At 43.8% G+C, this 288,358-nt stretch overlaps 5 protein-coding genes and 1 pseudogene across 12 annotated transcripts; all 6 read right to left on the bottom strand.

Annotated features, from left to right (window-relative positions):
• Window positions 1–20,233: 20,233 nt before the first annotated feature.
• LOC113931233 lies at window positions 20,234–26,929 on the bottom strand (annotated as a pseudogene).
• Window positions 26,930–52,406: 25,477 nt separating this feature from the next.
• ASB9 (ankyrin repeat and SOCS box containing 9) lies at window positions 52,407–78,955 on the bottom strand. 2 transcript variants are annotated; one of them, XM_027608342.1, is made up of 7 exons: window positions 78,614–78,955; window positions 70,721–70,800; window positions 62,863–62,970; window positions 60,349–60,499; window positions 57,707–57,841; window positions 56,257–56,448; window positions 52,407–52,608 (listed from the first exon to the last, which is right to left on the bottom strand). In XM_027608342.1, the coding sequence occupies exons 1-7, from the start codon at window positions 78,702–78,704 to the stop codon at window positions 52,484–52,486; spliced, it is 882 nt and encodes a 293-aa protein (XP_027464143.1). In that variant the 5' UTR covers window positions 78,705–78,955; the 3' UTR covers window positions 52,407–52,483. The 2 variants fall into 2 exon arrangements, with proteins under 2 accessions (XP_027464143.1, XP_027464145.1); XM_027608344.1 differs by lacking the exon at window positions 78,614–78,955 and adding an exon at window positions 77,235–77,329.
• Window positions 78,956–85,430: 6,475 nt separating this feature from the next.
• Window positions 85,431–119,224, bottom strand: ASB11 (ankyrin repeat and SOCS box containing 11). Of its 3 annotated transcripts, none has more exons than XM_027608719.2 (7): window positions 117,884–118,065; window positions 110,015–110,094; window positions 106,085–106,192; window positions 102,434–102,584; window positions 99,445–99,579; window positions 97,484–97,675; window positions 85,431–87,407 (listed from the first exon to the last, which is right to left on the bottom strand). In XM_027608719.2, exons 1-7 carry the CDS (start codon window positions 117,999–118,001, stop codon window positions 87,283–87,285), a joined length of 909 nt encoding a protein of 302 aa, XP_027464520.1. In that variant the 5' UTR covers window positions 118,002–118,065; the 3' UTR covers window positions 85,431–87,282. The 3 variants fall into 3 exon arrangements, with proteins under 3 accessions (XP_027464520.1, XP_027464521.1, XP_027464519.1); XM_027608720.2 differs by lacking the exon at window positions 117,884–118,065 and adding an exon at window positions 114,454–114,593; XM_027608718.2 differs by lacking the exon at window positions 117,884–118,065 and adding an exon at window positions 118,945–119,224 and having other exon boundaries at window positions 85,434–87,407.
• A 2,468-nt stretch (window positions 119,225–121,692) lies between these two features.
• PIGA (phosphatidylinositol glycan anchor biosynthesis class A) lies at window positions 121,693–134,296 on the bottom strand. Of its 3 annotated transcripts, none has more exons than XM_027608715.2 (6): window positions 134,185–134,296; window positions 131,445–132,219; window positions 127,064–127,196; window positions 126,118–126,250; window positions 125,754–125,960; window positions 121,693–124,025 (listed from the first exon to the last, which is right to left on the bottom strand). In XM_027608715.2, the coding sequence occupies exons 2-6, from the start codon at window positions 132,160–132,162 to the stop codon at window positions 123,759–123,761; spliced, it is 1,458 nt and encodes a 485-aa protein (XP_027464516.1). In that variant the 5' UTR covers window positions 132,163–132,219; window positions 134,185–134,296; the 3' UTR covers window positions 121,693–123,758. The 3 variants fall into 3 exon arrangements, with proteins under 3 accessions (XP_027464516.1, XP_027464517.1, XP_027464518.1); XM_027608716.2 differs by lacking the exon at window positions 134,185–134,296 and adding an exon at window positions 133,682–134,122; XM_027608717.1 differs by lacking the exon at window positions 121,693–124,025 and having other exon boundaries at window positions 124,037–125,960.
• A 6,041-nt stretch (window positions 134,297–140,337) lies between these two features.
• On the bottom strand, window positions 140,338–175,652 carry VEGFD (vascular endothelial growth factor D). Its single transcript, XM_027608964.1, has 7 exons — window positions 174,832–175,652; window positions 156,090–156,300; window positions 152,298–152,488; window positions 148,881–149,029; window positions 146,954–147,054; window positions 141,809–142,004; window positions 140,338–141,011 (listed from the first exon to the last, which is right to left on the bottom strand). The coding sequence occupies exons 1-7, from the start codon at window positions 174,919–174,921 to the stop codon at window positions 140,888–140,890; spliced, it is 1,062 nt and encodes a 353-aa protein (XP_027464765.1). The 5' UTR covers window positions 174,922–175,652; the 3' UTR covers window positions 140,338–140,887.
• Window positions 175,653–175,776: 124 nt separating this feature from the next.
• On the bottom strand, window positions 175,777–279,144 carry PIR (pirin). 3 transcript variants are annotated; one of them, XM_027608965.2, is made up of 10 exons: window positions 278,908–279,144; window positions 277,358–277,486; window positions 266,089–266,181; window positions 247,134–247,217; window positions 243,526–243,732; window positions 212,129–212,213; window positions 196,639–196,683; window positions 187,642–187,724; window positions 180,781–180,847; window positions 175,777–176,076 (listed from the first exon to the last, which is right to left on the bottom strand). In XM_027608965.2, exons 2-10 carry the CDS (start codon window positions 277,451–277,453, stop codon window positions 175,964–175,966), a joined length of 873 nt encoding a protein of 290 aa, XP_027464766.1. In that variant the 5' UTR covers window positions 277,454–277,486; window positions 278,908–279,144; the 3' UTR covers window positions 175,777–175,963. The 3 variants fall into 3 exon arrangements, with proteins under 3 accessions (XP_027464766.1, XP_027464767.1, XP_027464768.1); XM_027608966.2 differs by lacking the exon at window positions 278,908–279,144 and adding an exon at window positions 278,733–278,885; XM_027608967.1 differs by lacking the exon at window positions 278,908–279,144 and adding an exon at window positions 278,060–278,147.
• Window positions 279,145–288,358: the final 9,214 nt, after the last annotated feature.

Here is a 288,358-nt window from a genome sequence, read left to right as displayed (position 1 = left end):
TCTCCGGACGCTTGGGAAAGAGTTAGGGTCTTTCCTAGTTTCCAGGTGAGGTTTGGAGTTAAAATTGCGTTGTGTACATTTCGGTAGGTATTGATTGGAAGGTGGAGGTATACAGGCCTGTTCTAATGTATTTTCTAGAAATCATCCTCCATTTACTTTTCATAAAGTAGTATCTCTTTATTGTTAAAAATTTGGAAAATACTCAAGTCATAAAGAAATAAATCACATTATTTTTACATGTTAGTGTATTTCTGTCCAGTATTTCATGTATGTGTATGGAAGTGTGACGGAAGGAAGGGGGATAGAATGTTTTCTGCTTTTTGTTTTGTTTACAATATTGTAACCCTTGTATCTTCCTTTTTCACTTATTTCACTATAAACACTTCCTATGCCATCCTACATTCTTTCAAAATATTTGAAAGCTACCTAAGATTTTACTATATAGATATACCAGAATTTCTATAACCATCTGTCTTTAAATGTCTTTCATTTCTAATTCTCTGCCATAATAGTGTTACAATGAACATTGTTTTCCAAAAATTCATGCTTACATTCCAATCATGTCCTTAGAATATATTCCTGGGAAATGAATATCCAGCTTTTTGAGGCACATTTCCAATCTGTCTTCCAGAAAGGTTGACGAATTTGGACTCCCAACATCTATTTTATAAGTAGCTATTTAACTACATTCTTACCACTACCAAGTATTATGTGTTGGGGGAGGGGGGGAATCACATTTTTGGATAGGCAAAAAAAAAATCCTTATTGTATAAATCACATGTACAGCACTTGGCCACTAATGACGTACATGTTTTCCATTTGTATTTCTTATTTTCTGAGTTTTATTTCTAGGGCCCATGTTTTTCAATAGGGACTCCAATGTTTCATTGAGTTCTTTCTTTGGTCTTTTCCACCCTTACTCTTCAAAGGTAAAGTACATCCAAATTACATGTTGCCAGAAAACCTTCAGTATTTTATTCTATAATCTAGAGAGGGGAAAGAAGGCAATCAATTTTTCAACAGCAACTTTTCTCATTCTCTTCCAGAGCCAGAGGCATATTACCCTGAACACCGAGCCGTTGTCTTTATGAAAGCAAAATGTGCATTCCATCCGTGGACACGAGGGAGAAGCTAATTGGCTTGCACCAGAAAACGACTGTATTTAATCTTCTCAGATAAAAGGATATGAACTAAACTCAGGCGCTTCAGATTTGCTCAGCAGACTCCTTAAGAAGTTTCCAATCACGGAAGAAGTTTGTTCTTGCTTATCTTTATTTGAAAGAGATCCCGACAAGGACAGGAACTGATTTGGGAGATGAAATCCTAACGCCTCCAAACAGGAATGTTATTAACAATCTGTTATGACTAGTCAAGCATGGGAACCAACCAATCACGCGGATGCCGTAAACAATGTTTCCTCCAGCCACGTGGGTGTGCAGCCATCCTGCCGAAAAGCAGGCTCCTCTCATAGAATGAGACCTAGCCAGGGGACTTCAGCTACTTTCTCTTCCTTTAGAGCCTATGAGTCTTCTTTCAGTTGGTATTCTACCATCAGTTTAAAACCCGCAAGCATATTGAAAGAAAAATTACTGGGGGCACCTGAGTGGCTCAGTCAGTTAAGTGTCCCACTCTTGACTTCGTCCCAGGTCATGATCTCAGGGTCGTGAGATCGAGCCCTGCCTGGGGCTCCAGGATGGGTGTGGCACCTCAAGATTCTTTCTCTCTCTCTCTCCCCCCCCGCCCCTCCCCCCACACAAATTCACGCTTAAGTGTGCGGGTGCGCTCTCTCTAAAATAGATAAATCAATCAAACTGGAATTTTGGAGTGGAGGAATTAAAAGAGGTGGAAATAGATGAAATAATTTCGGGCAAGTATCCAAATTCAGTATCTATAATTGAATATTTATAAAAGCATAATTACTAGAAAAGGTTACACAGAGGCCATTATCGAAGAGACTGGAGAACCAACTGAAAATTCAAGGATTAGAGGTTCTGTGTAGAGGTGCATCGGGGACACTAAGAGGAAGCTAGGTGCTCATGCCCATAAATAATAATGGGTTCCTCTGTAATTTAGAAAAGTTAAGAAACCTTTCAGAATGTCAAAAAAAACTAATTCCTCAAACTGAAAACCAACTGAAACAAATGAACCCAGTTATATATCAAACTGACATTATAACCATAGAAAATAATTATTTCAAGTGTCTCTAAAACACAGCATTTTCTTTTCATCCTTCAGGGATACAGTATAAGAAAAAGAGAAACGCAAAAAAAAAAAATCTTGAATTTTATTCAGTAGTTTTATGGTTAGTGGTAATCTGTATTGCTATTTTGAAACCATTTTTGTATATTAAAGAATAAAATAAATGATAGAATCCAAGATTTGTCAGTGTAAGAGAAAAGAGCCCTAAGTATAAAACCAAAGAAGAATGCTGTAAAAATCAATATAAACTCAGGGCGCCTGGGTGGCTCAGTTGTTAAGCGTCTGCCTTCGGCTCAGGTCATGATACCAGGGTCCTGGGATCGAGCCCCGCATCGGGCTCCCTGCTCAGCGGGAAGTCTGCTTCTCCCTCTCCCACTCACCCTGCTTGTGTTCCCTCTCTCGCTGTGTCTCTCTTTCAAATAAATAAATAAAATTTTTTTAAAAAATCAATATAAACTCATTGCACGTGTGTGTGTTCTAAAGCTGTCTGCTGATAAAGACATGCCAGAAACTATGATTCCTAAATGCCATTAACTACTAAAAAGAAGCAGTGCTCTTTAGAGAAAGAGTGGTTTCTAGATATGGGATATGGAAAATGCTAGGTGAACACGGGATGGCCTGTTGAGCTAGAAAGCAAGCAAGGAAGTGCTCAAAGACTAACTGGATTTGGGGCTAAGAATCGAACAGTAGAATAAAGATATATACTTAAAGAATGCAAACAAATTTTCATAATATTCTAATCAAAATTAGCTGGCCCGTTTATAAACCTCTATTGCAATAAATGGAAATCACATGCCTTCTGAAAAATGTGGCTATCGCTGATTGAAACGCATTAACTATATTAAAATCCACGGGTCTGTACGAAGAAAACAGCAACAAAAGACTCATTTGCCATCACTGAGGGAGAATATTACACCTCCTCCTTACTTTGGAATTTGTATTGAAGAAAACATTTATTCTGGTTTGCAAGAGGAATTATGTTTCAGTGTAATCAAATAGACACGGCTGATGAGAAAGCTCTTTCTCAAAGTAGAATGACAGCTGATGAATGTAGAACGAATGACTGATTTAGAAAACCACCAATCAGTAGCCTCTTACGTAGTCCTTCGTTAGGGCAAGGATTAACCACAGATGTGAAAACCATTAGGTAAATTGTTAATGGGGAATTGGATCATCACATGGTGCCAAAGAATCACCCCAGAGATTACAAACAGCTTGCGGGGGCGGGGTGGGGGGAATGTAACTTTACAAGGGAGGGATCAGGCTGTCACCACTTTAACCCAGTGATCAATCAGCATTTTCAAATAATAATGGGACAATCAGACCTTATGAGCCCCCTGAGGTGATGTGGTAGGAAATACACACCATCACTTATGAAGTATTCTGCACAATAAATGTTTCATGTGCACTGAACCAAGCTGGAAGCTCGGACTTCCATTTAGAGCAAGTCCAGGGCACAGCGGGACAAGAGAAATGACCCCACGAGGTAAAACGTGAACAAGTCCAGGAAATGGAACTGTTATGGAACTATTGTTTGAAGCAGAGCTTCACGTTGGACCCTACGAACCATCAAAGGCTTTGGACAAACACCAACAATCTCCACACGATGGAGGCTGGAACTCATGAGCAGAGGGTTCTACAGTATGATGTGTGCACAGAAAGCATCATGGGTGAAATTACAAAAAAGGGACTCCCTTTCATGAGAGGCCTTGCAAGCAGAGGGAGTCCGGGAATCCTGGACTCAGGAAAGTGCTAAACAAGTACTGTATCATTGGGTGCCTCTGCTGATAGCACCTGACAGGCTCGTGGGCCGTTGAGACCATGTGAAGCAGCATCTGCTAAGGGGAGGGAGAGACACCAATCCCAGGCAGCAGGAAACCTGGAGAGACCCAGCAAATGCCTGTTGGTGGGCAATTCTTCCCGTCTCCTTAGGGGATCATCCCTTAGGGATAAACCCTAAGTCCCCTATGGGGGCCTCTTCAGGTCAATGGGGGAAAAAGAGAAAGAGAGAGAGAGAGAGAGAGAGACAAATGGGACCTGGCAGTTTCTGGTCCCATTTATAAGGAACTTGGAAGTCACCAATCTATCCAACAAGTGAAAAACTGAACAAACTGAAAAATCAACTCTTCTTAGATCCGTAAGAGAAGTAAGGTCACAGGGCAAATCCCCAAATCGGAGAGACAGGCAAATAAAGAGAATCAGCACTTACCGGAGCAGAAGCAAGATCCGCAGCCTGCACAGGAACCCGTGTCAGAGCAGGGAAAGCGGAAGTTTAACAGACCAGCAGCCAGAAGCTTCCGGCGCACGAATCCAAGAGTTACAAACTCCAGAGGGACCCACTCATCGAAGGGCCCTCACCCTTTTGTGAGTTTTAACTCCAGGAGCTAGACCAGGATCCCACAGTAAATTTCGGAGAAAAATCCCCTCGGGCTTCCAACAGGGAGAGGGGGAAGGGAACCATTTTGAAATACACAAGAGTGCTCTGTTTTTAACAAAGTCTACCCTCCGGAGGTCATTTAACAGGAGCCCAGAAGACCTGGGAGAAGGGAAATACCCGACTCCATCCAGCTCACTCTAGCCATCCTGTTCCCCCAGGGGAGGAAGGGGAAACTGAGAAAGACTTGTGAAATTCATCGTCCAGAGGCACAGGCTCCCTAGAGATTAAGACCTAATCCTAGGACTATAAAACACTTCCCCACCCCCACACTGTATCACCAAATTACTAAAGGCTTGTTTTTTTTTTTTTAAGATTTTATTTATTTATTTGAGACAGAGAGAGCACATGAGAGGGGGGAAGGTCAGGGGAAGCAGCAGACTCCCCGCCGAGCGGGGAGCCCGATGCGGGACTCGATCCTGGGACTCCATCCCGGGACTCCAGGATCATGACCTGAGCGAAGGCAGTTGCTTAACCAACTGAGCCACCCAGGCGCCCAAGGCTTGTTTCTATCAGCTTCTTTTACCTGGTACATTACGTCTGGCTATCGAGAAAACCTAAGAACGCATACTAAAAGACAAAAAACACAGTCTGAGGAGACAGAGCAAGCAACAGAAAAAGACATGGCAGGGATGTTGGAGTAACCAGACCGGGAATTCAAAACAACGATGATTAATATGCTAAGGGCTCTAATGGACAGACATCATGCACGAACAGATGGGCAATGTAAGCAGAGAGATGGAAATCCTAAGAACCAAAAAGAAATGCTACAACTCAAAAACACTGTGACAAATGAAGAATGCCTTTAATGCGCTTATTAGTAGACTGGACACAGCTGAGAGAGGCATACTGCGCTATTTAGGGGTGAGCTGTCAAAATGTCTTTCAGTTACTCGAAAATACTCTGCACAAATAGATGAAGCAAATATGGGAAAAAATAGATGATGGATGTCCATTATATTTCTATTTTTGTTTGTTTGAAAAATGTATGTATATTCCAATAAATGTTTAATGAGCTCAAGCATGCAGATTTAATTATATATTTTAAAGATACATCAATATATACTATATTTTAATTATATTTATATTTAATGATATATAAATATAAAAGAAAAGAGTTAACTGTATTATCATTTTCTACCAAGCACTAAATGATTCCAAGTAAGCTGAAGACTTTAATTAAAACAGCATCAGTAGAAGTCTGAGCAGGACCTGAAATTAATAAATGTGCTAATCGGAGAGCCCTACTGAGAACCTTCACTCATTTGGATTTAACTGCGGCATCCATTATTTCTAATAGAAGATTTAATATTTGTACAGCACTGTGTTTTTGTAGCTTTGTTTTAAAACATTATCGAAATACTGAAAAGTAAATATCCTAGGCCCCCATCAGCCTGCCCAAGAAGGAAAACAACAGCAGGCTTTCTTTCCAGAATTTTTCTGCGCAGATTCCTTGTTAGATTACTACACTGATAATTACCCCCCTTGCTTTTTCATTTTTAGTGTCTGTTTAATTTTTAGCTTTTGACTTGAACATTTGTAGCTTCAGATTTTACCTTTCAGTTTTGACTTTTTTTAGGGAAGACTTCAAACACTCAAGTAGCAAAAGAAGAGTATATTGAAACCCCATGTACCCAATCAACCCAAACAGTTGTCTTAAACTCAGGGTCAGTCTTGTCTCATCTGTGTTCTCCTTCCTGCCCAGAGGTGAATACACTGTTACCTTCGTAATCTATAGATGGTTATGAAGCAAATCCCAAACACCAGATTACTTCCCCCAGAATGTTTCATTAGGCTACTCTGAAATATAAAGGCTCTCCTTTAAATATAACTTCGACATCATTACCAAACTTAAAAAAATAATTATTTAGTATTATCAGAATTTCCAGTCAGTGTTCAAACGTCCCCCAGTGACTTATAAATGCACTTTTAAAGTTGATCCATCATAAGGATTCGAAGTCCACGCATTGCATTTAGTTGAAATCTTAGTCCCATTAGTCCTTATATGCGGTTTGGTTTGGTTTTGTTCTTAAAGATTTTATTTATTTTATTTTGAGAGCGAGAGAGAGCACGTGAGCAGGGGGAGGAGGCAAAGGGAGAGGGAGACAGAGAAGCCCAAGCCTGCTCTGCAAGGAGCACGGAGCCCGACGCAGGGCTCGATCTCACCACGCTGAGATCATGAGATCATGACCTGAGCCAAAGCAAGAGATAGACATGGAATCGACTGCAGAGTTTGCCATTGTACAGGTGTCCCATAACAGATTTTACCTAGTCACCTGTGATGGATGGTGAGGCTTTTTTTCAGCCGCTTACTGTTATAAATCATGCTGCAGTAAATAATCTCAAATATATAGCTTTGCGTGTGTGTGTGTGTGTGTGTGTGTGTGTGTGTGTGTGTGTGTATGGAAAAAAAATTCCTATACAAGGAATTGTTGGTTCACATGGCATGGGACTTTGCAATTTTGATGGAAACTAACAAATTGTCCTCCAAAGAGACTGCCCCAAAGGTATACCAGTTTTCCCACACCCACACCAACATTGGTGTGATCTAAAATTGTGTGCCGGGGCGCCTGGGTGGCTCAGTCGTTAGGCGTCTGCCTTCGGCTTGGGTCATGATCCCAGAGTCCTGGGATCGAGCCCCATATCGGGCTCCCTGCTCCGCAGGCAAGCCTGCTTCTCCCTCTCCCACTCCCCCTGCTTGTGTTCCCTCTCTCGCTGTGTCTCTCTCTGTCAAATAAATGGATAAAATCTTTTAAAAAAATTTAAAAAATAAAATAAAATTGTGTGCCATTATAAGAGGTGAAAAATGGTAAATATTGTTTTATTTTCATTTTCTTAACTAGGAGCAAAACCTTATCCTTTTGTTTATTTATAAGACATTTGTTCGTCATTTTCTATGAGCTAACTCTGTGACCTTTGACCAGTTTTTCTATTGAATTGTTGGTCTTTTCATATTGATTTACATGACCAGTTTATAGAACAGGGAAATGAGTTCTTCTGATGTGTGTTGCAAATATCTTTTTCTTGTTTGCCTTTTATTTGTGGTATTTCTTGATATACAGGATTTTTTCCCAAAAAATCCACGTGCTTTATTTTATCCACTCCATGATAATAAAATTTCTCCTATGTTTTCTCTATACACAGGGTATCAGAATTTCCAAAGGCTTCTGCATGTGTTATCTCGTTTGTAACAAAGAAAGAGTGGCAAGAGTTGGCTAAGTGACTCAGCTCACATCTCTCATCTTCATTGTGTGCCCTTGCCTGGTAAACGTTGATAAATGCCCAAGCCTGTGTTTTCCCCCCAAATTCATCTTGGGTGTGCTCTACAAGAAATGAATACTTTGGTCAAATCATTTTTAGAAATACTGGGTAACTTCCCAGATGGCCTCTATTCTCCCTTATTACGTTTAGGGATATAACTGAGAGCAATTGAAGGAATTGGTGAATAGTGGTATTTTTCCTGAATATTAATAGAATTTCCAACAGTGGCTAATTGAGGAAGGCATTCAATAGAATTGGTTACCTCAAAAGTCCTTCTAAAACGAAAGCAAAAACAATGTTTAATGGGAGAAGCTAGAAGTCGGGTTTGTTTGCCCCTTAATGTATAATACTGGATAATGGAGGAGATAATTTAAGTCCCTTTCACGGACAAATGGTGCTGAGAAAAAATAAATAGTCAGAGGTCAAATGAGTTGTCCAAGGTCACTCATGGAGTAAGTGGTGGAGCCAGGATTCATATCCAAATTTCTCAGTTTGGACTGCAGCCAGTATTCCGTTTTCTCAGAAGAATAATCCAGAAACCAGAGAGGATATTAATGTGAGGCAAAGTATACACTGAAAGTAAATTTGGGGTGTCATTGAGCCTCATTTATCTTGAAAGACAGTAGTTTCTGCCTCTAATACAAACTACTTTGCTTATATAACCCATGAAACATTTATTTATTAGAACTTACTGGTTTTCCCATGGACTCTCCTCCTTCCCACAGTCGTCCAGGCATCACGCCGTGCCCTCTCAGCAACAGCTGCTTGGTATTTGTTGAATGAACTCTCACTGCTCCTCAAAACCTCGAAGAAAATTCAGTGGTTGATTGTCACTTATGAATCTTGATTTTATATGTACATGCACACGTATTTTAAGATACCCACATCAGTAAAAGAACCTCTTTTCTATTGTGAATCATTTGACTAAAGAGAAGTTGCCATCATTAAAATGAAACCCAGAGCCTAAGCTGAGCCGAAGAAATAAAACACAGATTTTCCTTTTTAATAACCAAAACTAGTATACGTATATATACACAACGTATAAATAAAATATAGAATCCCACAACCCCAAGAGTATATATATCTCAGCCCACTAAAATCTTATGTGCAAACTATAATTGTAACAACTTTTACCGAACATTCTCCATATGCCAGGCACTGGATTAACACCTTATTTGGATCATCTCATTTCATCCTCATAACAACCTTTTAAGTTAGATATCAGCACTAACTATCAAGCTGTGCGAAGACATGAGGGAACTTTCAATGCACATTACTAAGTGAGAGAAACCAATCTGAAAAGGCTGCATACTGTATGCTTCCAACTATCTGACATTCTGGAAAAGGCAAAACTATGGAGACCATAAAAAGATCAGTGGTTGCCAGGGGTTAGAAGGGAGAGAGGGATGAATAGGTAGGGCACAGAGGATTTTTACAGCATTGAAAATACTCTGTATGATACTGTAACGATGGATATATTTCATTATGCATTTGTCCAAATCCATAGAATGTACAACAGCAAGGGTGAACCCTAATGTAAACTATGGACTCTGGGCAATAATGATGTGTCAGTGTAGGTTCGTCAACTGTAACAAATGTCCCACTCTGGTAGGGGATGTTGCTAATGGGGGAGGCTGTGCATGTGTGGGCCAGGGGGTATATGGGAAATTTCTGTACCCACTGCTCAATTTTCCTGTGAACCTAAAATTGTTCTAAAATTAAAGTCTAATAGGTGACGGGGATTAAAGAGTACACTTGTCATGATGAGCACTGAGAAATGTATCCAATTGCTGAATCACTGTATTGTATGCCTGAAACTCATATAACACTGTATATTAACAATACTAGAATTAAGATAAAAAACTTAAAAAATTCTATAGCACATGCACAAAAAAATTAAAATTAAAACCAAAGTCAATTTAAAATTGCAATATAGGGGCACCTGGGTGGCTCTGTCCGTTAAGCGTCCAGCTCTTGATTCCGGCTCAGGTCCTGATCTTGGGGTCAGGAGATCAAGCCCCACATCGGGCTCCGCGCTCAGCACAGAGTCAAGTATGAGATTCTTTCCCCCTCCCTCTCCCTCCCCTTCTGCCTCTCCCCTGACTCGTACTCGCTCACTCTCTCTCTCTCTCTCAAATAAATAAATTTTTTTAAAAATGTAATATAAATTATAAGTTACATGATAAAATTAAGATAATCTAAAATAAAAATATATGTACATTTCAATCTTCTCTGATGCATCATAGTTTCGGTTCTTCCTGCTCTCTACATGTAACCTTCTTGCAGCATTCAACACACTGTATTTTAATCGTCCCGGTGGACCCCGAAATTGGGTAGTTTCATCAGGCAAGGAAACTTGGGCAGAAGGCCTCAGCAAAATCAGACATTATTAATATTTAACATGTATTAAACTTTATTGCTCTGAGTAGGCTGCTATAAATTGGCCTTGTAAGAGTTATACTTTCTGCCAGTGGACTATGCTTAAATTATAACATCAGAGCTAACATTTCAGAAAGGCTTCTTCACCCTTTGTGAATTGGAAAACCAAAAAGCTCTCCCCGACTTCACCCTCTCCCAACATACTGGCCCCTCTGATTCTCAGAAAAGGTACATCTGGGTGGATTTGCAGTCTGGGCTCCTGTCCTCCTGCAGGTCTGTGCATGCAGCCAAACAGCATGGAATCCACGCCTTCCCATGGTCTTTCTTCCCTCATTTCTCAGGAGTGGAAACCAAGAAGAGCCAGAGCTGTTGGCAAGGCCTGTGCCTCCTCCCAGCCCTCTTTCTCTGGTTCCCAGTTCCTTCCCAGCGTGCTCAAGCTTGCCTGCTATGTTTCCTCCTGCCCCCCTAACTGAGGCCCTGCCTCTCCTACTCCTCAGGGTCAGTTTGGATCTTCATGGTCAATAGGAATGGCAAAAGTGTTCATGAATGGTATGTGTAATGACATCGGCCATGGTTTATCCGGACACATCTTACAATCATAAAATGTTAAATCAGCTGGGTCAAGAAAAGAAAGATTTATTTGGGAGACACAATTGAGGCTCTTCAGATGTACTCGGTGCAGAAGGAAATAAATGGACAGAAACTTGGAATTCTAACTGCAAGTGTCTTGGATCTTCAGGGCAATTTAATAAGATAAACCCAGTGAGGCCTTGGGCTTTTTAAAAAGGAAAAATTGTAGAGATTATAGAGGTATACCACAATTATATGGACATTGTTCACATCATAATTACTTTCTCAGTTACTTTTCAGGTTCATGGTGAAATCTGGAAGAACCTATTTTCATCCACTATCCATAGTAAGTGATTATGGTTTCTTTTTAATGTCAAATGAAAGTAGATTAAAATGAAAAAGAGGTCTTCACTTCATTTGTATATATGGCATGTTGAAACAACGTTCACCTATAAGTAACCTAATAAACATGGAAGTCTTACTTCTAAGCGTATTATAACTAGAGATATCTCCACCACTCATGTTCCCAAATATAAAATGATCTAGAATATAAACATATCTGTTTTCATTTTTGTTACACCTTCTTGTGGCAGGTTATCTCATTTTGCTAAGATTTAAAGTCTTATGTGTACTTGAATAATTTATCCACAGGACTCTGCCAGGTAATAGGGGATCTTTCCTTCCCATCTTTGTATCCGGCTCTCCCTTTGGCAGAACCTTCAGTTAGTATCATAGGGAGGAAAAGGAGATTGATTCAGAGTATAAAACTCTAGATGAGTGCTTCTCAACCGGGGGTGATTTTGTCCCCCAGGGGACGTTTACAATATCTAAGGGGGGGGGTGCTATTGACTCTCGTGGACAGAGGTCATGGGTGCGGCTAAACATTCTACAAGACACAGGACAGCAAGGCAACCAGTTCTTCTCCAAAGCTTCTAGAAGCAGTGCAACCCTGCCATCGTCTTGATTTTAATCCAGTGACACCCATTTTAGACTTCTGACCTCCAGAACTAGGAGATAATAAGTTTGTGTTGTTTTAAGCCACTACCCTTGTGGTGATCCGGTACAGAAGCATTTTGAAAAGAATTCATACAGGAACAGGCAATTTACAAAACAGGAAACCTAAATGCCTAATAAATATAATTTAAAAACCCTCAAATTCAGAATTTAAGATGAGACGCTATTTCAAACGCATAAATCCAAAGGGCTGACAACGATGTGAGGTGAAAGTAAGTTTCATCCCTGCTGGCAGAAGTGAAAATGGACATAAGAATTTTGGAGAACAATCCGACAGCATTTATTATCATTAAAAACGTGCATGGCCTGGAACTCCACAGTTCCACTTTGAGGGATCAACCCCAAAGAAAAGTCCGGCACAGAAACATCAGGAGGGTTCTAGAATAAGGTGCACTGTAGCACCTTTTAATCACAAAACAACTGGGAAACACCCTAATTATTGGGCAATAGAGGAATTTATAAATATAGTATGCTATGTGCATAGATTGAACACGTTGCCTAGAATGAATACATGAACTATATGTTTCAACACAGATCTCCAAAACATACCACTGAGTAAATAGAGCAATTTGCAGTGTGATGTACATAGTACAATAGCCTCTGTGTCATTTTAAACATACACAGCACTATGATATGTTGTTCACAGATGTCTATCTGTGTGGTCAAACACGGAAACACGGACAGGGAGGGTGCACGCCCCTCTGTGCTGGAAGTTGACTCTGGAGAGGATGGGGGACGGGACCAGAAAGAGAACAAAGGGGATTTCGACTCCATCTGCGATGTTCTGCTCATCAGACACGTAAAAACACGAACATAAAAATAGCACACAAAACACCAACTTTTGTTCACAGATTTTTTTCCTACACTTTATTTCTCTTTTTGCCTTAAATTCTTCTAAAAATACAAGCACAAAAACCAAAACAATGGGGCGCCTGGGTGGCTCAGTCCGTTAAGCGTCTGCCTTCGGCTCGGGTCATGGTGCCGGGGTCCTGGGATCGAGCCCCGCGTCGGGCGCCCTGCTCCGCGGGAAGTCTGCTTCTCCCTCTCCCCCTCCCCCTGCTTGTGTTCCCTCTCTCTCGCTGTGTCTCTGTCAAATAAATGAATAAAATCTTTATAAAAAAAACAATGGACATTAAAAGGAGAAGGATCATCTTGAAATTGGTTTAGAATAAACCCTGGGTTAAAACTTGTGTTCAAAACTCATTAACTCACTTTGTCTTTCTGAACTCAGGAAGTATCTTGATGCATTAATTCAGACTTAATATCTTCAAGAATTAAATAGGTATGGGATTAATGGGGTAACGGAACAGGCGCTGGCTTAACGAATGGAATAACACAGGCATGGAATAACACCTGAGGATTTCTAAAATCCATATCATGTTTTCAATCAAGAAAAGTGCCTGACATGTATTGCCTGATTTTCCAAAGAACCCCATCAGTTAGGTAAGGCAGATCTTCTGAAGAGTCCTGTTTTCCAGGTGAAAAAATGGGAGGCCTAAAGAGGACAGTGACTTGTTCAAGGTTGGTAAGTGGTAAGAGCCAGAGCTTGGACGCATGTCTTCTGATTCTAAGCACCATGCTTTTTGTACTATGTCAACTACCTCCTGGGATGAGAAATGGCTTATCTAATAGCTGTTCCTATTTAAGAAAAAGGAAGGAAGGAAGGAAAGAAAGAAGAGAAGAGGAAGAGGAAGAAGAAGAGGAAGAGAAAAGAAAAGAGAACAAGAAGAAAAAGAAAAAGAAAAAGAAAGGAAAAAACCGGGATGTTTTAGATGTTCTAGTTGGGCCTAAATGCCATAAAAGTCTGTGCTGTGAACTGGCTGCTTAAACAAGCAAGCAAGGATGCAAATGATTCTTTTTCTGGGTTAATATCTAGTACTCCCATCAAAAGAGGGACTGGTCCTAATATTTAAATTTTATTGGGTAAAGTCCTGGGCAATATTGAGATGGATAATGATAAAGGAGACACAAGCAAGAGTTACGAAGATAATAAAGTATAGAAATCATGTTAGATTTGGAACCGTTAAAGGAACCCATTAAGAGAAACCTTAGGGAAACTGATACCTGCCTTTAAATTTTTGAAAGATTTCCAAGTGAAAGAGGAATGAAAAAAATTAGCATTAGAGCCAAAGTGACGAGGAGATAAGAGTGACGCCAGTTCCCAGCTAAGAATACAGAACTTCTAAAATATAGAGCTGTCAAAATATTAAAAAAAAGAAAGGGGGGGGGGACTGGGTTGCCTCAGAGGAGTTCAAGCCGAAACTGAATGAATGGTTTCCAGCACTGCTTAAAAGGAAATGCTTATTTTGGAAGAGGCACTGAACTGGATGAAAGAAATAGAATCGTTCTCTGCCGATCACTCTTCCTAACACTGGTCTAATGGGGAAGCAAGAATCCACTCGAATGGTCCTGGAGGCCCCTCCAGCAAGGGGCACTGAAGTGACAGAGACTCCCTCTAGATCTCACAAACATCATGCCTGTGTGGATGCGTCTCAAACGGAGAGTGGAAAAGATACACGGAAGATATTGGAGAGGGGTGTGCCCTCCGGTTTGATCATGCAGACCTGTTCTTTTGGGGTCCCCAGAGGCTGAGGTCAGGTATGTGACGAAGAATGTCACACCAGAAGACAGAGGAGCAGATGGGTATCATCTTTCAGGGGCCCACCGGTGCTTGGCAGGTACCTACATAAGCAAGTTGACAAGTGCCATGAATTGAGGTCAGGTGGCCAACTGGAAAACTGTGCGAAGGATCTGGCAAGTAAATGATCTAGCTGCAGTACTGTGAATCAGTATATTACTCAATATGAGATCTAGAACCGGGAAATGCAAGAGAGGAAAAAAATCAAAGCAACCTGGATACCTGAGGCCGTCTGTTATAGCCGATGGAGGCTTGTGTGGGCAGAAGGGTATGCCGCGCTAAGTCTCGTGGACCACAGAGAGCCGGTCCAATCCCCCGTTTCAGTCCTCCACCCTCTCTAGGAATAGCATACACAACTGCAAGGTGACCTCCCTTGAAGCCTATTTTGTTCTTCCCACCCTTGTCCTCAGGTGTCATCATCTCATCATGCCCTCCCCGAGCTCTCCCTGCTCCGACTGACATTCACATAATCCTTTCTGAGGACTCACTGTGCCAGAATCTGGGCTCCAGCAAGATTATGGTCATGTGTATGCACATGAAAGGGGGAGAGGCATTGCCCTAAGGATTTATAACTGTGGCCCAATCAGGACTACACTCGTGAATTAGCTTCACTGTACGGCAACCAACCAATAAGCAATTATTGTTTTGAACCCACACTTTTCCAGAGTTATCCGAAACTCTATTTGTATACCCGAACAGGGTGGACCACAGCGGTAAAGGTAAATGATGTGGTGTTGCTAGACACTGAGTAGAGAGAAAGCTCATGAACCATGGGCCCTGGTTTTAAGAAGAAACTCCCCCCTCCTTTTTGCAAATGTCAAAGTGAAAGAAAGGGACAATGAGATCAGAGAACAGATGTAGGCAAGTTTGCTGAAGGGGCTGCTTTTCTGAGCACGGCCTATGTTGCCACAAAAGTCTTTGGGGCTACGGAAAGTGATGGGACGGTGAGCGCTCCCACTCCTAATGTAGATGGCCTGCCACGCATCCAAGGAGACCGACTTGGCTGTGGTATTAAATCATAATTCCTGGGATTATTGCCATTTTCCAGAGAGGACTTCCTTACCGTCCCACGAAGGTTTAACAGTGAGCCAAAAACACATTACAGTATGGTGGATATTGTGGGGAATTCTCCAGAATCCATTCCCCTCTCCACCCACCCCCAGCCCCGAGCCAACCATGGAAATTCCATCCCTCTTGCCAGTCATTCGTTCAGATCTGGGCATACCTAACCCAGTTTGGACCAAAGAGAGATGCTAGGAGAGGCTTGCTGAGCACACCTGAGAAAGAAGCTTCCTCGGTTTTAGGAGAGACCTAGGAGGAGCCTCCGCTCACTTGACAGAAGCAAACGAGAGTGGATGGGATGCAGATTTGCCACCCATCAGCGTCCAGTAACCACAGGAACAGGCCTTAGCACGAGGCCAGCCCCACAGGCTCAAGAGGAAATTCTTTCTCTTTTTTTGCAAATTGCAAAGCCTCAGAGGGGAGAAAGCAAAAGAACTCCAGTCCCTAATGGCACTATTGAATCCCTGAAGCTCACTCTACTTCTGGACATCCTGTTGCACATGCTATTACGTTCATTCCCTAAGTCGATTTGATGTGAGCTTTATCTCTGCCTATAGCCAGAACCGTCCTTACTGATACAAATCATTGGCGCGCATCCTCTCTTTATGGCAGGCACGACACAACAGTGTAATTAGCATGGATTTGCTACTCTTCATTTCTGAAGTGATGCTATTTAAAAGCACATGCTCTTATCCCAGGTGAAAGAACACAATTTTTACCGACTATAATGAGATTCAACAATTACAGCCAAGTAATTTTGAAAACAGATGTCATGATACTCCCATCTTGTGCAAAGTTTATTTTAGTATTTTTATTGGCAATTCTTCACAAGGTGCTCAGGGCTGCGGTGGCTATAATTGATAAGACTGATTGCATCACGGAGGACATTAACATGTTAATTGCATCTCAACTTTCAGACCGTATTTATTGAGTAGATTCTGTGTGAAGGCTTCCATTGTTTTCCCTGGAAAAGTTCAAAACAAGACTTGGTTTTATATTTTATTATCTCTGCCTTTAACCATTTACAGTACCCCATGTCTTAACATGTCTGGAGTTTGCGTCTCAGGGAAGAAAGGGACGAAGAGGTTTCTTGGCAAGCTGGTAACTGATCAGATTTGCTAGGGTAGGCAATGGAAATCTGGGGCCATTATTCCTTTAAAACAAAAAGCCAGTGAATCATGTTTTTGAAGTTAATATGTAAGCCACTGGTCAAGTATTAATGTTCCTACTTTTCCATACGTTACTTCTCTTCCCTTGCATGGCCATTCCTTGTTTCCTTTGCTAATTCAGATCTTAGCTAGCCCCTGGGTTTGTTTGTTTGTTTGTTTGTTTGTGTTTTTTTCCTTTAAATTCAAGTTAGTTAACATCTAGTGTAGTATTGTTTTCAGCAGTAGAATTTAGTGATTCATCACTTACATATAACACCCAGTGCTCATTACATCAAGTACTGTTCTTAATGCCCATCATCCATTTAGCCCGTCCCCCTACCTACCTCCCCTCCAGCAACCCTCGGTTTGTTTCTTATGGTGGGTGCCTCGGTTGGTTAAGCATCTGCCTTCAGCTCAGGTCATGATTTCAGGGTTCTGGGATCGAGCCCCACATCGAGCCCCACATCAAGCTCCCTGCTCAGGGAGGAGTCTGCTTCTCCCTCTCCCTCTGCCCCTCCCCCCTGCTCATTCTTTCTCTCTCAAATAAATAAAATCCTTTTTTTTAAAGAGTCTCTTATGGTTTGCCTGTTTTTATATTATTTTATTTTTCCTTCCTTTCCCCTACGTTCATCTGTTTTGATTCTTAAATTCCACATATGAGTGAAATCATATATTTGTCTTCCTCTGACTGATTGCTCTTAGAGTAACATCCCCTGGTTTTTAAGACTTAGTTCAAGTACAAATCCTTCTTTAAATCTTTGTAACTGATTCATGCCATAGACTGGAAGATAAGCTGGTGCTATACTGACAAAGCTGAGACTTAAGTTTAGCAGATCATTTTAGCACTCAACATCTAAGAGCAATTGGACAATCAATATTGTGTAACCCTAATTCTAGTTCTAGACCTAGAACAAGATCCACCCTGACTTCTGAGCCTTCGTATTCTCATCTGTAAAATGGGGAAACTGAAAGTACAGCCATAGCTCGTTTGATTGTGCCTCACTTTATAGTACTTTGCAGATACTGCATTTTTTTTTTTTTTTTTACAAATTGAAGGTTTCTGGCACCCCTGTGTCAGGCCTATCGGCACCATTTCTCCAACAGCATTTGCTCACTTCATGTCCCTGTGTCATATTTTGGTAATTCTTGAAATATTTCAAACTTTTTCATTATTATTCTACTTGTCATGAGGATCTGTGATCAGTGATCTTTGATGTTACTACCGTAATTGTTCAGGGGCACCCCGAATTGCACCCATATAAGATGGCAAACTTAATCAATACGTGCTGTGTGTGTTCTGACTGCAGATGGGGTGGAAACAGTAAGAGAACTAGAATCAGAAGTAGAGCCTGAAGATGGGACTAAATCACTGCAATCTCGTGATCAACTTTAATGAATGAGGAGTTGCTTCTGATGAAGGAGCAAAGAAACCGGTTTCCTGAGATGAAATCTCTTCCCGGTGAAGATGTGGTAAAGGCCATTGAAATGACAACAGAGGATTTAGACTAGGACATAAAGTTAGTTGATAAAGCAGCAGCAGGGTTTGAGAGGATTGATTCCAATCTTGAAAGAAGTTCTACTGTGGGTAGTAAAATGCTATCAAACAGGTCACATACTACAGAGAAATCTTTCATGAAAGAAACAGTCAATCAATGCAGCAGATTTCATTGTCATCTTATTTGAAGAAATTGCCACAGCCCCCCCCCCCCCCCGCAGCCTTCAGCAACCACCACCCTGAACAGTCAGCAGCCCTTAACGTTGGGTAGAGGCAAGACCCGCTACGAGCAAAGATTATCACTGGCTGAAAGCTCAGATGAGGGTCAGCGGTTTTTAGCAACAAAAGTTTTTTTAAAGATTTTATTTATTTATTTAAGAGAGAGCACAAGTGGGGGAGAGGGGCAGAGGAAGAGGGAGAGGGAGAAGCAGACTCTCCACTGAGCAAGGAGCCCGACAAGGGGCTTGATCCCCCGACCCTGAGATCATGACCTGAGCCAAAGGCAGACGGTTAACCGACTGAGCCACTCAGGCGCCCCACAACAAAGCATTTTTTTAATTAAGGTATGTACCATGGGAGTTTTTTTTAGATATAATGCTATTTCACATTTAGTAGACTACACTATAGTGTAAACATAACTTTTCTATGCACTGAGAAACCAAAAAATTCACTTGACTCACTTTATTGTGATAATCACTTCATTGCAGTAGTCTAGAACCGAACCTGCAATGTCTCCAAGGTGTGCCGGATGGACCACAGTTTATCTATTCACTTACTGGAGGACATCTTGATTGCTTCCAAGTTTTGGCAATTACCAGGAAAGCTATTATAAACATCCATGTGCAAGGTTTTTGTGTAGATATAAGTTTTCAACTCTTTTGGGTAAATACCAAGGAGTGCAATTCCTGAATCATACGGTGAGAGTATGTTTAGTTTTGTAGAAAACCAAGAAATTGTCTTCCAAAGCGACTATACCATTCTGCATTCCACCCACAATGAATGGGAGCTCGTAATGCTCCCCATCCTCACCAGCAGTTGGTGCTGTCAGTGTTCCAGATTTTGGCCATTCTAATAGGTGTGTAATGGTGTCTCGTTGCTATTGTAATTTGCATTCTCCTTATGACACAGGATGTGGAGCAGGTTTTGGTTGAAATGAATTTCAGCATGGAGAGAGCTTAGGGGTAGTGGGGAGAGAGAGGTCTTAATAAAGGAGCACAGACCAGAACTGGCTTGCTCTGGAGGGGATGACAAGTCACTAAAGGGGCGAGGGCGGAGATGGGGATGGGAGTGACATGATCAGATTCGTTTCTCAGAATCATCATTACGGCTGCATGCAGAGCATGGACTGACCAGTCAGAAGATAGAAATCCAGGTAACAGAGGATAGAAGACATAGAAGGGGGATTAGAATTGAATGAATGAATTCCAGAGCTCCTTGGGAGAGGAAAAGAAAGGACTTAGATTGATGCCCTCTCTGCCAACAAGCCCTCCCTGATGGCCCTTGCCTGCAGAAATCAGGCCTCCTTCTGCTCTGCTTCCCAGAAGCTCATGTGTGTTTCTGCTGTCATTCCTTCTGCATCCAGCTTTAGCCACAGGTGGGGAGTCTGGGCCTCTTCCAGCTATAGGAGGATGACTCCATGTTAGCACCTTACAGAGTTATTGGCACCTGGGTGTTTCACTCTTTTTGAAAGAATGGATTGCTTGTATTCTCCATTTTTACCTTTAGCTGTTTTTGATAATTTGGTGACATGTACATTTATCTCATTAATTTCTCTGGGCTAGTCTTCCCATCAGTATACTTCAGGGCTAGACAAACTCTCCAAAGACATGCTATGAGTGAGTCAACCCTTCCCTATTTCAAATTACTTGATGCTTGGTGACTTAAGCTATTTCTCTAGGGAGCCTCATTCTGCATTTCATATTCCAGTAATTCTTTAAACGAAAGTCATTTCTAAAACCATCTTCTCAATTTCCTTTATCACTTGTTTGTAGTCACCAGTTTTATTTGGCCCTTCCTACGTGTTCTTAAACACGATCACATGACCTCAGTCAGCAGCCCTTTATCCTGGTAATCCACAGCATTTCTCAATTCCTGTTCTAATATCTAAAGGTAAATAGAAAAAACAAACTTGACTTTAATGAATATTTCATTCAACGAATATTTATTTTTTCATGCTCTGTCACATGCACAAGATACATGGAATCATGAGACCTTTGCAAACTCTTTAAAAAGTAATCTTGAGGGTCTCTCACTCTCTCTCACACACACTCACACACACACACACATTTTTAAAATTCATTCTTCCTCATCAGAGGCCAGCGAAAAATTTTCCAAAATGCCAACAAGCCCCTCTGATACTTTACCCCTGTGCTCACTCACAGTTTCGGCCATGATGGAAACCACAGGATAACATATCAAGAAGCCTTTTATTCAAAAACAGATAGTATCTCACCCAGCAGTTTTCAACCTGGGGTGATTTGGCATCATTTGCAATGCCTGGAGACATTTTTATTTGTCACTCCTGGCGGGAGCTTGCGGGGGGGAGGGGGGTGCTACTGACATCTAGTGGGTAGAGGCCAGAGATGGTGCTGAGCATCCAAGGAGGCACAGAACAAAGAATTATCTAGCCCAAAATGTCAACAGGGTGAAACCTGAGAAACTCTTAAAACCTCTGTCAACATTTTTATTTTATTTTATTTATTTATTTGACAGAGAGAGGCACAGCGAGAGAGGGAACACGAGCAGGGGGAGTGGGAGAGGGAGAAGCAGGCTTCCCGCCGAGCAGGGAGCCCGATGCGGGGCTCGATCCCAGGACCCTGGGATCATGACCCGAGCCCAAGGCAGACGCTTAACGACTGAGCCACCCAGGCGCCCTCTGTCAACATTTAATACAATTTATGCTTGCACAATTCCACTTCCTAAAAATGAGCTCTCCTAACAAGTACATAACATTTTAGCCTGCAGACAACTTTGGTGCCACCAAAGTTCCCTTCATAAGTCATTCATTCTGGAAATAAAAACATGGATACATCAGGTCATAAAGATAAACCAGGCCCCAAAACTTAACCAGTAAAATCAGCAATCCACAAGCCCATTTTGGGAATGTTTCTAAAAACTTTTTGTTTTTAAAAACAAATCAGCCAGTTTTAAAAAGCAAGCCAAATTTCTTCTTGTCATTTTATTTCCTGTCCTCAGACCTTCAAGTTTCTGAGACTCCGTGTCATCTGATCTCACTTTTGTCTTAATTTTGTGCTCCTATGAAAGGCTACGTGATATCAGCCCTCTTGAGTTTCTAAATGAGAGAATCTAATGTTCTGACGTCTGACATAGCCTCAAAGCGTACCTCCAGATGAGATCCAAATCTGAATAATCAGAAAGAGGCTACGCTGGAAACGGTTGTGCTTTTTAGTTCTCATGCAGAAAAGTTCTATTTATTCTTATCAACCTCATTTCCACAATGAGTCACCAATGGAAGAAAATGGCAGCCCCTCATTACCCACGGCCACAACCTTCTAAGCCCAGCCTAATGGCCCTCCTTTGCTTGGCCCAGTGCCACCAAGGACTGTTGGCTCACCCCAAAATCAATCCTCTTGGCCGGTCTCTAATTTTCATTTAGTAAATTTAGAATATTATGAAGAACCCTTCTAACCCCTCTCTGGGATAATGTCCAGAAGCCACTTTGCCTAAACAAAGTCATTTATTTTAATAGAACAAATGAGAGAGCCAATTTGTATTGCATGGCACCCTGACAAAGACGGGAAAAATGCTAGGACTCATTTGTCCCAAATTGTATTTCTAATTATAATAACAACTCTGCAACCAAAGCAATCTTTCACGAAAGTAAATTAGATCGGGCCACTCCCAGGTTAAACCTTTTCCATAGCTTTCCGTTACTGTTAGGAGAAATCCCCAAATCTGTCATGCAGCTTGTAGAGGATGAGTACTTTCTAGGCCCTGCCTTTCCCGTCAGTCTCAACACATTCCCTCTCCATCGAGGTCTGTGCTCCCTTTTTCTGGATCTCTTAAAGTACTCTTCCTTCTTCCTGGATAGCTCATGCTTCCCATGGCTGCCCCCTTCCTTTGCCCAGCTGATCCCTTCCCATTGTTCAAACCACGGCTTTAATTCATTTCCTCAAAGAAGTCTTTTCTGCTTGTATTACGTCTGCTGAAAATTCCACTGGCCAAAGCAAATCATGTGCCAAGTCCAAAGTCAAAAGGGGAGGATGTATACTATGATAAAGGCCAAGGCAAAGAGTAAGGATGTGGGGAAGAGGAAGGAACTGGGGCCATTTCCGCAACCACCACTTTCCTCATCCAGGTGCATACAGGTGATGAGTAGGCGCCACCTAATGATGATTAGCATGTACCGGCACTCATCTAGAAACAGCTCCTTTATACAGCTGAATAGTTGTCTGTTTCAGGTTCTTTGTCTATACTTGTCCTCTCCCGGAAGCCCGATTACACCCTACGACACCTTACTGAGATCTGGTAAATTTCCTCTTTTCTCCAAATACCTCAACAATGCACTCTTTCTTTGAAATTCCACTGAAGTTCAAATCTACTGAAGTAATTAAACACAGGAGATGAGGGGCAGGTCCTAAACATGGAGGCCGCCATGCGCCTGAGAAAAACACCCCTATTGGAGCCAATCCCGATATTCTCAACCGACGATAAGCAAAGCTGACAAAAAAAAAAAAAAAAAAAAAACGAATGATGCTCAGACAAGGCCAATCCACAACCACAGAAATGATGAAACATTCCTCTCTTATGATCAACATGCTTTTTACCAATGACCACTCAAGCCTTGTTTAATCCTCCTGCCTCCTAAATAAACATCATTTAAAAATACCCAGTCACCAAACTGTCACAGCTCCTTGGTAACAGGCAAGCCAGAAGAGGCCCTGATTTCTTAAATCCTCCTTAGAGGATTTTGCACAAGCGTAAGCCCTCTAAGGAGGCCTTTCCAGATACATCTTACTGAGATGTCCACGGTTCTTCCAAGGGATGGTATTTCTTGTGGCAACAAGCTCCATCCACCTAACATTGTTTGAGTATAGCTGTTTGTACAGTGGGCTTCAACACCTTCAGTTAACTCCTTCCCATTCAAAGGGTTAAGTGCTCTGACACAGGTCTGGTTTGAAACACGCTGAATTTTGAGCACTGCTCAACAGCACAAAGGAGACTTAAATAGTATCACCAGGTGAGTGTAGGACCTGGCTAGGCAGTGTGCTGACACAGACAGGTGCAGGAAGCAGTCACCAATAAAACACAATGTCCCTTTTCTAGAAGTTCTATTCTATAGTCAGTAACGTATTCTCCCATTAGTGCCTAGACTCCAACAAGACAAAGTAAGGTTCCATAGGTAAAATGGAGTTTTTCTCCCCACATTAGCTTCTTATAACACTCAAACCTGTGCATAGTAAGCAAAATCAGTTCTTACAGGGACCCAGAGACTCATTCTTTAGAGTTAGTGTAGCCCAAATTCCTGGCTCATTTACCTTCACATTTTTTCCAATAAGTATTTCATACTTTCTTATATGATATTGATTTCATTTGCAGTCACTGAAGAGTGGAAATGAGCAGTAAATTCTCACTTCTACCAATTTTCCAGACGCCATCAAAATTGCTCACTATCATATTACTAGAAGACACATGCACCATTGTTGCAGAAATATCATTAATCATAGTATTATCAGTAATTGGTATATTTTCTCAAAATAAATTATTATTTGGGGAAAAAAACCAGATGTGTATTCAGTATCAGCCTGAATGCTTTACCAGATAAGAACTGTTAAATCCTATTGAAATTTTTCCCCAGGTAGTCAACCAAAATAGCTCGAGAAGCAACAACCTATGTTTTCAGCATATGCTAAGTTCTCCAACTCTACAAATAAAGATGACTGTGGGGTTTTTGTTTGATATTTTGTCTTTTTGGGGAGAGAGCGCGCAAGTGGGGAGGGGCAGAGGGAGAAGGAGAATCTTAAGCAGGCTCCAAGCTCAGGATGGAGCCCCACACAGGGCTTGATCTCACGATGCCAAGATCACGACCTGAGCCGAAATCAAGAGTCAGATGCTTAACCGACCGAGCCACCCAGGCACCCTGAAGATGACTGTGTTTTACTTAAATGAGGAGTTGGGTAGGTGAGTAACTTTCAAATACTGATTAAGCTTTTATGAATGTTAGCATAAGAGGTCTGAGTTCCAGTTTTGTCACTTGGCTTTTCCTTCTTCCTTCCTTAATTAAAAAGGAAATGATGCAAATGTGGTAGACTTCAGGGTTATGTGCAAATTCACCTCTCTCTGGGCACAGGTTCTGTTTGTATTCCCCTACTCTCTTGGACTCAGGGTGGCCATGAGACTCGCTTTGACCAGTGAAATTCATAAAGGGATGTGTGTTAATTCCTTCCAGGAGAAAGGCTTTAAATTGCCCCTGTGAGACCCCATATCATCTCCTTCCTCTTACCACGGTGACCAGTAAAGCTGCAGGCGTAGGCTTCATCAGCCTGGGTCCTAGGATGACAAGGCATGGAGCAGAGCCCACCAGCCAGCTCATGAAGAACACGTGCAATAAGAGAGACAAGTATTTGTTAAGTCACAGATATTTTTTTTCGGGTGGTCTGTCATCCCAGCATAACCTAAACCATAACAGAGGTAGACATTTTTATTGTTAAAAAAATTAGGTGCTTTTTCAAACAATATAAAGGTATATCGAGCTTCACTCTCCAACACATTAGTCACTAATCATACATGGCTATTTAGATTTTAAACATTAGTAAAAGGAAAGATTCATTTCCTCCATCACACTAGCCACATTTCAAGGGCTCCACAGCCACACGTCACTAGGGGCTCCTGAGCAGGACAGTGCAGACACGGAACATTCTCCTCATACAGAAAGTTCTGCTGGACAGTGCGGAGGAGCTGAACAGCAAAGTACCCAAATCACTGCCCAAACCCCTTCACCAGCCCCTCCCTAAATGCTACCACTCCTTAGAGATTATTAAATAGCATTCTAGTCCTTCTTCTGGCTTAGTACACTGCCAAATGTAAAATGCTGAATTTACTTAGGATTTTGCATACGAGCTCGAAGGCGAGGTTGGCCAAATGCTGTGGAGGCGGGGGGTAGTTTTCTGATTTTTCTGTCAGTGCGATAGTAGCATCAAAAAGTGAGCTTGGAATCCTTTCAGATTGTTAATGCTCTGCAATAGTTTACAAAGCATGAAAGCTATGTGAGCTTCTGTGAGGTTTTGGAGCAATTACTCAAAAAAATGGCACCTGAGTATAAAATTAACTATGTCTTCTTTTTCTTGACACCACACTTGTTAAAGGATAGACTATTTGGGAGATCCTTTAAAAGAATCAGGTTTGTGTTATATTGATTGACTATAATTGTTAGAAAAATACCATTAATATCTGCTTTGCCTTTATATTTATTTCTACTTTTTAAAAGGTTTTTCTGTTGTTCTTTTATTGGGTTTTAGATTTCACTGCTAATTTCATTTTCTCTGCTTCTCTAGGAAATGTATTTATAACTGTCTATTTTTCTTCAAGCACTCTTCTTGGCTGTACTCCATGTGGTTTTTTTTTTCAATCATTAAATATATACATTTTATTCAAAAACAGAATACAAAATCTTAATTTCTATGATTTCAAAGTCAGGTTGATTGTAGTACAGATTGCTGTGGGCTTTGTCCCCTCCTATTTTCTTCTTTGGGCTCATTTTTATATTTTGTACTCATGGTTACAATATCCAGTAAAAAAAAAAAAAAAAAAAAAAGGCTCTCCAGATCTTCCGCATCTGACCATCCTGCAGTGGTGAACTGTTAGTCTGGTCTAGGCACCCTCTCTATCTTAATGTCCTCATGACTCCAGAGTCTCTCACCAATGGCACTTGCCCAAGGCCATAATCTCAGAGTGAGGTAAGTTGCATCCACAAATTCTCCCCATAGACAAGCTTCTCCACCAATGATGAGTTTTTTCTGTTCTCGAGAACCATCAAAACCAAGAGGGTCCACATTATAGGAATTCTCCAGTCTTGTCCATAACTAATCAAATCTAAATACCAAGGAGCAGAAAGGACCACAGGGAAGCCAGCTGTTGTGATTTCACCCTGTTCCTCACCATACACTTGATCTTTCCATACTTGAGCTGAAGTGCCTGGCCAAAGCTTCCCACGATCATCAAAAACTCTTGCCGGATTATGGACCCCCGTTTATGGTTGAAACAAGACCCCAAAGCTTCTGAATGTAGAAAGATCCTAGTCTTCTAAAATCTTCACCAAAGCCTTTCTGCTTCATGAAATAATTGGATTTCTGGATCGGACTCCCCACATTTAAATATCGCTTCATCTCCTCCCAAGTGAATGAAGTGATTTAGAAACACTGTATTAATTTCTTTGAAGAATTTAGACAGGAAGCTGTAAGTTGAATTCAGAATAGGGTTTATGGCTCCAAAGGTCCTAGACTGCTTAGGTCCATTGTAACATGGAGTCACGAGGTCTTTCTGAACTTCTCCTCAAGACTGCGTATGTCCAGGGCTATCAAATTCTGGTATGACTCAAATCCCTTGTCGTGCGGCATATGAGATCATCATATGGACATCATTTGGGGTGTAAACATGAGACAAAGAATAGCTTCCTTTGTTGCCTAACTGGGGAGAAGCAAAGCTCTGATAAGGGAAAGACTGGTCATCAACCATGTGCCAGTGCAAAACATTAAACTTATTAAAAGCCATGGTATCCTCATAATACTCCCCACACTCATGGCCTTGAGTAAAGCCACTGGTCCTTTCACAAGTATAAGATTCATCTGCAAAGATATCGGGGAAAACATCACACTCCGAGTCAAGGACACCTGAGACTAGAAGTTGCTGTAACTCGACTGCAGTGTTAAGTTTAGCAGGGCCACAGTGCCACTTGTAGAGACCAAAAATATAGTCATGATACCACTGAAACACTTCTTTCTAAGTTCAGTTAGTTAACATACAGTGCTGTATTAGTTTCAGGTGTACAATATAGTGATTCAGCGCTTCCATACATCACCCGGTGCCCATCACAACAAACGCATTCCTTAAATCCCTTCTTGCAGGAGGGAGCATGCAGGGTGGTGGTGAGCGAGGGGCTGTGGCTGATGTGGAAGTTCTGGGGTGAGAGGTGCAGCAGGCTCGGAGACATCTGCCCTGGGAGTGGCACAGGCCACGGGGCCTGGCCCCGGGGCAGAGACAGGGGTCAGAGCCAGAACCACGGCCAGCGTCAGCAACCCGGGCAGCCCCAGCCTGCCATGTTTTATTTTTTGTAGGACTGTCATTGACCTTGATTAACCTCATAATTTGCTTTCATGTCCTTTTCATTGCAGAAGTAATTTGGGGGTATTTGGGCTTTTATTTTGTCATTAGTTTCTAATTTTATTGCACGGTGATCAGAAAACATGGCCTGTGATTTCTGCTCTGGAGAATTGGTTGTCATACATGTTTGGAAAGAAGGTTATTGTCAATCTGTTGGTTATGAAAATATATCAAGCTAAACTTCACAAATGCACAATGAAAAGCTCTACATACCGATGCTTTTGAGTTGTAGATATTGGTTTCTGGGAAGTTGTGTTAAATTCTACCAATATGTTTGGCAAGTTTTCTATTCTTCTGTATTTCTATTTGTTTTTCCTGTACCTATTTCAAAATTCTGCTGTTCAGAGCCATTATATCATCTTCAAGACATGAATCTGTTGTCAGCATCATCTCTTTTTCTCTTACTACTTTTGACTTTCACTCTTAAGAGTATTAATATTTCTGCCCTTGTTTTTTCCCCTTTAGCATTTGATGATATATCTTTTCTAACCTTTACTTTTTCATTTTTCGATGTTATTTCACCTTAAAGCTATTTCTGGTAAAGAGCATATTGCTAGATTTTTTTTTTAATTGTTCAAACAATCTGTTTTTCTTTTTCCTTTTTTAAAAAAGGTGTATTTAACCTATCTACATTTATTGCAACTGTTAATATTCTTGGATTGATTCCTGCCATCTTACTTCATTTGTTCTCTTTACCATGACTTTGCCCTTATTTCTTCTTTTTACTTGCTCGCCTACCATTGTGCTGATACGCTGTTTTTTGTTCCACTTAATTCTAGCAATCTTGAAATGGTCATCATTTTTCTATTTTGCTACTTGATACTTTTAAATTTTTAACAAAAACATACTTAAAATTATACTATTTAAGTCACATTCAAAGGCAATCAGCATCTAGATCCTCCTCCTGAACACCACGGAAATCTCACTTCCTTCTTTCCCTTTCATTTCCCTTCTGACAGCTAGGATTTCAGATCCTGGGTTGTATCATTAGTGTTACTATTATCGTTTGACTTTTTCCTCCATAATCATGTACAATGATCAATAGCTTTTTCTGGTACTTTGCTGACCACTGCGATTCTGGTGCTACATCTCTCTCATGGCTTCTGTTTTCATTCTGGTGGCACTGTAAGTAACAACTTTTTTTTAAGCTTTATTTATTTGAGAGGGAGGGAGAGAGAGAGAGAGAGCAGGAAGGGAGAGGGGCAGAGGGAGAGGGAGAATCTCAAGCAGACTCCCCACTGAGCGCGGAGCCCAATGCAGGGCTCGATGTCTCCACCCTGAGATCACAGCCTGACCCAAAACCAAGAGTCAGACCCTTAACCCAATGCACCACCCAGGCGCCCCTGTAAGTAACATCTTCAAGTAGCACTTTCAAAGTGCCTCCATGAGTCTCTGCCATCTCTAAAAAGGCTTAATTTTTCTTGACACTTAAATGGTAGTTTGCCAGGTTATGGGATTCAAAATCCAAAATCATTTCCCTCCAGGTTTTCAAAATCTGTGGCAAGAGGGAAGGGAAGAAGAAAACTATTTATCTAGGGTGGGCCACTCTGCCCACACTTTCAATATACCCGGTACTTTGCCATCGTAATAACTCAAAAGCAGAGACAGTTTTTTGCCCAACGCACGTTAAGTGGAAACTGAAGCTCAGAAGGGTGTTCTCCTGCCGGAGCTACACAGCAAGTGAGGGGCAGGGATAATTTCAGTCCAATGTTCTTGGACCTCACAGCCCTGCTCACAGTCTAGACCGCTGCCTTCCCACAGAAATACAATGCAAGCCACATGCCTAATTTCACATTTCCATGTGGTCGCATTTAAAAAAGTAAACAGGTGGCATTCATCTTAACATTTTATTTAGTTCAATTTAGCCAAAACACTGTCATTTTGGCACGTGATCAGTGTTGAAAAGTTATCGAGGAGATACTTGGCTTTCTTCCTACTAAGACTTTGAAACCCGGTGCATCCTTAACCCTTACGGCACAGCTCCGTTTGAAACGACCACCGTTCACGTGCTCCATGACCACATGGGGCTAAGTACCCACTGTACTGGGCAGCCCAGCTCTATGCCACGCTGCTTTTGAAAGCAAACCCTTTCCAACACTGATAGAAAGCATCCTAGGTGGGTGATTTTTTTCTCTCCCAGTTTGACATGAGGAAGTCTGGCTTGCCCTGGAAATAATTGTACAGCTCTTTTATGCCGATTGCAGATATACAACTAAATCCTCCTCGGTGCTCATCTTCATTGTGTAGCATGGCCTCTCCTCCTGGTCTACACAGCCACAAGTCAGAGGCGCCTTCTTAAAGCCAACCGCTAATCCATTCAAAAGGCAGATTAAACACTTGCCCCCATTTGATGCCCGCTGCGTGTATATTTCTATACATGCCTGACTTCCTTTTTCAGACAAATACCCGGCCCCAGTTCAGACAGGATTTTTATCACTCTTGGGACGGCCCTGGGGCTCGAGCAAACATCCGATAGCTTTCCTTTAGTCAGCCCCCAAGAGTGTTAGAAGGAAATCAACACGCACGCACACACACACACACACACACACACACAGCAATTTCTTTTAAGTCTCTGAAGCATCCACCATTTCACATTCCCTTCTGCCAGAAATGCCACCAAAATTAATCTCCCAGGCCCCTCACACCATCTCCCCAGAGCCTCCTAACTCCAGCAGTATCAACAACTTAGAAACTGGAGTGTTAAATAATAAAGGATACCCTCCCTCAGGGGTACCTAGAACTGGCAGACAGGCTAGGACATCAGCATTTGGGGTCTAAATGGCAGCTTGACTCACAGGACAGTCAGCAGAGAAGAGCTGTTGAAGGTCCAGCCGGAAACCCTTGGGATCAACATAGCACAGCTCTGTCTTACTTAAGAGTTGTATGATCTTGGGCAAGTCACCTAATCTGTCAGTCCTTTCTTTCTGACATCTCCATGTGACGACCATGATGCTTACTCCATGGGGCTGTTGGTAAGATTAATGGATATGATGTGTCTAAAGGTTTGTTGTGTCTCCCCCAATAAAAGTTAGCCAAAAAATTTTTTAAGAGTTTACATTTTATTTTTTCAGCTTTACTGAGGTGTAACTAACAAGGGAAATCAGATATATTTAAAGGGTAAAATGTGATGATTTGAAATACATATACTTTGTGAAATGATTACCACAATCAAGTTAGTTAATGCGTTCGTCACCTCACATAGTTACATTTGTGTGTGTGTGTGTGTGTGTGTGTGTGTGTGTGTGTGTGTGTGCGCACTGAGAACACCTAAGGTCTACTCTCTTAACAACTTTCAAATACACAACATGGTATTACTAACTAGAGTCACCATGCTATATATTAGATCTCCAGACTCCCATCTTACAACTCTAGGCTTACAAGCTTCTGGCCAACATCTCCCCATCTCCCCCACCCCCAGGCCCTGGTAGCTACCATACTACTCTTGGCTTTTTTTTTCTTGGTAGATTCCACATATATTTGTCTTTCTCTGTCTGGCTAATTTCGCTTAGCATAATATAATTTTTCTAATATGTTGATACTAAAACAATTACCTTCATGCTTAGGTTCGAATACTGACTTGGCAGCTTTGAGAACTTGGACCTGTTTCTTACTTTCCTAAGACTCAGTTTCCTTGACTCTAGCCTCATAGCGTCAAGGTCTCGGTCTCGCGAGGTCACTGTCGGAACCGGACAAAGCAACATATGTCAAGTTCTCTGCACAACGGAGCCACACATTAAGTGCTTCATAAACGGGAGCTCTTTTTATAATGGACCGATGTGGCATTAGAGTGACAATATTTCTATCCTGATGTTTTAAGAAGTGAAGATTAATTCTAAATGACATTCCTGGAGGAATGTTCATCTGGCGCACCAGCATACCTCGAACTCTTGACGATACAATATGAAGGACCAACTGGTGACCTTTGGACATAAGGCATTTCAGAAGCTGATGAGGACACTGGCAGAGGACACAAGAAGGTTCAGACAGCCCGATCGGAAAGGCGTGTGTGGTACAACCCGCGCCTGTGGTCAAGCAGCCTGCTGGAGTGGACGTGCGCCTGGCACGCCCTGTTCGTGCTCTGCATCCCCGCGTTCTGTCGTTTGTCTCTGCCATTTCCGGTCTCGGAGAGGCATCTGCTCACGTCACTCAAGGTGCATTCCACCCCGGCCCCTCTGCCCCCGTGCCAGCTCTCTGCCTGACCCTGCTTGGCCATGAGCACCCTACGAGCCCTGGGTGGATTTCCTTCCAGCCCCCTCAGGGACAGAATGGTATTTATTTCAGCAAATCAAATTTATTACCTGGGCATCAGGAAAGCAAGAGGAGAAGGCTGCGGGACCAGAGAGATCTTATCTCTTCGGGTTAAATTAAATCTGTGCCACAAATGAGCAAACACTCGCATGTGGTGACTGATTTCGATCTATCCACACAGTGTCCCCTGTGTTCTGTTGCCCCCAGAATCTCCAAAAAAGTCAGTGCCATTAGCCATGAAAATGCATCTAGCAGAGGAGCAGCTTGTCAGAGGACAGCGACAGCAGGATGTACATAAAACGCCTGATAAAAAGCAGGCTCCTCGAAACAGAGGGCTTCCCCTGGGGAAACTAGGGCTGGCAAGCTCAGGAGCATACTCCATATGCTTTGTCTGCCATCATCAGCCACAGCCACCTGTGACAAAATGTCCCCACCTTCTCGTGCGCCTCAGGGCTAGGGTCTCCCCAGCTGTTTACTTCCTTTCTCGTGTCTCCCCACTTGTAATCTCATTTTTGCTCTCCCTTCTCCTGCTCCTTGTTCATTTAATTATTCATTTGACAAACATCCCCTTAGCACTGTGAGAGACCATGTTCTCCCCATTTCTCAAAATGTCTTCCTGGTCTACCTGCATCCAAATCAGGTAGGCTACCAATTAAAATGCATATTCCTGGGCCTCTTCCCAGCTCTGCCAAATGGAACCCTCTTGTGTGCAAAGCTCAGGGACTTGAATTTGTGACAAGCCCTCCAGGTAGTACTGTGATACATGGGTGAGGGTGTAAACCATTCACATGGAATGCCCTTCTGTTCTACCTTTCTCCCATAGCAGAATCGCTCCAGCATCAAGCAAGTCTGTGCCAGTTCTGCATACCATCGACTAGATGAGGGAACACTAGAGCTGTCTTAACAGATACATAACATTTCAACGCAGCGTAACCAGTCACGCAGCTTTTCTCAAAGTGGTGATTCAGGGCTCAGACTCCTTCCATCTTGTGGCTGCATTATCTTCAAGGTGTAGCTCCCAAAATGTCCTCCACAAGGTGCCCTCCACTCCAGCCTACCAGAAGAGGAGTATGGAGGACTGCAATGGAGGTTTTCATGAGTTGGGGCTGGAGGTGGCCATTTTCCACTTCTGTCTACGTTCTGCCAGTCACACTCGGTCACATAGGCACAACTAACCTCAAGGAGTGTGGGCAAGTGGTCTAACCATGTGCACAGAGAGCAGAAGATTTTGAAGAAAACTTAATTAGTGTCTACTTCATGTAGCTCATTAAAAAATGTTTTTCAGGGGCGCCTGGGTGGCTCAGTCGTTGGGCGCCTGCCTTCGGCTCAGGTCATGATCTCAGGGTCCTGGGATCGAGCCCCGCATCGGGCTCCCTGCTCAGCGGGAAGCCTGCTTCTCCCTCTCCCACTCCCCCTGCTTGTGTTCCCTCTCTCGCTGTGTCTCTCTCTGTCAAATAAATAAATAAAATCTTTAAAAAAATTTTTTTTCAGTATGGAGGTTTCACAAACATTAAAAATAGAAATACCAAATGAGGGCGCCTGGGTGGCTCAGTCATTAAGCGTCTGCCTTTGGCTCAGGTCATGATCCCAGGGTCCTGGGATCGAGCCCCACATCGGGCTCCCTGCTCAGCGGGAAGCCTGCTTCTCCCTCTCCCGCTCCCCCTGCTTGTGTCCCTGCTCTCGCTGTCTGTGTCTCTGTCAAATAAATAAATAAAATCTTTAAAAAAAAAAAAATACCAAATGACCCAATAATTCCATTACTGGGTATCTACCCAGAGAAAACAAAAACACTAATTCGAAAAGATGCATGCACCCCTATGTTTATTGCAGCATTATTTACGATAGCCAAGATATGGAAGCAACCTAGTGTCCATCGATAGACAAATGGGTAAGGAAGATATGGTATGTATATTTTTATATATATGGTATATATATGATATGGTGTGTATATATATATATACACATATATAAACATATAAATATATACAATGTAATAATATGTAGCTGTAAAAAAGGATGGACCTTGCCATTTGCAATAACATGGATGGACCTAGAAGGTATTATGCTAAGTGAAGTAAGTCAGACTGAGAAAGACAAATACCACATAATTTCACTCATACATGGACTCAAAAAAACAAATGCATAAACAAACCAAAAGCAGAATCAGACCTATAAACCCAGAGAATGAGCTGATGGTTGCCAGAGGGGAGGAGGGAGGATACTGAGCAAAATGAGTGAAGGGCAGTGGGAGGTACAGTTTCTAGTTATGGAATGAATAAGTCTTGGGGATGAAAGGTACAGCGTAGGGAATGTAGTCAATGGTATTGTAATAGCGACGCATGGTGACAGATGGGAGCTACTCTTAGAGTGAACACAGCGTAAGGTATAGAGAAGTTGAACCACTACGTTGTACGCCTAAAACTAATGTAACATTGTGTGTCAGCTATACTCAAAGAGAAGAATTTATTTAATGTTTTTTTCAGCACCAGTTGAGAGTAGCCTTGAACCTGCAAACCGGAAGGAGCTATCCTTGAGACATGAGAACTTCATTAACATGGGCTGCCCCTGCCGATGCTGGCATGATCCTTGCCAGAGAACAGAAAATGAGTCAATCTAGTCCATCCATTCTCCAGCCACTCCAGCCCTCTGCAGGCTTCTGGGAGCGTGTTGGGCCCTAAACGTAAGCTGCAGCCTTATTGGGAAGCTCAGGACCAGAAATCTCAGGTGTCCTCCAGCTGGCTTGAAAATTTTACCAGCAGGAAATCTGACCATAGTTGATCCATATACTAAGAGTATTATTTAAAAAAAAAAAAGCATATTCTTGTCAGATAGGGGCATTCCAGGGAGGCCTGATCACCAAAAGTATACAATCAAGAGTCTGTTACAGTGATAGGGATCCTGAAGCAAATGCAAAGCCCATACCCTAGAAAGCAATGATAAAATGAGCAGACATAGTAACACAGAAAAGTCAGAACTCATTATCTGAGCCCCTTCACTTGAGGAACATCAGAGAAGTGAGATCTTGGGACTCAGTGATTTAAAACAAAAGAGAGAGACCTACCCCAGGTGACTCTTCATCATGAGCAGGACAGTTGGTAACAGTGAGAAAGGCACCAGGGTGCTGCTGCTTGATGACACTGCAAACTGGAATGTTCTGGAAGGAATCTGTTGATATTGTCACTGGACTCAAAAAGATGCTACAGCTCCATTTTGGCAGGAAACTGAGGGAAATGGTCTTTATTTAAACCCTAGCAGAGCCAAGAGATTGCTCAGTGCTGGTGCTGACAAACTCTGAGCAAAAACATCAGACAATAGTAATTGCGAACGAATGAGTGCGAAGAATGGGACGGGAAAGGAGGAAAAGCCAACATCAAGGTGCCCTATTGAAGTCTCCACTGTGGGAAAAGGGGGCTCCATTCTGCGCGAGAAGCTGAAAAAAAAAATGACCACCCTGAAGGTGGGACATTGGAGCATTTATACATTAGCTTCCTTCCCTTTTGGTGAGGGTACGTGCCTCATTTCTGGGCTGGGCTTGTGCAAGGGTCTACTGAGCTTCCAAGGTGTCAGAAGAGACCCTGAAGCAGAATGCAGAAAGGTGTGTGCTTGAGGCGGGGCCTTGTAAGTGCAAGCCGAGTCTAGATTTGCAAGGAATTGTCCACCTCGGCTGCCTCTGAAATCGGAGGGCAGGCCCGGTGGACGTGACGCAGGTATCAGATGCATCTTCCTAAAGAGATCCGTCACGACCTTCCCTTCCCCTGAACTTCATCGCTGCTTTCTTCTTGAAAGAGCGGCCATCTCTATCTGCTTCCTCGCCTACCATTTGCTTTCAGCCCACCACGATCAAATTTCAAACTCAAAGAAACTGAGTTACTGCTTGATTACTGTATTGGTGATGGCCCAATCAGAGTCACTTCTTAGTACTTGTTTGGGGGTGTTGGCATAAAGGTGGCATTTACAACTATGGGGCTGGACAAGGGTACCTGGGACTTCACACATCAAAGGAAGTGCTGCTTAAGAGAACAGAGACAGCAGACGCCCTACGTGGTGATTGAAGGGATTCTCTGAACACCCCTCTGAGCTCCAACATCTATTCTTCCGACCTACAAAAGCATGACTTCAGAAGCTATTTCTTGGTGCCTCGAGGACTTTTCTGTTTCCCAGAATCTCCAAATACATTGCTAGGAAACATCTTGGGCTTTCATCAGCAAACATCGGAGTGGGAACAGTGAGCAGCGAGCAGACCCCAAGATGGTTGAATACGTGGGTCATGGCTTCTGTAGCGGGAAAGGGATCACAGGAGGTGCTGAAGGACAGCCACTCATTACCAGTTTGCCCTACTTCTCAGTTGGCCTGGCCTGAGTCCCCTCACCATGTCCCACAGCCAAGGGAAAACATGCCTCCTTACTTCTCTCCCACCATTTCCAGTGTCCCACCATGGCCCTTCCTCTCTGTGGGGTTGGTCAGAGCACCTCTGACTCTGACTTTGCGTCAGGGTTGGAATATTGTTTGAAAACCCATTTGTCACCCAGCTGCTCCACCATATGAGTTATGACTGCACTCAAGTTCTTTCTTTGGACAGGAGTTAAAAAGAATATTCATTAAGAGCAGGATGACATGTATCAGCATGCACGATACATTAGGATCAATATAGGATAGACCAATATTCCTTGATAACGTATCGATATTTAAGTATAAGAGTCACTGAACAAGGGAGACCCAAGTGTGGATGCTTTTCTGGGTGGTGCCGGAGCCTTGCCGGAGCCCTCCCTTGTCTTGGCTGCCCCGTTTTGTCCACAGGAAACGTGAAAGCAGGACAGAAATGAGTGATGTCTGTGCCACAATCTGAAGTCCAGAGCAGAGCTGTTTTTGGAAGATGTGTCAAGGCAGACTACATGGTACACCCTCTCTCGTCTTCTCTACCTGGCCACTCTGCTCCTGCTTCAAGCCCCTCCTCTCTGTCACCCTGACACTACCATCCTCTACACCGGGGTTTTATACCCTTGCTGCCACTCACATTCTGGACCAGGGTTCTTTGTTGGGGGGGGGGGGGGCGGGGAGGTCTGTCCTCAACATCGTAGGATGTCGAGCAGCATCCCTGGCCTCTACCCACTAGATGCCAGTAGCGTCCAGTTCTGACCAAAAAGACCTCCACACATTGTCAAATGTCCCCTGGGAAGGGGCTAAATACCCCCTTGCTCAGGAGTCAATAAGCCCCCAGAGGACCCCAGAAGATTCCACGGCATGGTGCTGGGTGGAGAAAGGGCTGCTGGGGGAAATGGGGGATGTCAGACGTGGTGAGAGCCCAGACCCACAACCGAAACAGAACCAAGGGGCGCATATTTCCCAGCAGACGGGGCCTGGCGGAGCAGACCTTTTTTTCTTTATTTAAATAGAGCCCTCGGCCAAAAGCATTTCTGACTCGCCAAGCCCCCTATCAACAAATTTCTGGTTACCTGAGAGGGAAAAATCAGCAGAGGTGTTGGCCCCCTGCTGTGTTCACACATCTCCTTAAGCTTTCATTTTGCCCTCAGCAATAATGAGCGGATGCCAGGCCATCCGTGACCTGCTAATGGGGTGCATTTTCATATTTATCTCCTTGCGTGTTGTCTGTGGCCTCTTTGGGAACGTTCCCTGATTGCTCTCCAATCATTTCCCGCCCCTTTCGAGAACATTAGGTATTAATTCAAGCTTGTCAAATCTTATATGATATATTCCATTCAGGAGCTAATACCTCATCAACCTTACCTGGCACTGGAAAATTCAATTTCTCAAGATACCAGCTGTTATCCTGGAGACCTTGCATATCTATTTGGAACAGCTAATAGGAAACGTTCTTGCTGAGCACTTTCTTTTCTTTTCATTTCTTTGCAGCTGGTAAAGTTCTATGAATTGGATGTGAAGTATACCTCCATGAATCTAAAACAAATGAACAAAATGAATAAATGTATGGCCTAGTAACTTAAGTGCTTTTTTGTTATCCCCCTAAATTAACAACAAATAAAATAACAACACAATGCATATATGCAAGTTATAGGATTCTTCAAAAGACATTTTTGTGGGAAGGCTGTTGTTGCTTTGTTTCAAAAAAAAAATAAACCTGGACTGTGGGGTGGTGTTTGGTAATGGGGAAGGCACATCCTGTTCGATATCCAATCAATATCATTTTTTTTTTGTTTTCATGGTTACCAGTGTTGAAAAGCCAATCCATAGAGATACATTCTTGCAAACAATATTAAACCTCCATAGCTCATTTTACAAGGGGAAGATAATCTTCTTTCAAAGACAGCAGAATTCTCCAGAGCTTTTTTTTATAGGAATGCTAAGCTGTCATTATTATTATTATTACTATTTATTTGCTTTTGTGGTGGCGCTGTGGGGCTTTTTTTTATTGAGGTATAATTGCCATATAACATTATATTAGTTTCAGGTGGACAGCATGATTCAATATTTGTATATATTGCAAAATAATCACCACAATAAGTCTAGCCACCATCCTCACCATACATAGCTTCAATTTTTTTTCTTATGATGAGCACTTTTATGATTTACTCTCCTTTAAAAAGGGGAGGGGGGAAGGCGCCTGGGTGGCTCAGTCAGTTAGGCAACAGACTCTTGATTTCCACTCAGGTCATGATCTCAGGGTCATAGGACCAATCCCTGCATCAGGCTCTGCGCTGAGCACAGAGTCTGCTTGTCTCTCTCTTCCTCCCCCTGCTTGCACTCTCTCTCTAAAAAAATAAATATATATATGTAAAATCTTTAAAAACGAATAAGATTTACCCTCCTAGGAGGCGCCTGGGTGGCTCAGTCAGTTAAGCCTCTGACTCTCGATTTCGGCTCAGGTCATGATCTCAGGGCCATGGGATTGAGCCCAGCATTGGGCTCCCCCTTTAGCGGGGAGTCCGCTTGAGATTCTCTCCCTCTCCCTCTACCCCTCCACCCCCCACCCCCCACTCTCTCAAATAAATAAATCTTAAAAAAAGATTTACTCTCTTAGCAACTTGCAAATCTATTCTCTTAGAATGTTCTGAGTATAACTCCAGTTGTGAAAATATTCAACTTCATCATTTGATCTGGAGACAGGAAGATCATGGTCATATGTAATCTAACAGCAGGTTAATAATTACAGCAATTTCAAAGATGTGAGGAGCATAAAAGATATTTCAGAATATTTGCTACAACTATAATGGGATATAAAAATATCAGTGAGATCTGTGTAGAGCCGAGTTAACAGGTACTGCTAATACTACTCTGGTTGCCTGAATTCTTAATTGAAAGAAATGTTCCATTTCCATTACATGGTATAAAATACGGATTTAAAAAAAAATAAATGTACGGGCCTCTTGAATACTATCCAATGACTCCCACATTAAGAATTCCTGTTCTAATGGACTGACATAGTCTGTTGCAACAGGAAGGGGAAAGCAAGGCAGAGTCCAAAAACATTGCAAAGACCACGTGATTCAGAGTTCCACTCAGCATCCGTACCTTACCTCCTTGAGATCATCTACTAAGTTTCCCCATCATTCATTCAGCCTTGACCTCTGAGACCCCCTTGCTTTTCCCTGAATACAATCCTGCCTCAGGGCCTTTGCACTTGCTGATCTCCCTGCCTAAGTGGGGAGAGGAGCTGCCTTTGGGTTTGTACATAGCTAGTTCTGTCACTACCTTGAGATTTTGGCTTAAATGTCACCTTCTCAGGTAAACTCCCTGACTTCATACTTAGAATTGCAATCTGTGCTGGGAGAGTTCATTGTAGCATGCATAGAATTGGCCTAAGCTAGTCTGTTTAAGGGAGAAGTGCCTCTGTACAGCACTGACTCCTGGCCAAAGGCATGAAACCTGGGTTGGAGGAGTTTGGAGCAGTTCGTACCAGCTTGTCAGCATTATTTACTGATAACAGTGAGACTGATGATCTGCATCTGGTCAGAGCGAGACCCTCAGAGTTCTCTGCTGGTAAGTCTGGTTACATAGCAGAAATATGCATACATAACCAGCAAAAGAGAAAAACCTCCAAGCCAAGACTCCATTTGGAGTTTCCTGGTTTCCAGGGGTCCTGTGTACACATCTATGGCTCCTGATCGCAAAGCAAGAATGTATTCCTGCCACAGCCCTTTCGGGCAGAGGGCAATAGAGCCCCAGCCCTGACTTCTCCAGACCGCTTGCTACCAGACGGTCTTCGGCTGTGATGCATAACCTCACTTTAATGTTCTTTCTCTATCGCACCCTCTTCCTGGAATAAACTCCAGATTTGTCAGCATTGTCATTTAAGGTCCTGGGCGTCTTCGTTAGCAACCAAACCCCGTTTACGTGCCACCATTAGTGCGCAATCCCAACCCAACTCTCCCTCTTCTTCCTTGACTCTGCGGTACGAAGCGCCATCTGATATATTGTATATTTTACTTATTGATTTTGTTTATCCCATTACCATATTTATTTGTTATTACTTTGCTTATAATTTTTTAACTGTCCTCCCACTAGGGCACTCCATGAGGGCAGGGTTTCTGGTCTAATTTTCTCTTTATTGCTGTATCTCTGGACCATAGCAGACTTTCTGCATTTATTATTTGATGAATAAATAAGTGCAGAAAGAGGCAGAATAGAAGTATCACTTAGAGTTCAAGGCTGTTTTGGCCCAGCTCTGAGGCTGGAAATCAATACACAGAAGCTTAGAAAGATGGACAATGATAAAGAGTATGTTCACCTGCTGATTATACTCAAGTCAGTTATCATGAGGCACAGAGATGCTGACAAGTTGGTTGCAATAGGAATTGACGCACCTAATCTACCTTGACTCAAAGAGCGAAACCTGATGTCCATGAAGGGCCACAAGTGGCTAAAACTTGTCTTTCTGACAACTCTTCCAGCCCCTGAAGGCAACCAGAGTCACCCAGAAGGGGCATCGCTTTCAGTTTCCCTAGTACTTTCAGAAGCCTCTGTTTTTCGGAGACTTTGCTCTAGGGGCAGGAAGATGAAATGGCCAGCAGCTGGCAAACACCACAGCAAGACCAGCCGCCGAGTTTGGGGAGCCAGCGGTTTGCTGGGGAGCCATTTCGATGGGCCACTTATACGGAGGTTTGGCTTCTTATCACTGGCAACGTTAATCTGTAAATCCCTCGGTCTTTCTGGGCTCCCATATGGACTGCTGATCTAGAAAACACAGCTTCACTTTGAGGGCTGCTTGGCTGAGTGCTAACCAAGTCCTTCTTTGCTCTAGAGCATCAGGAGAGTTTCTTTTAAACACAGGGTCTGCCCTTCCTGTCCACTCCCCACCCCAAGTGCGATTCTAAATCATCAGGTCTGAGGTGGGAAATCAGTATTTTTAGAACTTCTGTGTGTGATTTTACAGTTGGGGAATATCTTCTCTAATTTGCATTATAAAGAATTAGTGAATTCAAAAGTGATTAGTGATTTTAATGAGCAAATTATATTCACTTCTTTTGAATTATAGGAGAAAACTCCTTTTTAATGTTCATTTTTCTCTCAAGGATTCCATTTTTAATTTTTATTTTGTCCCGGTTTTATGGAGATATAATTGACCTATAACACTGTATTGGTTTCAGGTGTACAACCCAATGATTTGAGTTGTGTGTATATTGCAAGATGTACACCACAAGTGTAGTTCACATGTGTCATCTCACAGAGTTAAATTTTTTTTCTTGGGATGAGGATTTTTACATTCTACCCTTAGCAACCTTCAACTATGCAACACTGTACTACTAACTACAGTCACCATGCCATACGTTACATTTTTAAGTGTCAAAGTGGTGACATCTTTTCAGAGAAGACTGTTCAGTTTGCTCTGGGCTCGGTGAGTTTGCTGACATCTTATTTCTGTCTTTCATTTATCTTATTGTTTGAACTTCCAGAGGGAGAGTAGAGAAGAGGAATGTCAAGTGCACCGCCCCCACAGACTTGCTTTCGAGTTGGTCTGGAAGAAGCTGGTGCCTGGTTGTTATTCCTAAGTTGCTGGGGAGGCGGGAAAGGGGGTAGGCGACGGATGATTTGTCCAGGAGTGAAATGGTCAATTATGGGAAAAGCTGGGGAGAAAAGAAAGATCTTTCCTCCAGTGGGCCCCACGCATGCTCCAATACAAAGTTCTTTCCACAACTCTGCACTGTCACGATGAAAACATGTAGTTGGAGGCCACATACAATTTATCTGTTGTAGCCAAATGGATCTGCATCATTGGACAGCTTCTCCTCAGTTTGTGTTTAAGCCATGAAGGTGAGGCATAGTTAAAAGGGACAATATCAAACCATATGCCCTTAACTCTCGTCTCCAGCAGATCTTCTGAAGAAGTCAGTCAACAGGAACCAGCTTCGCCGTGCGTGGTCTAACCACGCCTACAAAGCACTGGTGGCTGGAGCCAGGTGGTACCGGCTCCTAAGGCTGATTGCGCACATCTGTTCCCAACTCTGCATTCAATGGAACCAGGTGGGTGGCCTGAAATTGGCCACGGTGGGCGTATTACTACCACAGAAATTGGTAAACACTACAAATCAGCTACCCATATTTCTTTTTCTGAAGACCTGAATGTTAAAGATTTACCAGGGTACCACTACTCAAAAGCTATTGCCCCTGCCAAGGTAGACAGAACTAAAATGTCATTATGTTGCCTCCACTAGTCAGGCAAGGTGTTTGCTACAGCGGGTCCTCTACACTGAGAGCAGCCAAATATCAAATCTTGTCCTGTCATTCCGCGTGGGGGGAGGGAGGGAAACAAGCATCCTCCCTAATCTCTGAGTCAATCTTTACATGACTAACACTAATTCAGAGAAACTCATTATTCCATGACTCTCCACTTAAAGAGGGACCTTTGTCCCCTGTGACAAGCCTAAGAAGATGAAGGTGTCCAGAAAGAAGTCATTTGTTTTGATCACTTCTTCCAGCTGAGGACGGCTGGAAGTCTCACATCAAACTCAAGTTTTTCTCCCTTCCAAAGTAGCGGGCCGTCTCGAGTTCTGACCTAGAGTGGAAATCCCACAAGCCACAAAAATTCACAGCCCAAGGAAAACTCTCTGCCAGCCTCATTTGACAACCAATTTGGCATCGCCACCACGGGTGGGGATCCATATAACAGCTGCCTTCAGTCCACAGTTTATTGAACTAAAGACACAGAATGGCTTATTCAGTAATCAGAGCGGAAGGAGTCATCATGGACGAGACACGGCAAAGAGGGTACACTTGGAGCCTTGGAACCAAGACACCAGTACTCCCACTTGGTCAAAATCCTTCCAGATCTCTGCTACCGTGTTTTTTCTGTAGCCGAAACACCGAAAACACATATGTTTCTTCCTCTCTTCTACCGCTAAATTTCCAAAGAGCAGAGTGCATTTTCAGTAAACCCAACGGACCTATGAAGTGATTGGATCAGAAAAACATTAATGAGCCAAAGGGCACAATAGGGCTAGTTTCCATCAGTCACCGTCAGGAGCTGGGGCTATGCAGGAATTTTTGTTTAAGGTTTTTTTTTTTCCCCCCATCTCCTACAGTTTGACGGGTCCAGAGCATAACTGATACAACCACATTGGAAATACGTTTCTACGAACACCAGAGTTACTGTCAGTTCTGGAAAATGCAGGGAGGAAAACAGGCAAGGTGATGCTCTTGTTAATAAAAATCTTCCAAGGAAACCATTTGCACCTCCAACGCTCCACTCATAGCTGTGTCTGAGAGAATCCCTAGGCTGTCTCTGGGCAGCAAATAACCCAAACAGTGGCTCTTGTTACTTCAGTGTCGGTCCTTCCTCTTAAGACTAGAAAAGTACATCTGTTACAGGAAGTGCCGCTGTTGACTCGGCTTCGTCTGGATTCCTGCTGTCAGTGGTCTTCCCAAGAGTCAAGACTGATTTGCATTTGTGCTGCTCCCTCTGTATCCTTTCTCTTCATGACAAAGGACATAAAGCACTACTGGCCTGTGGAAAACATCTTATCTGAAATCCTACAAGAGACAAGACAATGGACCCACTTAGGACCAAGAGCGTGGCACTTAGACTCTTTCAGTAACCACTTGGTCCTAAGGAATAGAAGCTACTCAAGCTAGTTTACATAAAAGAATAAAAATCTCATGGAAGAGGAAGTTGTATAGATTCCAGGGTCCGAAAAGAACAGATGATAAAAAATAGTTTCAAGGGGCGCCTGGGTGGCTCAGTCGTTAAGCATGTGCCTTCAGCTCGGGTCATGATCCCGGGGTCCTGGGATCGAGCCCCGCATCGGGCTCCCTGCTCGGTAGGGGAGCCTGCTTCTCCCTCTCCCTCTGCCCCTCCCCTCTGCTTGTGCTCGCTCTCACTCACCCTCTCAAATAAATAAATAAAATCTTTTTTATTTATTTGACAGAGAGAGACACAGCGAGAGAGGGAACACAAGCAGGGGGAGTGGGAGAGGGAGAAGCAGGCTTCCCATTGAGCGGGGAGCCCGATGCGGGGCTCGATCCCAGGACCCTGGGATCACGACCCGAGCCGAAGGCAGACGCCCAGTGACTGAGCCACCCAGGCGCCCCATCCACTAGCATCTTTAATTAGGACCCTAACAGGCCAGCCAGGAGTGCCAGACACCACGGTTCATTTTTGAATGAATGGCACTCTGCATTGGCATATGACAAAATTCACCTCTATAAATTTCAAACATCACAATTATGCACACTGGCTCCGGCTTACACGGAAAAAATCTCTCTCTGCACAGAGCTAAAGCAGCCCACTGTTCTGTCATGTCAGCCATCCAATGGGTTGATTCACCGTGGGAAAAAAAAAATCAATTGGGTCAAAATGGTTGAGATGGTGACCTTGAGCAGACTCAGACTGAAAGGAATAGAAGGATTTGACATTTCTGCGCCACGAGAAGTTATCGCGATATTAATGGTGCTCACTTCGCAATGTAAGGTTAACGTTCTTCATTGCTATTTCTAGTTGAGGGGTCAGCACACCTTTTCTGTAAAGAACCAGACAGTAAGAAATAAAATCGAAAGAAGAAAGAAAGAAAGAAAAGAAAAGAAGATAGACAGATAAAAGGGCGCCGGGGTGGCTCAGTGGGTTAAGGGTCTGTCTTGGTTTCGGCTCAGGTCATGATCTCAGGGTCGTGAAACTGAGCCCGGCGTCGGGCTCTGCACTCAGTGTAGAGTCTGCTGGAAGATTCCCTCCCTTTCCTTGTATCCCTCCCCTTGCTCGCATTCTCTCTGTCTAAAATAGATAAAAAAAAAAAAAAAAAGAACCAGATGGTAAATAATTTAGGCTTTTTGCAGGCCTTGTGGTCTCTGCAACAACCATTCAACTCTGACTTCATGCCACAGCCAACATAGGTAATATGTAAATGAATGGGTGTAGCTATGTTTCAGTAAGATTTTACTTATTAAAACAGGAAGCAAGATGGATTGGGCCTGCTAATTGTTGTTTGCCAACCCCTGCTCTAGATCATTTCTCTTCCTCCTCCCTCAAACCTCTGTCTCCTTTTCAGCATATGCCAGCAGAGGACACGAGCCACCAGCCCTCCTTGTTATGGTCATCAACAAATGTCTGCTCTCTAGACCTGGCTCTCTGTGCTCCTCATGCGCTTTTATGTTTGTCATTGTTCTTGGCAGTTCTCCACTCCTGGAGAACATCATGCACTCTACAGCCTCATTCCTCTGTCCCTTGCAGCCTCCACTTCCAATGATCTTTCCCTTAATCCACCCACTTTCTCCTCGCCAACAACCAAACGACCTGCAAAATCTTGATTTCGAGCCTCTCACTAACAATCAAGCCCTCTTGCTCTAACCCGCTGACTCTAGATACCGATAGTCCTGTGACTCACTGAGGTCCCTGGGACATCCAGGCCACCGGCCCTACCATGTTTTCACTGTCCACCCTCAGTGTCCCCGTCCCTCCCTGCCCAGTGTAGGCAGCACTCATCCCCTTGTTTACTCCCCTTCGGTCCCTTGTCTCGTCCCTCTTTCCCACTTTTGTGCCCATGCCACAGCTGCACCTGAGCTCTGAGTGTGGCTGGAGGAAAAACACAATCCTGACCACAGATGCCAAGTGGGCACCCCACAGCCTAACAACCCTACCACCCTTCCCCAGCACAGTCAACTCTTCCGCCATGGAAGACAACGGCTTTACATCTTGCCCATCCTCTCAGCAAAAGGTGCTCCTGTCCTCTTCCCAGGCAACAGCATTGAGAGAGAATTGCTACGGGGGCTATCTAGGGAGGCTGGGTCCCGGGCACTAGGGCTCCCCCAGCCTCAGCCTCAGCCTCAGCCTCAGCCTGAGACAGAGCCCCCTGTCTCCAAGGAACCACACGAGCATGGACAACAGACATCATCAGGGCCCACCCGGACCCAAGACTGGGAGGCCCTCCTCGCATGTTCTGGGCAATGTAAGACCCTGGAGATCTCTGCTTAACTCTTCCGTGGGGTTCATCTTTGACTAAGGTTGAACTTCCAGCCAGGCTGATGGTGGTTTGGGACCAATTAAATCCACTTTAGAGAACTAAAAGAAACGGGATGTTCCTTATGTTGTATGTTGAGGAGTAAAACACACACCTAGTACATCGGATTCCGTACACTGCAACTCATAGGAATACATTTCCACCGGTGGCTTTCCGCAGCACATTCTTATTTAAGTAAAATGCACAAAATGTGAATTGGATGAAAAGCAGGGTGATACCATCCCCAGTTTCCGTGGTCATAGCCCGACGTTTACAACATAAATACTTAGGCTTCCAACAGCAGTATCTTCTAAGCCTGTGAGGCTTAAATCACCAAAAACATCACATTAAAATTCCCACATGGGCCTGTGGAGCCACCTGACTTCACTGTACTCAAAAAAAAAAAAAAAAAAAAAAGCCCAAGCTTTCAAAAGAGTATAGAAAGTTGAAAAATCTCATATCGCCCAAAGTGAGCAAAGAGGAGGCCTTGGGTGGGGAGGAAAGTGAGCGGAAATCAATTTTACTTGCTCCTGCCTCACAATGGATTTTGCAAAGTAAAGGGTAGAAAATCAATCTTGTCAAATCAGTGAGAATTTATATACTTGAAGGAGTCTAAAGGTCTTGGAGGGTGTATTAGGCAGAGGACATTCTCCATCACATGGTGGAGAATATAGCATGAAAGTGGGACCCTTTTCTGTACTGAAAGGACAGTGCCAAGGATTTTTGCCACATCCCTCATCAAACTGAGCCCACGGTGGAAGCCAAATGTGAACAGGACTCCGTTAAGTCCTGGCCCAAACATTCCGAAGGGAGGGGACTGGAGTAAGACACAGGAAGTCCTAAGAGCGCCTATTCTTGACTCACCAGAAGAAGCTTCCAGATTACATTAACAGAAGGCCCCCCCCCCTTATCCTGCCTCTGATTTGAATGCCCCTAGCATTTTGGGGGTCACTGAGTCATCTGATAAGACATACGAGTAAGGCCACGCTTTAGTGAGTCGGGACTGGTCACTATCAGTGACATCACCAGGGAATCAGACAGGAAACCAGAGCATGGAAGGTGGGCCTTGGGCAGAAAGCAGACCAGGGGGCCAGTGTCTGTCTTGGCTTCCACTCTCCTGGGTGTGGAGGAGACATCACAGAGAAATGCTTAGGGGAAGTCAGGAGAGGTAAGGGACCCATGTCTTCTGCTCAAGGGGAGTTGGCCAGGGGCTAGGCCAGGGGGTGCACCGGTAGCAAACTCAGCCACGTTTCATAAGCATGTTACGTGGTTTCCCTTTTGATTTTTATAAACTTTAGGGAAGACTCCTGTAAAACGTCTGCCTGGTTAAAACTGTCCTTCCTCATCTTAAGTCCATTTGGGCTGCTGTAACAAAAATACTGTAGACTGGGGGGTTTACGCCACAGAAATTTATTTCTCACAGTTCTGGAAGCTGGGAAGTCTAAGATTAAGGTGCTGGTAGATTGGTGTCCGGTGGGGACCGGCTTCCTGGTTTGGAGATGGGCCATCTACTCCCCATATGTTCACATGGCAGAAGGGGCCAGAGAACTCTCTGGGGTCTCTTTTATAAGAGCACTTAACCCCATCATGAGGATGCCACCCTCATGACCTAATCACTTCCTAACGGCCCCACCTTCTAATACCATCACCTCAGGGGTTAGGATTTCAACATATGTTTGGAGGGACACAAACATTCAGTCCATAACATACCTGGGCTTACAGAAGAGTCATGAAGACCAGTCATGAAGACCAGTGTAAGAGAGAACAGCATGCCCCCACCTCACCCCTCAGGCAGGTACACCAGTGACTTTGTACTTAGTAAGCAGGTTCCAAAGGGAATGGAGTTGAGGCTGAGAAATCCCACTTCTTGGTCCCATCTGGACCTTCATTTGTCATTGCCAAACTTGTTGATCTAGGCTTGATGTGATTAAAGGAATAGGTGGTCCCCGACAGAGCTGTGACTTTGGGGAAGTTACTTGACCTCTCTGTGGCCCTTTCCTTAGCTGTAAAATGGACATAACACACCTGTATCAAAGAATTATTATAAGTATTATAGGAGTTGATGTTTGTGAAACTCTTAGAGCCATGCCTGACACACAGAAAGTGCTACATACGTGTTTGGTTAACAAAAATAATCATGATCATGTTATTATTGGACTTCAGACAAATCAACACAAAATTGACGGCAATTAGCTATTAGCAGGTGTGGTAGGCAGAATTCTAAGATGTCTCCCTAGATTCTGGGTTCCCGGTATCCACACTCCTTCTGCCAGTTATTCAGTTCGACACTAATCCAAGTGGTCATTTGAAGGGATTTTGCAGATGTGACTAAGGTCCCAAATCAGGCGATGATCTGGGTAGTCCTAACTTAATCAGGCGAACCCTCTAGAAGCAGAGTTTCTTCCAGCTGGCCGCAGCAGAGGAGCTGGGGAGATGCAAGCCACTTGGCCTGGAAGAGAGCCATCCTTGCCGTGAAATTCCTAGGGAGGGGGCCCTAGAGCAAGGAACTGTGGGTGGTCTGTAGATGCTGAGGGCAGTTCTCAGCTGAGCACCAGCAGGAAAACAAGGGCCTGAGTCCTACAGCTGCAAGGAACGGAATTCTGTCAACAACCAGCGATCTTGGAGGAAGAACGCCCCAAGCCCCAGAGGAGAACCGTAGCCTGGGTCAATACCTTGATGTCAGCCCTGTGAGACCGTGAGCAGAGAATCCGGTCACACTGTGCCTGGACTTCTGACCTTCAGGAACTATGACATCATAAATTTGTATGGCTTTAGGCCACTACGTTTGTGAGAATTTATTTTGCGGCAACAGAGCACTAATACAGTGAGAAAAGAAAAAAAACCAAGTAGGTGCAGGTAACAAATGACCAGTTAGATGATTTTGTTCAAACGCCAGGCAGCCTCCTCTCCACCCTGCCACATTACAGGCGAAGATTTTTGACACTGACCAAGTTATTACAAAGTACTCTCCGTTCAGAAAAAAGAAATGGCATTTGCCACTCAGGGCTTGGTCTCACGGGAAAACATGCACTGTACTCACCAGCGTCCCCGGCGGGGCAAGGCTGAGCTGCCCGCCCCCAGAGCAGCAAGTCTGGGGCCTCCCAGGCTGGCTTCGTTCGCTTGGGGAGAGGGCTGGGTGACGTCCAACCTCCTACAGGTGTGTGCGGACCTTTGCCCTACGGATTTGGCTCCGCCTCCACTTCCAAGACCGGCCTGGAATTGGCCGGGGATTTTAGGACCCAGGGACCAGAGCCCTGGGGTCTGTGGAAGAGGACCGAAAGCAGAGAGCTTAAGGCTTAAGAGCTCTGACCTCTTCCTTAAACTCTGGTATGGCCACCTACTGTGCGCCTTTTTGTAAATTCCTTAACCCCTCCGCACCCCCATCTGGAAAATGGGGTAACAGAGTTGCGAGCGTTTGAGGTAAGGCTTACAAATCACTGATACGTAGGGCCTCGCCGTTAGCGAGCCCACTAAAATGGGAGGTGGTGTTTAATTGCTTTTGATGCTGCCTGGGTCTTACACCCAAGCCCTAATACTAAGCGTTCATCATATTATAAATACCCAACCCCGTTCTCCACAACAGACAGCTGAGCACATCTTGGTCCCTTGTTTCTGAGCCCCAAGTGTCTGCCTAATGACTAACTGCTCCAACCTGGTCCGCGGAGTACCGGGCCACGTCAATCAGCCCCAGTACAAACCCAGAGTCAATCAATTGTCCTTCCTTGCCTTCCTCTTCTTGCTCCCTTGTTTCGTTAGAACAGGAATTGTGCTAGAGATGGGTACCAACCGGTCAGCATTTTCTACTGGACTAAAACCAAGGGAATGCAGTCACCGACAATAGGAGACTGGGCTACAATAAGCAGGAGTTAAGTTAGCACTCTAAAAACAGACATAGTAATTACCATTTTTAAAAGATGGTTTTGTGAGGCTAAAAATCTACATCCCTCATGCATGAAGGGGGGGGGGGCTATTAAATGTCACCGAACCAGTTTGATGATAAAATTTATGAGGTTGTGCCAGATTGTGATAAAAGTGTTCAAAGGTATATGCCACTTATAAATATAACCACATCTAGACTCATAAAAATAGACTCCCTATTTAAATCGAATCTTCTTTCTGAGCATTGCTAAGTGAGGTAATTTGAAATTTTCCCAAACTGCAATGAGGGAGGTAGTGGTGATATTTTTCCCATTTGTGGAGATGACCATCTATTATAGGGATTTGCAAATTGGTTAATTGTCTGGAAGATTTAAGAAGAAAAATGCTGTTCTAGTAATTCTGTACCGTCCTGCCCTCAGAGGATTTGGTTGAGGGAAGATTAACATAAGCAAGAGTCTGCCCGATATATTTTAAATGAGAAACCAGGCTATTTTTTGAACTACTGTTCTCAAAAAGAGAACTATAGCAAAATACCTATCATTCCTTACTCCTTAGCAAATGATTCCCCCGACTACAGTGTTAAGATCCAGAAAGTCAATATGGTATCTTTGCCTGTCTCCTTCACGGTGGCTACCCTGGTGTCTAGAAGAGGGCCTAGCTGAGACACAGGCACGGATTATTTCCTGAATAAGTGAATTAGCGAAATTAAATGAATTAGCATGTGGCAGGATGCTGGTGTTCTTTTTCTGTCTAAATTCTGAGCAGTTACAAATGTCAACGCGATCAGATGGAGAAGGAAAACAAAGGAGCAGGGAAGTGGGGTTCTGTAGAGTCATATTTGCATTTGGGGGTACACTGGAAGGGAAGAAGGAAACCCAGCGTCAATGGAATTTATCACTACAAAGTTTTTGTTCCTGAATGGAAATTTCCAGAGCCCATGTTGTAAACCACCTTACAACGGGTCATTTATAAGGAGCAAGCCTTTTTGCTTAAGTGACGATGTGGCAGCAGCGCCATCTGCTGGGTAACTAGTTGGGCATTTTAGAACCATATTCTAGAAGTGGTTTTTTTTTTTTCCAAAAAGCAAATTAAATTTAGAGTCACAGAAATTATCTCAGAAATATCTTTAGAGATAATCTAGGCCATGCGTCATCTTACAGGTAAGGACCGGCCCTAAGTCGGTACAACACTGTCTGTCTTTCTGTTGATACAATGGAGCCCCAAATTCATCTCTCTGAGAGAAGACGGACTACAGCCATTATTACTAAATTATATTACAGGTCTCATGTAAATCAGAAACTGAAAGGCCATTAAAATCCACTTGTTAAGCATCCGAAGAGTGCTGTCCAGTAGAAATGTCTGCAACAATGCAGCAATAGAACTTTCTGCAATGATCCATATCTGTGTGTGCTGTCTAATACAGGAACCCCTAGCCGCGTGTGGTTAGTAAACGTCTGAAATGTGGTCAATTGGATTTTTAATTTTATCCCATTTTAATTAATTTACGTTTTTTAAAAATAGCCAGCCACAGATGGCTAGTGTAAGTGGTTCTCAACCTGGGCACTATTTGCATTTCGGACTGCATCATTCTTTGTGGTGGGGGCTTGCCCCGTGCACTGCAGGGTGCTTTAGCAACAGCCCTGGACTCTCCCCACTAGATGCCGGGGGTACCCCCCGACCCCCGCAAACTTGTGATGACCAAAAAAGTCTCCAGACATTGCCCCAGAAATGCCCCCTAGGGCACAAAATCACCCCTGGTTGAGAATTACCGCGCTAGTCGCTACTGTAATGGACGGCACAGTTCTAGAACATGCCTAACATGTATATGACATTTTGAGAAAAAGAAATGGCCCCTACATCGTACAATAGCAGTAGTGTTTTTGTCATAAGAACGGGGAAGCTTAAAAAAAAAAAAAGTCAGATGTAGACAAAGAAATCTCTTCCTTCTTTATCCTCCTTCCCATGTAACAGATGGAGCCCCGAGAGTCAGGTGTGAAAATTCAGCCTCACGCCAGAGTCCCCAGGTTAGCCTCAGAAAACCCATCCTGGAACCTGGCTTCCCTCAAGTCACTGTGAGGAACTGGACGAACAGACCTCCCGGAGTCTCAGCGGCTCCCCTGGAGAACGGGAGGGGATGGTACCTACCTGGCAGGGCCGCTGGGAAAGCAGAATTCGTGCTTACCCTGGTCCTGACTTAGCGGTTCAAACAAGCGTTGGGACTTTCGCCGCCCTCTTCTAGGGAAGGGCGGAAAGGCCTCATGCCTCCCAACCGATAATACAGAAGTTCCCAGTGTGTTTCCATCGAAAATAAAAATCTAAGTGACAAGACCGGCTAAGCTCTATGAACCTGACTTTATTTCAAAATGCCAGTGGCCACAACTCGGGGTGCGTTGTTTGTGACGCCAGTCCCTTGACACATTTACATGTGAAGGAGAAACTGTTTCAGCTCCTCAGGGAGGACAAGCCCATTGATCTTGTGATGCTGCCGGGTCCTGAAGCACTTCCGGATCCTAAGGCGGCAGAGCTGCAGCAAAGAAGGGGGCCCTGGAGAAAGATTGCAAGACAAGCCACACGTTGGTGTCGTTGATCTAAGGCTACTTCTCCTTTCCTTCCTGACAGCAGACAAGCTGCAACGTTGTATCGGGAAATAACGTGGTTCTGCCTAAGACCATTTTCGGGCTTTTGTAGTAGGAGGCATTTTTAGGCCACGTTCTCTCTTTTTCTGGTAGCTAGCTGAAATGAGCTTATTCGGTTTTGATTTAGAACAGCCTGAAAAAAAAATCAAAGCTTAGTCTCACTAATGGAGGCTTAAGGCGGCTAATTTTGGAATTAGGAAGCCACACAAAATTCCCAATAATGAAAACGAAATTCTCGTTTAACAGTTTTCTTGTATTTTACCTTTAAAAATAAGGTATTTCCAAAAAAATAAGGCATTTCTAGATACAGACATTTTTATAATTTAGCAATTTTAAGATATTCGAATATACTGAGCTATCAGTGAAGCCTACGGGTATGTTATCTTCTTCAGGCCTATTTGTTTTCTATTCTGCATTCAGAGCTAACCCAATGCTTCAAGTCAGAGGTGAAAAGTAAACTAGCACAAACTTTGCATCAGGAACCAGCCAAGAGCTTACATTTTAGGACAGTGGTTCTCAACAGGGGGTTGGGTGGAAGGGAAAAGGAAGGGAGACTTGGCAAAGCCTAGAGACACTTTTGTTAGTCACCACTTGGGGGAGAGGTGTTACTAGCATCTAGCGGGTAGAGGCTGGGGATGCCGCGAAACATCCTAGGGTGCACAGCAGTCCCCAAGTGGCCCAAAACGTCACCAATGCTAAGGCTGAGAAACCCCACTATGAAGTAGAAGGATAGGAAACGATTTCCCCCCACCCCCACGCCCTGCACCAAACTGTAATGGGAATTCTCTTTTTGTTATTAAACACACACACAAAAACAAAGCTATATACCCTCTAGAATCCCATAGAGCAGTGGCCCTCAATCCAGGCTGCATTTCAGAAGCACCTATCAGGGGGAGCTTTAAACCACAGGACGTTGGGCCCCACCCCAGGGCGGCTGCTTCTGTACATGTTGGGTGGAGCCTGTGCATCCAGATTTTTTAAAGGCACGTGCCCCAGGTCATCTTATCATGGAGCCAGGGTTGAGAACACAAGCAAAAGGGTACAGTGGCCTCGGCTTTGCGACAGCATCCCTACAAGCTGCAGGGTAAAGCTGATGGAGAAAAGGACCGGTGGAAAGAGACACCTCCACAACCAAAGGAAGAAATGCAGTCCTGTCAATGCGGACGGTCCGAGCACATTCACAAGGCCCCTGTCGGGACTTAGGGTACCTTCCGGACTCTGTTCAGGGGACTCAAGGCATCTGCTAATGAACTGCTTCCCGGTGGACTAAAGGCGTATGTTAACAAACTGCAAAAAGTACTCGGTGGGGAAACTGAACTTAATTCCATCTCACTAAGGAAGGTCGAAGGACGTGGCTAATCATATGTGCTAGACACGTGGGCAGGGACAACTGTGGGACGTACGGATAAAGAAGTATCGGAAGATGCAGAACAGCAGGACATCCAAGGAAGGTCAGCGCAACTACCGGTACTAATTGAATACCTGCTGTTTACCCTAAGTAGGGTGATGCACAACAAGTGGAGCCTTAAGTCCCAGATATAGAGCTGAAAACCCACTAGAGCTCTGCAGCCACTTCCTGGCGCCTGCAAGCATTCAAGGAGTTCACTCCACTCAATAATAAAACCAGCTCATTCTTTTTCTATGAATTGGCATATTGCTTTGGTCTCGATTTCTTTTTTGTTTTTCCCCAGCAACACTCATGATGCTTTAAAGCCAAAGTGCGCTCAAGGGTGGCTCCTGCCATGCTGGGCTGAGAGTCATTTTTAGTTTTCATTGTGTGCCGTGAGTAAACACGGCTTTAGATGCTTTTCGAGGCCAGTGGGGTGGTAATACTCCTGAACTCCATTCCTGGGACATCCAGAGACCGAATTTGCTGTGTTGAATCTGCAGGTCTGGCTCTCTGCACTTGGCCTGGCCCCACGTCCTGTGGGCTCCTAGACTGCTGAGAGGTGACCTCACCAAAACCCCAAAAATGACTCATGGAGGCAAAAGCAGCAGTAATTCTCTCGAGGAACAAATGACGTTTTATAAACCAGTGCGATCATTGACCACACTGTCACCAAAAGGGGAATTAAAGGAATGAAAGGCAATGCAGGTGCCTACGAATGCAGGTGCCTGGGGAAATCAAGTGGAAGGGAAGAGTCAGTGGGGGGCAATTTGAAAATCCAATGGGATTTTTTGCCGAGGCAGGGGATGAGGGACTGTAGATACAGACAGATATAGAAACACACGCATGTGTGCGTGCGTGTGTACATGACTTTGTAACTTTAGGGGGCCATGAGGCACTTTTGGTTTTGTGGATCTCTTTCCCAAGTAAAAAAAAAAAAAAAAAATGGTATTTTACCACTCTGTCGGTATAAAGACACACATAATCCAGGTTGAGTTTTATCCCTTTCTTCCTTTGGATTTTAAAAGAAATGAACACATTTCTATGGGCCCCTAAAAACATCATGGGTCCCAAGCATTGTGTCATCTGTACCTGTTGGAGAAATGGGCCCTAGATATAGATAGATAGAATTTTTTAAAAACAAATCATCAAAATGCAAGTAGAGTGGCCTGGTGCTGCTCAGTCACACTGCTTAACGTAAAGGGGTTTCTATGGAACTGTGCCTTATGCTGACACTGCTCAGGGAGGACAGGCCTCGTTTGGAGGCCCTAAGGCAGGGCTTTGGCTGCAAGTATGCTGGGCAGTCGGAGTAGGAGGAAGAAGAGTCTGTGGCCACTTTACAACTCTGCACAGGGCTAAGCCTAATTCTCAGCATGCAGGCAGAGTATAATCTGATAACGTGCCATCAGAACCCCTCAGGTAGGGAAGCCTGCTTCAAAGTCCCACAACCCTGAAAACTTAACAAAACCCACACTTGAGCAAAAAAGCAGGTCCTGAGCCGGCTGCTCTCCGTTACAAGGGACAATTATGAATGCCGTCGGAGGGGTCTCTGCTCCCAGCCCACCCCCAACCTCACCACCCTACCCCCTTGCACAGCCCTCAATGACAATGTTTAGTTGTTTGGGTCGGAAGCGTTGGTTCTTATTTGTGGGGGAAGTGCGGACTTAGGTGTTGATTGACTTGCAACAGTAAAATGTCTTCAGATTGGTGTCGATCATTAAAGGAAGACCTTATAGCACTTAATGAGTAGCATTCTTGCCCCCAGAAAGCAAGTGCAGCAGCTTGGCCCATGTATAGTGCAGTAAGGCATCCTGGGGGCAAGGTACCCCGAAGCGGGTTCTGTTGCGTCATTCTAAAGCATGTTTTAGATATAATATCAAAAGTCTGGAATAATGTTAATTCTTTCAAAGCTGGCCTACCCCGTACATGAACACGAGATCATCCAAAACAGCCTGTCTCAACATCCCAAGCGACAGATGGTTCTTTACCACGTAACCAGGACCATACCTTGTTGAACACTAGATTATGTCAGCTCCCCACATTCGGTGGCGGCAGAGAATAGTCTTTCATACAGTATCAGAAGTCAGAACTCAGTATGTACCTGCCTCCTGCGAGAGCCCACAGGAGTCACTATGGGTTAGGGCTTAGGTTCGGGCAAAGGAGAAGCACCTTCTCTCTGCAAGAAGAGCTGCGTCAGAGGGCTCTCTGGAGGCACCAACTCCGAGGGACGTTTGCCTTCGGCGTTCTTGGCCTGGGTGTCCGCTCCGAAGTCCATGAGCAGCAGTGCCAGGTCTCCACAGGATGCCCTGGCCACTGCATGAAGAGGGGAGTCCAGACCTCGGCCTTGGTTCACGCTGGCTCCTAAAGAGTCACAAGAATAACAGAGGGAGCCAGGGAGCGGAGTCCAAGTGTCCCCCTTCTCACAGCACTGTGCCTCAAAATCCCTTAACAAAAGCGCTTCGACAGTGGGCCTGGCAATCCCGGGAAAATGGGAGATGACACGATTCCATTGAATAAGACGGGGAAAGTGCCATCGGACGATGTGACTGAAGGTACAAGACGAGCTATATAGCATAGGAGGTTTAAAACCTTGCCTCTGAGCGCTGACCACAGGCGTGCTACCTCCAAGAAAAATCCTCTTCAGGAGTAAGGTGGATTTCTAGGACCATCCCAAGCCAATTCCATCCCTCTGCTCTCTACAAATCCCCACTCTGGCCGGCTGCGGGCTCCCACCGGGACACGTGGGGACATGTGGCTTTGCCTGAGCGGCTGTCCCCCCCCGTAAAATGGAAACCAATGCCCACTGGACAAGTAGTAACTGGATTGTTCCGGTACTGTTCTTGGTTTTGTGAGGGATGAGAAACCCTACTGTTTCCCGATGAAGAGCTTAAAATCTTCCTAGAGCATTGGGGGGAGGGGGGAATGAGGGAGGGAGGAAAGGACAGTGGGAAGGAGTGAGGGAGGGAGAGAGAGAGAGGAGAATGAATCTCCTAATTCATGGCAATGGCTGCCAAATGAGTAGAACCAACAAGAACCGCAGGAACGTGCAGGGGAAGGGAAGGGTTACTGGAGTTTTAAAAGAATAAGCAGAACTCAGGTCATTACAGGGGTGCTGAAGTGGAGTTCCAAGGCTGAAGAAGGGTCTGGACAACAGCAGGGAGGTGAAAAAGAATGATGCGACACAGGGCTTTCCGAGGAACACAGGAGATCGACAGTGAGCTAAAAACGGGGCAAGCTGAATCTCCAAATCAAGGCACACTGCAGAAGAAGGCCCCGGGAGGAGGCCAAGCCCGGCTCCAGCAGCTGTGCAAGTCCTGCCGGGCTAAGGATGGCTGGCAGAAGGGAGGAGGTGAGACGGAAGGGGGGGAGAACAGACAATCACCGAGGACCACCCTGGGAGGAGGTACGCTCATCAGCATCGTCGTCCTCATTATAAGTGAGAGAGCCAAAGTGTGAACAGTGTCAAATCTACCCTCCCCGGGAACACAGCCACCACAAACCCTGACGTCATCCGACGCCGTGGCCCCCACTCTTCCCCCTGCTACAATACAAACGGCTTTAAAAGACGTTCGGGTTACTTGTCATTTTCTTTCCTTGTTTTGTGTGCTTTTTGCTTTACCTGACTCGAGAAGCTTCTTGGCACAGGCCACCTGCTGGTTTTCACAAGCCAAATAGAGCGGCGTGCCCAGGTGGCCAATGTTATGGTCCACGTCGCCCCCGTGAGCCACAAGGGTCTCCACGCACGCCACGTGGCCTGCAGCCCAGGGCAGAAGAAAGACATTCTCTTAGCCAGGGAAACACCACCTTCCCTCTCTCCTGCGTGCTTCCACTCGCCACGGACCAAAAGCTATTTCCTTTACTTAGCTCAGGGAAGGACTTTACACACTGCCATCAGTTACTGGGTTGACCGGAGGAGGTTATCTCTCTGCAGCTCCGGGCGGAACTCGACTGGGGTTTACGAGCCACGGGAAGCAACCAGCAACCTGTTCCAAGTGGCTGTGGCTTTGCAATCAGACTGAATACAGAAATGGAAGGGAGAGTGGGCAGAGGGCTGGAGGAACAGTGACTGTAGGTAGGCCTGAAGAAGGAAGGGCATGGTATGGGCCATGGGCCCAGGGAGGCAGCCCAGAGGCTCACCCACGGCCGGCCCAGGGAGAAACAGGCCACCGTGGACACAGGCGAGGCTGAGAAGCAGCTGCCCAATCCAACCCGAGTGGGGCCCAGCCTGGCAAACTAGGTTGGTGAAAGCCGAATCGCTCTTGCTTGGTCTAGAATGTCATGCTTTAAACAGTACTCCTTTGCGTTTCTCTCTCTCTCTTTTTAAGATTTTATTTATTTATTTATTTGACAGAGAGACGCACAGCGAGAGAGGGAACACAAGCAGGGGGAGTGGGAGAGGGAGAAGCAGGCTTCCCGCCGAGCAAGGAGCCCGATGCGGGGCTCGATCCCAGGACCCTGGGACCACGACCTGAGCCGAAGGCAGGTGCTTAACCAAGCCACCCAGGCGCCCCTGTGTTTCTCTTTTTATAAAATCATTTGAGTTCCACACAACCAGGGAATATGATGAGTTGACAGATCTCTTAACGAAGAAAAGTCAGTGCTTTGGGAGATAATTATCATAGGGATAGATTCAGTGAAATAGGGCTGCTGTAAGTCCCATGGGGAGCCATTCTGTGACAGCCACTGGGGAAATAAACATTCTTCTGGCCACGTGTGGTCATGATGGTGACAATGATGGTAATGGACACTGGGGAGAAGCAGAACTTGCCATTGTATTTTTTGCACCAGAGTTAAGAATATCGGGAAAACTGTGGTTTTATGAAAAGAATTACCCCAGCTGAAGAAGTTCTGGAGATCTAATATACAGCACGGTAACTGTACGCAATAATACCATAGTGTATGCTTGCAATTTGCCTAAGAGAGTAGATCGTAAGTGTTCCCCCCACACACAAAAAATGGTAACTCTATGAGGTGACAGATGTGTTCATTAATTTGATTGTGGTAACCGTTTCATAATGTAGGTGTCTATCAAGTCATCACGTTAGTACACCTTAAACATATACAATTTCATTGTCAATTATACCTCAGTAAAGCGGGGCATGGTAGAGAGTTACCCTGAGCTATATATAGCATCTTATATTTCCAAAAATTGCAAGTTTGTTTCACTAAGAAAACCTAGGTGGGGGGGATGGCGCCTGGGTGGTTCAGTCAATTAAGTGTCTGCCTTTGGCTCAGGTCATGACCTCAGGGTCGTGGGATCGAGCCCCCCCCCCCCCCGCCCCCAGCCCTGTGTCAGGCTCCCTGCTCAGCAGGGAGTCTGCTTCTCCCTCTCCTTCTGCTCCTCCCCCTGCCTGTGCTCGCTCCCTCTCTGAAAAATAAATAAAAATTTTAAGTCTTTAAAAAAATATGATTTTAAGGGTAGTTGGCTAGCTCAGTCGGTGGAGCATGCGATTCTCGATCTGGGGGAAGGGGCTCCCTGCTCAGCCGGGAGTCTGCTTCTCCCTCTGCCCCTCCCCCTGCTTATGCTCTCTCTCTCTCTCTCTCTCTCTCAAATAAATAAGTAAAATACTTTTTAAAAAAAGAAAACCTAGGTGGCCCTGAGACAATATTCTTTAAGGCCCTAAAAAAAAAAAAAGGAATAGAATAGAATTTGTTTTATGAAATAATTTGAAAGGCACCTGGGTGGCTCAGTCCATTAAGCATCTGCCCTCAGCTGAGATCATGATCCCGGGGTTCTGGGATGGAGCCCCATGTCAGGCCTGCTTCTCCCTCTCCCTGTGCCCCTCCCCCTGCTTGTGTTCCCTCTCTCACTGTCTCTGTCAAACAAATAAGTAAAATCTTTTTTAAAAATTATTTTAAAAAATAAATAAAATAATTTTACTTTTCTGGGGTCATAGGTTCAACAATGTATTCCACACATCTTGATGGATAGTCTACCATGTGCCAGACCCTGTTCCAGAACCACAGCCGTGAACAACATTCCAGATGCTCTGAAAAGGTCGTTCCCTAACTTTTTGTGCATCAGAATCACCTGGATGCTTGCTAAACAAAACACAGATGGCTGGGCCCCACCCCAGAGTTGCTGAGTCAATGGGTCTGGCCTGGGGGCCAAGAATCTGCAATCGCCTGCCAGGCCAGGCTGATGTTTCTGGTCCCAGGGCCCCACACTGAGAAAAGATCCCCTAAAGACACCCTTCCTCTCACAACAGTAAGATGTCTGTTGAAGGAGGGGTGGAAAACGTAAATTCTCAACAGATTTACCTCTCTTAGCTGCTTCATGGATGGGGGACGCCAGATCACTCGCCGGGTAGGGGCTGGCCCCATGTTGCAGAAGCAAATTCACACAGTCCTGGCTGCCGCTGACACACGCATTAAACAACGGGGTGTGCCAGTCAGTAGTGACACCATTCACCTGGAAAGAAAAGCTCCAGGCTGAAGGCAGGCAGTAGGCTGTCCCGGGTTCAAATCTAGGCTCTACTACTTTTAAAAGCTATCTAACTTCTCTGAGCCTTCGATTCCACATCTACAAAATGAGGACAAAAATGCCAAATTCCACAAGGCTGTGAAAAACTCAATGAGGTAAAGCACTGAGAACATGTTACCGAATATTCTATCACTTCCGCGCCCCCAGGAACATGAACTTTGAAACTAGTCAGGATAATCCTATATAGCTTTCAAACTAATCTCCCTGCTTTAAACATTCCGTTCTAGACCCGTCCCACCCCAATCCGGTGTCCTTTCCAGCAGTGAGAGTAACCTTTTAGAGATGTTAATGTATTATTTTTTGAAAAATTTAGAACAGGACTTTCACAGAAATAGAGGGTGAATATGTGCCGAAGATTTTCTTCAACTCGTTCATTAATGAGAGAACCAGTGAGATGGTACAGCTGGCTCGAAGGAGAATTTATATCTTCAGTCAATTAAGTGCTGAAATAAATCTGCTAATAGATACAAGACTGGTTAATGTCCTTCAGGGACATCAAACTAGAGTCTTTGGGGCCATCTTTTCTAACGTTGGAAATCTGACCAAAACTTACAAGTTCACATCTGACTTCGCAGTGTTTGGGCTATAATCAAATAGGGAAGAGCAAAGCCAAATGCAACTTTTCTACATTATTAAGCAAAGATATTATGAATACGATGAAATCATTCTCACAAGCCATTTCCAAGGAAGGCGAGGACTAGTGAGGCACAGAAGATGCCCAGGGCGCCAAGTTTAAGGGGACACTCCCTCCCAGGGGCACGCGAGTGCTCGACAACCCTCAGAGGGAGAGGCTCCCTACAACTGGCACCCTAGGTGTCTCTCAGCCTCTGCATCCTCCTAGCCCCGTGTCCATGAGCGGAGTAAGTTTTCTTCACCCCAGCATAAACCCGATGGTGCGCTCACCTACGGCTCTCTACTACTGCTCTCAGGACAAAGCCCATTTTCTTGGCAGGGACAACGAGGCTGTTTGTGTTCTGGCCCCTCTCACCCACTCTGCTCTGCGGTCATAAGGAGTGATTTGAAGTTAAAAAAAAAAAAAAAATGGTTCACTTCCGCTTCCAAGTCTTTGCATTTGCTCTTCCCAGTGGGCGGGAAGCCCATAACTCACCCCAACCCACGACTCAGCAGACGGATTCCAACAGGTCCTTCGCGTTTTGGCTTAGACATCATTCCCCCAGGAGGCCTCTTCAGATTTCCTCTCTCGCCCCATCAGAAAAGGCCAGCAACGCTTCTGTGTGCTCCTAGCAACCACCTTAGTATTCACGCTTGTCATATGGTGGTAGTTTGCAAAAACGACCACAGATTCTCTGCAGAGTATGCGTATCGCTTTGCAACACAGCGTTGCAATTCCTGCCATCACAAGATGGAGACTTCTTTTCCAATCCTTGAATCTGGGCTCGCCCACGGGACTTGCTTTGCCCAATGTGACAAGAGCAAATGGGAGGCAAGCCGAGAGCTTGCCTTCTTTTGATGCTCTTGGCATCCCTGCTACGAGGGGAACCAGGCCAGGCTGCCTGGGAAAGGACGAGAGAGAGACCACACAGAGGTTTCCTGTCTCCCCAGCCACCCCAGCAGGGTCACCACGAAGCAGTCTGCCCCAGCCAACCTGTCAGCTAACCTGGAACGCCTAAGTTAGCCCAGCTGAGGTCAGCCAAACCAGGCCAGACCTGAAGAACTATCTGGCCAGCACAAGGAACTGTGAGATAAATAAATGGCTCTTGTCTTAGGTCATTAAGTTGCGGTGGCTAGTTACATGGCCAAATATAATGGGTAGAAACAGTGTTTGGTAACTGCCCGCTGGGGCGGAGATGCTGTGCCTGCCACAAAGCTCTTTCCTCTCTCCGGGGCACACAGCTTCATTGTTATTTTCCCCCTCTTCTCAGCTACGGACTCTAAAGCTCAGAACCTAAATAACTTACCCAAGGTTCCCATATTAGCAAATGGTAAACACGGTTTGGGACCATTATTCAGGTCTTATGGGGCCAAACGTTCTATGTTTTCTATAATATTTCATTACCTTCCAGCCATGGGAACAGAGGCAGAAATCCAACAGCTATTTATTAGTAGTGACTGTTAAAGAAAATGATGCAGACTCAAACCATTACTCCCTAGCTAAAAATTCGGTACTTCGTCTATCGCTAAGGCAAAGAAGCTTGATAGATGTAATACTTTTGAAAAACACCCCTCTTCCACCTTCAAATCAGGCTGGTCAAAAATGCCAGAAATTATTCAAAAGGGATGGAAATGGGCATTTGTCATGGTTTCTAAGACATTATTTGAGTCACACTTACCTGAGCTCCATGCTTTAATAAAATGTTTGCACAAGAGGGATGACCTCCGAGACAGGCCTCGTGGAGTGGGGACACACGATCTGCTGTGATGAGGTTCACGGGCCACCCCTGCAGGAGAGGAAGTGAGCAGAGTAAGGGGTGCAAAGCCACAGCTCCATAGGGTGGCGTTCCAGCCACACATCCAGCCCTATGACAATGCTCCCAGTCTGACAGTACGCTAAGGTGTTGCTAATGATGTCAAACAAACAAACAAAAAAGGAACTTTCGTGCAGCTGGTGAAAGGATAATACGCCACAGCCACTCAGGAGAACTGTTGGACAGCCCCTTACTAGAGTTGACGAGGATGCATGCCTGTGGCCCAGCAATTTGACTCTTGGGGATACACATTCCAGACCGACTTTCATCTTGTTCTCCCTCTCTCTTGTCCTCTCACTTGCTGGCTTTTTGTCTCGATGAGGTCCACGACAAGGATCGGAGAGCGGTCTCCAGCCAACGGCCACCCAGGAGCTGAGGCCCTCAGTCCAACGACCCGGGAGGAACCGAACCTTGCCAATGGCCACGTAAGTGAGTTAGCACTCAGGTCCACCTCCAGTCGAGCCTTCAGAGATGTCTCCATCTCTGACCCTCACCTTGACTGCAGACTCATACATGAGTCCCTGACCCAGGTAAATTGTGTCTAGGTTCCTGACCCACAGACACTGTGGGTAATAGACCTGCTAAAACAGGTCTATTACATGAAGCTGCTGAGTTTGGGGGTAATTTGTTACACAGCACGAGATGACTAACACAGGGCCAAAGCATGAGGTGAACCTCCACAGACAGACAGAGGCAGAAAGTCCTAAGGCTGAGGGGCAATTACGTTCTCACTCTAGGTACTTGAGGTCCGAAGAGCCAAGAGAGTTGTTAGAAGGCCCTGCGGTTCATCAACCTCTGGGAAAATATGCTCTCCAGGAGATAGATTATGAGCCCAAACCAAGCAAAATATGAAAAGAACTCCAGGAGAGGCTCCACGGATGCCCTGATAATGGAATACATTATCCTTAACAGGAGGAAACTGGGTAAAATAAAAGTTGTTTTTCTTGGGACACATTAGTTAAGAACATGGTTCGTTTAATTAATGACCTGGTGATACACTGTACCTTTTCTTCCCCTAATAGTTAAAATTTGCCTAAAATCATTCCAATGAATTGCCTCCCACGTCATCATTCCTAACACACATTCTTCCACTTGTGTGACATTTATGAGTCAGTCAGCCTCCTGATCATCCTGTCCTGTCGGCTTTTATTCTCTGATGGGTGACCTCATAGATTTCGGGAGGTCCAATCATTCTGGACATACGCCTAAGTCAACAGGATCCTGAATACAGAGCTTTCTTTGAGTGGGCCTGGGGAGGGGTTCTGGGAGACTCGAAATAACCTGTAAATTATTCTCGTAAATGAGAAATTCCAACATCCCTTACAGTAGTTTGCCCCCCGGCCCTGCTGTTCACAGGGAGGGAAGGGACATCTTCCCCTCCTTTGTAAACTTGCATCCCCTCTGACCCCAGTGAGCACTGAATAAATGCTTACTGACCACCAACTCAAGATTGCGTCGATCCCTTCACAAGTGCTGCCCATGGACTTTAGCGTGGCATCTGCTATTTTATTTTATTATTTAATTGGAGGCATCCCCTCACAGATTTGTTCCCAGATCCTTCTTTGCCCCCGCTCAATGCTCTATATTTGTCCAGTCTCTTCCACTCACACTGCTAGAATACACAAGAAATTCATAACTCCCCGGGGCAACAGATCATGAGATGAAAGAAGACTGCCCTTTAAAGGAATTACGTATTAGGTGTTCTGTTATTACCAATGTACTCCTCTGGTTACCAGTGCCATTTCTTTTCTTTCTTTCTTTCTTTTCTTTTTTTCTTTTTTCTTTTTCTTTTTTTTCTTTTTTTTTTTTTTTTTTTTTTTTTTGAGACCATTGCCATTTCTAAGCAATCATTTGGGGACTTCTACATAAACCCAGGTAAATGAAAATGCAAACAAGAAATGAGTCACAATACAAAAAGTTTTCACCACACATTACGTAAGCACATGACAAAGAGGGTCCTTTACCTTCAGGTTCACTTTGCAAGTGTAGGACTGCCCATACAGTCCCTCACTGAGCTACGGCACTACTTTAAATGAACGGTGGCAACTGGTCGGAAGTATCAACAAATCTGAATCCTAAAATATCATCAGGTGATTTTTAACCCATTACTTCACACAGTCTGGTTCCCAGTGGGTTCTCAGGTTTTTAAAACAGGGATTAAATGGCTTATCTTTAACCCTTTCTGTAATCAATTGTCCCTAATCTCAGCCTATCGTCAGATGCTCTTTTTGACGGGGCCTGGGGGCTGGGCACCCACAGTGACACAGCGCTCGGTACCTGGCAGCTTTCTGTTCCAGCCTCAAACCACATGCCCCCCCGCCGCCCCCCCCGCCCGCCCGCCTGAACCAACCTGAAGACTACAGGAAGGTTCGGCTTTTTCCTTTGTCCTGTACACACCTGACACATCATTCTCTACACTCGGGGCAGAATAAGGTCACGAGCAGCTGTCTCCCTCACGTTCATCAAACCCATCATTCCCTTCTGCTGTAGCAAGATCAAAGCCCCCTGATGTGAGGACTTCTTACATTCCCCTCTCCCCACCCCTAAAATCTCTCTGCATGTCTCCAGTCTTCTGTTCTTCCATTGCTCCTTTCTTTGAGAAAGAAGGAAACATACGAGCTCGCCCCAACAGCCCGCGACCTCACCCTCTGCCTCTGCCACCTCATGACGCCTTCGGCCACCTTCTCACATGCGTTCCCCAGCTCTCTCCTCCTCAGGCACACTTTCCTTTTGCGTTTTGAAGTCTTCCCATCTTCATTCCTGACCCTCTACCAAACTTCCAGCCAAGGCTCTTCTCCCCTTTGCTTCCCTCCCCTTTATTCAAAGATAGTCTGTCCCCATTGTCTCTACTTCTAGCCCTTCTCTCATCTACCAGCACAATCCCGCTGAAACTGCTTTTAAAGATCACCAGACACTTCCTCCTTATTGAATCCAATATCTATTGCCCTGTCCTCTGCCTCCTTCTGCCTCTGAATTTGCTATGTATTCATCCCACTCTCGTGAAACCTCTCCTCTGGCTTCGAAAACCAAGTTCTCCCTGAAAAAAGCTCGATCTTTGACCTCCTACTGTCCTTTTGTGTCTCTCTAACTCTGTCCCTTTCCTCCTCACGTCTCCTAAATGCAAGCATCTCAAGGACTTGCCCTCAGATCTTTCTTTTTCTCTCAATACTCTCTACACATTGTATATGGCTTTCAAAACTAAATCTCTGCCCCTGGTACATGTTTCTAATTCCCTGCTAAGACATAACCAACTAGAGACCCAACTAACAACATAAACTCAGCCTCTGCCAACAACCAAGCTCTCCCTGAAAAGGGTTCCTTGTCTCACCAGCCCGAATTCTCTGAATGGCCCCACTATCTTGTCTCATACCTAGGATGGAGACCTCAGGGCGGGGGCGGGGGGGGGGTGGTAAGCAGCGCGATTCCCAAATTCAAATGCTGACACCATCACCTAACAAGCAGTGTGACCTTTGGCCAGTTACTTATCTCCCTAAGCCTCAGTTTCCTCATTTGTAAAATGGGGACAATTGTACCTCCCCTATAAGGTTGTTACAAGGACTAAGAAATGATGTATGCTTAGCACGCTGTAACTCGCAGGCAGTCATGATCTGAGATTTCTTCTTATTCTTTACCACTTAGCCTTCCATTAGCTGCCACATCTGAAAGATCTGATGTTTCAGAACACCGGGATCGTTCCTCGTTTCCACTCGGTAGTGATTTAGCCCTTTGAGGATGGCAGGGGGCAGCATAAGGAGTTTTATTCAAGGAACTCAACAGCCAGTCTCCACCACTTGCTTGCAGCCAGACCTTATTGCTAAGGTTCTCGGTCTCGGCTGTGCGTTGGACTCACCTGGGGAGCTTTCAAATTCCTGATACCCAGGCTGCATCTGAGAGCATTTGCCATATAATCAAAGGAGGCTGAAGTCAGGTATCAGGATTTCTAAGAGCCCCACCTTATCCCAGACATCTCAAGGCGATTCTAATGTGCAGTCCAGATGGAGAACCACCAAATTAAGGTCCCATGGTACCATGACTGCTTTCTGCTGACCTAACAAACCGCTACTGTTTTTTAAAATAAATTCTTATCGAAGTGCAATAAAGAAAGTCCATACAGCCTAAGTGTAAATCTCAGTGAATTATCTTAAAGAAAATATACATGTTATCACTACACAAGTAAAAAGCTTGGTATCATCAGTCTTTTCACATTTACCCCTTCTGCTGGGAAGAGCTGGTAGTACCATCTCCTACGTGAAATCTGAATTACCCCAATTACTAATCAGCATAGTGGGATACATTTACTGAATATTCGGAAAACCCCTTTTACGAAGTGCCAGTCCAAGTCTCTTGCTCATTTTTCTGTCAGGTTGCCTATCCTTTTTTGTATTGATTTTAGATAAGGAATACAGGCCCTTCATTGGATGGATGGATGGATGTACATATACACATAGCAAATATTTTCTCATCTGTGGCTTGCCTCCTTGCTTTTTAAATATTGCCTTTTGATGAAGAAGTTCTTAATTTTAATGAAATCCAACTTATTGGTCTTTTTGTTTCTTTCTTCCTACTATCTCTTTCACATCCAATTGCCTTTCTCTCTCTCCTACACTATCATAACGGTCTCTTTTATTAAAAAAAAAAAAATCCTTGAACAGCGAAACCGGAAGGGGAGACAAACCATAAGAGACTCCTAATCTCAGGAAACAAACTGAGGGTTGCTGGAGTGAAGGGGGGTGGGAGGGATGGGGTGGCTGGGTGATAGACACTGGGGAGGGTATGTGCTATGGTGAGCGCTGTGAATTGTGTAAGACTGTTGAATCACAGACCTATACCCCTGAAACAAATAATACATTCGGCTCGGGTCACGATCCTGGAGTCCCGGGATAGAGTCCCGCGTCGGGCTCCCTGCTCAGCGGGGGGTCTGCTTCTCCCTCTGACCTTCTTCCCTCTCATGCTCTCTGTCTCTCATTATCTCTCTCAAATAAATAAAATAAAATCTTTAAAAAAAAAAGAAAGAAAAAAAATCCTTGAACATAGTGGTTCTACAGGAGCTTTTAAAAAAAACTACCAAAGCAGGGGAGCACCTAGGTGGCTCAGTCGGTTAAGCATCTGGCTCTTGATTTTGGCTCAGGTCATGGTCTCAGGGTCACGGAATCGAGCCCCGAGTCCGACTCAGCAGGGAATCTGCTTGAGATTCTCTCTTCCTTTCCTTCTCCCTCTGCCCCTCCCCCTTCCTCTCTCTCCCTCTCAAATAAATAAATAAAATCTGAAAAAAAAAAAAACTACCAATGCATGAAGACTGCCCCAGTTTAAATCAGAATATATGGAGTGAGGCCCAGGCATTGTTGTTTTTTTTAAAACATCCCAGATATTTTAATGTGAAGCCATGGTGAAGAATAGTTATGGATTCAGTTTCTCCCTTCTTGGGCCAAACGAGAATTCCTTTCCTCTTTCTTTTCTCTTTGTTTTATAGACATTTGAATGTTGGTCTTATTTCCCTTCCTAAAATATGTTTGGTTTAGCAACCATGTTTGTCATTATTCTTTGATTAGCCGAAGTCTTACTAGATCGTAATCAGAAAATAAATACCGTGTGTGATGACGGTAACTGGAATAGGTAATTTACATGACGCCACCTCAGTTAATCCTCGCAGACCCACATAAGGTAACCTAATAGACTGGATTTTTGGTCTTAATTCTTTACTCTCCTATAGCAGTGTAATACATTCACACCCTTGCCATCACCTCACAGCTGATAAAATGTACCTCCTTCATCCTTGACTTCAAACTTGGTCCTCTGACTTGCTTTGGCCAACGGGATGTTGGTAGATGTGACATGAACAGACCAGAAGTACTCTGCCCTGCTGGGCTTGCCCTGCTGTGCTCCAGCCTTTTGCCCTGAGGACAAAATTCCTCAGGTAGGCGGCTCAAAGACGGATGGGAGACACGCAGGAGAGCTGCCCCCAACCCACAGCTTGCAGCCAAGCCCAGCCTAGGCTGGCTGACCCAAGGACTTGTTGGCCAGAAATAAATGTTTATTGTATTATGCCCCTCCGTTCGGGGTGGTTTGTTGCCCAGCAAGATCTGACTGATACAGGTCGTTATTGGCATGCTCATTTTATGAAGGCAGAAACTGAGGTTCCAAGAAGATAAGTTGCTCAAAAAATGTGATAGAGCTTAGATAAAGATATGGTTCCATCTGATGTGCAGTAAACGTATAAATACTGATTATAAATGAATATCGGTCCAATTTAATAAGTGATAGATAAAAGCTACAGTGATCATTTTTCATCCTATCAAAATAAGGTAAATGTTTCATTTTATCTGAGAAGCAGCTTAACAGCTTTTAGCTAGAGTTATGTGTTACTATCTAGATTTCTGTTTATAATAGGCTGCTGCTACCATAAGCAGCTTAAGATAGTGGCTTAGGGTAGTCTGAAGTTCTTCTTTAGAAATTGTTATCTTACAGGAGGATTTCTTAGTCTAGATAGATCCATGAAATTGGAATTTTTTTTTAATTTAAAACATTTATTTTCACTGACAACTACCTAAAACGTCTGATGTCCTTCCATTAGGAATCCAGACGACAAACCACAGTGGTAATAGCAGTACATAGGACTGTCACTGACAGCAATCACAGACACTTTTATTGCCTCACAATTGTTGTAGACATCTAGAGTATCTCAAAATACCCACTCAACCTACTTAGAAAATATGGTAGTTACTGGAATCACCACTAAATCTCATTTAATGCAGTTTGTATCACCATGTCATATTTGTTCTTTGGCTAATTTGATAGGTCTTCTCAGTATTGTGTTTCATGCATTTAAAACATTAGGCCAAGAAGGGGTCCATGGACTTTGCCAGACTGCCAAAGGGTCCAGGGTCCAGAAAGGGCCAAGAGCTCCCACCTGAAAAGATCTAAAGTCTTTTCAGAAAACAGAACATTCTGAACAAAAACTGTTATTAGAATTTTGAATGGTGATTTCAACTGCTTTTTTAACAAGTATCTTTGCTTAAGTCCCCAATAATTTCAAACCAGCAAAACTCAAATTAATGTGTACTTGAAATTGACACCTGCGGAGTGGAGAAACTGGTATCAAACTGGGCAGAGCCACTATCAGCTAGAGGTTCCGTAAGACTGAAAAGGTCTTCGAAATGATTAAGATTACATATTTAAAAAGACATTTTCAAGCATTTCTTTTTCATCAGGGGTCTTCAACCTCCACGCTACTGACATTTGGGGCTGGATAGTTTTCTGAGGTAGAGGGCTGTCCTGCGCAACGTAGGATGTTTAGTGACATCCTCAGTCTCTATCCACTCGATGTCGGTAGCACTCCCCACTGACCCCCACTCCCAGCTGTGACAACCAAAAATGTCTCCAGACATTGTCAAATGTCCCCTAAGGGGCAAAATTGCCCCAGGTGAGAAAAACTGTTTCGCATGATAATTTTCAAGAACACAGTCTATCGGCTATAGTGAAGGCAACTTGAATGCGCTAATCTGCCTGTTATTCGCCCAATAGTACCTATTATGTGCATAGAATTGTACTAAACTCTAGTATTTACGCCAGCCTCCAGATAAAATGATTAAAGGGGTCGGGATTCACCTCATTTTGCCAAAGAGGAAATTTCTATCTTAATAAATCAGACTGATTTTTTTCTCAGCATGGTGAGCGATAGGATATTCTTAATGTCTTTTTTTTTTTTTTTTCAAAAGCCACGTACCTGGCTGATGAGGTTCCTCAGAGAGAGCAGACGTCCATGGATGGCAGCTTCGTGCACAGGAGTCCAATCAGACACAACATCTGCATGGAAAGAGAGGAACAGGTTACATCCTGCTAACGCGCTACAGACCTGAGGCGCATCCTCGCCTGTCAATAAGAGCCCAAGGGGTCTTCCCGGATGGAGACATTGGAGTCAATCAGCCAAGACTCCCATGAGCCCTTCAGCATTTCCCCCCGCTATTGATGCTCCCAGTACACATTTTATGTGAAATGTCAAGATAGCTAAAGAACGATCTCCAGCCAGTCTCCAAACTGAGGACAAAAGAGGTAGATTGGGATGACGGACCACTGGACTTCCATTTACACACTGGTTTCAAAGGCAAAGGGTCCATTTCGTTAAGTGAGAGCTTCACTAATTACCAGCATTAGCGTATTAAGCTGTGGCGGCCTGTCGTGCTTCCTGCATGAAATCCGAACTTTGGTATCTCGGCAAACAGTGCCATATACTAATAGTAGTAATCACATCATTACATACACCATTAGGTTTGAAATCAGATCTAAACAGAACCATATCTATTTATGGACTATCTTCTGTCCCAATACCAAGCACAAAGTAGAGTTCAGTCTGACCTTGTAATGGGGACATGATTTACCCCAAAAGGCAGCATGCCAGTGTGGTTGAGAGAGCTCTGAATTCAGACCCGCTTGGCTGCTTCTGAGCTGTGGGTCCCTGGACAGGCTCTGAGCCTCAGTTTCCTTCCCTGTCATGTGAAGACAGCAATAAACTTACCCACAGCTCAATACCTATTAGCTACTATCATTATCCTGCCCTACCATTAAGCAGAGTCTTGATTATACCCCATCATCACTGCTATTTCAAATAGCAAACATATTCTATGACCATATAGGAAAAATACACATTCTTCGGAAGGAAGCCTGTAAACCCTATCCCAACACATTAAATGTTTTCCTCTCTCTAATTGAATGTGGGGGTAACCCGAATGAGGCAGAGACCTGATTTTCCTCATCTCAAGCTGTGTCTGATTTCCAGAACAAACACAGGAAGTCAGAATGTGACAAGGCAGAATGGTCTGATAGCAGTCACGCCTCCTAAAGGAACCGGTGTGTCTCCTAAAACCTACAGAGACCTGGGGAACCAGGGCAGTTACTACCACCTTACCAACCGAAAAAGCCAGAAAGGAGGAGGTTAGGACATTTTGTACTTAACACGTGTTGGCTGAGGTCTGCCTTGCTATCCGGAGCTATCAAGGCCCTGGAAAATCTATCCCAGGGAGCAAACTACTATCCTTCCAGACAGATTCATGAAGCATTTATAGGTAAGAGGAAGCTGAACAAGCCTACCGACACGCAGTCCATCCAATGCTTTCCTTCTGGGGTCACTATGAGTACCTTACGTGAAATGGCTTTTCCTACCTCCAAAACCTTATGCTCAATAGAAACTTCATGGCCTCGCAGCATTCTCTGAGGTTCCTGATTCTCTCAGGAAAAAAATATTGCTGTTTCTAGGGCTTGGAGCCTACCCTCCAGACTGCAGATATGGAAAGATCTGTCTCCAAGTTAGAATTAAAAGGACGACTAATTCTGCACTCTCAGAGCTAATGCAAAATACAATCCGCACAAAATCTTGAGTGAGAAGGAAGAGCCAAAAATTAAGGTTTTGAAAATCCATTTTAAAAGAAATTTGCAAATGTACCTGAATGGATCACCATGTGCGTGATGATTAATCCATTTTTCCTTCCAAGTGTTCAGCTGCTAAGAAACATAGCTGGCACATTCCCCTTTCTTAAAGGGAGCTCAGATAATTAGACTTGACAGCCTTAACAGTCCGGGCAGGTAATTTGGGTCCTAAATTGTAACTCTGTTTAGATTTCATAAAAATGATGCAATTATATTATCCACTAGAGACAAAAACGGGCTATACTTTCTATTCATTCGTCTTGAAACCATTACTTCTTCCATTTACAGTAAATAAAGAATTGCGTACTCCTTTAAGAAGAATAAAAAAGGCGACCTGCAACGGTTTGGTGCCCCGACTTTAGAATGTGGTATTGACAAAGCAGACAACAGTCTGTGTCATCGAGAAGCACAGGGTGTTGCCCTGGTGCACGTGGTGGGAGGATGACCATCTACATCTGTCTGTCTGTCTAACAACTTGATTGACTTATAACCCACATCCCATCCAATTCACCCACCTCAAGTGTACAATTCGCTGGTTCTCACAGAGCTGTGCAACCGTTACGACTATGGTGTCAATTTTCGGACGCTTTCATCATCCCCAAAAGAAACGCCTTGCCCATTAGCAGTCCCTCCCCAGTTTCACTGTCCCCGACACCTGGCAGCCACTGATATACTGTCTGTCTTTACAGATCTGCCAAAGTGAACGTTTCATGTAAGTGGAATCACACGGTACGTGGTCCTTTGCGACTGGCTTCTTCCACCAAGCGTCAGGTCTCAAGGTCCATCCACATTATAGTACGTATCAGTACTTCACCACTTTCCATGGCCAAGTAACACCCACTGTATAGATAGACCGCATTTTATTTATTAGCTCATCAGCTGATGGACACCTGGGCTGTTTTTACTTCTTGGCTGTTACCAATGCCGCTGCTAGGAACACTCATGCGCAAATCTGTGCGTGGCCGTTTTCATTTCTCTTGGCTTCATTCATACCTAGGAGTGGAAGCGCTGTAGGACACGGGCACCCAGTGTTTAGCCTTTTGTGGATCTTCCAAACTCTTTTCCAAAAGGGTCGTACCAGTTCATCTTCCCGTCAGCAGTGTAGGAGACTTCCCTTTCTAATTTAAAGTCATTTCAGACTAGGGTTCAGTAAGCCTCTCATAACGCGTCTACCGCCCCTGCCTGGGAGAAAAACTTGGGTCCTGGCAAAGCCAAACTTCATCTCACATTTATACGAGGACGTCAGCCTCAGCAGGTCTCTGAACAACTGAGTGATTATGTAAAGACTTAAAATCGTGACAGTGGGTAGGGGGACATTTTTCTAGCATCGAGAGCGTAGAGATATGTATCTATACGCCTACATGCACACACATGGTTTAGTAAACACCGTAATTTGCAACAGGGACTGGTCCCCACACACTCTCTTTCACTCTGGAAAACACTGAGGAGACGATGGAGACGGACATCTTGTGTGGGTCCTGCCTGGGAAGATCAGGGACAGGTTTCCCCAGGGTTTTCCGGAACCCACACCCAGGCAGGCACTGAGCTATGGATGGCAGCTTTGCCTGCCTTCCTGCTAACGCCAGAGAGCATGCAGGCCAGGAAAGGGGACCTATTCCCGCCAGAAGGCACAAATGCTCCCAGGAGGAGACTGGATGAAGTGGGGACTCAAGGTCACCATCCCCTCTTCCACTGACCCCACCACCATCTTTGAAACTCAAGGGCCATTATCTGTACACGACACAGCCCGGAGTGTATGTTAAGGATTCTTCCCGAACCCTCGCTCGGCCACGGTCTACTGGTTTTACTGCCAGAAAATCGACACCCAAGTGGGGTCGCTGGCAACACCACAGACACAGCAGTGGGGCTCGAGGTGAAAATGGGGCATGCCACGCTCCTAATGAGCCCGCTCCACCAGTCCTCCAATTAGTGCCATTAAACCTACCTTTCGCTCTCTCTCTTTTTTTTAAGGATTTTATTTATTTGACAGAGAGAGAGAGAGACAGCGAGAGCAGGAACACAAGCAGGGGGAGTGGGAGAGGGAGAAGCAGGCTTCCCGCCGAGCAGGGAGCCCGATGCGGGGCTGGATCCCAGGACCCTGGGATCACGACCTGAGCCGAAGGCAGACGCCCAACGACTGAGCCACCCAGGCGCCCCAAAACCTACCTTCCTCTTAAATCGAGTCTCCGTCAAACCCTGCAGCGCATTAGGAAGGCTGTCATTTCATTTTTATTGCAATTCTGGAATGATTTTTTTTAAATTTTCCATTATTTCAGAAGAGATTTTAAAGGCGTTAATTGGTACATTCTGGGGAGAGCTACTAACGAAGCTCTGAGCTCTGAGGCAGTGGCATAAATCTGTCTCCCTCCTGGGAAACGTTCTGCGAGGTCAAGGGGCAGGAAGGGAGGTTGGGTGGCCGCAAGAGGGCGGGAGCGTCTGCCTTCGGCCTACGGGGCGCAGCAAGGGGAGGCTCAGGGGTGTGCACCGGCACGGCAGAGGAGCTGGGGGCTGGCGTCACAATTATGATGGACCCTGGCTGGATTTCAGGACAAACGAAAAGAGGAGGAAGAGAAACAGAAACAGGGAACAGAAAGGCCCACTGAGGCAGCTCTTGGGCTCGTCAGACCTGTCCACTGTCATTCTTTCTCCAGCCCCATCACCCAGCCTCTTCTTTCTTGGTCTCTGTCTGTCTCTCTCTCAGGCTGCCTTCTCCACAGGGACCTCACGGCAGCACCCATTCTGCCTGGTCAGGCAGGTTTCCCCAGAAAAGCCGAGGCACCCCGATAGCTCAAAATCCACCACGAGCGCATGGGCTTGCTTCCGCTCCGTGCCTGTTCGTGCCTGTCTCCTCCTTCAGTGTGAGCCCACTCCCTACAGGATAGGCTCGATTTTGTGAGGAAAGAAATTTCTCTACAAAAAGCTGCAGGAGTGGTGACCTACTCGGTGGGTTATGGGTGGCGTATCGTCTCTCCTTCAGCATATTCTCCTAAGTTGCTATGAGGAGGTATGCTTTGGTTTCCTCGAGCCGCCGTAACAAAGTTGGCTTAAAACGACAGAAATTCATTGTCACCTAGTTCTGAAGGCTAGAAGTCACACAGGAAGATGTTGTCAGGGCCATGCTCTCTCCAGAGGCTCTAAGGAAGAATCCTTCCTTCTTTGCCTCCTCTAGCTTCAGGTGGTGACCGTCCATCTTCTCTGGGTCTTTGGCTTGTTAGACGCGTCACCCCAATCTCGGCTTCTGCTGTCACAGGCCTTCTGTCTTTCTCCCCTCTCCTTCTTATGAGGAAGCCGGTCATTGAATTAGGACCCACCGTATTCCAGAGTGACCTCATCTTAACTAATTACATCTGCGATGACCCCATTTCCAAATAAGGTCACGTTCTGAGGGTTGGGGCTCCAACCTGTCTTGTGGGGAGACACAATTCAACCCACAACAAGGTATCTTCGGGGGGGGAAAAAAAAAAAAAAAGACATTCCTTTGTCCGTTTGTTTGGTTTTTGCTCCCGGCAGAGGACTGAAGCATTAAACCAGTCTCTACGAAGAGCTGGGCACCATCTGCATATCCTTTCCTCCCTGGCTTCAGAGGAGGAGGCCGAGAAAGACCTGCGAGCCAGGAAGGCGGCAGCCAAGCTCCCCCAGACGAACAGCACCTGGGCCCTAGGTAACCCCCGAGCTGGTCCTGTCCTGGGGGGCATGCTTCACCTGAGCTGAGTCTCACCTCAGCAGGGCCGCTGGGAAACAGCGTTCTGGGTACTTGACGTTCCACACCTCACCAAGGCCAGGACTGCAGAAGCGTAACCAAGAGCAATTCGGCTAGAACTGAGGTTGTGCCCAAGAGGCAGGGCTGGCACCAAGCAGGAGGAGCCGGGCTCCACTCAGGAAGGGAGCAGCAGAGAAGCCTAGGAGGGCTTCGTGGTGGCAGTGGCCGTGCTGGGGGGCAGAAGGTGAGGGGGACCTGGCCAGTCAGAGGCAGGGGACGAGGAAGGAGGAGAGCAGAGGTGTCCTGCCATCTGCCCTTGTGACTTCTGCTTCTTTGGAAACTTCTCTTCCTTTAGTTCCTGGGGAATGACGACATCCGAATCTCTTCCTGCTTCTGTAACTCATTGGTCCTGCGCGCTCACCTGCAGGCCTAGCCCCAGGCTCCATCCCTGGCTCTCAGCTCTGGGCCAGCGGACAAGCTCTCCTTTCCCAGGATTTCAGCACAGCCCGTGCAGAGCACTCTGAGGTCTCGGCACCCTGACCTATCGCTTTCCCAGTGTCCGGGCCACATGGTCACGCTGTGCGCTTGATGTTCAAAGCAGAAGCCCCGTCCTCCCTTCCTCACTTTGCTCCCATGCCAGCTCCTGTGCCCAGCTTCTCTCTTACCTCATCCCCTTGTCTGACATTAATTTAGCCTTCAAAACTTTACAGTTTCGGCTGCCTTCCCTCCTTTAGTCCCAATATTTAATCAAGCAATGTAGCCTGAACGCTCTCTCCTTTGAAATTGTCACCCGTTTCCCCCTTCTCTGTCATTTCCCAAGTTCGAGCCAAACGTAAGCTCCATGCTTAGATAGTGAGTGCATGGTTCTCCAAGCCAGGTCCCCAAACAGCACCATCAGCATCACCTGGGAGCTTATTAGGAATGCAGACTCCCAGGCTTCACCCAGGCCTACTAGGGCATCAGGAGCCCTGGGGGTGGGGCCCAGCCATCTGCACGCGAGCAAACCCTCTGGGTGACGCCCGTGCATGAGACACCTGGAGAACCAGCGGATTAGTGCAGGAATCTCCCGTGATCCTACCATCCATCCTGACTGTGGCCACCAAATTCATTTACTTACAGTCTTCCTTACTGCCAGAGCTCCACTCCAGAACCATCGATGGCTCTCAATTCCCTGCCTCATGAAGGCTTAACTCCACCGAGCCTTTTGCAGCTCCATGATTGAGTTCCATCTCTCCAAACTTGTCCTCAGCAGACTCCCTAAGACTCTCTGCATCGTACTTGAGACAGTGTATCCACTTTCTAAGCACCAGACCTTTGAGTATATGGGCACCTGCTCCCCTCCACCCACCGATCCTGCCCCAAATGGAGTTGGTTTAGGACCTTTAGAAACCCTAATCAGTGAAAAGTGGCTGCCACCCCTCTTTGGAGTGGAAATAAAAATAAACATCATACTTAGGTATAAAATAATCATGTGGAAGTCATCCAATTACTGATTCTTTCCCAAATGAACTTGGAAATATAATTTGCTGCTTTAAAAAAAAATCATCAAATTCATTTCTTAAAAGCAATTTTTGGTGCCACTCTGCTTTCTACTGCTCCAAGTTTGTGCTCAAAAAACCTAATTAGTCCAGTTTTGCCTTTGCGGATCCAAATCCTACTTACTGTGGAGTGCTCTGTTCCTTTTTCGAGTAAAATTGGATACACAGCAGTCTTATCCGCTCAGTCAGTGGGAGGGAAGGCATTTTGTTATTTTATTTCTTCTGGGTTTTTTTTCCCCCCTTTCAGCAGCTGTATGACAGAGTAATAAATCCTACCCAACTGCTCGGTCCCTGCATATTGCCCCTCTGATAGACAAGTGTTGTGGGAAGCCTTGCTAATAACATGAATCTGAAAGTCATCATTGCTCCTCTAATGCTTAGACCCATTTTTCAGAATCCTTTCAGTCACCAGGCACCTGCTGAATGCTCACAAAAAATGACACTTGCCCAGAGGCATGAGACTCTATAGTTAGCAAAGCCACCACCTGACAGGTGAGAATCATCCCTGTAAGATGCTTCTCCAAAGTTAAAAAAAAAAAAAAAGTCTCCTTTTAAAGTGAATCAATCAGTACTCAACGTTTGGACATCATTTATAAACCCAGCCCCGCCTACACGCCAAATACCTAAGACCTTTTCATGAATCTCTTGGCAGTAAAAATATCCTATTTATAAGTTTTATACCTCCAATGTAATATACATGATACATCTGGCCCACAAAGGATAATTCTTTGGAGCTGACGTTTCTACTGGTGAATAAACTGTGACAATCGACTTTGTATGGTCTCTGAGACTCTGCAGATAGAGGTGTACACCTTTCTGAACAACCGTGTAAAGGACAGATACCTTCCAGTGCTGCGGACACACCCCAGATAGAACCCCTGCAATCACCCGCCCTCTCCTCCCCTAAGCACGTTAGACAGCCTCCCCAGCACTCGGGTTCCGCAGCCCGTCGACTCACCCCCCATCCACGGGTTTGAAAGGAGCCTGGTGTCAGGAGGGTCCCCTGGCCTCAGGGACTTGCTGTTCCTGCCCCGTGGTTCGCCGTCCATGGTGCTCTCCTGGGCAGGGAAGCTCCGTGCTCCACTTCAGTTGCTCAGGAGAGTCCAAATTCCATGCTCCCCCTGCTCCTGGGAATTCCAGTGCTGGGGTTGGCTGAGCCTCACCGTCCTGGTCAGACGGTAGAGAACAGCAGAGAACAGAACAGGCAGGGTAATCTGAGCACTACCTGTGGTCAGCCAGACGCACGCGCCCAGACACACACACACACACACACACACACGCACGCACACACATGCTCCACCTAGCTGCCTGGAGGTTGGCCAAAGCTCACAACGGCCCCCCAGCCCCAAGTCTGCAAAGTTGCTGATGTCACGTCCTTTCCCAAACTGAGACCAATCAGTGAGGAAGCCTTGGTTTATCAGGAAGGAAAGCCAGTTTGTAACTTTTTGGAGAGCAAAGGGAACAAACAGGGTGGGGGTAAGGAAACCACTCCCTGCTGCAACGTTGTTTGCTCTGCTGGGATCTGCTTGTTCTTTGGGGGCTTCTCGTGGTTGAGAAAGCCCCAGAACCCAAGAGCTGAGAGAGCTGGTTTTGCTGCAGCCCTGCTGAATTGCTTGCACAGCAACATGCACAGCACGCCCAGGCCATCTGCACATGTGGTTTCAATTTTTCTGGGAGTTTCTTATGGGAAAATGTGTCTATATGTTACAAAAATGCCCCCTTGGACAGAACTTCTATTTTCTTCCCTCTGACCCCAAGGATTTCCCTAAATCCTAGTGTCCTGCTTTGCCCTTTCTCCCCACGCTGTGCTTTAACTTCTAAATAAATAATTAATGGTTGCTATTGGACAATGGGTTGCTGCAGTGACCGTGGGGTATGGGAGAAACCTGCTACTTTGTTAATTATAAAAAGTTTTACTCTGGGGAGGTTTCGCAGGCTTGCCTTTCCGAAAACAGCGGGTCCTTGTTCAGGTGGACCGTTTCTCTGCATCCCTGGGTGCTGCTTCAGGCTGACAGCCATCCGGAGGGCATCTTTCTTCCCAGGGAGGGAAGGCTCTGAGTTAGTCTCAGGCATAGTCTGTCTGTGAAATGAATGTGGAGGTTTTTTTGGTTTTTTGATTTTTTTTTTAATGCCAAAGAGGTAACTTCACTGTTTCAGACTTAGGGATCCCTGACTGAAACACATGGCAGCCATGTGAAGAGTGTCCTTCACATTTTAAAATGCATGTCTGTGCAGACATATGGACACACACTTATCCCTTTGCATTTTTCCCATAAAATGTAATTATATTACTCTCTCGTCGCATGCCTCTCACACTTGTTTCATCTTGGAGATCTCTCCCAGTGCATATATAGCTGGCCCTTTCTTTCTTCACTACTGTGTAGCTTTCCATATTGTGCCCCAAGTAGCTCACCATCCCCCTATGATGGAGGCAGACTGTGACCATTTCTTTCACTACCACAAAAATGCCACAGTCCATATTTTTCTCAGTGGCTGTGTGTACAACTGCAAATATTTCTGGAGGAGACATTCCTAAGAGGGGGAAGGCCGGGTCAGAGGTTTGCTCCTACACATGCGATGATCTGTCCAGAACTAAAGACACACACAGAAGTGACTACAAGCCAAACTGGAGAACACTGAACGAGGTCGGTGGCTTGTGGCACGGCCGAGGTCCACTGTACTAGAGGTTTACAGAAAGCTGCCGCTGGGGGAAAGTGGGCAAAGGCACAGGAGCCCTCTCCGTATTACCACTTACATCTGCCTGCAAATGCACAATTATCTCAATACAAATTTCATTTTGGAATAGTTCCTTTAAGATTGAGAGAAACTCTGCCAAACTGCCCTCCGGTTCTTTGCAGAATTAACTGAACGGGCCACAGGCATAATAGGCATTGCTCACTACAACATCAGGAAAGAGTCGAAGAACTATAAAACTTGCATTTGGCACAGACTGAGAAATGTAGTCCCAATGTAGACTGGATGACAAGGAGTTAAACAGAGAGGCACCATGGGGACCCTGAATATTATCCCCGTTCTTTGAGTAAAATCTTCCTGGTACAGCTTCTTTATTTACCTTTAATGAAACTCCAAGAAGATACCACTTTTCCATATCCAAATTTAAGTTTATTGTCCAAAGTGACAATAAAGGGGATTTCTAGGTTGTTGCCTTAGTACCTGGGAGGGAATTACTCAGCTTTTAACCTTCTCCCTACATTTATAATGTTGGTCACCTCTCGTGAATAGTGGAGGATGGGGACTGATTTTTTTTTTTTTTATTTAACTGTTTAACCACACTTCTGGTCAGGAATTCAAAAAACCATTACAAGAGAAGGTCATGCAGGGGCACCTGGGTGACTCAGTCATTAAGCGGCTGCCTTCGGCTCAGGTCATGATCCCAGGGTCCTGGGATCGAGCCCCGCATTGGGCTCCCTGCTCGGCTGGAAGCCTGCTTCTCCCTCTCCCTCTGCCTGCCTCTCTGCCTACTTGTGCTCTCTATCTCTCTGTCAAATAAATAAAATCTTAGAAAAAAAAAAGAGAAGGTCATGCATTTTTAAGGGTCTATATGAGGATAGAGTTGATTTACATGTGTATGAGCTACAGTCATTCTTTATCAAGTGTAGTCTTACCAGCCAGTGCCTCTGTGCCCCCCTCACCCAGATGTCCACAGCTGACATCACTCATGGACTCCCAGACTCTCCCCGCCGCCAGGCCTTGGGGAGCCTTGAAAGTCACCTCCAAGCAGTCAAAGTCGGCCCAGGAGCAGAAACCTCTTGTCATTCCTGCCAGCCATTTTTCTAGCACAAAACCTTTAAAACCCAAAAGGTGCACATCTCCTCTGATAATGTGGAATGGTCTGCCCTTCCCGCAAAAAGCCGAGCTGTTTGCGCTGTTCTGGCATAGCGGGCTCTGGTGCTGAGCGAGCTGATGCTGCTACTTGGGAGCACACTCACTCCCACTCCATTTAGCAGGACAGTCAGATTCAAACAAGGATGAGTTCTTGAAACCGGCGGAGTGCAGCATTCTTGAGGAAAACCATCAGGCAAATCAAAATTGAGAAATAGTCTGCATAACAATGGGGATGGATTCTTCAAAAAGGCCAATGGCACAGAAGACAAAAGGGGGGTGGGGAGGCTTTCTAGCTCGAAGGAGACAACAGTACATGATCCTTGATCAGATCCTGACTGGGGGTGTGTTGGGGGAGGGGGGACATCAATGGCACAATCGTCCAAGTTAAATATGGACTCGTATCACATAGTCACAAGTGCATCACTGTCCAGCTTCCTGCATGTGATTACTGCACAGAGGTGATACAAAAGAATCTCTGTGCTCCTAGGAGGTGCATGCTGAAGTGCTTAGGGCAGAGCCACCTGCAGCTTGCAGAGGGAGAAATGCCTGCCCCTCTGGACACACTGTGCATCAAAGAAGAAAAGCTAATGCAAGCTCCACAGTCAAAACACAGGAGTATATATAAAGCCCTCATTGCCCAATCTGTTCGCAAGCCACTGTCTTTCCTCATATGTCCCAGGACCTCCAGCTGATTGGAAACATTCCTCTCCTTGCACAATTGTGTTAAGCCCATAAGACAAACAACAGCCCGTCTTTATTAAAATTTTTTATATTTTTGGTCATCGTGGGCTTTTTTCTGTAACATCGAATTTTTTTAAACATTGCGCTAAAATATTTACTTCGATGATAGAGTTTCTGGGTGCCCCCCTTATATTTTTTGCAACACTCGGCCTCAGCTAATCCTGGCCTTGGGGAAGAATCATGACTTCCACAGTTTATTCATGAATGGCTCATTTAAAATTATTTGTACAGGGGCGCCTGGGTGGCTCAGTAGGTTAAGCGTCCGACTCTTGATTTCGGCTCTGGTCATGATCTCAGGGTCGTGGATCAAGCTCGCACTGGGCTCTGTGCCCAGTGGGGAGTCTGCTTGAGATTCCTTCTCTCAAAAATAAATCAATCTTTAAAAAAATGACTGGTATATGTATTCATTATACGTGGCTTATATACATATACATTCTACAGGTGTGTGCGTGCACATATACACACGTGTGCTTACACACAGATGAGCAAATGTGGCAAAATGCTAAAAATGGGTGAACTGAGGTAACGAGTATCCAAATGTTCATGGTATTATTCTTGTCATTTTTCTGTAAGCTGGGAAAGTTTCAAAACAACAGCGGTAGGGGAAAATGTACTGGATAAAAATTAAAAATCTGGTGTGCATGTTTTACAGGCTAAAGTGTGACCCATGTGCTCATCCTAGTGCCGACTCAGCTGAAGAAGGGAGATTACTGACCCCGAGCGGAAGCAGCTGCTGGTGGCCATCTGGGATGGGTGAGCTCGGGAGGTCCTCCAATGCTGAGAGTGCCCTTCCCTAGCAAGCTGTTCGTACACCCTTTCTCCCTCCCTGTGCCAGCCTCAGGCACGCCAAGTCGTCTCTACCACGAGCGCTGTGACTGAGAAAAGTATCTGTAAACCTCAGGTTTCTCTGATGAGGCGATATTAGAAACATCAGGGAGGAGAATCACTTTGGGAGAAACCGTCCCTTAACAAAGGAGACAGGAAAACCAGAGATGTTGAATGACATGCCTAACCTTTTAAATACTTTAAGGGATGTTGAAAGAGTTGAGGCTTAAGTCTCCAAATAAAACAGGCAAGCTTACTTTTTTTAAAATAACGGCTCAAGGCAGGTGAGGGATACAGTCAGATAAATGATGGATGGGTAGATAGATGAGAGACAGACACAGGGAATAGAGATTGATGTATTACGTGTCTCCTTAGAGAGACACGTGGTACACGGATAGGTAATATTGGACATTTGTGTGGTTATGAAAATATTTTTCCCTTAAAGTGATTTATTGTGTAATATTTCCAAGTATTTTTAACTATTATTTTATTATTTTTTTATTTTTTTAAAGATTTTATTTATTTATTTGACAGAGAGAAAGAGGGAGAGAGAGAGAGAGAGAGCACAGGCAGGGGGAGTGGCAGGCAGAGGGAAAAGCAGGCTCCCCGCAGAGCACGGAGCCCGATGCGGGGCTCGAACCCAGGGCCCTGGGATCATGACCCAAGCCGAAGGCAGACGCTTAACCAACTGAGCTACCCAGGTGCCCCAACTATTATTTTAAACAGTTTTCTTAATCGGTAGATACCTCTTCTGAACATCTTCTAAGAACTACTTCAAACATTTAAAAAGATTTATTAAAAAAATGAAGTTCCCACTAGTGGTATTTGTAACAGCAAGAAATTAGAAGTAATCGAAGTATTCCAGCAATATGGAAATAGCTAAGGGATAGGATGCAACCATTTAAGAGGATAGATTCGAAGGGTTTGAAACTTAGAAGATCATTACAGTATGGTTCGGGGGGAAAAACAGGAATCATAACTACTCTTATAACAGGATCATGACGTTAAACCAGGCAAAGAAAGCGAAACAAAACAACAAATGTGATATACTGAAAAAAGTCACTAAAACCTTCACAGTAAAAATAAACTAATACATTTTAGACACATGCCTGAGGAGTTAGTCACAATTCAGTCACCCTGCCAGGGTCTTGCCTAATCACCTTATCTAAAACAGTAGCTCTCGTCATCACACTTTACCTCAGCCTGCTTTATTTTTCTTATCACTTTCCTGACAGGACGATATGTATGTATGTGTTGCTTACTCCCTGTTGCCTCCAGTAACTTATCAGCTTGTCGAGGGCAAGGACCTTGTCTATCTTTTTCATAGGCTTAGTGTCTGGCACATAACAGATGCCAGGTAAAAATGTATTTAATGAATTAATTGGAAAAGTTATCCTAGAGCACTTCAAATATGGTTGAAATTGTACAAAATTACACCATTTGGGGAATAAAACATCCCACATCCTGTGAAAAATGAAATAATCTAGATTAGTATTAAGAACCCCACAAAGCAAGCAATCTAATATCGTATAAACCAGAAGATTCCATCTGGTGGTCTCATTCTAGCTTGATGGGCCATAGGACTCACGGGGAATTTATTTATTTTTTAAAAGATTTTATTTATTTACCTGACAGAGAGAGACACAGCGAAAGAGGGAACACAAGCAGGGGGAGTGGGAGAGGGAGAAGCAGGCTTCCCGCCGAGCAGGGAGCCCGATGCGGGGCTCCATCTCAGGACCCCGGGACCATGACCTGAGCCGAAGGCAGACGCTTAATGACTGAGCCACCCAGGCGCCCCTCACAGGGAATTTAAAGACTACCTCATGTCTAATCTCTATATTCATAAATCATAAAACATCGCAACAGCTCCAAGACACAGGGATCTGGACCTGTTCTGCATCCACATCCTTCTGGAATCAGAAGGATCGGTCTGGTAAGTGGTCTCTTGGGACTCAGTTCAGAATTAGAGTGCCCCCCCCTTCCACACACATGCACAAAACACACCTACCAGAGCTGGGAGGTCCATACAAATGATTCGTGAAATCCATGCTCTGCAGTTTCAGAAAGTAGATGGAACAGCAGGATCCTCAAGTTCCTCGGGGCCACGGACGGATGGAATATCCTAGGACATCCTGGGGCTTAACACAGAGCTCAGACATTGACCAAAAAATGCACTCAGGAGAACACTTTGAAGATAGAAAGCCTCTAATTCCCGAATGTTCTATGATACATATTTTAATTACCAAATATCTATGATACATATTTTAATTTATCAGTATTTTCTTTTCAAGTTTCTGCCTTTGATATTAGGCTTAGAAAAGACATTCCCTTTCATGTATATTCATGAACATTTTCTTCTAGTATTTTAGAGCATTTGAAATTTTTTTAACATTTTCAAAAAAACCAAGATTTGTTTTTGGAATGTGATATTAAATAGGAATTTAAATTAATTTAATCTTTTTCCCCCAGGTAGTTAACTAATTAACTTATTTGATATTCCAAAGTTGTGAAAATCAGAAAAAGGTCTCGAACAGTACTAACAGAAATATGCTAGCCACATGTATAATTTAAAATTGTATGGTAGTCACATTTAAAAAGTAAAAAGAAGTGGAATTAATTTTAGTGATGAATTTTATTTAACCTAATACATCCAAAATGTTATCATTTCAATGTGTAATCAACATCAAAATTATTAATATTTCACATTTTGTACTGAATCTTCAAAACACGGTATTTTTTTTAATACCACAGCACATCTCAATTCGGCCACATTTCAACTGCTCAACAGCCTAATGGGTCTTGTGGCTCCTGTACCGAATAGCCCAGCTTTAGAGCAATGTTTCTCAATCTCGGCACTACTGACATTTCGGACCTGATTATTCTTTGCTGTGGGGATCTGCTCTGTGCACAGTAGGATGATTAGCTGCATCTCTGACCTCCACCTACTAGATGTCAGTAGCACCCCTCCCTCAGTTGTGGCAACTAAAAATGTCTCCAAACTTGGCCAAATGTCCCTGGAGCAGGGGGGCAAAATTGTCCCTAGTTGAGAATCAAACGGCTAGAAAAACTGGGGGGGGGGGGGGGAATATATATTTGGACCAAACTTAGGATCATTTGAGAGAAAATTTTCTTTTTAGAAGCTAATATTACTCTAGTCACTGAACCACGACAGTAGTACTTACAACAATTAAAAGTTTATCCAATTTCCATGTTCTGAATTCACAAAAAAGGAGGAGATAAAGAAAGGCTAGCAGTGGGAAAAGCAGAAGGGGAGGGAGTGGAAAACAAGAAAAAGAGAGGGGGAGGGGAAGGCTGTGTTTTCTATTATAATCATCAGGCTTACTTGGGGCCCAGACTCACAGAAATAATATTGCCCCAGCGTTGAGCCCATCTCAGTAACTGGCATTAACATGTCAGACAAAAACCCTGAGGCTCTTGACTTTGAAAATAAGCTGATAGATGCTTGGGTTGCAACAAGCATCAAACAGTGCCTGTGGGTTCAGCTAGTTGGGAACGCCCAGTGTTGCTCGAGTCTAGAAGTGTTTACGTCAAGGAACGGCATTTAATATCAGAAGTGATGAGCGATTGACTCCAACTTCTGCGTGAGCTAATCTCTTCCAACATCTCTCTTATCAGCCAGGAACTCGGTAACTGGAAGTCTCTGCTAACTGTGATGTTTTTAATGTATTCAGCATATATATATGTATATATATATACATATATATATGTATGTGTGTATATATAAATAGCAAGGAAATCAAAATTATAGCAGAGGTTTATTCACAGAAGCAAAAAAAGAAAGGGGTAAGGAGGGAGGAACTAAATCAGGAACACATCTTGAATTATGTACACTCATCATAATTTTATTCACCCAGATTTATGTGTCTGCATGATATTCAGAACATTGACCCTTAGATAATTAAAGATCGTGAATCTTCAAACATAGATTGTTTTCACTCCCCTTCACAGAAATTTTAAGTTCCTTAACAACAAAAGCTAAAGACAAAAAGGCTCCTGGTTGCCCCTTGGTTAATAAGAGCATTAACCAGGAGTTTCCACTCCTCAAGTGTTCCAGTTCATCGGGGACCTACACTAACTGCCTTAGCTCATTCGAAGATAGTCAGAGTCTACTGGTTGGGCATCTACACTAGGTACCCTGGATACAGCAGGCAACAACCTGCTTATTTCCAAGTATCTTCCCACGGCCAGCTGGGGCTACCGGTATAGCAGGAATCTTTCCAGCAGCTCCGGCAGATGGAGTTCATGGACGGTTTGATGACATGCTCGACCCAAGCACTTCCGAACACACAGGCGGCAGAGCTGGGAAAGAGCAGGTGGGCCTGGGGAAAAAATTAAAATGTGTGAAGCTCGTGGCAGTGGGGGTGGGGAAGAAGGGGAGACCAGAGGACTAGAAGAGGCTGAAATGTTCTACAAGCTTACGAGAGGCTAAATCTCTACATGGATTACAGAGTGATGGAGCAGACATTAAATACACACAGGGACCCCAGTTTGCCCCCCCGGGTGGGGGGGGACACATTTAAGTTGACCCTCTAAATGTAATTGTACTAGTGATATTGGAGAGTGAAGCTAACCAGAGGCAAGCCAGGAATGAAGCGTGAGGCCTAAAGGGAATTCACTTCATGGCCACAGTAGCCAAACTATGGAAAGAGCCCAGATGTCCACCGACAGAGGAATGGATAAAGAAGATGTGGTGTATGTATACAACAGAATACTACTCAGTCATCCGAAAGAAGGAAATCTTGCCATTTGCAACGACATGGATGGAACTAGAGGGTAATATTATGCTAAGCGAAATAAGTCCATCAGAGAAAGACAAACACCATATGATTTCACTCATATGTGGAACTTAAGAAACAAAACAGATGAAAATAGGGGAAGGGAAGGAAAAATAAAATAAGACGAAAACAGAGAGGGAGGCAAGCCATGAGACTCTTAACTCTAGGGAACAAACTGAGGGTTGCTGGAGGGGAGGTGGGTGGGGGGAGAGGGCAAATGGGGGATGGGCACTAAGGAGGGCACGGGATGGAATGAGCACTAGGTGTTGTATGCAACTGATGAATCACTGAAGTCTACCTCTGAAACTAGTAATACACTATGTGTTAATTAAATTGCATTTAAATTAAAAATTTGAAAAATAAATAAAGGGAATGCACTCCATTCATGCACTGTACATGCCAATGAATGTGATAATACTGGCTGAGAAGAAAACCTGAATGGAACCACTGAGCAGGCAGGAGCCTGAGACAGAGCTGCCAAGCAAGGGCCAACTGCCGAGTGGGTGTTGGGGGTCTGTATGGTCACAGAGGCCTCCTAGACCTCCTGGCTCTAGCTGCTCACAAGGTGGTGCTGGCTGGGTCCCAAGTCCTATTAGGAGGGGCCCTCCATTTGCGCCAGGCTCCCAGCTCAATAGAGGATCTAGAGAAAGGACCCAAGTCGCTTAACCCCCATTATGCCCGGAACCTCAGTCTCAAGGAGGCTCATAGAGTCATCACACCCATGGCTATGAGTGGCTGAAGGAAAGTAAGGGGAGCCAAAATAGGGTTGAGTAGGACAAATGAGGTTTGGGCTGGAACACTAGTTATACCGAGGCATTTGTAATGTCCCATTATTCCCTAACCTGACTGTCTCGGTAAAGATCTCTTCAAGTAGACCTGTGTGGTTACTGGACGACACAAGGTTGCTCTTGTCAAGAAAATCCTAATGTAACAGGATCCTACACCCCATGAGAAATGGCACACTACCTATGCAAATAGCCAGGTCACATTTGATTTGATGTTTCCGAGGAGCGTCCATGTGATAGAAAGAGCAAATAATTGCCCTCGGTTAAAATCTTGGGAAGCAAGAATGGAAAGCATCTCTACCTGTCACCCAACTAAAGCTCTTCTGGAAAACAGTAATGCAGACGGACTGTCTAGTTGGCCTACAGAAGCTCAGATACCAGAGTGAACTCTGACAGAGCTGGTGTTCACCCTTCTGGAGGAAGCAGCTGTATTTACGACAACAGAAGACAGAAGAAGTCGCTTAGAAGAAATCTAAATCAGGGGGCGGAGCAAGATGGCAAAGGTGTAGGAGACCTGGATTTCATCTGGCCCCAGGAATTCAGCTGGATAGGGATCAAACCATTCTGAACACCTACGAACTCAACAGGAGATCGAAGAAAAGAATAGCAACAACTCTCTGAACAGAAAAGCGACCACTTTCTGGAAGGTAGGATGTGCGGAGAAGTGAATCCGAGGCGATATTCGGGAGGATAGACGGCGGGGGAGGGGGCCTCCGTCCACTGCTTCTGGCAAGTGATAGAGCCGCGGAGCATAAAATCGGAACTTTGAGAAGTCGGCTCCGCTGAGGGACATCACTCCAGTGGCTAAGCGGGGGGTGGGACCCTCGCGGGACAGTGTGGTCTCAGGACCCTCGGGGTCACAGAAAGACCGGGGGTGCCTGAGTGCAGCAGAGCTCCCAGGGATCGGAGCGGGGAAGCCGGCTGCAGAGACGGAGCCGAGGCGCGGGCTCTCAGCTCGGGGTGGCCATAAACTGTGATCCGCGGCCCAGTCGGGCCACTGCTCCTCCAGCAGGGACCCAACAAGCGGCAGAGCCGGGGAGAGTCCCCTTCCTCCCCCGGGAGGAGCGGCGCGGGAGCGCACCGCGGGGATCTGCTGGGTTTGGAGACTCCACACGGGGTCGGGTGCCAGAAATAGAAACGCTCGATCACAGGCCGGGGGAGCACGCAGTGCGGCCGGAGACCGGGGAGACGGGATTGACTGCTTTTCTCTGGGGGCGCACTGAGGAGCGGGGCCCCGAGTTCTCGGCTCCTCCGGCCGGAGATTGGGAGGCCACCATTTTCACTGTCGTCCTCCAAAGCTGAACGGAAAGCTTGCAGGGAACAAAAGCTCCCAAGAGCAAACCCGAGCAGCTTGCTTAGCCCGGACGGACAAGGGCGGGGCAATTCAGCCTCCGGCAAGGACATTTGGGAACCACGGCAACAGGCCCCTCCCCCAGAAGATCAGGACGAACAGCCAGCCAAGACCAAGTTTACCGATCAATGAGAACGGGAGAACTCCAGCGCTAAGGGAATACTGCACGTAGAATCCATGGCTTTTTTCCCATGATTCTTTAGTCTTTCAAAGTTAATTTTTTTAACTTTTTTTTGGAATTTTTCTTTTTCCCTTTTTCAACCAACATCTTATCAATCCTTTTTTAAAAAATACTTTTTATTTTTCATTTTTAGAGTCATATTCTATCCTTTCATAGTAGTTACCCTTATTTTTGGTATATATATATATATATATATACATAAGTTGTTCTCTCTTTAAAATTTTGAGATACAGTTTCTTCTAACAGATCAAAATATACCCTAAATCTCTAGGGTATGGCTTTCTTCTAGTCTCCTCCCTGATCACATTCTCTCCCCCTTTTTTTTTTTAAATCCTCTTCTTTCTTTTTTCAACCAACTTCTCATCTTATCAATTTCTTTTATAAAATCTTATAATTTTCATCTTTACAGTCATATTCCATCCCTTCCTCATATTAACCCTTATTTTTGTACATATATAAGTTTTTCTTTCTTTAAAATTTTGGGAGGCACTTTCTTCTAACAGACAAAAATACACCCAAAATCTAGTGTGTGGCACTGATCTATGCACCAGCCTGATCATATTTGATCATATTCTGTTTTTGTTTTGTTTTGTTTTTGTTTGTTTTTATCTTTTCCTTTTTTTTTTTTCTTTCTTTCCCTTTCTTTTCCCCCGGTTTCAGGTCTTTTCTGATTTCTTTAGTGTATATTTTCTGGGGACAATGTTACCCTGTTAGCATTTTCTTCTGTCATTCATCTATTCTCCTCTGGACAAAATGACAAGATGGAAAAAAATCACCTCAAAAAAAAGAACAAGAGGCAGTACCAACTGCCAGGGACCTAATCAATATGGACATTAGTAAGATGTCGGAACTAGAGTTCAGAATGATGATTTTAAAGATACTAGCTGGGCTTGAAAAAACCATGGAAGTTATTAGGAAACCCTTCTGGAGAAGTAAAAGAACTAAAATCTAAACAAGTCGAAATCAAAAAGGCTATTAATGAGGTGCAATCAAAAATGGAGGCTCTAACTGCTAGGATAAATGAGGCAGAAGAGAGAATTAGTGATATAGAAGACCAAATGATAGAAAATAAAGAAGCTGAGAAAAAGAGAGATAAACAACTACTGGATCACAAGGGCGGAATTTGAGAAGATAAGCAATATCATAAGATGAGACAACATTAGAATAACTGGGATCCCAGAAGAAGAAGAAAGAGAGAGAGGGGTAGAAGGTATATTGGAGCAAATTATAGCAGAGAACTTCCCTAATGTGGGGAAGGAAACAGGCATCAAAATCCAGGAGGCACAGAGAACCCCTCTCAAAATCAATAAAAATAGGTCAACACCCCAACATCTAATAGTAAAACTTACGAGTCTCAGAGACAAAGAGAAAATCCTGAAAGCAGCTCAGGAGAAGAGATCTGTAACCTACAATGGTGGAAACATTAGATTCACAACAGACCTATCCACAGAGACCTGGCAGGCCAGAAAGGACTGGCATGATATCTTCAGAGCACTAAATGAGAAAAATATGCAGCCAAGAATACTCTATCCAGCTAGGCTGTCATTGAAAATAGAAGGAGAGATAAAAAGCTTCCAGGACAAACAAAAACTAAAGGAATTTGCAAACACAAAACCAGCCCTCCAAGAAATATTGAAAGGGGTCCTCTAAGGAAAGAGAGAGCCTAAAAGTAGCATAGACCAGAAAGGAACACAGACAATATACAGTAACAGTCACCTTACAGGCAATACAGTGGCACTAAATTCATATCTTTCAATAGTTACCCTGAATGTAAATGGGCTAAATGCCCCAATCAAAAGTCACGGGCTATGAGATTGGATAAAAAAACAAGACCCATAGATATGCTGTCTGCAAGAGACTCATTTTAGACCCAAAGACACCCCCAGATTGAAAATGAGGGAGTGGAAAACAATTTACCATGCTAATGGACACCAAAAGAAAGCTGGGGTGGCAATCCTTATATCAGACAAATTAGATTTTAAACCAAAGATGGTAATAAGAGATGAGGAAAGACACTATATCCTACTTAAAGGGTCTGTCCAACAAGAAGATCTAACAACTGTAAATATCTATGGCCCTAACATGGGAGCAGCCAATTACATAAGGCACTTAATAACAAAAGCAAAGAAACACATCGACAACAATACAATAATAGGGGGGACTTAACACCCCCCCCACTGAAATGGACAGATCATCTAAGCAAAAGATCAACAAGGAAACAAAGACTTTAAATGACACACTGGACCAAATGGACTTCACAGACATATTCAGAACATTCCATCCCAAAGCAACAGAATACACATTCTTCTCTAGTGCCCATGGAACATTCTCCAGAATAGATCACATCCTAGGTCACAATTCAGGTCTCAACCGGTACCAAAAGATTGGGATCATTCCCTGCATATTTTCAGACCACAATGCTTTGAAACTAGAACTCAATCACAAGAGGAAAGTTGGAAAGAACTCAAATGCATGGAGGCTAAAGAGCGTCCTACTAAAGAATGAACAGGTCAACCAGGAAATTAAAGAAGAATTAAAAAAATTCATGGAAACCAATGAAAATGAAAACACAACAGTTCAAAATCTTTGGGATGCAGCAAACGCAGTCCTAAGAGGGAAGTATACAGCAGTACATTCCTTTCTCAAGAAACAAGAAAGGTCTCAAATACACAACCTAACCCTACACCTAAAGGAGCTGGAGAAAGAACAGCAAATAAAGCCTAAACCCAGCAGGAGAAGAGAAATAATAAAGATCAGAGCAGAAATCAATGAAATAGAAACCCAAAGAACAGTAGAACAGATCAACGAAACTAGGAGCTGGGTTCTTTGAAAGAATTAACAAGATTGATAAACCCCTGGCCAGACTTATCAAAAAGAAAAGAGAAATGACCCAAATAAATAAAATCATGAATGAAAGAGGAGCATTCACAACCAACACCGAAGAAATACAAACAATTATAAGAACATATTATGAGCAACTATATGCCAGCAAATTAGATCATCTGGAAGAAATGGATGCATTCCTAGAGATGTAACAACTACCCAAAACTGAACCAGGAGGAAATAGAAAACCTGAACAGACCTATAACCACTAAGGAAATTGAAGCAGTCATCAAAAATCTCCCAACAAACAAAAGCCCAGGGCCAGATGGCTTCCCAGGGGAATTCTACCAAACGTTTAAAGAAGAATTAATACCTATTCTTCTGAAACTGTTCCAAAAAATAGAAATTGAAGGAAAACTTCCAAACTCATTTTATGAGGCCACCATTACCTTGATCCCCAAACCAAAGACCCCATCAAAAAGGAGAATGACAGACCAATATCCCTGATGAACATGGATGCAAAAATTCTCACCAAAATACTAGCCAATAGGATCCAACAGTACATTAAAAGGAGTATTCACCACGACCAAGTGGGATTTATCCCTGGGCTGCAAGGTTGGTTCAACATCTGCAAATCAATCAATGTGACACAATACATTAATAAAAGAAAGAACAAGAACCATATGCTCCTCTCAATAGATGCAGAAAAAGCATTTGACAAAGTACAGCATCCTTTCTTGATCAGAACTCTTCAGAGGATAGGGATAGAGGATACATACCTCAATATCATAAAAGTCATCTATGAAAAACCCACAGCAAATATCATCCTCAATGGGGAAAAACTGAGAGCTTCCCCCTAAGGTCAGGAACACGGCAGGGATGTCCACTATCACCACTGCTGTTCAACATAGTATTAGAAGTCCTAGCCACAGCAATCAGACAACAAAAAGAAATAAAAGGCATCCAAATCGGCAAAGAAGTCAAACTCTCACTCTTTGCAGATGATGATACTTTATGTGGAAAACCCAAAAGACTCCACCCCAAAACTGCTAGAACTCATACAGGAATTCAGTAACATGGCAGGATATAAAATCAATGCACAGAAATCAGTGGCATTCCTATACGCCAACAAGACAGAAGAAAGAGAAATTAAGGAGTCGATCCCATTTACAGTGGCACCCAAAACCGTAAGATACCTAGGAATAAATCTAACCAAAGAGGCAAAGATTCTGTACTCAGAATACTATAAAATACTAATGAAAGAAATTGAGGAAGACACAAAGAAATGGAAAAACATTCCATGCTCATGGATTGGAAGAACAAATATTGTGAAGATGTCAATGCTACCTAGAGCAGTCTACACATTTAATACAATCCCTATCAAAATACCATCCACTTTTTTCAAAGAAATGGAACAAATAATCCTAAAATTTGTATGGAACCAGAAAAGACCCCGAATAGCCAGAGGAATGTTGAAAAAGAAAAGCAAAGCTGGCGGCATCACAATTCCAGGCTTCAAGCTCTATTACAAAGCTGTCATCATCAAGACAGTATGGTACTGGCACAAAAACAGACACATAGATCAATGGAAGAGAAGAGAGAGCCCAGAAATGGACCCTCAACTCTATGGTCAACTCATCTTCGACAAAGCAGGAAAGAATGTCCAATGGAAAAAAGACAGTCTCTTCAACAAATGGTGTTGGGAAAATTGGACAGCCACATGCAGAAGAATGAAACTGGACCATTTCCTTACACCACACACAAAAATAGACTCCAAATGGTTGAAAGACCTAAACGTGAGACAGGAGTCCATCAAAACCCTAAAGGAGAACACAGGTAGCAACCTCTTCGACCTCAGCCACAGCAACTTCTTCCTAGAAACCTCAACAAAGGCAAGGGAAGCAAGGGCAAACATGAACTATTGGGACCTCATCAAGATAAAAAGCTTTTGCACAGCAAAGGAAACAGTCAACAAAACCAAAAGACAACTGACAGAGTGGGAGAAGATATTTGCAAATGACCTATCTAAAGGGCTAGTATCCAAAATCCATAAAGAACTTAAACTCAACACCCAAAGAACAAATGATCCAATCAAGAAATGGGCAGAAGACATGAACAGACATTTTTCCAAAGAAGACATCCAAATGGCCAACAGACACATGAAAAAGTGCTCAACATCACTCAGCATCGGGGAAATCCAAATCCAAACCTCAGTGAGATATCACCTCACACCAGTCAGAATGGCTAAAATTAACAAGTCAGGAAACGACAGATGTTGGCGGGGATGCGGAGAAAGGGGAACCCTCCTACACTGTTGGTGGGAATGCAAGCTGGTGCAACCACTCTGGAAAACAGTATGGAGTTTCCTGAAACAGTTGAAAATAGAGCTACCATACGATCCAGCAATTGCACTACTGGGTATTTACCCCAAAGATACAAATGTAGGGATCCAAAGGGGTACGTGCACCCCGATGTTTATAGCAGCAATGTCCACCATACCCAAACTGTGGAAAGAGCCAAGATGTCCATCAACAGACGAATGGATAAAGAAGATGTGGGGGGTGTGTGTGTGTGTGTGTGTGTGTGTGTGTGTGTGTGTGTGTGTGTGTATATATATATATAAAATGGAATATTATGCAGCCATCAAAAGGAATGAAATCTTGCCGTTTGCAACAACATGGATGGAACTGGAGGGTGTTATGCTGAGTGAAGTAAGTCAATCAGAGGAAGACATGTATCATATGACCTCACTGATATGAGGAATTCTTAATCTCAGGAAACAAACTGAGGGTTGCTGGAGTGGTGGGGGGTGGGAGGGATGGGGTGGCTGGGTGATAGACATTGGGGAGGGTATGTGCTATGGTGAGCACGGTGAATTGTGCAAGACTGTTGAATCACAGATCTGTACCTCTGAAACAAATAATATATTATGTTAAAAAAAAAGAAGAAGATAGCAGGAGGGGAAGAATGAAGGGGGGAAATCGGAGGGGGAGATGAACCATGAGAGATGATGGACTCTGAAAAACAAACTGAGGGTTCTAGAGGGGAGGCGGGGTGGGAGGGTGGGTTAGCCTGGTGATGGGTATTAAGGAGGGCACGTACTGAATGGAGCACTGGGTGTTATATGCAAACAATGAATCATGGAACACTACATCAAAAACTAATAATGTAATGTATGGTGATTAATATAACATAATAATAAAAATAAATAAATAAATAGAAAAAAAGAAAATGCGCTTGTATGAAACAATATAAAAAATAAATAAATCTAAATCCTGGACCTGGAAACATTTTTGCTGCAGCAGCAGCACCTGGGAACCCGGTGGGTGTGCTGAGTCTAGACCCCACCACAGAACTCCTGGATCCAAATCTGCATTTTAATGAGACCCCCCAGGTGATTTGTACTCACGGCAGAACTCAGGAAGCACTGACCTAGAAAGTATGCCTACAATTATTGAACCAAGCTTTCCACTTGGAAGGTATAGAAGACTTGAGGGTGGTCTCATAAAATGGAACTGGTGAGTAAAGTAAAACCCTTCTCCCCCAGAAACTGTTTCAGAAGGTTCAGGATTGGGCCAGCATAACATTAAGAGTGCGTGTTCCGGGGTCAGACTGCTTGGCTGGAATCCTAGTTCTTCTGAGGAGTCATACATATGACCTTCTTCAAGCCAGTATCTTTATGCTGCTCTTTTCCCATTTGCAACTGGGCTAGCACCAGTTACTCTGAAGTTCTCCCTGCTTTTAAGTTTTCACAATTCAGGGAGATTCATCTACTTTTCAAATTTAGCTCAGTACCTGACACATGCATAATGCTGAATAATTACTATTATTCTTTAAGAGTCTCCCAAGCATACAAATGATCAGTATAGGCTCAGATGTTCTCTTTCTGTATGGACTTAGCATGGCTCGCTTCTGAATCTGGAATACAGAGCATTTTAGAGACTTGCCTTCTCTCCTCTGGCATCTGTAGCTCCATTAGCCCGTGGTGGAAATGGAAGCGAGGCAATGGGGGGCACAGATCCACCTACTCCCTGATCTGGAGAAACCGATCTGGCAAGCAACTTCGCCGTTTAGTCCCATGTCCGAAATACGCACTCTGGTTCCACCCTACAGCCTCTAGCCCAAGTATCGCTAATTCCCCCGAATGTGACAAAGCAGAGTTTGGGTCTACTCAGTTGCATGCTTACGCCAGGACAGATGCAGCAGTTCAAGCTCCTCATGGTGAAAACCAAGTTCTCCGATTATTTTCTCGTTACAGAAAATCCACAGGGACATACGAGCCATATAAATGCCCTTCTGTGATAAGTGAATAGATACAGCCCTATAAAATCTCGGCGGCGACGCAAGTGACACCTGTTGCCTGCCACACACCCAATTAAACGGAGAAAAGGCCAAAGATGAGACAGTCCAGAGATAAGACAGGAAGGAGAGAGAGCCGATGTGCTTATGGAGGAGAAAGGCCCACCCAGCCCTTCCTTACCTTCCCGGAGCAGGAGTGCCTGCTCCACGCTGCTGTTGGGGGCGGCCAGATCCAGCGCGCTTTTGCCCCTGGCGTTCCTGCGCTTTAGGGGAGCCCCGTAGTCGGCTAGCAGGTGGATGACTTCCACGCTGGACTGCCTCGCCGCCGCATGCAGGGGAGTGTCCAGACGTTGCCCGCGGTCCACACTGGCTCCTGAAGAAAAGCAGATGACCACAAGCCAAGGCGAAACGTTACCGTGGAAATACCAGGAGCTGCAAATACAGTAGCTGGAGATATCTGCAAAGGTATCTGCAATGTCATGACGTGCTTGACAGATCTTTGGAAATACACGACTTAAGCCCAGAACCTCAGCAATGGCTACTCAGACCGCCACAAACTATTATGATGAGAAAAGCGAAGAAAGATATTTTTAGTCATTTAAAATATGTTACTTGCGGGGCGCCTGGGTGGCTCAGTCGTTAAGCGTCTGCCTTCAGCTCAGGTCACGATCCCAGGATCCTGGGATCAAGCCCCACATCGGGCTCCCTGCTCAGCGGGAAGCCTGCTTCTCCCTCTCCCACCCCCTGCTTGTGTTCCCTCTCTCGCTGTGTCTCTCTCTGTCAAATAAATAAATAAAATCTTTAAAAAAATAAATAAAATAAAATAAAATATGTTACTTGCTTTCCCGTATGAACTGTGTGATGAACAAAATTAAATATTTGCAGCTCCTTTTACTCAGAATTATTATTTTGGTTTTTGGCAAAGGGGAAAGTGAAGTTTCTTTAGCATTTCTCTTATTCTGGGCTCAAAAAAAAAAAAAGGTTTCTGAACTACTACAGGGAGTAGTAAATGATGGGGGATGAAAAAGAAAAAAAATCTTAGAGATAAAAATTCTGATTTAAAGATTCATAGTATAGACTCTACCTTTATGTCAGTAGCTATGTTTGGGGAACCTTTAACCAAATAATAGTTCAAGACATTCTACTTTTCCCTGGACTCCCAGTTTCTGTTATGCCTTTTAGAACTAAGAAGGTTACTAAGGGGGCACTCGGGTGACTCAGTCGGTTAAGGATCCGACTCTTGATTTTGGCTCAGGTCATGATCTCAGGGTCATGGAATCGAGCCCGGCGTCGGGCTCCATGCTCAGAGGAGAGTCTGCTTGAGATTCTCTCTCTCTCCCTCTTCCTCTGCCCCTCCCCTCACCTCTCTCTCTCTCAAATAAATTTTAAAATCTTTTTTAAAAAATAATAAAAAATAAAAATAAAAAGGTTACTAAGGATCTTAGCAGGACTGATCTAAAGGAGTCTATGGCAAATGTCTGTTATTTTTGCTATTGGGCATCTACCTGATAACCACACCTAGATTTCCCTCTGGGGAACCATCCCCTGTGGTTCCCAGTTCATGTGTTTCCAGTGAAGCCCAACAACTTCAGTGCAGACTGAAATCTAGGCCTAAGCCAATCAGTGCATTGTACTCCTCTGGCCACTATATTGGCTCAGAGATAGGCATGTGACTCAAAAAGAGCCAATGAAATAAAATTTTTTTTCCCACTAGCACTTATGGGAAAGAGACTCTTGCTCTCTCTTGAAACCACCAAGGAGAACCATACCAGGTAAATGGAGCTGATATCAAAGGAAGTAGACATTCATTTCTCTGGAAAAGTTCTGTTTCAAGCATTCAAACATCAAATACTGTCAGAATTTTGTCCAGCCTGACAAGAACTTTGTCTTTAGTTTTTTTTTTTTAAGATTTTATTTATTTATTCATAAGAGACAGAGAGAGAGGCAGAGGGAGAAGCAGGCTACTCACTGAGCAGGGAGCCTCACACGGGACTGATCCCAGGACTTTGGGATCATGACCTGAGCCGAAGGCAGACGCTTAACCATCTGAGCCACCCAGGCGCCCAAGAACTTTGTCTTTAAAGCCATGGAAAACCAACAAAGTTAATAGGTTCCTCTCATAAAAAGATTTCTGGAAGTTACCTAATTCTAGAAGTTTCTTCACACAGTCTACCCTCTGGTAGGTGCAGGCCACATACAGGGGAGTCCCAAGTTGAGGCAGTTCTTGGTCAATGTTAACGTTATTTGCCAGCAGGATCTCCATGCACTCTCTATGACCTGGTGGGAAAAAAAGATAACCTTACTCAAGTAAGGGAAATATTGACTATTTATAGAACTACAGAATTGCTTATCTGGAATGGGCTTTAGAAATAACCTAGATTTTTTTTAAGCCGAAAAAAATTGGGGGGTTTGGGGGGAGAGAAATCTTAGAAAACTCCAAAATCAAAACCATTAAAAAGAAAAGCACGCCCATACTTCCCCACTTAAATTCCCCTTTGCAGCCCTTGAGGTACTTCCAACTAGACTAAGGGCGCCAAGGAGCACAGCTGAAATCACTCTTTACAGTGAAGCCACCAGTTTATAAATAGAGGTTGCAAGATGCAGAGGGGTGAACGACTCATCCTATTATTACCCTGAAAAGCCAGCGCTCAAATGCAAGGCCCAGCCCTGATCCCTCTCCACTACAAATCTCTCATTCTCTTCTTCATCCATGTATGGTCTCACCTCCTTATTTTGGTTAACCTGGAAGACACCTCTGAGAATAAAAAGCCTCGAATATAGAATATACTGAACTGCACTTTCAAATCCTCAAATATAGGATATATTGAACTGCACTTTCAAATTCAGTGGCTAACAAGAAGTATGTAGACAAGCATTGGTCTTGGAGAGGCTGCCCAATGAATAGACTTGATTAATTTGCAGCATACGAATGATTTGATCAGGACCAAATACTTCTGAGGAATTGATGGGAGTTTATAAAGAGTCTGTTCTCTTTGAAGATTTAAGAGTTTTCTTAAAAAAAAATCTTACCGTCACTTCACTAATCTTTTTTAATAAGATAACATAAAAGCAAGCTTCTTCTCAAACCTGGTTGATTTATCACAAATGCTCAATTAAGTAAAAATTTGCATTAAAATGTACAAATGAGGATCCTATGGATCCAAACTATTTGTTCACATAAGTAAATATTATACTGGGATTATAGCATCCATATGTCAAAGCATGGACTCAGACTGACCTACTCTGTTGGGAGAGGTTTAAAAAAATCCAGAAAAAATATCTAGTCAGTACCTAAAACTGCCCGGTAAATACAGGGTATCTAATAAACATTTTTAAATAATTCCTGTCCTTTTAATTTTTTTTCTTTTTCTTTGCAGAAGAAACTGAGCCTGGTCTGAGTTAAATTTAAGTACTCACAGGAAGTTTTACAAAGTTAATATATAAATGATTAGCACTAATATAACAGCATCTAAAATAATGAATTTGCTATTTATTCTTCCATTCTGTGGATGTTGGTCCCTAACATGCTTATAGATACAGAAAAAAATACATAGACACATGAATTGATGTGTTTATGATAAGCATGTATATATTTTGTAGGCACATAGATACCAAACACTCCAATATAAAACCATCCAAGTATTGCAGAATTACTTCAGTAATTCAAACCATTCCCAATATTTATCCATTTTTAAATGTTTGGATGGAAATGTAACAAACAGATGAACTTTTACTTCAAATCAACCTTAAAACAAGTTTTTAAAGACTTTTAGATCATTTCCAAAGTAGACCATTTCCCTTCAACTTAAAGGATGTACTTGGAGTTTGGAAAATGACCAGCATCAGTTATTAATAAATGTTTATTAAATATGTATAAGACATCAAAACCATAGATATATTGATATTTGGGTCTTTTGTTTCATTTAAAGTAATCCACAAATGGAAAAAAAAAGACAAAAAAAAAAAACAGACTCAAATACAGAGAACAAACTGCCAGTTGCCAGAGGGGAGGGGAGTGGGGGGCTGGGAGAAACAGGCAATACACTTGGGATGAGCACCGGGTGATGTATGGAAGTGTGGAATCACTGTTTTGTACATCTGAAACTAACATAGTACTGTGCATTAATTATACTTCAACTGTTAAAACACGGGGAAAAAAATAAAAGCACAGGAAACAAAATAATCTGCTGCAAAAAAAAAAAAAAATTACCAAGTGACAATGTTTATTAACCCGGTGCAAATCTTTCATTATTGCCTTTGGAAATAAAGACTTGCATCCCCAATTAGACCAGCAAAGATCACTGTTCTAAAGTGTTCTAACTTCCCCATTTTATTTCTTATCTCAATATAAGAGAATAATTCCACCACTGAGTAAACAGAAATGTTGCTCTATCGGTGTGACCTTTGACAAATGGCCTTGGCCTTTCAGTGCTATCTTCTTGTTCATGTCTAGCCGGTGCATAGAGTTTTTAAAGACCTTCACTTTACTCTCTTCCCTCATTTCAAAAGTAACTGAGAATACAGGAGGCTAGAATCAACTTCAAGGTTTCTAATGCCATGCTTTTTAAAGTTGCAACTTTTTGCAATAACTAATGACCATGAAGTCAGCAGCTCATCTCGAAAGAGTATATTGCTTGCCGTGGACAGTTACATTTAATCTTCCATTAGGGTTCCCATCATCAGCCTTGGCTTTCAGACGCTTTCATAATTTATTTTAGTGGCTGATGTTTTATGGGCTTCGGGAGAAGAGCTGTTCTTTTCTAGTAAAGACAGAGACATAAGCAAAAAGTACGACTCATGGAAGTCACCCCCACAGGCTTGACCGGGCCAGCTGCCCCCAAAACACCAGCAAAGAGCTTCGAGAAAGGGCTGCCGAGAGACTGACTCCCTAGGAAATTCGACACCTGAGACAGAAAGCTGTTCCCAGGGCCCAAGAAGGGCGGTTGCATGCCCCACCGGTACTTCCTGAAGATTCGGGCGCTCTGAAGTTGCAGCTCTGGGATTCTAAGCAACACACAGCCTACCGGTCGAAGGTCTGGGTGTTCCTTACACGGTGACCCCTGCACCGCTGACTCGTGCAGATTGGAGTGAGCCCACCAATGCAGCATGCGCAATGGGATGGCCCCGTTACCTCTCTTGACTGCCTCGTGGATGGGTGAAGCCAAGTGCACCTCCGGCTGGGCCTTGGCTCCAAACTCCAGCAGCACGTTGACACACGCAGCATTGCCGCTCCGGCACGCATTGAACAGGGGCGTGGCCCCGTGAACCGTCACTCCGTTGACCTAACGGTGAGCAAAGAGACCCAGAGGATTTGCCATTTTTCTCTCACCGTTTCCACGCGTGTACTCCTGTGCATCTGCCTGGAGGAATTTCCCAGGCCGGTGAATGAGCAAGGGAACGCTACATCATTACACTTAATTACGTTTTTTAGATACCAGTAGCCTGTCAAGTCTTACCTATAAGTAACATCGCAAGTGGGGCAAAATGGGAGAAAGCTTTTCAAATGTATTCATGGGTATTCCAGAGCCTCTTAGGAGCCTCCTAATCATTGAGGGGTTGTCCTACTTGGTGGTTAAGAACATGGCTTCTGGAATCATTAGCTTGGTTGGGTTCAAATCCCAGCGCCCTCTCTTCTATCTGTTCAGAGATCTTGGTCAGAATACTAACTTTCTGTGCCTCAGTTTCCTTAAGTGAGGATCATAAAAGAATCTACCTCATGAGGTTATTGGGTGGATCAAGTGAGTTGCTACATGTTAAACACTTAGAACATTGCCTGGTGCCCAGTAAGCATTTAAGCATTTGCAACAACAATTATTTTCACTTTCCATTAATAAGGATCTGACTCCCGCTCCCAATCATGAACAAACATGGCAGGAACCAAAAATGCTGGAGAAACCAGGTCCCCAAATCTGTGCTTGCAAAAAAAAAAAAAAAGTGTCCTCAGCAATCCCCCCCCCAGTTCTGTCTTTCTTGCCACAAATTTCCTTGCTGCTCTACTATAATCCATACACACCGCATGTGCTGGCAGTGACTCCCAAAGAGATTGTGATCAAGCCAAACACACAAAGAAAATAGCCATCAACAAGGTGTCTCCAACCACCCTTGCTGCCTTCCAAGGATGTGGGAGGCATCTTTGAGTATCAGCAATAGATTGGAATGAACATCAGGGAACCAAGGCATTCGGGTGGAGAGCCTCTGACAGGATTGAAATGGAGGACAATGAAGGCTTGATGTCAAACCATTTGCCTTAACAACTGAGGATATATGCTTGTGATAATCAGGATCCTAAATTTTCTTGTTTCAGAAACCAAAAAAAGGGGGCGCCTGGGTGGCTCAGTCGGTTAAGCGTCTGATTTCGGCTCAGGTCGTGATCTCAGGGTCTTGAGATCAAGCCCAGTGTATGGCTCCCTGCTCAGCCAGGAGTCTGCTTGTCCCTCTCCCTCTGCCCCTCCCCCCGTTCATTCTCTCTCTCTCTCTCTCTCTCAAATAAATAAAATCTTAAAAAAAAAAAGAAACAACAAAAGGTATTTCTCCACAGTGCCAGGATAGCCCCTGTTAAATTGGAAAGTTAAAGAGGAGATGCTAAGGCAGCAGAGACAGACAAGGACAGGGCAAAATGTGTGTGAATTCATATAGTCTAGCGATTTCTAACCTATTTACATTTTTCCTGAAAAAGATTTGGTGGGGCTGGTTTCATTTGATTTGTTTTTACTGAGAATCATCCTCATCCTCAGTCCCAAAGCCTTCAACTTTGATTTCCTAAGTTTCTCAGCAAACATTTATTCAGCACCTATTAGGTGCCAGTGTTTCAGCAGCAAAGGCACGGAAGAAAATTGCCTCTCCAGGGTTGGTTGAATTCTATCAGGGAAGACCCACACGGACAGAGATGATTTTGATACAGTAATGGGAGCTTTAGATCACTCTAGGAGCAAGACAAAAGAGAGTAGCGACTTGAGAAGTATTTCGGAAGTAAAATGAGCAGGCTGTGGGGATTAGTTAGCAGGGGAGAGGGAAGATCCAGGCTGAGCCCAGGTTTGGAAGGTGGGAAAGCGGGGCTGTGTCTCGCCGGGTCTTGGAGACTGGGCGGGCCAGAGGCGGGCCGGTCCCCGAGGGAAGAACATCCTAAGCACAGTTTGGGATGCACTGAATTTGAGGCACCCAGAGGGCTGCCAATTGTGAGGAATTTTCTACTGATGGACCAACGTTCTTTGATTCTTTCTCTCCTTCTGATTTAAATGTTAAATAATACAATATTTACCAACTCTTCCCTCAGAAGATTGCCACAACCAAGGGACCATGTCTTACTCTTTTCTTTGCCCTCCACAAAACCTCCCAGCATTGTACCAGCACACACTCCTCTACAGCCCGATGTTGTTTGCTCTTTTCCACCAACAGAAGGAAAGGGCCCTCTGGGGCACCTGGCTGGTGCAGTCGGTTAAGCATCCGACTCTTGGTTTGGGCTCACGTCATGGTCTCAGGGTCATGAGATCGAGCCCCGCATTGCACTCATCGCAGAGTCTGCTTGGGTTTCTTTCTCTCCCTCTCCCTCTGCCCCTCCCCCCACCTAAAATAAATAGATAAATCAATAAATAAATCTTTAAAAAAAAGGAAATGGCCCACACCCAACCTCACCCTCATCGTTACATGTGAATTGACTAAGTGGTAACCTAATAAAAATACACAACCACTATGGTATCAGGAACATTGATTGCTTTGCCCAAGAAAGACTTTCATATTCAGTTCTACATGTAGAAACCCAACTTCCACATAAAATGCTAAGAAAATCTCTCGTAAGCACTTAAAAACATTGCAGCTCATGAAACAAAGAACACAGGGACTGAATTTAAAAACCAAAATTAGCGGGGCGCCTGGGTGGCTCAGTTGGTTAAGCGTCTGCCCTTTGGCTCAGGTCATGATCTCAGGGTCTTAGGATCAAGCCCCACGTCGGGCTCCCTGCTCAGCGGGGAGCCTACTTCTCCCTCTGCCTGCTGCTCCCCCTGCTTGTGCTCTCTCTCTCTCTCTCTCTCTCTCTAATAAATAAATAAAATATTTTTTTAAATTAGCAACAAAATGATAGCTGGCAACTAAGTAAACGTCACTGAGATTTTCAAAAGTTTTAATTTTACAAGTCTATTGTGATATCTTTATTACACACAGCACCTCAGCCACTCCTTAGCCTTGAACTAAGAATATTGGGTGATGTGTGGCAGTGCTGAATCACCATATTGTACACCTGAAACTAATATAACGCTGTATGTTAACTGCACTGGAGTTAAAAAATAACATAAAAATAAATATACAAAAGAAAAAGAGAAATAAGGGTAGAATTTTAAAATAAGATAAAGTTAATTCTGTTGGATTTTTTCAACGTATTATTTACTAAAAGCTCATGGGATGATTTTGCTCAAGGATAACAGTTTAGGGCATTGCATTAAGAGTGTTTCTGTTGTTGTTCATTTAATTTGTGTTCTTTCCAATGTTTCCCAATCAATTTCCCCAGATCGGTTTTCAGATAACTTCAGTTCCAGTTGCTCTTTTGAAACTCAGCATCACAATTTTCAAAGATTCCTGTGAATTACCTCATTGGAATGTTCGCCCACGGGCACAGAGGCTGAAGAGGGGAGGGACCCGCAGTGTGTCAGTGGCTCAGGAATGTGCACGCAGACAGGGCCAGACCTGCCTACACCCCCAGGGGGTGCGCCATCTGGAAGGTAGCATCTCTGTAGACGCTAGCAGGTGCACCTGGGCAGAGTCGCGGGGGGGGGGGGGGAGCGGGACTCACGTGTGCGCCCTTTTCCAATAAGGCTTTAGCGCAGGCTACGTGGCCTCCAAGGCACGCCTCGTGGAGCGAAGAGACCCGGTTAATGGTCACGAGGTTCACGTTGACACCCTAGAATTTGGAGAGAAGGGGTTAAATGCTGCATTAGCGATAGCAAAGGCAGCCACTCCGGGACTTCAGAATATATAGTCAAGGCACACGGATCTCCTAGGATGCGTGTTCCACAGCAGCAGCACTGCTGGGGGCCGCAACTCCGCTGCGGCCCAACCCTCATCCCAGCCCAGTCCTAGCACGTCCCCCTCCTCTTCCTGCCACCCTCCACCTTCCTCGTCTCGGAGTCCATGTGACAGATGACAAGATCAGCGTAGCTGTTGGCCAACTCTGACCTCATGCCTTGATTTTCACAACCGCCCTTACCATTCCCCCCACCCCATCCCGCCCCATGGTGACCACTTTCTGTCTGGGAAATGAGTGAGGTCCCTGCCAGTCCTTCCCAGCCCAGTTCTGCTTCTGATTTCCTGCCTCCTCACTGGCCAGTTGAAAGCTTCCAAAACCTAGTGCGTGACCCTGAACCCCAAACCCCAAACCCCCACCGTCTCCTGCCAGACCTCCCTTGATGCCCAAGACTGCCGGTCCCTTCATCTTAGGGCCTCTCTATGCCTCCTTGGTCCTGTCCACTCTCGTGTCCTGAATATGATGTCATTACTCGAGAGCTGTGCTATAGATTTCAAATCGGGTATTTAATACAATTAGAAAAATCTTGTCCTTTGCCTATATAGGATTTCCTTTTTTTTTTTAAGTTTTATTTATTTATTTGAGAGGGAGAATGAGATAGAGAGCATGAGAGGGGGTAGGGTCAGAGGGAGAAGCAGACTCCCCGCTGAGCAGGGAGCCCGATGTGGGACTCGATCCTGGGACTCCAGGATCATGACCTGATCCGAAGGCAGTCGCTTAACCAACTGAGCCACTGTTTTTATTTTCTTAAAAGGATTTCCTTTTAAGAAAATAAGAAAAACAGGCTAGTCCACAAGGTGGCAGCAGTGCACTAGAAAAAAAACTTGCATCTGGCTTGCAAACTGTCAGAATCCCTGCATTTCTGCATGTGTAATGCTGGACCGGCCTGAAAGACCATCTAGAGTGAATGGCCTCCATTGTGCACGAGGAAATGGAGAGGCAGAAAGTTCAAATTATTAATAAGACTTAAGGCTCCCCAGCAGTCGATGACAGCCAGATGACTCTGAGAATCAGGAGCTCCTGATGCCTGGTTTAATGCTTTACTCCACCCCACTGTATGTGAAATAAAGTAAAAAATAAAATGGAATAAAACATTTTTCACGAAGGTGTGAGGGTGAAGAAGTGGGCATGCGCTGTGAAAAAGCTGAACTTCTCTCTGAAGAACACTCCTCACACATTTAAGCACACTGGTTTACAGAAACCAACATGCTTATGGAGTATAGTTAAAAATAAAAAGGGGCACCTGGGGGACTCAGTTGGTTAAGCGTCTGCCTTCGGCTCAGGTCATGGTCCCAGGGTCCTGGGATCGAGCCCCACATCAGGCTCCCTGCTCAGCAGGAAGCCTGCTTCTCCCTCTGACCCTCTCCCCTCTCATGCTCTCACTCTCTCTCTCTCAAATAAATAAATAAAATCTTAAAAAATAATAAAATAAAAATAATGAAGTACTAAAGGCAATGTGGGATCCTGGATCAGAGCCTGGGAGAGAAAAAGGACTCTGGAAAAACGGGTGTAACTCCAATAGCCTGTAGTTTAGTTAACACTATTGTACCAATATTAATGTTGACTGAAGTACATGCTTATGTATGATATTAGCACCAGGGGAAGCTGGGTGACATGTATGCGGGAACTGCCTGCACTCTTCACAACTCTTTTTTTTTTTTTAAGATTTTATTTATTTATTTATTTATTTATTTATTTATTTATTTATTTCAGAGAGAGAGAGAGAATGAGAGATAGAAAGCACGAGAGGGAAGAGGGTCAGAGGGAGAAGCAGACTCCCTGCCGAGCAGGGAGCCCGATGTGGGACTCGATCCCAGGACTCCAGGATCATTACCTGAGCCGAAGGCAGTCGCTTAACCAACTGAGCCACTCAGGCGCCCCTCACAACTCTTCTTTAAAATTATTCCAAAGTTAAAAGTTTATTTAAAAAAATACTAATAACGGGCGCCTGGGTGGCTCAGTTGGCTAAGCGTCTGACTCTTGATTTCAGCTCAGGTCTTGATCTTAGGGTTGTGAGTTCAAGCCCCACATTGGGCTCCATGCTGGGTGTGGAGCCTACTTAAAAAAAATACCAATAGAAGTGTTGAGGTGTGGGGCTGAGAGGGAGGAGGTGGATGCAAGACTTTTCACCTTTTAATATCACTTTATTTTCGAACTATGTGAATATATTTCATATTAAAAATAATCAGATCAAATTTTAAGTGCTTAAAAATAAATAAGCAAATGATAAAAATCAAGTACAAAATCCATTTGATCATTACTGGGCAGTACTGTTTTCCTTTTGCCTCTACTTTTTTTTTAAGATTTTATTTATTTATTTGACAGAGAGAGACACAGCGAGAGAGGGAACACAAGCAGGGGGGAGTGGGAGAGGGAGAAGCAGGCTCCCCGCCGAGCAGGGAGCCCGATGCGGGGCTCGATCCCAGGACCCTGGGACCATGACCTGAGCCGCAGGCAGACGCTTAACGACCGAGCCACCCAGGCGCCCCATTGCCTCTACTTTCTTAAGAAGTAACCCAACTCATGAAAGAGGAAGCCAAAAAAAAAGGTGTGCGTGCGTGCATATGTGTGTGTGTGCGTCACGCGCACACACACAGAACAGTGTGCCCAGCTGTTTAAATTCAAAATGATAAGGAAGCAAGGTTCGGTGGTAGCTAGAATGTGGAAAAAAGATGTAATAAATCACCTCCTCTATACACATGTAGATGCTAAAACAAAGTAAATGGAGCATGTACACTTTCGTTCACTCATTTGACAAATATTTAGTAAGCCGTTATTCATTGTTCAAGGTGCTAGGGATATAGTCATCAATAAAAATAAAGTAGCCTTAATAACTAAGACTTTAATAAATCTTCCCAAAGGAGTAAGATTTACCCATGTCAACCTATTGTAATGTTTGCTCTTGAGATACTGTATCATCCGGGTAGGGAGTCTCTAAAATGGCTCCCGGTGATCCCTGATTCCTGGTTTTGGCTCACCGTGTACTCTCGTCCCCTTGAGTGTGGGCTGGATTCCCTGACTCCCATCTAATGAATAGAATATGACAGAAGTGATGGGACATCACTTTGGCAATTAGGTTATACTAAGACTTGCTTCTTAGGCACTCTCTCGTGCTCTCTCTGGGGGAAGCTGGCTGCCATCTCATGGCACAGTCCTGTGGAGAGGCCCTTGTGCAAGGAGTTAAAGCCAGACCACAAGTACATGAGTGAGGTTGGAAGCAGATCCTCCCCTCTCAAGCTGTGAGGTAACTGTGGCCCTGGCTGGTACTTGGCTGCCTGCAAGAGACTCCGAGCCACAACCACCCAGCCAGGCTGCCCCTTGGCGCACAGAAAGCACGCAAATCTGTGCTTGTTGTTTTAAGCCACTGTGTTTTTGAGGTCATTTGTTATGTGGTAATAGCTGACGAATGCAATTTCAGGGCTGTTGTTAGGCACAAGGGGAGAGGATAGGGTGAGTTAATGCAAGAAAAATGTGAAGGCATCTGCTGCCCCCGTCACAGGGAAACTGCCTCTGGGGTGAAGGCAGGCCCAGAACGGGGAGACGGTGCTGGGCAAAAAAAAAAAATGAGTATATGTACACCTAGACTGGCCGTGCGGGCCCCCAAATGGGGTGAGCAAGACTTCTGCCCCAGCCAAAGCTCCAAAAGCACGATGCCGATTATAGCAGAAGCACAAAGGAGCACGTCTCTGGTTTACCTACCTGTGCAATTAAAGTTTTCAGGGCCAGTAAGCGCCCCTGGGCCGCAGCTTCATGAAGTGGGGATCGGTCAGCCCAGCAATCTGAAACACAAATCAAGCTCAGAGTCAAGGTCTGGAGTCTTCTTCCGGCTGTTCCGTCCCGCTGCCCACCCACCGTGGGAGGGGGTTTGGGGGAGACAAGGGCAGCTCGTAGCACACATCGGGCTTTCTCATCATCAGCCGCTTTCAGGGTGACAAGCCACTTGAGTGTACAACTCACGGGTCTGGTGGTGTGTGCAGAGGGAGCACAGACCATCTCTCTCACTCTTTGGGGGGCAGTTTTAACAAGCAATAGATTTAGTTCGAATACATATCGCCCCGGGCCTGAATCTGACAGCTCTAAACAAGGCAAAGTGAAGGGCAAAGCTGGTCACTGAGCCTCCCTGCTTTCATCCTGCCCCCGCCTCCCACCCTCACCTCTACCCTGAAAACTCCACAGCCTGGACCCCACGAAGGAGGCTGGAGGATCAGGGGAAATGGGTTGGTTCGTTCTCGATGCCCTAGGTAATTGTCTCGGCTTCATTTTGGTCACGAGGCATATCTATTACCACGATGCAGAATAGGTATGGTTTTTCAGATGACACAATCTCCCACAATTTCCTGTGGGCAGTTGAACGTGACAGCTAAGTGCAGAGCCCGTGGGGCCACAGTGCCCGGGGTCAGGTCCCCTCAACCCCTTCCTGCCGAGAGGGGCAAGCCACCAAAATTAATTTTGACCTCAATTTCATGATCTGTAAAATGGGGGGTCTAGTAATTTGGTATTTAGCAAGTGCTTTGGTCTCAAAGTAGGCCAGTAAAACACATCCATGATGTTAGGTATTCAAGGAACTTATGATTAATAAGTACGAGTATTTCTTTTTTTTCCCTGTAATCACTCGTTAGTAAACAAGACTAACCAGCTTCAAGGGGCATTTGAGAAGTAAGCCTCTTTAAACATGCCAAAGGGCGATCATTTGTTTGGGATGAATACCTGTTCCAGTTTGTAAAATTTCAAACATAATTGTGCTCTTCGTTCATCGAACAGCATGTAACACAATTTGGATTCACACAAAGGGTCCATCTTACCAACCTTTTCTAGGGGATCCTGATGGTGCCAAGAATTTGGGTTTTCCTATACCTGCAACCTTGGCAAATGCAACCCCGCCAAAGACGGGATTATGTGAGTGTGAAATAGCTTGAGGCCACAAGGACAGAGTGAACTTCTCCAACAGATGAGAACCAGGGCCATAAACATTTCAGTAGGCCCTCTTCTTATACTGCAATTCAATTTTTACCTTCTCTTACCCTTGGGGTTATGAAAAGACAGAAGGCTGGAATGAACTCTACAGAGTTGGATTGAAATTGGAGTAGTTGGTACGAAAAGGTGATTTTCAACACACGTGTATTTATGTTTCTATTCATATTTATATTACTTTAACAAGGTTTGGAGAAATAGCTGATTCCAGCCCAGTCTGGAATTGAGCCCGAGATGGGCCTCAAACACCTTGCCGGAAAGACAATGAATGATGGGACATGTGAAAAAGACATGGAAGCTGGCTTGCAGGGGCTTCCACTGGCCAAACATGGGATGACCTGAGCACTGAAATAAAAAATGGTGGTAGATTATACCCTATCAAATGAAATAGGAATCTCTAAGTCCTCACTGATATAAATTAACATATACATAGCAAGAAGGAAGCTATTCCTCATAGAACACCAACAAGAAGAAATTGTCGAATCTGGCTCGAGTTACCTCCTCACAAAATAATTACTAGTTATAAAGGAAACACGGGCCATTTTATGGTGGAACAAAATTGTAGACACCACCTTACCCAGGGGATCAAAGTTAGCATCAGAAGTGAGGGGACGGATTGGCACAGTGTGTCATGGGCGATGGGTGACAGCACGTGCTGTCGGAGGGAATGCAAAAACACACCATAAAACACATAATAACACACACCATAAAACACACCATAGCTTGTGTCATATTCCTGCTCGAGATGCATAACCCAAATCAAACCCCAAGTACACTGTGAACCAACTCACCGAGGGACATTCTGCAAAGTAAGTGGCCTGTAACCAGTTCAAGGAGGGACTGAGGAAGCATTGCAGACGGCAGAAGGCTGATCAGACACAACACCTAAGGGATCCCCCACATGGGATCCTTTCGCTCTCAAGGACATTATTAGGGCAGTTGGCTAAATAGGAATGCAGGTCTCTGGGCAAAGAGAAGTGGGAATTCTTTGTACCACTCTTGTAACTTGTCTGTCACTTTGAAATTAGTTCCCAAATTAAAAAGTGTGATACACACACATATATAAACTGGAACTAATTTATATATGTTTATCTATATACACATATAATCACTGGGTTTTCATATTCCTGATACGAATGTGTGGTGCTTTTATAAGAAAAACAGATAAAAACGTTAACAGGGAAAAAATCTTGTGCTCATATCTCCCCCTTGTTCCTGAGTCAGTGAAAAGCTAATGGAGTATTTTTAAATCTCTTCCGACACTTATAATTTGCATAAGCTGAGAATAATGAGATAATGAATGCATATAATCCTCAGTTAGTCAGCCCTGGTTTTCTTCTAATACATCTCGCCCCCATTCAACACGAACTGTGTGTCAGACGCGTTGCCTAATCGCCCTGGGCGATGGACACAGGCACTGGGGTTGGAAGGCCAGGCTTCAGCCACGGATGGCAACTCAGCTCCCTGACCAAGGTAAGAAGCAAATCCACAGGGCGCCTGGGTGGCTCAGATGGTTAAGCGTCTGCCTTCGGTTCAGGTCATGATCCCCGGGTCCTGGGATCGAGTCCCACATCAGGCTCCCTGCTCCTTGGGAGCCTGCTTCTCCCTCTGCCTCTCTCTCTCTGTCTCTCATGAATAAATAAATAAAATCTTTAAAAAAAAAAAAAAAAGCAGCAGCAGCAGCAGCAAACCCAGAGCCACAGCTCGGTTATGCTTTTGTTCCAAGAAGAGCCAGTCAACCCGAGTCACCTGAAGGTATATTATCTAAGTGTTTGATTCAAAAATAAAAACAAGGTTTACATGGTAACTTGCTATTATGAAATTAGAAAACTAACATGAAATGGCTTTATTTTTTTTTAAAGATTTTATTTATTTATTTGAGAGAGAGAGAATGAGAGCCAGAGAGCACGAGAGGGAAGAGGGTCAGAGGGAGAAGCAGACTCCCCGCCGAGCAGGGAGCCCGATGTGGGACTCGATCCCGGGACTCCAGGATCATGACCTGAGCCGAAGGCAGTCGCTCAACCAACTGAGCCACCCAGGCGCCCTGGCTTTATTATTTTTAAAACTTACCTCCAGGTGGGCTGTGGCGTCTCCTTTCCTTCTGAGAAGCAGGAACCTTAACCACATCTTCGTCCTATTTCTAGTAACTTCTGTTACTCACCAGTCCCATAAGACCCACTGCACACATAGAGTGGAGAGATCTCCAAACGTAATGTTGAGTGAAGGAAGCCAGACACCAAAGAGCATGTGCTGTCTGATCCCTTTTTCTAATGTACAAAAGGGGGCCCAACTCACCTGGGGTGTTAGGAGTCAGAAGGACCCCAAGGAGGGGCGGGGGCTGACTGGAAGAGGAAAGAGTGGGGGCCGTGCTGATAATATGCAGTTTCTGGCTCCTGGGAGCCGACACCTGATCACATTCACCTTGTGAAAATCCATGCAGATGTTCACTTAGAATTTGTGCCCTTGTCTGTATTTACAAAGTACATCAATAAAGAGATTTTCAAGTGACTAGTCTATGGGTCAGTCCACTTGAGCCACCTCTCCTGGTGTCCCCTGTCAGTGCAGCACCCTCTTACACCCCTGCCTCTGACGTCATGGGAAGCCTGTGGGGCCATCTTCCATTCCACCATGAAAGCAGGAATGGTGAGCCATCCCTGGCTTGTCCCTCACCACAGGACTGCTCTCCGCTTCTCTTTTCCCATAGGAGAGGCCCAGGGGGGCAGCTCGGCCCCGGGGGGCAGTTCAGCAAGTTGCCTGAGCGGACTTCCACCTTGACAGGGAAATACCAAGCTCCCTTCCTGTCAGGGGCCCCTTATCTCAACTGGTATTTCTCCTGGAGCCTCCACCCTTGGCCTTCCAGAGAGGGAGCACCCCTAAGATGCATGCCAACCCATTTGTCCCACATGAAGGGATCTCACTTGCAGCAAGTGGCAGAAATAGTACCGAATTCCAAGGTTTTGCGACTTAGAACACCCCCTGCTCTGGCATTAAGAACTACTAGTTTTAAATCCCGCCTAACTTCAAGGCCAATTATTGGCCCGGGATGCTTAGCTCTATCCACCATCTCCTCACACACAGCATGAAATGCATCCATTCATTATCACCTTCAATGTAGAACTCATTTTTGCTTCCCAGCTGGAAACAAAACCACTCTCAAGGGAAGTCACCTTTCCAGTCACATTGTTTGCCAGCACTTGCTTCCAAGGACCTTGAGTTTTCACACAAAACCCTTTCCGGCAACTCCGCCATGGTGGGTTCTCCTGTTTTCCTCTTCTTATTCCCAACACGCAGCCTCTCGCTCTTATCATTCTTGTTTTGCAAATTGGAGCTAATTGTGAGAAATTAGGGATAAAAGTCATCTGGCAACTAGGGAGTTTTTCCATTCCTTTCAGGAAATATCAACTAAGCTCTCCAAATAAATGAACGCCTAAGTAGGAATCAACCATTCTCTTCTAAGGCAGTCTATTTTTAGTCCCTTGGCGGACTGCCTGTGTCACAGGGCTGCAAGCACATTAGGAAGATAGTTTACTGGACAAATATGTTTACTTGTTCCTGATGAGGTGTATGGAAAATGTTCAAGTACTTTTTCATCCCCCCTTTGACTTTTTCTCAGAATATGATTTATATCTCTAGTTCTCAGATTCTTTGAATAACAATTTCATGACAACTTCTAAAACCACAGATTTCAATAACAAAATTGGTTCCGAAGGAATACAGTTGTCTGAGTTCCAAGTATTCAAGATAAAACTTATGACTATTTAAAAAAAAAATTTTTTTTTTTTGCAATTTTCCCCTTCCTAAGTCCAACAAGTATTTAAGATTACTGGTTTATTATTTTTATTTTTTTTAAGGTTTTATTTATTTATTTGAGAGAGAGAGAATGAGAGCGAGAGAGCACGAGAGGGAAGAGGGTCAGAGGGAGAAGCAGACTCCCTGCTGAGCAGGGAGCCCGATGTGGGACTCGATCCCGGGACTCCAGGATCATGACCTGAGCTGAAGGCAGTCGCTTAACCAACTGAGCCACCCAAGCGCCCTGGTTTATTATTTTTAAAGAACCACCTAACTGGTTATAATCTCTGGTGCACATGGACAATTTTTGTTCTCTTAATTCAAGTTCCAAAATCATATGAACCAATATCTTCTCCTGTAGCATCAAATAAAAAAATTCAAAAGGAATCTCAATTTTGAAACCAAATATTACACAAAAGCCTAGCAGAATTAATGGTATTTTAAGTCAAACAAAGGTAATTGGCAAAAACCCATATTATAATAATTTCCTGGGATACCTAAAATATTATAATAAAACTGAGTTAAAATGCATACTCTCTGGAACACGCAGTTCTTGTCAGGAGATGCACCATGGTCAACAAACATCTTTCCGTAGGGTGTTAGAAAGGAAGTGCCCTTGAGCCCATCACGAGCAGGAGAGCTGGGCTAAAGGTAACAGGGTGTGAGCAGAGCCCCTGCCGAGGACTGGTTGTCCAAATTTGGGAAAGCCAGCAGGCACTTGTGAGAGGTCACTCTGCAGAGGGTGGCTGGGCCAAGGCCTGAGAAGACAACCAGCAAAACTCAACAAGGGTAGAAAGTTAGGTAGAGGATTAGGCAAGAATGGACCAAAAGCAGGAAAAACCTGTTGCAAGGGGAAGGACGGGAAAAAGGAATCAGGATGTTGAGTCACACAGAGGCGTGGCCATCAAATCAAGGTGAGCCCCTTTTGAATTTAGAACAAGGTCAACTGATTCTAAGACTTGAACTAATTCTCAGACTCGAACTAATCTTTTAGATTTGGCTTAACATAAAATTAAAAAAAAAAAAGTACAATAGTTTCACATTCTCTTATCTGCAGTGTAAAATCGCCCACATTTTGAAAACCAAGCTTTCCCCCAAGTTTGATGCAAACTCCTTTGGCAGCTAAACATGGTGAGGACTCAGGTTAAGCAATTTATTCTTTTTCATTTGTATTTCCGCTTAGTGTAAAATATCAAATATAATACAGAAATAGAAATATCAAAATGTTTGATTATGGGAGCACTGTGAGATATACACTATACACACCGTGCCATCTTTCCAGTAGCCCCAAAACTCCCGAATCCTGAACCGCGTCTGGCCCAAGGGTCACGAAAACAGATGATCAACCTGTAGCTATACACTTTATTTTTATCAAGTTTGATGACCAAGCCCTGGACTAAATATAGCTTCAATTCTGGCCAAATTAGGCAAAGGCGGAAAAATCATATACCACGTCTGTCAGGAGAAAATGCCTGCAGAAATCTCTATGGGCTGAAGGTGGGATCCAGTGCTCAAGATGCAGCACCAAGGGCCAATGACAATGTTTTAAACGTAAATACATAGGTATCTATAATTGACCAATTACACAAAGAAGCCCGAAAAATCAAAAAACCAGCCGGCCATAGTTTACCTCAAGTCTGGTAACTTATTGACAAATGTAATAGTTTAAGCCACAAAGACATATTGAATGATGCATTCCAGAATATGAGAGTCCAGAATAAAAAACAATTCCAGAAGATTTTACATGATATTTAATGAGGGACATGTTGCTAGGTATAGCTTCCAAAAGAAAGCATGCCAGGACCTATGACAGGCTAAACTATGTCCTGGCTGAGTTTTTAACTACCCTCCCCTTGTTTTTGACAGCTCTGATGATAGTTTACAGGAACATAATATGCTATTGGAATCAAGAAATTTAACCTTGGACTGAGCCTTATTCTAAGTCAATTAGCTAACTTACTGATTGTCACATATTTTCCCAACCGACATTTGTCTGACCCGTGAGCAGCAAAGAGAATTTCCAGTCTGACCTGAAGAATGGCACAAAATTTTGTTCTTTATTTTTAATACATCTAGCTTTAAGTATATAGCATCTGACTCCTAACAGTGTCAAAAGAAAAAAAAAAAAAAAGAACCAGTTTCTGGCATGCTGCTGCCTACATTATTATAGAAAGCCTTATGTACCACATCTGGATATACTGTCTATTACATATACCTGTGGGTGCGTGTGTGTATTCAGAAACATACACAGTCATCCACACACACATATATGTATACATAGAAAGGAAATTAAACTGAGAAATTGGCATGTACTATTCTCCCCGCCTCATTAATGATAATCAAAAAATACGCTTCTGACTCTATAACACCATGCTACTTGCAAATTAAATGAATATTATCCTAGGAGCTTGACCAAATGAGGACATTTGAGGTAAAGAATGAATGAGCTCTATTTAAGAAATCTGTATTATGGTCCAGACCTAAATCCAAACCCTGTTTACATGGGTTTTGACTATTATCGAATCTTTTTAAGAGTGTACTTAATTCAGGATGACAAAGACAGAAACAATGCACATGAGCAACAGGACAAAACATTCTTAACATGCTCCTGCCAATATGGACTTTGTTGGACTTTACCTCATTTAAGCCGTGAGGAGGATCAATCTACAAGAACATCCACACTGTGTTACTGAAACTCTTAGAAAGCCCCTGCCCACATTTACATACTAAATCAGAAAACAGATTTTCAGATCACACTTAATTCGAAATGAAAGAGAAACTTTTTTTAAAGCAGTCTAAGCAACATACCTCCCTGAAATGTGTGACAAATGTAATCCCCGAAAGAAACCTCTTTCCACATTCCGGGCCTTCTGACACTTCCTGAAACTTCAAGATTCTCCTCATTTCCTCCAGTGAACGGAAGCATTCTGAGGCTTTGTCTTTGGAGGTCTTATTTTTGGGGAGGATGAGACTACTGTCGTCTGGTGTCTTCAAACTTAATCTAGTGTATTGGAATCACATTGCACAGGTCTATTTTGAAAGAGAATCCCGGGTGCAAATTGACATGGATACTAGATCAGGAATGACATCATCCTGGAACCCCTACGAACACTAAGAATACAGAGGGAAATGGTAAACTCTGTTTACAAATAAATACTCCTCCATCAAGTGACCATCCCAGCAGTGACAAGTGTATCCGATTCATTTACTTTTGTAGCAATTCACTCCAATTAAGGTGAATCATTTCTTCAGAGAACTGGAGACTAAACCCCACAGAGCATGAGACTTTAAAATGTTTTTCCCAAATGCTGGCATTTCATATTAGAAAAACCTTTGTTTGCAGGGCTTTGCACAGCGCCGTGTATAAATGGGTTTAGTGCAGGGTTTTTCCTGACAGTGACTGAGTAGCTAATGGATTCGAATTGCAAATGACAACACAAAAATATATATAGCATGCCACATTTGCTGCTTTAAATCAGATTTACTGGTCATTCTATTTCCTGAGGAAACTTAGTCTTGTTAGAATGGATTGCTAAAGTTTGCTTAAAAATATTAAAGAAAATAATCCCATATAAGTCATTCTTTAGGTTAGTAGAAATGAGGTTTCTGCAAATACTCTTAGAAAGCCACTACCCTATTTACTTCTTAAATAAGAACCACTAACAGAACTACAAACCTGCAAAAAATAAAGCTGAAAATCCTTCAAATTGGTGCAGTCAAAATCATTTGCTACTTTAAATAATTTTTAAAACCACCCACACAAAGCCAAAGTATAAATAAAATCTGCCCTCTAGAAATATTATTCATATGAGCTATCTAGGAGGGTTTTTTTTTTTTTTAGTTTTAGGAGCAAATCCATGTATTTTTACCTGAAATTCCACCATAGATCTCTTCTGCTATCCTAGCCGCTTGTTTTCTATTTCCTTTGACGATATAGAAGTGAGTTAGGAGAGCCAAACAAACTTTAATTAAAAGTTTGAAGAAAAAAAAAGTAGCAAACATTGTAATAAAAATGTTTTTAAAGCCATAGGAAACAGGACTGTCTTCCATTTTGGCTTACACTCTGTATAGGTTCCTGGTACTGCAAAAGCTCACTGAGTTATAATTGGTATCATATGACATCTATTTTCAACTTTCTAGCCCTTGGTGCTCCTGTTACTGAGAACTCGCTCGTACATTCTAAGCTAACTGTGATTTGGCGGCTGTGTGTGCGGTCTCTTATAGCAATGTGGAATGAACTCCAGAAACTTCCTTTTAGACCTGCATTCCTCAGTGCTATTTAACACACAGGATTCCTGGCCGGATCTTTTTTATTCCAAAGTCCCAAATTGTGCTACATTATGTGGGAAGGCAGTTATTGGAGAGAGAAAACAAACTTCTCAGATCCCACGGGGACGGAGCAAGTTATCTGAAGTGGGAAGAACTGACGCCAGACCACTTCATTTTCTCTTCCTCCTGAGGTTTTTGGGGAGATAATGCTCCAAACTAAAATATGACCAGCTGAACAAGACCATTTACTCTAAGGCAGTATTTAGCAAAGGGCTCCTCTTGGATGCCTCTCCAAGTGGATGTGTCCGACTGAAAGCATTAGACCACTTGCTCTCATGGTCTCATCTGTGACAAGGTCCGCCGGCAAAGCTCATCATGCGTTTCCCATTTCAAGTGTCAGTAAAGGTGGTGCCTCGGACTGGAATATGGGCGCTCTCCTTGACCGTCGAAGAGTTACAGCAAAATGGATGAAGAAGATGCCCTCCATTCCGGGTGAATTACCCAAAGATTCTATGTATCAATACCTTCCCTCATTGGACAGTTCTCTTGCAACCCTAACTCTTCAACGTGTGTCGGTGGGCCAATACAAGGGAAATCAACTTCTTGGTCATTTCCCTCACCTACAAAAATTAGATGAGGAAAACCCAGGTCTCCTCTTTCATTCTTGGCTATATTAGATTTTCAAAAATCTCTACAAACTATTGAAAAAGGCAAGCCAAGAAAAAGAAAATTGCAAGAGCAGACTAAAGAAATCTTACTAAATGCTTTATGCAAAAAAATATGGGAGTTTCTCATAGCACTCAGGCAAATTAGAATGACGACATCTGTGAGAACTGGGTTCCCTATAGTCTGGGGAAAGGCTGATGTGTGAGCAGACAGCCTTGCGTCACAGTATAGGCTGCATCCATTTCAGTGAATTACAGAACCAGGAAGATCCGGTGCAGTTCCCAAGCCCAAGAACTGAGATCAACATACAGGGTTTCTTGACCCAGCTTAGTCCCGACCTACAGCTTCCTACCCAAAGAGTGCCAACATAGGAGAATCCGCGAACACAGGCATCCATGAACACAAGAACACTGCCCTCTAAGAAGCCCGTCCTTTACTCAAGTCAGCCCAGTGACATATTACAGGACGTTATTCAATCTTGTTTGGGCCTTAATCTTCATTTAAAACATGGCTGTACTTTCTGTGTTATACACCAGACAAGTTGGCCATCAGGAGCTCGGCTTCTTTGTAAGGTTCAAACGGATGTCTATGCTATTTCTGAGAGACCCATCTTTAACTACACTTGAGCATTACATTCGAGATGGGCACAAAAGGCCACTGAAGTAAGCGGTTAATTCCCACCATCCTTCACAGATGAAATCCTCTGTGGCACCACAGTTTCTCAGCCTCAGTACTACGGACATTTGGGACCAGATAATTCTTTGTTGGGGGCAGGCGGTTATCCAAAAGCACTGTAGGCTATCCAGCAGCATCTCTGCCCTCTGTCCACTCGATGCCAACATCCGCACTCACATCCAGGGTTAACAACCAGAAATGTCTCCAGACACTGCCAGGTGTCCCCTACGGGGCAAAATCGCCACCCCTCCCCTCCTCCCCTATCCCCTACCACATCCACTTAAGAACCACTGAGCCATAGCCAAATATAAAGAACAAAGGAAAATCAACTCCCCAAAGTACTAGTGAATACAAATTAAATTTTGTACAGAACTTGAATTTTTAGAATTCCATATTTAAAAAAAGCCCAGCCACGGGATGATACAATCTAACATCTCGGGAACAATCTAACATCTCGGGAACGCGGAGGAGAAAGAGGCCTTTAAAAATCCTGTGCGAAAGTAAACACAGACCTGTGATACCCTGACTTTTGGCATAAGATAAATCAGAACATACCAATGTAGAAGACTGCTTTCCACTGCTTCCAACAAAAGGGGTGGGAGAAGCTGGGCTTCTGTAAATGAAATCAAAATTCAAATTCCTTTTAAAATAGCTTACAAGATAGAAAGTGTAATTATGTAGTTCACACACACAACAGCTTCTAGATGTATTCACTTGTCTCATGCGACAACTCCAGCGCAGGGAAACACAGGGCTGGTGTGGATCGGGACACAGGCACAATCCAACTTGCTACCCCGTGAGTAAAGAGAGACAATGTACTCTAGAGAGAAAAGATGACAGAGTAATTCATCATCTGAAGGACAGTTCCTATTTTACTAACAGACCAAGCAACACATCTAATGGCAGTGAAAGAGCAAGCAGACGAGGGAGCGGGTGGAGGGGGCACTGTTAAACGAGTAAAATCATATTCTCTTCATCAAAGAAGACAAACTCAGAAAATTGTCAAAATGTCATTTTGGTCTTTATTTTTGGACATGTAGCATGTTTTCATAAACCAGTTTCATATGTGCTAGTTTTTGTAATATCAAAAGAAATACAATATATTTTTCGTAAATTCCTCATCACTGCAAGTTCACTTTCAAATAAATGTTAAGTAGCGGGGTTGAACAATATGTTTCCACATGTTGACCAGTGCAACACTGACAGTTACAATTAAGGTATCCAGGAAGCCTGAAAATTAAGATTTACTAGAACAAGCAAATTTACTTCCCTTTGTTAAAAACAAAGGACATAATTTTGATTTGCAAATTACATATTTTACATGCAAGTTGAAATCCCATTTCCATCTGAAATGAATGGCCATCTCGAAAATACGCTGAGAAACAAAAATGTAAGAACAAACAGTAGTATGCCCTTAAAACTGCTGAAGCAAATAAATAAAAACACAGGTTACAGTTTCTTGCTTTAGCGTGCATATTGGCACTGTTTATTTCATATTTACATAAATCAGTTTCTGTGCGTTAAAAATCCCAATAAGATTTAATGGTTGGGGTCAGTCCATTTTTCTTTAACAAAAGATCCCTTAACTTCCAGGTTTTAAGAATCGCACTCGCGCATTTGTGTTTTGGCACAAAACACAAATCGTTATTTCTTACAGATCAGTGGCAACCGGTCAACAGGCATGTTAAGATACTTTTTAAAAAAGAAGTTTTGTGAGCGTTGTCGTTAAAAAACAAAAGGAAACTAATCCTGTACAGAACCCCAATACTGCCAGCAGCTTCCCAGTGTGCCACAAGCACCTCTTTCTTTGGATTTCACAGTCCTTTATCACAAAAACTTACTCTAAGGAGTTCAAGGAGTTAATAAGACACACCATGTGGATAATTTGGGGTTTAAAAACCCATGGCTCTGGGCAACAACGATTACAGTTAACAATAGACATCCACAAAGAGACTGTGTTCCCACAATTTTCAGACTCAATTAGCTATAAACAGCACATTCTGGGGTGAAGACTTCTGCACACTGACAAGACTTCTCAGACAGCAGCTAGGCCACAAGTGAAGGGAAGTGACTTCTATCAAAGGTAGCGGAGGGGAGCAGCCGAGTTGGCGATGCCACAGCTCGTACGTTCTGCTCGGAAAACACGAAGGCATTTACAGAGGACTCAGTGATGCCTGGGAAGGCGCGGAGGGTTTCTCTGCACGGTCATCAACAGTGGTATCGGTCCCTAGCATTCCAGAAGCAAGAAGCTTCTTCATACACACAAATTAAGACGAAGGCTCTACCTAGGAGAACGCATACGACAAGATCGAAGAAGTAACTGGAGTCTGCCGACCACTGTTCCTGGCATTGAAAGCCTGAGCATTTTTGGCATGTGAGATAGTTTACCATTCCATCAACTGTGACTACAATGAAGTGAGCCATCTGAGCGATAAACAAAAGAGCATCTGAATGCGCCCCTGGTCCTCAACAGCACGAAGTGTCTAGTTCACTGTTCTACACACAGTAGGAGATGCTAAAAACATGCCAATAACTGACGGACCATCTTGCTCAAGAAACCTGCTGATGATCTGTAACACTGAGCGTACCAAATAAACGTCTAAGAACATGACTTCAATGACTAAAATGTGTCCGAACAGGACTCAAAAATAGTTCATATCGTTGTTGTACTTCCCGAAAGAAAACCTGTAAACATCTGGTGAATGTCTAATTGATGGTAGAACATTTAAAATTGGCCCAAAAATGCCCAGAAAACATTTGGCCCTTCAGCACCCAAAGCTCCCAAAATATAATTTTAAAACATCTCTGTTAGAGGGATTTCAGTAGTCTGAAAAATTTCATACCTGAGTGGCTTCAATGTTCTCTCCTAAATCTTAAGTAAGTTAAGTGCAAGGAGTTTCTACACTCAGGAATTGCATAAGTTTTTATCTTTCCTCAAAATAAAACATTGAATGATATAGAGGTAGCATAACTTACTAAATTAACTTTAAAAAAAAAAAAAAAGCAAGGTTATTTTCAATCGTCTTACTAGGACTATTACAAATGTGTAAAACCTTACAATCCAGGCTTTCTTCTACCTGGGTTTAGACATCTCATTATTCTCGCCCCCTTTTTTACTGTAAGGATATTGACGAGTCCAGGCGCCCTTGGGCCCTGTGGCATCTATTGCGACATCGATGATAGAATCTGGAGTCATCCATCTCAGGAAAAGGAGGAACAGAAAGTTGAGTACAGCCAACAAAGCAAAAATGCAGCCTGTTACTGGGCCACAGTGAGAGATGAGTCTGTCCAGTCGTTTGTCCATTGGTAACACAGCTTCTCCTGCCACGAGGTCGTAAACCTGGCGGGAGAGAGGCCAAGAGTGAGCACTCTGACCCACAAGAAACAACGACCTGCACGGACCAGGGATGCTTTACAGATGCAAACGGGAGGCGCTTACATTTCATTGCTGTTGTTTTAGTAAGGACGTGATTAATGAAACTAAAGTAATTATTGCCATGTGATTCAACACGTATGGAGTGCTGATCCTGGACAAAACACTGGGCTAGACACTGCATCACACAGAGACGAGTATGCCAGGGCTCCTGCCCCCTAGGGGATCACCATCAATTTTAACCAACTACGAGAATTCCGAAGTCCTGAGAAGTTGGAACCGCTTTTCGTGTCACCTCTGTCGAGGCCATAGTTAATTCAGCAGTGACTTCCTGAAGCAGGACTGGCCTTCTAAGATTCCTTGATTCGGCTGAGCAGCTCTCACGGCTAGCTGGCAGACATCAACCACCATCAGAGAGCTCTAATCTAGTGTGCTTCTGAGTACAGAGAGGCTCTTCTTTCCACAGCCACGGGAGGCTGTGTTGCTGAGCATGGATGGTGAGACTATACAGAACCATTTCGTGGACTCCAAATAAAAGGAAGGGGAAAAAGATGGGGTAAATTTTAGCAGATGGCATAGGTCAAACGCTTTTGGCAAACAAAACAACGTTTACCACTGAGAACCGGTAGTAGGTGGCTTGCTGTTTGGAAGCGCTGCTAAGCACAAAATTCAGAAATATTTTAAAAACAAAGATCCGTAAACATACTTAGTTCGAACACATAAACGAGGCCAGCATTTATCTGTTTCGATTGCATTCGAGCATGACTTGTGGTCACTGTCACACAGTGGACCTGTGAGCCATCTCCTTTGGAACTCAGGAAGGCTGGGACGTGCAGGGCGAGCTCTACAGGCCAGCGGCCTCTGGAAAGGTACAGCTGTTTCCAGCTAGCTCTTCTACCCTCAAAACAGCTGGGATACATTTCAGTCCGAATTATGCTGAGACTGGTGAATTAGAACAGTTGACAAAGTATGTTTCCAGCGTGAACTCCAATTTAATTTCTTCATCAATTTTCTAAATAAGCACAGTTAAACTACGGAGGAGTTGAAAAGGATCAAAACAGCCTGTGCAGAACAGGTAGAATTAAGAGAGCAACTACAAATTCTCTATCGCCGCTTTTTATTTGTGGTATTTCCAGTATCTGTCATGTGCATTCTGAATCCTAACTTACTATGTTCTCAATCAGCCCAGAGATGCAAAAATCCTCTTCCCATAGATAAGCAAGGTACTTAGCCAAGGCGACGCAAGAGTTTTGGGAAGTAGCCTGAATTAAACGTTTGCAAGTGTTAAAGTTGCCGCCATCGGACTAAGCAAAACCATGTATTTTCTAATAGACCGACATGCCTTAGAATCAGAAACAGCCTCAAGAAAACGTCTAAGAGTAGATTTTAGTATCAGTTTGGCCTTTAATGGTTGTGACTTCTAGAAAGTTCGGTAACTTCCTCTATGCCCACTTTAATGAAAGGTCTAGATGGCATTACTGCTATTTTCAGATGTCAAATGCAATGAGTTGTCTAGAAACTCAGCCTAGCATACACCAAAAGTAGTACAACAGTGCATTTCTTTTCATCTGAAGAGACTTTATAAACTTAAGCAACAAAAAGGGTAAACCTATACAAGAAAAAGCAAACGTGTACGTGAAACGCCAAGAATTTAGACACAATCTTCAAATACCATTTGCTTAGCACATGACATACTTTTTCAGTTCTTTCCGCAACATTCCTCCAGGTGTAGAAAGTCTTTACTACGTTATGGATATTTTCGGGAGCCGGCAATGCTCCTGACTTCAGCTGGGAAATCGCTTTTTCCAAACCCTCGCACAAGGACTTGACGGAAGGCTCACACAGAATGATAAGATTTTCTGGAAGTACTTCAGGAATTCCACCAACCCTGGTACTTACAACCTTAAAAAGAGAAAAAGAATATACAATACACCATAATTCATATCTCAGGAAAATCAGCAAAACCAACTTAAATTAAAAGTCACTACAGAATGCATCTGCTTATTTTTCAGAATACAAGTACAGGAACCCCAACATGTAAGCCCTCAAAGCTTTTTACCTGTAAACCACAACTGGCTGCTTCCACAATCGCCATGCAGAATGCTTCGGTAAGGGAAGTATTCAGAAAAATATGTCCTTGAACTAAGACATTTCTAACATCCTTGTGTTCTAAGGCTCCCAAGAGACGCACTCTGATTTTTGAAATGAAAGAAGAAAAGAAGGGAGTGAAAATCATGCTAGAAAATAAGTATTATTTAGAAGCCAAGTGTGCTATTCACATTATACTTAGATTACTGCTGGTTCTGATGTTTTCCACCGCAAAAGATTAATATCCTCAAATTCTGATCTAAAAGAGTCTTTTAAAGTATATTTGGTTGAAACTCATGCAGCTAACACATTTCTAACTTTTGTCACGCATACAAATTTCATTTTCTCCAAAATTAGTTGGCATTTAGTGCTCGCTTCGGCAGCACATATACAAAATTAGTTGGCATTTAGTGAAGATGTTAATATACTTTGGTGAGTAAATATTAGAGTCATTTCTAAACAGAAAAAGGCCCCTTTTAAACTGACGCTTCACAGCAAACATCTTTCTAAGTTACTGAGAGAGAAGTATTTGAATCTGTGTGTGCAGGACAATTTACATGATTTGGGCCATGCTATATAAATCACAACTCAGCAAGGCTTGAAAATCCACAAACATTCCCAAAATGGTTGTTTTGTGTCTGTGTGTGTGTGTGAGTGTGTGCGCGGGGGACGTGCCTTCCAGGGGACTTCCAACCATTGCCCCTAAAAGTCAAATAATATTGGACTAACAGAAAAAATTAAGTTGTGATTTGTTAAAATTAAGGTTTCCCATTTTATACACTTTTTTAAAATAGGTCTTGTGTTACATTTTTACATCAAGTGCATGTAGAAGCAGCCCACTTAACAGACACATGTAACCCAAACTGCATTTAGGTAATATATTTTCTCACTCAAGACAATATAGAATCCATCAATACCTGTCATGGAGCTGGTACCTTTCTCGTACTTCTTCCAAAATGATTCTCTTAGGTCCCTCTCCTCCAATTATGAAATTTAAATCTGGATATTTCTGACAGAGTTCAGGTATTATACCACTAAGCAAATCAGTCCCTGAAAATATAAAATAAAGTTGAATGTTGGAAATTGTAACATTTAAACTTAAAAAAAAAAAAAACTCATCAGAACTGAGAAACCACTCACTTTGAAAAGTATTAGCTATGCCCTAAGTAGAGAAACTAACTCTCAAACCTTTCCTGGGAAGGTGGAGTGTCCAAACTACCAGCGGCATCCTAAGAGTTGCAATTCTTAAAGATACATACATTGACATCCATTGTTACCCAATACCCGGACTATTCTGTTTCATTCTAACATAATACTCTTTAAGTTATTCACTTGTGTTTACGCATCACCTACTTCTAAAAAAGGTATTTGACGTAGCTAACATTTAAGTTTTCTACAGAGCCTGACAGCTGACTGGAGATCTAGGTCTCGTCCCAGCCGTTTCATGAGCAAGTTCTTTGATTCTGGGAAAGTTTTCCGATACAGAAAACGAAGAGACCAGATGTACGTGAAGTCCAAGGTCTCTCTCAGCTACAAAATTTCTACATGTATTCCACTTCCCACCACAGGAAGGGGCTAAGCAACAAAGTATAACTGCAGCCTCCACTTTGTTGAGAAGGCAGTACACACAGAGGATCTTGTAAAGAACGAACTCAATAGTATTAGCCAAATTTAAGAGCAGTCCATCCAAACCTGCCGTACATAGCCCACTTCCCTTGAAGGAGAGTGCATGAAGGTGGCAGGACCTCAACTGCCAGATCATTACAGTCCAGAGAACAAAAGGGTGCATCTTGGTTCCTTTGTTTCTTTAATGAAATACTTTTCTTATAATACGTAAACACAACCTGGGGGCAGAAAGCAGTAACATAAACCACGCCCTACCAGTCTGGAAGTGGCCATCTAAAGGGACAGCAACGTTGACACTATTCGGTAACAACTATCAATTGGACACATTCAAAAGTAAAAGTAAATGTAAAATAACCCAGTTAAAGTTTATTAAGAAATGCATACATACACAAGCACATACATAAGAATTGCACTTTTTCTATCAATCTTCCCAAATACAGGCAGATGAATTATAAAGAAAGATGGTGGGAGAAATCATGTATGCGGGGTCATTTTTATTAAATAATTCAAAGTAAGGATTTAAGTAAACTCGGCCAGTATTTTCAAAATATGACTGCATTAGCAAACATAAATTCACATGCAGCTTTTCTGAATTGTGAAGGTTTCTCATTAAAATCTTAGCTATCTTTGTTTCGAGACAATTACGAAATCCATCAACTGGATTTCTACATAAACCAGAAGGTGGCTTAACGACTTTTAACATTTACCTTCCTTTAATTCTTTCATTTTCTTTCTTTCCTTTCCTTCTCCCTTCTAATACAAAGGTTAAGAACCCATTCTTCAAATGAAAAATGCAACACATATAGAGTAATAATCATAACTGCTGATAACAACTAACATTTACTGAGTGGTTACTACATCGGGCTATGTCCCTTAAGTGCATTATGTCATTTAATCCTGACAACTACCTCATAAGAAACAGAAGTGATTAATATTATCAATGATCTATAACATTATTCTAAGAATAAAAGATTTTCCCAAACAATAAGATACTCTCCTGCCTCTAAGAGGAGTCTAACACAATGGAACATAAAAAAGGGCTTTCAATTGCCATAGTCACACAAAATGGACAAAGAAAAATCATGATTCAAACTGCTTTTAAAGCACAGTGTAACAATATTTCAAAGAATCTAATCAATCTACATATACCTAGAGGCTGGGCCAGAGGTGAGGGGAACAGGAGACCTTAACTCAAGAGCTGAACTCATGTTTGTTATCTCTGATACTTACTGTGTAACCTGAGTGAGTTACTTACCCTCTCTGAGACTCAGTTTCTTTGTCTGTTACATGCAGATAACATCTACCCTACAGCTGTTGGGTCAAGTGAGGTACTGTACCATGCACAGGCTTTATCAACTGCAGAATATAAATGGAAGTTGTCATTACCACCACAGCAGGAAGTGGGGTGTGCCTGCACATGCACAGGAGCACTGGGAAACCTTGACTGAGAGCAAAACAGGCTCTAGAGGAGGAAGAAGGCAGCCAGAAAACCTGGGTGATAAGAACTGGGACTTATCCTCTCTCTCTCTCAATATGTGGCAGTGGGCCTTTGAGAACTGGTCCAAAGGAACACCTCCTAAGGAAATTAATTAATAAGTAACGGACCATAAATACAGCTACTCACTTTTGGACTACGGATGTGGCCGTTCCTTCTGAAAATGTTACTTTTTGCACGGTGCCTGGCATATGGAGAGGGTTCAATATTTGTCAAAGTAGTGAATTTGAGAACATGACAGGCCATACCTTCACTCTGTGGCTGGTGGTTAGCTCAGCTGGTTAAAATACCATCACTAGTGAAGTAAAGGTAACAGGTTTAATCTTTGTACAAATAGTTCATTTTGCTCTGATCCTCGACCATGCGTGCATCATGCGCTTGCTCGGCTAGCTATCTCATGAAGGTATACTGTGTGATTAAAGGACAAACTAGGCACATTTTCTAAGTTACAACAAACACATCACCAATATCCCAAGAGGGATTCAGAACAGAGAATGCTGGTCCATTCACATCTTCTTGATTCAAGAATGAAAGCACATCACGAGAGCATGCCTTCACCCAGAAAACGCAGTTCAGCGGTTTTCCCACCAACCTCTGCTTAAGTGGATTGCTGGATCAACCAAGGCTCTGTTCCAAATATAAAGCCTACTGACCAAGGCCCATGCGTGGATTTCAGGCCGCTCCCTAGCACACCGGGACGCTGCTGATCCCACTGCTGAGCTTCGTGCTTACCAACAATCAGCTGCATTTGTCCACGTGTTTGATGCCAGTTACACTTGTTATTGCATTGGGTAATTTAGTTAAACAGCACATAAACTGACAGAATAAGTTTCTATGAAACTAAGCTGAATGGTTCAAAAAATCCAACAAAGCAAAGTTATGGAAAAAAGCTCTAGTCAGATTAGGGGGTATCTTAAACCACTGTATAAAATAAAAAAACAAGTTAAAAATCCAGAAGTACATTATTTCATATACCATTACGTTCTCACCCCGCTTAAAAAAAAAAAACAACAACCCAAATTGGCAACTATAAATTACGCTTTTTGAAGGAGATTGTGCCAGCTCCAAGTGGTAAACCAGTAGTCTTAAACGCCTGCAAGCTGACGTCAGACTGTTGGCAACTCAGTGCACGTTAATAACACTTTGAGTCAAATTCAAGTATTTAAGGAAGGGTACGTGTTATTTTTTTAATAATTCCCTACTTGAAGTGATAATTTTGATTACTGGACAGGTTTTCAAATACCATCCAGAAGACCAGTTAGGTTCTGAATAACCAGACTGTGCCAAGCTTCTAGTACACGAGGCTCTACGAATGCGACTGCCGTGTCAAGTGCTGCAGAGGCACTAAAAAAAAAAAAAAAAAAAAAATCCTCCTTGGTAACGGCAGACACTTATCAAATACCAACTGGCCTAAGTACTTCAGAGGAACCATCACCGAACCCTTGTAAGATTCCCCTTGTTGCCCAAATCATACAAAGGAAAAACCTGAGACTCAGAGATGTTAAGTAGCTTGTCCTCAATCACACAACGGGATGCAGCCAGGATCAGACTCCAGGCCGTCTAATCTCCCTGCCTTCACCACTCCCCTGCCTACATGTTCTTAATTGTCTAAATCTGTGACCAAATGAAATAGGCAAGCCGCAAAACAGCCACATGTGGGACGAGCTCACTGATTTTGAGGCTATGCATAAAACACAGGAGAGCTGTAAATCAAAATATTCCTAAGGGTCATCCCTGAATAGTACAGTTACAGCTGATTTTAATTTTCACCCCTGTGCTCTTTCTGAGTTTTTAAAATACCTGCAATGAAAGACATGATTTTGCCATCAGAAAGAATGGACTACATGGTGGGCTCAGCCTTTTACTTCTTACCACACATACACGGCTGTTTTAACTTTAAAAAGACCTGACCTATTAAACAGCATCAGATTACGGTTTTTATTTTTAAGTAACTCTTAAAGCATCAAAGGTGGAGGGGGGAAGCATTCACCACCGTTCCAAAAATTTTTTTGGATGTATAAGACAATATTAGACCTTTCTTTGCTATATTTAATGCAGAGGTAGTTATAAAACCATAGAACAAAATGAAAAGCCAATCATTACATTCAAGTATTCAACAGCTTTCTACAAGAAAAAAAGAAGTCTGTGCAGTGCAATTGTAGCTATCATTTCATTACCTTTTCTGTAAACAAGTCTGCTGACAACAACAATAGTTATTATACTATCATGCCTTCTAAATGGTTCTGGAGTGAAGTCAGTAGGATCTACAGCATTAGGAATGACGGACACTATTTCAGGATTCAGTGCTGCTCTTAGCACAGTGTTTTCCTTACTAGTGTAAGAGACACAAATTATGTGGTTTGTGTCACAGAGAGACACAGTTAGAAGCTTGTTTGTGAGCACCGAGCTGACATCAGCAAATCCGAAAAGGGAATGGTCCGTGAAGACTGTCTGGAGCCCCATTGTCTTGGCGTGGAAGAGGGCATCATGGGCCATGGCAGAAAAAGAACTATGTGAATGGATTATCGTGACTTTCTCCCGAACAAATATGCACCTGAGCAACGGCAGACTATGAAAGAGGGTCGTGGCTGTAGACTGGTTGTACATGACTTTCAGAGGCAAGTAATAGACTTTGAGGCCATTAGTGAGGTAACGGATGCCTTTCCGATTTCCATAAGCATGGGTGACAATGATCACTTTGTGCCCTCTTTCAATCAGGCACTGAGAGAGCTGATAAATGTGGCTTTCCACGCCTCCCATGTTAGGGTAGAAAAAGTCCGACACCATGCATACGTTATGGGTGCGGGTCCTACATGTCGAGAGACTTCCAGGGCTAACACAGGAGCGCACAGCTGAGGGAGGCTGGCCATGCCCACCCCCTCCTCTATAGGCCATGCTGAGATGGTTTAGGCATCTGTCCTCAGAGCAACTCGGTTATGTGTCGTCTAGTACCTGAAAGACAGAGTAAAACAAGATCTCAGCTCAGAGACAAAATACATTACCTTTTCCAAATCCAGATATAAACACTGTTTTATGCTAATGTAAATTTAGCTTTCCCCCGAGAAATAAAACACAAGCATATAATGAAATTACTCACCTGACATTTACTTGCTTAGTATTTACTCTGTGCTCTACAACAAAACTAGATTCCACAATGCCCTTACATTTTAATTTTGCTTTAAAAATACTGCTACACATAATTTTTAAAGATTAGTTTGTTACATCACAGTACAGAAGAATGTGCTAACAAACCAGTTCATTCCAATAATTAAATATATGGTTCTTTCCAGAAAAAGTTTGCCAACCCTGCTCTAGAGCTTAGCCACTGATGCAACGAATCTCATACAATTTTGCTATTCACTTTGTGGCTTATACTAAAATATACCTGGAGCTAGAAGTGTCTTTTTGACAGTAGCTTTTTCAAGTATCTCCTACAGCACATGCTGCTGACATCCATCTACGTTTTCCTCTTCCTTATTCAAGGAGGGTGATAAACTGCTTTCATTTTCTTAACCTTTCTTTCAGTTACGTAGGCCTTTCTTCCAGAAGTGTCCCTCTCTTTGGTTTGAAGTCTAAAGATAAGGGCTCAATTCGAGATGGACTGGATCTGGGGCCATTTTCTACATCTAAAGTAGGAAATATTGATCTCAGGGGTCCTCTAGTTCCTCATCAGCACAAAATGCCTACTCAGTATTCAGTACTATCACAGATTCTTACTTTTAAAGCTAAAGTGTCCTGGAAAGCTAGTGAAAATCTTCCTCAGATTGACAAACGAGACCTCCACACTTCCGGAAACTGAACTATAAAATGAAAAGCCATCCTAAGGTCTGAGTTTCTGATTTCACCGGCAAACTCAGGAAATGCAAAGTAACAGCCTGTGTAAACCCTTAATTATCTCTTCTTGCTAACAAAGTCATCTATATTTTAAATATATTCTCAGAAATACTCAGCAAGTGTTTGTTGACCTGAATTTACTAATTAAGATTCAAGATTACCAAATATTGCGATTCTTCAGTTTTGTACTTTTAAGTGGTTTCAGTAACATTTTCTTACTGTGGTTTGTCACCTAAACCTGAATTTTCAGTTGTATTCAATTTAAAAATATGAGTGATTAAAAAAAAAGAGTAAAGAACCACATGAAATTATCTGAAGTTTTGTCATTAACCTGCAAACGTTCTGTGAGGAGTCAGCCTACTTCCATCGGGTTATCACACCTAACATCTTTATGGCGTAAAAGCTGAACAAACGGAACAATCACAGAATCTTAGATTTTAAAGCCGACGAGAGGCTTGGAGACCCAGGAATACCTCCCTTGCTTTACAAATGAGAAGCCGAACAAGTTGAGCGATTTGCCCAAGGTCCCCACCCAGCCACTAAAGTGGCAAATGCGAGATGGCCGTAAATTTACACCCACCCATGGCCAACGGGTCCCTGGGCAGTCAGCAGCAGAGGCGCTCAAGGAGCTTTACGGAGACCGGCGGGGGCGTGGGTCAAGAGGACGGTGCTTCCACACCCACACCCTGGGCAATTCCCCGGCTTCACTCACTGAGAGATCACCGGGGAGCGCCAGGGCCAAGGAAGGGACGACCCCGCTCAATAAGCGACCCCGCTGGAGTCAAGCAGGGTCTCGCCAGGCCCAAAAGGAGGAAGATGGCCAGACAGTGGGCAGGGGTCTGAGGCTGGGGGTCCCAGAGCCCTTCACCCTGTCCGCCTCGGTCTCGGCGGAACCGGCTCCAGCGCGGCCGCCCCAGCGCACCCTCAGCCCCACTCGACTCCGGAGGCTCTCGACCCCGACTTCCGAGCTTCTAAGCCTCGCCAGGTTCGCCCCTTCCATCGCCGGCCACACTCCCACGGGTGCAGCCCAGTCCCATCCGGAAGCGGCCGAGAGTGCCGGCGCAGGGTCAGACGCGCACTTACCGGCGAGTCCCATGGCCGCCAGTGTCCGGACCTCCCGCGGCTGCAGCCAGAGTCCCACCCCGCTACCCCGAAACACCAATCCGGGGCGTCCGCGCCCGAGCGCCGCGCCCCCGAGGCGGCCAATCGCAAAGATGCGCTGGCGTCACGTGCAGGAGCGCCGCTCAGTCCCCACCCTTCAGCGCGGGATGTAACGTCAGCGCGCGTAGGCACATGTTTTCGCAATGTTCGGGAAGACTAGTTTTCTCTGCATCGAAAGTAGTAATCCTCGGTTTAACCTTTTAGGTGAATTCTTAGTGTCTCGAATCTCTAGAAACCGTCCCTCGTCTCTTCTGACACAAGCAGCCCACCAGGAGCCTTCCTCAGGGTAAAGTCAGAAATCCCAGCGTGACTCGCAGCGAGCCTTTAGGGCTGCTGGGAGTTGTAGTCTGATGGCCTTTGGAAGCGAAGCTGAACTTAAGAAAACTCACTCCCAGGATGCACCGCACTTCTAAACCTGAATTCTGCGGAATGTCGGGTGGGTTTGCGTCTCGGTTATCCAGTTACGGCGTCTCTTTTTCTGGAAGCCCGTTTTCACTGGCTTCGAATTGGAGAGACTTTTGGGGCGGAAGGCTACCGGGGTCGTGGTGGCGTTGTGTTTGTGGTTATCTTGTGCCGCAGCAAAACGATGCTTGTTCTTAGCCACCCTGCTAGGGTTGCCTGGTGTAGCAAATAAAAATACACAGATAAAGAGTAAAATAAAATCAAATTTTATAAAAATTTGAATTTCATATAAATACTCTTTATACAAGTATATCCCAAACGTTGGAGACTTTACTAAAAAAATTACTCGTTGTTGATCTGAAATTCAAACTTAACTGGGTATCTTGTATTTTATCAGGCACCCCGTAGAAAAAAAATCTAAGGTCTGACCTGAAATATCAATTCCCACTCAGCCTGGTTCCCCTGGTTATGGTGGTGCTCGGCCAGGAGGCTAATGAATCCGTGGAAGTGGTCTGATGGCCCTCCACCCCTTCCATTTGGTGCTTGGAGGTCCCCCAGGTCTGCCAGGCATACACTTTCAAGAGCAGATGCCTTCCTGAGCTCTTATCACTGGCACCCCTTGTAAGCCTGTACAAAGCCTATCCCCTGAAGATTTCAGCTCCTTTCTGATACCCTCCCCAAGCCTCCAGAGGGAATTGGATCCTCTTTTGTATTTTGATAGTACTTTGGCCGTATGCTGGTATAGCAGTTATCAGGTGATAGTCAAGTTGTTTGCCTGGCTGCCAGCCCCCATCCCCCTCAACCTGATTCTCGAAGGCGGGTCTTCTTGGGATCTCACATGGACTTCTTTCTGAAAACTGGCAATTGAATTTTCTTGTTAAATGTCTGCCCTCCTGGCCAGATAGTAAGCTGAGGCAGGGTTTGTTCCTGGTAGTAGACATTGAATAAGTTTTAGTTGTATTAATGAATTTTTTTTATCTAATACCAGTACAGTCCCAGTACAAACATATTATATACCCAATAAAATGTATTAAAAATATTTTATGGAGTGTGCCATATAAAAATTACAGTTCAGGGGTGCCTGGGTGGCTCAGTCCATTAAGCGTCTGACTTTTGGTTTCGACTCACGTCTTGAACTCATGGGTCGTGCAATTGAGCCCAGCGTCCGGCTCAGCAGTGGGCATTGGGCGGGGGGAGTCTGCTTGAAGATTCTCTCCCTCTGCCCCCCTCCCTCTAAAACTAAATAAATAAATCTTTTTTAAAAATTACAGTTCAGTGATATAATTCAAAGAGCATTTTGATTGTAGGATTTGAAGTGTATCAGTGAGTTAACTTTAATGAGTTAAAGTTATTTAAGTCAAGTAGGAATAGATACGCTGCACTAATATTGAAGCATCAGAGAATAAAGATAATGAAGGCTCAAGGATACTTATTCAAGCTTAAATAAGTTGCAGTTGCTTGCCCAGATCGCACCAACACTACCAGATGCTACAGCATTGCTTTGGTCTCCTTTTCATTTTTGCAATAGGTTTTAAGACACAGGGTGTGGGCAGAGACCCTGGAAAGTATAATAAGCCCATTTCTTTTTTTTTTATTGATTTTTTATTTTTATTGTTATGTTAATCACCATACATTACATCATTAGTTTTGGATGTAGTGTTCCATGATTCATTGTTTGTGCATAACACCCAGTGCTCCACACAGAACGTGCCCTCTTTAATACCCATCACCAGGCTAACCCATCCCCCACCCCCCTCCCCTCTAGAACCCTCAGTTTGTTTTTCAGAGTCCATCGTCTCTCGTGGTTCGTCTCCCCCTCCGACTTACTCCCCTTCATTCAATAAGCCCATTTCTTGATCCCCTGGTTTGCCAGTGCCATAGTTCTGATCACAATACCCAGTTGAAATTCTGAGATCCTGATGCCAATACTCCTTCAAAAGAGTTGTGATCTTTCTTCAAAACAGAATATTTTCTACCTTTATCATCAAACATTTACTGAGTGCTGACTCTGTAGAAGACTTTGTGGGGAATACAAGGAATATTAAACATAGCCCCTATGTTTTAAAAGTTTTTTAAATCCTTCCTAGTTTTTATATACCTTTTGCCAATAGTAAAAAGCAATCCACTTTCCTTGAAATGTTCTTTTGTGTTTTAAATACTGCAGGATAGGCTGGCCTTTATAAATAATTAATAAAGGCACGCTGTTGCTGAGTCTCTGTGGCAGGGGAGAGGGCTGAGAAAACTACAGGCTGTTCCAGTGAACATAAGCCGGTCATAAGCAGGTATTTCTGGTGGCATTTCCAGCAAAAGTTGAAGCAAACTGGTAGAGGATCTTACTGAGGAAAATGGACTTGATGTGGAGCCAGACTTGCAGCCGAAATGATATTTTCAATTAATATCTTGAGATGATTCACTCCTCATTCTGCTTCAAAAAGAAAAAGAGATAGGAGAAAATCAAAATGTTACAGCTGTGATTTCAAAGAGAACAAACATTTCCGTGTGCCAAAAAGAGAACCAAAATGCAAAATGGTAATCCGACCAAAGCCACCACAGGTCCTAGACTCTGTTTGTGGAAGCAGGGGGACATGAACTGGGTTCAGCTCTTGAAGAATGACAAAGACTAAGGGCTCCGCATGTGGCTAGAGACAGGAACCCAGGCTTGTAGGAGGCATTTACACTGGCAGGGGAGGCGTTTACATTGGCGGCTTTCAATGAACCACCTTCCAGTATTCACACTCTTTTATCTTATCCCCTCCGACACTGACTCCAGGCTGGGCTGTGTGACTTGCTTGGCCAATGGGTCATCAGTAAATGAGAGGCAGCAGAAGCTTAACTAGTAAGTGCTTATGCACGGAGGAATGTCCTAATGGATACTCTCCTCTTGATCGCCAATGGCTATGCAGCAAAGAAGCTCAGGCAAGATACTGAATGATGAAAAGCCACCTGGAGAGAGGCCGTGGAGAATGAGAGTTCATCTTGGGCTTCCACAAAATTAATGCAGTACTTCTTTACTATTTATTGATTATCATTTATTAGGTACTTACTAAATGTAAGACACTGTTTTCACACTGAGGATTATGAGTAAATTAGACAAAGTCCAGCTCTTGTTGACCAAGTGACCAAATCCATTAAGGTCACAATTTTCACCAAACTACTACTTTCCTTGAAAGCCTTAAAATGGGGGCCTCCTGGCTGGCTCAGTCATTTGAGCGTGCGATCTTAATCTCGGAGTCACGAGTTCGAGCCCCACGTTGGGGACAGAGTTTACTTAAAAAAAGCCTTAAAATGATTCGTGTCATCTCCTTTATCAAGTATCTCAGTATTTTAATCTCATCCAACTCTGACCATTATGCTGTCTAATCTGTTTCCAACTCTAAAGGGCCTCCTGCCACACCGCTTTCTTTAGTCACAGATTTATGATCTGTGCTGCCCTATTAATGCATTCTCCAGCCTTGTGGCTTAGATAATCAGAGACATCATGCATCACTCACATTTACTGTGTTTGCTTTAAGCTCTTGAGACTTCCCACATATTTTTATTTTGCAACAAGTTGAGAGTTTTCAGCCCACATTCCAAAGCTATTAGTATGACAAGGACTCCTGTACGATGACCAGTAAATTCTAATAAGGCAGTAGGCCCGTTATCCCACCTCCACCCTGAGGACCAGCCTCATCCCAGGTCAGATGCAGCCTCGGAGATCCAAGTGCACATCCCTTGGTAGTTACGGAGAGTTAGAAGTGCAAAGGCAGACAGTAAATAGTTTTGTCCTAGCCCAGAATTCTCTATTATATCCCCATCTAAATGGCAGTTAGGAAGCTAGAGCCACTAACCAAAACATGGTTTGAGTTGGTTTTAGGGAAGACCCGGGAATCCAGCATAAACCAAGAAATTTGCTCACAGTCATGCTTCTCTCTTTCAGGATGATCCCTTTAATTTGTAAATTACATTATATTTTTCAAATTGTTTTCACTTTCAGTAATTCAAGTGAAGTTAGCAACTCTGAGAGCAAGGAGAGGGGATTATCACCCACATTTGGCAGGTGTGGAAACTGAAGATCCGTGGGGTTTCTCAGCCTCATAAGGAGATTAGGTGGCAGAGCCTGTCCTTGGATTTAGACTCTCTTTTTACCAAAGATAAGCAAAGTGACTCCTTTGTGCAGTGTCCCTCGGGCTGCCTGTCTGTCCCAGCTCTCAGGGGAATTTGACCAGCAACTACAGAGGAGGAGAGAGGGGTAGGAACTGAGTGAAGGAACACAGCTAGGAGTTGAATGCTAATGTGTTATGTGCGAGCCCTTTCAGAAGGCTAGGAATCAAACAGTGAAACTAGAAGGAAGAAGGCCCTTTGGCTTGAAGGTTATAAAGCAGGGGCAAGAGGAACAGTGACAGGAGAGGAATGACTGGGCCAAAGCCAGCAAATGACAGAAGTGATAATGGCAGCATGATGGGGACTGGTCCCAAGCTAGGTCCAGATCAGCCATGTCCCCAGGGCAGAGACTGAGAACTAAGGCCAGGAAGGGAGCAGGGGCCCGGAGCCACAGGCCGCAGAGGACTTGGGTGAACGAGAGGAGAATTCAGGAACTGCTAGGGGCCCGGGAGAGGAAGGGCAGGGATTTGGGCCAGGATCCAGCAATTCTACTATGCGGCATCAGGAGAAACAAAACTATTTTGCCGTGTTTGTTGATCATCATCTTCCCCCTTGTTATTGTACAGCTTGGGTCACACAAATTTGATCAGGACAGTTTCCGGTTGTAAGGAGGTCGCACTGTATGGAGAGAGAAGCACGAACACAGCTATTTACAAAAGTGATGAAGTGTTGTAATAGATTGTGTATCTATCGATCTTTCTATTTCTGCAAGATGCTGGGGAGGGCATCCATTTTTAAGTTATTTGCTAAACAACTTGATTCTGTGCATTAACTTTTTAATTTGCTAAAAACACTTAATACTCGTAAAGCTACCTTCATTCTGCTAATGCCATCTAACTCCCTCCGGTTTACCAGACTTTCGGTAAAGTCTATGCCGTCAAAAAAGTATTTGTGGGAATATTTTGGAGAAAAAGCAAGGGAAGAGGCCCATGCTCCCTTCCTGGGTGGCCATGGGGCAGAGAGAAGAATCCCTTGGCCATGAGAAGGGAGATGTGAACGACCAGAGAACCAGTGCACAAAGTTGGAGCCGGAGGCGCCCAGAAGACGCAAGTTCTCAAAGACATCAGGGGTTATCAGTGGGCTCTCCTCCATCATGAGATGTGGCTCAAGTGAAGTCAGATTGAATCTCAAAGCAAAGACAGCTGATTCTTGGGTCACACTTGCTTAACCGTATGTATGTATGTATGTATGTATTGTTAAAGATGTTATATATCTATGACAGAGAGTGCGAGCATGAGGGTGGAGGGCAGAGGGGGAAGCAGGCTTCCCGCTGAGCAGGGAGCCCGATGTGGGGCTCCATCCCAGGAGCCCAGGATCATGACCTGAGCTGAAGGCAGACGCTTAGCCTCACTTAGAATCTTAAACTTTCTGAGAGCTACTCCCGGGGCTTCCCCAAACTGACATCAAGTTTTGTTGTGCCCATGTCTCTCCCCATCCCTCCCCCTTCTCAATTCCTTTCTCTCTTCAAAACGTGTTTTTGTCCTTTGGCATAAAATTTAGAGTGATACCATATTAAAGAACACAAAATTCCATGGCCTGAATAATTGTGTTTATTTTCTTTAAATACACTTAAATATGAAACAACAGACAGTAGTTCAGTAAACTCGAAACTACAAGCTGGACAGTAATCAGAAAATCAGGGCTGATCCTACAAATCAAAATCTGCATAATAAAGAGTCAGAATGGTTCACAAGAGAGTTGCATTAGCAAAGGACTTGGAGACTATAAAATTGCCTCATGGGCTTGGAGTAATCAATTATATGGCCCCACTGATTCTAGGATGATCAGACCCATTTCATTCACCAAAAAAAAAAAAAAAGAAAGAAAGAAAGAAAAAGTGTTTACACAGGTCCCCTCCTCTCCATTCTCGGTATGCAGGGCCATCTCAGTTGGAAGACATCTGTCAGTGAACCAGGGAATCCTCAGCTGGTGTGCAATGGAAGGGTGATCTGGAGTCACTGTGGGACTGGGTAAAATGGATTTTTTTGTAGTACCTGGGGGGAAAAAAAGTGACAGCAGCTTGGCAAAGCAGCATGCTGTTTAAAATGTCAGGGATGGGGAACTTAGGAACAAATCTGAGTCAAGGATTTTCTTGACCGTGGAGCCCACAGGCAGCCTTCTTCTTTAGAAAGCGGCAATGCTTTGCACATGCTGGTTTTCCATTTGCACATGTTCTGGTGTGAGAGGGACATCTGTCCTCACAGCTGTTGCAAAAGAAAATAAACATGACAATTCAGAATCAAGGACTACATTCAAAGGAATAACTCTGTTCTGATTTGATTACATTTATCCAAGTGAATTTTCCAGATATGTATTGAAAATGTCAATATAAAATCCTGAATGGTTATTCCACATGGATGCAAAATGTATGAAAGCCCAAACGGTAACCTGTAAGGGTTCTACTAATCAATGAATTTCTTGCTATATAAATCCAGTGCCAGCCCCTTCTTCAAAGAAAAAACAAACATAGGGAGGTGGACATATATGGAGAGAGATCAAACCAAAGAGTCTGCTGCTCTGAAACTCACCCCCCAAATAATTGTTTAAATCTCATCAATTAACTTTTTGCTGAAGATCCATACCCAGCAATAGCAGGCAGGATTTCCTTTTTTTTTTTTTTTTAAGATTTATTTATTTATTTATTTGAGAGGAGGAGAGGGAGAGAGAAAGAGAGAGTCTCAAGCAGACCCCCCAGTGAGCGCAGAGCCTGACACGGGGCTCGATCCCAGGACCCCGAGATCAGGACCTGAGCTGAAACCAAGAGTCAGCCGCATAACCAACTAAGCCACCCAGGCGCCCCAGGATTGTCTTGCTTTCACACTTAATCATCACTCTATATACTCTCACTTCGTCCTCAGTTGCCAAACCTCTGTTTTACTATCCAGAAAAGGGGCTTGGGCACTGCGAACAATGCTTTAAGAAGGAATCTCACCAAATCGGAAGGGCATTCACATTCAGTGTCAGTGGGTCAAATGACGATAAAAGTGAAAATGCCTCTGACCTGCAGGTTTCTGCGTGAAATATCTTGTGCTTCTGGCAGCAGCTCTCCAGGGTCTCTCTGCACTCCATGCAACTGCAGTTTTCTGGGTGCTGGATGAGATCTCTGGGACACAGCGTCTTACAGACACACTCACAACGATCCTCGTCAAACTTCATGTGCGGCCCGCAGAGAGCCAGTTCCTGGAGATGAGAGTGGTCTAAACGGAAACAGAGAAGGGTTGCTCAAATGGCTGCAGCACAGATAAGTGGCATCGAAGCGGCTGTGTACTTTCCATTATTCTAAAAATAACTGGGGTTCTCCTAACCCCTTTCCTGTAGATTCTTGCTCCCTCATCTTTTCACGTGGTGAAGGACGTTCACCTCTGATTTCATAATACAAACACTGAATTCATGTGTTCTCTTAAGTTGGTGAGAAAGAGCCTATAAGCTGACTATTTTCGATAGCATTTTAAAAGAGATTTTTTGGTTGGTGACTTGGTACAAAATGCAAACTTTCACAACCAAGTATTAGGAAGAAAACATAGGCTAGCTAAGAATTATGAGTCTGGTCCTTCCCAGTTTTTTAGACGAAGATTAAAAGGAGGGAGGAACAGAGGTATTGGCATGATAGAAATACACCTCAGACCTTCCAGGCTGTGGACAGAAACCGTGATGTAGTTCCTCACCACGGATCACAATGCTGTTATAAAAGATACAACAGTGATGATAAACTCTGATTCCACAGACATCTGTTGGAAGAATACGTTCAGCTGAGAGGAGGGTCTGAGAGGTTTTTGACACACTGAGTTGACAGCTATTTCTTCTAGAAAGTGTACACAACAATTGGGTAACTACCACTCCATGTCCAATTCTGATCATCAAGTTGACATTCAGTGCAGGAAATGGAAGAGATAGAAACTTGGAAGAACTTGACTGTGACACCTGAGCATTCTTGAAGGTTCACAGATCTTGCCATCACAAGTTTTACCCCTTCAATCCATTTTCCACAATATTATCAAATGCAAATCTAATCACATCGCTCTACTGCTTTAAGTTCCTTAAAAGTTTCCCAATAAAAGACTATCTTCCCACCAGGACATATGAGACCCTCCATAAACTAGATCTTACTAACCTCCCAGGCTCCTCTCTCTCTCTCCCCTGTCCCCCACTTCATATGTATCCTATGTTCCATCCATACCAAATCATACTACTTTTTGTTCCCCCGATATGCCAGGGTCTCTCAGCTCCATGCTTTTGGCCTTGCCCTTCTCCCTGCCCATCAGGTACCTCCCCAGGTATCTTTCCCAACTTCTACAAGTTTAGCTAAGTGCCCTTACCCTGTGCGTATTTCCACCCTGTCCTTTCTTGCACTGTTTACATTTGTCTATTTCCTCTATGAATTAAAAATGCTAAAGGTTATAGGAATCAGAGCTCATCATTCTGACATAAAATAGGCACGTGATGAATGTTGAGTTCATCTGCTGTAATAAAAGGGTCCTGAAACAGGCTGATGTATGAAGACTCTGAAGAATCCCAGCCATCGTTCCAAGACATCGAGTTAAACCATACGTTCTTGTCAATATCTGACTGCTGATAGTATATCAAAATGGCAATCTCATGTTGTCTAACGTCATAGTTTTAACCGCTCTGTGGTTGATGATATTCAAGGAACCAGGTGGAAAAGGTGTTGGAAGGCTAGATCTGGGGAGATTCTTGGAATTGCGTGAAGAGGAGAAAGGTGAGCTTTGTAAGCCATATGCCAATGAGGCATATGCCACTTTGGGGCAAGTTGAGAATAGGTTGTTCCCATTGGATATTCTTTTCTGCCTTGTCAAAGATTAATTGACCATATAATTGTGGGTTCCTTTCTGGGTTTTCCATTCTGTTCCATTGATCTCTGTGTCTATTTGTGTGCCAGTACCATACTGTTTTGATGACTACAGCTTAATAATATAACTTCAAGTCTGGAATTGTCCACTGATTGATAAATGGATGAAGAAGAAGTGGTATATATGTATACAGTGGGATATTATTCAGCCATAAAAAAGAATGAAACCTCGCCATGTGCAACGACATGGATGGAGCTAGAGAGGATAAAGCTAAGTGAAATAAGTCAGAGAAAGACAAATACCTTATGATTTCACTCTTATGTGGAATGTAAGAAACAAAACAAGCAAAGAGGAAAAAAAGAGGGAGAGAGATAAACCAAGAAACAGACTCTTAACTCTAGAGAACAAACTAATGGTTACCAGAGGGGAGGTGGGTGGGGAGATGGGGGAACCAGGTGATGGGGATTAAGGAGGGCACTCTCTGTGATGAGCACCAGGTGATGTGGAATTCAAAAGAATTGCTGAATCACTGTATTGTGCACCTGAAACTACTATAACAGTGTATGTTAACCATATTGGAATTAAAATAAAAACTAAAAACAAAACAAAACAAAACAAAACAGACTGTTAAAGGACAGTTAAATAGCTCTTAAAAGACTAGCATGATTCACTGGGTGGCAGTAGAGATTCATTCAGACCACTTCCGGTAGAACCAGTGCCCTTCCGGTGCTTTAGGGAAACAGTCCCCTAGGTGTTTGTTGAGCTATAGCAAGGTAGTTGGCAGAGGCTGGTTTGAATCCCTATAGGGATTAATTAAAAGTAACAGAGACTGGGGCACCTGGCTGGCTCAGGTGGTAGAGCATGTGACTCTTGATCTCAGGGTCACGAGTTTGAGCCCCACTTTGGTGTAGAGATTACTTAAAAAAAAAAAAAAACAAGTAACAGAGACTGGGTGTAGGAGAACTGAGTGAAGCAGCAACTAGCTAAGGGTGATACCCTGAAGTATTATATATTGATTTCAATCCTAGGGAGGTTGATGATGGAATGCCATGAGTTCTGTTCCCAGCCTTGTTTCATTCATCATTTTTCTCAATAAGCTCATGGACTTTTTCCAAATAAATTCTTGAAGTTGTGGCTATCTGGAAGAATTTAAAATAGAAAATGAGGACTCCCCAATTTTTCTTTTTTCTCTTTTGGTATTGTTTGTTGTAACACTTTAAAGCTATGACCTGAATCCAGTGAGATGAAATTGAACTGGTCTTGGATTCACTAACCCACACGTGCTCGCTCATTCAGGGAAGAAAAGACATTGTAGATGGAGAAAAGGCAGTTGGCGTAACAGCCACATAATGTGAAAAGGGTGTTTAGTGAACAGTAAACTCAGTATATGTCATCAGTTTGACGAGGCCACTGGAAGAGTGACCGTGATCTAGCTACCCCATGCCTCTCACTTCCATCACTGCTACAACTTCCCCCAAAGTCCCCTGCTGCCTTTCCTGCCCTGGGCCAACACATCCTCTTCGACCTTGTCACTGGTGGAGTGTGTTAAAATTCAAATCGGTGCTGCCATGGGGTGCCTGGGTGGCTCAGTCCATTAAGTGTCCGCCTCTTGGTTTCAGCTCATGGCTCGGGAACTCATGGGTCATGAGCTAGAGCCCATGTTGGGCTCCGTGTTCAGCGGGAAGTCTGCTTGAAGATTCTCTCCCCCTGCCCCTCCCCCAACTCATGTGCGTGCTCTTCCTCTCTCTCTAAAATAAATAAATAAATCTTTAAAAAAAAATTCTAATCGGTGCTCTCACTCTCCGGCTTGAACCAGTTGAAAGGTTTCCCTTTGCCCTTAGCATCACATCCAATCTCTGGGACAAGGTGCCCAAGGTCCCCTGTGAACCTCTCCAGCTTCTCTCACATCTACCCAGCCCTCTCCCGTTATGTTCGCACCACGCTGAACTTTTTTTTAGCACACTGACATGCTACCTTCTCTCACTTCCAGTCCTGAGCCCTCATGTTTGCCCTGCTCAGAGTTCTTCTCTCCTTTCCTCAGCACACACGTGCACCAGCTGAGTCCCTCCCCGCCAGGATATCTCCTTTATTAACTGTATATTGATCGTATGTTGAAATGATTCTATTTTGATATGTTAGATTAAATAAAAATATATAAAAATTAAATTTACTTGTTCCTTTTGACCTTCTTAATGTGAGTACTACAAAATGTAAGTTACATACATGACTCTCACTGTTGTTCCATTGAACGGTCCTGTTCTGGAGAGAGAGACTGAGGTTCAGGATAGCTTACTAACCAACAAGAGTGTGCCCAGGGTAACTGGGCTGCCTCGGTGGGTGGCAGGCTTCTCCATGACTGAGGTATATTCTAGCAGAGGATAATCTGAACACTTGGCGGGAAGGATGTAGATGACATTCAAAACCTGCATGAGCTTTCATGAAAGCATTCAGAAGGAAGCTGAGAGACAGAAGTCTAGAAAATAGACTGTTATTTATGGTTTCTAGGACAGTATTGCATAGAGTTTAGTCCTTACAGAGTCTTGCTTGTAGATCATAGTTTAAAACAAGCAAGGTTCAAAGTGCACGACTCCTTGTGATTTTTTTCAGTGGAATCCTGTCAAGTTCTCCGGGAAATCAATTTTAACAATGCATTCATTTTCAGCCAAAGAGTCATCACCAAACAAGACAGCATTACGACTTCTGAGCCGTGACGACATTTGGTTCCCAACTCCTCTTAGCCCAATAGCTAGCCATGTTTTGCTTTTACTTTGCCCTAGTTTCAGAAAAAGTTTTCTCCTACTCCCCCTTTTTTTTTCCTCAAATAATTGGCCTGTTTTCACATGCCACCGTTGAAAGAAACCAACAAGTCTAAAATTACTTTATGTTCCTGTGAGACTTTTATACAAATCAATTAAGTAAAATGTGGTTGACTAGTGTTTAGCTCCGAAGTGGCTTTCATGAAAGGCTACCAGTGCCTTTCAAATCCAATGCTGTGGGATGCTCTAATCACTGGGCTTTTCTTCAAGATTAAAACGCAGAGTCATGCATCGGTAGACTTACTGTATAATGAGAACACAGAGGGCTCTGGAACCTGACTGCTTCTATCACTCTTAGCTGTGTAATCTGGAGAAAATGACGAGACATCTTGGTGTGTCCATTTTGTCATTGCAAAAAGAAAGGGGTAATAATAGTACATTACAGATTGTTGTGAGGATTAAATGAGTTAATACATCTAAAAGGCTTACAACATTGCCGGGTCATAGTAAGCACTCAATAGATGTTAGTTACAATTGTTATTTTTATTATTACTATTATTATTTCCTTACTGTTATCATTACCTTCCATTCCAACAAGTGGATTCTCCTCCTGTAAAACACATTTACATTTGTCGCCATCCCACAGCATGTCAATAGGACAGAGTTTCTTAGAATGGGAACAGCTAGGAAAAGAAAACAATAAGCCAAATTTAAAACCTTTCAAGGGCAATCATACCTTTGGGGCATTTTTTAAAAAAATGTTGATTTCTGAGTGGAGAAGAGTTAAGATTTTTAAGGAGCTTAATCCACATTTATGAACCGTGTGTGATTAGATAGTAATTCTGTAAGCACAAATATTCTATTAGGAAACTAAACTGTAATTTTGGACATTTATAATCTTTTGAAGAAGACTACTGTTAAAACGGTGCAAATTAGCTGTCGACAGAGCTTATTTACCAAAAGTAAACATTGTCCTGACATAGCTCTTAAGCACTACCTTCTTTAAAATGGAGATAAGGGGCGACTGGGTGGCACAGTCGGTTGAGCACCCGACTCTGGATTTCGGGTCAGGTCGTGATCTCAGGGTCATGAGATCGAGCCCCGTGTCAGGCTCCATGCTGGACGTGGAACCTGCCTAAAATTCTCTCTCCTTCTGCCCTTCGCCCTGGCCCACACACATGCTCTCTCTTCCTCTCTCAAATAAATAAATCAATCTTTAAAAATAAAATAAAATGGAGGAAAGAACACTGGCGAGGACAGCAGGAACAACCTGAGGATAAATGTTCTTTTTATAGGAGCTTTCTTTTTTGCTTGAGAGCAATAGAAGTGTCTTTTTGGCTCAGTAATAACTAACATAAGCACCAGCTCACTCCACTTGCCACCCACCCAATACTTTGACTGCTCTACTTCTGCAAGATCTAAGTATCTAACTTAGTTACTTTAGGTTTTCGTTCACTGGCATTTGCCCTTTGTTTCTCTTTACAGAATTCTTCCCCCCCCCTCAAATCAGTGATTCTTACCTTTGATTTCAGGATACCAGGGCGTCATAATTTGTCTCATAAAGAACCACAGATTACTCTCAGGAAATTTCAAAGTCAAACTAATTTTAAGCCATTTCAATTTAAAATAAGACTTTTCCATTTGGTACTCTTAAGAGGAAAGTCAGAAAAGTCACCAGATGCAGAGAGTTTTGCCACTCTCAGGGACTTTGGGAACCTCCCCCCTCCCCCAGTTTTGGGAGTTAAAAGGATAAACAGCCGGAAATGAGTTTCATGTAATGCTTGTTCTGGAATAGGGACATGAGCCAAAGTTGAGGCTGTAGTAGAGTTGTACAACTACACTGGACTATGCATATTAAGAACAAAGGTTTCAGGGCATCTGGGTGGCTCAGTCAGTTAAGCATGACTCCTGTTTTAGGCTCAGGTCACGATCTCAGGGTCGTGAGATCAAGCCCCGCGTGTGGCTCCATGCTCAGCTTGGAGTCTGCTTGAGTTTCTCGTTCCCTCTCCCTCTGCTCCTCCCCCCACCCATGCTCACTCTCTCTTTAAAATAAATAAATAAATCTTAAAAAAGAAGAAGAAGAAGAACAATGGTGTCTAGGGGCGCCTGGGTAGCCCAGTTGGTTAAACATCTGACTCGTGATTTCGGCTCAGGTCACGATCTCAGGTGGTGAGATCGAGCCCCACATCAGGCTCTGCACTGGGCATGGGCATGGAGCCCACTTAAGATTCTCTCTCTCCTTCTCCCTCTGCCCCTCCGAACCCTATCCCACCCCCTGATTTCATACGCGCACACGCACTCTCTCTCCAAAATAAATAAATAAATAAATAATAAATAAAATAATTTAAAAATAGAACAAAGGTGTCTATAAGTAGATGGGTAAGTTCGTAACCACTGAGCTTTTTGGTCCTACTGCAATATACATCTAACACCTAATTAATGAAGTATTCTCCACATACAACTTTAGCAAACACAAGAACAAACATAACTGAATACAATAAGTGCTTACTGATCTTCTTCTGGGATCTGGATGGATCTTCTGATAATGGAGTATGGGTGGCGGGGAGCCGTTGGCAAGCACTTACAACCTGTATGGTTGGCAACTTTAACAGGCACTAATTCAGGTACTGAAGTCAAAGGCACTGATATCTCAAAGAGCTAGAAGAGAGAAAGAACCATAACACATATATATTGTTAGATAATAATTTCTATAGTCTGCATTTTTGCCTTTGTCCTTTATGGTAGTGACTTTAGCAAAGCTGTCCATTAACAATAGAACTAATAAGGATAAGGGCTGGCATGACGGAAAGGATGCTGGGCTGGGAGTCAGGAGACCGGGGGCTTACGCAACGTTACCAAATATTTAAGCTTGACCAAATCTCTTAACTTTTCGGTGTCACTGGTACCCCTGTAAAAGGCACTGTTAGTCCCTGCTCCTATTTGAAATGTGAGTGTAAATTATACGGACTAAATGAAATTATAGCTATGAAGTTTCTTTGAGACCATGGTGAATAGATTATTGCGTCCTTTCTTTCCTTTTCAGTCCTTTGGACTTGGCTATGTGACTTGCTTTGGCCAGCAGGATGTTAGCAGACATGACACAACTATAAACTTGAACTGTGTGTGGCTTTGTGGGCTCATTATCTCCTGCGTATGCTGTAGCCATGAGAAGAGCATGATTTGGCAGGTGTGCTGGCCGAAGGGATGGGAGACACAAGGAACAGACCTGCGCTTAACCTGTAGCTTGGAGTCAAGCCCAACTGAGCCCACTCGAAACTAATTGACCCTTGAATACATGGGTAAGAATAAGTCATTACTGTTTGAAACCACGAAGTTTTAAGAGTGTGTATTACACAGTAATACCTGACTGATACAAGATCATCGTGCCCAACCAAATAATTATAGGTAACATGAATATCATTCTTTCTATGTTTCTATATGCCAGGTCCTGTTTTATATTAATTCATTTACCCCTTATAACAACATTACAGGGTGGGTTTTTTCTTTATCCACCTCCAATTCTACAGGTGGAGAAACAGATGTACAGAGAGGTTACATAACTTGTCTAAGGCCACATAACTATTTATTGGAAGAGAGGGGATTTGAATTCAGGCAGTCTGCTCTAGAGCCAGAGCTCATACTCTTAAGAATATGCCTTATTACTTTTTGGAACAAAATGTCCATGACCCGAAGAAGCAAGGTGGGATCTTGCCAAGTAGAATTCAGAGAAATGTCAATTACTTTGTTTTTAGACTGGTTCTATGGATAAATCTGAACTTGATTTTAGTGTTCTGTTCATTCAATCCCCATTCTACTACACAGAGTATTCATTTATTCACTTAGTTTCAAAGATGTATTTCATCAGCTAGCCCATAACTTTGGGGTGAGAGGTAGTTTTTTTCAAGCCACTAAAATGTTCAAGTGTGCATATTTGGAAAGGAAAACTGCTGTAGACTCACACTTAAGTACATTCTTTAATCATTTGTTGAGTGCAACAGTCAAAACAAAGTACTCAACTATCTGTTAAGTGGAAACAATCCATTAAAGTTGTGTTTATTCTGACCTTTTGATATGTAATGGACCCTTTATGAGTCTAAGTAAGAGAATGTTTTTAGAGTGTTTACCTTGCATAAACTTCGTATTCTTGCGAAATTTTTCAGCTATGCTTTAGGGAACAACATGGTCATGAACCAAAGCCTCTTACATTATGCGAGCTTTGCTTCTACTGACAGTTGATGCTTAACCATACTTATGTCATTTTTCCCCCGATTGTCAAATAGTAAGAGGTCAGAATTTTTACAAGTTCCAAGATTCTCTAAAAGAATTTAGAAAAAGAAACTCAACAGTTTGTGGGATATTTTAGGAGGTAGGGGGAACAAAATTAAGGATAAGTTAACCTATTATCAAACAAATCAGCATTCCATTCTTCCCATCCAATTAAGATAATTTTCCTCTGTAAACGGGTGGAGGTGCCCCGGCGGCTCAGTTGGTTTAGCGTCTGACTCTTGATTTCAGCTCAGGTCATGATCTCAGGGTCGTGAGATCGAGCCTGGCGTCGGGCTCCACACTGGGCTTGGGGCCTGCTTAAGATTCTCTCTCTCCCTGTCCCTCTGCCCCTCCCCTTCCTGGTGCCATCTCTAAAAAACATTTTTTTTTAAATATTTTATTTATTTACTTAATTGACAGAGAGAGAGAGACAGCGAGAGAGGGAACACAAGCAGGGGGAGTGGGAGAGGGAGAAGCAGGCTTCCCCCCGAGCAGGGAGCCCCATGCGGGGCTCCATCCCAGGACCCTGGATTCATGACCTGAGCCGAAGACAGTCGCTTAACCAACTGAGCCATCCAGGCGCCCCTAAAATATTTTTTATAAAAAAAGATAATTTCCTACCATGGATATATTCGTTGCATATGTAATTTTATTATACTACCTCTGTTCACAATCAGAGAACAGATTGCATAGGTCAATGTGACAACTGAATGAATACATCAACATGCACGAGGAATGTGCAACACAGAACCAAAAGGAATGTAGTTGGACTTACAGCCTTTTAATATGTTTTCATAAGTTTGTGATTACTGCTCTTCAATGCAACATTTCTTACATTTGACAACAATACGGTAGTGATAGAAAAGAGAACTTACCTACTGGGCAAAAGAGATTTTACAAGATGGAGAGGGAAGAATTATTTCTTTCATGGGGACTACAGACTAACTTTCAAAGATCTTTTGTGCTAGATACGCTCCATTTGCCCCCCCAGAGATGCCGCCCTCCCTCCTTCCTTCCCCACCGGGCTCTGGGTCTCAAGATGCTGACCTCCATGTCTGCATCTGTCGGTCCTCTTGCCTCCTCCACCCCGTGCCCCCAACTCCTTGCCGCCACGCCTCCAACTGGTCCAGCAGCTCTCGTCTCCCCGTTCTCTCTGGGTTCCTGAAACTGCTCGAGCCCCTAGCCTCTTTGGCCCAAGGGTGGCAACAGCTCACCGCTTTTGCTAGCACTGGGCACTTCACCAGCCCTCCCTCCTTCCCATAGCCCTGCCCACACCACCCGTCCACCTCTTCTCACTTGAACAACACAGAACCCAACGAATACACGAGACAGTGCAGATGTCTTCATTCCTTTTATGGTCTGTTCCAGTTAACTCCCGTATGATTTTCTGATTCTTGACATTACAGCATCAGAGAGACCAGGGGCTGATAAAGAGTTCAGGCCCTGGAGTCCCACAGACCGGGATTTGAGTCCCAGCTCTGCCACAGATTAGCTCCCTGAGCTCAGTGTCCTCATCTACAGAGGAGGATATTAGGATACCCTTTGAGCTTGTTTCGGGGATTAAATGAGATGGTGCCCACAAGGGCATTTAAACCGGTGAGTGTCAACACGCTTGTCCTCGGGCCTTCGGAGCGGGGCACAGTGGCGGACGCCCTCCTACCTGCTTAGAAACGTAGGAGGTGCTGGTGTTCATACAGACGAGGCTCTCTTCATTGCAGCAGCCGCCGCACCGGAACACGTTCACACAGGGCGGCTTGAAGAAGGTGTCAGTGCTCCTCCCCAGCTCGCTGGCCACCTCCACGCACGTCTCTCGGGGGCTGCACTGGGTCCGCTGCCATTCCTCATCTATCACTGCAGAGAGGAAGCTCATGGGGGCCGGCCCCGGAACTGGCCCAGCACGCGCCGGGGTTGTGCTGGACACGGTCATGTTCACATGTGTGGTGCCCGTTATCTTACGAGATGGATAACTTGTCAATCCCTTAGCCAAAGACTGTTTTCAGACAAATTAAACCCCAAATCTGTGCCCCTTCCCACGTACACAGTACCTTCTCTGGGAAAGAACACCATCTCCCTATAAAACGACATTGGGTACATCGGGACAAGCTGGATAATAAGGAGGTAAACGGAAGCATGTAAAGAAATAACGTGTAAGTGTCATTTGTTAAGCAGTTTAAGGACACAGCTGGATAGCTTTCTTCTACCTGAAGTCAGGTGTGGGTAGGTCTTCGCACCGTCAAGAAACACATTTCTGCTGGTTGCTTAAGTAACTACGGTAGGATTCAAAGCAAGCAAATTATATGAACGGAAATTTCAGTGGAACTAATCTTTCCTCAAGCGAGGGTTTTCTCATGTGCGAGTGCCCAATACCGATGTTTAAGTAAAATAATGAAATAGGTCAGTTTTATTTGATGGCAGGAGCAATATTCTGGCCATTCTGGCTAATTTGAGGGAAACAAGAAAAAGAGACAATGTTGGAAAGGTCCACATGGCAAGGAACTGAGAGCACACTCTGGCCAACAGCCTGTGAGGAACTGGGGCCCTCTGTTCAACGGCCTGTGAGGAACTGAGTTCTGCCAACAACCTCTGAGTAAACTGGGAAACACATCCTGCCCCGATTAAACCTTGAGAAGCCGCCTGCAGCCCAAGATGACACCTTGACTGCAGCCTCTGGAGAGATTCTGAAGGAGAGACACCCGGCTAGGCCATGTCTGTATTTCTAACCCACAGAAACTGTGAGATTAAAAAAAAAAAAAAATGTTGCTTCAAGCAGCTAAGTTTGAGGGTAATGTGTTATGCAGCAATAGAAAAACTCTTCTCCATTTTCACCCCTTCAAGCTTATACTGATCTCTTCCCACATTATTCTGAGTTCCCACAGATGTGAACATGTTTCCACTAGAAAGGACAAAGAGAACTTGTGCTCGAAGTAAACAGATACGGTATTATTGTTGGAGATCCGACCCAAGGGTCTAAATTATTCCCTTAAAACACCTTTCCATATCTTTATTCCTCCCCCCATCTTAATATTCCTCAGAAGTTGCTCCTTCGGTCACTGAAAACACAAAAGACAAGATGTTTGGCCACCTGAGAAACACTGCATACACCACACAATTTGCCCTAAATTTGTTTTTTCATCATAAAATCTTCTAACACAAGAGACCCTTTTAAATTTCCAATTATGAATATTTATATAAAGAGCCTAAAGGCTGTAACCATGAGAGAGAAATTACCCAATTAGGCATTAATATGAGTATTACTTAATTCACTGTTATTAATCACGAATCCTGGGAAAAACAAGTAGTCAACTTATGAAAACATTGTTTAAAATTCTACTTAAATGTTCCCTTCCATTTGCTTTTTTGTAAAACTAAGTTTTGCAAGTCGGAGTGGTAAGATTTTAATCAAAATTGTGTGGAATTATGACTAATGCCACTGCTTAAAAGCTTCATAACTCTGCTATCCTTTCCTACTGCCCAGCAGGACCGCTCTGCCTCAGGGAAGCACCCCAAAATCCATGAGGGAGAGTTGATAACAAATTACAATTGGTGTAGCACATCGATTTGATTATTTACCGCTTCTAACTTAGTAAATCACTTCAGATGATCCCCCATGTAATAAGAGACATTTTAGAGTTGGCAAAATTCCATATTTTTATGTTTTTTTAAAAAATATTTTTGGGTGCCTGGGTGGCTCAGTCAGTTAAGCGTCTGCCTTTGGCTCAAGGTCATGATCCCGGGGTCCTGGGATGGAGCCCCGCATCACAGTGGGGCTCCCTGCTCAGCGGGGAGCCTGCTTCTCCCTCTCCCTCTGCGCCTCCCCCCCACTCATGTACGTGCACGTGTGCTCTCTCTCTCTCAAATAAAATCTTTAAAAATATATTTTTATATTTATTAGAGAATGTCAATGTCACTGACTTTTTTTTTTTTTTTAATCGCCTAGTCTTGGTTGTATGGTAAATGCTTGTTTCTCTCCATTCTCACAGAGTTATCTCCAGGCTCACCTCACACTTTCAGACAGGGAATGTGGTTAAGACCTTGGATCTCCAGGTGAGGTCTGACCCCTTTATTTCCATGAAGTCCATGCCAATTCACGACATAGAAACAACTAGAGCTTCAAACCTCCGGCTACAGTGGGTTCTAGGCCAGAGTGCCAGCTGTCTCAACTCATTTAGACACACGGTCTTGCACACGAGCACAAAGAATCCCCTTCACACTCCTGCCCGCCGTGCTGCCGAGGGATTTATCCCAACTACGCTCAGCCTTCCCCACAGCTGACAACAGGGGCCTGTGCAACATGATCATCTTTTTACAAATGGAAAAAAGATAATTTTAGAAAAAAGAAAAAAACTAACTTTGGCTTAGTGGTCAATTTGCATTATGGGATAAATACAATCTGTTACTAGATAATCATATGTTAATCAAGTCTCAAATGCTAGATCAACAATGCCTCATTGGCTTCTTGTGTTGCGTTGCTATGTCATCCAAAAAGTTAGATGCCTAATCAGAGGCCACACAACTTTCCTTGGCAAGCTTCATTCAGGTATGGCACAGTACATATATGACAATGGTTTTCTTTTTTTTTTAAATATTTTATTTATTTATTTGACAGAGAGAGACTAGTGAGAGCAGGAACACAAGCAGGGGGAGTGGGAGAGGGAGAAGCAGGCTTCCCGTGGAGCAGGGAGCCTGATGCGGGACTCGATCCCAGGACCCCGGGATCATGACCCGAGCCGAAGGCAGACCCTTAACCACTGAGTCACCCAGGTGCCCGACAATGGTTTTCTTATAAAGAACCTCCATACCTTACTAGGGAACAATCATCCTCCTTATTTCAAATTAGGTTATTTCCTGTCTGGAGTTCGGATTCTTTCGTCTAGAGGATTTCCCACCTCCATCACCTAGTAATCTCCGTATGCAATATTACAACTCAGCTTCCAACTTCTACTTTTCATTTTTACTACAAAAAAAAAATCACAGAATTTTGAAGGAATAAAAAAGCCATGCCTAATCTATTGGTTTTTATTCATGTAGGTATGGCAGTAGAATGCTCCTTGCTGATGAACACCTAGGTTGTTTTATGTTTTTAGGTAAGCCCAGTGATTTTTTTTTTCTATTAAGAATGGTCTTTCTGGGTTTGTTTTGCACTCACATCTCTGAGTTCAATATATTTCTGAATTCTGAAGTGTTCTTTTGTGTCAGTTTTAGATCTCAAAATCATACTGAATATATTTCTCTATAGAGTAAACACAGGAAACCAGGATTCTTTGCTAACACCAAAGCTATGAAATTAAAGACACCCTTTTCTTCTCCTGGACACGTGCCTGCCCTACTGAAACCTTTGGAAGAAACTGGTACATGTGTTGGTAGCTGATAGAGAGCAAGAATTGGCTTACACGCATGCGTGCGTGTGCACACATAGGCACTTACATGCGCGCATGCGCGCACACACACCTACCTTTTAGGGTTTCAATGTCATAGAAAGTTGCCGCAAACCTGGTGGCCCGATGGGATGCTGAGCGAGAGTCTGTGCTGGTCACACTTTTGAGCTTCATTCGGCATCTCCACAGCTTCCAGTCCTCAAAGTGTGTGATTCGCAGCAGTTCCTCTAAACCAGAAGCTGCCCTAATCTGCTGTTCGGACCATTCTAATGTTGACTGAGATGCCCGCTTTAAAAACAAAAAAACCAAAAACACTGGTTTCAAAGCCAGTTACTGAAGTTTTAGTTTGTCTTGATAACCCTCACTGCTGACACTTAAAGATGTAAATAGAGCTGAAAAGAAATTAGAGAAATTATTCAAATGTACACCAGTGTCTAGGAAGAATACTAGTATTTTTGATTCACATTCTGCTCATTTATGATTGAATCAAAGGAATTATTCCCCTCGGGTTCTCAGGACATTTAAAAACAATATTGTAGTGGGTTAAATGGTGGACTTCAAAATGATATGTCCACGTACTAACCCCCAGGACCTGGGGATGTGACTTTATTTGGGCAAAGGATCTTTGCAGATGTAATGAAGTTAATGATCATGAGATGAGACCACCTTGGATTATCTAGGTGGACCCTAAATACACAGGCAAAATGTCCTTATAAGAGACAGAGAGGGGAAGACATGGGCACAGAGGAAGTGCTGTGAAGACGGAGGCAGAAGTTAAAGGAATGCAGCCACAAGCCAGAAATGGCCTGGAGCCCCCAGAAGCTGGATGAGGTAAGGAAGGATTCTCTCCAAGAGTCTTTGGAAGGAGCACAGCCCTCCCAACACCTTGATTTCACAATTCTGGATTCCAGAACTCCGAGAGGATACATTTCTATTGTTTTAAGCCACCCACTTTATAGTAATTTGGTACAAGAGCCACAGGAAAGGAATACAAATTTCAAAATCGTACTATTTTATGAGAGGAGCCAATGACAGGGGCGCCTGGGTGGCTCAGTCGTTAAGCGTCTGCCTTCGGCTCAGGTCATGATCCCGGGGTCCTGGGATCGAGCCCCGCATCGGGCTCCCTGCTCAGTGGGGAACCTGCTTCTCCCTCTCCCCCTGCCTGCTTGTGTTCCCTCTCTCGCGTGCGCTCTGTCAAATAAATAAATAAAATCTTAAAAAAAAAAAAAAAGGAGCCAATGACAATGGCTTTTGTTCCTGTGATCTGAGAAACTAACCCACAAAGTCCTGGGGACCCTGCCTGCAGTCACACAAAAAGGAAGGTTTTAAGACCCTGAGCCTTTTTTGAAAAACTTGTTTACTATTTCAAAGACATCTTTTTTTTCTGATAAAATACACTTCTAAAGTTTATGTTGAAAATTCGCTTTCCACACAGTTGCATGAACTGTATTGGCCGACAACAATGCATGGATTTGTGAGACTCTGCCAATACAATATTTTCTTTTTTAAAAAAATTTTTTCCGTCCTTTTTTTTTTAAGATTTTCTCCATTTATTTATTTGAGAGAGAGCACGCAAGAGCGGGGGGTAGGGGTGGAGAGCAAAGGGAGAGAGAGAACCAGACTCCCCGCTGAGCAGGGAGCTCGATGCGGGGCCCGATCCCAGGACCCCAGGATCATGACCCAAGCTGAAGGCAGACGCTCAACCTACTGAGCCACCCAGGCTCCCCACCAATACAATATTTTCTGTATGGTAGCTGAATTGTTTAAAATTAGGGGCTTGGTTATATAAACAATGATACATACATACAATGAAATACTACGTGGTCATTAAAACCAGTGATGGAGATGTATACTGGGACAGAATGAATCGAGCTCCTGCCTGGAACGTGCTGGAGAAATGATACAGTGGTCGGTCCATTGTTAGGGACCTGGATTTTCTCCCGCCGAGCCTGTGGTTTCTGGATCTTTGTTTTCCTGGGCAGCTGGAATATGTGGGCTGAAGGGACTTTTAGAGCCGGGTGAGGGGGGCACCGAGGGACCACGGCAGCTGCAGGATGGTACTGAGGAAGGTGGACAGAGAGGTGGAGATCAGCTGCCTGCTGCAGGGGGAGGAACAGCGGGGAAAGACAGGTGAGCAAATGGGGCCTTTAGGAAGCTTTATGTTGAGTGGTGTGATGTCCACCCTCCTCCACCGTCCCTCAGAAACTTTAGTTAAAACCTGCATCATTCATCAGTATTTTAGGAGTAGGATTTTTTTGTTTTTAGATACAATGATGGGTACTGAGTGTTGTCCAAAAGTGGGTGCCCAGAGGAGCAAGTGTGGTCCAAGTCTTGTATGATTCAGTTATGATGCCTTTTTTTGTGTGTATGATGTACATGATATATGTATGCATATATAAGCAATTAACCATCGTTAATTGTATATGTAAAATTATATATACAAAATATCTGGAGGGACATACATGAAAATATAAACAATGGTTCCTACTCTAGATCAGGGGCAGTCAAACTACAGCCACCTGGCCTAATTCAGCCTGCCACCGGCCTGTTTCATGAATAAAGTTTTATCAGCACACACCAAGCACATTCATTTACATATTGTCTGTAATGGCAGGGTAGAGAAGTTGTAACGGAGACTGTCACAGCAGTTTGAACCTTGAGGCCATTTCAAATTTCAATTCTTTATCTTTTCAGGCATTATATTTTTCATTATTCCATGTATTACATTGTCTCAATTCTATTTTTGAAATACTTATCAGACATGTATTGGAGGCTCTTAATGATCTCACACATCTCTTAAATGTGCTTTCATCTCTCTTCAATGTGTTAAATTAATTGATTCATCTTCCCAATCACCAATTTTCCAATTGTGTGAGCCTAGAGTTTATTTTGGTAAGTTTTTCATTTCAATTACCATATTTCTAATTTCAAATATTTCCCCTTCGTTCTCCTTCCTTTTTGTTTCATTTCTGTACGTTTCTCCTAATTTGTCATTTTATCTTATATTATTCCTTTATCACTTTGAGGGTCCCAAATATACTTATTTCTTCAAATTCTATTTTAATATATATGACTTATACCTTATGATAAGTGTTATTGGCTGTCTCTTACTAATAATTACCCGTATGTGCTTTGGAATTTTGTCCAGTAGTTTCACCTTCATTGGGGGGTTTGTCTTTCTTTCTCTCTATTCTTTCTTCATTGAGAAGTTCTGTGGTTGCACCCACTGACTCCCAGGGCCCTGAATCCAGAATCTTGTTGAGTATTTATGACTCGGATCAGCTTAGTTCAAGTCCTGGTTGCCAGGAAGTATCTGCTTCCTCCTTTGCCCCTAGTTAAACAGTTTCAGAGAAGACACACTCCAGGCAGCAATGAGCGGTAACTCTTCCTTCGGCTTCCAGGGAGCTGAGGGAACGCACTCACAGAGCACACTGCCCACTGAGGTTGAATTCTCAGGGGCCTCTGCCTTCCAGACCCAGTTCTGCAGCTTCAGCTTCATGTTTTTTGAAAGTTTATTTGTATTGAGATATAACGACATACAACTTGGTATAAGTTCAGGGTGTACAATGTGTTGATCTTTTCAGCTTCTTGGTTTTGGTACCATTCCTGCCAATGTTTGCCACCTGCAGATGTTTACCAGCATTGGATCAATTTTTTTTAAAGATTTTATTTATTTGCTTGAGAGAGAGTGACAGAGATAGCGAGAGAGAGCATGAACGGGGAGTAGAGGGAGAAGCAGGCTCCCCGCTGAGCAGGGAGCCCGACGTGGGGCTCAATCCCAGGACCCTGGGATCATGACCTGAGCTGAAGGCAGACGTTTGACTGACTGAGCCACCCAGGCACCCCTTGATCAATTTTCTATTTTACCTATCACGGCTATGAACTAGAAAAGATCTCAAAACATGAATTGAGAAGGTCATCTTGCTTGGAAGTTCAGATATGAATGTGTGTGTGTGTTTAATAAAAGCGGGGGAGTCTTGAACATATTTCTAAGCCGAGGGAAAGCGCTTAGAAGAAAGTGTCTTCCAGAGAGGAAGACACTGAACACATATGCAGGAGAGATAAAGCGGAGGGGTTGGTTTGACCTAAGTTCCAGAGATAAATGGATCAATGGATGAGAGGATGACCTTCCAAAATAGGAGGCTCGCAGAGAATGACATGGGTTTGTAGACAGCAAGGATGCTTGTGACCTATGATGTCTCACTTCTCTGTGAAATTTAAATCAATGCAATTTTCAGGGAGCGTGGGGAGGAGGAAGCTTGAAGAGCCAACATAGGGTTTGTGGAACAGGCATCCAGTCTAAGCGGCAGGCCACAGCTTCTTCATCTAGGAAATCTGGGAATGAAACTGCATAATTGCTCGTGTCTCAAAGCAACTTGGAAATGCGATGATTCTCCATTAAAGGCTCGTTTGTCAGTAGCCTCTCTTTTCCTGATTATTCATTGCCTTTTCTGGTTTGACAGTGTTACTTCTTCACATTCAATGTCATCTTTGAAATAAAATTTTGTTACAGCGTTGCTTCCACATGAAAATAATGAAACCGATCAAACAGCTTTTTAAATGTTTTAAAAATCGTGCTGTAGCGAAAGGATTTTTGTTTAATGAGGCAAATTTCATTCAATACCATCCATAAACATAGAGCGATGTATGTATCCATAGTTCTGACAGGCTTTAATTCAATCTCAGGAATGTTTTTAAAATATCCAACTGAGAACTCAGGAGGAAAATGTCAAATCTCCGGATTGCATGAAAGGCACCAAACGGCTCATATGACTTGCTCATCATAAAAAACGCAGTGTTTACTCAAATACTCAGAGTTATCTAAGCATGCGTTAAGCCTCATAATTTAAAATCTAGTTTGAAATAGCTGAGAAATTGCAGACGGTCATTTCACTATTGCAAGCGGGAGTACTAACCACTCAACATCAGCTGAAATCTGAAAACTAATTCATCGGGGGATACGTCTACAAAGGGTCAAGAAAGGCTGTTGGTCTCCAATAGACTTTCTGCACTGGTTGATTTTTATATAATTAACTTGATGTTATCTGCTTGGGAAGATAAAAATTAAAATCGCCAAGTGTAAAATAGAGTCCCAAATCTATATTTAAACCATTGATTTCAACGGTTTTAACTACCAAACGTTTGCCAAATAAGTTGCTCATAATTTCTTCCTCTTTTCTAGTGGAAGTCCTAGTCAAAACTAAAGTAATTTGAAAGCACTCAGCAAGAGGAAGGAAGTGGAGCAGGCTTACCCGGTCTCTGCTTTTGTCTTTTTATTCGTGTGTGCGATAATTAATCCGATACTGTTAGCAATTTCACTCCTAAATAACAAATTATTCTCTGATGTCCTGGCTACCGCAGCCAGTTTCTAAAACATGAGGCTTAAAGTCTTTGTACAAGATTGTCTCCTTATTTAAATGTATACTGTTCTCTGCAGTGTAAGGCGAAGAGTAGCCATTTCTCCTTTTGTTAATTGCTAAGTTCCCGGGGCACTTGCCCCCGAAGAAGCAGGAGCAGCTCCCCAGCTCAGGCTTAGTCAGCAATCTGGGCCAAGTGTGACTAAAATGGCAGGCAAGACGCTTGGAAAGGTATGGTGGCTGGGTTTGTAGGAGGGATTTGGAAGTGTCCGTGTTGTGGGGAAACCAAAGGCCTCCTGTACGCCTGATAATTTAAATTCTAAATTTCCATCCCCCCTCCTCCTCAAAAATATCTAGTCAAGTAACACATTCAAAGATCAAACAGAGCCATGATTTGGGGATATCAAGAAGCCACACTGAAAAGAACAGCGGGAGGGTCACTTTGGTTGGGAACGTTGCTGATGGGATTGTAAAATGGTGCTGCCCTTTGGAAAAGAGTTCAGCAGTTCTTTAAAAAGTTAAACATAAACTGACCATACAACCAACCCATTCCACTCCTAGGTATTTCACCAGGAGACAGAAAATAGATTATTGGCCACCCAGGGCTGGGAGTGGAAATGAGGGTTAATTATAAAAGGGCACAAGGGATCTTACATAGATGATGGCTGCACAACTCAGTAAGTTTCCTAAAAATCATCGATTTACTTAAAACAGGTGAATGGATAAGTTTTAGGGTATGTAGATTGTCCATCACCATAACTGTCTCAAACCAAAAAGAGGAAGGATTGAAAGCTTCAAGGCCAGGCTACTTGTACCAGTTCAGGAGGCAGTGGAAAACACTGGAGAGCTGAATATTACTGGACATTCATTTCACTGGTTTGCTCTTTTGTTCATTTCTTCTTGCTCTGGCCTTGGTCCACGCTGTTCCCTCTGCTTGGGAGTGCCCTCCACTCTCTGTCCAGGTAAGCCTTTCTTAGCCAAGTGTTACCTTCTTAGGGAAACCTCCCCCACAACCCCCTCCCACCTGGGTCTGGTCCCTAGGTCACATGGATTCACAGCACCCCATTTTTCCCCTTCCCAGCGCTTATCACCACGGACACTAACGAATTATTTGTCATTACTTGCTTAGTGTTTGTCTTCCCCACTGGGTTGTAAGGGCTACTGCAGCAGTAATGAGATGTCTTATTCATATAGCAATAGTAAGAGCTAAATAAAGATTTATTAAATATATGAAAAAAATTGATTCATCAAATGCTAGAGAAAATCTAACACTGAGATTATTCATTTGTTCAAACTACGTCACTTATCTTTCAAGTATCTTCCTCCAGGTGTCCTCTTTCCAAGTCCAAATCCAATGCCGCTTCCTCCATCAAGCTTTATATGATGCCCCTAACTTAGACTCTATGATTTATGAACATGTTGCATTTCCCTTACTAGACTGTGATCTCCTTGAAGGTAGAATACATGTCTGTTTCGTCCTTTTTACACGATAAGCACTTAGTACATATGTGAGGAAGAAACTGATGAGTAATAAATACATACATGCATTTGACAAAGAGCAATCAGACCCAGGTTTGTGTGGTCTGTTTAATGTTTGGTAATAGAGTAGTGCTTCTCAAAGTTTTATGTGTATACAAATCACCCAGTCATCTTGTTAGAATGCGGATCCTGATGCGGGTTTGGGGCGAGACCTAGGATGTTGCATTTATTTATATATATATGTGTATATATATATATATATATATATATATATATATACACACACACACACATTTTATATATATAAAATATAAAATATATACAAAATATAAAATTATATATATATTATTTATTTATTTGACAGAGAGAGAGTGAGATCACAAGCAGGGGGAGAGGCAGAGGGAGAGGGAGAAGCGGGCTCCCAGCTGAACATGGAGCCCAATGTGGGGCTCAATCCCAGGACCCTAGGATCATGACCTGAGCCGAAGGCAGACGCTTAATGACTGAGCCACCCAGGTACCCCAGGATGCTGCATTTCTAACAAGCTCCCGGGTGATGGTGGTCCTGCTGTTTGGCTGAGCATACTTGGAGAAGTAAGGGTTTGTAGCAGCGGTTCTCAATCTTGGCTTCGCCTTGAACCTACCGGGGAAGAAGCTTCAAAGAAATACTGATGCTTTGGGATCCCATCCTCAGAGGTTCATATCTTATGGGTCTGGGCCGCAGCTTTGTCATCAGGATTTTTTTTTTTTAAACTTTCCAAGTGTTTGCTAGTCTTCAGGGAAGATGGGCGGGAGATATATAGGAATTCTCCATACTACCTTTGAAACTTTTCTGTAAATCTAAGACTACTTCAAAATAAAAAGTTTATTTGAAAAAAATCTTCCCAAGTGATTTTGGGGCATCTGGGTGGCTCAGTCAGATAAGCGGCCGACTCTTGATTTCAGCTCAGGTCATGACCTCAGGGTTGTGAGATCAAGCCCCAGGATGGGCTCCACACTCAGCAGGGAGTGTGCTTCTCTCCCCTCCCCCCTCCCCACCTCGTGCTCTCTCCCTCTCTCAAATAAATCTTAAAAAAAAAAACTTCCCAAGTGATTTTAATGAGAATCACTCACTTGGGGGATGGTGCATGCTGGTGTACATCGAAAGACCTTGGTTAGTGCCTGAGCTATGTACAAGTCCATTCAGCAGGGAATAAATGGTAGACGCATGCTGAGAAATAATCTTATTCTTTAAACCCTTTTGGGTTACACCTTGGATTCAAAATACTTGTGTAAGTATCTTGCTTAACTGGATTTCCAAAGCCTTTCTTAACTCAAGTCAGCTGATTGATTGATGGTGGACCAGTTCCCAACCTGTATGACTTTTTCAAGATTGAAGACCAACAATAACGTTTTCCAGGCCAAAGAGCATGAGGAGGTCAGCTGCCTTTCTTGAGACCAGGCTAAATGACAGAATAAATTGCTTCTCAAATTTCCAAGGACTCAAAACAACCCATTTCTCAAAACAGAAATAAAAATAATAGGCAGTGCTTCGACCTACTGGAATTCAACAGGGAAGTGTAAATTAGAGTCCTTTCACAAGGCAGTCCATAAAGTACTTGAAAGAAAACATAGATGAGGAGTATAAACATGGATGCCTAGGCTGCAGGAACAGGGCTTGGAGTACACGGCAGGGCTCAGATCCCGGCTCCGAGCTCTCAGACTTTTGGCAAGCAATTTCGGAGTGGGGTTGCTGACTACTTTCTTCAAAGCGCCAGGAAAAGCTTTTCTTGGGCCATCCAGTCCCATGCTATTAGGAATCCTCCTGTCCTAGATAGGGAAGACCAATTTTGCAAAATTCCTCTCTGGACCTTTTGAGAATGCAGAGTCTAAGCCTGGGATTCCAACCTCTTAAAAACTTAAAAAAAAAGTTATTTTGTCAACCATGTTGGCAGTTATCTTCAGGAAGCTCGGTAATAAGGAGGTGGAGTGAACAGAATTTATATATCGGGAAAAATCCAGAAGCTTCTGGGTGAGCTATGGAGGGAACACATTTCACGCGACTCTCCCTAGATTTGCTCAGAGATTTACAAGTGTTGCCTGGGGACACAGTTCTATTACTTGCCCCTGGAGGTCGGGGGCATTGAAGCAGTCAGCAATTTCCCTTTGCAGTGGGTTTGGGGAGATGGATCATGTTGCAACAAATAATTCTGCGTTCCCTCCGCCTCTTAGTCACTTCTGTTTTGCGGCAAGAGCATTTGGCATTTCAATTCCAACAAAATGTTTAAAGCTTAGCCAAAACCACCGAATTGTTCCTGGTTTGGGGTCCAGGTGGCACACTCATGCTCCCAGCTGTCTTCCACGAAGACTGTTCCCCCTGCCCCTCGAGTCCCTGGGCCATGTTACCCTGCTGAGGCCAAATGAAGTTTTCTGCCTTTGCCTCCCGTAGCTCCCAAGTGAAAATTCCCTGAAGGGAAGCTTTGCCTAATATCCATAAACCACAGCTAACGAGAGGGGAACACATGGATTTGAGTTGTTCACGACTGGTTTTTAATGGAACAGCACTCTGGAAAACATGTTGGCAATTTCTGACAAAGTTCAGCAGACACTCACCATATGACCCAGCAGCCACATTCCTGGGAATTTACCCTTGATAAAGGAGGACTTATGTTCACCCCAAACCCTTTACACTAATGTTTACAATAGCTTTCTTCATTAATAGTCCCCAAACTGGAAACCCATTATGTCATTCAGTGGGTGGGTGGTTAAGCAAACTGCTCCATCCATCCTGTGAAATGCCACTCAGCAAGAACACCGAACGATCCAGTGCGTGCAGCAACTCGGATGGGTCCGCAGGGCATCAGCAGTGGAAGAAGCCAATCTCAAGAGGTTACCTACTGTGTGACTCCATTTATGACATTCTCAAAAAACCCAAATGATAGAGCTGGAAGACAGATCAGAGGCTGCCAGAGCTTGGTGGAAAGGAGAGCATAAATGAATGTTTCCCTATGCTGATTACGGCGCTGGTTACACAAATCTCTACCGTGTGTGAAAATTCATGGACCTGCCCGCCAAAGGGAAAAAAACGTTAGTGACTTTAAAACATAAAGTAAGCAGCCTTTGAATCAAGGCACTGCTCCTTTTTAGCTATGTGATTGAGGGTCAATTATTCAGCTTCCTTAAGGCTTGGTTTCCTTTCCTCATTTTATGGCTGGCGATGCTCCCGGTGCCCACCTCAGCGAGCTGATGGGGAGATTACACGAGGTCCGATGGGGGAAAGGGGCAGGCACAGAGTACGTGTTTAGCAAAGTTAATACCCTTTCTTTCCTTTCTTGGGGGTTGAGGCGGGGGGACTGGTCCTGTGCTGCAGGTCAGAGGTCTGTGTCTTCTGGCCCCTCATCTCCCTCAGTAACCAGAGGTGAGTCTGACAAGAGCAAGATGGTGCAACCTCAATCACAGTAAATAAAAACTGAAGAGAAAAACTTTTCCAGGGTAAAGCAAGGACAAGCTTTTTCGTCTTCTTTTTTAACATTTCTTGGAAGTGTTTTCAGATGAAAGGCCAATTTCCAAAGTAATCTGCTCAGGCTTTACATACATCTTTATAGATGGGTGAAGAAACAGACAACCCACTTCTTAAACCTTTGTGTTCTGTTATTGGGGTCTGGCCTTACCTAGAATAGATGGTACCTAATGGAACGGGGTGCACCAACTGAGGGCGGGGAGGAGAATGCAGGCTTGCTAGTAATTACTGCTGGAGCTGCTCAGAGGGAGCCGAGGGCCTGGTCCTGCTTCTCTGAAATCCAGGAACCTGGCCATCTGGGGGCCTCCTGCTCTTGGTGGCTCTTTGACTTATGTAGTTCTGTGTTGAAATGTATACATATGAAAAGCCTAGGGTGTTTAATTAAACTTGACTAAGGAAAGGAATCGCAAACACAGGGAAATCGTGTGTGTGTTTGCATGTACTCACAAGCACACACACGCGTGCATGTATTTCTGTGTGTGTGCATAGCCGTCTGGGTATTTTAGGGGGATACTGGAGGACTAAGATGCCTGGGACCGCCACATCCTCCAGTTTGATGAATCCTGTGGATGGTTTTCTTCCCCACCAAATGGGGAGATTTGGGGAGATGTCTATGCCCCCCTTTACATTTTTTAAGTCTAAATATTAAAAAAAATTCTTTTATAAAATTCAGTTTAGTTAACATCCCCCTTTACATATTTTATTTTTAAGTAGGCTCCACACCCAGCATGGAGCCCAACATGGGGCTTGAACTCATGACCCTGAGATCAAGACCTGAGCTGAGATCAAGAGTTGGACACTTAACCGATGGAGCCACCCAGGCACCACCCCCCTTTACATGTTTTAAATCCAGGCTCTACTCAAATGCCTCTGCTCCCATCTGATGTAACTGTGCTTAGGAAATGTGGGGCAGATGAATGTGAGATGGACTTGAGTGGCAAGACTCAAAAGGGTGCTCTGAATAACCCCAAGAGTATATATTCCTGAGGTCTGTTACAGTTTCTTTATCACTGATCTCAAAGATCAAGGGCCCAATGTGTAAGGAAACAACTCAAAGCCTTCACGGTAATTAGGTTATTGTTAAAAACAACTTCACAGCTGCCCCCCAAAAGGGAGAAGTATCTAAGCCCTCCTGATGTTGGGCCAAGTGGCCTGCTCTGACCAGTGGGACATTACAAGATATGACGCAGAGTACTGAAATGTGCTCACGAGTGTACACTTCTACATTTCTGCCATCACAAGTACCTGCCCCTGCTAGCCCACTGATCCAAGGAGGATGAGAGACAGGCGGGGCAGACCCACACTCAACCGATGGCTTGAGCCTCGATCCTGACTCCCAGCTGACCCACAGCAACACAAGTGAGAATAGATTTTTGAAGCCACTGAAGTTTGGACTGGTTTGTTACACAGCGTTATTGTGGCACAGCTAACTGCTACAGCCCTGTTTCAGCCTAAGTGTACCACAATCCGTTGGATGGGCAGAGAATCTTTATGTAAAACTTCATGTCTTTTTGGCAAGGCACCCCACTATACTGCTGGCAGTCAGCCCAGTGTGCCCCACTTTTCCCTTCTTCTAACGATGCAATGGTCTCACATCAACATCTATGGCTCTCCTTCTCTTCCTTGCCAATATTCTCTGCACCATCGAAGATGCCCAATGATACCCAGTCTTGCTGTGAGGGTGTAGTTATGAACCAAGCACACCACTGCAAAGTCTGTGTTTACTTTTTCATCCCACTCTTCTTTTTGAGGAATCTTTTTTTTTTAAAGATTTTATTTATTTATTTGAGAGAGAGAGAATGAGAGCCAGAGAGCACGAGAGGGAGGAGGGTCGGAGGAAGAAGCAGACTCCCCGCCGAGCAGGGAGCCCGATGTGGGACTCGATCCCGAGACTCCAGGGTCATGACCTGAGCTGAAGGCAGTCGCTTAACCAACTGAGCCACCCAGGCGCCCCTTTTTGAGGCATCTTAACTTAGGATGAATTCAGGGCATTCACCCAGTCAAAATTACACCCTTCCTAACTCTCTGCAGAATGGAACCGTAAGCAGCAACAAAATATTTGCCATAGCAATATCCCGCAAATGTCATTATCTCTCTCCAGAAACAATTTTAGCCAAACCTAGATTTCAGGAAAGCAATACTTTTCTCAAACATGTGAGTGTTATAATTATTTAGGTAACAATGAACAACAACCAAAAAAAAAAAGACTCCTAAAAATTTACATTATTACCTACAGTTCCAGGCCTTAAAATTATCCTTCCCACAGGCCAAACTGAACTCGGTTGTTGGTAAGACATGAAAATAACTAAGACATCTTTATTTCATAAAAATATCATTTCTACTCATGTGCCTGGCACATGATAGACATTCCACAAATACTTACTGAACTGAATGTACAGCTGTTCTTTTTCCAGGGAAAAGGAGCCTACTCTTGAACAGCAGAAATAAACTTAATTGTCTTCCTTCAGCGACTCTACCCCAGTATCCAACCATGGTTGTTTCCCATCTCAAAGATATGTTCAAAAACATTTAGAAGCAATCAGAGTTGTGTTAGTCATTAATACTGTTCACCAAATATTTCCAGCTTTCTATCTTCTGAGCACATGGAAGGACTGCACTTTCTGGCGCCTTGTGGTTCGATGGAGCAATGGGTCAAGGGGCTGTGACCAGAAGTGACATGTATCACTTCCAGGCCAGAACATTTAATTGCCAAGGCAAGACTCTTCAGGGCTCTCCTGCCCTCTGTCGCAGCGGTTAATGACATTCAAGATGTGGAGGCTCAGCCAGTTTCATCCTGAACTAACCAGGATGGTCCTTTGGTATGAGCAATAAATAAACCTGTTTCTGAGTTGCCCTGATCTGGGGGGTGCTTATCATTGCAACAAATCCTGGCCTATGCTGACTGATAAAGTATCCAACCAGAGTACTTTGCCATAATCTACCACCAATCACCAGATGAAAACATGGACAGCACTTCTCAGGGATCTCAAAGGTGAAGGAAATCATCAAGATGTCTGTGTTTTATCCAGAGTTACCATGTGGCCCAATGCTGTTCTGCCTCTGTCTCTCTCTGTGACCACTAGGCTAGAATATGGGCGAAAGGGGCTTCCTTCTGTAACTGGCTCCTAGCAGTGAACACCTTACAGGAGGGCTTGTGGCTAAAAGGACACCGCAGGGTTCTTTGATAACGCCATGTGAACCCTCTCTAATCCCCAGAGGCAAACCGTACAGGGTCAATCTACTGCCTTATCAAAAATGCTTCCGAATGTAAACAATTGAAATCAGACAAGCCATGGTGAGAGTAGATGTTGGAGATTACTTAATGCAGTGGTTTATAAGCTGCGTATCTCAAAATCCCAGAGGCCATGTCCATCAGTCAGTCCACACACACTTTTTTTAGTATCTACTCTCTCACGGGCTTTGTAGTAGGTGACTGAGACGCCAAAGCACATAATGCAGAGTTCCCATGCTCAGGGCACCCTACAGGTGGTAAGAAGGACACGCCGCAGGTGCACTGGAATGGCTGCCGTTGGGGCAGAGGAACTCCGGCTGGGGCCGGAGCAGGGGCGCATGCCCAACGCCAAGGAGCATAAGCAACTTCTTAAAATGAAGGAGGAAAGAAAGAAAAAAAAGAGACAAGTTCCTGTTCTTAAAAAGCTTTCCTTCTAGTGGAGGATGACAAAGCACTAAACTTAAACACAAATTAAAAATTTCAAGTACTGATACATACAACGCAGAGGATAAAATCATGTAATGATATAGATCAGGGTTGGCAAACTATGATCCGTGGGCCAAATCCAGCCTACAGCCTATTTTACTATGGCCCATGAGCTAAGAATTATTTTTTTGTAATTTTAAGTGGTTGAAACAAATGAAGAGGAGGATTACTTCACAACGCACGAAAATGATATGCAATTCAAATTTCAGTATCGATAAAGTTTTATTGGAACACAGCCACACCCTATATGATCTGCCCTGGCTACTTTGCCAACCTCAATAACTGTGGCTCTGGCGCCCCCTCCCTCCCTATTCCAGCTTCACTGGCCCCCTGGCTACGACCCAAACCCCCAAGCCACCTCCCTGCCCTCCCCATGGCCAGTGCACAATGGTTGCCTCGGCCCCCCTCACTTCCTTCAGGGCTCTGCACAAGTGAAATCAAATCTGAGAAGTCTCCCCCACCCATCACTCTGTGTCTCCCCCTCCTGCCTGATTTTCTCCATGGCATGACCCCTGACAGGTGCTACTGCCTGCCTCTCCCCGCCATTGGAATGTAAGTTCCAGGAGAGTCGAAACACTGTCCTCCTTCCTGTTGCATTTCCAGCACTGACATCAGTGCCCATTGTAGGCGCTCAACAACTGAGCGAATGAACTGTCGAACACAGTTAAGTTCTAACACGAGGCAAGGGAGATATTTTACCAACTGGGACCTTACGATTGGTCAAATCTTTCACGATGCAGGGAGGCCTCAGTGTGTCTTTGCTTTATAAGGTCCTAGTATCTTGCTAGAGATTGTAAGAATTTGTGCCAAGAGAGAAAAAACTGGACTTTGCATGGAAGCCACCTAAGAAGAAAAGTCTCCTCGCCTCTCATCTCAATGACATTCCCAATTATGTATAGTTTCCCATCCTCTCTGCTAATCTCGAGTGGTAGGAAAGAGTTAAATTTAGAAATGTGCTCAGAAACAAGGTTACTGTCATGTGTGTCCCTATTTCTCTAGGACCTCCAGCCAATTGTGGTAGTGATAAATGTGTCCAGGAGTTCCAGATCTTACGTCAGGCTCTACATGGAAGCGTTCATGTGTCCAAATACTCTATTTTCATCCCATAAACTATGTTTTATAAGCTGCTCCCAAAAGGGGTTCCATAATGGAACTCGTTCAACATTTAGCATTACTGGTATTTTTTTTCCTAGTGCTCGTAGGGGCCTACAATGAAGGTCTATCCACAAGTCCAAATCAGGATTTTTAAATGAAAAAATAAGTCATACAAGGCAGATGTAAGATACGGTGGGTTCTACTGTATCCCGAATACCAATAACATGCTATGGTGATATAAAAGCTTCAACCACCAGTTAAAAGTGACTGACTAGGGTAGAACAGATCTGTGTATAGAAGCATGTAATTCAACAGTTAGCTACAGGGTCATAAATGAAGAAGTTAATAGAAAACATTTCAAATGTCTTTTGTGCCAAGGACTGTGCCTGATCAAAAAGTGAACAAGAACTCATTGGGCCATGTGACTAGCAACAGAGTGAATGGACTTCCCCGGTGAATGACTTAGGAAGTAAAAAGAGGGAGGGGAAAGGAGGGTCTGCTTCCCGGAGTGAAATAAGCAAGGTGCCCTCAGTTCTTGTTATTCAATTCACTCTAGAGTCTATTTCAGGAGAAGGCACGTGACACCAAGTTTATGAAGTCTTGTCGGCCATGGGACTTCTCATGAAAGTTAAGACGTTCCAGTGGGTCTTGGTATCACATACAGTTTGAATGGCTCCAACACCCAGCAACATTCATCCACCAGTGAAGAAAGGGGGGGCTAGAAGGTGGTGTGGAGGAGAAGGAAACCAATTTTGCCAGAAAAGAGTTGGGGAAGCCTACCATAACCTGCTGCAGTTATTCCTTCATCACTCTAGTGGTATGTTTGCATCAGTGACTTTGAAAAGATTTATGGAGGCTGGCTTCGTAGGAGTGCTCAAGGAGATGCCAGGATTCCCGATGACAAGAACTGCTTATCAAATAAACCAGACAGTGCTGGCCAGCCAGTCAGTGTGAACAACTGGACAGTGAAATTATAGGTAATTATGACCAAATGCCCAGAATGTGAACACTATGGTACTCAGGGCTGTCACATACAGATGTGAGTCTATGTAAAGCTTCCTAGAGTTGGGCAGTGCACATCCTGTGCAACTATATAGGACTATCCCAACTGTAGAAAAAAATCTGGAGAAAACAGACACCAATAAATCCCATATCTAGATGGTTAATCTGATTATATCAGTGAGCCAAGATCAGGCACTGGGTTAACCCTGTTTCTAGAAGAAAATGTGTTCTGCTTAGATTGAGAAACTTAGCAGCTAAACAGTATATACAGATTTGAGTTGAGATTTTCAAACAGAATTATCTCAGTTCACAAAGTCCATGCACTGCTGACCCCAAACAGCTCTCCTAAGTACAAGTGGCAAGACTAATGAAATTAGGATGCCTCACACTCCAGTGGCATTAAGTGCAATCGTCTGGGGTATCAGTAGCTGGATGCATGGTTGTTGCAGAAAAAAATATTCACAGACTCGTATAATTAGGGTAGAGGCAACGTTAGTCTAACCTGAAGACAAGGACAATGTTCAAGGACAGAAAGTGAGGACTGTAAGGGAAGGGCAACCTAGGGAACAGAATCGGCATTGCCATCCATTTAGGAACAGAGCGGGCTAGAAGACAGGAGGGTGGAGAAAAGAACACATTCATGGACCTACGACTAAGGAAGACGCTGAAAATGTCTAACAATAAATAGAACATTTTTATCCCCCAAAGCAAAAAAATAAATTCATATCCCAGTGTTCATTACCATCTCGAATACACTTCCGTACTAAATTTTCATTTACACAAGAACATTAAGAAGCATATTTCTTCTTAGATTTTCTCTTAAGAAAAAGGGGGTAAAGGAAAAGTCTAATAACCAATATGGTGCAGCTCCTTATCCCTCACACTACCCAGTCACATCTATGCTAAAACTTCTGCTTACTCTAGGCACCCCCGCCCTTCATATCGGAAACATTTAATTTAGCTAGGGGTTGGGTAGACAGAAGCGCAATATATGTGGCTTCACTTTTTAAAGGAAACTCAGACATATGTGAAAAAATTGCTAATAGTGTATTACTAAGCATATAATGCTGCATCTTCCATGTGTAAGGACATGTCTTCTGTCACATGCAAATTCAAACACTTTCTTCCACCGTCCCACGAAATAAGTTCATGTGTGATCAGTACATCTGAAACACTTAAAACCTCACCATGCCTAGGACACCTAAAGAATTCTTGGTGTCTGAGCGCTTTAAAAGAGCGGAAGAACCTCAAGCATATTACTTCTTTCCAACAATTCAAAATCTCCTCTTGTGCTGTCCAATGCAGTAACGTTCAAAGTCAAATGGAAACATTTTTTTAAATCCATGCACAACACTGGAGAGGAAAAAAAAAAAAAAGCTTCCATGAACCCAGCACATCTAAAGGATTCCTGAGTTTCATGGACTTCAAAAAAGCTGAACAGCCTGAGAAGTCTTATTTGCTTCGAACAAGTCCAATTTTTCCCCCTGTCACCTAGGCTCAACAGTGGATTCCTCTCTGCCTACCATCTGGCATCGAGATGCAGCCCACATGCCAGTGGCAATGAGGGGGAGCCGAACAGCAGCTGTGGGTTCTCCGGAGTGCATTTGGAATTTGGGAAGCTAGATTTTCTTTTCCTTTTTTTTTTTTAGAAAGACTTGAGTAGACTGCCAGACAAGGTGGCTGTCCCCCAGCACAGTGTTCAACCTTTACAGACAAACTGTGTGTGTGTTTAGGCAGTGTATGTACATCTGTACTCCACATGGAATGAGAGGAAGACTTGTTCACCCCAAGGACCAATCTTCTCCTGTTGGGGGCGATATCACCCCTGTTGAAAATGCATGTCCTAACAACAGCTACAAAACCTCAAGTTCACATCTGACTGTCTGCTCGCAGCCAGAAATTCCTTAATCAGTAACAATTCAGCACCGCTTCCATCAAAACAATTAAATCCAAATCATTTTCAAAATAAAGAGCTGAAGAAAACAGTATAATCTACAAAATACATGAAACTGGGCGAAATATTGCTCGCCAAGTAACATCCCAGTTAATTCTTTTGCATTACTCTCAACTCATCCGGCTCCGAGGCTTGCCCATAGAACCAAGGATTCAATTACTGTTGAATTTTACACATTTCAAAAAGCCAAAAACCAAACCACTTCCAAGAAGACATTTTTCTAGATGGTAGCCATGGGTATTTTGGAAAACCAGAGAGAAACCATCTGGAGAAAGTATTGCAGTTTGCGATTTACAAAAGAAATTAAACTAACTAAACTAACGTTTGCTGCTTACAAACAATGTGAATAAATGGCCCACACAGTTATCCGTGTCCCAAAAACAAATCAGTGTTTCATTAGAAAATCACTGTGCCATCTGCATATATAATTAAGGAGAAACTTAGCCATCTGAAAAGTGCCCAGAAGGCTCATTCAGGTTCTATTACATCTCCAAAAAAACAAAAAACAAAAAATAAAAAAAAACCCCAGCATTTTCAAACACACATGGCAAGAATCTTAGTAAGCCTAAGAACCAGAATACTCATTAACCAATGCAAGATATAGCCTGTCCACTACTAGGAGTGTTTTATATTGTCTGGAAAATGGGGGGCAAAGAAAGTCCTCTGTATAAGCCAATAAGAAAACTCTGCAGCACATTAAAAATTAAGCCACCTACCTTCACTGGTCCATGTTCATAACTGGAGCCCTGCACCAACTGCAGAGAAGACATCATGAAAACATTCAGCATGGCCCATTGTCTGTACATTTTGAGTATTTTAATATCCACTGGTTTACCAAGCAGTTGACATCAGGCAGCGAGAGCAAACTGTTTCAAAAGGCATTCTCCAGAAGGAAAGTTTGAAACCCCAAGACTTCACATGGAAAAAAACAAATAATCAGTTGTGATCAAAATCCAATGAAATGACTTCAATTAGTCAAGGAACGTTTTTGCTCAATCTTATGCGGGGAGAGAGATGAAAAAAAAATTTAAATGCTCTCATGCTCCAAAAATAATCAGGAGGTGGACATGACTTGCACTTGACATGGAAAAGCACTTGAAATTCACCTCACGACCAGCAAATTAAAAAAAAAAAAAAAATCCCTCCACCCTATGCCCCAGGTTCTAGCTTCTTTGTGAGGAGGTGGTGTGGTCACCAATGTCAGCAGCCACAGAAGGCTGGAACCCAATTCTGGATTCAAACTTTTTTCGCAACCCTCATGAAGGTTGAGGAAGCATGTGTCTTAAATCTGACAGAGATTTTGGCAGAAAACGCAGGGAAGTCTTGGCTGTAATCCTGTCGCGTCCCTACCAATAGCACGGCCGGTTTAAAAACTGACTCAGACCCTCAGGACTGCTGTTATTTTAACACAGATAACCTGTAATGTGAAACCCCAGCACACAGGCATGAATGTTGCATGGAAATTGCATTGCCCAGGAAGGGACCTCGGATGCTCACACTTCGACTGCCAGGGACACGCAGAAAGCAATCACATATGCTTACAAAACTCATCCGTGTGCAAAAATCACAAAACATTCATATACACATGAAAAGGGAAACATACACAGAATGATTTGTTTAAACAGAAACTTAGTAACTTAGATCAAAATGAAGAACACTGATTTTTAAAGCAACAATTAGGTTTATTTGCATGGACCAGGAAATATCTCGTGTGCATTGCTATAAAAACCGTGTTATCACTTTAGAAGCATCAGCTCAGTCAGCTTTGGAAACTCAATGTGCTGAATGGACGGATGCGACCACGGGCAAAATTCTAGAAAGCACGGAGACCTGGTCTGGTGCTCTTCACTAGTTTCCAATCTTTGATTTCCAGGTTTGGGCTCTTTCAAACCCATTTTTCGCATTTCTGAAATCAAGAATGGCCTGAGAAATCTCTTCATTGGTGTTCATCACAAATGGACCTAGGGCAGAAAGAGACATTCTGAAAGTTCTGGGTGATGATATTTTCTTCTATTACTAGAAACGATATATATTTCTGGAGTTCTTAATCGGAAACCAATCCAGGCATATCTGAGCAGTAAAAGGTGATTTTCACAGCGTCCAATCCCTAAGGACTGTAATACAAGTTTCTTGACTAGTATTGTGTAGGATTATAAAGACCAAACTTCAGATAAACAACTGCATCCCACTCAAGCCTCTGTTGCAAGTTGTCATCGGCAATGATAATCTCTTCATTCAAAACATTCTTGGGCTTGGTCCCATTACAACAATTTTTATAGTTGTGAGTTTTTTCTTCCTTTTTTTTTTTTTTTTACTGAGGGGTAATTGACATACAACATTATGTTGTAGTTTCAGGTGGACAACATAGTGATTCAGTATTTGTATATATTGTGAAATGATCAGCACAGTAAATCTGGTTAACATCTGTCACCACACACAGAATTATTTTTTCTCATGGTAGGAACTTTTAAGATTTCCTGTGGTTGTTAGTTTGACAGCATCAGCTGAGGTCAAGAACTGAACCGATCTGATGCAAAGAATTGGCAAATGTCATAGTTTTGGTGTCTATGCAGTATACAAGGCTGTGCACTTATATGAGGGGTTTGAGTCACTTGAAAATTAGCAGCAACTCATTGGCAATAAACAGGAGATTACAAACATTTTGAGTCAAGAAACCATCACATTTTGGATTCTCTACCGGTTGGCAAACTTTTTCTGTAAAGGGCCAGATGGTATGTATTTTAGATTTTGTGGGTCAAACAGTGTCTGTCTCCACTACTCAATTCTTCTGTTGACATAAGAGTAGACACAGACAATATGAAAGTGAATAGGGATGGCTGTGTTCCAATAAAACTTTATTTATAAAAACGTGCAGTGGGCAGATTTGGCCCACGGGTCACAGCCTGTTGGCGCCTTTGTCTAATTCCTACGTTTGAACTCGGGTTTTGCTCAAAGTGGACGAATTGAGGATGAGGGCACAGTGCTAGAAGGAGAGACTGAAGGGGGGGAAGAATGGCCATGCAGGAAGAGGCCAGACCCCTGTGGGCTTTGGATATGGTCAGTGGGAAGAAGTTCGGGCATAATTCTGCAGGTGATCAAGAGACACTGAAGGGTTCAGCAGACAGTAATGTGATCTGATTTGCAGTTTTTAAAGACTTTGGCACCAGGATAGAGAAGGTATCTGGCCTGTGAGGCTGAGCTGATGGTAGAATTGTTAAGGGCAGCTGAGATACCAGACACAGGAGGCTGTGGGTAGAACAAGGAGTCCAGCTCTGGATATTCTGACATGAAGGAAGTGGAGACAAGAGAACGGCTTCCTGGCAGAGGGGCTTGGTGTGTTGCTGGAAACATGGATCTGGGGCTCATGAGAGAAATTTCATCTGGAGATAGAGACCTGGACTATATCAGGTAGGAAAGAATGACAGAGCTCTCATATGCAAAATCAATCCAAGAGGGCACCCTGGAGAGGTCAACTTTTAAAGGCCACATAGAAGAAAGGGAAATGGAACTCAAAATGAGAGCAGATCCTGGGCCAAGGACTAATTTCTTGCACGTCATAATATCGCTACAGTTTGGACTTGTGGAGCACCTCTCCCATCCCCTGATTATTTTTCTGAGAAAATGGTATACTTCTGGGCTTCCATTTTGACACTTTTCTACAGTATGATGCTCTGCTTCTCAATTTATAATGTGCATGTGAATCACCTGGGAATCTTACTAAAATGCATATTCTGTTTCAGAAGGTCTAGAGTGGAGTCTGAAACCCTGCATTTCTCACTATTCTCCAGTGATGCAGATATTGCTGGTCCGTGGACCACACTCTGAGAAACAAGGGAAGCACTGGAAGCTTGGAGCCTTCCAAAGCCGAGCTGAGGAAGCTTGTCTCTTCGAATCCTTAAGAGGAAGAAGAAAACTAAAACCAGAAAGCATGTTTTTGTTTTTCTTTTCTTCTTTTTTCGGATACTGTATCACTAAATTTATTGTTTTTTGAAATCGAGGTATAATTGACACACATTGTATTAGTCTCAAGATGTACAACATTAATGATTTGATATTTGTACATACCGTGAAATGATCACCACAGTAAGTCTACTTAATATTCATCACCACACAAAGTTACAGATTTTTTTTCTTGTGATGAGAACTTTTTTTTGGGGGGGGGGAGAATGGAGGAGGGCAGGGGCAGAGGGGGAGAGAGAATCTTAAGCAGGTTTCACATCCAGTGCAGAGCCCAACACAGGGCTCGATCTCATGACCCTGAGATCATGACCTGAGCCAAAACCGAGAGTCAGACGCTTAACTGACTGAGCCACCCAGGCGCCCCAGTCTGGTGATGAGAACTTTTAAGATTTATTCCCTTAGCAACTTTCAAATATGCACTACAATATTATTAACTGTAGTCGCCATGCTGCACATTACATCCCCCAGAAAGCATATGTTCTTTAATTGATCAACTGTAAGTGTTACAAACAAGAAAATTATTTGGTAGTCATCAATAATCTCGTAAATACTCTTTCAAACTACAGCTTTCATCTTTTCTCTAGTTAAACCTTTACACTCCCTCCTGAGTAATAAAAATGGTGTGAGTTCAAGCTCTCATTATGTAGAACCCTGGTATAGTGGAGAGCACAAAGCATGGGGTCAGAAGACTAGGGTTCGAATCCCTGCTCCGCTACTAATCATCACTTCCCAACAGAGAAGCCAGAGGGCAGAACGAGGGTCAACCCAACAAGGTGAGAAGCAGAAGGGCAGGGTGGTTGGAAATCAGACCGCCTGACTGTGAATCCAGCTATGTGGCAGTAGACAAGCCAATGAACCTCTGTACCTCCACTTCCTCATCTGTAAAATGGGGATGAGGGTACCAACCTCATAAGGTTATCCTGAAGATGAAATGAATTAATAGATGGAAAGCAGTTTGACCCATCGTAGTAAATCATAAATACTACCCACGTATCTGTTATGTAAATAAATAAAATATGATTTCATTTTCCTCATTTATAAAAAGGGACATGACTACATCGAAGCTAAAGACGTCTCCTATTCCAACATTCTGTGACATTCCATGCTTAATCTGTAGACACATCATTAAGGACACTCCCTGATAAGAAAAACAAGGTCCTTGGCTAGTTCATTAAATTGGTACTGGTTCCCAGGCAGCCAAGAGATGGTTGTGGCTGTCTTTAAACACACACAGGTAAAAGAAAAACTTTCTGGGGTTTAAAAAATAAAAACAAACAAACAAACAAACAAAAAACCCCACAATAAACAAACCAAACAAAATGCTTTGCCTCTCATTAACAGATGTCAAGGCACTTAGCCATCTTGTCTGGTTAATCTGAGTTTGGTCTCCTACTCCTCCACCATCTTGCTCCTCCCTCCTTAATCTGAGTTTGAATGTGCAGGCTTACAATGCAGCGTTCCCAAGATCCAAGCCTCTGAGAGAGGATTCCCCTAACACGAACGGAGGCGCGTCCCCAAGCAGACCCACCCCTTCGGTCTGTCACTTAATTTGTTCGGACTTTCATTTCTCATCATTGGTGCAGAGGCGATTATTAAACTCAAAAGACTTACATCCCACATGTCCTTTTCCCACCTAAATTCTAGCCGCTATGAATAAATATTATGACCCTTCTCAATCTGTCTTCAGGCTTCTTCCAGAAGAACAAATGATTTCAGTGCTCTTCAATCAAGATAAAAGGAAACTAGAACCATGCACCTTTGGAGTGGAAACTGAAGCATGCAAAATGGAGGCCAACCACTGTTGGCTAGGTCAAGTATAATTTAATGTTTTCCCCTCAAGTTATTAATAGAACAAAAACAGTGTTTTTTAAATAATCAGTTGTTCTTGAAATGTATGATCAGCTGGGCTTTTTTCCTGAAATCATTGTGTATACCTGGGAATTCACGCAAGGCAAGGTAATACGATAGGATTTTAAGGCACACTAAATTTCATAATTAGATACGTAGACACGTTTTATAGGCAGTTACCTAAATAAGTTGGCAAAAGAAAATTTTTAATAAAAATGAATATTAAGTTGGATTCTAGGTGCTTGTAGATGTTCCTCATTTAATAAAACAATATTATGAGGAAGTCAAGACAAAGTGAAGTGACTAGTTACTTATTCCAGGAGTTTCTGCCTCCAACTAAAGTCTTATTCCTACTATACCACGGTTCCCTCTATTCATTTTTGTTTTTTAAACAAAGGAGGAGTGACTCAAATATTTTAGAAATTGCCAAAGAGATATTCTTAAGAGGTAACTATTTTTCACTAAAAATACAACGGACTACAAACAGTATTGAAATCACTGTTGTTTTTAGTAAAGATAAAAATGATATTCCAGCAGCAGGCCACAAAACCTTTCTGTAAGTTCAAGTTCCCTATGACAGAATGCAAAACACTACTTCTGTTTCCCTACAGTTCTAAGCTCAATGTCCTACACGTGATAGGTATTCAAGAACTGTTCCTTTAAAAGAAGGAGAGAATGAATATGGAAATAAATGCCATGTATATATCTTCCTCCGATGATGGAACAATGAAACAAAATCCTCGAATTTGTAGGTAAGAAGGACAAAAATCTAGCTATTTCTTCCCCATAATACTATACATGTATACTTTCAAAGAAAAAGAAATCAACCAGGAAAATTGCCATCGTTTGGGGCTTACCATGTTGGACAACTGGTTCTCTTAATGGCTCCCCAGCAATTAGGACGAAGTGGCTTCTCTCAGGATCCTAAAGTTAAGGAAGAAAACATCAAACAATAAACATGCTTTTTTTTTTTAAGATTTAATTTATTTGAGAGAGCATAAGCAAGGGGATGGGCAGAGGGAGAGTGAGAAGCAGGCTCCCTGCTGAGCAGGGAGCCCAACATGGGGCTCGATCCCAGGACCCCAGGATCATGACCTGAGCCAAAGGCAGACACTTAACTGACTGAGCCACCCAGGCAGCACCCTAAACATGCTTATTTCTGAATGTCAAATTAGGAATAATTTGAAGCTGACATGCTGGACAGATGGATGATGTTCCTAATTCTGAATATAAATTCCAGAAATATTTTCTGTCTTAACACTCAATATGGAAACATTTATTCCTTAAGATGATTGGACTTCTCAATCAGCACTCAAGAGTACGTCCAGACCACCAAAAGATTAACCTTCTCAGATAAAGGAGGAGAATGCAAATTAAAAGATTTTCTTTAACCGGAAACACACTTAAGACAAACCATGGGATTTGCTTATCGTATTACAGGGTTTATAATCTCCCATTAGCAATTTTTAAAAGGGAACATTATCTATGCAAATCCAAAAGTAAGGTTTGATTACTTTTGACATTTTTTGCTCTTAATGTAAAATATGACCCAGTAACGTTGCACTAAATGGAACCTTCTAAAAACATCCAGGCGACATCTGCTCAGGTAAATTTCTCTCCAAATGGGTCTTATTATATTAAAGTCTCTAAAAGTTTGTCTTTAGAATTAAGATTTGATTTTTTCCCCAAAACTGGAAGTATGAATTACAATGTCCAGTGCCAGTGTGGATGCAGGAAAAAAGACACGTTTATAGATCATCTGGGAGATTTTAAGCTGCTACAGGAATCCTTCCAGAGAACACTGACAGTATGACTCCGAACCCCCACTATCGCTGATGTCCTGTGACCTGGCAATGCCAGAGAAAGCAGAAGAACCCCCACCACACCTGTGAGAAACAGCAACTGTTGTAAGCCACTAGAGTTTAGGGTGATTTGTTAATCACTAACAGAGAACTGAACGTTATGTAATTCTTTGTAGGCATCTCTTAGGTCTATCTAATTTAGAATAAAATAATAAATAAAGCAATAATGATGAGGAACTTTAGAACAAAGCCTTCAAAAATTGTTTAAAACTTCACCCTATTCTAATAATATAGCATATTTCTTTTTTAAATCTTTCTCCTCTTTAAAAAAGATTTATTTATTGTTATTAGAGAGAGAGAGGCAGCGTACGCAGGAGGAGGGACAGAGGGAGGAGAGAGAGAATCTCAAGCAGACTCCCTGCTGATTGCAGAGCCCTTCCACAACTCTGAGATCATTACCTGAGCCGAAATGGAGAGTTGGACACCCAAGCCATTGAGCCACCCAGGCGCCCCTAATACAGCATTACTTCCAAATATGTGGTAAGATAATTATTCTACATCATATTATCTTTATATACTTCTAATACAAAGCTTATTAAGTAGAAATCATTATAATGTTACTAGTACCAGAAGACTTACCTGGATTCAACAAAAATAAATAATGAATTTTTTAAACTTCCATGTAGTTAAAAAAATCGTATTGTACAGGACTGAAATTGATTTCTCCTTCTGCCTCCAACTTTAAAATATTAGAAGGCACGCTGGGGTAGAACGGTTCCTGCAAAAGTCGTAACTTACTCCCTACAGTTCCAGGGCTGGTGTCATTTAGCACAGCCACCCAGCGGGTGCACTACTCATTTCTTCGTGTTCAAAAAAACATCTCTGTTTAACCATTTCCAGGCTCTACTTATTTATACATCATCACCTCACCTATCCACAACCCAATCTGCTGTCACAGTATGCTAGCATGAACTCACCTGAAAATCAAAAAGCCTAAAAAGGCTTCTGGTAGTTCGCATTTTAAAAACAGATGTCATAAACTCTGTATACTAAAGATTCGTACTTTAAACTAAGTGCAGACACTCAGTCCCTACTTATTCTTGCTTTAGATATCATGCTAACAATTAGGCTTTGTGGTTTTGAGATCTATGAGGGATTCAGAGCCGGAAGACAGAAAAGTAACTACTACAGAGCAATACAAGAAAATAGCTTAAGATCAATGATGGAAATGAAAAAAAAAAAAGACTATGTAGAACAGGCACAGAAGCTTAAAAATTAGTCTACGACCACTTAGTTAAGCCAACAGGCTCTACAGACATCATCATACATTATAGCTCAGGACAATAATTAATACACATGCTGATGATCCAAGGTTATGAACAAGTTAAATTGTGTATAACATACACGAAGCCCACAGGAAAGGGTGGGGTTTCTATGGGAAATGATGTCTTTTTTTCCCAACATCACGTTTAAATGACTAAAAATTCAACTTAAAAAACACAGTTATCAGGAAAGCTTTATTCCCGAATGACTATGGAGTGGTGAAATTTAAGTGTGAATCAAAAGACATTTGAAAGAAAAGTATTTTAGAAAAATAGTTCTGATCATCAGTACTATATCATATATAATTTAATGTGAATGAAGATGTCACTGCATAATGATTTGAGGTGCTTTTTCAGAGATACGCTTGAGTTTTAGGGTCAGCAGGTGGAGGAGAAAGGGTTGGGGGTTACGGGAGAAGGGGCAAGGAATGGCCAACCTTCTTGGATCAATGGATGTGCCAACTCCTCAGAATGTAAGTTTCTTTAAAAAAAAAAAAGGGGGGGGGTTTTATTTTTAAGTATCTCTATACCCAACATGGGTCTCAAACTTACAACCCCAAGGTCAAGAGTCACACACTCCACCCACTGAGCCAGCCAGGTGCCCCAAGAATGTAAGTTTCTTAATTCAGAAGATGTACCTTTTGTGAATGACAAAGTATCTTCCAGTTTACACATTTAGGAATGATGACCAAGTTTAAAAATAAGAGTTTTGCTTCTTTTGATATTTTTTTTAAAGATTTATTTATTTATTTTGAGAAAGTGAGAATGAGAGAGAGAGAGAAAGAGAGAGAGCACATGAGAGGGGGGAGGGCCAGAGGGAGAAGCAGGTTCCTCGCTGAGCAGGGAGCCTGATGCGGGACTCGATCCCGGGACTCCAGGATCATGACCTAAGCCGAAGGCAGTCGCTTAACCAACTGAGCCACCCAGGCGCCCTGCTTCTTTTGATATTATTCAGATCAAATGATGACTTTCCATTTATAATTTGGACAGTATAATAAAGGGACACTTACATTTGATGTGAAATGAAAAATGATTTCACTGCTGGGTGTTGAGGTCAGGAGTTTGGATTCCCATTTCAGAAACCTGAATGAGGTCCATGCTTCCTTTAATGACCTTTCCAACTAAATTAATCTCTCAGTAGCCTCTTCTCCTCTACCCTAAACCAGATGTTTGATGTCCTTTTCTTGTTTCTTAAATGTATCTTTTTTTCTTTCCCTATCTAGCCTTCTTTGGTGAAAGCTAATCATCTTTCTGTATCTTCAGTAGAGTGCTGATGTGGTTAAAAGTCCCAACTGCTGTTACCCTGAAAAGTCCTCATCTACGGTGACCTTGTGTATAATGTCAAATGATGAAAATCATGCACAAGGAAAGAGAACGAAGAGCTGTTTCTGACATGAGTCCCTGTGAGGATCTCAGTAAATACCTTTTAGGGCTTGATGAAAAGACCCCATACAAAGGCAACGGGACCCCACTTACTGCTTCATGTATAGTTACCCCACCTGAAGATCATGATCACTTCCAGCCCAGACCACGTCTTTGACTTCAGTGAACCTTCTCAGAGATCTTAGTTCAGAGTTAGGCCCCTTCTGGGTTGACTGAATAATTTCCTTTTACAAATTGCTCTTGTTATCCCGTAAATATTATTACCAAGATAGGTCCTGAGTTCCACTGATACCAACAATAAATGATCGATACCCAGGTGAAGGCCCTATGATTCATTGAAGGTGTTGATAACTTCTCCACCTATGAGTAGTATGGACTCACAGTCTGATTGATTCTGAAGCTTGAGATGGCAGTAGGACTCTGAGAATGAGTTAAGGGGCATGCTTTTAGTTTAAGGACACCTATCATAGTGATACATTACCTGAAAACAATTACCAGGAAGAAACCGAACTTTAGCGTGACTTAATTGTATGCATTTGTTCTTACTGCATTTCACTGTTCACACTTCTTAGGCCAATTTAAAGATAAAACAGTGAACTGTTATCAGTTTTTAAAAATTAATGATTATGAATTTTTACCCATAAATAAGCAAAAAAGTTGTCTCTAGCTTTAATAGGGTGTTTTGTTTCATTTCTGTCTTTCGATCTGTATTTGAATCAAAAGGTTAATCTGTATTCATTTACTGAGTTCCCCATGAATGTTGGCAGCTAAGAGTATCGTGACTCTCAAGTATTGTTTTGGGGGCAGCCAATGAAGAATTGATTGTCTACCTTGACAAACTACCAGTGATTCTGCTGATGCGTGAGGCTTAAGACTTTCTCAATAGGGCATGTCTCTCAAGGTGACATTGAGCCTTTCATATCAAAGCAATGTACTCCTGATCCTGATCCTGGCACCCAGAGCACCAACTGTGGGCCAAAGCAGCACAGGGAGCCTTACTCCCTGAAACAGAGGCTGTTTCAGGGTCATCAGTACAGTCCAGGATTAAATGCCCAGTGTAGCATGGGGGGTTGATCCCAATCTCTAAGAAATCTGAAAAAGTTAAGACTATTTTGAAGCCACTGTTGGGAGTTAGGGCTTCCTCCAAAAAGTCAAAGGGTCTGGCTTAAAGACTCTGAAATCTGGCATAAACCAGGCCCCCTGCAGTTGCTACCTGCCATGGAAGATTTCACAGTAATAGTCACAGAGGACAATCCACCCTCTGCAAGAAGACAGGGGTCCCTGAAGCCGAAAATGTGCTGACCCTAAGACAAGTGAAATGCTAAGATGGAGCAGGAAACCCGGGGACAGACGTGATCCGCATCAACCCTTCGGTGCCCCCCTCTCCTGCCCCAGAGGATTGGCCACTCTAGAGGAAACCACACATACCACTGGTTAACCAGGTAGACAGGCATGATTGTGGAAGACTCAGAAGCAAGGAGTACTGAAAGGGCTAGACGGAAGCCAGGGAGTATACCAAATACTTATTCTTGGCCACAACTCAGTGCAAATGGGATTAGGGGGAGCATTAGGAAGTCACATCTTCCTTCTTTAATCCTCAAGCTCAGTTCCCAGTGCAGATAACCCTGACCTGGGGCCACGGAGTGAATCAGGATACTGTAGAGGCTTTTTCTAGCTCTAGAAACTGTTATGTGCCCTGAACTTCCGGGCCTAAAGTATGAATCCTCATTGGGTAACATGTCTCTGACATGACTACCTATTAAATTAGGCGTTCAGATCAGTGAACTTTCTAAGCTACCTAGAGACTTTCACTATCCCTTCTCCGTTGTAATCTACAGGGACTTGCTGCTCTCCACGGACATAAGCATGACACACCCATTGAAATGTTAGTTTTCTAAAATCCTTTTTCTCATAGAAATCATTCTCATGCCTTGCTGCTCTGGCTATGCTCGTACACAGCATTAATGACAGAAGTGCCCACAACAGAACGGTGCCTTTGGAGCCAGTGAACTGACATTTTCGCCAACTCTTGGCTCTCCCAGCTGCCTCCTGTCTTTCTGGCTCTCCTCGGCAACTTTCTGGTGGTTCATTCCGGCTTCCGAGTCCTTCTCATTTGCAATGTGCCCTCTGCTAGATTACAGGAAGAACGGAGGTGTCAAGTTAAATCGGATAATGTTACAAACAAATCTGCCATCAGGAGGTTCTGGCCTACGTGTAGCTTCCATGCTTCTTTCCTGCACGGGGTTGGCACAAAGGAAACTGCCATTTCCAGTAGGTCAAGAGTAGCAATTTCAAAAACAGTTCAACCTAGTAAGAGACGGGCACAGACCCTGAGATCTGCATTTTCTCTGGTGCCCCGGAGGATTTTCTTCTACTTACTTTTCCTAGTTCATGGTGGTGCCATGGATGACTAAAGCAGCAGTAGGTGAGCTGTCAGAAAAGTGGGCTAGGATGTAGTAATACTCCAAATCCACTGCATTCTACAACCCCAGGGGCAGAGCACCACACGGCAGTCAGCCTGCCTCTCCACCAGTCACCTACACACTGAAGCAGTTTTCATCCCTACTTTGAAAAATTCAGCTTGTCAGAGGCTTTTGCACAGTTGTCTCTTCAATCCTTTTTATGAAAATGACACAAAGCCATCAGATTGGCTTAGCAGGCTCACAAGAGAGTAAGAGAATCACCCAAGGGAATGAAAGAGAGCCAGGGAAGAAACTAGGCAAGGGGACTCCTAAAATCTCAGAAACTCTACCTAAGAGGCAGGGGTTCAACATAAAAGGGTCTACGAAATGCATCATATGCTCCTCTTGGTTCAAAATGAGGCTGACTTGCAAAGGGCTCTCTGTGAATAATCATGGAGATCTATATTTATACTCCTAGAGGGTTGATCCATTTTCACTTAGACTAAAAATAAAATAAATCAAGCATCTAAAGAAAGAAAATTAAGAGACAAGGAAGACATGTTGCCTCCACATTCAAATGTCTAGGGATAAACAACAGAGACTTCAGGTGAGTCCAGAACATGAGCAACGTGTACAGAGAAAACCTTAAAATAAACCAACAGAAATAAAGAAGTTAATGATAAATGCGGGGCATAGTTTCTTTGCCTAAGGAAGAGAGAAAATTCTCCAGCTGTACTGGAGATTTAGGCATTTACCTGTAAACTAGTAGAAAGTGCAATTCAAGAAAATTAACGATTTTTAATACTTACCTTGTTCTCCACCTGGACACTGTCACCTTCCCCCAGCACTGCTGTGTGATGAGGTTCTATTTTTTGCTGTGCATCATCAGGCCCTACAAAAAAGATGACCCATGAAATCGAACGTGCTTTATAGTACATTTATCACATAGTTACAAATGTGGTTAACTCCATAGTACCATAATATTCATTTCAACCTCAGACATAAGAGACTTAGGAATCTCCTTAAATCTCTTGGTTGATTATATCTTCAAGTATTAAAGTCTGAAACTGGCTGGCTTCCAATGGAGAAAAAAACAGGGAGGTGAATCCTGCATCATGTTTCCACTTATACTTTTGATAGCAGGTCTAACAGTCCAATTAATAAGCAAAGTCTTCAGCACTACGTGCTAATAAGAATGCGTCCTTGAGCAAATTATACATACCTCATAAAAATTAAGCACACTTAGGAAAATTAGTAAATGCCATCTTTAATTCCTGCCAGCATGTATTTATGGAGTACTCACAAGAGCCTAGTACTATGAGAAAATCCAAAGAAGAGCAAAGCCAATTCCTGTTGTTGTTGTTCTTTTTTTTTTTAAGTAGGCTCCATGCCCAACGTGGGCTCAAACTCACGACCCGGAGAAGCAAGAGTCGCAAGCTCTACCGACTGAGCCAGCCAGGCACCCCTCAGATTCCTTTTAAACCAATAACTCCAATCTCACTGGGAGGAGCTAAATATAGTTTCATTCTTTAATCAGAGAGTAATTCCCTTGATAAATAAGTAAGCGGGATAGGTAGTGAACTATGAACAAGGCTCTGTGCTAAACGCTGTGTGCGCTGGGGGGGTGTCTTCAGGACGGGCTACGTTTCTACCCCTTCTATAATGACACGGACAGATGAAATACAGATGAAATTGTTTCTTAGTGCAACGATAAAATAATGAGCAAAGTTCAATGAGAGAACGGGGCTGTAGGGGCTAACTCAGGTCTAAAGGCCCTAAGGATTTGTTGTGGAGCAACTGACTTGAATAGAGCTCTGCAGGATTACAGAGACCTACGCTGGGAAAAGCTAGGAGAAAGGGCATTCTAGACAAGACAATAGCCTGGGCAAAGGTAAGGTGCGGGGAACATGCAGGGCGTCTCTAGGGGAAGGGTGATCCTTCTACCACTGCTGCGACATTCCTCTGGGAAGAATGATGGAAATGTAGACTGGCTTCAGATGAAGAAGAGATCTGGAAGCCATGCTTATCCATATAAAGTGGAGGGCCTCTGAGGAGAGAGTGGGGTGTGAAATGGTCAGATCTATGTCTTGAAGACATAACTCTGGGAGCAGAGTATAGAATAGACTGAGGGGGCAAGAGTGAAGTTAGGATGACCTGTTAGGTGTTTATTATCACAGTCTCAGTGAAAATGAATTACAGTCGGGTGGCGCCTGGCTGGCTCAGTCGGTTAAGCAGCTGACTTTGGCTCAGGTTCAGATCTCAGGGTCCTGGGATCGAGCCCCGCATTGGGCTCCCCGCTCAGTGGGGAGTCTGCTTGTCCTTTTCCCTCACCCTCTGCCTCTGCCTCCCTCTAGGACGCGCACACGCGCTCTCTACTCTCTCTCTCTCACAAGTGGATAAATAAAATCGAATTACAGTCTGAACTGACAGAGTGGGACGGATTTTAGAGGTGGGGTTAAGAAAGAATCTAAAGGACTTGGCAACAGTGGGAGAGAGGAGTCCAATAGGATCCTCACTAGGAACAGAATAATAGAGTGACCTGAAGATGACAGCAGTGGTTCTGCACGAGGGTAGGGAATGGAGAAGCCACAGGAGCCTGGAGACAGGAGGTGGGGTTTGGGCTGGTTCTTCCAGTTGGGTAAAAAACCAAGACATGCAAATGGACAACAGAGAAAAGATTGCAAGCAGGGAGAGAAGCCCACAGAGACATCTAAGAGGGATACACCTTCACGACATTTGGGGATATAAATATGGGCATCCCCCTGACACGTTAAAGCTAAAGCTGAATAATCAACTAGGGGATGCTTATTTAAATGAAAATAATAGCTTGAGGAATTATTACATAAACAGACACCTAATTTGTGAATTTTGTGACTACTGGAGTCCAAACAAAGCTACTTTTCTTTCTAGAGAAATCCTCCCTTGTAAACTCCACTTTGGAGATAACCTGTGTGAAGCAACAAGGCTCATTGCGATGCTTGCAAATGTGAAATAGGATTCTAACCGAGCAGGAGTTCTTAACCTAGAGTCAGTGCAGCCCCTGGACTCATGGATAGAACTCAGAGCAATCACTGGATGGCAGATAAATCACATCTTTCTTTTCACGAACACCTAGCTGAGATGTGGCCTTTCCTTTGGTCATGAATGTAGCCAACTACCACACTGTAGTATTCGCTGGGCCGCCGACTCTGTCTCCAGTAGAAATCACAGATATTTTCCTCTCCCATTACAGTGCCGTGGCCATCCCAAAACACACTTCATGTGAATCACTACTGAGAATGCAGAGTAGAGCTGCTTGCTTCTCCCTCTGCCTGCCGCTCCCCACAGCTTGCCCTCGTTCTCTATGACAAATAAATAAATAAAATCTAAGAAAATAAAAAAGAAAATAAAACTGTCTTTCAGGTCGGAGCGGGAGAACGAACCCGATTTGTAGCATGCTCATTTCCGTGGCGTAAAGGCCCCCACTGTGGTCAATTTCAAGCTACTGATGTGAGGTGTGAGGTCAGGGAAGAGGCGCTTGATGGGCCCCTGCGAGCTTGTAACAGCCAGCCCAGCGCACCACTAAAGGTCCCTTCCCCATCGAAGATTTAGGTCAACAGATGTCATGGAAGTGAACGATAGGCCTCCTCTCAGGCTTTCTACTCATGCATGGATTTGGCAATAAAACCGAGAGGCCTGGGAGTCTAAGAATAACCACATTTAGAACTGGGTAGTATCTTTAACTGTGAGATGAAGAAGCATTTTATTATGGGTGCTTTACTGAGATTCCCTGGGCGCAATGGACCATGTCTTTTATCTTCAACTCATTCATAACACAACGCCCATATACATTACCCACAAGGTCTACTCCTGGCCCCTCATTTTATGATGTAGCATGTTCCACCATACATAAACCCCAACAACTTATACAGCCCCTCCCTTGTCTTTATGGAGTGAGCTGGCAAGAGACAACTGTCAAATAATGCAGAATTGGGATTCCTCTGCACTTCCTCTCAGGAGAGCTTGCTTGACTGCGGTGTTCACGGGTCTGTGAGCAAACGTGAATTTAGAAGCAAAGAGTTCATCTTGTCCTGAGAACACCAATCCTCACTTTATATGGAGCACAAATTTCTGCCCACTCTCTTTGCTGCTCTAGGGGAGGAATCACAATGCTGATTCTGAAGAGGCCATGTGAAATGCTCCAGCTTAAGGTAGACCTTTGTTACAGAGGCTGGAGTGAGGTTTCCAGGTCATTCTAAGTGTACCTTTAGCTTCTGTTATTGTTTTATGAAATGTTGACAACAGGATCCCTGAAAACAAAGATTGCTTCTATCTTCTTATCGTTATTATGCTATTTCACCCACCTGGTTATCTCTTGAACCTAAAATTAGTCTCAAAGAAAATATACTTTATTGTTTTTGACTCCTTTCAATTACAAACAGAGCCAAATCAGATAATAAATAGTTTCCATTGAGAAGCTTCGCCAAGAATGTTAAATCTAATAGGGCAGTTAAGGAAGATGTAACTGAAAACAATTGAACTGCAAAGATTTTGGTTTGCCGAACCAGTCCTGAAAGGGCAAAATACTTGAAAACATATTTTCAAGTTAGTGCGGCAGCTTCGGTGTGTGATTAATTGCTGGGCAACTTTTCCCTATGTGCCAGATTTCCTTTCTCTTTGTAAGGACTGCCATCCGAGTGACTGGCCACTCTACACAGGCTGGCACTTCCACTAGAGTTTGATTTCATCAATTTTGTATGTACAGTCGAAGCCCTCTGATCTGATGAAATCAGGATCATTAATTGAAAGAGACAATCAGCTGCCTCCACAACATTTTAAAGTGTATATGTGCATACATTTGCCAATTTTTAGAAATACAGTCAAGGTGGGTTCGCTGATTGGATTGAAGCCCTGTCTTTCGAAAGCATACCTATAATGACTGTACCCACCAAAATCCTTCGAGATTAGTTGCCCCCATTCTTTTTCTGTCATCTTTCCCATACTAATTCAAAAGCTCTTCTTGAGCAACTCACTTTTACAAAGCATTGGCCTTAGTTGTTCTAAAAATACCAACTCCTTTTGAAAAGATTTTATTTATTTATTTGACAGAGAGAGAGAGAGAGAGAGAGAGAGAGTGCGCTAGCTCACGCGGGGGGAGGGGGCAGAGGGAGAGGGAGAAGCAGGCTCCCCACTGAGCTGGGAGCCCGACGTGGGGCTCGATCCCAGGACCGCGGGATCATGACCTGAGCCGAAGGCAGACACTTAACCAACTGAGCCACCCAGGTGCCCCTAAAAATACCAACTCTTTTTTATACTTACTTCATTAATTTACATATTGTTTCATTAAATCACATAATTGCAATTATCGGTGCAAGTGGCATAACAGATTTGAGAACAATCACAACTGTCTCAATTTGGCTGAAGGAAGTAGCAATGGGCAGGCAGACCAGGGTTGCTGATCATCCTGGGTGTTCAAAGCACCTCACACAAGGTATTCCCCCATGGAATGAGCACACTGCTCAGTCCAGTTAATTCTAGGTAAGTGGAGGTCAATTCGGAGGGCTTCTAAGTGTTTCCCCACCTTCACTGACATCCAGGGGCGGTGTCAAACTTTATACCACCCAGAACCAGAAGCAAAGGGCTGAGCACAAACTAAGCATGAATAATGGCTTATTTAAGTCAGTCTGAAACATTTCACCACCCGCATAAGCCAGTTAGGTGTCATTTCAATAACCACAGACAAGTATTTTTTGATTTCTAAATATCTTTTCTCAGCCCCAACAGTATACCTGATACTGGTCCCTCTAGGAGACTGACATCCAAGCTGATAAAATGTCCCACGCTGCAGGGATACAGGATACAAACTCCTCTACCCTTTGATCTCTGTGTTAATGTGTAATGTTATTTTCATCTCAGCTGCAGGGAAGGGGTTCAGTGCCAGTATACTTGGGATCTATTGGCTTTCTGACCATGCAGTTTTTAGTTTCTTTTGATTTTTTCTTTTTATCCTAGACTACACAGATGTCAGCTGAGGGCTGGTCAAAGGACTTGATGCCTCGGTAAATGATGACTGTCAAAGATCCCACTCCAGTAATCTGTCCTGTTGAAACCTCCACCTGTCCTTACTCACAACGTACCAATATCTGTCTTGTAAGAACTTCCTGTATCAATTAATATTTTTTGAGTCCTCCTAATCTCCATTTTATGGAATCTCCGCAGATTACTTTCTCAACCCAAATGGCAGTCTATTTGTTCCAGCTCAATGAACATTTATAACATCTATTCCAAAAGAATGGAGGTACGTGACATTTTGGAAAAGACAATTACTTGCTTATCAGTTCCTGCCATCTGTGGTTTTAAAAGCAAGATAAAATTGAGGCAGTAAAGTCAGAAAGAGTTTTCCGGATTCTCTCTTATAGATTTTTATACGTCAGTACATATTTAATAGCTATCTCTGCTTTGTCTTTTTTCCTCTGGCGATTTGTTCTTGCCCTTTTGTTTTTCTCGTTAACATCTCTATGGGGGGTAGGAGGAAGGGAAGGAGATAAAATTCAAATGAGATCATTTGGCCAGTCGCTCATTGGCTAAAGCAGAGTTCCAACGGGCCAGTTATGCGAGCTGGATTCTCTCCATGGTCCAGTTTACCCCGGACAGATGCAAGCTTGTTCCAGGGCTACAGGCTGTGACCCCATTTCCTGCCAGATGTTTTGCACTTGTGGCCCACGGTCATGAGAGGTGACCAGGCCAGTGAATAGAAATGGCTCAGGAAGCTCCTGCCTTCCCAAGAAAAACAAGGGGATGTATAAGTCATTCTCACCCCCTCCAATTGTTGACCTTTTCACTTGTTGAATTCTGGGACTGAAGGTCTGTTAAAAAACAGGGCTGTAACTACTGATTAAAACAGGTTTTGTGGGGGCGCCTGGGTGACTCAGTTGGTTAAGCACCTGGCTTAGGCTCAGGATGGAGCCCTGCGTGGGGGCTTCCTGCTCAGCGGGGAGTCAGCCTCTCCCTCTGCCCCTCCCCCTCCCTCTCCCCCTGCTCATGCTCCCGCTCTCGCATAAATAAAATCTTAAAAAAAAAAAAAAAAAACAGGTTTTGAAGAAAGGGGGATGTGGCAAAATGGGTGAGGGGAGTGGGAGGTACGGGCTTCCAGTCAGGGAATGAGTAATTCACAGGGATGAAAGGTACAGCCCAGGGACTATAGTCCGGAATAGTGTTGTATGGCGACGCCACTCGCGCGTCGGTGCGGTGAGCACAGCATCACCCATAGACTTGCTAATCACTATCCTGTACACCTGAAACTAATGTAACGTACGTCAACTATGCCTCAATTAAAAAAACAGGTTTTGAAGATTATTTGTTAATTTCTCTCCCCTTCATCCTCCACATCACCAGTTAAACCAAAATCAAATATGAGCTTTTTGTAGAGTCCAGAAGCTAAGAAAGGTTTCTATCCTTTTTAAATGGTTGAAAAGTATCAAAAGAATAGCATTTCACGGGCGCCTGGGTGGCTCAGATGGTTAAGCGTCTGCCTTCGGCTCAGGTTATGGTCCCAGGGCCCTGGGATCGAGTCCCACATCGGGCTCCCCACTCGGCGGGGAGCCTGCTTCTCCCTCTGCCCCCCCCTCATGAATAAATAAATAAAATCTTTAAAAAAAAAAAGAATAGCATTTCACGACCCATGAAAAATATACACAATTCACGTTTCAGTGGCCGTAGTTTATTTATTGGAACAGCCACTCCAACTGTTTATGTATTACTGTGGCTGCTTTTGGAAGGGCAGGAAAGAGTCGTTGCAATTCAAAGTGTATATGGTCCACAGAGAATTATTATTCTCTGGCCCCTTATAACAAGTTTGCTGCCTCTGCCCTTTCCCATTCCACACTAACATTTCCGGTATCCTTACCACCTCGGAATTCACGTGTTCTCTTTATTACTTTCCATTCGTGCAGATTATTTTGTTTCTCTTGAAATCCTAAATCAATGGGCGCTACCTCCACACAGTCTTCAGTCTCCATGTGTATCAAGTACATTGTGATACTCATGATTTTCAAAAGATCATACAATAAATGATGCTTCATCTCTTTCAGATGGTTAATATAGTTTAATTGTGACACGGGATACTACCACTGATTTTTTTCACCGTTTTTCAAATGCTAAGTGAACTTTGCTTCTGACCCATAATTGAAATGCTATTCAGTGAAAGAGGAACTAAGGCCATTTTTACTGTATAAGATCAAAATACATGGGTTTGTATTACCACTATTTTCCAGAAGAGTAACTTGAGGCAACTGAACTCCTCTTTCAGAGATTATAAAGAATGGTTTAAGTGGCTCTGGGTGTCGCCTTCAAGTTCCAAGCAGATGTTATCAATAAGCCAGCGGTCGGAGCTGTATTACCCCAGGAGGTGGCCACGTTAGGGCCCCAGAAAGACAGTTCTTGCTGAGGAGGCTAGCGTGCAGGAGGGGTGTGGAGGCCACGCAACCCCAAAGGGTCTCCGAAATGACAGTCCTGGCCTGCCCCACCCCACCCCACCCCCCATCCACACCATGCATCACTGTCATGAGGGGCAGGGGAGGGGAGAGGGGAGGCTGGTTCTCTTATTTTCGGTTTTCCCAGCAGCACAGTCTGAGATGCATATTTAAGTGCAAGGAATTCATCCGAGAGGAGGACACAGGAAACAACAGTCCAGGAACTGAGAGAGTTAGGTAAGGGAAGGAGGACAAAGAAGAGTGATCAAATGTGTGGGTGGCTGGGACATAAGCCCATGGGGAAAGGCTAGGGAAAGGCCTCACACACGGCGCTCAGTTATCCCACCTGAAGGGTGAGGTAGCTTCTGGGAATGTCAATTCGCCAGAACCGCCACCCTGCCCTGAGTGGGGCAGAGAGAGCAGCCTTCCCAGTTTCGGAGCAAGCTTCAGGCCATGAGACACAGAGCCCCCTGGCCAGCTGGGAGTTGGCCAGCGGGCTCCGCGGAGCTGAGGCCTCAGGGCTGTGGGGGGGCACCTAGAGCATCCGCTACCGCGGGGTTCCGTCAGACCCACAGAGAGACGTGCCTGACACCTGTGCCATTTCCGGGAGGACAGGGCGGCACGAGCCAGCCTACTCTGCTGCGGGGCTGGCTACAAGGTTGAGACTGGAAAAGACAGGTTCCATGGTGGGGCTGCTGTCTTGTCATGGTACAAAGATGATGGCGTGCAGCATGGGAAACGGGCTTGGGGAGTCCTTGGTTCTGGTCCCCGGTCCACCAAGGCATAATCCTGGCAAGTCAAAGATCTTTCTTTAGACTTTACTTTCGTCATCTATAAGATGACAGTTGGTTGGGTCTTGAATATCCTTCCTAGACTAGACTCAGCAAGAGACAAGTGTACAACCCTTAAAGTAAGAGAAAAGCAACTTTGAGATTTCTCAGCGGCACCTGGGACTGCAAATTCACCTCCTTCCACTTCCCAGGAGATAGATTCCTGCTCTCCTTAGCCCATCAGAGCTCCATCCCTTTATCAGCACGGAGGTCGCCAACCTCTTAACAAGGTGTCAACCCACGTGATCATGCGTGGACCTTACACCCACACACAGGCCACAGTGAAATGGCGGCTGTCGTGCCTGCTGTTCATATTCTCCTCCCTCACTGAACATGCTGGAAGCTGAGAGGTGCCCTGTCCTGGGCGTACCAGGATACAGGATGTACTAGGATGTAGAGGGGGCTGGTGCTGGACAGAAGGCGGCATAGTATTCGATTACATGAGAGGTTCCATCTTGCTTTCCCTCTCCCTCAGTAGTTTAAATTACAGTGCAATTGAACCCAAAGCAACATCATCATCACTTACCAATATACACATTCCCAGATATGGTGTAAATGAAGCTTGTCCATCCTGAAAAAGGACCAGCAACATTAAAAGGTTAGTGTCCATAATGCCAAAAGGAACAAAGATGTAACAACTCTCTATGAAATATAAATATATCTAACAGACATGAAAGACAAATTGAGATGAAATCCTTTATTTTCTCTTAGATACGTATTTAAAATTTTAACTTCTGTGAGCTGTTAAAAACACATACTCCCACATTCGCACATGCATGGACACACATATACACGTACCCCTAAACCTAAATGATTTGGCCCACTATGTTTTAGAGCCACCCAAGTAGGCAGTATACAATTCACCTGACTATACAGCTATATGCCAACAGCTGTATTAACAAACCTTTCCCTCCAGTTTTAACGTCATGCTAATAACTGCAACACCCTAATCTGGTTTATCTTCAGTTCATTGTGCCTCCGGGTAGTTTTAAGTGTGAAGAAAATTCTAGAAACACACTTTACTTAGTTTGCTTTGGTCTCTAGTGAACTCACTCCTTTTCATCTATCCTAAAATAGAGGATCAGTTCCAGGGATTTGGGGATGCATGATCTTTGGGCTACACGGAGTTCAGACAGTGCGTGCACTCCCTGGAACTGCATACACAATTTTTCAAGTGTGTACACTTTTCTGGGAGGAGGGTCCATAGCATTCAGCAGACTCCTACTGTGACCCATGGGGCCAAGAGCTCAGAGCCACAGACAACCAGCCACTTGCTCTCCCCATGCCAACCAGCACTGAGTTTCCATGGGTATTCGTACCCACGGCCCAGAAGGGATGCTGCAGGGCCCCGGGGAGACCTGAATCCAGAAAGGGCAAGCTCAAAACAGAATTAGGACATCACTTGTGTGCTTTCAGTGGAAAAGGAGAAGAGGTGGGATGGTGGAGTTCAAAGTGGAAGGGCAGGGCCCAGACTGGAGTCTGTGCAAGAGTCAACGTGGTGACAGAGTGAACAAAGCAAAGGCAGGTGTGGAAGGATCACGGAGGACAACATATACTCTAGGGATGCGGTGCAAGGACAGGCGGGTTGAAACACACAAGAGAGGCACCAAAGAGAGGTATAACTGATTACACTCGACATCAACCAAGTCTGGTTAAGAAAATCCAAAGGATTGAGAAACAGACCAAGACACTTGGGCGGACGCCAGAGGAGATCTTTTCACCCTCCAATTTCCCAGTTTTTCCTCTCTGAGATTTTACCAGACTCAGTTTAAGGCCTCTGAAGTAATTCGACTTGCTGATGGCTCACCCCTACTTGTTCTCCCTTCTGGACCCACGTGCCCAGTCTCCCAGCAGTTAGGGAACAGCACTCACTCCTGTGCATGTGTTGTGGGCAGAGACCCTGGGATGAAGAAGGCCCAGCTGGGCTGTACGAGTTGTGCAATTTGGGGGAGGGAGGTTCAGTGATGCTGAAAGTCCAGGCGAACAATCCACAGCCTACTTCCACTGCTCTCTCCACTTTCTCATGGATGCTCAGCCTCTCCAGTCCTATTTAGCCTGACGTGTAACGAAACTCTGCAACAAAACCCCTTTCCTTGCTGCTTTTTTAAAAAAAATCCACCACCGAGCATTGTTTAAATTGATTTTTCTTTTTCTTTTTTCTTTTATTTATTTGACAGAGAGAGACACAGCGAGAGGGAACACAAGCAGGGAGAGTGGGAGAGGGAGAAGCAGACTCCCCACCAAGCAGGGAGCCCGATGCGGGTCTCGATCCCAGGATCCCGGGATCATGACCTGCGCCGAAGGCAGACGCCTAACGACTGAGCCACCCAGGCGCCCCTAAAATGATTTTTCAAAGTGCAAATGTCCTCGCTGTGTTTTTCTGATTATATAAAAAAAATTCATACCCATAAATTTAAAACATATTTTAAGACTTAGAAGTGTGTAATCTCTAAACTGAAAATCTTTCTGCAATCTTCATTCTTGGCCTGACATAAACATTGCTAGCAATTTGGTATTTATGCTTTCAGTTTCTTTTTTGTTTTCAGCGCTAGGTATCATTTGCTTAAAAACCCGAACAAACTCAATGTTCTATTCTGAATACCTTTCCATGTCAAAACAGAGAAATAACTCATCCTCGGGCAAGACTGCAAAGCATTCCAGTATAAGGACACCTCATAATTTACGTAACCAAGCCCCTCTTCGTGCTTGAAAGGTACTAAAAAATTAATGGCTCCTGAGTTTGACTAAACCTTCAAAGCTCTCCACTGCCCTACCGAGTTTTTATTGGGGACTCCTTTAATTGGTCTAATCTCATTTCTTCTCCGCCCTCTCTGCTTCATTCCTACTCACCCACCCACCAAACAGAAAACCAGTCGACACATAATCGCCATGGCTGGGTTTCTGTTTTATCTTTATACACAATCCAGAAGGATCACACATTTGCTCAAAGTCGTGGCCAAGTCAATGTAGTAAATGCATTCACCTATTTTTGCCCCTTGCAAAAGTCTTCTACTAGCATATGGAGCCCTTCTTCACCAGTAGTAACAAAATTCATGTTACTGGTTGGAAGGCACACAGCATTAGGAAATTGCCTTTTTTTCCCTTCTTTTTAACATGTCGTTCAAGTGCACTTGCTTCTGTTAAACCTGAAAGAGGACTTCCAACTACCTACATTTTGTCCTCAACCTTTCGAATTGATTCCGTTCTTTCCAGCTTGTCTCTTGGCTCACAGAAGACCCTGAGGGCAAAGCATCCCCTGATGGGACCTGAGACCAGCCCCTCAAGCAATAAGGACCACCCTGAGCCAAGAAACCCCTCCCATGATGTATTCCAAGACCCTGATTGATTTGACCTTCACTGCCGACCTGCATGTACCCAGCTCAACCGTGTCCCACATTTTCCTTCTGTAAACCGGAACGTATCTTCAGCACTTTGGAGATAATCTTTGAGACACTAGTTTGCAGTATTCCTGGTGTTGGAATAAATAAATAAATGCCTTTCTTGTTTCACCACTACTTGTTTCTCTGCCTTCTTCCAGCTGCAGTGAAACAAGAGCCCAATGGTGTGAACACTTCCTGTACGTTTAAGAACCATCACATTTTATGAGAAGTCCTTCTCTGCGAAGAGCAGGATTGCATCAGCAAAGCGCTCTCTGGTGAGACGTGCGGGTCCTTCTCATCTTTCCCTGCTCCCTCCCCCCAACTTTATGTCCTGCACCAGGAATTAATGCCATCCGCGCATTTTTACTGCTCAGTCAGAGGTCACAGGCCCTACAGTTTCCTTTCTTCCACCAACAGAGTCTCCACACTGCTGGCGCTGGGCAGCTGGGAAGCCCTTCCCCTTCCTTGGGCCCTGACAGAGCAGGGGACGGAGGTCTCATTTCACCTCTGGCCCCGCAGGATGGTTTAATCAGCACCACATGTAAGTCGGACCTCCTTTAGTCAAACATAAAAAAAGTAAGACTTTTAAATATGAAAATCATTTTCTGTGGCTTCTGCTCTCATTTCCAGGGAGGTTCCAATTCTTGCCAGTGTCCCTACTGAGAGCTTTTCCTGGCCTATCGTCCTTGCTTTAACCCAGCTCATCCTCTCCTGCCTCAGCTGGAGAGTTCCTTATTTCTATGAATTGTACAGCTACTCCCTATACATGTGATGTGGGAAACAGAGGCACAAGGGAAAAAAAAATGTCCTTATTACTTAAAGCTCGCTGACAAGTCCTTGAAACAGGCAGAGGGACAGTCCTCTAGGAACTCAGCTGCCTTCATGTTAATACTTTGCTAGGGGCAAGAGGCAATCTTAGCCCAACCACCAGGATCCTGTGAGTCTACTGTAACATATAAGAATTCCTTTGGAAACTTCCTTTATCTCTACTCCCCCCCCCCACCCCACCAAGATACATGTTGGCAATCACACCCCAAGCATATGGCCCCACTGATACACATCTGAAGTGTCTCATGACTTTTTATTAGACAGTCATAAATGACCTTTTCCTAACAATAGCTAGCCCCCTCGAGGTCCTGGAAACCTTGCTTCCAAAATTCCTTAGAGACATTTGCTCTAACTAACCGCCCCCAACTTGAGAGTATACAATCAGTCGCTCCTCACAATCCCAAGTGCAGCTCTTACTGCCAGGTCCTGACCCCGGGCTTTAATAAAACCACTGTTTTGCACTGAAGACATCTCAAGAATTCTTTCTTGGCCATCGGCTCTGAATCCCACCACTTCAAACCACATCACTCATGACACCTCCCCTACCCCTCCATGGCTCTAAGTTCATCTTGGGCAGGTAGCTCATCACCATGGACTTCATGCCTGGTGATCTGGGATGGAAGAAAGACCCATCTGATCCTCTCCTCCCCCTCCTCACTTAAGCAAATTATTTTTAATTTTTATTTTGAAATAATTTCAGACATACAGAAATGTTACAAAAATAATATAGAGGATTACCATATACCATCCACCCAGATTCTCTAAAAGCTAACATGTTATCACAATATGCTTTATCATTCTCTCTAGAAATACGTATGTATTTTGTTCTGAAATATTTGAACAGGTTTATAGATATATGATATCCCTTTACCTTGAAATAATTCAGTATTGTTAAAAAAGAAGTCCAAAATGAAGTCCTTTGTCCCCCAAGACAGCAAGCCAAGACTTAATTACAACTTTCTTTTTTTTTTTAATTTATTTGAGAGGGAGCGAGGGAGCATGAGCGGGGGGGGGGGGGGGGGGGGGGGGGACGGGAGAGAGAGAGAGAATCTCAAGCAGACTCCCTGCTGAGTCCGGAACCCCACGTGGGGCTTGATCTCACGACCCTAAGACCATGACCTGAGCCGAAATCAAGAGTCAGATGCTTAAATGACTGAGTCACCCAGGTGCCCCTTAATTACAACTTTCAACTTCTCCCAGGAATGTGACATTTTAAGAGTCACCCTGAAATGTCCTGACCACCCCTAGTAAGGTCATCTGCATGAGAAAAACCCTTCGGGGTCCCTTCCCTGCAAAAAAGAAAGACACCCAGGGCTGAAACAATCCTTTCCTTTCTTTTGCTGGTATCTTGCCCCACCCTTCTTCTGCCTATAAAAATCTTCCATTTTTTACAACTCCTGGGAGACCCTGTCTACTTACTAGATGGGATGCTGCCTGAATCATGAACTGTTGAATAAAGCCAATTCGATCTTCAGATTTACTCAGTTCAATTTTTGTTCTTTAGCAGTATATTACTTCCTAAAAACAAGGATATTTTCCTACATAAACATAGCATAATTATAAAAATTATGAAACTGATATGATACCAATGGGAAAAAAATATACAGATATCCAAATTGTGCCAAACGTCTCAGCAATGTCTTTTATGGCAAACAAAAACAACAACAACAAAAATACAACAAAACCAACCACCCAACCACACAAACAAACCCCAAAACAGAAGCCCAGGCCAGGCTCTAATCCTGGGTCACAGGCTGAGTTTAGTCCCCACATCGAATCTCCTTCCATGCGCAACACTTTCTCAATGCTTTTCATTAAAAGCATAGACCAGGTATTTTGTAGAATGTCCCTCAGTTTGGGTTTGTCTGATGTTTCCTCATCATTAGACCAAATGGTTTCATCCCTCAACTTTATTTTTTTTAGAGATTTATTTATTTGTCAGAGAGAGAGCACAGGTAGGCAGAGCGGCAGGCAGAGGCAGAGGGAGAAGCAGGCTCCCCGCAGAGCAAGGGGCCTGATGTGAGGCTCGATCCCAGGACCCTGGGATCATGACCTGAGCCGAAGGCAGACGCTCAACCGACTGAGCTACCCCAGGCGTCCCTCATCCCCCAACTTTAGAGTTTATTTTCAAGGCTTTAATTGTTTAAATTCAGAAGAGCACAAAGGAGGAAATAATGAATATACGTGCTGCCATATTTCCTTTCTTTTGTTTTACAGATAAAATCCTATAGGTGAGAGAAATGTCCCCTGATTGCCTTCAATCCATTTGCTATACAGCTAAGGGGACCTTTCACTTAAAACCTTTCAATGGCTCTCTGCCCTCCCGGACAAGCCCAGACTCCAGGCCCTCCCTGACAGACAGACTCTTCTCAGTCTGGTCCTGCTTCTCCAGTACGGTCGCCCCTCTGCTCGTCCTACCTCCTCGGTTCATTCTAACCCAGCAAATCCCTCCAGGAGAAGGAGGAAGCGGAAGGCCAAAGCCAACCTTACAGGGACCTTGTGGTACCACGGAAAACAAAGCAATGAAATAACTATAAAACAGCAACACAATCGAACGCACGCTATCACAAGCAGAAAACGCAGGTTTAAAATTCAGCAAAAGACCCTCGGGGCGACCTAGGAGCAGACTGTTAGCCGGTCTGAGGCAGTTTCCTGGTGTGTAAAATAAGGAAATAATATGTACAACGCGGCTGTTATGCTGACCAAGTGACACTGTGGGCCCGGTCTAAACATATACACATATCTGTATACTATACACGTGTCCGTGTGCTCGATGTTGTCACCACAAATGCCAGTTCCCCATTCCTGTGCCTTCCTTCACTTTCCACCTTCCTCCCACTTTATACGCGTCAGGAGGTTGCAGGGGTTGCTACCCATGCTTCTGATAAGCTGTGACCCAGGCCAGAGGAGGGTCCTTGTCACAGAGATGGCCCCACAGTCCCCAGAGCACCACCCTCAACTCCAAGCTGACTGGTCTCTTGGACCGCAGTGTACACTGAGCAAAGCTCAGCAACGTCATTTCCCCAAGTGTAGAGAATGGATCTTTGCTGTCCTTATCAAGAACCCTGTGGCACTTAGGGTATTGTTTGTGTCCCATTGAACACCGCAGTCTAGAATTGGTAGCATAAAGTGGGCTTTCTGATCATACAGCAGCTGACAGCTCACTAGATCTACAAGCTCGCCAAGCACAGGCATTTTACCCCCATCTTATTAGTAAACACAAACAAGAGAGTTATTGGCATTATAGCTCTGCCAAAGAGATAGGAAAAGAGGTAGATCATTACATGACCTTGTAGGAATTCTAGCAAAAGAAAACAAGAGAACACCCATTTTACCAAATTTGGTGACATCAATGATAAAATGCCCAATGATATTGCATAGAATGGTACCAACATAAAGATACTTGAGATGACTGGCTTTCCAGAATAAAATATACTCAGAATGTTTTATATATACACAAGAATGATCATACTTCAGTCTATGTTTATAAGCCATAGGCATATACCATTAAGAGCTATCTCTAAAGGTCCTGTATTTTAACAAGAAGAATCGCAACCTACAAGAAAACCTTCCCCTATGGTTCAGTCCACCATTGATAATATTGAACATTCACTGCACCAAAGACTAACAGAAAAACTAAGAAATGAATAAAACTTAACATTTTGGGTGAGAAATGTATTAGCAGCACAAGGTCTCTGGAATGAAGACAGCTTTCTCGGTGCCCGGAATGGAGCCTAGCCCTCTGGAGGACAAGCTCTGCTGACTACTTTCTTGTCAATAAAACAGCAAAAAAAAAAAAAAAAAGGCATTAGAATCCCCTGGGAGCTTCCTGCTCTTTACAGACTAAATGTATAGGGAAGTTTTCCCCACCACTGAGATATATTAATGTGATCATTTTTAACTAAAATAATACGTTACTATTATTTCTTAGCTTTATTTGGACATTTTTCTCATCTTTATTTTTTTTAAGATTTTATTTATTTATTTGACAGAGAGAGACACAGTGAGAGAGGGAACACAAGCAGGGGGAGTGGGAGAGGGAGAAGCAGGCTTCCCACTGAGCAGGGAGCCCGATGCGGGGCTCGATCCCAGGATCCTGGGATCATGACCTGAGCCGAAGGCAGATGCTTAACGACTGAGCCACCCAGGTGCCCCTTTTTTCTCATCTTTAAGTATATAGTGCTCACAGATGGCTTTTAATTGCTCAGAAAAATTCAGAAAATAATTCAAATATGTAGTTATAATAATAAAATTATACTTAGGGCTGTAAAATAGAAATGATTTAGGCATCTGAAAGATTAAGGCCAAGACAATTAGGAACTAAAATATATAGAACTCTTAAGGATTAAATAAAGGTTCAGAAAGCAGTAGAAACCTGAAATAAGCAGAGAACACCTGAAATAAGCAGAGAACACCATAAATGCCCTAAGAATATCAAATGGCATATTTTGACACCTGTTTTTAAGAGAAAAAAGATTAAAAAAAAATTTTATGGGGCAGGTGGAGGGGCAGAGGGCAAGGGAGAGAAAGAATCTTAAGCAGGCTCCATGCCCAGCACAGAGCTCGATCTCACGACCTTGAGATCATAACCTGAGCCTAAATCAAGAGTCGGAGATTTAACCGACTGAGCCACTCAGGCGCCCCAAGAGAAAAAAGTTTAAGTAGGACCTGAAACTATGAAAAAAACCCCAAAACACCCCATCAAAGCTGACATGTGTTTAAACTCTTAGAATGGTTTCTTATTTTACACTATCAACTTAATTTGTTCTCTCCTAAAGATGATATATTAGAAAAACACAATACAGTTTTCAAACTGGGAAGACTCATTTAAAAATTTTCAAAAATTGTTATTTTTTTAACCTATCTGTAAAGTCTTGGATTTATTTACCAATATGCCCAAGGTACTACTGGTAGGGTGGGTAATGGTGAGTAAATGTCCACTCATTTGTCTGCACCTTGTGAGTTGAGTCACAGCAAAAGTCCAACTGTGTAAGTCAGAACCTCATCCGTAACACGCCCTCGCTAGTTGACCTTGAGTAAGTTCAAGTAACTTCTTTGTACCTGTTTCCTCATCTGAAAAATGGAACTATCACAGTCTTTACCTCACAGGCTTAGGAGGACTACAGCAGTTAATACAGGGGGATTTCTTAGAGCAGTTTCTGGCAAACAATAGGCACTTAATAAATGTTAGCTATCACTATTATTGTTACTACAGGATGATTCAGTGAAGTGTGAGCTCCCAAAAATGTTCGTGATATTCTCTATCATGGATTTTGGCCATTTTTTTTTCTCTTTTCCAAAACCACATTTCTTTAAAAAATGCAATTGCATCTCACTACATATGAAAATCAATTCCAGGTGTAGATATATTGATACAAAAGGAAAAACAACAAAGTATCTGTAACAGAGAGAACATTTTCATGATCTCGAGCTGGGAGAGTTTATTAAAGAAGCTACACAAAGCACTCACTAACCTTTAAGGAACTGACCAATACGTTTAAGGAATTTTTATTTATTTTCATATAGAAAAGTATAAATAGTATATAGAAGAGTGAAAAATAAGGCAAAAGGGAGACAATATTTGCATCATGAATAACTGACAATGACAAGCATTCAGAATATATAAAGATCCTCTGAGACCAACAATGTATTATATGTTAATTGAATTTAAATAACAATAAATTTTAAAAAATAATATATAAAGAGTCCCTACAAATCAGTATGAAAAAGACAACTCACCCAAAGGTAAATGATATGAAGCTTCTCACTGGATAATTTTATGCTCAGGCTCTGGTTTGTGTTCATCACTACTCTGAAGACGTACTAACGTCCATAACTGTTATGAGTATATCCTAAGGATGAGGGGCATGGTGATTGAGTACTACTACTGGTAAGTAGAGTACTTGGTGATGTACTACTGGTAAGTAGAGAGCTTGGAAAAAACCAGCCATTAATTAAATCATGCATTCTGTGTAGTGAACAAATTCAGCCCTTCTTCGCTCTATGAAAACACCCGAAAATCCAAAATTCCCCATGAATCATCCACGTTTGGGGCATCCTCCCTCAAAAAGTAGATAATGACTGTGAAGAGACATTCAGGCGGGAACTCTGAGGAGAATTTACCATGGCACCCCCCTTCCATTTTCAAAAAAAAAAACCTCACTACTTCATTTTCGAGTCATGGACCATCTGGAAAAACGTATGGCACTTGGACTCAAGATCATAAACTTGGCAAGTTGACTCTAAGACACCCACTGCCTCATAGTCACGCCCTGGGTTATCTCTTCTCTGAGCGTGGGCTGCACTTGGTGGCCTGGTTCTAACCAACAGAACTGCCAAAAGTAACGGGATGTCACTTTTGATATCGGGTGACAGAGAGACTCTGGTTTCCATTTGCTCACTCTTTCTTCCTCTTTCCCTTGTAGGCTCTGATAAAGCCAGAGGCCACATTGTGAGCTGTCCTATGGAGAGGCCCACGTGGCAAGGAAGTAACAGCGGAGTGCAGCCAACAAGCGTGAGAAACTAAGTGCTATCACCAACCACGTGGGTGTGGGCTTGGAAGTGTATCTTTCCCAGTTGAGCCCTGGGATTGCTGCAACCCCCTGACACCTCCATTGCAGCCTTGTAAGAGTCCCTGAGCCAGAGACCACAGCTAAAGTGTGAGGTAACAAATGTTATCTTAAGCCACTACATTTGGGAGTAATTTGTTATACAGCAACACAGATAAGTAATACAGTAATACTTATTTAAACATATCCTAATGGGATTTACTGAGTAGCTACTGTATGCACAGCATTAAAATCTACTTTTTATTTTATTTTATTTTTAAAAAAGATTTTATTTATTTATTTGACAGAGAGAGAGAGACAGCAAAGAGAGAGAACATAAGCAGGGGGAGTGGGGGAGGGAGAAGCAGGCTTCTCACTGAGCAGGGCGCCCGATGCGGGGCTCAAGCCCAGGACCCTGGGATCATGACCTGAGCCCAAGGCAGATGCTCAACTGACTGAGCCACCCAGGCGCCCCTGAAATCTACTTTAAAAAAAAAAAAGATTTATTACTTTATTTTAGAGCAAGAGTGGGTGGTGGGGAGGGATGGGCAGAGGGAGAGGGGAGAGAGAATCCCAAGCAGACTCCACGCCGAGCACAGAGCCCTGTGATCACAAGTGGAGCCAAAACCAAGAGTCAGACACTTAACCGACTATGCCACCCAGGTGCCCCTAAAATGTACTTTTTAGAAAAGCGTTTTGAAGCATGGGTTTCTATTTTTCCCCCAGTTTTATTGCGATGTAATTGAAAGGGCTCCTTTTTGTTTTTTCCTCCAACAAAAGCAAAAATACATTGACAATCCTTCAGAGAACGTATGCGTTTCCTATTGCTGCTGTATCAAAGGACCACAAACTTGCTGGCTTAAAACAATACAACCTTGTTATCTAATAATGCTGGGAGTCTGAAGTCCAAAAATGGGTCTCGAGGGTCTAAAATCAAGGTTATCAGCAGGACAGCCCTCCTTCTGGAGGCTCTAGGGGGAAATGCATTTCCTTGCCTTTTCTACCTTCTAGAGATCACCCCTACTTTTTGGCTTGAGGTCTCCTTCCATTTTCAAATGCAGCAACGGCATCACCTAGACCGATGCTTCTACCGTCACATCTTTCCCTCTGACTCTCGCCCCCTCCTTCGTTAACACAGACCCTTTGATTATACTGGGGCCACTTGGGCTATCCAGGCTACCCTCCCTGGATAGTAGAAATTTGGGGGATTGATGTATATATACTGTAAAGAAAACTAAAAGGTTGGGGGAGGCAAAAAATCCTTACAAGATGAAGTTTTTTTCCATACCGTAACCATCGTCCATTTTTAACACTGCAGATCACACCTTTAAATACCTAGTGGCAGTGCGGCGCCTGGGTGGCTCAGTCGGTTAAGCGTCTGCCTTGGGCTCAGGTCATGATCCCGGGGTCCTGGGATCGAGCCCCACACGGGGCTCCCTGCTCCACGGGGAGCTTGCTTCTCCCTCTGCCTCTGCCTGCCATTCCCCTGCTTATGGTCTCTCTCTGTCAAATAAATAAATAAAATCTTTTAAAAATAAAAATAAATAAATACTTAGTGGCAGAATCACTGTGCAGGAAGATGGGGAGCAACAGAGATGCTGTTCAGAGCCTAACTTTGATGCCATCAGAAGCAAAGGGGACATGAGGACTGATATATTCCTAGAAATACAGATTCAGGTCCTTCTCAGTGAATGGTAACAGTGTTATCTGTGAGTCAGTTTGCAGCAAAAAGAATCAGATTGCTTTGTAAGAGACGGTAAAAGTCACGGCAAAACAAACAAACAAAAAACCCCAAAACAAAAACAACTACTTATTCTAGCCAGAAACTAACATGAAAATCGTGTGGCCAATGCTGGAGGAATCTGTTACTGTCAGAGACTTGACAAATTGGATTCTTTGTAAGTGATGCACTGTCCAGGCTCCGTTCCTGCTATCAGCTCCCTTCCAAATCACCACTGCATGAAACATCTGTTTTCTGCAGGATTAGCCCAACTCCACAGCAATACGCCTTAACCAAAGGGAAGAGAGAGATGCTAAAAACCAATTCTCATACTATTTACAGGAAAGAATTCAGATAAAACCTAGTCTGATTCACAAGAAATGTTTCCAATCACCCTTAACTGGATGTCCCTTGGGAAATCCGTATTTCCCTGGTATCGGGGATGCGATGATAGGACTGCATTCCTCTACTTCTATCCCATTGCTCTGGTAATGATACAATGATGTCAACCTTAGATCAGTGAGATTGCAAAGCTTATGCCAAAAGCCAAACATAACCCAGACATCCATGTCAAATCCCCTTACCACAAGTAACAAAACAATCAAAATATTATAAACAAAACATGTCCAGGACCCAGCCAATGACAAACACATTTTAAGAAATATTGGATACAGCAAAGCACCCAAATAAAATGAATTTAAACAGTCCTTGGGTTTTATAATGGAATTTGGCCCGGAAAGGTGGTTTAAAAAAAAAAAAAAAAGGACAAAGGGTGACCTTGACTTGAATAACTTGATAATAAAATTTATGCAGCATAATCTCACCAGCCAATATGGCTGATTATAGGCACCCAGAACTGTCAAGTCTGTAAATAATAAGTGCTTTATAATACCTGAATTAAATTGTCTGGTACCAGACAGATATGCCTCAAACTTTGGATTTGTCACCAAATGTAATGCAAACATGGATGAGAGTGTGTGTGTGTGTGTGTGTGTGTGTGTGTGTGTGTGTGCGTGTGTGAGAGAGAGAGAGAGAGAGAGAGAGAGAGAGAGAGAGAGAGAGAGACGGAGAGAAAGACAGACACACAGAGACAGACAGAGACACTGAGAAAAAGAGAGGACATGCTATACCTGGACTGATGTCTTGAAAAAGATAGGTTCTTTGGCTTTATAGCTGGGTTTATAACAGACTTGTTCCAAGTGGGTTTATACTGACTCAGTGATAAACGTGCATTTCTAAGCTACTGGCTTTTGCATCCCTCCAAAAATGTTCTTGAAAACAAATCTCAGGTTTAGAATTTTTAAGGACAAAATAAAACCGAAGTCTAGCCTTTTCAAGGGACATACACACATTCTCTCATGAAGCCATATAGAGTGGTGACGAAGGGTAGAACAAAACTCAACATGAACCATCCACTTAGCGTCAGTGGGGTCACCAAGCAACTGGTACTCTCAGATACTCCTGATGGAAAGTGTGATTGTGTTTGTGAATTGCAGTCTGACAATTTTTAAAATGTTTTAAAATTAAACATGCATCTACCTTGTGACCATCCCTGGAAACCCACTGCATCAGAATAAGTCCCTGTAAGGAAGGACATGTGTATAAGGATGTTTATCGCAGACCAATGTGCAGTGGCCAAGCACTAGGTATGAAAGGAGTGCCTGCTGAGAGGCAAGAGCTAAATGCACTGCACTCAACCCATAGCACAGTATACCGCCATTATTCAGCAAGATCTAATTTGAGTATATATCTACGATATATCCTATAGAGCTGGGATATATAGGAAAGGTACTGGAAGGAACTGGAGGGAAGCAAACTCGAAAGTAAAAGAAAAAAGCACTGCACTAAAGGTTAAAGCATATGTGCTTTCAGGGGCGGCCGGCTGGCTCAGTCAGAAGAACGTGCAACTCTTGACCTTGGGATTGTGAGTTCGAGCCCCATGTTGGGTATAAAGGTTACTTAAAAATAAAATCTATTGTAGCTGGAGTGCTGGGGGGTGGGAGGGATGGGGTGGCTGGGTGATAGACATTGGGGAGGGTATGTGCTATGGTGAGTGCTGTGAATTGTGTAAGACTGTTGAATCACAGATCTGTACCTCTGAAACAAGTAATACATTATATGTTAAAAAAAAAAAAAGAAGACAGTAGGAACGGAAAAATGAAGGGGTGGGATATTGGAGGGGGAGATGAACCATGAGGGACTATGGACTCTGAGAAACAAACTGAGGGCTCTAGAGGGGAGGGGGGTGGGGGGATGGGTTAGCCTCGTGATGGGTATTAAAGAGGGCACGTACTGAATGGAGCACTGGGTGTTACACGCAAACAATGAATCCTGGAACACTACATCAAAAACTAATGATGTAATGTATGGTGATTAACATAACATAATAAAATTAAAGAAAAATTTTAAAATAAAGAAAAAAATAAATAAAATCTACTGGGGCACCTGGGTGGCTCAGTCACTGGGCATCTGCCTTCGGCTCAGGTCGTGATCCCAGGGTCCTGGGATCGAGCCCCGCATCGGGCTCCCTGCTCCGCGGGAAGCCTGCTTCTCCCTCTCCCGCTCCCCCTGCTTGTGTTCCTGCTCTTGCTATCTCTCTCTGTCAAATAAATAAATAAAATCTAAAAAAATAAAAATAAAATCTATTAGAAGAAAGCATATGTGCTTTCATACTTGTTGTTATAAAAAAATTGTGTTTAAGGGTAGTCATATGTCTAAGTGAATTAATTAAAAAGTTTTTCTGTACCTAAAAATAGCCAGAACCACAAAACCAAAGAAGAAAATAATGGATCCAAGGTGAATGCCTAATGACCTCAGGTGCAACCACTTTTAAAAATAAAATTGGCCTCAGGGCGCCTGGGTGGCTCAGTCAGTTGAGCATCCAACTCTTGGTTTCAACTCGGGTGGTGGTCTCAGGGTCGTGAGATCAAGCCCCACGTAGGGCTCCACACTTGGTGGGCAGTCTGCTTGGGATTTTCTCTCTCCCTCTTGCCCTACCCTCGCTTGTGCTCTCTAAATGAAATCTTTAAATAAATAAATAAATAAATAGGCCTTAAACACTTGGGAGTTTTCTAATTAGTCTTTGAACTTAAAAAGTCAACTTTAGAGTAAGTCATCCATAACAATACGTTTATCAAGAGATACCTATTTCTCAATCAGGGGTGCACCTGTTCATAAGTGACAAAGTTGGAATTTGCCTCCAGGAACACTTACAGTCACGGGTGGCTAGGAAATCGGGAGACATGGGTAAAAGTTCTGCCTTGTCCAGAAAGTCCTTATGAGGACTTGAACAAGTAACTAATCTGTTGGGTTTTAGTGTTTACACCTGTAAAATGGGGGGAGGGCAGACAGTCTGCCCTAACGTTCTATGAATTCTACCTGATCTTCTTTGCTGAAAAAGCCCCAGCAATATTTGTTAAATGTAATTACACATAAACAAAGTTCATAAAATCTTGTGCTGAGGCTCAGAAATGAACACATTTCAGGGAAAGGGGCCTCTTGTTTTTTTTTCTGATGACGAAACCCCAGAAGCCATCATACCTTTAGGAATAGGCTGGCAATGCTTTGCTCCATGGTCCAATTTGAAGTCCAAATATAAGGTTGGTGTGCGAGTGTAAATCTTAGACTGAAAAGGAAAAGGAAACCATCAGTATCTTTCCAAAAATAAAGTTCTTCCTTGGGGCGCCTGGGTGGCTCAGTTGGTTAAGCAACTGCCTTCGGCTCAGGTCATGATCCTGGAGTCCCAGGATCGAGCCCCACAACGGGCTCCCTGCTCAGCAGGGAGTCTGCTTCTCCCTCTGACCCTCTTCCCTCTCGTGCTCTCTATCTCTCATTCTCTCTCTCTCAAATAAATAAATAAAATCTTTAAAAAAATAATAAAGTTCTTCCTCACTTCAGCTGTGCCCTTCTCTGATGGGCCTGGGGCCCTGATGATTATATTAACAATTTCTCCTTGGCAAGTGCTGTTAAAGCAAGGGGATGGGCTACCATACAGCCTCCTCTTAAGGATCTTGGTCTAAAAGTTAGTCTTCCTAGCTTTACAATATGGTTGACAGACTACTTTCAGGACGACAGCTCTCTCCCTAGAATCATTTCTCAAATATGGTCTGAGGTTAATAGTTTATTGGCCTAGAGTTGCTCCAGCTTTCTCATTTCCAATCTTGTGCTTGATATAGTAGGTTATCTCATGCCCAAAATGCATGCTTCTTCCCCAGGTCTCAATAAAGCCATATCCATTTAAAAAAATTTTTAAAGTGGCCAGTAAATACTTTTATTTGTTCTAACTTGACCCTCTTGCAAAAAAAAGGTCGTTCACCACCACTGGCTTGAAAAAGCCACAATTCCAGATGTGAGAAAGGCAAACTTCTGCAGGATTTTCCACTGTAAACAGTGGCTCTGATTTCATCAACGGTTAAGCAGAGTTTGTAATCCACTATGATGCCATTTTGAATCACTGGCACAGACCAAAATCCAAGGGATTATCACTGTTGCTATGAATTATATGATTTCTCATTGTTTATCACAAAGCCCCAGGGGTTCTGTTTGACTTTTTAAAAACTGAAAATACACACAAAAATGAAAAAGCACACAACACCAAATTTGGCAAGGATGTAGAGTAACTGGAACTTTCATACACTGCTGGTGGGACTAGAACTTGGTATAAACACTGCAAAAAACTGCTTGGCAGTATGCAGTAGAGATGAATAGATGCATAACCTATGACCCACCATTCCATACACAGGTGGATCCCCAACAGAAATGTTCACCTAAAGTCAAGTACATGAATCTTGATAGTGATACTCTCAGTAACAGCCAAAAACTGGAACTACTGCAGCTATCTTCAACCATAGAAGGGATAAGTGAGTTGTAATTTACTTATACAACAAAATCTACTATACAGCAAGAAGAATGAATGAACCCAACTATATACAACAACTCAGATCAATCTCACAATCATAATACTGAGCAAATGAAGGCAGGCACAGAAGACCATATACCGTATGATTCCATTTCTATGAAGTTCAAACTAAGGCAAAACTAACCTATGATGTCAGAAGTCAGAAAAGTGGTTACTTGGGAAGCTCAGTAGCTGAAAGGGGTTAAAAAGGAGATGTCTGAGGCCAAACAGTATCTGTCTCTTGACCTGGGTTTGGTTTCATAGGTGTGTTCACTGGGTGAAAATTCTTCTGAGCACATATATATATACTTGATTTATGTACTTTTCTGTGTCTATATTCTATTTTAATAAAAGGCTTACATTCATTAAAAACATGCATATGTAAATAGACCAAAAGAGAATCCAGAGCCTAGAATTATTTACTATCCTCGATAAAGGCATCATTTTGCAGAGAGTACTTCTATAAACACTATGAGGACATGAACACTGCTGCCTTTTCACCCAGGGCCACCCCACAGTGCCTGTCACATGGTAGGTATTCAATAAATATTTATCAACTGATTGATTTTCATAATGGAAAAATCCCATGCATAGTAATACATTTATTTACAGTATACATAGGGCATTACTCATCAGTATCTTTACCTACATGCAGCAAAAGGGCTCTCGTCAGGACAGGTGATTTGATATGGTCAAAGTGTATGTCTGTACATTAAATTTTGGAATAGAGAATTGTAATAAATAATGTTATCAGAAGACTGTTCCCTCTCCTGTGAATATCTCATTTGTGAAGCTTTGGGTTTTAAAAGGTCTGGTAGGTGGTTTTATGTGGCTTAGAAGGCCAAGCTGCATCAATATAGCTTCAAAGCTTGCAAAAGAAAATTCCCCTGAGCATGCATAAGTAAAACCAGAAACACTTATGGCATTGAGTGCAACCTGAGGCCAAACATTCACAATCAATCTGAAGATGTTGAAACCTACATAAAGCCAGGGCAGCACCCATGGGACACAGGATCTAATTCTCTACGATCCTTAGGTGTGTATGGCACCATCTGGAAAGGATCTGTTTTTTTCTGAAGAAGTCTTCTAAAATTACTTCTAAAAAGTTCAAGGGTAGAGGTGCCTGGCTGGCTCAGTCGGTGGAGCATGTGACTCTTGATCTCGGGGTCGTGAGTTCAAGCCCCTTGTTGACGGTAAAGATTACTTTAAAAATAAATAAAGAAAATAAAAAGATCCAGGGTCAGCTTCACGTAGTATTGATGATTCCTCTGCCTGGGCAATATTTGGTTCTCTACAAAAAGAATCCGTTTCATTCAACTGTGTCTTTCCTAACTTCTGCCTCAGTAGCAGATGCAGTATCTCTGCCTACAGCAAAGGGATTCATCACAAAGAGGCCCTTGGTTTAATTTTTACTGGAATTCTCCCAGAAGGTAGCATAAAAATACTCTTGAACTAGAAATCTGGAGGCACCAATGCTATAGCATTGCTTTTCCCACTAACAAAGCACGAATCTTCTACTGGGCTTAGTTCACTCATCTGAAAATCGCATGATAGGACTCACTGATGTTTAAACCCATGTACGGTTCTAAAATTCTGAGTCAGAAAATTAATGTTTATCTCCAAGTTCTAATTTTGAAAGTTCCCTTCTGATTTCTGAGACTAGAGCTGTCGAGAAGGGAGACTGTGTCTGGGGCAAGGGAGGGCAACCGGAACAGGAGGGAGTAAGTGGGGAGCCACGGGTTAACTTGCTCTACCCTTGCCCTCCACCATAGTCATCGATCAGTCTTGCCCTCCTGGCTAGCTCTTTTTCTTTTCTTCCTGCCTCAAGCTTCTCAACCTCACCCATACTGTCCAAAAAGAGAGTAGCCTATCTAAGACTGCCACTACACAGACCCACGTGTGCACACATAAACACACACAGAATTCTGTATTTCTGTACTCATTTACGAAAATCTAAACAGAAACCAGTGAGATACATTATAAAGCCACAAATATATCCCATCAACTTACAGTGTGAAAAGGGCTAAAGGGAAATTTTTAATTCATTCTGGAAGTGTTTTTTACATCTATAGCCTAAAAGAGAATCCCAATTCTAATGTCCTTTTTTATACTGAAAATGGGGGTATTGAAAGTTTTAATATAACTCACAACTTGAATGATCAACTACCCCAAACCTACATGTATATTATTCTGTTTCAATTAATCCATAATGAGATAAAATCAATTTGGAAGCTGTTCCCATGAGTGTATGTAGGTGTATATATATATATATATATATACATGTATATACACATAGGTTCTTTTTTAAAAGATTTTTATTTGACAGAGAGAGACAGAGCTAGAGAGGGAACACAAGCAGGGGGAATGGGAGAGGGAGAAGCAGGCTTCCCGTGGAGCAGGGAGCCCGATGTGGGGCTCGATCCCAGGACGCTGGGATCACGACCTGAGCCAAATGCAGACGCTTAACAACTGAGCCACCCAGGTGCCCCTACACATAGTTTTTGAAAAGCAGAGAGCTTTTTTTATAATTTTGATCTTCCATGGTAACTCTATTGAAATAGCAAAGGTAAATTATGTTTATTTAACTGAAAGATAATGCCAGCCTTGAATGCACTTTGAGCAAACTTAGATTTAATTTTTCTATTACACACACTATTGATTTGCAACCATAAAGAAAGATCACCATTAGGACATTCTTTCCTGTGTTCTATTTTTGTGTGTACTACTAAACTATTAATACGGTCCTCAAAACAGATTGAGAATTTAATGAAACAAATTATTCTTTCTTGGTTAAAACTTAGCTGTCAATGTATTATCCAGTTCCACAGAATTAAAATAAATCAGTCCATGACAACCTAAAATAAAATATTATTCTACAAATCCATTTCAGCATGAACAGAAATAATGCACTTAAAGTGCATCAGTGAAATTGTTTTCTTTTTCCTTTTCCCTGTTTTTGTCCTGATCAATGCCTGCCTGAACAGGTACTAAAATCCAAGGCTATTCCTCTTTTGTCTTTCTTCTCATTCACATTTCTGTTAAAAGTATTTAGGAAACTTATCTTTAAAGGTTTTAGTCTGTGTTTGAAAAATCTAATCGCTTAAAATCTTAGAATTCAAATATGTAAGCAAAGCTTCCAGAAGGTAACGTAAAACTCTTCAGAAGAGGTTAAGGATAAATTCTGGCTAACCTACAACAGGGGTGCTACCAAGTCCAGAAAAGCCTCATCTCTCTTTCTGTATAAATGTCAGGATTAAACCTTTAAAGAACCTAACACACCACTCCAATAATGACCGCAATGCAACAAGACCAAACAAGGTCTACAAAACCACTTCCTTCCCAACCCCAGCTACCTTCATCTCAGATCCTTCAAAGACTTCCTGCTTACCCTGGCTTTCGGTGGGATACCCTCGTCAAGCTGGCTTCCTGACTCCGCTTTTATTCGTAAATGTGATCTTAATTAAGGAGATGAAATCACTTCCACATGGAAGCCATGAAGCTTAAAACGTCTTCCCACGAGAAAGGAGCGCGCACACACACTGGTTGCTATGTGTGAGCATGGCGCAGGAGGTCTCTTTCATTTCGTCTCTGCTCCTTTCACACGTAATTGCCATCCACTGATTGCTGAATGCTGCTGATTTTGCCACCACGCTGGCTTTCCCCAAAAGCAAGGGGCTGCAATTTGTCACATGCCAGAGCTGTAATAAAAGCATTCCCATTTCTTTGTGGGAAGGATTTCAAAACCTTTTATGATTTAGTTATTTTTCAGAAAATGCACTCAAATGCTCAATCTTACTGTATGTTGCTTAAGCAAATTCCTCTAAATAATTATACTAACAAGTGCAAACCCTCAAAACCCTAGAAGAGAAACAGAATTTCCACCTATTCTGGGACCCTCACCCTCATGTTGGATCATCGCCCTACTGTTGGATATTATGTCTTATGGTTTGTTTGGGTCTTTTTTTTCTTTTTGCGCATCACTGCTAACTTCTGATAAACATCTTTGCACATAAATCTTTTATAAATTTAAATTTTAGTTATTGAACATACAGTGCAATATTGGTTTCTGGAGTAGAATTCAGTGATTCATCATTTACATACAACACCCAGTAAGTGCCTCCTTAATACCCATCACCCACACACCCCCCTCCATCACCCTCAGTTTGTTCTCCATTGTTATGGTTTGTATCTTTGTATCTTTGTCTCTTATGGTTTGTATCCCTCTCTCCTTTTTTTCTTTCCCCCCTTCCCATATGTTCATGTTTTCTTTCGTAAATTCCACATATGGGTGAGATCATATGGTATTTGTCTTTGATTTATTTCGCTTAGCATAATACACTCTAGCTCCATCCACGTTGTTGCAAACGGCAAGATTTCATTCTTTTTGATGGCTGAGTAATATTCCAGTGTACACACACATATCTTCCCTATCCATTCATCAGTCAATGGACAATTGGGCTCTCTCCATAGTTTGGCTATTGTTGATAATGTTGCTGCAAACAATGGGGCGCACGTTCCCCCTTTGAATCTATATTTTTATATCTTTTGGGTAAATACCTAGTAGTGCAATTGCTAGATCATAGAGTAGTTCTATTTTTAACTTTTTGAGGAACCTCCATATTGTTCTCCAGAGTAGCTGCACCAGTTTGCATTCCCATCAACAGTGCAAAACAGTTCTTTCTCCACATCCTTGCCAACACCTGTTGTTTCGTGTGTTGTTAAATTTAGCCATTCCGACCCGTGTGAGGTGGTGTTTCATTGTAGTTTTGATTTGTATTTCCCTGATGATGAGTGATGTTGAGCATCTTTTTGTGTGTCTGTTAGCCAAGTGGATGTCTTCTTTGGAAAATTGTCTATTCGTGTCTTGTGCCCATTTCTTAACTGGATTATTTATTGGGTGTGGGGTTTGAGAAGTTCTTTGTAGATTTTGGATACTAACCGTTTATCAGGTATGTTTCCAAATATCTTTTCCTATTCCGCAGGCTGCCTTTTAGCTTTGCTGATTGTTTCCATTGCTGTACAGAAGCTTTTTATCTTGATGAAGTCCCAACAGTTCGACAGGTCTAGTAAAAAGTTGTTACGGCTGAGGTCAAAGAGGTTGCTGCCTGTGTTCTCCTTTAGGATTCTGATGGTTTCCTGTCTCACATTTAGGTCTTTCATTCATTTTTAATCTATTTTTGTGTATGGTATAAGAAAGTGGTCAAGTTTCATTCTTCTGCATGTGTCTGTCCGGTTTTCCCAACACTATTTGTCGAAGAGACTGTCCTTTTTCCACTGGATATTCTTTCCTGCTTTGTCGAAGATTAGTTGACCACATAGTTGTGGGTTCATTTCTGGGCTCTCTATTCTGTTCCATTGATCTGTGTGTCTGTTTTTGTGCCAGTACCATACTGTCTTGATGACTACAGCTTTGTAATAGAGCTTGAAATCCAGAATCGTGATGCCTCCAGTTTTTTCTTTTTCAGAATTGTTTGGGCTATTTGGGGTCTTTTGTGGAACCATACCAATTCTAGGATTGTTTGTTCTAGCTCTGTGAAAAATGCTGGTGGTATTTTGACAGGAATTGCATGAAATGTGTAGATTGCTTTAGGTACTATAGACATTTTAACAATGTTTGTTCTTTCAATCCATGAGCATGGAATGCTTTTCCATTTCTTTGTGTCTTCAATTTCTTTCATAAGTGATCTATAGTTTTCAGAGTACAGATCTTCTACCTCTTTAATTTGGTTTATTCCTAGGTATCTTACTGGTTTTGGTGCAATTGCAAATGGGACTGATTCCTTGCTCTCTTTTCCTGCTGCTTCGTTATTGGTGTATAATGGTGCAACAGATTTCTGCACATTGAGTTTATATCCTGCAACTCTGCTGAATTTATGTATGAGTTCTAACAATTTTTTGGTGGAGTCTTTCAGGTTTTCTACATAAAGTATCATGTCGTCTGCGAATAGTTAAAGTTTGACTTTTTTTTTAAAGATTTTCTTTATTTGACAGAGAGAGAGTACAAGTAGGCAGAGAGGCAGGCAGAGGGAGAGGGAGAAGCAGGCTCTCCGCTGAGCAGGGAGCTCGATGCAGGGCTCGATCCCAGGACACCGGGATCATGACCTGAGCCGAAGGCAGCCGCTTAACCAACTGAGCCACCCAGGCGCCCCAAAGTTTGACTTCTTCCTTGCCACTTTGGATGCCTTTTCTTTTTGTTGTCTGACTGCTGAGGCTTTGACTTCCAGTACTATGTTTAAAAGAAATGGTGGGAGTGGGCATGTTGTCTTGTTTCTGACTATAGGGGAAAGGCTCTTAGTTTTTCCCCAGTGAGGATGATATTAGTTGTGAGTCCTCCATATATGGCCTTTATGATGTTGAGGTAAGTTCCCTCTATCCCTACTTTGTTGAGGGTTTTTATCAAGAAAGGATGCTGTATTTTGTCAAATATCTTTTCTGCATCTATTGACCAGATCATATTGTTCTTATCTTTTCTTTTGTTAATGTGGTGTATCATGTTGATTGATTTGCGAATACTGAACCACCCCTGCAGGCCAGGAATAAACCCCACTTGATCATGGTGAATAATTCTTTTAATGTACTGTTGAATTCGATTTGCTAGATTTTATTGAGAATTTCTGCATCCACGTTTATCAGGGATATCGGTCTGTAATTCTCTTTTTTAGTGGGGTCTTTGTCTGGTTTTGGAGTCAAGGTAATGCTGGCTTCATAAAATGAGCCTGGAAGTTTTCCTTCCATTTCTATTTTTTGGAACATTTTGAGAAGAATAAGTATTAACTCTTCTTTAAATGTCTGGTGGAATTCCCCTGGGAAGACATCTGGCCCAGGACTTTTGTTTGTTGGGAGATTTTTGATTACTGATTCAATTTCTTTGCTGATTATAGGTCTGTTCAAATTTTCTATCTCTTCCTGTTTCAGTTTTGGTAGTTCATAGGTTTCTAGGAATTTGCCCATCTCTTCCAGGTTGCCCAGTTTGCTGGCATATAATTTCTCACAGTCTTCTCTTATAATTCTTTGTATTTCTGTGGTGTTGGTTGTGATCTCTCTCATTCGTGATTTATTTGGGTCCTTTCTCTTTTCTTTTTGCTAAGTCTGGCTTGGGCTTTATCAATTTTATTAATTCTTTCAAAGAACTAGCTCTTAGTTTTGTTAATCAATTCTGGTGTTTTTGATTCTATATTGTTCATTTCTGTTCCAATCTTTATTTTCTCCTCTTCTCCTGGCTCTTGGCTTTATTTTCTGTTCCTTTTCTAGCTCCTTAGGCATAAGGTTAGGTTGTGTCTTTGAAACTTTTCCTGCTTCTTGAGGTAGGCCTGTATTGCAATATACTTCCCTCTTAGGACTGCCTTTGCAGCATTCCAAAAGTTTTGGACTGTCGGGTTTTCATTTTCATTTGCTTCCATATATTTCTTTAGTTCTTCTTTAGTTTCCTGGTTAACCCATTCAGTAGGGGTTGTAGGATATTCTTTAGTAGGATATTCTCTAATCTCCATGTATTTGAGATCTTTCCAAATTTTTTGTTGTGGTTGACTTCCAAGTTTCATAGTGTTGTGGTCTGAAAATAGGCATGGTATGATCTCAATCTTTTTGTACTTGTTGAGGGCTCACTTGTGATCCAGTATGTTATCTATTCTGGAGAACGTTCCAAACGTGCATTTGAAAAGAATGTGTATACTGCTGCTTTAGGATGAAATGTTCTGAATATATCTGTTAAGTCCATCTGGTCCAGTGTATCATTCAAAGCCATTGTTTCCTTATTGATTTTCTGCTTAGATTTTCTGCTGTGAGTTCGATGTTAAAGTCCCCTACTATTATTGTATTATTAATCAATGAGTTTCTTTATGGTTATTAGTAATCAATTTATATATTTGGGGTTGAGATATAAATATTTACAATTGTTAGATCTTCTTGATGGACAGACCCTTTAATTATGATACAATGCCCTTCTTCATCTCTTGTTACAGTCTTTAACATCTAGTTTGTCCAGGGGCACCTGGGTAACTTAGTCAGCTGTGTCCAACTCTTGATTTCAGCTCAGGTCATGATCTCAGGGTGGTGAAATCAGGCCCTGTGTCAGGCTCTGTGCTCAGTGGGGAATCTGTTTGAGATTCTCTCCCTTTCCCTCTGCCCTTCCCCCTGCTCTAAAAAAATAATAAAATCTTTTAAAAAATTAAGTAAAAATAAAATCTAGTTTGTCTTATGTAAGTATGGCTACTCCGGCTTTCTTTTGATGTCCATTGGCATGGTAGATGGCTCTCCACCCCCTCACTTTCAATCTGTGGGTATCTTTAAGTCTAAAATGAGTCTCTTGTGGGCAGCAAATAGATGGATCTTGTTTTTTGGTCCATTTTGATACCCTGTGTCTCTTGACTGGAGCATTTATATTCAGAGTGATTATTGAAAGATATGAATTTAGTGCCATCATGTTACCTGTGGAGGTGGTGTTTCTGGTGATGTTCTCTGCTCCTTTCTAGTCTTTGTTGCTTTTGGTCTTTTTTTTCTCCACTCAGACCTCTTAAAAATCTCTTGCAGGGCAGGTCACAAACTCCTTTAGTTTTTGTCTGTCTGGGAAACGATTTCTCTTTCTATTCTGAATGACAGCCTTGCTGGATAAAGAATCCTTGGCTACCTATTTTTCCCATTCAGCACGTTGAGTATTTGATGCCACTCTCTTCTGCCCTGCCACATTTCTGTCTACAGATCTGCTCCTAACCTGCTCTGTCTTCCCTTGTAAGTTAAGGGAAAAGTAGGTTAACTTTTTTTCCCTTGCTGCTTTCAAGATTCTTTCCTTGTCTGTGTATTTTGTGAATTAGGATTCTTTCCTTGTCTGTGTATTTTGTGAATTTGACTATGATATGCCTTGGCAATGGTCGGCTTTTGTAGAATTTAATGGGAATTCTCTGTGCTTATTGAATTTTGATGTCTGTGTCCTTCCCCAGATTAGAGAAGTTTTCAGGTATAATTTGTTCAAATAAACCTTCTGGCCCTTTTTCTCTCTCTTCATCTTCTGGGACTCCTATGATACGAATGTTATTACATTTTAATAAGTTGTTGAGTTCCCTAAATCTACCTTCACGGTCTGGTACCCCTTCTTTCCCTCTTCTTTTCAGCTTCATTATTTTCCATAATTTTATCTTCTATATCACTGACTGATTCACTCCTCTGCTTTGTCCATCCTCATTTTTATGGTCTCCATTTGGGATTGCATCTCAGTTGCAGCATTTTTAATTTAATTTTGGCCTGACTAGATTTTAGTTCTTTTATCTCTGCAGTAAGGGATTCTCTAGTGTCTTCTATGCTTTTTTCAAACCCAGCCAGTACCCTTATGATCATTGCTGTAAATTCTCGTTCAGAAATCTTACTTTTATCTGTATTGATTACATCTCTGGCTGTTCTACTTCCTATTCTTTATTTTGGGATGAATTTCTCTGTCTCATCATTTTGTCCAGAAAAGAAGAAAGAAAAACAAAAACACAAAATAAAAGACAAAGAAAAAACAAAAACTAGGGGCGCCTGGGTGGCTCAGTTGGTTAAGCAACTGCCTTTGGCTCAGGTCATGATCCCGGAGTCCCGGGATCGAGTCCCACATCAGGCTCCCTGCTCAGCGAGGAACCTGCTTCTCCCTCCGGCCCTCCCTCCTCTCATGTGCGTGCTCTCTCTGTCTCTCTCTCTCTCTCATTCTCACTCTCTCAAAATAAATAAATAAATCTTTAAAAACAAAAACAAAAACTAGATCTTGGGTGTGTTTTGGGCTGCTTTAAAAGAACCCAGATTCCACCCCCCAAAAAAACCTGAAAATAAACAAAGAAATAATATAAATATATAAAGTGTGTGTGTGTGTGTGTGTGTATGTATATATATATTAAGAATTTTTTTAATTAATGAAAAATTTTAAAAGGGAAGTGAAAAAAAGAAAATGAAAATACAATAAAAAAAGCAAAGAATAAAAGTAAAAAGGAAGCTAGATCCTATTTCCCCTAGAGCTGAAGCTTTGTAGTACTCTGTGATCAGGAGACTTGGTTCGAGTGCGTTGTTTCTGCTGGTTTTCTGGGGAGGAGCTTGCTGGGCTGATTCTCAGACTGACTTATTTTAGTGGAAATGTGCCTCCAGGGTGCAGGGGGGCAGGGTTTGGTGTATGCGGCTCCAGCCTGCACTAGGTGGCGCTGTTTTGCTCCCTGAAGGCTTTCAGTGTTGATGGGAGGGATGAATATAGTGGGATGTGGTGGCGCTCTGCTCTCTTGCCCCAGAGTTGAAAGTTCGGGCCCCCCACTCTTCAGTGAGCCCACACAGACGAGCAATCAATCACCCTACTCATGTCCCTGGTTTCCATGGTCGAAATGTTGTTTTTCCCCCCATTTAGCCCCCAATTGTTAGGAAGTTAACATTCCAACAAATCACCTGTTGTTGCATATTTAGATTTTTTTCTCCAATACACCCTTGTCACAAATATAGAACTGAAGGATTAATTTCTGGGGGGGGGGGGGGAAAGGAAAGGAAAAGAAAAAAGTATCTGAAAAATCTCTGAAAAAAACAGACAGAAAAAAATAAGGAAAAAAGCTTAATCTACAAGAAAGTTTAAAGGCACCACCTCCGTAGTACAAACACCAATATCTGACCAACCAGGGTCTAGCAGCCCTTGTTTTTGAACAAAAAATCACTTTGACCAATTCTTATACTAACTGAATTGCTTTTCATCCAAATTGTTTCTGTGTCAAATCACTTGGTAACTACCTCTAAAAAGTGACCATTTCATCAAAATGTTGACTGTCAGATATTTTTTTAATTTTAGCTAATTTAAGAAGCAGAAATTGTTATTGTCTTGCTCTTCTGATGTTGCTATAACTTTGGGTGATATTACTATTAAGCATTATTAATATAAGAATAACCATAGCAGGGCGCCTGGGTGGCTCAGTCGGTTAAGCGTCTGCCTTCGGCTCAGGTCATGGTCCCAGGGTCCTGGGATCGAGCCCCGCATCGGGCTCCCTGCTCCGCGGGGAGTCTGCTTCTCCCTCTCCCTCTGCTGCTCCCCCTGCTTGTGCACACTCGCTCTCTCTCTCTCAAATAAATAAAATCTATAAAAAAGAATAACAATAGCTAAATATGTAAGGGCTTAGTATGTACCAGGCACTATTCTAGCTGCTGCTTATGTATTAATTAGGCCATTTGTATATCCCATCTTATAAAATATCTGCTCATTACCTAGTTAAGTTTTCCCTCATTTATTAATTAGTTCCCTCGTTTAAAAAATACCGATTGAGAGCATGTAGTGTGTTAGTCATTGGCTATGTATCTTGTTGAATAACAGATCTGCTCAGCCTCTGTGGTTTCCTTTCTAGTGAGGAAGACAATGTAACAAATTAAATGTGAAATTACACATGCTATAATAGAAATAAATAGGGTGTAGAGAGAGAAAAATCAGGGGAGCAATGGAAGGCCTTGAATGAACAGAATTGAGGGTAAAAGGTTTCTGGTCAGAGAAAGGAGTACAGCCTGTGCAAAGGCCTTAAGGCAGTAAGATTTCTTTGAAAGTACAAAGAAAAAAAAAAAGTACAACAGGAACACACTGATCCAATTTTTATCTTACACAGATGTCTTGAGCCACAATTTGGAGAACCGGAAGGAAGTAAGAACAGAAGAGAGGAGCCCCCTGAAGAGGCTGCTGCAGTGGGTCTGTCCAGCACTGGACAGGGGATAGGAGTAAGGTAGATAAATTTAAAATATATTTTAGGGATAGAGAGGTTTTGCTACAGGACTGGATGTGGCTTGGGGAGGAGAAGGAATAAGGATGACCACCACATTTTTTCTTTGAGCAGTGAGTGCCATTCATTTATTAAGATGGAAGAGACTGGAAGGGAAAGGAGTTTTCACTGGTTTGTTGTCAAGACATGTGGGAGTAGGAGGAACAAGAATTCGACTTCTACTACTTTAAATGTGGCAGGCCTAGGAACGTGAAAAAGGAGATGCCAAGAAGGTGGTTGAATAAATGAGTACACGGAGCTCCGAGGTAAGGCTTGCACTGTGAATATCAGTGTGGGAGTTGTAAGACTATAAACGGCATCTACGTCCACGGGATGGACAAGATCACTTAGGGAGAGGATGTTCGATGAGAGAGGACTGAGGACCGAGATCCAGGGAAGAGCAAGGTGCACCAGGGGACAAAAGGACCCATCATCACAGAGACCAAGGAACGGAGAGAGGGTGTGGAGAAGGAGGAAGCAGTCAGCCCATGTATAAAGGAAGAGTCAACGTGAAAAGAAAAGATGACCTCTGGGTTTGGCTACGTGGAAGTCAGTGGTGACTCTAGGCACTGGTGGGGCTGGACGCCAGGCTGAGAGCACTGAGGATGTTGGGGAGCCGACACAACACGTGCGGACAAATCTTCTGTGACTGCGACTGAGTGGGAGCCGAGAATGGGGGGGGTAAGGGGGCATCAAGGGAGTCAGGTGCTTCTCATCAATTTCTATGAAAGGTGGTTTTTTTTTAAATAAATTAAGGCTACTATGGGAAACTGGGTGGCTCAGTTGGTTAAGCATCTGCCTTCGGCTCAGATCATGATCCCAGGGTCCCGGGATCAAGCCCGGTATCTGGCTCCCTGCTTGGGCCGGGAGTCTGCTTCTCCCTCTCCCACTCCCCCTGCTTATGTTCCCTCTCTCGCTGTGTCTCTGTCAAATAAATGAATAAAATCTTTTTAAAAAATAATTAATTAATTAAGGCTATTAGACTTTAATAATATTTGCTGTAAAAATCTCCCAGTATGTTTTTGGCTTTCATTTCATTTACAGCAGTTCTAACATGGGTTGAGCTATCAGTCTTTTCCTTCTGATGCTTTTAAACTTAGAAAGTCTTTCCCCATCCAAAGATCATGTGTCTTCCTACATTTTGCTAGTTCTCAGATTTTTAACATTTAATTCTTTATGTTGAATTTATTTTGCTATGAGGTAGGAGATCATGAGCTAAACTGGTGTCTTTTTATGAATGGTTAATCAATTGTCCCAGCTGCCTTATCTTTTCCTGATGATCATCTTCTTGGGTCTATTTCAGGTAGGTTCTCTTTCTGTCAATCAGAACAAAGAGACTTAATGAAGAAAACTTAACTAGCTCAGGAGCCCAACTAACAGAGGAAGATCTATTCCATAAGGAGTTCTTGGCATGATCTAGTGCACCTTCCATCGGGCTTCCCAATCTCCTCGTCTCACTCTCATGGTCTGCTGGGATTTGCACAAGGGGGAAAAAACCCACCAGCACAGACCCCTTTTCTCTACCATCAACACCTTCACACACACTCAAGAAACTCACTGCCAGACCCCTCGGCCCCCAAGTGGAGAACCATACCTTACTCTTTCTCCTGGGGATCTTAAGGCTTTGAGGAAGTGAAAAGTACATTTACCACATTATTTAAAGCAAACTTCCGATCTCATTGCTCAGAATAAGCTGATGCCCTTCAATGAAATGGTAAGTTTTCTGTCTCCAATCCAAAGCACTCGGATTTCTGAGTTCTTGATTGTTTTAAAGAATTCCGATAAGGAGTGGGAAAGATTAGTTTCCATGCTCAGTGCCAAAGGTATCGTGGGAGGATTAAAACTTCGCAATCATATTTTGACATATACATGAAGTGCTACATAAAGAAACGACAAGGAACACTTTGGCAAAACGCCAACTCTGTATGGGGTGAGAGAGAGAGCCAGACATTTTTAACTTCTATCAACCATAAAGGATTTCAGGAAATCTTGAGCATCAAGCTGTCCAGCTGACCGAGAATTCTGGACATAGCCACATTAGCCTTCAGTCCAGGGTCTACAGCATCTTACCTCAAGCAGCCCTGTTGTCAAAAGTAACAGTAACACCTTCTGTTTAGGAGAGGGGTAGTGAGGAGAGAAGAGCTAAAGAAGAAGGGAATAAAGATGCTGATAGGACTCATGATCCTGATATTTAAGCAGAGGCATGTTAACTGTGAAACCAAACTTGGACTTCTTCACTATTTGAGTCAGCATTATTGCCTGAAGTTGGGCTAGAGATATTTTAATTTTTTGGAAAATTAAAACCAGAGGAAGAACAAATACCCATCCCTTATAGGAATGACCCACCCATAATCTTACAAAGGCAACAGTACAGTAAAACCACAATGACCCCCAAATATGCCAAGAGGGAGCCTTCCTATCCCTTGCCTCCTATCCGTGCCTAACGTGTTCCAAGGTTGAGTCAGCAAATCCACTAACTGATGCTAGAATATTCCTCCCGGGGCTTTATAATATTTTTTAATCTCTATTAGTTATATTTGGTATTTACTAAGATGTTTTTAAGGGTTCTTGCAAGAAAGTGCATCAAGATGGGAAGCTATTCGGCAAAGATAAGATTTCATCAGAGCACTGGGACAGATACCTCTGTGCAGATATGACTAAGGGGGAATTTATTATGGCACAGGGCTTCTCCTACGTGATCGTTTACAGGACATTCTGACCCAGTCAGGGGTATCTACTTGTACAGGCACATGCCTGAAGGTATCCTTTTGGTGTAGAAAGAGAGAAAGGTTCATTCTGAAGCTGCCTTCCATGAAAAAGAGATAAGGCTTTCCCAAACTGGAAAGAGACACACTCAGCAAGTTTATGCACCAGGGCTGAATGGTACGGCAAGGCAGAGGTGCTGTGCAAATAAAACGGGGCAAAATTCAGGAGACCTGAGTCTGGGCCTAGATTCCTTCCACAATGAGCTGTGTGACCTTGGAAAAGACTTTCACCTAGGTGTGCTGCAGCCTTCTCCTATACCAAGTGGTGCAAGAGCTGGAGAGCTGAGCTCTCCTGTCTACTGTTGCCTGACATTCTGATTCCAACAGAAGAAAAAGGAAGAGTAGGTCTTGGTTGGCTCTGAAAATCAACTCATAGTATTCCGAACTCTCAACTCTTGCTGCCCTTAAGAACTTCATTCATAGCCTAATACACCATTACAGCAATGAAGGAGGTGAATGAATGGCAAGTTTCTTGTCCAACTATTATGTAAATAGGCCGGAGATGGTCCCTATGTTGTTCAGCCCAAAGTCTGCTGAAACCAACTTAAATTCTCCTGCATCCAACTGCTTTAAATATACTCCAAATAAACATATTTTTAGCCATTTAGAGCCCACCTACCACACATACCCTATGAAATCGCACCCACCGTCTCCTAGCAATAAACAACACCCTGCAGCTAGAAAAGTCCCCCAAATGCTGCTGCCCTTTGGAGCTCTCTGTCCCGGAGGCCCTCTACCTTGTTGCTGAGCGACATCATCTAGACAGGTAGGCCCCCTCTCTGATTTCCCCTACTCTCCCAGGAAGTTTCTTGCGCTATTCCCCTTCTGGGTGTGGCCTTGTGCCTCTGTCTCTGGAAGGTTCCCAACTGTAAGGCACCTCCCTTACAAGGCAACCTTGTCCATGCACCACCCAAATAAAGCTTGTGTGTTACCGCCTCTCACGAACCTGTCTCTTCCTTGATCAACTTCCAAATCCCCAAACTTACTACACCAACCCATCTAAATAAAGTAAGTATATAAACAGGCTCCAGAAGTATTGAATATGGCCTCCGCTCTATCCACAAACAAAAGAGGAAGTTCCCTACTATTCAGCAACAGCTCTGGGAAATTAAAGAGTTGACCAAATCAACTAAAGGGCTGGAAACCCACTCCTACCCCCATCTGGGCAAGTAGGAAGTGGTCAGCTCCTTAGCAAAATTACTGATGGGTCAAGAATCTCCTCGGAACCCCTCAACAATCCATCTCTCCTCTTAGGCCTCCCTGTCTTTAAAGTTTCCACAGATAAAAATCTGTTCTCGGCAGAAAATCTGATTTATGCTGGGTTGTGCCAAACTGGTAAGGACCTATGAGCTTGTGGTTTAGAGCACAAACTATGGAGCCAAACATCTAGTCAGAATGCCAGCTCTGTCACTCACTAGATGCACAGCTAACCTCGCTGTGCCTCAGTTCCCTCTCTCGTCATGTTGCTGTGAGAACCCAAGATAAATCACACAACATGGTGCCTCCTCAGTCTCTCAGCCTCACCAGCTCCTGAGCCCTTGGCCCCCTCCTCACTGACTGCCCCCACCATGCTGGGAACCACAGCAGCTCCAGGGCTCCTGGGCTTGAGGCGGACCGACAGACCAACTGAGGCTCTGGATCCACACCCAGCCTGGAATGATGATCCAAGCCACTGGATGTGGTACGCGCCCTCCTCAGAGGCTGCCTCAAGTGGCCAGGTGATACAGTCCAGAAGGGCATTAGCCCCAGTGGGATGGAAGATGTGGAATGACAGAAAAATTCTTCTCTCTTTCTCCATTACAACGTCCTGAGGTAGAGTTTTCTGAACAGGCATCCTGTACCACCAAGTATTTGTCTCTTTTCCTTTCTCCCTCACACTCGCTGCCCTGGGATTGTAGGGAAGACCCGCCCCAGGCTCTGTTTTCCAAAGAATCCAAGCAAAATCGGTGGGAAAAAAATAAAAAAAATAATAAAAATAAGTAAAATAATAAAAAATAAAACAAAATATTAACCAAAAAAAAATCAGGAGGAAAAAAACTGATACAAGTAAAGCACTCAGAACTTCACTAATAACAGTTGCCACTAACCATGAGGCTGTTAAGTACATGAAATGTGCTCAATGTGAATCGAGATGTGCTTGTAAGTGTAAAATGCACATTGGCTTTCAAAGACTTAGAACAAAAATGTAAAATATCTCATTATAAACTTATACTGACCACATATTGGAATGACAGTATTTTGGATAACTGGGCTTGAATAAACAATTAAAATTAATTTCACCTGTTTCTTTTTCCTTTGTTTTTTTAAAGATTTTATTTATTTATTTGACAGAGCGAGCACAAGTAGGGGGAGCGGCAGGGAGAGGGAGAGGGAGAAGCAGGCTCCCCGCTCGGGGCTCGATCCCAGGACCCCGGGATCACGACCTGAGCCGAAGGCAGACACTTAACTGACTGAGCCACCCAGGCGCCCTCTTTTCACTTTTTTTTAAATGTGCCTACTGAGTATTTTAAATTACATGTTGCTTCCATTACGTTTTTATTGGCCAGCTCTGACTTATAATTTAGTATCTCCTAAGTCCACAAGAGATGTTAGTCGTTTTCATTTCCCTTCCCAAGGAGTTCTAGAGATTTGCTGTCAATAAAGCCTAATGATAAAAAGAATGTGGGAACAGAAAGGGAGACAGATAGGGGAAAGGGAACAAATATTTGTTAAGTACCCTTAATGTCACTAGGCACATTATATATCATACAAATACTCGAAGCCTATTCATTATTATCCTTATTTGGCAGATAAGGAAGTAAGGGCTCAAAATAATTTTCCCAAGGTCACGGAGGTATTAAACAGACCTGAAAACTGGATCCAGGTCTGCTTGACTCCACAGTCCATGCTCTTTTCAACCTTGCATACTGTCAAAGGATTGGCTCTAATGGTATGGTATAGCTTCAATAAGTGAGGTTTTTTGACATATGTTAGGGCTTCCTAGAATTCCCTTAAATCACCTACCCAGGAGGTCAACTACACTAACCAAGTTAAAAGCTGCTGCAGAACACAAATCAATCATTCAATATCCCCCTCACCCACCCCTCTCGCTTTGAGTGCAGGAAATGGAATTCAATTGGTCCATGGCACGTGGTCATCATACATCCACGAGAGCCCCCTTTGTTTTGTATTTTTCCCCATTCAATGCCATTCTCCCACTGGCTCTTAGTTGAGCACACATAAGGAAGAGCCTTTCAATAATACCCTTCATATGTTTATTCAGATCTACAGGTGTCCTTGAAAAGTGTTATTGTGTGCAAAACTGCTTTCTTGTTTTGATTTATGCCACATTGTTTCCTAAAATCTAATAATGCAGATATAAGTAAATATAAATCTATTGCCTCTGGCAGCTACATCATGTTCCACCGTACATAACTACCACATCCTACTTTCCCGGTCCTTAGTGGTGACACCGACATCGTCTCTGACTCCTTTCCACCACCCGTGATGCTGAGATGATCACTGCCAGAGGTCTACTTGTTGAAGTTTTGCTGGAGTAAATATCCAGGAGCAGAAATGCTGGGGCCTACTCTCTCTATTCTGTGTTAGCTTCACTAAGTAACCAAGCAATGCCGGCTCCCTCTCCACAATGAATACAGTTAGTTGCCTGCCATGCATGAAGTTTCTAGTTCTCCCCATCCTTGCCACACTTGACAATACCCAACTTCCTAACTCTGGCCAATCTGAAGGGTGTCAAGTGGTAGCATATTATTTGAATGTCCGTTTCTCTGCATACTGATTAGAAGAACATCTCTTCACATTCTTATAGGCCTTCCATAGTTGGGTAAAAGATTTTCTTAAGACCTGGTACCTGGAGTTGCCACCAACACAAGCCTCTGACTTTTCAAGAAGGCAAGAATGTTTCAGCTCAGAGGGTAGAGGCACTATGGACACATGGCTTTCTTCTCCCAGCTGTAGTAATGCTCTGGACTGACCGTGTCCATCAATTTTCTGCAGATATAAACACTCTAGGGCTTGGAGATTTGGTTGTATAATGAAATCTCCTGGAAGCAGGGCTGGTATTGCCATAAATGTGTCTCTTACTCCTTCTGGGACTTACTTCTCAAGTGAGATGAAGGAGAAGCAGTGTAGAAAGAATTCAAGTTTGGCATCCTGATGGAGCCACATCCAGTCCGGGTGACACGCCAGGCTGTGGTGCTTATAAAGGACAAGAAAACCCGTACTCCCCCCAAGCAAAGCAGAATTAAAGTCGGATAAAGAGGCTTTGGGGCTTTATTTAGCACGTAATTCGAAATTATGTTTTCTTTTGACTCGGTTTATAAAAGAAAGAGGTTTTAGATCAAGGGTTTAGATTTCTTCCTAGAAATCTGATGATGGAAGAAATGTGTGTTCAAGATTGGGACATTTTAGTATTTAGGTAACTTTTATGCTACCACTTGGGCTTCTCACACACCTGTCAACATGGTTGGGAATAATTCAACAGGGAACTAGCCTAGAATACAATGCACCTTGGTATTTATTTAATGAAAATACTCTCTATACTGGACTCTGAAAAACAAACTGAGGGTTCTAGAGGGGAGGGGGGTAGGGCGATGGGTTAGCCTGGTGATGGGTATTGAGGAGCGCATGTTCTGCATGGAGCACTGGGTGTTATGAACAAACAATGAATCATGGAACACTGCACCAAAAACTAATGATGTAATATATGATGATTAACATAACAATAAAAAAATTAAAAAAAAAAAAAAGAAAGAAAATACTCTCTATACTCACTTAAGACCCTTCTGGGGGTAAAATTTGTCCCAGAGAGTTGAAGTTAGCTTTGGTGGGAAGAGGTCCACACTGACAAACTTCTGTCCTTCCCTGAGGTGGGGGGCGGGGGCAGTTATTGCTAAAGGTCAACTCCAATAAGTTAACAAACAACATGCTGAGGAATACTGGGGGAGCCTCCAGACCCCTCCCTAATGTCCCCATGAGGGGCAGAGGGGAGAGGGAAGGATAGGATCCGGGTGGTCAGGGCAATCCAAGGAACTGGGCATGCTCAGCTAGGCTGTTTGCTCTGTCTGCGTCTTCTGCCACGAGCTAATAAGAGGCCAGCCTCTGAAAAGGATGCCTATGACTCTAAGCTCTGCCAGGACATGTTTAATGAAGTGCAGGAAGTATTAAAAGCGCAAAAGGTCTCAAGAGACAAGTCATGTGCCCTTATCCAGATTTTACTGGTAATAAAGATGACATTTGGATCCCCCATCTGGCTAACTCCTCAGAGTCTACGTCTCAATTCATCCTGACCTTGGGAGGGGAAGAGGTGATAATGACCTCTTGGTCCTCTCCTCTACCTCAGCTCCCTCCATTTGACTTCCACCCAATTTGAAGTCCTCTTCTGCTTTTGTCTGCCTGACAGACTCTGGCAGTTAAAACCTATGAAAACACTTAATCACAGCCACCAGAAATCGCGTTCAAAACCTCGTTTGCACTGATCAGTAACAGATGGCTTCGAATCAGTATCTGATGCTGGGAGAGTCTACCAGCCAAGCCTCGGGAGTGACTCGGAGACACTCAAAATCTCCAAGGCACACAGAGATGTAAGTGGTTCTGACTCCTGACAAGCTGAGCTGGCCAGGACTCAATTCGCAGAACCTCCAATTGATGTCTAGAGACAGAAGAAAATGAAATTGAAAAGTAAAAAAAAGAGAGAGAGAGGCGAGAGAGGGAGATAAATGACCAGAAAAGTTTTACATGGTAAAGATGACCATTTTTCCCATTTTTGTGCTTAAGACAATGAACATATATGCTTTGAAGGCCTTCTTCAAGCATGGAGCTATTCCACTGGGTCTTTCCCCACCTGGAAGCAGAAACACCTTATGAACACCTCTGTGGCTTGGTGCTGTCTCCTTCGCACTGTCTAGACACTTTCCATCCTTCTTTGTTGGGTCAGGTGGCTCCTATAGACTTGGGCCTGCTTTTCCTGAACCTTCACATTGGGCTGAGCCTCTTACCTAGTCTCCCTTCCCCTAAAGCCGCCATGTTCACCAATCCGGTGACCCACCACAGTATACTACTGTTAGCAGTTGATGTGTCTGTCCCTTCGTCTGGGCCCTTCCAGCTCCCTGATTTCTGTCGTCTTTTTCCCCCATGCCTTCACAGGGTCTCGCACACAGCTGGCCCTCCATACAAACTTGCTGAGCTCCACCAAACTATTTCCCTTTCTGGGAAATCCTCCCAATTCCCCATGGCCAGTATGGAAGTCCTTCCAGGAATGGGAGGATCTGACGGTTTCCTAATCTCATTTTACCAACTCAAGGGAATACTCAACAGCCCAAGGACATGCAGTGGATGATGAAAAGGATTCCCTGTGGTTTTAAGACCACAACACGCTCCTCCTTTAACAGAGTAAACCCTATCAGTGACCTAGAGCCCATGTGAGTTGAAATTTAAAAATTCTTGTCCATCTTGGAGTACCCATCCACAGCAGCAGAATTCCTAAAGCTTCATGGAATCAGACTGGTATCTGAGACCAAATTTTCTTATCACCTTTCATCCTGAGTTTGGTCAAATTATTCATAAGCTATGTGATCCTGAGCGTCTGTGATTTGGGCAAAAGAAAATACTGTGTTTGCGGCTATCTGTAGCATAACTTCATTCATGCCAGTACGGGTCTTTAAAATACTGACATGCACCTTGTTTATATCCGCCAAGAGCTCAGCTTCCAAGGCAACATGCAAGAGCCTCTGAAACTCTCCGTAGTGGTCCTGTATTTTTCACTCTGCTTAGAAAAAAATATGTAACATGTTCCTGGGGAAAGACTCACTATCTCCTAGAAGTCCAACCCTGACAGCCATACAAGTGAGTACAATGATCTGTAAAGTGTCCACTCACCTTTATTGAGGGAAACACCTGGACTTTTTATGGCTTTCGTTACACTCTTATTCTAAATCTCCTGGCTAATCTGTCATCCTGATGACCAAGGGCAGTGATGTATGAAGGGCACAGGAAGTAACCTCTGGTTTAAAAGTACACCTACCCATTCTTCACTTATTGCCAAAAAAGGGCTTGTTACCACCACTGGAATGTGCTTCCTAGGTCAGCGGGGACATCGTGAAGGAATAGTAACATCTGGCACCCTTTGTGCACACCAAGAATGTTATTTCAGGGGTGAACAGAGCGTCCTGGGCAAGAGCAACCTTTCGTACAGCGGATTTGAGCAAATCCTGACTGCTGTTTATGGGAACATTCCTAACTGCAAATGAAGTGCCAACCACGGCTGCCTACCATAGGACAAGTCTTTGAAGTTGCCGGATGCATTTCTTTGGTGTCCTCATCTTTATTCAACAAGACCAACAGATCGAATTGTGCCCATTCTCAACACTGAATCAGAACCACGTTTTGCACTTGTCTATGGAATGATGCCGATCATCTGCTCGGGCTCCATGGCCTGTGGGGGGGGAAGTTCCTATGGAACGGGTGGCTTTCTGAAATTCGAGAGAAGAGAAGGCTGCACGCAGCACTCCACCCTACCTTATCCTCAAACCATGCCTCTGACAACCCTGGGAGAGAGAGGGGCGACGAGGGTAGATGCATACAGCCAAGGCCAGCTGTAGGCAAAAATCCAGGAGTAGACAGACTTGGTGTTGGATTTCCCTCCGGCCCCGTATTTTATGCCATCTCCTTTTGCCTGGTCACAACCCCATGAGGATCTGGTTATCCATGCAGCCTGCCATCATGATCCCCAAATGGGTATCACACTCCTACTACCCACGCCTTTTATCCACACCGTTCCAAAACATGACCCCTGCCGCGTCTCTTTTCTTTCTTTCCCTCGCTTTACAAAGCACACAAGCAAAATCGACCGTCCTTCCTCCAGACTATCACGGAAGTTTCGCGTGCTGCTGGCTTCACCTTTCACGTATCACATGATACCTCTGATGTGTGCCAGTTTCCCTTCCCCCGCTAGACCATGACCTTATTTGAGGACGGTGGTTGTTTCTTGGTCACCTATCTCCAGGGCACTGCACGATGTGCACACAGCTGGTGCCTAATGACTGACCGAACAAAGCTCACAGAGAAATGGGACACGTGGATTAAAGAGCTGTCAGTCCCAAATCCCACGGGATGTGGAAATAGATGGTTGTGTAGATCTAGGGCAGCTGAGAAGGCTTCACTGAAGAGAGGGGACATAGGCTGCACCTTGGTGAACGGCAAGGAGGTGGAGATGGTGAAATCCTCAAGTCCATGTTTCTACGGGACTGGATTTCACCATATCCTTTCCTGGCAAATGCTGTTGCCCTTGCCCTGTGTCAAAGGGAGACCAGAGGGGCACCTGGGCGGCTCAGGTGCTTAAGCGTCTGCCTTTGGCTCAGGTCGTGGTCCCCGGGTCCTGGGATCGAGTCCCGCGTTGGGCTCCCTGTTCAGCAGGAAGCCTGCTTCTCCCTCTCCCTCTGCCTTTCCCCCTGCTCATACTCTCTCGGTCTCTCTCAAATGAATAAATAAAAATTCTTAATAAAATAAAACAAAACAAAGGGAGACCACAAGGTTCTCTGCCTTGTGCGGATATTTCCTTTCCTCTTTCCCAACACCCATCCATTATTTATTTAAGGTCAAGGGAAATTCGGCCAGAATTCATTTGGGTGACTGAATCTCTTAGGTGGGACTTTAACTGAGCATTCCTCATAGCATCTCATTAAACATGGACCATAACAAAAACAAAACAAAACAAAAATCAATGGAAATAACAACTAGAGGAAAATAAAGACCGTTATCAGGAAGAAACATAAAATCACATCATTAAAAAGCTTGGGATTCCTAAAGTGGTCAAATCATATTAGGTTTCCAGAAACTGCCTCATCGAGATAATGGCCATCCATTTTTTAAAATGTCCACTTACTGTTCAATGTAACATTGAATATTACAGTATTTTTCTTAGCTTTTTTTTTTTAAAGATTTTATTTATTTTACAGAGAGAGAGACACGGCAAGAGAGGGAACAAGCAGGGGGAGTGGGAGAGGGAGAAGCAGGCTCCCCGCCGAGCAGGGAGCCCGATGCGGGGCTCGATCCCAGGACCCTGGGACCATGACCTGAGCGGAAGGAAGATGCTTAACCCAGGCGCCCCTTGGTTCTTTCGTCTACATTTGTAACTATTTTTCTTACACTGAGAATCTTGACTCCCCAAAATATTAACAAGTTAACTCACTGGTTTTATTTCACAATATACACAAAACTACTTTAAAATTGTAATGCCAATACTAACAATAAACGATGGAGTCAAGTTTAAAATTTTTGTGCTTTTTTTCTTTAGAGTACATCCCACTAAAAATGTACCGTCAGAGAACTATGTTTAAAAGTTCTTAAAATAGATACTTTTCTCTGTGTAGTTATGTTGCTGAGAGCTTTATACACATTTTAAGGTCTTCATTTGTTTTTGATTTTAAAATTTGAGGTTTTTTCCTTTTCTGGTGTAACTTGATATTTTTAATATGTAAACATTTACATCTTTCAAAACTGAAAAGAAAAAGACATATGGAGAGAAGTGTCAGATCTGTCCTTACCCCCACCCTCACCCCAAAGGGAACAGTTGTTTAAATATCCAGTTTTTAAGTGTATCACAGAGTGCACTGACTTAGGAATACAGTAAATGAACAGAGAAGCCTTTGGAAGGGACGATTCCTTTCTGGGCAGGTGGCATTTCCCCTCTGCTCACTCTCTGGGGCAGCTAGAGCCTGTTCTCTCCAGTCCCCTTCGTCAGGAGCACACAGTGCCACTTACAACCTCCGCCACTGGGAGAATAGTCATCATTCTTTTTTGAGCCAGACCCATGAACTTGTCAGCATACGTCAAAGGCAAAAAAAAAGAGGGGTGCCTGGGTGGCTCAGTCGTTAAGCGTCTGCCTTCGGCTCAGGTCATGATCCCAGGGTCCTGGGATCAAGCCCCACATCGGGCTCCCTGCTCGGCGGGAAGCCTGCTTCTCCCTCTCCCACTTCCCCTGCTTGTGTTCCCTCTCTCGCTGTGTCTCTCTCTGTCAAATAAATAAACAAAATCTTTATTTAAAAAAAAGGCAAAAAAAAGAGGGGGGACAAAAAGTGTGCCTGCGCTACCTGTTTTCATGATTTAATAGTTTTTTAAATGCTACTTTGAGAAGCTGTTCTTCTGAGCTCGGGAAGGAAAGAGAGGCCTCCTGTGGAGGGGCCAGCTCTCCCCACATCACAAAGTGAATGGGAGCAAACTCAGAAAGGCAGAGGAGCAGGGGAGCTGAGACGTGGGGGAGGTCAACGGTAGAGTCTGCAAGATCCGCTTAAAATGTGCCAGACACAATCACAGAGTTCAACTTATCCCGGAAATAGAGAAATAGGTACAATGCAAAAATTTTCTAAGTGTACTGTCCAGTACTAGGATTGCCAAAAACCCACTCCTGTTTGGATGTGCTATCAAGGTTACTTCCCTGAAAGCCACACAAACTCTCTCTATATTTTAAATCCAACTAAGGTGCAAGGAATACTGACAAAATTGTATACTGGTGATAAAGTGTTGCAAATGACATTCTGCCTTTAAAGTTTCCTGGATGAAAACAGAAGCTCTTTCTAGCTCTGGTATAGGAACAAGTATGCGTGTGCACCAACGGCCTGCTACACAGCCGGATATCTATCAGCTCTCTGCCTAGGAGGTAACAATCAGACTTGGTTCTAAATCATATGCCAACCCACAACCAACGCAGGCTGATCAGTGGGCAGGTTGCTTTTTGGTGGAGAGACATGCCCAAGAGAGACAGGGTCACCCAGCGCCTGCCGAAGTAAAATCAGAGCGGGGGTCGGGGGGGATATCCAACAAGGACCACTGAAAGCTGCTAAGTACACCCCCTACTAGAGATCAACCCACACCTTGAAAACCGACAGGGAAGATGCTAAGGCAGAGAAGATAGCTTCCTGTGGACCCCCAAGCCTCCACATCTCTGCCTATCCTTGTCACTGCTTGAATTTAAGAAACCTGCAGGGAACAATTGGGTCTTGCAAAACAGCCTAGTATTCACATTTAAAGGAAAAAAAATCTTTTTTACTTTCTTTACTTCGTAATCCCTTAAGTAGTTTAAAAATGCAATTTAGCTAATTTTACTGTTCTCTCAACTTTTTAATTAGCTCATATTAAGCTTATTGCAGTCATTCTTGACCCCTAGATTGTCTACCTTCTTACTACTTCACCCGTTTCTCCTATTCCAGCATTCATTTACATTGTAATGATTTCACTTATGCACTTAGGAAATGTTCATGAATTGTCTGGTATGTATCAGGCACTGTTTCGGGTGTTGGGGCACAGTGGCGAGATCTGAGCAAATGACAGGAGATGCTTGGCCGACTCTCTCTGGAAAGTGAATTTTGAAAATGTTGATTATCATCCAACACGTGGAGATACAATCCGTCCATCAGAAGGAAGATCCTTTTCATTATGTCTACAGGCCACATGAACAATGTACAAAGCTTTTGCAAAGTAAAAGCAGCAACCACTTAGAGCTCAATCTGCACCAGATGTTGTTCTAAGTTCTTTACACGTATTAACCAATTTAATCCTCTCGACCCATTTTACAGATGAGAACACTTGGGCCGGGCAAGCTTAAGTGGCCCTTCTAAAGTTACTCAGTGGTGGAGCTGGCCTTGAACCCAGGCAGCCTGGCTCCAGGTTGCCTTTTTCTGACCCCAGTGGGGCTGAGGCCTCCTTAAGGTTTGCTTCTGACACAGCGGAATCTAAAACAGCAGGAGGCAAATAGAGGCATTATATTCCAGAGAGAACGGCCAAGAAACATTGCTGATTGGCTGCCTGATAAGGATGGAATGGGCTTTGGAGAATTTTATACTGTCATGAAATAAACATGTGATTTTGACCTTCCAGAAGTGACAAACTATGCAAAGTATCCCATTTTTATCCTTTCCTCCTTTCAGCCTTCACTTGAGATCGTGATGTTCTGGCAGAATTTTGCTCAAAATTGGTTGTGGCTTCCTGAGCGCTGAGACATACACAACCTGGGAATAGGGACACATCTACCTTTCAGACTAAAAAAAAAAAGGACTCTAAAAAAGCTTTTAACACCCTGCACAAAACCCCCTCACCGTTTTTATGGATGTCAAAACTAAAATCCAGAAAGGTTAGGTAAGATTTGCCAAAAGCCAAAACCCCCTCACCGTTTTTATGGATGTCAAAACTAAAATCCAGAAAGGTTAGGTAAGATTTGCCAAAAGCCACACAGCTGAACCTGAACACCTTCTCTAGGCACGTAATCAACCTGTTCCTCATGACGAGTCAACTCCTGTGTCTTGGATCCCACAGCCATTCATTACACATATGACAAACAGCACTGGCATCATCTGGGAGCTAGTTAAAAATACAGACTCGCAGGGCGCCTGGGTGCGTCAGTCGTTAAGCATCTGCCTTCAGCTCAGGTCAGGATCCCAGGGTCCCGGGAGGGAGCCTCCCCTCCGGCTCCTTGCTCAGTGGGGAGTCTGCTTCTCCTTCTCCCTTTGCCTCTGCCTCTGCCCCTCGCCCTGCTCCTGCTCTCTGGCTCTCGAATAAATAAAATCTTAAAAAAAAAAAAAATACAGTCTCGCAGGCCACCTGGGTGGCTCAGTCAGTTAAGCGTCGGACTCTTGATCTCAACTCAGGTCTTGATCTCAGGGTCACGAGTTCAAGCCCACCCAGCAAAGAGCCTAGTTAAAAAATAAATAAATAAATGCAGATTCAGGCCTCACCGGACCTGCTCAATCGGTCCGCATTTAACAAGCCTCCTCCCTCCCCCAGGTAATCCATATGAATAAAGTTGAAGAAGTGCTGGGATGGTCACTAAGTCCATTTTCTAGATATTTTAGGTGCAGGAGGGGAGCGGTCATTGACTCTACATTGGCTAGAAGCACATCCATCTCTTGACAGGTAGCTTCCCAGCCTCACCTTGTAATTGAACTTAAAATCATCTTCTGATGCAACACAATCTACAGTTTGATTTAAGGCATGTCTAGGCTTTTAAGTCTCAGTCACTCCTTGGTGAGCAGATATTAAGCCTTCAGATGTAAAAAACAAACAAACAAACAAAAACTATGTTTCTTATGAGACCTGGAAAGACATGGCCAATCGCCCATCCTTACAATGACTCCTGCTGGTGTCTTTTTCTTCAGAGCAGGTTAAATGCCTTTCCTGAATCCCCGCAAGTCCCTTTAGGACAGACAGCAAACATAAATCTCAGCCCAGCTCCTGCCCAAGTGAACATGAACTAATCAAAATAATAATCGTAACAGCTATCGCTCACGTGGTGCTTACAGCGTGTCTGGTGCCGTCTGGATAGCTTAAACATACCAAAAACTCACTTAATCCTCACAGCAACCCTGTTATGGATGAATACAGTGAAGCACAGAGAGGTTAAGTGGCTTGCCCAAGGCCACACAGCTAATTCAAGGTGGGGATTCTAATCCAGGCCAGCTGTCTCTGGAGGCCATGCGGGTAACCATAGCACCACACGGCCTCTCAAAAGTCAAAGTGATGCTGCCCAGGGTTCCAAGAGTCCCTTAATAAAATGCTCTCATAATAAAGCCTGATCATGTACTCAGGAGAACGTAGTTCTCTTCAGCAATTTTACTTGACAAAAAGAAAAAGAGAGGCCGGCAACCACTAGGACACTGTTTTACAAAGTTAAAACACATGACCTCTGGTCTCTCATTCTTGGTTGTGATCGCAAAGACCATGCAGTCTGCTGCTTGGAAGTACTTGAAAATGTCCTTCTGCCTGTAACTGGAACTGGCTCCAACATTAAAATTGCATCGTGTTGTCTATAAATGAGAAGCAGTTGTGAACTCTAAGGATTCGTGATAATGCTGGCTTTGCTTATCTGTTAAATCCACGGTCTCATTTCTCTTTTTAGCTGCAGACAGCTTTTTTTCTAAATGAAATCTTAACGACCATTCCAATATACATGACTGGGCAAAGCCTTGTGCTTTGGTTGGGAGTGAAGAGGGGAAAATCTCTTGACCTCCACGATCAGCATCCCCTGAAGGGAGGTCCCTAGAACCCCAGAGTTCTGGAAACCCAGAATGAAAAATAGCCCAGGAAACAGAATGAGCCGCTCTGCACGAATTCAGCTCTCCTTAGGCCTCCCTGCCTGATCCTTCCTATACATGGCGATGTCCTTCGCCTTGTACCAGGAAGATGCCGCAGGATCTGAATTCGGCTCTGGGGAGCTGAAAGGCAGGACACCTTTGCCATATGTTTGAAAAGGGCACTACCCAACATTCAGCAAGACAGGAGATATAAATACACACTGGTAAGTCCCAACCAATAATCCTGACCAACCTGTTAACCATGATACATATCCCACTGAGTGGTTGGCTAGTAGCCACTGCCAAGCCATTATCCCTGTCGGTGCATATAAGCGACATTTAAATTTACAAAAATTAGTGTTTAAAATAGTTTTAGGTGCTGACCGCACACAGGGAGAATGGCAGAGTTGTTCCGATTATGTTGATGCTCTCCGCCCCAGGTGGCATTTGTGGAACTGTGGATATAGCCCTCCAGATCCCCGAGGAACCCTTGTAACCACTTCCGTGCCCCCAGCCCAAACTCAACGGCCATTAGGTAATGACTTCGTGGAAGAGAACAGGAAAGCCCAGCCCCCTTGCCCGGGGTGGGTCAGGACAACCTGAAGGCAGACTGAACCTTTCGGAGTCTCCATCTTCTTTGGGACTTTGCTTGAGAGGACACCCTTGCTTGGCTCCCTTCCCTTCCCTGGTTTCTTCTCCTGTTCTCTAGGGGCACTTCCTATACAATCACCCGCACGGGAATTCCCAGCTCAGGGTCTGCCTCTGGGAAATGCCCCCTAAGAGACTACACGACCCGGCTCACTACCCAGCCGGTCACTGGCACGAATCATTTGGCCAACCCAGTGGCAGTTCCGGCGCGCAGTTAATGAACACGAGACTTGAGCCACACCCTTCTCTTATCACAAATATGTCCATAATCTTTAGCCTCAACTGGTCTTATTTGATTAAAAAGGTGGGACCCTAATCCTAAATATTATAAAGTCTCAGCTGAGAAGAATGTACAGGGCATGGCATGTGTGGGTTAAATCAATGTTCAAGTTAATTAAAAAAAAACCCTTCCTATGATATAGTAGTGTGCTTTCCTTACTAAGCTGGACTTAAATGATTTAAATAAATCTTCAGGGAGTGGAGCTGGTTTGGGTTGTCTCTCAAAGGTCGCAAACGTGCAGTACCAAGGAGCTCTAAAACTGTACAGTGAGAGGCTGTAATTCGCACACATGCTTAGACCTTGAAAATTGCTTTTGACCACATTTTTTTATATGAGCTTGCTTTCTTGAAATTTCCCTAACTCTATGGGTTTGCATGTGGCAAAAAAGGTCTAGGCTCCCTTGGGTTCCACTTCTTCTGCCGTCTCTGAATCAAGTCCACCCCGTGGGATGCGAACTGTGATCCACCCAGCGGAGACCCCGAGACCCCGATGGGGCCAGCCTCACGTGACCGCACACCTCGGCTTTCACAGACCCGTAACAGCGCAACTCACCTTTATTCCCAGGGCTTCTCCAGAAATGACGGCAACCGTCACACCATCCTTACTGGGTTTGGGGATTTCTTTACTCTTCAGCTCCTGGTACTGAGGCTCCACCATCTTCTCTGAGCTTCGCAAATTAACCCACAGTTGGAGGCCATGGGCTGGCTCTTCTGAGCAAGGCATCTCGGCGTGCAGAATTCCCCGGCCTGCGGTCATCCACTGCAAACAGCGGACCAACAAGAAGGAAATGTAACCCAGCCTTTAACAAGTCTGCAGGTGGGGCAACTGTGTCATGGGGACTAAGCCAGGCCCCTTACAAGTGCTGCTTTCGGGGTCGTGAGGAATAACAAAGCAACAATGACAACTGCTGAAGCCATTTCCAGGATTCCAAAAGCTCTGCAAGCTTCCTCATTTGAATTCAAAGCATCAAACCTGAAAGTCACACAAATGGAAGGCTCTTCTCTTGGGCGTCCCCGAGTCTTAGATTGAGCTCTGAGACAGGGAGCTGCAGGGGGACAGTATGCCAGGGACCACTCTCAGGAGCTACACCTTACGTGCAAAGCACATGACGCGGCTGGGGGAGAAGCCAAGCCGCAGCGCAGTTACAACGGACGCCTCGGCAGGTCCAACACGGAGCTCCAGTATTGGCTGAACCTTCCGAATTGTCGCAAATTGAGACGAGGTAGCCGAGCTTTCCTATCCCCACATGGGCACGCCATTCACCGGGACCCACGCCGCAGCAGGGAGCACAGCCGTGGGAGCAGCGGCGAGCAGAGGCCGCGCCCGCTGCAGAGGGCGGGGCCCAGGACAGGACGCGGCTGAGAGCCGGCGCTAGCCCGTATTGGCGCAGTCGGAGGCCACGGGCCTCCGCCTACAGATCCGCGCGGGGGCGCGTGGCGTCCACTGCCCCGTGCACAGGGGGCTTGCCTCTGCTTGCTCGGTTCCGCTAATGGAACCCTCGCTACCTGGAGCAGTAGTTGCCTCCGCCGGTGTGCACATTCTGCAAGCATCTGTTTATCTCTTTATCGAGAGCGTTACCAGGGGCCAGCCCCAGACACTAACCTCGGGACCTAGGGATGCAACATGGCAGACAGGTTCCCCGCCTGTCCTAGCTTGGCTTCGGCCACAGAAATCCCGAGACTAGGAGTGAAGGGCAAGTATTTCTTTGGGACGTGCTGCAGAAAGCACAAGTGAAGAAGGAAAAAGCAAGCTCGGCAAGGGAGAAAGCCAAAAAGGGGTGAGGACGAGCAGGGGCCATCTGTGGGCCCCCGGGGCTCAGTCCCCCCCGGGAGGCCGGCAGATGGGTGCGCGGAGGGGAAGCTAGGGGCTTTACCCGCCAACTCCCATCCCTCTCTGACAAGACTTCTGGGGGTGTCCAGTCCCCAGCACATCCGGCTGCTGAGAGCGACCTCGGGCAGAGTAGCGGCGCGTGAGATGGACAGCCGCGCATGCGCGCGCACACACGGGGACTGCTGCCACCCGGACTCGGGGGTGGGGCAGAGGGCCAAGAGGCAGGCCACCAACAGCATCCTCCACCCGGCCCTCGTGCGGAGAGAAATCCTTAAACAATGAAACAAATAATCAATTGGCATATGATTGTACTTGGCGCTGGGGGTGGGGGGTGCGGGCACCACGGGCTTCTGTGAGAGCGCATGAAATGGAACAGCTTACCTGAGGGCGGAACTTTCAGGCTGGGACCCAGACAAGGAGTAAGAAGTGACCCGGGGAAGGGCGAGAGGAAGGGAGTCCATACAAAGGGAGCAGCAGGTGAAAAGACTCTGAGACCAGAATGGGCAATATCCGTTCCCAGATCTGAAAGAAGGCCACTACATAGTTTAGTTTTCTTTCTGTCACTAAATCTAAATAGATTTCCATCTTCCATTTGACCAGACTGATGACACCTTCTAGTACAGGGGTCGGCAAACGACAGCCCAGGGGCCAAATCCAGCCCTGTCACTTGATTCTGTACATAAGTGTTACTGACACACAGACGTGCCCGTTCAGTGACATGCTGTCTGTCTGCTCGCATGCTGCGAAGGTAGGACAGAGTGGTTGCCACATATGGGACTGTATGACCCACGAAGCCTAAAATAGGTGCTATCCACTTCTTACAGAAAACATTCGCTGACCACAGCTCTAACACAACGTGAAGGAGATCTCAGCATTGCCCCATGCTGCGCTTCTTCCATCTGATGGCAGCTATTGGGGCTCCTCAGAGACTTGGCCTCCCGTGTGTTTTTCTGTTAGGTTCACAGTTTATCTCTCCATATTTTCAATCTACTTTTCATACCTTGTTTATCCTTTTTTAGATATAACCCAGTTTGGCAGGAACTTTCTTAATACGTACAGCCCACCTATTAGATTTGGAGGGGGAAGAGCAGATTTCTCTTTTCAACCTCGCTATTTACTAGCTCTGAGGCCATGGACGTCTTTCCTCAACATCTTTAAATTCCCATTCTCTCATTTTTTTTTTAAGATTTTATTTATTTATTTCACAGAGAGCAAGAGAGGTCACAGAGGGAGAAGACGACTCACTGCTGAGCAGGGAGCCCGATGCGGGCTCGATCCCAGGACCCCGGGATCATGACCTGAGCCGAAGGCAGACGCTTAACCGACTGAGCCACCCAGGCACTCCCATTCTCTCATTTTAAAAATGAGGTAAAAAGAATACTTACTTTAGAGAGATTATTCACATGCAAATGCTTTCAATTTCATGTTCATTGAAACACAATTCAAATATTTGCAGTTAAAATTCCCCACACAATATGTAAATAATCCCAGAAAGTTCTTGACATTTGAGTTCAGACTTACAAACCCAGCAAAGAATACCCAAGAGTTGCTGGGGCTTCTAATTCTAACGTGTCTCCAACAAGCCGAGGATGGTGGCAAGATCTGGATCGTGGTCTTAAGTGACAACACTTACCCCTGCAAACAAGTTGGAAGACAAAGAGCAAACTGTCACGGGGCGCCTGGGTGGCTCGGTCAGTTAAGTGTCTGACTCTTGGTTTCGGCTCAGGTCGTGATCACAGGGTGGTGGGACCGAGCCCTGCGTCAGGCTCCATGCTCAGCTCGGAGTCTGCTTGGGAGTCTCTCTCTGCCCCTCCTCCTGCCCTCACTCTCTCTCTCAAATAAATAAATAAATAAAACCTTTAAAAAAAGAAGAAGAAATTGTCACAAATGCAGCAGGAAGGTCTAGAAAGATGAGGACAGAACCTGGTACACTGAGTTTGGCCATGGGGACATCATGAGTGACCACTGCCTGAGCAGCCTCAGTAGAGGTTTGGGTGGATGTTGAGACAGGCCAACCCTGATTTCTGTGAGTGAAGCATGAAATGGAAGATGAGTAAGTTAAGACCATCATCCTTGATTATGCTTTTGAGAAACGTAAGAGAAAGACTAGTTGGGAACTAAAAAGTGACTGAGGGGGTCAAGGAAAGCTTGAGCGAATACAAGAAACCAGTGCAGGTTTCTAGGCTGAATGGAAGGACCCACAAAAAGGAAGAGGTCAAAAGTTTAAGAGAGCGAGGGAGGAAAGTGTGAATGTACTGGAACCGGGTGAGAGCAAGCATGCGCACCCAAAGGCTATTAAACCATCAGCAATTGCTTGTCGTCGGCCATACCTGCAGGTCTCCTGGGTTCATGTGACCAACATGTCCACAGAAATCTTCATGGGCCATGCTGCCGCCCTCCAGGAGGTAAGATACCTTTGACAAAACAAGCAGAAGAAAAAGTAGGTGTTTGGCAGCTATGAAGAACTGTTCACTTCTTCCACAGAAAATGTGCTGAGAAAGTGTGAGGAGTGACCAGGACAGTAGCACAAGCTGAGGGAATGAATCTCTAGTGAAAAGACCATGCTAGTCCATACAATGTCTCTGAGAGAATTCCAAACAGGAGCCCCCTCTTCCACGTAGATGCAGCCCTGAGCATGCCAGAGCTCACAGCCAGGTGACAGAAGCCCCCACTTGTCCCCTCAGCCTACCATGATGGGTCCCAGAGCTCAGGGTGAAAGAGGCGGCTCCCTTTGAAACAGCTGGGCCATGTTACCAAGGCCATGTTCAGCCAGGTGTGTGGGACAACAGATTTCAGGTCTCCACACCTTCCCCTAAAAGCTGACTTGAGAAATCCAAAGGCAACGTATTTCCAACACCAGGCATACAAACTCACTTAGGTGCTCGATAAACCCAAGTGAAATATCAAATGAATTCATATAAATTAAAGCCAACTTTTCCAGGGGCATGTCCAAACTAAATCTAAGAATGGAAAGAAATTCTGTGCTGTCCGAGAGAGTAGCCACTAGCCTCGTGTAGCTATTTAAGTTTAATTAAAGTGGAACAAAATTAAAAATTCAGCTCCTCAGTTACACTAGCCACATTTCAAGTGACAAACCCCTGGTTCTCCCCTTCCTTTTAGGTTATCAGCCTGCCCACAGAAAGCAAGTCCGTCTGGGAGGGGCCAGCCCCCATGGCCGTGGCCTTCACAGGTCCGGCACAGCCAGTGAAATCTGAATAAAGTCTGCCTAAGTTTCGCCCACATATGGTATTTGGAAGCTCAGCTGCATGCAGATAGAAGCCACATTCTACAATATCAGCTTTATCAGAAATAAGGTATTTTTTCGTATCTGCCATCTTTCTTACTCTTTCATCTTCTCAACTGGCTCAGAATTCATGCTGGGAAAACAGGCCATCATTTACTCTGCCTTCTCATACCCCAACCAAAGGGCAATTAAAGACCTGCCTACTGTCAAGCTGTTGAAATCTTATATTGTAGCCTTATAATAAACCACCTTCTTCCTGAGCCAACTTTATTGGATGCCAGTTCCTGAAACCACAGACTTTATATAGAGCATTTATGACAGGAGAAATCAGGGCTGGCTGACATGAGGGCCCTCCACGTGTCATCCTGCCGAACAATGCCATTGAGGTACACTCTGTACAGAATGGTCTCAGCAGCAACCTTTATCCCAGCAGGTGACAGGCAGACAGCTACGGAAACTGGAGGCTCTAGGTTGGGATGGTTAATTTCCTGTGTCAACTTGACTGGGCTAAAGGATGCCCAGATACATGGTAAAATGAAACTTGCTATCCTAATGGCAACAGTGCAACATCAGCCCAGAAAGAGAAGAGACCCACTTGCATGGGGAATTTATATACAATGACAGCAATTCCTGATCAGTGGGGCAAAGACGCATTTTCCGATAAACGGTATTGGAACACAACTGGCCGACCATATGAGTAAAGAGAGTAAGCCCCTCCCTATATATGGAAACGTGTTCCAAATGCATAGAAGATTTCAATGTTAAAAACACACTTCTGAGGGGCACCTGGGTGGCTCAGTCGTTAAGCGTCTGCCTTCGGCTCAGGTCATGATCCCAGGGTCCTGGGATCGAGCCCCACATCGGGCTCCCCTGCTCTGTGGGGAGCCTGCTTCTCCTTCTCCCTCACTTGTGCTCTCTAACTCTCTGTATCTCTCCAGTAAATAAATAAAATCTTTTAAAAAAAGCACACGCACTTCTGAGATTTAAATCTACGGAGACAAGAAGAATACAAAATGTCAGCACAAACCTATCTTTGCAGTGTTTGTTATGATAGCAAAAAGGAACAATCCGGATAATGGGTCTACTAGGGTACACTCACCTAATTATGGTACAGCCATACAAGAGAATATTACACACCTGTTAAAAAGTGACATAGATCTCGATTCACTGACACAGAAAAATGAAATACTATTTAATCAAAAAAAGCAGGTTACTGAATAGCAATTTTATTTAAAGAGGTCACATACAGTGATGAGTTTATTTTTTTTAAGATTTTATTTATTTATTCATGAAAGACAAAGAGAGAGAGAGAGAGAGAAGCAGAGGGAGAAGCAGGCTCCCCAGGAGCAGGGAGCCAGATGCGGGACTCGATCCCAGGACCCTGGGATCATGACCTGAGCCGAAGGCAGTCGCTTAACCAACTGAGCCACCCAGGAGCCCACAGTGATGAGTTTAAACGGGTTCATTTAAAAAAATTCTATCTTGTCATGTTACAGTGTGTGTGGAGATGCCCGGACAGACACACCAAAACGTGGACAGCGGTCATCTCTAGAGGGTGGAATTGCAAGTACATTTTATTATATCCTCTTTCTGCTTTTCTGATAGTTTGGGTCTCCTGCAAGGAGTAGTTTACTTTTTTACAACGGAAACAACTTTTGTATCTTGCAAAAATAAAAAGAGGCTACTGCTCATCAGTGAATGAAAAGAAGTGATATGCTTTATTCTGCAGAGATGCTGGTGAATATTTGTTCCCTCTTTAGGTGAACGGGGACTGGCCAGGAAGGCTGTGAGACAGAAGGGAAGATACAAAGAATTGGAAGAACAGTGCCATACTATGTGAGAGGACAAAAGTAGCTAGCTCTGACTTTAAGACGTTGCTAGACAGAAAGACCTAGAATTAGTATAGAGGCCAAAATAGGAATGAAGCACTTAGGAGCTCATGCAAAGCTTAAAAATGGAAGAGGACAAATAAAAAGCTTCCAAATCTCAAACAACCAGTCAAACTAGAAGGAGCAGTGTCTAGAATTGCTTTCCTTTTCCTGTTATGCATGCATTTTTAATTAAAATAACTGCATAATAAAGGCAACTTTCGTTCTGTTTGGGCTGAAGCTTTGCGTTCTCAAAGGAGTCTCTTTCAAATCGTATTCCTTCCATCCCCAAAGTTTTTTCAATTACCCAAGCCTAGGGACTTTCAAGTTGTTAATCATCTAAAAATATGTCAGGCAACTTGAAAAAGTAAATTGTGGTGAGCATGACTCATTTAAAGATGAAAATTTACGCAGACACCAAAAGAGGTTTGCGTGTGTGCGTGTGTTGCAAGTTTTATTTTAGAAAGCAATGTCAACGCTGTTTCTAAAAGACAGAAGACAGTTATCTCCACTTTTCCTCTACTTTTTCAGTGTGGATGTCCTCTTTTCTCTGGTAATACGAAAAGTAAACACCATCCTAAATACTGTAAAATCTGAATTAGAGAAGCCTGGTCAATGAAGCTTTACAGAGTTCATAATGCCTGCCTTTTACTACTTAAAGCAAAAACCCATACTTTTAGCTGTTGGGAGGGAAAAAGATCAGAAACCAATGACCCCTTATTTATGATTGTCTTTTGTTTTATTTATTTATTTTTCTCAAGTGCTATAAATGCTACACTGAGACTTTATAAATTAATGCCTGCAGCGGATTTTTTTTTTTAAACCCAAGCAGTACCAAGAGTTGACACAATCCAGATGATTTTTCAGGACATTACATAATCGCAAACACCTGGAGAATGGCCGTGGGTGGTTGACTGAACTGGGAGTGTTATGTTTAAACTCAAGAGCTGTGTGTGTCTCATTAAGAAATCTGTAATCTGAAACAGGTGTTTTCTTAAAGGACTTGCCATGCGCCCTGATCCTGCTCAGTCCTTTCCCCTTCTTAGTCCTAAACTTTCCATGGATCTTCACGAAAACACTTTGGCTTCCTTGTCAGTTCTTCTTGGTGCGTTCATATATTCGGGAGGAGAGAGACACAACACCAAAACAGGAACAAAAGAAAAGTGGCACTTGCGATGTGAAATTTAAGAGCTATCAATTAATTCTGAAGAATCACAGCACAAGACAGAGTGAAGTTTGTTGTTTCTTTCTGGCTGGTATTTAGAAGGACGAGTGTGATGATCTCATTCAATGTTTCTCGATGCAAGACTTTTTCTTTAAAGCAAAACGTTTATATCATAGATAAAACTATGTTTACTTTTAATTTCCATGGGCCCCAAATGGTGGCTTTTTTTTTTTCTACTGGTATAGCTGAGTAGGAAAAAGAGAAAAACAAAACAAAAACATGGGTTGAGCCCATGGCTGTTGAGACAGGCCAGCGAGGAACACATTGCATAATAGAAGCGGCTAGCAGGTCTTCGAGGATAGAAAGGTAATGTTCGAATCCATACAATTAAGGACCCACATTATTTACAAAAATGTTTTAATTACTTGGGCAATCACTGAGACATCTGGAATATCACCCCACTAAATAAGCTCATCCAATCCCGACCCCACATAAACACCTTCACCAGGGCCAAAAGGCGGTTTTAACAAAAAAGGAAAAGATAACCAGCACCATTTAGGTATTCAGCCAAATATTTTAAAAGCTCTACTGGGTCCTGCCTTGCCATTTCCTGCCCCAACCCTGCCCCGGGGCCAATGCTGCAGGGATTCCCACCGCACCACCCCCTGCTGGCGGGCCCCAGTCTGGGAGAACCACTCAGGCTCTGGGGCCCCTGCTGGAATCTCAGGTTTGCCATTTACCAGGTGTGAAATGTGGAGCCAAGTCCTTCACTTCTTGGAGGCTCGGTTTCTTCGTGTACAATCAGGACCTAGGAGAGGAGCTCACCAAGTGTGGTAAGTACTAAATGGGTAACGTGGACAAAGTGCCTAGCATGTAAGTGTTCAGTAAGTTCTGGAACCAGCACATGTGCCACACTCCTGCTGGCCCAGACCCTATTCGTGGGTCTTCCCTCATGCTTCCTGGAAAGTATTTCTCCCAATATTCTCACGGCTCACTTCCTCACTTCATTCCGGCCTCCGTTCACACATCGTCACTGCCTAAGAGAGGACACCCCCCAACCAGCCCGTCACATTGGTGCGTCTATTCTTTATCCTCCTGTATTGACTTGTTTCTTCTTCCTCGATTTTTCCCAAAGGGACACTATACCATACAATTATTTGGTTATTCATTGTCTGTCTGCCCTAAGAAAGCATAACCTCCCCGAAGGTTCCAGCCCAGTGCTGGCACTAAAGAAAGATCTGCCGAACGAACGAATGGATAACAGCATCTCGTACCTGCATAGCATTTCAGCATGGACAAAGCCCCGGATTCTGAGAATGTATTATCTACATGTCAGTGTTGAAAACAGCGTGGCTCAGTGTGCTTAAGGTCACGCCATTAATAAGAGCAGAGCAAGGACTTAAATTAACATGTTGTCTCTGAAAATAAAAACCATTTCACCCTCCCATACCGCCTCGCCATCTTGGCAGCCCCGCATGTGCTCTGAGATCAGATGGGAGTTGCAAAATCAGCCAGGACTGGGGCGCCTGGGTCGTTCAGTCGGTTGTGTATCTTGATTTCAGCTCGGGTCATGATCTCAGGGTCGTGAGATCAAGCCCCATGTCGGGCTCCCGGCTGGGTGCAGAGCCTACTTAAGATTCTCCCTCTCCTTCTGCCTCTGCCCCTCTCCCCTGTTCATTCTCTCTCTGAGAGATGAGAGAGAGAGAGAGAGAGAGAGAGAGAGAGAGAGAGAACCAGCCAGGGCTGCCAACTGCAAGGGCTTTAGGCGAACTGGCCACCTCTGGCAAAGAAAGGGTCCTTGTGCTGTTGTATGCAAAGCTGAAAACAGGCCTCAGGAGTCCTGGGTGAGGTGGAGAAGAGGTTGGAGGGACAGGCAACCACAGGTTCCTGAGAGGCGGCGATCCCAGGATCCTTCCTTGGTGTGGACATGAAGAATTCCACCCAACAATGTCTAACTACAGAGAAAAGAACAACTGCCTTTAGGCAATTTTCCTTTTATATTTTTCTGTTGCTCCCATTCGCAAATGTCTCCCAAATCTATCCATTTTCCTTTCCCTAGGAGTAAAATATCTGGCATGCACATCAAGGTTCGGTAACAATTACATTCCTGAATCCAACTACGCAGGTGAGCTGAATCGCGGACTCCCTCAGAACCTTCCAGGTGCTTCTAGAACCCCGGGGTGAGACCAGGAATGCCCTTTCTCTTCAAACCCCACTCAAGATTCAACCTTTTGTGGAATCTCTTCAGACAAACTACCGCGGGCTCCTCATGTAATCATCAGGCTGACAGCACCTACATCTCTTAAAACTGCAGTCAAGGTGTTCACACCCATTGTGTTATCATTCCTGTGTTATACTGAAGGGACCGCAAGGGAATGGTTTGCCAACTTCTATGATGACCCGAATTTCCCACATGCAAAAAAAGTGTAGTGTCTGCAGCCAGGGTGAGAGCAAGTGGGTGGTTGGAAGTACTGTTGCTGAAGAGTGCCCTCTGCTGATCCTAACAGTGTGTGCTCGCTGTTTTTGTCCCATCGGACCTCACGCAAACAGGGCTAGGCCTCACGAATAGAGCCGCTGACAACTAAGCATGTCTTCTAGCACGTGCGTGGGGTCTCTGCTTCAAGACCGTGTGTGGGTGGCAGGTTGCCATCTGGACATCAAGGGACCAGCTCTGTTGTGGTGTAGAGGGAAGGTTTTCTGCCCCCACGGTCTCTAGTTAAAAGCTGTCAAGGCAGACACCTAAGAATGAATGAAGGCTGGGGGCTCACAGGGCTCTTACCGAGATGGGTTTAAGGGATTTCCCTCTTGTTTTAATATTCTGTTAAGATTTCATTTTAATATTTAATTTCATTAAGCAGCTGACATCTTTAGATGGGTGCATTATTCTTATTCTGATTCAATTCATTGTAAGGATTTAATTTGTCAAACTTTTGGCCAGTGTGTTCATTGTGCTTGATGTTACTGGGTCACACTTCTCAGGTTTTGGACTTCAAGAAGCAATAAAAACAACAACAAAAAACAACCCCCCAAACAAACAAACAAAAAAGAAGCAATGAAAACATTTTATAATAAGGGGGCCTGATAGGAGGATGTCAATTTTTTGTCTTTTGCCTTTTTAAATAAACTTTAGGGGTAATTTTAAATCTCTTTCTTTTTTTCCCCTTTCTTTGCAGCTTGCACAGGGGAAATGTCATCACAAACTCATAAACAGGAAGTTAGAAATCACCCAAAACGAACACAGTGATCATCCCTTCCGGACCTTCAGGGAGCCACCACTCTAGCAGGGGAAACTCGACTAAAATATACAGATAAGAGAACTTAATACTAGCCTGGCTGGCTCAGTCAGTGGAGTGTGCGACTCGGGGCTGCAAGTTCAAGCCCCACGTTGGCTATAGAGATTACTTAAAAATAAAATCTTAAAAAAAAGAAAAAGTACAATTAGTGCCTGTGGAAACACAGGAAAAAAGATTAATTCTGATGAGCAAGAATCTGAAGGAATGGGGAAGTCATTCATAGAGGAGGCAGCCCCCCAGCTGGTCCTTAAAAGACTGCACTACTTGGGGTGGGGGGGGGCACCTGGGTGGCTCAGTCCGTGGAGCATCTGCCTTCGGCTCGGGTCGTGATCTTGCGGTCCTGGGATCGAGCCCTGCATGGGGCTCCCTGCTTGGCAGGGAGTCTGCTTCTCCCTCTCCCTCCTGCTCATGTGCTCGCACTCTCTCCCAAATAAATAAATAAATAAACTTTAAAAAAAAAAAAATTGCACTACTGGGGAAAAGCTGGGGTGGATGGGCCAAAAAAGTACAGAGAAGGAGGAAAAGAATTTGTAGGCTGTAGTAAAAGGCCAGAAACAATTAAAGCATGGTTTTGTTAATTATCATGTTATCACTAGATCAGAAATGGTCTTGTGGCTGCAAGAAGTGAAATGACTATCCTTAAACATCCAGGCGGTGAACCAACTTCATCCATTTCCTCACTGAGGTTCAGAGAAGAGCATTACTTTGCACTTACAGACAGGAAATTGGGATCCCTGAACCACAAAAGCACTGGGTCCCACAGTAAGTAAGAGAGACTCTTGAGGTGTTCACAGCTGGGGATCCGTGTCACAGGTACAATCTCATTTCTAATGGTATTAACTTGACAATGTTTTGAGACAATATCAGATGTACAGAAGGGGAACCCTGTTCCAGAGGGAGTGGTAGCATGGAGAGTGGACAGGTGTGGGCCTGGGATCGGATGGGCCCCCCCCACACCCCTACATGGGCTGTGTGACCTTGACAAGTCACCACTTCTGAGCCTCTGTTTCCTCATCTATAAAATGGTGGGGGGGGGGGCAAACAATTCCTACTTTTCAGGATTGTTGTGAAGCTTGGAGGTAACGTACAGAAGGCATGTGAACCTTCTCATAAAACTGGTAGCTCACAAGATGTCCATCGACAGATGAATGGATAAAGAAGATGTGGTATATATACACAATGGAATATTATGCAGCCATCAAAAGGAATGAGATCTTGCCATTTGCAACGACGTGGATGGAACTGGAGGGTGTTATGCTGAGTGAAATAAGTCAGTCAGAGAAAGACATGTATCGTATGACCTCACTGATATGAGGAATTCTTAATCTCAGGAAACAAACTGAGGGTTGCTGGAGTGGTGGGGGGTGGGAGGGATGGGGTGGCTGGGTGATAGACATTGGGGACGGTATGTGCTATGGTGAGCGCTGTGAATTGTGCAAGACTGTTGAATCACAGATCTGTACTTCTGAAACAAATAATGCAACATATGTTAAGAAAAAAGAAAAAGAAGAAGATAGCAGGAGGGGAAGAATGAAGGGGAGTAAGTCAGAGGGGGAGACGAACCATGAGAGAGGATGGACTCTGAAAAACAAACTGAGGGTTCTAGAGGGGAGGAGGGTGGGGGGATGGGTTAGCCTGGTGATGGGTATTAAAGAGGGCACGTTCTGCATGGAGCACTGGGTGTTATGCACAAACAATGAATCATGGAACGCTACATCAAAAACTAATGATGTAATATATGGTGATTAACATAACAATAAAATTAAAAAAAAACTGGTAGCTCATACTGCATGGCAAATTGCCTTCGGGTTTAGTCCCATATGGTCAGGCATTTCATTTTTTTTTTAAAGATTTTATTTATTTATTTGACAGAGAGGACAGCGAGAGGAGGAACACAAGCAGGGGGAGTAGGAGAGGGAGAAGCAGGCTTCCCACGGAGCAGCGAGCCCGATGCGGGGCTCAATCCCAGGACCCTGGGATCATGACCTGAGCCAAAGGCAGACGCTTAATGACTGAGCCACCCAGGCGCCCCTCAGGCATTTCATTTTAAGAGTCTATTGATGGAGAATTCTGAAGCAGCTTGGCTAATAGTGTTGAAGATTTACAAGGAGTTTAGTTTTTTTTCTAAAAGATTTATTTATTTTGTGGGGCAGAGGGAGAGGGAGAGGGTCATAAGCAGACTCCACACCGAGAGTGGAGCCCGACGCGGGGCTGGATCTCACAACCCTGAGATCACAACCTGAGCCAAAACCAAGAGTTGGACGCTTAACGGACGGAGCCACCCAGACGCCCCGGCAAGGAGCTTTGCATCACGTAATGATCTCTGTTCATTAACTCTGGACTTAATTTCAGTCTCACTTCAAAAGCGTTATTTGGCGACATGAAAGGAGGTTTAATGACTGGTTTACAGTCGTTATCACGTCCCCTCTTCCAGAAGTGTCTACTTAAGAACTCTAGGAATGTAGTCTCTCAGACAGGAGTGGTTTCTGTTTGTAATTGTAATGGGGTGGGGGCGGGGCAGATGCGGAAAGCTGCTGGGAATTTAGATGGATTGCTTCTGAAGAACATTTTGGTTCACCGCTACTTTCCCTCGTGTGACCCATGCTTCTTGACATAGGCCGGGGTTGGATTCTCTGCTGTGGGAACAGGCCTGCAGTGCAGGACGGTGGGCAGCATTCCTGGCCTCTCCTCACTAGATGGCAGTGGCTCCCTCCGGCTGGTATAACCAGGACTGTCTCCAGAAACTGCCACACTGACCTCATGGAGGCAGGGTCACCCCTGATTGGGAACCGCTGACACACACAGTCTCAAATCCCAACTTTTTTTTTATTTTAACACATTTTATTTAACCAAATATATCCAAAATATTATCATTTTAACACGTTGAAATATTTTATATTCTTTTTGTCATACTGAATCTTCAAAGTCAAGTGTGTATTTTAAACTGACAGCACATTCCAGTTCAGATTAGCCACATTCCAAGCGTCCAGTAGAAACATGTGGCTAAGTGGCTACTGTACTGATGGTTATGGAGTTGTTTTTATAAAATCAGATTCAAGAGACACACTGTGGTGTCCTGGTTTTGAGTTGGATCCAGGTTCAAATTCTGGTTTTGGCTCTAACACTGTATTCTTAAAACATTTGCTGATATCTATTCTCAAAAGTTATATAGTCCATATCTATGAGCAGACATGTAATAATGGAGACAAGTAAAGTCTTACTTTATTGTTCCAACTACTATAGGGCCCATCAGAGGAAGTGGTCAGTTCTACCTGGGTTGGGTCCGGTGGTGGTCAGGAAGAACTTCATAAAGAGGTAAAGTTTGAGCTCCATCCTGGAGCATGAGGTAGATGAAGGGCAAAAACAGTGAGGGAGGCTTAAAATGGTACTGCCCAGGAAATTGCTTAGAAGGTTGCTTCAGCCAAATCCCAACTTTTAGACTTAAGATGGCGCTAATTTAGAAGGACGGCATTAACTTGGGAGCGTCAGGATAGAAAACACTGGCCATCTGTTCGTACCTGGAGGTCAAGCACTGCTGTGAAGACCTTCCCCAATAACAGCCCAACCTATAGCTTTAATCCCACCCCAACCCTACACATCCAATTTTTTAAACATGTATCCCACAGAGCTTTTATTTTTTTAAGTAAGCTCCATCTAGGCCCAACGTGGGGCTTGAACTCACACCACCCTGAGATCAAGAGTCACATGCTCTCTGCCGCGCCCACTGCTTGTGCTCTCCTGCTCTCTCCTTCTGTCAAATAAATAAAAATCTTAAAAAAAAAAAAAAAGAGTCACATGCTCTACTGAGCCAGCCAGGCGCCCCCCCCACCCCCTACACATCCAATTTTTAAGTCTGATTCCTTACTATTTCTAGTGTATCCCCATACCATGCCCTCTACCTCTTCCTCCATTGTCCAGAGAGTTGTATCTGATTCCTTAAGGCTGTACTAAACGGCCAATTCCCCCGCCCCCCCCCTTAAAACTCTCCCAGACCTTTCTGTGAGAAATGCTAGCTTCTCCCTCAGAATGTGAAACTTCATCAACGGGACCTCTCTTGCTCCTCCTTAATTGTTTTCTGACAGTCTGGCAAACTAGAAGTCCTCTGCCCCCACCCCTTCTGAACTCACCTTCACGTGTGCGTGCACACTTGCACACAAGCACGTGCGCGCGCACACGCACACACACACGATTCTAATTTCCTTTTGGCCGAGGAAGTGTTAAAGAGAATGTTATGCTTTTTAATCTGAGGCACTCCTTTACATTCTGTGGAACCCTCTGACGGCACACAAATGTCTCCTAAAGGAAGCTGCCCCTGGGTCACCCTCCCCATTACACACTGGCATACAGTATTAGCTTAACTGGTGGACTGGTTGATTTTATGTGGAGAGGGCAGACCCAAGTTGGAGGCCTGAGCACGAGTTCCCAGAGGGCCAGGGGGCATCAGGATCTTCACCAGCCACGAGAGCACTGTTGATCTTCAAATATGATATGTGAAGAGGGAATTCTGAAAATAGTGATATTTAAGTAACCAATACATGTGGTTCAAAACTGCAAAGGTACCACAAGGAAAAGAGGGTTCGAGTGAAAATGAACTCTTTCTCATCACTCAGTAACCTTCCCTGGAAGGCACAGGCCCGGCTTCCTGGGTGTCCTCTCAGAGGTAATTTAGGCATACCCAAGAACCAACGCCTAAATGGGAATCCCCGAAATGTCCATCAACAGATGACTGAATAAACAAAATGTGGCAGATCCACACAGTGGATAATTATTCAGCCATAAAAAGGAATTAAGTTCTGACACGTTACAACATGGATGAGCCTTGAAAACATTTGCCAAGCGAAAGAAACCAGACACAAGATGCCACATATCATGGCATTCCCTTTATATGAAATGTTCAGAATAGGCAACCCCATAGAGACAGAAAGCTAGAGGCTGGGGGGGTGTGGGGGTGGGGGTCTCGGTGAGTATGGGCTTTCTCTGGGGGTTGATGAAAATGTTCTGGAGTCAGTGGTGATAGTTGCACGATATTGTAAAAATACTAAAAACTGCTAAATATTTTCAAAAAGCCTGAGTATGTATCTGTATCTGTCATTAAGCATTTATTTTCTAAGCACCATCTTTTGGACTTGTAACGTTAATTTTTGAATTTTATTTTCTTTGCATTAACGTAGCATGTAGAAATAATCACTTATTAAAATAGCCCAGCTTGCCCATAATACCAATTGATAATAAACCATTTTTTAAAAAAATAAAGGTAGGGGCCCCTGGGTGGCACAGTTGGGAGTGAGTTGAGTGTCTGACTCTTGATTTCGGCTCAGGTCACGATCTCGGGGTTGTGAGATCGAGCCCCGAGTTGGGCCCTGGGCTCAGCTCAAGACGAGTCTGCTTGGGATTCTCAATTTCCCTCGCCCTCTCCCCCTTCCCTGCCCCCCACCAAGCAGGCTTGCGAGCACACCCTCTCTCTCTCTCAAATAAATAAATAAGTCCTTAAAGAATACAATAAAAAAATTTAGGGCACCTGGGTGGCTCAGATGGTTAAGCATCTGCCTTCGGCTCAGGTCATGATCCCAGGGTCCTGGGATCGGGTCCCGCATCGGGCTCCCTGCTCCTTGGGAGCCTGCTTCTCCCTCTGCCTCTCTCTCTCTCTCTGTCTCTCATGAATGAATAAATAAAATCTTTAAAAAAAATTAAAAAGAATAAAGGTATAGTTTTTTGTTTTTTATATAAATCCTACACTATGCCACAATAATTCTGTCACTTTCCAAGTATCATGGAGATTATTCTAGATTAGAACGGATCAAGCTGTGGCATTCTTAATTACTATGTAGTATGTCATGTACGTCATTGTATGGACACATGTGTTTAAACGGCTAGTTCTCACCTGGGGGCCATTGGGTGCCCCCCCCTCCCCCAAAGCAGGCAGTAGGCAATATCTGGAGATATTTTTCGTTGTCACCACTGGAAGTCGGGGGAGCTCCTGGCCTCTAGTGAGTAGAGCCCAGGGATGCTGCTCAACACCCTACAATGTACGGGACAGCCCCCACAGCAGGTATCCTCTCAAACTGTTACTAGTGCCCAGGTTGAGAAGCCCTGATTTAAGCAGCCCATGATCAAGGAAAACGTAAATTATTTCCAATATTTGCTTTTATAAATGATGTTGAATATGCCATCTTCCAGATATAGAACTTCCTTATATGTCATTTCCAGGTACATAATGATTCCCCTATTATTTTGGACACTTACTTTGTTCCCTTTTTTCCCAACATTTTAAAATTGGAATAAACATTTGTACAGTAAGCCTTTGTTCTTACTTTGGGTTTTTTTTTTCCAGAAAATTATTTAGACTTCTAAAAGTAGGATTACTGGGTTAAAGGGGAATAAGTTTTTCCTCTGAGATATACGGGGCTCCCATTTCTCCTAGGAAGGGGATATTTCCCCCATTCTATCTGGTTATCGCTTTCATGCAAGAAAGTGAGTGATTTTCGCAGAGTGATTTTATATCCAGCCACTTACTAGGAGGTTTTGTTTGATACTCTTAGCACAGAGGTGAAGGTGGCTTTCGCTTCCTTACTATAATCTGTTGAGCCTCAACTCCAAATCATGCCAAACACACACAGAAGCTAAAACCTACATGTGTGCACGGTAAACACGGCTTCTGGACAAATCCTGTGCCCTCCATCCTCATTCAAGCACATCACCACCCAAAGCTGGATGCGGCCATTGTAGGGTTTGCTTTTAGTACCGTACTACCTACAGATAAATAAATCTTCCCCCTCCTCTCCGATAGCTGTGACTCTTACGAATAGCTTCGAAGCTTCCAGAGCCTTATTAAATAGTAATGGTGCTGGTAGAGAGTCTTGTCTCTTTTTTTCCTCAAATTAACAGGATTAAGTCTAATATCTGTGTTACACACAACACGGGAAGTTCACTGAAGAGTCTTCATGATACTGAGAAAGTACCCTTCTTTCCCAGTTTTCCTAGAGTAAGTTTTTGTCTTTGCAAAATGGGTTTTGACTTTAATCAAGCTTTTTGTCCGCCCCACCCCCAGTTTGGCTTCAACAATTGCTATGGCTTGGTTTTGAGAGTACACAGCAAGCTAGAAAAAACAGGCTGTGTGGGCTGGAGGTGTGAATCACCAGCACCCTTCCCTTCCTCCCCAGGATATGGTCCAGGCATTGCATGTGAATGCCGCTGGCTACCAGCCAGCAAATAGGAGTGTGGCCTTTCCAATGGACACACCCTTGCAAATAGGACCGGTCTGTTCTCCTGAGCAAAATCAAAAAGCCTGCTGAGGCTTGTAGGGAAAAACTTGAAAAAACACTCCGAAGCCCAGCTAAGAACATAAGCGACGAGGTCATCCTTAAATGTCCCTGAAGTATGATGGTTTCGTAAACGTCCCCACGCGGGAGTGACAGACCATGCCGCCTTCCCCGGGACTGAGGGGTTCCCAGGAGCATGGCACTTTCAGTGCTGGAACCAGGAAAGTCCTGAGGCTGTAATTTAAAGGATGATTTTGAAAGGCACAAAACTCGTTTCTCAGAACAGGTGAAAAGTTCATCAACGGTGCGCTGAACTTCAAGTGCTGCTTTTTCGAGCTAAACTAAACTTGGGCAGGGCATGGGTTTCTCAGATCATGTTTCTGATTGTTCATAGCTGCCCTAAGCATATCAAGATATGATGCCTGACCAGAAGTAGGTAACTACAAAATTATTCCACCCTTTACCACTCAGGCCTTTTGAAAACAGGGCTCCCCAGAGTCCTAACTCCCGACAGGAAATGCTGAATGCATTTTCCCCCTTTGTCATGTGACCTCCAGCTGTGCCTCCTTTTCCAGCACATTCCTTCTCCCTCAATTGTCAGGCAAGTTTTTAACAGGAATACTATAGTCATCCAAACCACTAAGTTAAAAAGAAACGATTACCCGCTAACTCAGTAAAATCAGGTCCTGGCTCTTAATACCATTACAGTATTTCTGGTTTTGAAGATCATCTAGATGGGCGCTTCTCCAGTCTTACTGTGCATATCAATCACTTGAGGATGTTGATGAAATGCAGATTATGCGTTCGCAGATCAGAGGGGGAGCCTGAGGTCCCAGTTTCACAGTTCACACTCAAGGTAGTAAGAATTTTGTAGGATGATATTCTCCACGTTTCTTTGATCACATATCACTATTAGTTTAGAAAGTGAGCATGCACTCCTAATGTATCTATCTATTTATAGTTTATATTCATGTGTTGTTATAGCAGAATTGCACTTTTATTTTAAAAAGTTAATGTCCGTCAGCACAGCACTGACTCAAGTAGCCCCCAGCCTGTTTTGAAGACCACTGATCCTGAAAACGCACCCATTACGTCAACATTCAGGGAATGCTTGTATTTCTCCAGGCATAAGAAAAGGGAGAAGAGAGAGAGGGAGAAACCGCGTGAGCAAGCACAGAGGGACAGTGAGAGGGAGAAGCAGACTCCCCAGTGAGCAGGGAGCCCGATGCGGGGCTCGATCCCAGGACCCTAAGATCATGACCTGAGCCGAACGCAGACGCTTTACCCACTGAGCCTCCCAGGCGCCCCCTAGCTCCATTCTTTATACTAGTTAGCCTTTTCAAACTTTATACCAAGCCTGTAGAAAATGAGCGAGGAGGAGTTGATGAGAGCCTACAAGTAGGCCCTGTTTTGAACTGCAGACTTTTAACATTCACATTAAGAGACAGAGGAGCCCTCGGCTTACCTACACGCCTGGGAAAAACGGATACAGTTGATTCTAGTTTTTCCCGGTAGTTCTATTAAGTTGCCACGATCATCAGATTCGTGAACACCGAAACAAAGCTCTTGGGGAAATACAGGGTCTGGTCCCTTGGAGCCTCTAACCACAACATTTTCATCAACCAATCAATATATAACCTTGTTTTATGTGTGTTTCCGTTTAAAGATACCTCATTTTATTTATATATATATATATTTGACTCATTAACATTGAACTCAACAAGCAGCCCTCTGTCTCAACCCTGAACAAAACTCACACACCTTTCTCCAAAAGGCACAACACAGCCTTCTTGCACTTAGAACGCTAGACAGCACTCCAGCACTATGCTTGGGAACTATTTTAAACAGTGAAATCACCAACAAAAAGCACAGAAATGTGGAAGATTGTGGCATTAAGTAGAGCGCAAGGACACCTGTTTACAGTCGGAGCTGAAACGAGAAGGCAGCATGGCCTCGTCCGCCCTCAGCTGGGAAGGCGCACACTGACCTGCTTTGCGCTCGCCCACATAAGAGAGCGTCAACACCACAGGTACTGCGTTGGGGGTTACAAATAAATTTTAGCGAGTAGATGAATTCACGAACACAGAATCCACAAATAATGAGTATTGACTGTAATTTATAACTTCGGTTTTAAGGAAGGAAAATTCTTACTCAAAAGTCAAGGGCCAGACACCAGTATGCTACAGCTGAACTCCTTCACAGTTTAAAGTTGAGCACCTTACAATTTATAAATTGCAGTTTATAAAGGCAATTAAGTTTCCTTTTCCATAATGGAAAAGAAAGCAATGTATGCCATCATTCGTTTTATTTAATATACTCATCGTCGTTAGCAAAAACTCTTTCTTATCCAATTAAATTCAGCCAGGAGTTACTGAGTATCTCTACCTGCAGAACACGGAGAGGTGTGGGATTATCTCAGCTGAAGCCATTTATCGTCCTCTGGACCATGGGAGGGGAGGTTGAGGCAATTCCTAACCCTAATCCCTGACAGAATATGATCGAGGCCACCGTAAATGTCTCATGTGCATGAGACTAGTAAAAACAGAATGCTATGGGGACCCAACGAAGGAGAAAGTGCACTCTGTTGAGATTGTCCTATGACACTTGATGGAGACAATGACATCTAAAAAGACCTTGAGGGGTTAGAACAATGGTAACGGAGCTGTGCGAGGAAGCGGCGAGAATGTCCTGATACCAGAAGCAGAGGAGCACTGTGAGGAGACGTGTTCTGGGAACCGAGTCAGAATCCAGCATGGCTGTAGGGTCAGTGAAAGGAATGGTCTCCAGTGTTCTTGTAAGGCAAGACACAATGCCCCCAAAGTGCTAACAGACAAGAGAACCGGAAGGCCAATGGCTATGTGAGAAAGGGAGACCCGTCCAACTACCTTGATCCTTCATATTATTTCCAGAAGCTTCTTGGTTTACTCAACATTTACACTGCAGTGGTTAACTCTTTACTGGTCCATCTTTCACCTCCTTAACCAGATTATGAATTGGAAGCAAGTTGCCAAGCCTCCTTCTTCCTTAGGCTCCCGCCCTCCGCAACACACAAAACACACACACCCAACCTACAAAAGATCGCCTGACACCAGTATCTTCATGTCGCCAGTCTTTAGTAAATATTTACTCATTCAATAATTGGCTTGACAAACACACTGAGCCTTGCTCTGTTTCCTAATACAGGTTCTTCCCACGGAGCAGATGGCTACATTTTCTCATTAACTGTCCCTGCGTTTTCCCAGAATATAGGTACATGTGGAGAATGAGAATCTTTTAAAGTGCCACAATATTGCATTATACATTTTTATCTCCTTATCTAAAACTGAAAGTAAGTGTTCAGCACAATCTCTACAAATCTTAGAGTTAAATTTATAAATGTATTGTTATGACCTTAAAAATCCTAATTTTTAGGCTATGTTCTATTTCAGCCCTTGAGTCTGTAATTCCTGAGAACTGACTTTAAATTACTAACAGTTTTCTTTGGATTGTCTTTGGAGTTTAAAATATTACATGAGATTAAACATTTCTGAATATTCTTGAAGAAAAACTAGTTTTCTACATAAAATTATTTAAATCACATCTTAAATTGTTTCTTTCACAAATTATTTTAATTATATAAATATTTTAAGAAACCCATTCTTTTTTTATTTATTCTTTTTAGAGGTGGGGGAGGGGCAGAAGGAGAAGGAGAAAGAGAATCCCAGGCAGATTCCATACCCAGCGCATGAGCCCCACATGGGGCTCGATCCCACAACCCTGAGATGATGACCTGAGCCAAAATCAAGAGTCCAATGCCCAACTGACAGAGCCACCCAGGTGGCCCAGAAGCCAATTCTTGTTCTTTACTTACTGCTCAAATAAAAATATCTCCAGTGGCACAAATTCAAAGAATATTAAAAACAGTAAATATTTAAATTTGAATATACTTCATGTAAAGTATGTGGCTTGCCACAGTAGCTAGTCTGTAGCTAAGAACTTATAAATTAATTTAACTATGATTCATTGTTTCTAACTTTGAGTTTTCTATTAGAAGTGATTACTACGGGCACCTGGCTGGCTCAGTCGGAAGACTATGCGACTCTTGATCTCAGGGTCGTGAGTTTGAGCCCTACACTGGGTGTAGAGATTACTTAATAGTTAAAAAAAGAAGGAGTATTAAATTTTGAGGCCCCTGGGTAGCACAGTCGGTTGAGCGTCCAACTCTTGGTTTTGGCTCAGGTTGTGATCTCAGGTCATGAGATGGAGCCCCAAGACAGCTCCGTGCTCAGCTCAGAGTCTGGTTAAGAGTTTCTCTCCCTCTGCACCCCCCGACTTGTGCACGCTCTCTCTCTTTCTCTCTCTTTCTCTCAAATAGATAAATAAATCTTTACCAAAAAAAAAAAGAAATGATTACTAGATTTAATAACAGAGGCAAATTCAAAAATACTCACTTTTGCAGTCAAATTATTTTACTTACTGTCTCAAAACCTCGATGTGGGTGATCAGGAAATCCGCCTGGTCTACCTCCTTTAAATTCATCAAACAGTAAAAATGGATCCAGATTTTTTAACTGAAATAAAAATTAAATCCAGCAGATTAGACATGCCTTTTAAACCACACTAGTAGCGGCTATATTCATGGACAGATCTAGCAAAACTCACTGAAAACGACATAGCTAATGAGAAACTTTTGCAGTGAAAATTACTTTCAGGAAAGAACTACTTACACACACACACACACACACACACACACACACACACACACACACACACAGACTAGCTAAGTTAAAGAGCTGATTTTATAAGAAGTACGAAGAAAGGAAAAACATTTCATGATCATCTAAGATCTAAATGGTTAAGCACAAACAAGATACTGTCTATCCTAAACAGATGCAAAAAATCAGTGATTGCATTATCATAAATGCTCTGGAGGAAGACAATTTAACATATATGTTAGACTACTCCATCTGGGCAAAGATACACATGAAATTATGATGGGAGATGGGCTGAGGAAAGAGGTCGAATCTTAGAGGAGTTGGGGGTTTTATTCTGAAGGTGACAGGTTTTAATCAGAGGTTAAGAAGATCAGATTTAGAAAGATCACTCTAGCATTCAAGTGGGAAGATGCTGGGAGAAGGAAGAGACAGGAGACAGAGTAGTCAGAAGGCATTTTGACTAGTCCAGGCAAAAACACAGGTCCGCTTAGGCAACAGCAGTAGAGATGGAGAATGAGAAACAGAGCACTGGATGCCCCCCAGATCTCTAGCTGTAGTGCCTAGGAAGATGGGAGAGGCATCCAGAAGCACAAGGAATCTAACAGAAGCCACAGCTCTGAAATAGCTATTTTAGGCAGTCATTTTAGGTCACGCTGACTTTGAGATATCTACATAAATGTTATCTATATTAACTATCGTTAGTGTCCAGTATATCGTACAAAAGGTCGAAGGCAACTGAAGATAAATCTCGAGCTCAAATGAGAGGCAGAAACAGATGAGGCAGTCATCAGCGTAGTCATCAGCGTGTCTTGGTTATTCTTGGCCATTTGTTATTCTATAAAAATTTTTATTAAGTTTAAAAGCTAATAGAAATAAAAATGTTGGGCTTCTGATTGGAATCACTTTGAGTCTATGGACCAACGGGGAAAGATTGGCCTTTTTTTTGAGAGAGAGAGAGAGTGCACGCACAGGAACATGGGGAGAGGGGCAGAGGGAGAGGGAAAGAGAATCTTTTTTTTTTTTTAAGATTTTATTTATTTATTTGAGAGAGAGAGAATGAGAGATAGCACGAGAGGGAAGAGGGTCAGAGGGAGAAGCAGACTCCCTGCTGAGCAGGGAGCCCAATGCGGGACTCGATCCTGGGACTCCAGGATCATGACCTGAGCCGAAGGCAGTCGCTTAACCGACTGAGCCACCCAGGCGCCCGAGGGAAAGAGAATCTTAAGCAGGCTCAACACCTAGCACGGAGCCCAAGCCAGGGCTCCATCCCATGACCCTGAGATCATGACCCGAGCTGAAATCAAGAATGGGATGCTTAACCGACTGATCCACCCAGGTGCCCCGAGGGAAGGTTGATATTTATATAATATTGAGGTTTCCTACACATAAACATATTTATCTCCATCTATTTGGGGCTTTTAAAAGGTCTTTCACTAGGATTTGTAATTTTCTCCATAAAGACTTTGTATATATATATTTTAAAGTTTTTGTAGCTAACATTTTTAACGACATTGCAAATAGGATTTTTAAATTATGTTCTTGAACAGTATGCTACTAGGGATTTAAAAATGTGAATAGAAAAGTGATTTTTGAACATTGCTAAGCTCTTATTAATCTATCTGTAGCTTCTTTTGGGTTTTCTTTGTGGACATTCAGATCACCGGTGTATTTATCAATAAGCTTTTGCCCAGCAGTTCACAAATTACTTTTGCTTGCATTAGATTAAAGCTGTAGCAGGCTGCTGTTTTTCTGGGTTTTGCTAGGCCTGGCTGGCCTCCACATGGCTTCTCATTCTCCAACCCAAGCTGAAACAGTGGCCACTATCTAGGACATGCTGTTCTCATAACCGAGGACAGGAGCAAATGGAAGCCAAGCCAATAGTGTGCAATCACATTAACACGTCCCATTGGTCACAGCATATGACATGGCCAAGCCCCCAAGGCAGGAGGAGGGCACTTAAATCCTGCCTATGGGACTCACAGGTAATGTACCTAAAAGTGGGGGGGAGTGTATAATCCCATGGGGAGTGGACAGTTAATATTTGGCGATAATATTCCAACCAACACCCATCAGCAAATAATGGGCTTTTCCCCTTCATTTTTTCTTTCTTTTTTTTTTGAGATTTTATTTATTTGACAGAGAAAGACACAGCGAGAGAGGGAACACAAGCAGGGGGAGAGGGAGAGGGAGAAGCAGGCTCCCCGCCGAGCAGGGAGCCCGATGTGGGGCTCAATCCCAGGACCCTGGGATCACGACCTGAGCCGAAGGCAGACGCCTAACGACTGAGCCACCCAGGCGCCCCTTCATTTTCAATCTTTACACGTTCTGTTTCTTTTTCTTGTCTTTTTGCAAACTAGCGCGTCTACGACAATGCTGAGTAGAAATGACTAACAGATGTCCTTGTTTTCTCCCGGATTTTATATAGATTGCTTTTTCAAGATTGACCAGCACACAGGTTGTTTAATGCAGGTTTTCTGCAGATTCCCTTCATAAGATAAAAGAATTCCCCTTCCATTTCTAGTTTACTAATTTTCTGAATATACACAGTTGTTCAATTCCATTGAATGCTTTTTCTGCACTATTGAGATGGCTTTTTTTTCCTGTAGTCTCTTACTGTTGGTAAATTATGTAACTAGATTTTCCAACATTAAACCAAATTTGCTACATTCTGACAATCCAAACTTTGTGGTGATGTATTTTATCTTTTTTATACACTGCTGTATCTGGGTGGTTAATATTTTGCTTATGATTCTTGCAGAAACGTGTATAAAAGCGATGTACTGATGCTTTCACTTGCTGTCCTCATCTGGTCCTGACTGCAAGGCAGTGTCATTTCATGAAGTGATGGTATCTGTATCTTAAATATTGGGCGAAATTTGTTTGTAAAATCATCTGGACCTGTTGTCTTTGTAACAGGCTTTTAAAATACTGACTCTATTGCCCTAATGGCTATGAAACCATTCAGACTTTCTTCTTTCTTTCTCACTGTTTTTGGACTCTAAGACTTTCTCCAGCTTCCCAGCAGCTGAGCTAATTACATTTTCAAGTTACTTGTTTGTTTCAGGGTATCTACTGGATCATGCTGCTAGAAATGAGAGTACTAGACCCTCTGTCCCTGGCTCTGGTTTCTACTCTCTTATTTTCACTTTCCATGGGAAAACACACACACACACACACACACACACACCACACACACACCACACACACACACACACACACCATATACTGTGCACACACATAAATTCAACAAGCTGGTGCAAGTTTTTCACATAACCAAGTCTCAGTTCCTTCACTTTAAAACGTGGACTGTCATCCATAAAAAGCTGGGCCACTTTGCAGCCCATCTCAGTTGGTATTTCATGCAGTGAAATGTTAAAAGGTAACTGAAAAGGAAAACATTTACTGAATTCTCCCCCAAACGCCCAAGAGGGCACGTCAACCTCAAGGTCCATTTCAAACCACCCTCACTGCTCTCCAGCACATCCCCAATATTTCCATCTCCTCTCACTCAACTCCTCACACCCTCATACCCTCTCCGCTTCTGGAATGGACACTCTCCCACCAGGAACCCTCCTACCCCTTCCAGTGAAAATCAATCCTGGATCTTTTCAATTTTATCCTGTCACTCATAACTCCACTTCAGCTCAATGAAAGGCCATGAATGGAACCAGGGCTGGGAGGAGGAGGGTGAAAATTCTCCTCTCGTATTTTTTTTAAATTTTTTTTAAGATCTTACTTATTTATTTGAGAGAGAGGATAAGCGGAGGGGAGAGGGAGAAGCAGGCTCCTTGCTGAGCAGGGAGCCCGATGCGGGGCTCGATCCCAGGACCCTGAGATCATGACCTGAGCCAAAGGCAGATGCTCAACAAACGGAGCCACCCAGGCGCCCCTCTCCTATTATTTCTTTTTCCTCTCACAGGATAAGATGTAGCTGAAAGGACTGGAAACAATGAACGGCGAGCAGCTGGTCCAATGCCTGGAGTGCAGCAGTCTGACACAGATGGGTGGGATCTGCTACAGTGCACCGACAAATCTCTGAGCCACAGTTCCCCCACATGCAAAAGAAAGGCTTCAGATGGCTTTTTAAGATGGCTTTTTAGTTCTACACTATTAGGGTTCTATGATATTAAAATGTGGGTAAAGAGGAGATGAGTATGTATTGCTTCTTGGTATCAGTTTGGTGTCCAAAAGATAGGTGAAGGGCATGAAGAGATACAAACCTCCAGTGACAAAATAAGTAAGTCATGGGGGGTGGAAAGGACAGCCTAGGGAATGGTCAGTAACACTGTAACATTACACTGTCTGCTGACAGATGGGGCCCAGGCTTGCGTGGCGAGCAGTTCATAATGTACATAAACATCAAATCACTATGTGGTACACCTGAAGCTAATAGACCATCCACTATACTTCAGCAGAGAAGTAAAAATACTGTAACACACACCAAAAAAACTGTAAAAAAAAAATGGAAAGAGTTTCACATGAGCAAATATGGCCTGCTGTTAAATAAACCGTGAAAAGCTTGCCAAGCCCACCCTCATCACCATCCACCGCTCACAGGACAAGAGTCCTCACTTGGCAAGGACTGTTTGTTCTGTATCGATCGCACATTCGAACCTTCTGGCTGCCAATCCATGATGCAGGGACAGACACAAGGAAAAGCCTGCAGAAGCCGGAGGCTGGTTGAGGAGAGCCAGAAGGATGAAGTGTTTATGGCCAAGAGATGGGGCACAAGTGTGAGACACTCTTCCTCCAACAAGCAAGAGTATCTTGCATCAGACTACTGTACTAAAGTGTGATTTGCAGGGTTGAGTATCAGGCTTTATTAAAGTTTCTAACATTCGGGGGCACCTGGGCGGCTCAGTCGGTTAAGCGTCTGTCTTCGGCTCAGGTCATGATCCCAGGTTCCTGGGATGGAGCCCCGCGTTGGGCTTCCTGCTCAGCGGGGAGCCTGCTTCTCCCTCTCCCTCTGCAGCTCCCCCTGCTTGTGCTCTCTCTCTCTGTGTGTCAAATAAACAAATAAACTCTCAAAAAAAAAAAAAAAATCAAGTTCCTAACATTCAGTAAACATTTAGCAAGTATTCAAGGGCATGTCAAGGGCATGCCTTATGATCTGTAGGCAGGATTTGACTGATAGAACTCGGATTTTCTACGTTTTGACGTGGTCACCAACTCATCCACATCTTTCTCTCGCTACATATTAAACTGATGATCTTTTCAAAGTTCTTGAACAATAGGAGAATGTCCTTTCCTTCACACAGTTCCAAATCCTTTAGTGGCCAAATGCAGGTGGCAGCTTCCAAGCTATTTCTTCCGATGTCTTGAGAAGGCCAGTCAAGACCTGTGGCCACCACCCCTCCAGTCTGTGGTACTCCCTTAGTAAAGCTCCAGCTGCCTGGCCTTTTATTTAAATCAGGAGGCACGCATAGCTACCAGGAATGTCAGTTCCTTGGAGATAGGGCCAACACTGTGCTTTTTTATGATGCTCCACTCCACCTAGAGTAACTCCGTGTGCATAGAAGATACTACGAACATCCCAAGTGGTCCTTATGTTAGGTCCCTAGGCACCCTGGTAGCTGGGTGTGGTCACATGACTGAAATCTGGCTAATGGGAGGTGTGTAGAAGTTGCTGGGTAAGCCTTTTAGGGAAACCCTTTATATATATTTAAAAAAGGAGGGGGGCTCCTGGGTGGTTCAGTCATTAAGCGTCTGCCTTCGGCTCAGGTCATGATCTCAGGGTCCTGGGATCGAGCCCTGCATTCTCCCTCTCCCTCTCCCACTCCCCCTGCTTGTGTTCCCTCTCTCGCTGTCTCTCATTGTCAAATAAATAAATAAAATCTTTTAAAAAATTACATTACATTAAATGGATGGATAGCTGGCAGCTTGCTCTTTTCCCTCTTCCTCCTCTCTGCACCCAAGGGCAAATGGTTGCTATTGCCCCAACAGCTGTCTTGGGCCACAAGGTGATGCACTTAAGAAAGTACTAAAAATGATGAACTAAGATAGAATGAGCATGGGTCTCTGAAAAGTGGGAGGCCTTCGGGCCCACCCTAGACCTTGGGTTTTCGAAAGAGAAACACAAATCCTTATATATGTATACCACTGGTTTTAGTGGCTTCTTTGTTACACAGCTGAACCTAACCCTAACTGAGAGAAAGCCAATAATGCCTTGGCAGCAGCCTGGAACCAACTGAGAGCCCACCCTCCCAACACCCCACAAAACGCCAGCCTATATCAAGGCAACATGACAGCGGCAGAAGGGAAAGGCCCATCGAAGGCAGACTCCAGCAACTCAGACTACCTCCTGGGCCTACTCAGCATCTAGACAGGGGCCCAACAGAAACGATGAAAAGGCAGAAGGAAACTGCCAGCACGTAGTCCAGACTGCGATCTAGATTCAGCCTTGAATGGACTTGAGCTATGACTCTATGCTCCTCCACCTGGACTCAACATCCCGAGACCCTGATAATGGAGAGGGCCATCTACAGAGGCTGTATCAATCAGGACCAAGATTCCTCAAGGTTATTTGATATCAAGGGACTCATAATTTTTAAGTGTGTAATGGGATTACAGTTTTATTTTTTAAAGTTTGTATCTTTTAGAGACACAAACTGAAATGAGAATGTCCGTGAGTTGATCACTATGGAGGTTGGGTACATGGAGATTTCATTACACTGTTTTCTTTTTCTAGGTTAGAAGCTCTTCGTGATAAAAAAAATATGTCTGAGAGTGGTCCCAGGAAAATCACGTTCCACCAAGGAGTGTCCGCTGGAAGGGGGGGGTGGAGGACAGAGGCGAGTACAAATGAGTCGTGGGCTTCCCTCCTGTTGGGGGCCCCGTCGAAGAAGCTGCTAACATCACGCTATGCAATCATTCACACCCAGTTTGGCTGCCTCGGCCCACATAGAATCGTAATAAAAGGTGTGAGCTAACCCCCCTCCTTCTCTTCTTTATTGTTCATCACCAAAAGGCTCAGTGGAAGCTTTGTAAACAGTTCTACTTCCTCATTTACACCCAGAGGGAACAGGTCACTGAGGGCCACTCATTCCAAACACTGTTGTAAATTCTACACTAAAATAGCTTCGGGCTCCAAAGTGTCAGAGATGTTTCTTCAGAGACAACGCGTTGGCACAAAATTTTTAGATGTAGTGCCCTGAAACTAGATCGGTGCTTCCCTTCTCTGCTGACTGGAGGGTGAGGGGTCTACCATTCCGACAAGCTGATAGAGTGCAGAGCGCTGAAAAAATATGGTGACAATTGAAATGGCCAAAAGCAGGTCCATGAGTAAGCCAATAATGGTATGCTGTACATGGGAACACGTCACAGCTATTTAAATGATGTTCGTGAAGGGGGCGCCTGGGTGGCTCAGTCGGTTAAGCGTCGGACTCCTGATTTCAGCTCAGGTCGTTATCTCAGGGTTGTGAGATCGAGCCCCGGGTTGGGCTCCACACTGGGTGTGGAGCCTGCTTAAGATTCTCTGTCTCTCCCCTGCCCCTCCCAGCCTCGCATGTGTGTGCACCCTCTCTCTCTCTCTCAAAAGAAAGAAAAAAAAGATGGGCATGAACAATTTATAATACCATGGGAAGTGCTTATGTTACCCTGTTATATGAAAAAATAAGGACACAAAATTGTTTATTTTATATAATCACCATGATGTAAAATATACAGCTACATGGAGACAAAAGGAAACACCCTCTGTCTTAATCGTGATTAAACCAGGGGGATGGCATTAGAAATGATTCCGATCCACATATTTTTCCTTAGGGTAGAGGCATACTAGGGAGACCCTCTGAATTAGTAGAATGTGGGGGGTCTTTAAAGCACAGGTTTTCAGCCAGGGACTCTTAACTGGGTACCATGGATAGAATTCAGGGCAGCTATAAACTTGGCTGGGAAAAAAATTACATCTTTCTTTTCACTAACCTCTAACGGAAAATTGTTTTTCTTCTGGACTTTTTTTTTGTAGTACAATGACATAATAAAATTTACCAGTTACCATTAAGTACATTGACACTGGTGAGCAACAGTCACCACCAGCCATCTCCAGACTGAAATTTAATACTTTAATCATGAATACAGTCAAAGAAGCAGAGTAGGGGCGCCTGGGTGGCTCAGATGGTTAAGCGTCTGCCTTCAGCTCAGGTCATGATCCCAGGGTCCTGGGATCAAGCCCCGCATCGGGCTCCCTGCTTGGCGGGGAGCCTGCTTCTCCCTCTCCGTCTACTGTTCCCCCTGCTTGTGCTCTCTCGCTCTATCAGATAAATAAATAAAATCTTGAAAAAAAAAAAAAAGCAGAGTAAATTTCCAGTATCTGTGACTCTGTCATCACTAGAAATCAAAGCTGTTTTCATATCACATGACAGTTGTTGCAAGTATACTGAACTACTTTTTTAAAGATTTATTTATTTGTTGGAGGGGAGGGGCAGAGGGAGAGAGAGAATCCTCGAGCAGACTCCGCACTGAGTGCGGAGACCAACGCGGGGCTCGATCTCACGACCCTGAGATCACAACCTGAGCCAAAATCAAGAGTCGTATGCTTACCAGAATGTGCCACCAGGCGCCCCGGTTATACTGAACTGTTCTTGTTCATGATCCTCACGGCTTTGAAATTAGATAGTTATATGACCTGCCACCAAGTCTTGTTACTTAATGCAAAATTACTAGATTACAAATTCCTTTTGTAATATTGTGTTCGCCATATTTCGATATGTTTTCCTTTGTAATCCTATGTATTTTATTTCCTGCATTTAAAAAATATTATTCTGGGGCACCTGGGTGGCTCAGTCAGTTAAGCATCTGCCTTCGGCTCAGGTTATGATCTCATGTCCCTCTCCCTCTGCCCCTCCCCCTGTTAGTGCTCTCTCACTCTCCCTCTCTGTCAAATAAATAAACAAAATCTTAAAAAAAAAAAAGCAAAAAAAATATTATTCTGAGAAGAAACGTGTTGTTTTCATCAGACCGCCGAAAGGAGTTCACAAGACAAAAGAAAAATTAAGAAACCTTCAGCAGATGTGTTCTGGCAGATGGAGTAATTAAAGTATTAGCTACCCTCGACATACAATAATGGCTTTACTAATGCATGTCCAAATTCTTTGTAATTTTTCTGTGGTGACGTGGCCTAGTACAATATGATACCACATCCATCTGTATCTCCCCAACATCCACCGTGCATTTAGCCCTTAGAATAATCCTGTCTGCGTGTCTCCCTTTGGAAAACAATGTCTGATGGACCCCAAAAGACATTCACAGGCAAAAAGGAAGCTAATGGCAGAAAGAGTATGAGAATATCAGAGCAGATTTAAGAAGAGGAACAAACTGACCTCATTTTTAAAAAGAATCCATTTCCTAATATACTACTTCTTTTATTCAAAAATATTTTTTTAGGGGGGAAGATGCTCAACACCACCAATCATCAGGGAAAGGCAAATCCGAACCACACTGAGAGATCACCTCACACCTGTCAGAATGGCTAGCATCAAAAAGACAAGAAATAACAAGTATAGGGAAGGATGTGGAGAAAAGGGAACCCTTGTGCACTGTCAGTAGGAATGTAAATTGGTGCAGCCACTATGGAAAACAGTAGGAGGTTCCCCGAAAAATATGATCCAGCGATCCCACTTCTGGGTGTTGACCCAAAGAAAAAGAAAACACTGACTTGAAAAGTGATCTGTACCCCCAAGTTCACTGCAGCATTATTCACAAGAGCCAAGACACGGAAACCACCTAAATGCCCACTGAATGGAAAAAGAAAACATGATATATATGTGTGTGTGTACACACACACACACACACACACACACAATGAGATATTACTCAGCCATAAAAAAATGAGATCTTGTCATGTGCAATAACATGGGTAGATCTTGAGGGCATTATGCTAAGTGAAATAGAGAAAGCCAAATACCTTATGAGCTCACTTACGTGTGGAATCAAAAAATAAATGAATGAAGCTCACAGACACAGAGAACAGCTTAACGGTTGTTGCCAGAGGTGAGGGGTGGGGGGGTGGGTGAAAAACATCAAGGTGTTCAAAAAGTACAAACTTCCAGTTATAAGATAAAGAAGTGATAAGATCAATAAGCCCTGGGGATGTCATGTACAGCATGGTGACTGTAATTAACATTATTGTTTTGCATATTTAGAAGTTGCTAAGAGAGTAAATCTTCAAAGTTCTCATCACAAGAAAAAAAAGTTGTCTAACTATGTATGGTGACGGATGTTAACTAGATTGATTGTGGTAACTGTTTCACAATATACGCAAATACCAAATCGCTATGTCGTCCACCTGAAACTAAGACAATGTCATATGTCAGTCATACTTCAATCAAAAAATCTTTTTGGAATCTGGGATGGTGATGAGCACTGTATTCCCTGGGCTATAACCACCATTTGATACCTTTCTGTGCAGATAAGATGTTCTTTTCTGCAAGTCCCACGTCCTCTGTAATTTTCAAATAAAACTGCTCTCGTGCTGAGAGAGGTCTACCTAACCTAAAATCACCTCCTACGAGAGAAGCCTTCACGCGCCCCTGTCCCCACAGGAGGTCCACAGAGTCGGGTCTCAGTGGTTTTTCCATGAACCCAAATCCCTGGCGAGGCTGACTGGCCAAGGGGTAGGGGGGTATGTGACCCTGGGAATTTGGAACTGGAACCTAAAGTTACTCCCCGGTGCTTTGAACTGCCGGCGAGTCAAGTTGGGGCTATAAGGTGGGCGTGTTGGGAGATGAGCACGCTCAGGCTGGTAGATCAACCCAGGATAGGAAAGGCAATGTGGAGAGGGGTGAAGATGCTTCGGCTGCACCTTCTGCGCTGGACCTCTGTACCCACGTTAGCGAAACCCCCTTCGGGCTAGGGCTGGTCCAGTGGAGACCCTAACTGCTGAGTTTAGAGTCGGCCCCTATGGCACCCCCACAAGGCGGCTCATGATTTTCCTGGGCCCTCTCTTCCCAAGTTAAGCCTCAGTGTGTCCCGCCCCGCCCCCGTGCCTTCTGCAGGAAAGCACGAAACAGCCGGAACAGCCACCCAAGCAGCGTACCTCGGGTCTGCCAATGCTTCTGCGGACCCTGGCTCCAACCCCTTCCGACTGCTCCCGGCTCAGCACTGACAGGGTAACCTTCTTGGAGGATGCCATGTCGAAGTCCAAAGAGAGTGTTCCGATGCTAAGCTGTAGAGGTTAGAGGACCAAAAGAGGAGCAACAAGAAAGAAAAATCGTAAGGCGGCCACATCCAAAGACTACGAAATAAAGGATATTAAATTCAGACCTGCCCGAAATATTAACAGCTACAATATATTGACTCCTCACTCTGTACAAGCCCTAGGTTAGGAAATTTAAAACAATAATGCTGGTGAACATGTACAAGTAAGTACTAATGTTATCAGTACCACTAATTATTTGCAATCTCATATAAGCCCACAGCCCTCTTTTACAAGGTTTAGCAATAACAGCTCTGCTGGGGACTTACCACTAATGAGCAATTTATCTGCTTTCCTTTTTTTTTTTTTTTTTAAGTGGGCTCCACGCCCAGCGTGGGGCTGGCACTTACGACCTCGAGGTCAAGAGTCGCATGCTCTACTAACTGGGCCAGGCAGGCGCCCCTTTATCTGCTTTATCTCATTGAAATTTCTCAACCTCCCCAACCCCACATTGCCCGCAAGAGGTAGGTGCTACCACGAGGCTGAGATGTATGTGGTGACTAACGGAACACGAAGGAAATCCATGAGGTCTGTGACTCTCACCAGAACATGTCGAAGATCTCGGCACTGAAAGGATCTTCGAGGGTCACCAAATTCAAAGATCCATCTATCCCTAAAGTTCAGGGCCAAGTTTAGTGGCAAGAAATCTTTTAAGTTTTGTCAGGAAGTCTTCAAGAGCGCCGGAAACGGAAGGAGGAGGTGCCCTTGACAATGCATCCTGTATTTGAGGACCAGTCTATACCCCGCCTTTGTGATTCAAGAGTTTTCTCTTTGTGGGCCTGAGTTCTAAGGAATGGAGCATCCCAGAACAAACACAATCCATCTCTTTTCCACTTGAAATGCTTGCAGATGGTACCACCAAATCCCTAAAACTCTTCTTCAAGCGAAATACAATCCATTCCTTCAAAGATTCCTACTCAAATCAAGAGAGATGCTTTAGGAAGAAGCATAGACCCTAGGGCCTGAGAGCCTGGGTTTGCATCCCGGCGTCACCGGGTACCAGCTGTGTGACCCGAGGCCACTTGCTAAGCCTCTCTGTTCCTCAGTTTTTCCATCTGCGAAATAGGGGTACTAAGGCTGCCTACCTCAAAGTGCAGGTAGTGAGCCTTCTAAGAACGTTAGCTCCTGTTAATGAGAGCACTCTACTCCCCAAGTCCCGGCCCGTCCGTCAAAATGTGTCCCCCCGGGGGCAGGCAATCAATCAATCAATACTTACTGGATGCTGGACAGTGGGGCTCAGAAGTGAATTCAATCCTCAAAGCGGTATAGAACCGTCATCACCTACCTACAAGCAACTAGGAAGGGTTTTCCCCCTCCATGCGCCACTTCTAGGTCCTTCCAGACTCCCGCCCGTAAATGCTGTGCACGCGGACAACTGACGAGGTGCTTACCAGATCGCAGTGCTTGGCAGACAGGAAAGCGGCCTACCACCTTCGCCCAGTGTCAGAGACCTACTGAAGCATCTCCCGTCCCCTCCCAGGAGCCTCCCCCGGGAGTCGACGGCGGGCTGAGGAAGGCGGGGTCCCGCGCAGTGAGCTCAGCACCCCCGCGGGCCTGCGGTCCCCACGCAGCTGCGGCGGCTGGGGCGGCGGCGCTGGGCGCGGGCGCTGAGCTCAGGGCGGGGAGGGCGCCGGGCCAGCCGTCTCACCGTGACTCAGCGCTTCGCCGCCCGCGGCCGCCGGGTGGGCGGGAGGCGGGAGTCTGCCCGTCCCCGGGGGGTTGGGAGGGTGGGAAACGCTCCATTGTTTCCGGGCCGCGGGGCTCCTCTCGCGCCGCCCTCCGCCCCTCCCCTGCGGGCTCTGCTGCCCAGCGACCTCTGCGCCCCTTCCGCCCGGGAGAGATGCGACCCCCCCCCTCCAGGGTCTGGGGGCTCCCTGGGCCGGGCAGGTGCTCCGATCCGGGCGCTGTGGGTTCCATTTGTGCCTCCATCGCTTGTTAGCCGCGCGAGCTGGGGCCGGTGGCTCAGCCTCTCTGTGCCCCCAGGTCTTCCACTGTGAAAGGGGATAATAGAACCCCCCTGGTAGGGTTGTAGTGAGAATTCAATGAGCTTGGTATGCCCCCAGTACTACACGAAAGTTTGGCGCTTAGAACGGGGGTGGGGGGGGGCGGGGAGGAAGATGGGGGGAGTCTCAGAGCCCAGACTTTTTTGCTCCTGCCTAAAAAAGAGACTCACTCTGGTGGGGAGCCAGGTGGTTAAGAGCTTGGTTGCTGTGGAGGGCAGTGGGCAGGCACTGGAGAGTGTTCCCAGAGCAGTGTGGACTTGCAGGAGCCAGTGAGCCGATCTAGTTCATTGCTGGGATGCTTAACCAAGGATACACGCATGGCTGCTGGTCTCTGCCCTCTAATGCCAGAAAGCTCATTGTGTGGTTTGGAGAAAGGAAAGAAGGTGGCATTTCTAAAACAGGGGCCAGAAGGTAATGTTTTCAACTTTGCAGGCCACATACGTTCTCTGTGAAGACTGCTCCAGGTGGCCTTTGTAGCAACAAGCCAGCCATAGCACGTAAATAAATGGGTGTGGCTGTTTCGATAAAACTTTAATTGTGGTTACTGTTGGGGAGGAAGGATGTCCTCTGCCCTTCAAGATCCTTCTAGCTGGACTAAGAATCAAATTGACATGAGACAGATGAACAGGAGAAAATCAAATTTAATTTCGTAAATGCGGGGAATCCACACAGCCTGAAATTCCAAAGACACTGAGGCACCATGAGGCTTATCTGGCGTCCAGAGCTCCGGGGGAGGGGGCGGGGCGTGGGAAAACAAAGGGAAGGAAGACCGTTTGCAGGAAGGTGAGAGGTTTGTAAAACGAAGGTTGCCCTGCTATGCACACAAGTTTCTTAAGTAAAGAGGAACCTCTGTTAATAGCTCTCTTCTTAGCACAGGCTCTCCATTCCAATGTAAATGTAGGCAGTTGAGGGGAAGGTAAAGCACTTTTCCTGAATCTGCTGGGTTTTGATCTCTTAACTCAAAATAATCTTCCTGCCAAAGTGGCCCATCTGGGGGCATGCCTGGGTGGCTCAGTCAGTTAAGCGTTTGTTTGCCTTCGGCTCAGGTCATGATCCTGGGGTCCTGGAATTGAGACCGGCGTCGGCCTCCCTGCTCAGCGGGAAGCCTGCTTCTCCCTCTCCCTCTGCCCCTCCACCTGCTCCTGTTTTCTCTCTCTCAAATAAATAAATAAAATATTTTTTTTAAAAAAGTGGCCTATCTTGAGGTGACGTGCCCTTGCCCCCTACTATAATGAAATTTGAACTTCATATAATTTTCACTTGTCATGAAATATTCTTTTGATTTTTTTTTTTAATTTCAACCACTTAAAAATGTAGAAACTGCTCTCAGCTCACAGACTGTAAAAAAGTAGGTAGTGGGCCAGGCTTGCCTGCAGGCCTGGTTTGCAGACCCCTGCTCTAAAAGAACAAGGTAGTAGAGGAACAGGGACTTTCCCCTGGACTCTTCGTATGTCAGTGGGACTCAATCCTTCCTCTCTACCTTATTATGATTCAAGGCTAATTGAGCTAATACGTGTGAATATTAAAAGTGCTATGAAATAACACAGTATTGTTACTTATCATCATTATGCTGACTTCTGAAACTGTCTCCAAATAAAATAGAAATATGGACTCTCGGTCAAGCTCTTTGCAATCTTAGTAAATGGTTCTGCATTTGCTACCAAAAATGTCAACATTCAGCCAATTGCCTGCGCCTGAAACTCAAGCTATCCCCATCCCTCTTCCACCTTGAAATCCTGTGGATTCCACTCCTAACGTCTCTCAAATCCGATTGCCACATGTCATCTCATCTGATAGCCACGCCCCTCTTCCTGCCTTCAGGCTGCCACTGGCTGATCCACTCTCCATGTCCCAGGGAAATCTAATAACTGCTGAAAACCCTCAGGGCCCTCAAGAGAAGGTCTTGTGATGTCTCTAATCTGGCCTCACCCTCAACAGGCTGACACTCGCTCCAGCGCGCGCGCGCGCGCGCGCACCACACACACACGCGCGCTGCGCGCGCGCGGAGGCACTCCACTCCCTCTTTCCACCAGGCTGACTTCTTTTAGGCTCTGGAATGTGTATTTTCCCACTTGTTGGCTTGCTGTGCCTCTGTCTGCAACTTTCTCTCTCCTTGATCTGGCTTATCCCCGTTCGTCTTTTAGCTCAGTTTCCATGTCACCCTGCCTTTGGAAACCTTCCCCTCAAATCTGGGTGAGACGTTTAACATGGCCATCATTCTGAGACGGGGAAGCTGAAGGGGCTCCATGGGAAAAAAAAACTGCCTTTTTCCTCCTTTTCCTGCTTCTATTCTTGCTAGGACCTGCACCCCCGCCTTATGTCCCCCTTCTAAAGGTCAAGGAGTTAACGATTTCTTTGGAGTCTTCCAACGCAATAGATAACGCCTACTGAGTGACCAGGTGGGTCATCGTGAACTTTTTCCAAGACCTCTGACTCCAGGCACCTTGACGCCAAGACCCCTGGCTCCAGGGCATAAGTGACTTATGGAGGACACCAGAGCACTGGTCCTTGTTCTGACCAGTTCCTGGATGCCTGAGAGGACGCGGACACCAGACCATCATCTTCTATAAAAACCCCAGACCCCGAGCAAAGACGAGACTCACTCCTTTCCGAGTCTCCCAGCCACTCAGCCTGTATGTGCTCTCTCTCGGTCTTCAATAAACTCTGCTCTCCCTTCCTCCTGGCTCGCTGTTGATTTCTATCCCCGCACGCAGCTGGGGCCCCTGTTGGCTGGTCCTGCGAGAACCCTCTGGGTCCTGGAACCCAGGCCAGGCGGCGGCAATCACAACCACCCACTGTTGATCAGACTCATTGTTTATCATATTGGGGTGGAAGATTCTCTTTTCCTATGACAGCTGCAACAGTATGTCCCATGAGACATGTCTTCTGCCATTGACTTCGATACTCCCTCCATTGCAAGTGGCATTTACTTCTCTTCCTCCTGAGTCTAAGCAGGGCTTGTGGTTCCTTTGACCAGTGCAATACAGTGCAAGCGACACTGTGCCAGTTGTAGGCGTGGCTCTGAGACGGCCTGGTGGCTTCTGCTTCCTCTTGGGAGTAGCTGGCCTGTGAGCGGAGCCATGGCTCTGAGACCACCATCCGGGGAGAAGCCCGTGCCACGTGGATATGACAGGAGCACCCCATGCATCCTTCCCCACTTCCAGACCCGCAGAACTGTGCGCAAATAAAAACGGTTGTTTTAAGCCACTCGGTTTCTAGATCATTTGTTTGGTGATAATAGACAACTGGAAAATATACTTTTGTACAAGAGGAGACGAGGTGGGTTTTCAAAGCTCCCTGGGCTAAAGAAGCGCTCTTACAAATATTGACCCTTTTAGAAAGTAGATGTGTCCATTTAAATGTTATCACCAAGGTGACCAGCCATCTGGCAAGATAAACAATTCTTTTTTCTTTTTTAAGATTTTATTTATTTATTTGACAGAGAGAGAGACAGCGAGAGAGGGAACACAAGCAGGGGGAGCGGGAGAGGGAGAAGCAGGCTTCCTGCAGAGCAGGGAGCCCGATGCAGGGCTCGATGCGGGGCTTGATGCGGGGCTCGATGCGGGGCTTGATGCGGGGCTCGATGCGGGGCTTGATCCCAGGACCCCAGGATCATGACCTGAGCCGAAGGCAGATGCTGAACGACTGAGCCACCCAGGCGCCCCGAGATAAACAATTCTTAAACTTGACCTTGAGAGATGAAGCGCTGCATGCCACGGGCCACAGCAGTGAACTCTGGAGTTCAGGTGTCCTGGAAGGGCTCCTCTGTTATAAGCAGCATTTGCAAGGAGAGCTTTGCGTTAAAAGGAAGCAGAAGAGAAGGGCTTCACTGTACATCGTTGTCCACTTCTCTAGCAGATTTGCAATGCTCTTGGGAGTGCTTTCAGTTGACCACTTTTTCAAAGTTTCCTCTGGGCCTCAGAACCCCCTCCACCTTCGAAACGGTACCAGGAGTGAGAGCTTCCCTTTTTTCTTGTCTTTGAGAGGCCAGTCATGGGGGCAAACAAAGTCCGAGGGCCTGCCTGGTCAGGGCAAGGCAGGGAGCTCTCTTTCCTCCCGTGGAGGAAAAGAACGGGGCTGAAAAGCTAGAAGACCGAAACCGAGGACAAAGCAAGGTCAGAGAGGAGCAAATGTTTACAGATGGAATACAGGGCATGGAACTGTTCACTAGAGGGGCCCACTTGGGAGATGAGCAGCGTGACCCTGTATGTGGAGCCTGGCATACTTTCCACACTGTCGTCTGCCATCCAGATGGAGATGCCCAATGTGTGCGGATATCCGAGTGTGTAGCTACATCATCAACGGCCCTCGGTCTCCTGGGACGCAGAAAGAAAACCCTGTGCCACTGTGACAACGAAGAACCTTCCCTAAATGATTCTAAATAACACCCTTACAATCTTTTTTTTTTTTTAAGATTTTATTTATTTATCTGACAGAGAGAGACACAGCGAGAGAGGGAACACAAGCAGGGGGAGTGGGAGAGGGAGAAGCAGGCTTCCCGCGGAGCAGGGAGCCTGATGCCAAGCTCGATCCCAGGACCCTGGGACCATGACCTGAGCCGAAGGCAGACGCTTAATGACTGAGCCACCCAGGCGCCCCAACACCCTTACAATCTTTAAAGACACACACATTGTCGACATATTTTATTTGACCTTTTTTTCTCAAAAATTGTATTTTCCTCTTTTGTCTGCCTTACTGATTTTCTTCTCCAAGATGTATTTTATAGAAATACACAGACGTCTTCCATATTTCCTCATGTCCAATTTTTGTCTCCTTCTAGCACGCAGGTCAAAAATGCTTTCTCGCAGATTGGTCAGGTTTTAGTAACTTGCCTCCCAGAGCACTATCGCGGCTCTTCGTGAAATGACAAATGTCTTTGGAATATTCCAAATTAGGCATTCAGACTCACTGGAACCAGGCAATCGACTGGCTCCAAATCAGACACTGATTGTTTTGTAAATATTAGTTTGTGAAGGTCATTAATGGGCTGCTGGTTGAGGACATCCAAATACATCCATCAGGGAGGCGTATCTGTGACTCCCCCTTCCAGCCTCGTGAGGGCAATCTGCACAACCTCGGGTCCCTTCTATCACCCAGCCTTCTGACCCTGAAGCTACATGGGATCCACCATTGCGTGAAACGCATAATGTGTTCCTATCTTTCCCATGGGTTTTTGGCAGCATTCCAGAAAAGAACAGCTCATGACCCTCTTTTTTGAGCCACAGAAATGTCCTAGAATTCACCACAAGTAAAATGTCCTTGGCCCTGAAAGGCTGATCCATCTCTGAACCAAGGAAGTGGAGAAATTTAGGTGAATGATTCCCCTGATACTTACCTCAGTCACCCTGATAACCTTTCTCACTTTCAGCTTTTATGTGGTGGTGCCTTCTGGCTAAATGGAGGCTGCTTTCAAGATCACAGTATTGGGGTTCAAAGAAAAGGCTAATTTGAATTAACCTCTATCTAGTTAATGTTTGAGGTGGACCGATGTCTGCAACTTACTCTGAAAATAACGACAATGGTAAGAATAGTAATAGCAGTGGAAACAGCAAGACCCATAACGCGGATCGATGGGTGGGTAGAGAGATGGATACACAGATACACGACAAAGCCAGTTTAGCAAAATCTAATTGCAAAATCTAGATGGTGGTGTATGGGTGCTTACGGTACAAATTCTTTTAACTTTTCTGTATTTTGAAATGTCCCATGATAAGCTTTTGGTAAAGACCATTTGAATCAAAGTGGGAATCATGGCCAGAAGGGTTCCATGAAGATACTTCCTTTGAGAGGTTGGAGAAATGTGTGTTTTACTCTAGTTTAACTTTTATAGGATTTGTTCTTACCATACTAATCAAATAAAACTTGAAACTGTAAAAAAAAAAAAAAAAAGATACTTCCTTTGCCTACTTTCTTCACTTCCAACTCTGGCATCTGGTATGCAGTCCAGTCCAGTGAATGTCTGTTGAATTGAGCTGTTGAACTTAATTCCAAGCTACCAGGTCACTTCCACAGCTGGCAAGATTCTTCTAGAGCATGAGTTGGCAAATTTTCTTCTGTGAAGGCCAGATAGTAAATATTTGAGACTTTGTGGGCATAAGGTCTCTGGTACAACAGCTCCGCTAAGCAGCGACGCACAATACATCACGAATGGTCATGGCTGTGTTCCCATAAGTTTGATTTACAAAAACAGGTGGTGGTCATAGTTTGCCAACCCCATCTTAGCCCCCAAATCCTTACCGTCCACTAAAAAGTGAGAGTAAAACTGACAGCATGCAAACAGGCTCTGTAAAGATTTCATTCATATCGGGAAAGGGGCTAACAAAAAGAAACAACAAACATTTTCGTGTCCACCTCCGCCCCCCCACTTACCCATCTCCTCTCATAAGGACCAAGTCTAACTCTTGCACCATTAAGCCCAAGGTTTAATAGGCAAGCATTTCTAGGAGAGGCAATACATTAACGTTCCAGCCCCATAAGCGTAGACTCTTCACATCCGATCCCAACCTCCAAGTAGAGCATCTTGGCACCAGGGGACTAAATGCAGGAGGTTACAGAGGGACCACCCCCAGGGAAGAGATGCCCATGGAAAAAGCTCAGGCCGTAGAGAGAGAGACGCTATTGGAGCCCTTGGGGCTTACTCTTTAGTAAAAGCAGAAAGGTCATAAATAAATGAATCATGCAGCAGGTTTTAAGGTGTTAAGCACCATGGAGAAAGATGAAGTAGAGCAGAGTAAGGGCCATTGGCAGGCTGGGTGGAGTGAGGTGGTAGGATGAAACAAAGTGGTCCAGGGAGGGCTCATTAGGAAGATGCCATCTGAAGCAGAGCCCCAAGATGAGCCAATGAACCAGGCAGATATCTGTGACAGTCTGCCAAGCAGAGGAAACCACCAATGCAAAGGCCCTGGGGGCAGATAGTGCTCAGAATATTGTAGGAGGAGCAAGGAGGCCAGCTTTCGGAGGGGCCAACAGACCTCCAGGAGCAAGAGCAGAAGCAGGGAGAGAAGTCAGGAGGCAAGGGCAACATTGCAGGTGAGGGACGGTGGCGATTTAGACCAGCAAGTAGCAGAAGAGGCGGTGAAAAGTGGCCACATTTGGGATATATTCTGAAGAGAGAGCTCACCATATCCTGTGAAGGACTGGATGCTGGGTGCGAAGGAAGGGGAAAAGGCAAGGGTGATTCCACACTCTTTGGCCTGAGCAGCGGGAAAATTTGTGTTGCTGTTGTCTGAGAGGGGACGACAACGGGAGAAGGTAGTGTGGGGGGGAGGGGGCGGGTCATTCGGGAGGTCGGCACTGGGCATGGTGAGTTAGACATGTTTATTAGACGTTCCAAGCAGAGATGGACAAGGTGACAGTCAAATGGAAGTCTGGAATTCAGGGGAGAGGAGCTAGCTGAAGTTTGGAATCCTAAGCATATAGATGGTGTTTTAAAGCCACGAGTCAAATGCATTTTTTAAAGTGAGAAAACACAAAGGTCGGCCAGAAGCCAGAAGAGGCTCTCTTGTGCTCTCTCTCTCTCCCTCTTTCTCTCTCTCTCACACACAAAATGGATCCCATCAGGTTCTTCCTTGTGCTAAAGACAAGCGCTAGGACTCCTAAGGGAACAAACTTGCTTATGTCATGAAGTCAAATTACCTCACGCATCCTGGCAGAAGCTTGTTGCCTGCTAAAGGCTTGCAGGAACAAGCTTTAGAGGACGTTCCTAAGAGTCTCACCAGGCACAGGTGACAATGTAGACTATCGTGTTTATTAAATTAAATCATGTAATTGACATAGCAGGTTGCCACAACAAGTTAGAATGAAACTGAAGACATGGAAAATACAGAGCCGAAGAAAGGTCCGGGAGAGGTGGCAGAGGAAGTGAATGAATAGAATAAGTCAACAAATCTGTGACATTTGACTCAGAGGAAACCACTCCTCCCAGCTGCCCTTGAGTGTTTCAAGGCCCGAGAAGGGATGGGAATCCTAAGGTTGTGCCCAGGTGTTTCCAGGGCTCTACCGCTTCCTTCTCCCCCTCCCCGAAATTTACTCTTTATTCGAGAATTGACCTTCTGCCATGCTACCATGTTTAAACGGTGGAGTAAATACAAATCGCCGTGTGGGAAAGGGAGTTAATTAGCAGAGTGTGGAATTCATGTATTTGGCCAAGTCGCTGTGCCACGGGTACTCTGCTTCACCCTGAGTTTCTTGAAAGATTGCCTACTTTATTTCCAGAGACCGAAGAGCTATTTGGGGTCCATCAGTGGCTCATTTGCTATCAGGGTGTAAGCTCCCCTCTTGGGAATTCTCCTGAGGGACTCTTTGGCCCTTCCCAAATTCCAGTTTCAAACAGAAACATTGACAGTAGCTCTGTAAGCTATTTTTCACACACTCTACTGTAATTAAACCTTTCCTTGGGATTCTGCCTCCACTAGACACAAGGCCCCTGAAGATGTGGGCAGTCCCTGTTCTGTTGACTTCTGTCTCCGGCCCCTAACAGAATGCTTAGCACATGGTCGGTGCTCAAGAAGACTTGACTGAATGACGAGAAAATAGAAGTGATGCTAGTCCTGTGTCCACTCAAGAGGAGACCTCTTTGAAAGTCAGTAGCTTCGCTCCCCTCTGCCAACCCGAGATTTCGTCACACCATGGATGTTTCCAAGTAAGTTAAAGTAGCCGGCCGTGTATGAGTTAATACGGTGTGTCACTGCATACCAAAAGGATGATTGAGGCTCCGGCTGTGGATAGCAGAGCCTCAAAGAATTCGTCAGGTTCATCACATAGGACGAGTCCGTGTGCACCAGAGAAGAGGGTGGCATGAGGAAAGCCAAAAGTTGCGACCCTGTCATAATGACGTCGA

The sequence above is a fragment of the Zalophus californianus genome, chromosome X, assembly GCF_009762305.2.
Source record: "Zalophus californianus isolate mZalCal1 chromosome X, mZalCal1.pri.v2, whole genome shotgun sequence".
In the NCBI taxonomy this organism is placed as follows: Eukaryota; Metazoa; Chordata; class Mammalia; order Carnivora; family Otariidae; genus Zalophus; species Zalophus californianus.
This window is presented reverse-complemented; position numbering and strand designations above follow the sequence as displayed.

Excerpts from the sequence above, each read along its gene's own strand:
- ASB9 (XM_027608342.1), bottom strand. The coding sequence starts at position 78,704 with ATGGACGGCGAACCACGGGGCAGGAACAGCAAGTCCCTGAGGCCAGGG. Across the intron at positions 60,500-62,862 it reads TATTAAAGCATGGAGCTCAG|GTGAATGGTGTCACTACTGA; the intron begins GTAAGTGTGACT and ends TTTTCTTTCCAG. Across the intron at positions 52,609-56,256 it reads GCTCTTCTTGCAGAGAGAAG|GGCCCCCTTCTTTGCTGCAG; the intron begins GTGCTTCTCCTT and ends ATCTTTCTCCAG.
- ASB11 (XM_027608718.2), bottom strand. The coding sequence starts at position 119,125 with ATGGAAGACAGTCCTGTTTCCTATGGCTTTAAAAACATTTTTATTACA. Across the intron at positions 102,585-106,084 it reads TATTGGAAAAGGGCGCACAC|GTCAACGGAGTGACGGTTCA; the intron begins GTGAGTCCCGCT and ends GCTCACCGTTAG. Across the intron at positions 99,580-102,433 it reads CCACGAGGCAGTCAAGAGAG|GTCATAGAGAGTGCATGGAG; the intron begins GTAACGGGGCCA and ends TTTTCCCACCAG.
- PIGA (XM_027608715.2), bottom strand. The coding sequence starts at position 132,162 with ATGGCCTATAGAGGAGGGGGTGGGCATGGCCAGCCTCCCTCAGCTGTG. Across the intron at positions 127,197-131,444 it reads CAGACTTGTTTACAGAAAAG|GGACTGATTTGCTTAGTGGT; the intron begins GTAATGAAATGA and ends TTATATTTTCAG. Across the intron at positions 124,026-125,753 it reads TTGCGGAAAGAACTGAAAAA|GTTTACGACCTCGTGGCAGG; the intron begins GTATGTCATGTG and ends CTCTCCCGCCAG.
- VEGFD (XM_027608964.1), bottom strand. The coding sequence starts at position 174,921 with ATGTACAGACAATGGGCCATGCTGAATGTTTTCATGATGTCTTCTCTG. Across the intron at positions 142,005-146,953 it reads TCCACTTGTTGGAATGGAAG|ACCACTCTCATCTCCAGGAA; the intron begins GTAATGATAACA and ends GTTTCCGTTTAG. Across the intron at positions 141,012-141,808 it reads TTTCACGCAGAAACCTGCAG|CTGTGAGGACAGATGTCCCT; the intron begins GTCAGAGGCATT and ends CTTTTGCAACAG.
- PIR (XM_027608965.2), bottom strand. The coding sequence starts at position 277,453 with ATGGCATCCTCCAAGAAGGTTACCCTGTCAGTGCTGAGCCGGGAGCAG. Across the intron at positions 243,733-247,133 it reads TGAACCCAGGAGACCTGCAG|TGGATGACCGCAGGCCGGGG; the intron begins GTATGGCCGACG and ends CGCTGTTTGCAG. Across the intron at positions 212,214-243,525 it reads GAGAAGCCCTGGGAATAAAG|TCTAAGATTTACACTCGCAC; the intron begins GTGAGTTGCGCT and ends TTTCCTTTTCAG.